At 42.0% G+C, this 288,358-nt stretch overlaps 5 protein-coding genes across 11 annotated transcripts; 3 read left to right on the top strand and 2 right to left on the bottom strand.

Moving 5' to 3' along the window:
* The first annotated feature begins 18,489 nt into the window (after positions 1 to 18,489).
* Positions 18,490 to 39,619, top strand: PARD6B (par-6 family cell polarity regulator beta). The gene is made up of 3 exons (XM_060230797.1): positions 18,490 to 18,954; positions 25,548 to 25,770; positions 35,666 to 39,619. Exons 1-3 carry the CDS (start codon positions 18,886 to 18,888, stop codon positions 36,493 to 36,495), a joined length of 1,122 nt encoding a protein of 373 aa, XP_060086780.1. The 5' UTR covers positions 18,490 to 18,885; the 3' UTR covers positions 36,496 to 39,619.
* Positions 39,620 to 76,683: 37,064 nt separating this feature from the next.
* BCAS4 (breast carcinoma amplified sequence 4) lies at positions 76,684 to 159,148 on the top strand. Its single transcript, XM_060233236.1, has 5 exons — positions 76,684 to 77,013; positions 90,861 to 90,932; positions 101,993 to 102,094; positions 104,308 to 104,442; positions 157,876 to 159,148. Exons 1-5 carry the CDS (start codon positions 76,801 to 76,803, stop codon positions 157,978 to 157,980), a joined length of 627 nt encoding a protein of 208 aa, XP_060089219.1. The 5' UTR covers positions 76,684 to 76,800; the 3' UTR covers positions 157,981 to 159,148.
* A 2,360-nt stretch (positions 159,149 to 161,508) lies between these two features.
* ADNP (activity dependent neuroprotector homeobox) lies at positions 161,509 to 207,598 on the bottom strand. 7 transcript variants are annotated; one of them, XM_060230789.1, is made up of 6 exons: positions 207,446 to 207,595; positions 175,387 to 175,499; positions 171,802 to 171,939; positions 169,880 to 169,992; positions 167,504 to 167,596; positions 161,509 to 165,727 (listed from the first exon to the last, which is right to left on the bottom strand). In XM_060230789.1, the coding sequence occupies exons 3-6, from the start codon at positions 171,872 to 171,874 to the stop codon at positions 162,581 to 162,583; spliced, it is 3,426 nt and encodes a 1,141-aa protein (XP_060086772.1). In that variant the 5' UTR covers positions 171,875 to 171,939; positions 175,387 to 175,499; positions 207,446 to 207,595; the 3' UTR covers positions 161,509 to 162,580. The 7 variants fall into 7 exon arrangements, with proteins under 7 accessions (XP_060086772.1, XP_060086773.1, XP_060086774.1 ...); XM_060230790.1 differs by lacking the exon at positions 207,446 to 207,595 and adding an exon at positions 206,332 to 206,521; XM_060230791.1 differs by lacking the exon at positions 171,802 to 171,939.
* A 22,842-nt stretch (positions 207,599 to 230,440) lies between these two features.
* DPM1 (dolichyl-phosphate mannosyltransferase subunit 1, catalytic) lies at positions 230,441 to 252,640 on the bottom strand. Its single transcript, XM_060230788.1, has 9 exons — positions 252,203 to 252,640; positions 247,801 to 247,900; positions 244,945 to 244,978; positions 243,198 to 243,274; positions 243,085 to 243,110; positions 240,993 to 241,088; positions 238,073 to 238,141; positions 236,201 to 236,315; positions 230,441 to 230,761 (listed from the first exon to the last, which is right to left on the bottom strand). The coding sequence occupies exons 1-9, from the start codon at positions 252,304 to 252,306 to the stop codon at positions 230,657 to 230,659; spliced, it is 726 nt and encodes a 241-aa protein (XP_060086771.1). The 5' UTR covers positions 252,307 to 252,640; the 3' UTR covers positions 230,441 to 230,656.
* MOCS3 (molybdenum cofactor synthesis 3) lies at positions 252,211 to 253,993 on the top strand. The gene has a single exon (XM_060230787.1). It carries the CDS (start codon positions 252,494 to 252,496, stop codon positions 253,814 to 253,816), a length of 1,323 nt encoding a protein of 440 aa, XP_060086770.1. The 5' UTR covers positions 252,211 to 252,493; the 3' UTR covers positions 253,817 to 253,993.
* Positions 253,994 to 288,358: the final 34,365 nt, after the last annotated feature.

The following is a 288,358-nucleotide window of genomic DNA, read 5'->3' as shown; positions in this document are numbered from 1 at the left end:
AGGAAAGGAGGGCTTCCAAACTCTGCATTAACTTTCAAGGTATTTTGAAATAGGACTGCTCTTTTCAGAAAGTTTTGGCTGTGCCTCTCCTGGAGGCATTTAAAATCACAAGCCTGTGGCCTACACGAGACACGACGCATTCCATTCTTAATTGCCTGTAGAAGCTCATATCAAATGTACACCGGAATAGCACGGGCACAGAAGAGTTCAGTTAAGGAGACACAGTCTTGGCTTGCTTTGCTATGACCAGAGTGTTGTGTATGCCGACCAATAGTATGTATTAATAGGTTCCTGCCTGGCTCATTGGAGCCTGTAGGACTGAGCTTGGGGACTCAGGAACAATGGGCAGTAGGATCCAAATCCTTGCTGCCCTGCTCCAATCACGGGCCCCCTGCTGGTTTGAATGGTCCAATAGGACGCTAGCGCAGGAACCTGGAAGTGTATATAGTTGGCCCCATTGGCCCAGTTCCTCAGTCTTGAGTTCAGCCACTGCCATGCTGTACTTAATAAAATACCTATGCTTGATCACTGCTGCCTTGACTCTTCTTTATGCGTGGAACCCACTATGTTATACAGAGAAAATGCACAGAAAGTCATGACAAGAGGCGAATCTCAGATCTGTTCTGAGCAAGGTGCAGCAGCGCTGAAACAACCAAACAGCCAGCCAGTTCGTGATACATCAAAACTCTAAAAAAGCTCAGATGTCCATAGCAACCCACACTCCCTCCAAAGAGCTCAGGGCAGCCTATATGCCTCTCTCTGTTTTATCTCACATGATTAAGTTGAGAAAGAGTGACTGATCCAAGGTCACCCAAGGTGATTTATGCCTGCACGGGTGTTTGAACCGCCTTCCTAGCTTCCTACAGTGATGTTGTCAGCAGAGTTACACCCTTCCAAGTCTTTTGAAGTCTATGGGCTTGGAAGGGTGCTAAAACTAAGACTGCACTGCTAATCCAGCCCAGCAATCTAATCAACTACACAGCACTCTAATCAGCTACACCAATCATGCATGCTCAATCAGGAGTTTCTGTAGTGGATTTCCTCCTTCAGAAAGGGATGCCAGCCTCCAGGTGGGAATAGAAATGCAAGTGATCTCTAGATTACAGATTACTGGAGAAAACAGATGCTTTGGAGGGTGGACTCTATGGCGTTGTACCCCACTGAGATCCCTGTCCTCCTCAGGCTTCATCCCCAAGTCTCCAGGAGTTTTCCAACCTGGAACTGGCAAACCTTACCCTTTCTACCCTTACCAGTGGCTTGGGAGGACCTGGCAACCCTACCTTCAGTCTATGGTTTTTCCTCCCCCCCAACCCTGCACTGCTCCTCCCCCATTTAATTGTAGTCTGGAGATCAGTTGTGATTCTGGGGGATTTCCAGGCCCTGCTTGGAGTTTGGCAACCCCACAGACAATTTTGCCTACAGGCAATGTTTGGAAGGAAGGAGAAGCTGCATGTTCCTGGGAAAGGAAGAAGATGAAACGGCTACTCATCTCCATGAGAACATTGCCCATTTCCAGCTCAGTATTTTAGCACCAAGAAGGAAATTCAGGAAATGCCCTTTTTAAAAAGGAGGGCACTGTGTCGTCCAACACCAATCAGAGGAGATTTCAAGGAAGGAACCATTTCTTACAAGCTGGATAACAGCTGTAACACAAGTCAAGAACAGGAGAAAACAAAATCTGTGTAGGGTAGCTAGAAATGTCTTTCTCAGAGTTTAAAAGAAAAATGATCCAGAGCAAAGCCCATCCGTCAACATAAGAGCCCTGTTGGATCAGACCAGTAGTCTATCTAATCCCACATACTGTCTCACAAAGTGAACAACCAGTTTCTCTGGAGGTCCACCAATACGGTACAGAGACTGAGGCCTTCCCCTTATGTTGCCTCCTGGCTCTGGGATTCCAGAGGCTTAGTGCCTTTGAACGTGGAGGTTCCCCTCAGTCACCATGGCTAGTAGCCACTGATAGACTTAGCCTCCATGAATCTATCTCATCTCATCAAGCTGTTTATTCCTGTGACCTTCACTATATCCTCTGGCAGCAAATTTAATATTTTAATCACTTTCTGTATAAAATAGTATTTCCTTTGTGTGTCCTGAACTTACTGCCTGTCAGCTTCATTGGATGCCCTCAAGTTCTAGTACTTTGGGAGAGGGAGAAAAATTTCACTTTGTCAACTCTCTCCATCCCATGCATAATTTTATAAACCTCTATTATGTCCCTCCTTAGTCAGCCCTTTTATAAACTGAAAAGTCTCAGGCACTTCAGCCTTTCTTCATAGGGGAGGGGCTTCAACCCCCTACTCAACTATCCTGCAGAGCAAAAATGCTCCTTTGAGGTCCAGCATCTTGTTTTTGGAAGAACATTCCACCTTAAGGGAGCCAGTTTGGTGTAGTGGTTAAGTGTGCGGACGCCGGACTCTTATCTGGGAGAACCGGGTTTGATTCCCCACTCCTCCACTTACAGCTGCTGGAGTGGCCTTCGGTCAGCCATAGCTCTCATAGGAGTTGTCCTTGAAAGGGCAGCTGCTATGAGAGCCCTCTCAGCCCCACCCACCTCACAGGGTGTCTGTTGTGTGGGGAGAAGATAATAGGAGATTGTAAGCCACTCTGACTCTCTGATTCAGAGAGAAGGGCAGGGTATAAGTCTGCAGTCTTCTTCACCTGTGACAGTCTTAAGATGCAGATTAAAAATGAATACCAGATCAGAAAATTCTCCTGACTGGCCGTGCAAACAAAGGGCCAATCCATTCAGGAAAGCAATCATTTTACAGTCTTGCATATAACAAGGGCTCGCCTGATCTCATCAGATCTCGGAAACAAAGCAGAATTGGCCCTGGTTAGTATTTGGATAGGAGACCACTAAGGAAAGCCAGAGTCATGTCACAGAGGCAAGCAATGTCAAACCACCTCTACAGGGCCAGTCCTGCTACTAGGCAAACTAGGTAATTGCCTAGGGCACCGGTCTTCTGGGGACATAAGAACATAAGAGAAGCCATGTTGGATCAGGCCAATGGCCCATCCGGTCCAACACTCTGTGTCACACAGTGGCCATAAAACCAAGTGCCATCAGGAGGTCCACCAGTGGGGCCAGGAGGTCCATCAGTGGGGACATCAAATTGGGTGCCCCCCCATGTGACTCAGTGACGTTACCAGTGCAGGGGGGATGCCAGAGGTTAGCTTTGCCTAGGGTGCCAGACAATCTAGAGAGGTTCCCCTCAGTCACCATACACCTCTGAATGTCTCATGTCTTGGAAACCCTACGGGGTCATCATAAGGCAGCTGTGACTTGACAGCGCTTTTCACCACCATACAACCTGAACTCTGCTTGGAGACAGCTAATCGTATGCACCTGCTAGTGCATGGAAGATTCAGCTTCCAGCACATGCTGAATACATACTGACATGCCAAAGGCTGAATCTCACCAGTGGTCAGGCACATATGACTGAGTGGGGGGCCTGGGAAGAAATGTTCAGATGTTTCCATGCAATTTTTGAAAAAGACTGTGTGAATCAGCATTCAGGAATCAAACCGTATCACCCAGTCACTGTGTGGAGAACATGAAGAGTTTTGCACAGCATTTGGCATGCTCTGAATGCAATCGCTGTTTTGCACATGTCCATCTTCCAGCTCCATCCCTTCTTAATGTCCAACTGCTGCAAATCTGCCAAAAGTGGGTGGAAGGGCAGCGTGATCAATGTGGGTTGTGTTGTGAGCAGGCTGCATGCTGAAGTAATCAAATTATCTCATTACCATGTGTCAAACCCTGCCTGCATCTACTCCACACACAAGCCATCTCAGCCATATGGAGCCATGTGCAGTGATTCCATTTCTCTCGGAATGCAACACAATAAAAACTATGACCTACAGCAGAGCTGCATTTCTGCAAATGGAGAGCAAGGCGGAAAAGAGCTCACACATGAATAGCCCTAAACTCCCAGCTTCCTTAAGATCCAAGGTACCGTAATAATACCTTGCCAAGTTGAAAAGAACAAGGGCTGCAAAGCAGTTAGAAGGTAGCAAATATTAAAATAGGGATACTCTTTGTTTCCACCTGCTCTGATGATTCCTTCAAGCTATATGAGCAATAAAATGCTATGCCTGGCAAACACCAACAAAGAGATGTAAACAATGGTTACGAGAGGTGGAGGTGTGATAACTGTGGGTTTAATAACCTGCCTGCCTTAGTTATTCAAGCCCATTTAGAGTATGTCAACAGGAGTGGGGTCAAAGGTAAGCAGGGAGGGGGAACATTTTAAAAAGCTGAGCCTAGAATATTTAGCAGCAAGGCACTTTGTCACTTGCTAAGAGAGACAATGGGAAAATTCCCTTTCTGTCAAAGCCAGGGATCCATCAATAATGGGTTAGGAGGGACCCTCAGGGGAAAATTCAGATCTTTGGGCAGGATCTATGTTTGTTCTTCTATGACAAAAAGAAATACAAACACAAAAGAAGAAAGTGTGATATCTTTTATCCAGGTGGTAACCAACTGTTCATTGAACCAGCCCTTGGAGTTGGAAAAGGCAAGTTTTTAAAATTACACCTAATTCTTCATAGGCCATCACTGAGGGTTTCTCAGAAAACAAAGTTATCAGATATATAGAATTCAGCCAGGACGGGAATGAGTGGGAAAAGACTTTTTTATGTTCAACAAATATAACAGTGAGGTCACACTGGCAGGAGCCTAGCCAAGATCCTGAAATATGTGGGTTTTTAAAAGGCACAAAATAAATTTTATTTATTTAATACATCTCCACCCAAACAGGGTCCTCCAAAACAGTGGACATAAAAATGTTAAATAAAACACATTAAAATAGCATTTAAAATAATTGTATTGAATTGTTTAAATATTTTCAAACATAGAGACATACAAGCACACAAAATACCACAAACAGGAAGGAGGACCAATGTTACTGGTGGTATGCCAAACAAACAAAACCAGCACCCTGGACTGAGCCGGAAGCAAACTGGGAACCAGCACAGAAGGAACAAACCTGGGGCAATATGAGCCCTATGCCTCACTCCAGCCAACATTCTACCCACAGTGCTCCGTACCAGCTATAACTTCCAGACAGTCCTCAACAGCAGCCCTGCACAGAACACAAGATGTTACCAGGGCATACAACACAGTGGCAAGATCTATCCAGCCCAGAAGAGCCACAGCTGGTTTACCAGCCAAAGCTGGTGAAAGGCACCTGTGACCACCACTGCCACCTGTCTATTTTATTTATTATTTATTTATTTTGTACATTTATAGCCCGCCCTTTCCCATGAAGGGCTCAGGGAGGATTCCAACAAGCTAAAACATTAAAGCCAACAATAAAACATCAAAATATTTAAATATTCATGTGGTTATGCAGTAGACAACATTTTTCACATTAGTGAAGATTTCACATTAGTGAAGATTTCACATTAGTGAAGATTTCGTGTTGCAATAGAACAAACTGCTTCTCTGTCATAACAGATATATGAGTCACATGTTCTCTGAGAAGATTTGTACAAATCCACAAGTTTACTAAAGGTATTTAGTTCTGATTGCTTTGTAGGAATGGTGCACCATTTAACATGCAAGAGCAAAAAGCAGGGCTTTTTTTGAGCAGGAACACGCAGTTCCGGCTGGCTTAATGTCAGGGATGTGGCCTAATATCCAATAGTCAGACTAGGTTCAAAAGCACCATCAAACTACATACTTGCTCCTTTAGGGGAATTGCAACCCCATCCAGATATATCCCAATCCCTGGGTCAAATTTTCCCACAAATAGCCCCTTTGTTCAGTTGGGATTAAGTTTCAGCTTTTCAGAACAGATTCCATGTTCCTGTGCATGGTATTGACAGCCTCTTTGGGATCTGCCTGAAGCACAAGACTGAGCTGAGAATCCTCTGCATGTAGATGTTGAAAAGTATGAGGAACAAGGTGTTGAAAAGTAAGATGGAACCTTGTGAGGCCTTACAGGCCAAGGGGCAGAGCAGCAATCCCCCAACACCACACTTTGAACCTACCTTTGATGCATGACTGGAACCATCACAGAATAGTGCCTTCAACTCCCAACCCCAAAAGGACATCATCAGAGCTTTTTTTGTAGGAAAAAGCCCAGCAGGAACTCATTTGCATATTAGGCCACCCCCCCTAACAACACTATGGTTTTACATAGGGCTTTTTTGTAGACAAAGCCCATCAGGAACTCATTTGCATATTAGGTCACACCCCTGACACCAAGCCAGCCGGAACTGTGTTCCTGCTCAAAAAAAGCCCTGAACATAATGAAAGATGGTATCAAAAGCTGCCAAGAGGTCCAGAAGAATCAACAGGGTTACACTCCCCTGTCCATCTCACTGTGCATGCCATTCACAAAGGCAACCAAAACTTGTTACTGAAGGCTTTCACACCCGGAGTCCATTGGTTGTTGTAGATTTTCCGGGCTGTGTAGCCAGAATGCCAAGACGATAGCCACACAGCCCAGAAAATCTGCAACAACCGAAAGCAATCAAAACTATTTCAGTCCTATCACCAGGCCTGAAAAAAGACTGGAACAGCCCTGACCTGTATAGCCCAGGCAAACCCGATCTGGTCAGATCTTGGAAGCTAAGCAGGGTTGACTCTGGCAACCTCTTTGGAAACCTCCTTGGAATACCAGAGCTTTTAGCCACCTCTCTGAATATCCTCCACGTCTCCACTAGGGGTCAGTCACCAGAAATAACGATGACTTCCAGATGCACAGGCACAGGCACACACATCAAAATACAAAAATACCAAAAACAAATCACCCCCTCCCCCAGATTGGAACATGCAATCCCCTTCATTCAGGGATTTAAAAATGCTTTTATTGTTCTTCACCACAGCATTTACAAAAATTTATGGTCATTATCAGGCCTCAGATTCAACGGGAGCTCACAGGAGCACAGCTCCTGAACCCTTCTGAGAGTTCCACCTCCTCCTTCCCACCTTGTCCATTGAATAGTAGGTGCAGCTGCATAACAATCCCTGGATGAGCTCCACCACCTGTTTTTCTACAAAACGACCCCTGGTCCATATGGATGCTATGGGGGGGGGGGGGAATGCAGCATCTCTTGGGACCTTTTTTTGTTTTAATGTTTCTTATATCCATGTTCTGCTATTGCTAGGAGCTCTCAGTGGTCTTTTAGGGTTGCCAGCTCCAGGTTTGGAAATACCTGGATATTTTGGAGGTGGAGCCTGAGAAGGGTGATGTTTGGGGAGGCAAGGGACTTCAGTGGGGTATAATGCCCCAGAGCCCACCTTTCAAAGTGGCCATTTTCTCCAGATGATCTGATTTCTGTTGCCTGGAGATCTCTAGCCACCACCTGGAGGCTGGTAGTCTTTTATAAATCAGGTACTCAGTCAATGTCAGTAGTACTACAGCCCAGGAGGTTCTCAAACTATTCAACTAGGTCCTTTACTCACATGGATATTTAAAAGACAGTTTAGATTGGAAAACCAAATTAAATTTGGCCAGAGCAACATAAAGAGGGTTGGAGGGTTTTGGTTTTGTAAGTGTAGGAAAGGCCTCCCACTGCAGCTAAAACTGAAGGATCAGAATCTAAAAACTTTTCATAGTGCATGGATTTTTAAAATCAAGTTCTCAACATACTTTTATCCCCCTGTGTTCTGGGGAACAAATAGGCTTATAATGTAGAGTGGCAAAGTGTTGTTATTGTAACTGCAGACTTCAAACCACCAAAGAATTAGGTATAATTGGCATGATTTGTGCAAGAAAATCCACTTGCTGGCATACAATACTGGACAGAATCCAAGGAGCTGAGAACTTGGCTTTGAACTTATCCTGAAGGTGGTATTGGGACTCATATTTCTAGAACACAGCTCCCTCCCTCCCTCCCCTGCATCATGTCGAACTGCCTTTCAAAGGGTATTTCAAAGGCAATTTGTGATCTGGCACAATGATCTGCTGTTCGAGGAGAAAACACTTAAAAAAAAAACCCTTCTAGGCTCATGTTAGTCCCTGGTTATAACTGAGGAGCTCTATGGATCACCTTGGGTATCATATCATTCCACCCAAACCAGAAGAGTGCCAACTATTTCCTGTTTTTCAAATAGAAGTTCTGTACTTCTGGTTTCCCCAAGAGAAGTACCTGGCCTCTTAAGGAAATATTACAAGTATGGGGTGGGGTAGAAGTTTAAAGGTGGAGACCATTCTGGCAGGGAATGCAGATTTCTTTCTATCAGCACTGTTCATACAGTTGAAAATAAATGGATAAGACAGGTATGGACAAACAGAGGATAATAAGAGTGAGTTGAGTATGTATAGGTGTGGCTGGTGGAGGGGGGAAAGAAAGGTATTCAGGGAAATAAATGGGGGTTAAATATAAAGTTATTCTGGTACAAATCCTTTAAGACTTCCATGCTGAATCTGCTTCTCTGTGCACTAATTTCAGTGGTGTGCTGGTAAATACCTCTGGATTTCAGCCTAACATCCACAGTTTATAGATCTTCACACTGACACTTCAGCAGCGTCACTGCAAAGGAATGAAGAGTATTCATGTGGTTATGCGGGAGACAACATTTTTTACATTGGTGAACATTTCGTGTTGCAATAGAACAAACTGCTTCTCTGTCATAACACTGATATATGAGTCACATGTTCTCTAAGAAGATTTGTAAAAATCCACAAGTTTGCTAAAGGTATTTAGTTCTGATTGCTCTGTAGGAATGATGCACAATTTAACATACAAGAGCAAAAAGCAAGGAGTTTTTTTGAGAAGGAACGCACAGGAACACAGTTCTGACTGGCTTAATGTCAAGGATGTGGCCTAATATGCAAATGAGTTCCTGCTGGGCTTTTTCTACACAAAATAAAACACCCTGGCAAAAAGTAATATAACAAAAGGCTGACTGAATTGAATTTATAAGCTGGTTGTTGCACATTCTAATATATCCCCAAATCTCAGTAGCATTTCACTATTAAAGTAAGTCTAAAACCTAGCAGTGAGATGAGAAACCTCTTAATTACTTACATTAATACCTAGCCTTTCTTCTCAGTGGAAAGCAACTTACATCATATTCCCTTTCCATCTATTTTATCTTCTCAACAAACCTGTGAAATAGTTTAGACTGAGAGTGTGTGACTGGCCCAAGGTTATCCACCAAGCTGCCAATGCAAAATGGGGATTTAAACCTGGGATTCCCATATCATAGTCTGACACTCTAACCCAGGAGTGTCAAACTTATTTGTTATGAGGGCCAGATCTGACATTAATAAGACCTTGTCAGGCCAGGCCATGCATGTCATAAAACGTAATGCCAATTGGAAAAGGAAAGGTCCCCTGTGCAAGCACCAGTCGTTTTCGACTCTGGGGTGATGTTGCTTTCACAACGCTTTCACAGCAGACTTTTTACGGGGTGGTTTGCCATTGCCTTCCCCAGTCATCTACACTTTTCCCCCAGCAAGCTGGGTACTCATTTTACCAACCTCGGAAGGATGGAAGGCTGAGTCAACCTCAAGCCGGCTACCTGAAAACCCAGCTTGAGGTTGACTCAGCCTTCCATCCTTCTGAGGTCGGTAAAATGAATACCAAGCTTGCTGGGGTGGAAGTGTAGATGACTGGGGAAGGCAATGGCAAACCACCCCATAAAAAGTCTGCCATGAAAACATCATGATGCGATGTCACCCCTTAGTCGGAAACAACTGGTGCTTGCACAGGGGACTGACTACCTTTACCTTTATATGCTTAACTTTATCCTATGACTTCAGACTTGCTATTCTGTGGAAAGAAGCACATTAAAGCTCACATCCTCTTCCATAACCTTCTTATGACTGTAGGGTTTCTCCCCTACTTTTACATTCTGGTATGTCAGAATTTATAATTATAGAAGATCATTTTAACTCGCCAGTACATATTAAAAGACAAACGAATACTATTTTGCCTCCTGTAAAGATCAATTTACAGTGGTAAGTAGGCTATTCAGTGTAAAAATGTGGAATAAGAATTCATGATAGTATGATAACATCTCCCAAGGACTTAACAGTCATGACAAGGTTTCACTACATCAGCAAAACTAGGGAGATTGCGTTATCTGTAATTACTTCTATCATGAATGGTTTTTGTATTTTTCCTGATAGTGTTTGAATTCTGCTACATAATTATGTCTCACCCTGTACTTCCTGCATTTAATGATTCTACAACCCATCTACTGCTTTGTAACCTTGTTTAGCCCTGTCCTGGATAGCCTAGGCTAGCCCAATCTCATCAGATCTTGGAATTGGGTTGCCAGGTTTTGCCTCCACCCAATTTGGGAAGTGTTCTTGGAGGGGATGGGGATGTCCCCAATGTGATGGCAATACATAGAAGTGGTTGTCACATTGAGACTGGCACCCTACACACCTAACTCCAAGCAGTGAATTCACTGCTGGAGTTCTCCCCCCCCCCCCCCCCACAATTCTTGCAAACAACATTTAAAGAGGCCTTTTAAATGTTGTTTGAAAGAAGCGGTGGCTGTGTATGCCTGAACTCCAAGCAGCAAATTTGCCACTGGAGTTCAAGTATGCCCCCCCACTCTTGCAAACAGCATTTACAGGTGCACCTCCCACAAAGATAAGAAAGAAAAAACACCTTGTATATATGTGTGCTTATGGCATATGTCTGCTTAGTGAGGACACACTCTGTGCATTTGACAGTGTGGGCTCTAATTGCCCCAAATGTATGCTAATTTTAAAAATGGTTGGTATTTTAGATTATTTAAATTCACGGAAACATTGGAAGTGCCATCCTGAGAACTTTTTCTTGGGAATAAGTCCTATTAAATAAAACAGGACTTACTTCCATATAGACATGCATAGATTGCTCTCTTAAACTGTATTTAAGAGCAATGAAAATTACTTGTGAGCTGGATTTGACCCTTGATTTTTATTTAATAAAATACATTACAAAAGAACTCCTTGTATATTTTCTTGAGGAGGAGATTGGATTTATACTCCACCCTTCACTCAAAGTCTCTCCTTTCCCTTCCCCTCCCCACAACAGACACCCTATAAAGTAGGTGAGGCTGAGAGAGCTCTGAGAGAACTGCTCTTGAGAGAACTTGTGACTGGCCCAGGGTCACTCAGCAGGTGCATGTGGAAGAGGGGAGAATCAAACCCAGTTCTCCCAGATTAGAGTCCATGCTCTTAACCAGTACACCAAAACGAAAAGAACTATATGGTTGCTTTTTAATTTTCAGAATCAGAAGCTATATTTTAGGACTAGATTTGAGTTCAGTAGTACATTAAAGAGCAAACAAGATTTCCAGATAACTGATGAAGTGAGCTTTGACTCTTAAAAGCTAATACCCTGGAAATCTTGATGTTCTTTAAGGTACTATTGGATCTTGCTCTTCTACTTCAGGCCAACATGGCTATCCACCAGAAACTATTTTGAGAGCTATTCCACACAACTTTTGGATTACATAAGTACCTAGGAGAAGCCATGCTGGATCAGGCCAATGGCCCATCCAGTTCAACACTCTGTGTCGCACAGTGGCCAATCCAGGGGCCCTGAGGAGGTCCACCAGCAGGGCCAGAACTCCAGAAGCCCTCCCCCTGTTGCCCCCCAAGCACCAAGAATATAGAGCATCACTGCCCCAGACATAGTGTTCTATCTGTGCCTAATAGCCACTGATGGACTTCTGCTGAATCTGCTCCATATGTTTATCCAACCCTCTCTTGGATTCATGGTAATTTGTGGAAAATTCCAATGCTTGTCAGAAAAGCAGTATATAAACATTTTACATAAATGTTGTTTTGGAATCCTTCATATGGCAAAGTCTAGACAACTCAGTAGCAATGGGTAGGGAGACTGCATATGCAAGATTTTTTCAGCCCTGAAAGCATTAATTTCTTCTTCTGAAAACATAAAAGATCAAAGTTTTTGTGCATGCACTTGAAATTTCTTGAGATGGTCTCTCTATTTTGCAAATGTATGTATTTTATTCAATCCTTAGGTGTATTTTATACAGCTTTTTAAAGTTTCCCCTCTGAAAAATCTCAAGCAGCTTTAATTCTAGCAAACTGACTTTGCGGATCAAAAAATTCAGAATGGAATGGCAAATCTCACATTAGACGCATAAAGGAATCCTCCTCTCTCGTTAAGCTTTCCACAGGTTGGTAGAAAAGGACATTCTTTTCTTTGGGGGCCATGAAAAGAAAAACTTTTGAGCAAAGTGTGACTCATGGGTTTTGCTGAGCTAGTGACTAAAATAGCTCTCTAATCTTGTGCTTTCTCTGGGAGCAGAAGACCTGCCCCATTTCTTTACTATTATCTGAACTGTTCCTTCTATTCGTTCTTTGCCCCGCTACCAAGTCACTCGTGTGACGCAAGCCAGTTAGTGATTAATGCTTTTTATTAGGTTGGTTCCAGTGACTTAACGTGACGAATGTACCTAGCTGTCTTCAAGAAACCCTTTCAGCCACACCTTGTTTTTATGGAATGCCAACAACTCCAAGAATGCAAGAAGAGAAATAAACTTCCTTCCTAGAAACCTAATAAATCTATTTCAATCAAACCATCCACATGATAGTTTTAAGCAGCCAGAGCTCAGCAGCCCAGCTTTCTGTTTCAGAAGGTCAATGGACAACCAAATCCTCCCCACAGGGTTTCTGATCTCCATTGTTTCTTTTCCATTGTTCTTTGTGCTGTTTAGCAGAAACTGTGGGGGCAGGGGGCAGGAGGGGGAAAAGCAGAGGCAGACCAGCTCTTGTCTTTAAGACTCTGGAAACCCCAAAATGATATGAAACTACGGTTGCCAATCTCCAGGTGGGGGCAGGGGATCCTCTAGTTTGGAGTTCCCCTGCTGCTTCAGGGTCATCTGAAAGGGGGGGAGGGAAATGTCTACTGTCTCCTATGGAGACCGATTTCCATAGGGCATAAGGGAGAATTGATCCGTTGGTATCTGGGGCTCAGGGGGCTGTTTTTTGAGGTAGAGGCATCAAATCTGCAGTATAGCATCTGATGCCTCTCCTCAAAATACCCTCCAAGTTTCAAAAGGATTGGACCAGGGGGTCCAATTCTATGAGCCCCAAAAGAAGGTGCCCCTATCCTTCATTATTTCCAATAGAGGGAAGGCATTTAAGAGGCATTCAGTCCCTTTAAATGTGATGGCCAGAACTCCCTTTGGAGTTCAATTATGCTTGTCACAGCCTTGCTCCTGGCTCCACTCCAAGAGTCTCCTGGCTGTCCACTCCCAAAGTCCCCAGATATTTCTTGAATTGGACTTGGCAACCCTATATGAAACAGATCTAATTTTCTGCTTACTCCAGCCTCCAACATCTGAAAGACTGAAATGAATATGTTGCAACTTGCTTGAAGCTGATCACCCCCCCCACACACACACACACACACAAGATACCAACACAAGAGCCAATGAAGCCAATGTTTCACTTCAAAACATAAGCATGCTTTTACAAAATGTTAGAGCCATAATGATCAAACAGAGATGATTGTCTGTACAGATGTGCTTGCCGTTTGGCATGATTAGAGAGTATTAAAGTTCCCCAGATCCATTGAACAACTGAATTGAGATGAATATATGAAGAAGCCTTACACTGAGTGTGATCATTGGTCTGCAGTGGTTCCATAATGCCTACTGAGATGGCAATGGCTCTCTGCTATCTTAGGTAGATAAACAGGTTTCCTAACACCTGTTACCCAAGATTTTTTTTAGCAGGGGACTAAACCTACATACAAGGCTGTTCCATTGAGGGTACATAGGTATCCTAACTAATTACAATCACAAAGGTATGCCACAACATTCCTAATGCAAACTGGTTCATCATCTTCCTAGTGGTAGGAATGTGCTGTTGTGTATCCCATAATCACAGAGAACTGTCCTAGAGGTATCTGATCATGTTTAATGGCCATAGGTAAGCAAACTGGGGGATGGCAATGCCTGGATCATTAAAGGTAAAGATTGTCCCCTGTGCAAACACCAGTCGTTTCCAACTCTGGCGTGATGTCGCATCACGACATTAGACCTCAGGATTTTCACTCATTAGCAGTGCAGAATTACACCTTCTGTGTCCACCAAAGTCACTGGATTTAGAACAGTGTGACTCTGTTTAGAACTTGTTTGCAAATAAACAGGTTGGGGGGGCATTGTTTGTTTTTTGGAGATGCATTCATGTTTTGCAGTAGGCTCTGTTTCTGGACAGGTATTCCCTTCTGTGAACGTGAGAGGAGAAATATCTCTTCCCAGAAGATGCTTGGCTATGTTTCCCAGCAGGAGACCTTGTGATTCTTCAAATGGTTCTTCATCTCTCTGAGAGATGACCAAGGTCTTTCCCTTGACTGACTGCAGCCCTACACAGCTGGCATTGTGCAAAACAGCCCCCCCCCCAATTTTTATGTACTTATATTAAAAATAATAATTATTTTTTTAAAAAAACACAAAATCCTGCTGCCTGATTAATCAGAGCCATCTTTTTAAATCCGATTAATCAAATTAATGTTGCAAGCTTACTTGGGCAGTAAAACTGCTTTGAGCACTTCGGAAGAAGAGTAGAATATAAATATCTCTATCTACATACGAAAACAAGTTGTTAACATTTTGTCATGCTCTACTGTGACTAACAGTGCAATCCTAAAAAGAGTTACACCCTTTAAAGAGCATCAGTGTCAATGGATTTAGAATGGTGTAACTCCATTTAGGATTGCAGTGCATATAATCCAGGATTTGACTATGCAGATGAAGCAACTGGAAGGCACAAAATGAACTCTTGCCTAGGTACATCCTTTTAATGTCTCTTGCATGCAGGAGAATGGCAAAGCAACATGCTGAATTATCACAACAGGAACAAAATTTACCAAGTCCTCCTTCGCAATGATCGTCAGGCTGATTTAATATGTGGGCTCTGTGAACACTACAGTACCCCCTCCGTCCAAGAATGGCAGCAAATTACTATCTGCTTGTTGTCTGTATATTTTTTTCTTCTTGCATTGAATTTATGAGACTCCCATGCAGTTATTCAGTTGTGCTTACTTTGAGTAAGGTTGCCATATTATGCATGTTTCTGCCACACTTGATGGTGGAAAGTGTCAACAAGTCACGGCCAACTTATGGCAACCCCAAGGGGTTTGCAAGGCAAGGGATGAACAGAGGTGGTTACCACTGCCTGCCTCTGCATAGCAACCCTGTATCTCCCTAGTGGTTTGCCATCCAAGTATTACCCAGAAGCAACTAATGTTCCCTCTAATTTTTGCCCCCACTTAGCATAACAGTTCACATCCTGGGCAAAATATAACTAATGCTATCTTAAAATGGGTAGTGTGAGACCCTGCATAGCTCCAGATTGCTGCTGAGTGGGGTTTCCTGCTCATGCATGCAGTTTATAGGGAACTATCTGGGGGTAACCCTGCATAGCCTCCAAGCAGTGTTCCCTCTAAGCTGAGTTAGCTCACAGTTTTTTAGTTTCTGACTCACACATTTTTTGTCTTAGCTCAGGAAAAATGGCCCCAGAGCAAACTAATTTATGCATCAGCTCACAAGTTTAATGTTAGTAGCTCCCGAATTAGAATTTTTGCTCACAAGTCTCCACAGTTTAGAGGGAGCGTTGCTTCCAAGATCTCACAAGTTTGAGCTAGCCTGTGCCATCCAGGTCAGGGCACATTTAGGGCAGGTTTTTTTTCTGCAGGCCCTGCTCTGATAATGAGGGCATTTTAATAGCAATGAATGAAATACCCAGACGCCTAACAAGGACATTTTGCTAAGCAACAAATAAAATACCTGGTTGTCTATTCTTAGGCCCTTTGCATATATAAAATTCCCGTTTAACTATTAATCTGGAAAGACTTTGGCTTTCAAAAGAGGATGCTTATTAGGGCTTTTTTTTCCAGGGAACAGATTTCTGGAACCTCTTTGCAGAAAGAAAATTATCTAAAAATTTTCATGAGGGGCAAAGGCACCCATGTGTTTCTCTTTCATTTCCCACTTGAGAGTTCAGGCACCTCCTTTTCCCAGAAAAAAGCCCTGGTGGTTGTGTTGCTTCTAGAATATAACTGAGTAATAAGCATGAGCTGCACACACTTGGTACAGAAATTGCCCTGACCAGAGCCACCAGCACAAAACTACTCATTGCCATACAAGTTCCCGGCCATTTCCACTCCCTTACAGTACTTCATTCCAAGTCATCACGGACACCGTTCCACACAACATAGCAAGCATTCCTTATCATGAATCACTCAGCTGCCCTATTAGTGTAAAAAAAAAAGGTAAAGGTAGTTCCCTGTGCAAGCACCAGTCGTTTTCGACTCTGGGGTTGTAATGTACTGAAGTCGGAAACGTTCAGATGGCAACATCCTTTATTAGTGAGTACATCACAAAGACAACATGGCGGGGCCGCGTCCCCTGTTACATACATTTCCCGGAACAACCTTCTTCCTAGTCAGGTCCAATCCTGGCCAGTTAAACTTCCCGCAGCTGATCGTCATAGGCAGGCTGCGTTCGTCCCTTCCAGGCACCGCCCACAGGTGCGCTGTGCTGTACTTTCTGGAATGAACGCCAGACACAACACTCCTCCCCCCCCCCTAGTTCAAGATACATAGTCTTTCAAATGAGCGGGTGGCAGCCACTCTCTGAGCAACTGCCGAGGTTCGATCTGGGGAGCTGGGGCTGCTGCCTGGGGTTCTGTAACTGCTGGTTCGCTTTGGACCATGGTCAGCAGAGCGTTGTCTCGAGCCTCTCCCCCGCCCTGTACTGCTCCTCTGCCAGTGAACCCGGCGAGCTCAGCAGGGTTGCTTCTTGCGGCAGCCCGTGCTCTCCCCATTCCCCCTGGCCCTGCCAGTTCCTCTGGAAGGGTGCGGTGGTGGAGTTGGTCTATGTGTCTGTGGAGGAGCTGCCCCCCTTCCGACAAGACGTCATATGAGCGGGACCCGGTGAGCTGCAGCACCCGAGCTAGTATCCACTCCGGCCCACTCGCAAAGTTCTTGGCATAGACCGGATCCCCTGGAAAGAACCCCCCTAGTGGCCTCTCTGGTCTCGGGGGAGCTGCGGAGGTCCTGGGCCCGGTCAGGATGTAACTTATCGAGCCGAGTGGTTAACTGCCTGCCCATGAGTAACTCGGCAGGGCTTGTTCCCAAACAGGAAGGTGAACAGTCAGTGGTCCCAACCCTCTTGGACTATGCAACCCAGGGCCTCCTTGGTTGTGCGAACCATGTGCTCTGCTTGGCTGTTAATGGCCGGGTGAAAGGGAGCAGACCGTATGTGGCAGATGAGGAACCTGTTCAGGAATTCCTGGAACTCCCAGGAGGTAAACACGGTGCCATTGTCCATCACTACAGTGTCCGGGATTCCGTGGGTGCAAAAAACCCTCCATAATGCTCTGACTGCGGCCGCGGTGGAGGTGGAAGCAACTGGAATGACCTCCAGCCACTTCGTGTAAGCATCCACCAAGATAAAGAATATTTGCCCCTGGTATGGCCCCGCAAAGTCTAAGTGTAGCGGGACCATGGCACCTGATTGGATTCCCAACGGTGAATGGGGGCGCCGGGTGGATTTGGCCAGGACTCTTGGCAGGGCAGACACCTCCTAACCCACCCCTCTATCTCTTCATCCATTCCCGGCCACCATACATAGCTCCGCGCCAGAGCTTTCATATGCACTATCCCCGGGTGTGCCTCGTGCAAGGCTTCGAGCACTTGCTTCTGGAATGGGGGAGGGACCACCACCATGCCTTCTTCTTGGCTACTGCCTCCATTTTGTGCAGCTATATATAGTAGTTGATTTGATCCACCCATGATTCCCATAAGTTGGGCCAGGTGATGTTGAATGTCTGTAGGGTTTGTCTGGGAGCAATAGCCATGGCCTCGGCTGTGGAAGAAGTAGAGCTCAGAGCACTGTAGGCTGCTCTCTGCTCACCGGAATCCCACCTTCATTGCCAGTGTAATGTACTGAAGTCAGAGACGTTCAGATGGCAACATGCTTTATTAGCGAGTACATCACAAAGACATGGCAGGGCCGGGTCCCCTGTTATATACATTTCCTGGAACAACCTTCTTCTTAGTCAGGTTCAGTCCTGGCCAGTTAAACTTCCCGCCGCTGATCGTCATAGGCGGGCTGCGTTCGTCCCTTCCACGCACTGCCCACAGGTGTGCTGTGCTGTACTTTCCGGAATGAACTCCAGACGCAACAGGGGTGACGTTGCTTTCAAAACGTTTTCATGGCAGACTTTTTACTGGGAGGTTTGCCATTGCCTTCCCCAGTCATCTACACTATTAGTATAACAGAGTGAAACAATTATTATTCTCCTATTGGGCTAGAAATAATTATTCTCCTGTTTTTCTACTGGAATAGTACAAGTATAATAACTCTACAACAAGATGCCAATAAGTCTCTCTCCTCTACTAAATCCCAGGGAGAGGGAGATTTCACAAGCAACCAGCCTCCACCCAGACCTTGGGTAAACTCCTATGAAAACCCACTCACGAGGTGCGCATGCGCCTCCCCCATCCCTTTCTGTGGAATCCAGCCCAGCAGGTATTCCTTTACTAGGCGCATGCGCGCCGCCCGCCGCTCCTGTCAGCAACACAGCAGGTGCTGCTTTCCTTCCTCCTTCGAGCGAAGCGACAGGTGCGCATGCGCGGTGGCTCTGCAGGTGCGCCGGGGCTTTCCCTCCTCCGGTTCCGCGAGCGGGGCTTGGCTTCGCGCATGCGTGCGGCGTTCTCTCCCCTTTCCGCTGGGGCTGCAGGTGCCAGGAGGAGGCAGCTGGGCAGTGGCCCCTCCCCCGTCTTCCTTGGCTGGCTCTCCGAGGTCGGGCTCGCTGCGACGGCGGCTCAGACAGAGGCGGGAGGCGGCAGCTTACGGCTGAGGGGTGGCCGCGCTCGGAGCCGCCGCCGTCCGTTCTTATCCTGTCGCATCACCATCACGGAGCGAGCGGAGGGCTCGCCCACGGCATGAACCGGGTCCAGCGAGGCGGCGGTGGCGGAAGCCGCGGCCTCGGCACTATGGAAGTGAAGAGCAAGGTGAGACCCTGCTTGGGCTCCGGCAAAAGGCGGCGGAGGGATTCGAACTTAGGTCTGATCTCTGAGAGGGATTCGGTTTGTATGGCGAGGGGCTCATAGCAGGAAGGAACTACTCGCATTTCATACTCTAGGTGGGCTATGGAGGGTGTGCTGGGCGGAGACGTGAGAGGATTTTTGTAGAGTGGGGTCATTTAATGTAAGGCTTGACATTGCTGCCTGTTTTCTGTAGGGAAGAAGTACGCCTGCAAAATGCCTCTGAGCATTTGTGGAGTGCCTCTCATTCACGGGCTAGTAGCCTCAGCCAGTTGGCCAGCTGTACCCACCCACATTTTTAACTGGATATAGAAATAACTCTAGAAAGGTAGCCGTGTTTATGGACTCTGGGGCTCAGACTCACTACCTGTTTTGAGTAGTAAATATACAGGTTCCCATAAGTGGGTCCGGGTGATATGCCTTTGAGCATATGTGTGTGGGACGCTATTCCAGCAGGAAACAAAAATTGTGACTCTTTAAAAATATATATTTTTACCCAAACACAATTTGTTTCATGAAAGCTTATAATGGAATCAAGTATTTTTTAGTCCCTAAGGTGCCACAAGGTTCCTGTTTGCTTTTGGATATAGCAAAGTTCTTAGGACAAAGCCAGAGACCACAGTTCAATTTGGAGTTCTGTGTCCTTTCTTCTAGGAACTCTAAGCATGGATGGGGGAAATGAGAATGATTATATAGTAAGGAGGAGAAGTAGTGCCAACTTTGTTCACTGTCTCACTTAATGGAGGGGGGAGATGAATGTTCATATAGTAGCTCTTTTTTGTTCAGCGAACCCAAATGCCTTGTGATGGCCTTGATTTTTTTTTTCTCATGGCCTTAATATGAAGCATTTATTTTGGGATTAAATGTCGGAAGGACCTTGACTTTGAGAGCACGGTGGTAGTTTGCTTCTAGAATAAAGTTGAGTAATGAATTTGAGTGAAGATACATTAAAGATACGTACTGAAAGGAACTTGGTTATTGCAAAATCACTTAATGCCCATGACTTATCAATTAGTAGTGCTGTTATATTTACAGGTGGTGTGACTGCAAGTTAGTAAAAGATCAAATTTCTGTCATGCTTCCAAAAATATGTAGTGGATGACTAAAGAAGGAAAGGTGTTAGTTATTCATAATTGGCATGAACCAATTGTGAAGGAGTTTACCTGTCTGACTTTCTGAGTTGATTCACTTCCCCCCCCAGTTACATCAGTTGTCGGGCCGGGTGACCTTAGTACCTAGTGTAGACATGTATTTTTGTCCTGCCTCAGGAGGATCTCAAACCACAGTGGCAGATCATGAGCCACAAAAGGGGCAATTAGAGGTAAAAAGGGAAATACAACATTTGTTGGACAGGCAACTGTATTTCCGTCAATACTTGACAAATATGGCTGTCACTGTTTCTCAAGTAAGTTTTGTCCAGTGTTAGAGGAAAAGGAAAGGTCCCCTGTGCAAGCACAAGTGGTTTCCGACTCTGGGGTGATGTTGCTTTCACAATGTTTTCACGACAGTCTTTTTATGGGGTGGTTTGCCATTGCCTTCCCCAGTCATCTACACTTTCCCCCCAGCAAGCTGGGTACTCATTTTACCGACCTCAGAAGGATGGAAGGCTGAGTCAACCTTGAGCCGGCTACCTGAAAACCCAGCTACTGCTGGGGATCGAACTCAGGTTGTGAGCAGAGCTTAGGACTGCAGTACTGTTCCAGTGTTAGAACATCGCCTTTAAAAGGAGGTTTTAGGGGCTTGTTACAGATCTGGTTTGTCTGGGGAGGTATTCATTCGAAGCCTCCATTGTATTGATATTGCTTGAGTGTTGTTTCTTTCTTTCTTTTATACATTAACATAATGTCCTGTGGCATGACACAATTGTTACTGATGCGGTACTTCCTATGAAAGTTGATGTGCTAGAACATCAAAAGCCACTATCAGTAATCATAAACAATTGTATGGGGGGCAGTGTTCATTTCTAATAGGTCTGTGCAAGTCACAGTTGAGTTTGTTAAACACTTGCATCAAATTCTTTGAAGATAAAGAAGATGCCCCTTTCAGCAAATGAAGTACCTTTTTTGTTTTCTGCACCCCCTAAATTATTAAGGTAATTCAGTTGTAACTCTTTTGCTAATCTTGACACTTCTCAGATTGTGACCTTTCTAGTTGGAGAGATACTTAACTATAGATGGAGGTTAAAGAGGTATATTATATGGTGAGGATAACCTTTGGAGAATCTTAGGTTGCTTGACAACACAAATATTTGTGGACTTTTCAGAGCCCCTGTAATTTAGCAAAATAATGTAGGCCAGCTGTGTTCATAGAAAATACTTACCCTGGGGTGATTTTAGAACCTTATTATGTCAGTGAGCACACCCTGATATACTCTGTTATAGATTAAAGTGCCCTTTCATTATTTGTACAATCAAGCCACAAATTAAACAGATGAGTTATGGTGCACCAATGGCTTATAAACAACAGGATGTGTCTTATCTCAAATTGTGGTTATAACGAGAGATTTTTACCACTAATTTAATGCTAATTGTTAACTGTGTGCAGATATGTCTCATTATACTGTTTTGCTCTTGTGTTTACCATTATTCTTAAACACCTACAACAAAACCACTGTTCTCATTGCTTAGCATAGTAGTAATTTTCTAAGCTTTATACGTACTTAAAATCATCTTGAAGATGACACATTTAGGAATGCAAGGAAGAGCATCCTCCCTCATTCCTAAATGAAGTGGTCCCTAAAACCATTTATTACTCATTACTCACAGTTTCATATAAAATAAACCCTGTTTCCCTCATGCTTGTTATACCTTTTTCCTTTGTCTATTTTTGTTGTTGTCATCCAGTCATAGATGATTTATGGCAACCCTATAGGGTTTTCAGGGCAACAGTCTAACATGGCTACTAGCCATGGTGACGGAAGGGAACCTCCACATTGAGAGGCACTAAACCTCTGAATCTCAGAGCTGGGGGCAACTTTGGGGGAAAGCCTTTATGCCCTGTTGTTGGCCTTTCAGAATAACTGGTTGGCCACTGTGTGAGACAGATTGCTGGACTAGATGGACCATTGATATGATCCAGCAGGGCTCTTAAGGTTTTTTGAGGTGGCTTGCCATTGCCTGGCTCCATGTGATGACCATGGTATTCCTTGGTGATCAGCCATTGAAATAACAGCCAGGGCCATCCCTTTTTAACTTCTGACAAGATCTGGTTAGCCTGGGCTATCCAGGTAAGGGCTTGCCTAGATCTGTGACATAAGTTGTAAAATAAAACTGTTAGGACCAGCCACCGTTTACAACACGGTCACTTTCCGTATGTTAAGGTTTGCAGGCTTATAATTGATTAGTTACACTTTTCTCATTGATGAAATGGGAAGTCTTTTAATTTATAAGGCTTAAGTGACCACTGATGCTCACCTAGCAAGTAGCTCTTCTGATCTAACATACTTACCAGATTAGTTATAATGTGGAAGGTGTGTAGTTGTTGCTAGGAATCCAGAGAGTTAGAAGTAGTGCTTCTCTCTGTGTTGTGAGGGTGGGTGGGATGTATCTCATTTTGCCAGTGCTCAAAACAGCAGTTTTCTGCTAGGAGGACACTGGGTTGCAGATACCAGTGATATGATTTGGCACAACATGCTTGCTTGTGTTTTATGAACTTTTGATACAGTTAATTTTTAGAGGTGCTTTCCATTATTATTATTTATTATTTGTTTATTTATGTTCCGCCCATTCCCCATTGGGGGCTCAGAGCGGAGTACAGCAAATTATACCACTAAAGTGTGGGAAAGCTTATTTAGTCTCTTTAAAAATTAAGACAGGTGGCCAGGACAAACAACATGGCTGCTTCTGCAGCAACAACGCCTTACCATTGCTTGATCTTTTAGCTTTTAACAATAATTTTGTTCAAAATATGGATGACTATATCTGAAAGAAATACTGTCTGGTTTGTGAGCAGGGAAGGGGAAAACACCAAGACAGAATTCTCTCACCTTCTATATCTGCACCTCTTTCAATATATAAGACAGGATAAGACTGGACCAGGCTAGCAGAAGAATGGCACTAAAGATAAACTCAAGCCAGAAAGGCCCTAATCCATTTTCTCAGGTTGTCACCACCCCCTTCTCATGCTAAAGCAAAAATGTTTTTGACTGCTCTGGTCAATCTGAATTGCCCAGTTCTCACTCTGTATTTCTTTGTATTATATTGATTGCAAACTATTATACTGGATTTAGTTTAGGTACAGTTAATTAACACTGAGAAAACAGGATTGGATTTTGCTTAACAGAACAATCTCCCTTCAATTTAAAAATTGCAAGTGAATAGTAAATATAAATTTATGCCAACACTATAATTCCCTTCTTAATGTGAACAACGTTACTTTGGCAGCTTTATTTACTTTGTGATGCATGGAGGTGAAAAAAAAACAGAATGACTCATATGTTCTACTCCTTTGCAGCATAATGTTAGCAGTGTTGTATGTAGAACAAAGCTATTTACAGTAAATTCCTTATATTTAAATAAGGACACTTAGGCAAGGGTGGAGTGCTGTGGCTAATTTTAAGTTCTCTTTCTGTCATGTTAAGTATATGTGATGGACTGAGCTGTAAAGAACTGCTTTTTATGGTTTTGTGACCAAAATACAAATTAAAATGGTAATTTTGTAATCCTGGAAGTTACTGAGAAACACACAGGCAAAATGGGCGTGAACAGATACTGTCATAGTAGTTTGTAAGTGGCACATTACTGTAAATGCCAGGTTTGTGGGAGTTGTTTCCTCTCTGCCTTAATTGCCAAGAAGTTAATTGGAGTTGTTTTGTCTCTTTTGACTTTCATCAATAAGTTGTAGATAGTTTAGCAAAACTGTTATGCAACTTCCATCTTAAAGTTTAAAAAAAATGGCTCTTGAGAACTGGTACTGTTAGCTACTACTGAGCAGTTTACAGATGAAGCACACTTATTTCAGGGTATAAGATTTAACCCAGATCCCTTAAGTCTGTCTGTGCATTGAGGCTTAAAGTAATCATGTTAAGATTGCCTGCCTAAGTAAATGTTAAATTGCCAGTAATTAATGCTCCTATTTACTGCTGTGTTATACAGGCTGTACCTGGGAGAAGTAGCTGTGTTTGCTGGCTGCAGCCAAAATACCATATTATTTACTTGAAAGTAAGGATGCTTCCAACTATGATGATCCCCTTTAAAAATGTTACATGTAAAAACAGTATTATTATTGGACATAACTGTGTATGCAAATTTAAGACAACCCCCTCTTTTTAATGACCTGCCTGTGGGGAAAAACTTGTCTTGTATTTGTGCAGATACTGTAAAAATGTTGAGTCATCTTAAAATGACTAACAACCTTATTGCAGCACTAGCTTTTGTGAGCCAGAGTTCACTTTGTCAGAAGCATGCAGTGGACTCCAGTTTACAAAAGCGTATACTGCGAATTCATTATGAGCCGAAGGTGCCACAACACTTAGTTGTTTCTACAGATTATATTATGTACTGTGGGAAGGAATAAAAAGTAGACATGATGGAGATGTTCGGCAAAGCTTTTAGATGTATCAGTTTAGCCAGCCATCACCAGTTTGAAAAGGTTGTTTTTGTTTTGTTTTTTATATGTGATTACTCATCTTAGCTTCTGATACTCTAAATCAAGGTTCTGCTTGGTCATACAATAGCTTGGCACAGTGCATTCCCATGGAGTTCTGTAAACTCATTCTAGAAATGCAGGATTGGGGTGTTGCTTTGAATCATTAGGAAGTTACACTAGTCTCTTTTGTAACTTGAGTTATCTTGGCTTGAGTATTTGGATTCAGAAGGTTGGTTGATAGAATGATAACAAATCAGAAGACCTGTGGCACCTAAAGACTAACAGCATTTATTCCAGCATGAGTTTTGAGAGTCAAAGCTCATTTGTTTTGTTTTGCTACAATGGACTAAAACGGCTACTTCTCTGGAGTTGTGATAGAGTTATGACTCTTGTGGCTTTAAAATTCTGGCAGACTTCACCTACTAGGATTAAACATGACAGGAGGATGTCAGTCATATGAATCTCCTGTTGAGTTCTCCTTCTGCATGAGCTTTCCTAGTATAAGCAAATAATCAGTTGGGTAGAAAAATTAATGCTGTTGAGTACACACATTTGAAAATAACATTCTTATTAAGCGGCTGTGTTGGATTTGTTATTCCCTTCCTCCATAGCCATTAGGATAGAGCTGGCTACAATTATAAGTATATAAAATAGCTTAAGTCTCTTCTCATTACCCTTTTAAGATTTTATGTGTCAAAGATAAGGCTTAGTATCTGCTCCTTTAAGGGTCCCCGAGTAGGCACCTTACTGCACAAATAACCGAACAATATCTTCTGATCTAGGGTCATGCTGCCTTAGCAAAAGAAATGGAGTACCTTTGACATTTCTGTTACATTAATGGCCTGGATTTCAAACTATGTGGTAAGGAAGGAAGACCACCTAACAGTACAGCAGTGTATGGATTTGCATGAATAAAACTATAGACTTCAGTCTCTGAGCCTGTCTTTCAATGTTGAAATTTTATTTTATTGCAGTTTGGTGCAGAATTCCGTCGCTTTTCTCTGGAAAGGTCCAAGCCTGGTAAATTTGAGGAGTTTTATGGATTACTGCAACATGTGCACAAGATACCCAACATCGATGTTTTAGTTGGTTATACAGACATTCATGGAGATCTCTTGCCTATCAACAATGATGACAATTACCATAAAGCAGTTTCTACAGCTAATCCTTTGCTAAGAATTTTCATTCAACGAAAAGGTAAGTGTCTAGTAGCAGAACCTTCAGTGAGCTAAGCATTGTCCTGACATAGTTAAGTCAAAGCAGTTGTTTTGTGTAGTTCAAAGTAATCCTGTACTTCAATATCAGATCTGTTCCTCCCCCTGCCCTCTGATCTTTGCTGAGGTCACACTTAATTGAAGGATAAGGAGAGTGGCATAATTTTAAGTATTCCTGGTGGTGAATTGTTTATGTAATTTCTCTCCAGTAAAAATGTATCCTGTGACCAGACAATGTTGTGGTGTTGTGTTCCATCTCATTGCATTTCCTGCACTGCACAGAAAAGAGCAAATTGGGGAACTGCCAGGAATACATTAAAGAATCCTTAGGAAGAAATGTTTCTTAACTTCAAATGATATGTAAACTTCTACTGTTTTAGGCTCTATATGAAAACATTTGATTTCAACACTCCTTACCAGCTGCTGCCCTCTGTATTCTCCATAAAAATACTTTTTCAGTGCGCTTCTGCAATGTCTTAGCTGACTAGTTTCTGCTCCAGAACCATTTCACTGGCTTAAGTAGGAGAGGTACTGCCTGTAAGAGAGAGAAGGAAAGGTAACTTGGAAACTTGCAGTTTTTCACTTGGGAAAGAGAGCCCCCCCCTCCATACACCAAACACGTGTTCGGAACTGAATAGCATGCTTTTCCCAATGGGACGAAATATCATACTCAACAGTCTTGTAAGCAAGGGATCAAGAATTAATATGGACATAGAAAGGTGAACAACAGTCATCATAGCTACTGTCTGGAAACACAATTGTATGACAATGCAAGAGTTGGGATTAGGAACAGAGGCAGATGTGATGAGGAACAGAGCAGAGGGAGGTAGAGGGTAAGGGAAAGAAAGATTAGTCAAAGCCAGCTGGGAAGCTGACACACTTATCCTTTGGCTCAACCCTTTTCATAGCCATACTCCCAGCATTTGGTGCATTTCGTATTAGTATATAAAGCCAGAGGGAAGCCAACATCTTTCCAAAGCACCTGTAGAAAGGTTAAAATGCTTAGAACTGATAAAAGGAAGTACTTCTTCACCCAAAGGGTGATTAACACGTGGAATGCACTGCCACAGGAGGTGGTGGCTACAAGCATAGCCAGCTTCAAGAGGGGATTGGATAAGCCTATGGAGCAGAGGTCCATCAGTGGCTATTAGCTACAGTGTATTGTTGGAACTCTCTGTCTGGGACAGTGATGCTCTGTATTCTTGGTGCTTGGGCAGGGGGGCACAGTGGGAGGGCTTCTAGCCCCATTGGTGGACTCCTGGTGGCACTTGGGTTTTTTAGCCACTGTGTGACACATTGTTGGACTGGATGGGTCATTGGCCTGATCCAACATGGCTTCTCTTATGTTCTAAACTAATTTTGAAATGTATATTAACTGCAGCTTCAGTGTACGCTTGGTAGCAAGCCTAGGTCTGTTGTATGCTGTATGAAATGGGCCACAGATAGTATTGGGATCCCCAGGCAGTGAATGATGGATCAGCACAAATAAATTTGTCAGGTAAAAATCCCAGCAGCAGCTATATACATAGCCGTTAATACTGTGTCCTACATTCTTAAACAACTTGAACATCAGGGGTCTCAATTAAGAAGAAAGGGTATTTTATGGTTATTAGAGAGGAGCATGCTACTGCTGCCAGTCTATCTCTAATATGGTTGTGAATTAGGAATTATATTATTAAAAAGCATTTATTTTTCTGAAGACATATTCAGCAGAACATGTAATACTATTTTTGCTACAGACAGTGGATTTAGAACCAGGATTTGTCAGAAGATGCTGATGATCACAGATCTTCCTTACATTCCCCCCCACACACAGACCAGCAGTCTTTTCTTACCCCAGAAAAGTGTTTTTCCTGGGACTGCAAAAGCCATGTGGAATAATAGACACACTGTTCAGTGGGTTGCAGTGAGGAGGGGGAAGGGAGTGAAATAGGCCTTCTACCTCTTAAGAGCTGTGCAGACAAGATAAAGGAGGGAGCAGTTTCATCCCTTTCAGATTCCTTGCTGCAGCTCACTCACCTGCTTGGCTATTCTAAGGTCAGAAGGGACTGCTGTGGGGGGTGGGGAGTGGGAAAGAGCCAAAATCCTTTCATGAGCAGATTGTGCATATATCCCTTTTTTAAAAATTGATGTCTGCTGTCTTTTTCAGCTCTCCGTGTCACTTTGTATTCATAAAAAAATAAGATGCTAAATTGTAAGAACTCTTGAAGCAGATTGATCCATAATATCAGATTCAGCTATTCTGCCTAAACCTTTTCAATAGCCATATGACTGGAGCAGATAAGCCACTTTGTTTGGGATTATTACGTGCATTTGAACACCTTAAGTGTCTGTGTGAGTCATTTACCTGATAATCTGCACATGGTACATTCAGCATTTTCTGTGACATGCTGTAGGTACAGAGTTCCATACTTATATAAATTATCCTGTCTTAATTACATAAGAAACAGGTTGAAGACAATATGCTTCTGTTTTTTTAAAACCCAAAATTCTAAAAAGATTGAAGTCCTCAGCTTAGACTTTCCATAGTTTCTAAATGATGAGAGTTCGACAACCAGTATGTCATAATATACTTGTTCAGTTACTTAAATCATGAGAAATTTATTATGGTGAAAATTTGGCTTCAACTAATTTGTTCCCTGTGATGTTTAATTTTAATGCTGTTGGTGGTAAATCTGAATCCAGTCTGTTTTCTAAGATAGCTAGAGAAACTGCAGGGAAAATACTTTCAATTCTTTGTTTGTACACAAATGTAGTTTGTACCTCATTGAGCATTATTTGAACACCCACTTCTGTTCTTAGAGCTACATCTAGTACTTATGGTGTATAGGTTGAAAATGCAGTAAGGCTGTGATATTTTCTTGGTCGCATTGGATTGTTTGGTGCATTAAAATATGTGTTTTGTGGGTTTGAATTGGCTAGAAATGTCATGGCTAGACTTTGTCAATTTTATCTAGAATTGGACCTCATGATAAAACAGTACTGGAAGGGGGAGTTATACACAAGTTATCATCTGCTGTGTTGAGATGAAATGCTTGTTGAAATTTAGCATTCAGAGGGCTAGCTTTAACTACATTCAGTAAAATACTCTGCACTGAGAGAATTTAGAAAAGATTTAGAATCAGTGCTGGAACTCCCAACTCAGCTACTATAACCTGTTTATACAATATTTGTTTCTAGTCAGTTGCAAGATACAGGATTCTCGTACCAATCTCTGTTGTATGACAATTCTAGTTTAAAAGCCAAGACATATACGATGCTGATACATGTAAAGAATACATTCAAGAGTGGAGGAGAATGGAAATATTGGGAAGTCCAGGATTCTGGAACCTTGAGAAAAACCTAGAAATTAGTTTGCTTTATTAAAATGTTATATTAAATGTATGAATATAATTCTAGTTAAAATGTTTAAGCCTGAAAGCAGAGGTTCTCAAACTCTGCATATTCATCATGCGGTATTAGGTGGCTAGTTTTAAAGGACCAACCCTCAGTCTTAAGAGAGCTCTAAATTTTTGTTTAGAAGTGTTAGTATAAAGAAGTATTTATGGAACAAGTGCAGTGATTGTGCTTTGCAAGTGAATAACCATTATGTGTTTAAACTCTTCACAATGTAAATGGGTGTATACATAATCACTTTCAATCTATGGAGTTCGAAGGTCAATGCTTTCTAATGGATGTTTCGCATGCTTTCTGAGTAGTTGAGTAACTGTAACCAAGAAAAGACAAAAAGAACACAATTGTATTTTGCTGCAAAAAATTTTTGTGCATGATAAAGGTGTGTATTCAGTCCTAGGAACCGGTCCAATTAAAGCTTTTAGGTAGCACCTCCTTCATCGGTCTCACATGGCAGCACGTAGACTCAGTTTCACACCAGTGAGTAAGTACACCAATTAAAAGCAGCTCACCTTTGTGCTGTATAGGCATTCACATTATTTATGGTTAGCACTCATTTATGGTTTGTTGTCAAAAAGGTTTTCTCTGCAGTTGTAAACGGATTAGTTTATGTCAGAACAATGGTGCCTTTGTGCTGAGAGAGATGGCTTTAAAGAACTGAAGTGCTTTTGAGTGGTTAAACAGTCAAGCTGCCAGGCTGAGTTTGTGAATATCACTTTTATGTCCCACACGTTCTTGCTTTGACATGTAGTTGTGACACAGTTTTTAAACCAATGTGCTTTGGAACCATATAGGTGGCACATCTGATGTATGCCATAAAACTGTCAAGGTGTCAGATTGGTTCCAGTGCTTTGCCCAGAATAGTCGTTCATAGCAAAGTGTGTTATATGGTTACTTAGAACTGAAGGAAAACACCAAGCAATAAAGTTAAAAACATGGGATGCCCAGTATAGTTGTTTGTTTATTTTGTTTATTTCCGTTGATTTATACCCCTTGAACAGCTCAGGATAGCAGGTGAACTTCTAAGTTTTACTTTTTTTTCTAGAAGAGCAGATGTTGCTCAACTGGCATTTTTCTTCATAAAATAGGTCCTGATTTCCGAGGCTACCTTATATATCGTTTATACCTACTGTATCCTACCTCTAGCAGTGTAGTCATTGCATTGCTTTCATTTTGCTTGGAAACAGAACATGTGCACAAGAAAGCCACTTGACTTGGATAACTACATCTCAGTTTCAAGTGCACTGCTGCATTTTTAAAATTGCTTCCTGATAAGCACTTTATCTGCCTTTCAGAGTTAAATCGCTCAGGTACATGTTATTTGACAATATGAAAATCTGTTTCGTATAAACTACCAATTGTTTCTTAAACGAAATGCTGAATAAAAGAAGTTTAAAATGCAAGTATTTTTTTCTTTGTGCTACCTTGATTTTTCAGTTATGCTGTTATTGAAGGAAGAACTGGTATTCATCAAGGCAAGCAGTCAGTGAACTTTCAACCTGGGCTGAAGCTGAACTCTGGAAACACACTTTATAATCATTGTTTCAACTTTAACCTGGGTTAAAAATTCTCTCATCTAGTACTGCCTTGTTATAGTTCTCAAAACATTCATTCAGTAGTAGCTTGTTTCATTTGTACTCACTTTGTACCTTTCATTTCATAATAAGAAATGTAGAGAACTCTGGTTTCGATTTCACAGTGCTGAGTGGAAATATTCACATTTTTTTGGTTTAATGAGTTTCCAAGACTTTATTCAAATTGTTATTAAAAAATTAAGAATATAAACATTTAAATTGAGCATTAGCTTTGCTACTGGGGTACAAACCAATTTTAAGTCTTAGGAATCTAGGCCACATCCGCACTGCAGATCATCCCTTTAATCCGATGAATGTGTGCATTTTTGAGAACTGCGGTTTTCTTTTTTCTTAAGTTTCTTGGGAGGGAGGAACTTGGTGCAACTTGCGAGACAGAGAAGCAGGAATAGCTGCAGCCTGCTTGTATTATTAATGAAAGACCACTACTGCTTAATTTCATCCATCTTTATATTTGGCAGTACTCTTGAACGAGTGCCCATGGATCTACCCGTTAATAGTTTGTGATAAAATAAGTAGGAATTTTGTGGTAGCCTAAATGTTTAGTACATGAGCTAGAGCCTAATTCATTAGATGCATGTAGAGCATGGGCACACAACATGAGGACTGGTGAGCCACATTGTGCTGCCCAAATTCTCACTCTTAAAACTCCCCCTAAACTAGTATTCCAGCTCACTGATGATGACTGCCTTTACCAGTTTGATTCAAATGGCTTCTGTAATGAGAGTGGTGGTAAGCTACTGACATCTTCCCATCTGCTAGAAAGGCTCCTTACTTCAGGTGAGCAGCATCAGGTGTTATTATGTCATCTAACTGGCCTCCCAGCACTGATTGCCATCTTGATTGCTAAAAATTAGGCCAGTACAGTTGATATCTTTTGGACACCTAAGCTGTGACAAGTATGTCTTAATTTATGTGTCCGCACCATCCATGCTGCCTTGAATTAGTTCTGAGCTAATGGCTTAACTGTTTTAATTTCTTAACTGTTTTAACGGTTCAACTGTTTAATTGTTTGATTGTTGGTTTTAATTGTTTTACCATGTTGGAATCCGTCTTGAGCCCACTATGGGAAAGGGCAGGCTATTTACAGAAATAAATAAATGGAAGGTCAGGCATTTCCCTTTATGAGGACTGTGCAGGAATTGAGTGTTGCTGAATATAGCTTTGCTTCCCACCTCCACCCAACAGACCTGACTGCCCTGTAGCTTGTCTTAGAAGAAGGCTGTATTCAAAAGAGACAGTTTACAGAAGAAAACATATAATGGCCTATTGAAAAAGGGGTCAAGTACACTTCAGAACACATTTCAGAACACAGAACTGTCGGCTCAAACTTAGGATTGCCAACCTCCAGGTGGGTCCCAGAGATCTCCTGGAATTACAACCAATGGCTGGACTGCAGATATCAGTTTCCCTGGAGACAATGACTGCACTGGAGGGTGGATTCCATGGCATTGTATCACTGAGGTGCCTTGCTTCCCCACACTTTGACTTCCATAGGCTTCACTCCCAAGTCTCCAGGAATTTTCCAACCCACAGTTGACAAACCTAGCCAAACTTGCTGAAGTTTTTTTTTTTTGAGGAAGTGATATTAAATTTAAATACAAGGCATTTCAGATGCATGTTTTTAAACGTCCATAGAAAGTTAGCAGACAATGGGAGAATATTGTAAACGTCTGGTTTTCTTGAAGCCAGTGCTTGGGAGGGAATGGAGAAAGGCTCTGTTGTGCCCTTTTAAAACCCAACATATTAGTAAAAGAAGAAATTTCCCTTTTGCAAGACTCTGGGATGCAACAGAAGTTTCCCATGGGTGAAATAATTTCAGTGGCGGGGAGGAGTGTCAAACACTTGCCCTCTGCACAAAAATTGGTGGTGGTGGAAAGTGCTGTCAAGTTGCAGCCAACTTATGCTGATTCTGTAGTGTTTTCAAGGCAAGAGACATTCAGAGGTGGTTTGCCATTGCCTGCCTCTCCATCCCAACCCAGGAATTCCTTGGTCTCCTGTCTAAATACCAACCAGGACCAGCCCTGCTTTAGCCTCTGCGATCTGATGAGATTGGTCTATTAAACATGTTCATATTAAAACTTTACTACATAAAGATTTTTAATTAGAAAATACACAATACTAACAAAAGTAAACATTGACGATCACTCATGATATTATCTTAATATAAATTTAGTTTCCAATTGGCAGATTTACTTTTTGTAGTTGTAGAAACAACTTCTTGAAGCTTTGTCAAACATTTCTGCCTCTAGCATTACAATTGAACATCTCTGTCTCAAGATATTTGGCTTAATCTGTCTTCACTGATTTGACACAGAACCAGACACCTCTGGAGTTTACATCGTCAAGCCCATTCCTCGTATTTTAAAATTTAATTCTCTCTTGTCTTTGAGCTAAGAAGTATTGTATAGTGAAACGAACCAATATGCCTTTCAAGTTCTGCAGGTTCATTAATTTGCCTTTTCTGATGGTAACTGATATTTATTATCTATCAGGTTTTCTCATTCTTGCCACCATGTTCCTTGTAAAGGGGTGTGTATGTCCTAATCTGACTGGCTGGGATTGTAAAAGCAGAACAGTATCAGCCTTTGAGAATTGTTTGTAGATTTATTGGTAAAGTTGATTGAGTTAAGGCCAACTTGTTGCCATTGTTGGCCCTTCTGTGTCCTAAATAATGCATTTGGCAACTCTAAACAATGATACATAATAAAGTTACAACCCTATGCATGTTTATCTAGGAATAAGCCCTATTACGTAATCGTACATGGGTTTAGGCCAGAAAACAATACATTAAAACCAAACAGGTATTCTGTACTGATTTATATCTGGCTTTTTGAGTGCGAAGCCCTTGACAGCATTCTTCTCTTCACCCCAGTTCACACTATATCAGTCTCCTGCTGCTGCTGTTTCCATTGGTGGCTCCAGAAGGGCAGCCGCTGGGTGGTGCAAGCTTTTAGCCCCTTTCTTCGAGAATTTAGGAATCTTTACACTCCTAGAAATCAAACAGTGAGATTTCAGGTGCTGTTCAGACACAGATGTTGGAAAGCTTATTGGACCTTTATATGATGCAGCAGGGGGAGACCCAGTGGACGTTATTTAAGCCTCTTATGAACTGAGTACACACTTTCAAACGTGACTCAGAATCTTTAGTGTCATTTTGAATACTTTGGCAGACAAAGTAATTATTGCCTGAAGGTTTGAAAAGCAGTGCTGTTTTGAAAGCTGGCTGGACTTGCACATTAAAGCTCTACTGGGAACATGCATGACTTGGGAGGAGGGCTTGTTATTTACTCTATGCAGCCAGAGTGGCAAGCAGGTTGTATTTATTTTATTTCATCTCACTTATACTGTGGCTTTCTAGCCCAAGGGGACCCAAAGTGGCCTACATCGTTTGCCTCTCATTATATCCTCAAAATAACCCTGTGAGGGTAGGTGGGTGTCTGCTCCAAGGCCTCCTAGCAAGTTTCTGTGACAGTGGAGATTTTAAAGCTGGATCTCCCAGATCCTAGTCCAGCATTCTAACCAGCACAACTCCACGCTGGCTCAAACATTGACACTTTCTCACCAGTTTGCTGTGAGTAAGAACTGTAAGAATTCAGGCAGCCTGTATGAAATGAAGAAACAGTTAAAAATCAGATTTTAAGAAATGCAACACCCCCCCACACACACACACACACTGTAGACAAATCAGCTGATCACGAAAAAAGAACCATCAGCGTGGTCAGTTTTTTGCAGACTCCACAAAGAAGAAATGCAGATGTCCAAGAGAAGCAAGCTTCCCCCTCTAAAACCATGCTGAAAAGAATAGAATTGCTAGCCTCTTATACCATTGTGTACTGGACTCCTCAAATAGGAGTTCAAAGAAATGTCATTCTTTGGATGAGGAGCTCAGTTGATCCTGAAGGGTTATACGCTACAAAGAGAGATTTTCCCGTGTTATGATTTTTGTACTTTTTAAAATGTGAAGATCTATAGCCTATAGTTGTCATAGGTATATAAATTTAATTATTTGAAGAATACAAATAAGGCTTTGTCAACATCAAACCATTATTTTTAGTTCTCCTGCAAACATCCATTTAGCACTTTCCACACAGAGCATTAGAGCTCCTAAACATGACTTTTCAGCTTGAATCCAGGGCATTTGGGAGCAACCCTGTGCTAGGAGTATCATTGTATTAAAATATGTTACTTATTCAGTCTGTTGCCAGTCATTTTACCTACTCTGAATGAGGGGCAGGGAAGGGAGCTGGTGGAATGGTATTCATTTTCAAGAGATTAAAACCAGGTCATCTGGCTACTTTCCAGAGATCTGGCAGTAGTAGGTCCACTGGCTATTTGCCCTTCCTCATTCTTTTTATTCTAATGCACTGAAACTTCAGAACAAAAACATGCAACACAGATAATTACATTTGAAGTAAAGAATTCTTAGTGCATATGTTCTAAACCATTGACAGTTCTTTAAAATGCTTTTGAGTAGTGTTTTTTCAATTTTTAACATTTCTGCTAAAAAAGAAAAATCTTAGAACAAGGACATTCTGATCTACAGCCATGTGCCAGATTGAGTTGGCTGCATCAACATTAACACACACACACACACACACCCAAGTACAGGCATATGCAGTCTTTTCATTAGTTGCATATGAAAATGCATTTTTACAAACAAATGCTTGCCTTATGAACTAGTTGCGAGATACTCCCTGCTTGTGACCTATAGTTTGCTACCCTTGCTCTCTAGCTGTTTCAAATTTGACCTTAGAATAGGCAGACACCAGGTAAACAGGAAGAAAAACAGTGCATGCTGAAAACTATTTATTGCACATTTTGGGGTGGATTGAGTTTGGGTTTCATTTTGCACTGTCAAAAATGACTAACATGGGGCTTCTATTTTTGCAGAAGATGCGGACTACAGTGCCTTTGGAACAGACACCATGACAAGGAAGAAAAATGTCTTATCAAATGTATTGCGGCCAGATAACCATAGGAAAAAGCCACACATTGTAATCAGCATGCCACAAGATTTCAGGCCTGTGTCTTCCATTATAGATGTGGACATTCTTCCAGAAACACATCGCAGAGTGCGGCTTTATAAGTATGGAACTGAAAAACCTCTAGGATTTTATATACGGGACGGTTCCAGTGTCAGAGTGACTCCTCATGGGCTAGAGAAAGTACCTGGGATTTTCATATCCAGGCTTGTTCCTGGAGGCCTGGCTCAAAGCACGGGCCTACTGGCAGTCAACGATGAGGTCCTGGAGGTGAATGGTATAGAAGTTTCAGGAAAGAGCCTTGATCAGGTGACAGATATGATGATTGCAAACAGTCGTAATCTTATAATTACTGTGAGACCAGCAAACCAGAGAAACAATGTTGTTAGGAACAGCCGGACTTCTGGAAGCTCAGGACAGTCTACAGATACCAGCCTTCCAAGTTACACTCCAAGTACAGTGCCGCTCTACCAGCCAGAAGAGGACGACAGTGACGAAGACGATATCATTATTGAGGATGATGGTGAGCCCCAGCAAATTCCAAAAGCTGCTCCTTCCAGTGAGAGTCTGAATTCGCTGACACATTCCGAAGCCCATCATGAATCAATGCAAAATGGCTTTATTCCTTCTAGAGAAGCAAACTTATATTGTTCCTTGGGCAGCATTAACATGGAGTATGAAATGCAGGATTCGGACCGAAAGTCCTTAGAAGAAGATGGGACTATCATAACATTGTGAAATTATACTGATGGATTTTTGGTTGAAATGAAGAGGCCATACCAGTTTTTTTACTTGGCTGTACAGCTGTAGTACATACCTCTCAGTTACCCTACTCCAGTGGCTGTCTTTCCTTCAGAATGGAGTTGAGATACTTACAGTGTGATTTTCAGTATCTCTTTCCTTTGGTGTCTCTGTTTGATAAATATGTTTTGGAACATGAGCTGGTTCTTACAGTTTCAAGGTAGGATTGTACTCCTATGACTAAAAATTATGCAGGTGTGTTCTGTTGCCAACTTTCGGCGAACTTACCAAATTGTGAGATTTTGAGAAGGAGTTCCACAGTCCATGGGTTCTCCTTCAGTCTAGTCTGGTTGCGTGCACTGTCATTCACAAAACAAATCTGCACAATTATAGTTGTGATTTCTTTTTCTTTTTTTCTTGAAATCATGTGAGAACCAGCCTGGAGGAGCTTATTGGAGCATAAGAATGTTAATGAAACAAATTAGGCATGAGCTTAGTGCCGTTTTTAGCTTTTCCTGTTACAATCATTTGTGTAATCAGCAGATTATGAAAAGCTTAATGATAATGGGTTGATTGACTTCAGTTGTTATAAAATTGAACTAAATATTTACAAAAAGATGGGAATTACCAGTTGCTGAAGTGTCGGACACTGAGTGTTCTTTTTTTCTTAGTTCTTGACTGTATGTGATCTACTACTGGGGGGGGGGGATAAATTTCCATTGCCACATCATGTGGATTAGACTCAGTAAAAGCAATGAAGTTGCTTGTCTGATCCTACCATGCATGGCTGTGTATATTTGCCTTTTAATGAGAGAAACTGTGATACTGAAATGTTTGACATGATCCAAACCTGCTGGAACCAGTAGTTAACTTCAGCAGAAGTGGATTATGCCCATAACCTGCGTCTTAAAATAATCTTTTTATACCTTAATTGGCTCTTATTTTATGGCATTTTATACTGCTGCGTCTGTTATGGATTGAATTACAAATTGCATTGAATTACAGTATATCTAAATCAAACATAAGTGCTACTGATACAGTGTATAGCTGAGGAGATGAATGCTCTTCTGTAGGTGAAGACGTCCATAAAAGACAGTAAGTTGTATGATCATAAATCTGTCTGGAATTGTTTTAACAGCCTTCTGTCAGACAGAAAGCAGTCTTTTTATCAAGCCCTTAATGAAGGACATCTCTGTATTTATATATTTCTGGCATGCGCTTATACCCAGTTATTAATGTGATTGAAGTTCATTTGTTTACGTGAGGAAAGCATTCAGCAAACAGATGCAGTGATTTTATTGCACACCTTTTCATCAGGGTTGAATGTGTTCAGCCTACTACGGATTTTGATTTGGTATGTTGTACTGTAGATGAGGAAAACAGTGGTCTCTTAGCTTGCTGGAAGCATGGAAACCAAAAGATTAGTGTAAGACTTGGATGTTAACTTATTGTGGAAACAAACATATTGGGTTATTGTGCTGCTTAACATTAACCAACTTCAGGTTTTGTTTTTGTACTTGTACTGCTGTCATATGCATGACCACTTTCATATTATACTGCAACTACAAACTTAAGGAAATGTTATGTTGAACTGTTTCAAATTTTATTACTTAGGTTACTAGCCTCAAGCAGATAGCTTTTACGCTGGGATGGAGTTTAAGGAGTGTATTCTTTTGTTTTTTTAAAAAGAGAATCTGTATACAGTGCATAATATGCACAGGTGTGTAGAGCATAAAACAGTCTTGGCTTGAACCAGTTTTATGTCTAGTAAAATTAAATATTAAGGATTTGACAAAATCAATGAACACCAGAGAGCAGGAGGGTAAGCAAAAGTCTCCCTGCATTTTGCTATTACGACTGGCTGCACTGCATATTATTGGATGATAATGCAGTTGCCATGATGGGAAGTTTTGATCACTACCTTGTTTTTACTAAATCTAAAATCAATTTGTTGAAACGGGATAAATTTTAATTTTTATATATGAATGGTACTGGGCTTCAATATAAGTCAAATTCTGATTATTAGTTTTTCATACACTACCTCTTAGACTTTTAACTGTTTGTGTGTGTGTGTTTGAGTGTGTGCATGTGTGAAGGGAGAGTCTCCAGTTCGGGGATACATGAAGGCTTTGATATGTGTACAGTTTTTAACTATAAACTCAGAACTTGCGTTAAACTATTTACATTTTTATTGCAGGTTTTAAGATTCCATTGTATACATTCTCAATTCTGGATTCAAGCTTACATTCATATCATATGTATGAACTTGTTCGTCAGAGAATCAGGATTCTTTTAATGTTGCAGTCAGTTCAAAGAATGTAAAGAATTCAATTCCCCCCCCTTCATAGCAGTCTGAAGACAGATTAGCATTTTAAGTGCACCTTAACTTCAGCTGACCAGCATAAGAGATCCATGACTGGATCTTCCAATGTTTTCAGTTTTTTTAAAGCCAGTGGTAGAGTGGGTGAGGGTGATTTGGGGCAGGAGAAGTTACCCTGGTGCTGTTTCTTGGATAGAAATGATGCGCACAAGCAGGCCTTCTTAGCCCCAGTAGGGAAACAAAAGGCAGGCAACCTGAGAGGGAGAGACTTCTGTCTGGGAAAATGTGGGGTGAGTCAATAAAGCAAGCAAAAAAAAAAGCATTGTAGCCCTGATCCAAATAGCAGACTCCTACAGCTGTTCTGAAGGAAAATTAAAGACCATGGAAGATCCAGTTCTGGGACTCCTGCATTCCATCTTGTTGAGCCCCAAGAGAGCAAAATATGGTTAGGATAGTACACTTCCTTTGAAACTATTTTATAGTTCCAGATGAAGTCAGGCTAAACTGTGAAATCACTTGTTCTTCCACAGCTATTATTATTTAGGAGAATGTTGTCATGAGCTGTCTGCAGTGTCTACGTTTGTGACTTATGTGTTTTCTAATTAAAAATCTTTATGCAACATGATTTTAACATGAACAAGTTTAATAAGGTCGGATGTCAGTATTTTTCTTACCACTTTAATGTATAATGTACATTGGTACCACTAAATGAACTTTTGATTTTTTTTCAAAAATCATATTGGCACTAGCTGTATGTTAGTCATATTTTTACAGACACAATAAAAAACTGAGTATTGCTAATTTTAAGCTTCAGTGTTTTATTGCATTGGCTAAAGGTTCTCAGAAGTTTTTATTTGCAGATTCTCCCCGAGAAGGCAATATAATTGTGTTTGAGCAATCTCAGTGGTAGCCAAGGCAAAAGAAGGTTGTCAAGCTTTCTTCTATCACGGCACAGTCAGGCTGATGAACAGAAAAAGAAGCGGCTTCACATGATATACGGTACTTGAAGATTCTGAAGCAGGGATCACCAAATAGACCCAGCAAATGGCTGAAGTGCTCCATGCTTTGCCTCTGTATTTTACACATTTGTGTGCTGCCTTTTCTTTAGGCCCCCAAAGCAGTTTATGAGTAACCAGAGTGCACAGCACAAGTAAAGCACAAGTACACATCAAACACGGCTTCCAAACAAGGCAATATCACACTGTTCACTTGGCAGTGGAGGCCAATATGCTTTCTGCTTCAGGTAATAATAATAATAATAATAATAACTTTTATTTCTATCCCGCCCTCCCCGCCTAGGCGGCTCAGGGCGGCTAACAACAACTTAGACATTAACATAAATGATAAAACTTTAAATTTAACAATTAAAATTAAGCATAAAAACCAGTCAGTTAAGTTAAAATACATGATTTCCGTTAGCCTAGATATATATGAGTGTATCTGGCAGCGATTGAGCTGTTATGGCGCTGGTTCTGCCAGTTTAGGTAGTCTTATAGATGGCGGTTCTTACACCAGGCAACTCAGCAGTCAGTGTCGTTATAAGCTTGCCTAAAAAGGGCGGTCTTGCAGGCCCTGCGGAACTGGCCGAGGTCCCGCAGGGCCCGCACCTCCTCCGGAAGCTGGTTCCACAATGCCGGTGCAGCCGCTGAAAAGGCCCGTACTCTAGTATGTTGGAGTTTGACCTCTCTCGGCCCAGGGATGGTCATTTTGTTTTTACCCACTGACCTCAGTGCCCTCTGGGGTTCATATGGGGAGAGACGGTCCCTTAGGTAGGCTGGTCCTCGGCCATATAGGGCCATATAGGTATGTCTCTTTTAGGAATGCCAGCCTCCAGGTGGGACCTGGGGATCCCCCAGAATTACAGCTCATATCCAGACAATAGAGATCAGTTCCACTGAAGAAAATGGATGCTTTGGAGGGTGGATCTATGGCATTGTACCCCACTGAAATCTCTTCTCTCCCTTCCCCAAACTCTGCCCTCCCTAGGTTCTGCCCCCCAAAACTCCAGAAATTTCTCAACCTGGATCTGGCCACCCTATCCCCCCCCCCAGTGCCCACTTGTAGTCTGGGGGTACCTGGCAGCCCTAGTCCCTTTTGAAAAGCACAGTCTTACACACACTACAAAAAGGCTACCAATATTGGTGCTTTCTGAGCTGTCTCTGGCAATCTGTTCCACAATACCTGTGGAAGTGACAAAGCCAAGGAACAGACCCAGGCACAACATGTGGATGGGGGAAGAGGGTGATATAGATGCAGGAGAGAAAGGGCCTTCAGATATGTAGGTCCCAGCTTAAGTCTTGAAGTACTTTAAAAGTAAGAATCAACCCCATGAACTGAATTCAAAAGCAAGCAGGAATCTGGTGCTTCAAAAGTGCTGTGCTATGTATGTAGCAGCCAAGTCATATAGGCAGTATGTCACATTTTGCACTAACAAAAGATTTAAAACTTGTCTTCAAGGGCAGCCCTATGCAGAACACACTGTAGTAATAATCCTATGTTTTATTGTGGTGGAAAATACAATGAGCTCTAGAAAGAGACTGTGGGTGAGTGCCCCCACCCATTCACCCAAGTGAGGGAGGGCATTTGCTCTCCCCAACCTTGGTGTCTTCCTACCCACCAAGGTGACCGTTTTCTATAGGGGGATTTATAGGGGGACTTCAGCTTTCCATCTCCTCCCCGCTCTCTGCAGTCTCTACCTAGGAAAAGTATAGTCTTTCTCCACAGTGTGGACCAAAGCAGCTCACATCATTCTCCTCTCCCTCTTTAGATTTGTACAATAACCCTGTGAGGTAAGTTAGGCTGAAAGTCTGAGTGGACCAAAGCAGGAGGGAAGTGACACAGAGTCCACCATGCAAAACAGCTGTTTTCTCCAGGGGACCTGATCTCTGCCATCTAGAGAGCAGCTGTACTTCTGAGTGATCTCCAGTCCTCACTTGGAAATTGGAAGCAATGGTTCCTCAGGAGGAAATGGCTGATTTGGAGGGTGGAGTCTACTGCATTGTACCTGTCTCAGGTCCCACCCCTCAAAGCCCACCCTCTCCAGGCTTCATTCCTCAGATCTCCAGGAATTTTCCAAGCTGGAGTTAGCAACCCTATCTCCTTCCCAGCAGCAGTAGCAAGCAGCCAGGCATAGGGTATCCAACCTCCAGGTGGAGCCTGAAGATCTGGTATCACAATTGCAAACAGATCTGTCTCCCCCTGGAGAAAATAACTGCTTTGGAGGGTGGACTCTATGACATTATATTCAGCTAAGGCCAGGCCTCTCCCCTCCCCAAACCCTGCCCTCCTCAGACTCCACCACAAAATCTCCAGGAGTTTCCCACCAACCTGGAACTGGCAACTCTAGTCAGGACTGGGCCCAATGAGTTATCCCTCAAAAGCCAAAAGAGGCCTAGCACAGGCGTCCTCCCCCTGCCTTTTAGGGAGAGAACCAAGGTTGGGTGTGTTTTACTGACAGAAACAAACTTGATTGCTTAGCAACAGCTACTGCCAAGCAGTTTTCCCAGTGGCCCAGTCCTTATCTGTCCTGGGGCCAGCAATGTGCAGGGGAGAAGGAGCAAACTCAGCCAACAGCATAGTTGTCTTGACTGGCCGTTCATGAGCCAATGGCTGATGTGGTACACACTCCAACCAATGGAAGAACTGGAAAATGCCAGGATACTAGGCTTTTATTTATATATATATAAGATATCAGCAGAGTCCAGAAGGGAAGGTGGTTTCTGAATCAGGTGTGAATGAAAGCCTTCTACAGACACTTCCAAACTATTTGTTTTGTTTTTTTTTAAAGATTGAGCCCAGTAGCACTCACAGACAGTTCGCCTGACCTGCTAAAAAGAGTTCACACTGTACAGAGTCAATGTCCTGCAGAATATCTGTTTTTGCAATTAATATAATCTCTGTCTTGTCTGGATTCCATTTCGGCTCATTCCCTTTCATTTACTTCAGCACAGCTTCTCAATTAAAATAGTGATGTTTGTTACAGCTGGAGCAATCCATATTCTGTCTGCTGACCAAGTGAACACACAAAAGAGGAAGGTAAGTCATTTTTTTAAATAGCAGTTTATCGCAAAATGTTTCCTTGCTTACAGAAGTAGAGGAGCAGGGCACCATTTGTTTTCTGTGTCTTTCTCCATCACTCCATCACCCAGTGCATACAAAGACTGGCTTTGATTGTGTGTATCTTGTGGGCACCAGGGACAGATTAGGGATCCTGCCGGTGTAGCATCTGCCCAGTTTACCAGCAGAGTCTCTGGTAGAGTCAAGAGAGGTGGTGTCAGACTCGGTGCTGAGGACCCCAAGGATTATCGTCCTTGGGAATTTCAACATATGTGCTACGACTGCCTTGTCAGATCAAGCTCAGAACTTCATGGCCAACCATGGGTCTGGCTCAGATTGTAATGGGCCAAACACATGAGAGAACAGACACTGGACCTTCTTTTCTGCACCAAGCCACTCACCAATGATCTGATTATGGAGCTGGAAGTTTGGTCCTTGTCATGGTTAGATGACTATCTTCTGAAGGTATGGTGGAGCTTGCTACTTTCTCCCTGCATGGGCAGTGGACCGATTTAAATGTTCCACCTTCAGAGATTAATGGATTCTGTCAGCTTCCAGGTGGCTCTGAAGGATTTTGAGAGCCTTCTTGGTTACTCTGTGGAGGCCATTGCGGCTATGTGGAATAATGGGATGACTGTTGTAAATAGAGTTGTTCAGGGGTGGAATTCTAGCAGGAGCTCTTTTGCATATTAGGCCACACACCCCTGATATAGCCAATTGTCCAAGAGCTTACAAGGTTCTTTTTTGTAAAGTCATGGAGGATTGGGTACATCAGGGGGGTTTGACCTAATATGCAGAGGAGCTCCTGCTAGAATTCCACCCCTGGAGTTGTTCCTTGGTATCCTCTTTTATGCTTTTGGAGATCCGCAGCTCCCTGGTTTATCAGGAAGTTGGGTGACATGAAGTGGACTAGGAGTCTAGAGTGGCATTGGCTGAAGACTCAGGATGAAACAGACAGAGCATGTCATAGAGCCAATTTGCAGGCCTTTTGGGGCGCTGGTGACTATAGCAAAGAAGGCTTTCTTTTCTGCCAACATTGTCTCAACAGAATCTCATCCAGCCTTATTGTTTATAGTGGTTCATGACTTGATAACACATTGCTGGCCCTATCAGCAATGAAAATGTTTTTGAAATGTTCCTTGCTAACAAAATCTCTCTCCTTCATTCTGACTTAGAATCCAAGGTGAGGGCAGGTGTCAGAAGCACTTGCTTGTCTTTTTGTTATGGAGAGTTTGTATTGATCCAGCCCATGGATGCTGACAGGATCCATGGAAAAGCAAGAGCCACCAGATACTCTGGATCCATGTCCATCCTGGCTTTCAAAATATTGCTGGGAAAATGTATTAAAGCCATTAGTGAATTCCTCCCTAATTGAGGGGTTCTCCCTAGACCTTTGAAGAAGGTAGTTATTAGACCTCTGATCAACAACAACAAAAACCTTCACTGGCTAGGGAAGAGATGGTCAATTACAGGCCAGCCTCCAATTGACCTTTTTGAGGGAAGGTGATACTGAGGTGGGGGCAGAACAACTCTGGGGGTTCCTGAATGACCCATCTGCCCTCAGCCCATTTTAATCTTGATTCAGGTCTGGGTTTGGTATTAAGACTCCTTTAGTTGCACTAGTGGACAATCTTCATTTAAAGATGGACAAGGACAATCTTCCCCCTGCTGATACTGTTGGGACCTCCTAGTGGCCTCTGATACAGTTGACCACTCCATTCTTACCCATCAACTAAAATATGGAGTTGGTATTAAGGGCATAGGCCATTGGTGGTTTCAGTGTTTTCACTTTCAGTGTTTTCTGTGAGACTGGACGCAAATTATCCTGTGGGTGCTTTACACACACACACACACACACACACACACAGATATATTATCTAGAGTTTTGCAGATGGCTCCCACCTCTATAATTATCTGAGACTCCCAATGCATCCATCTTGGTTCTGAACTGGTGCTTGTTGAACACCTGGTGGAATTTGTCTAAGGCTTCTTTCCCATATGCCCAGACAATAAAGAGATCATCAGTGTAACACAGGTATAGGAGAGGTGCGAGTGGGCTGGATTTATTGCTCCAAGTCAGCCATGAAGATGTTAGCATACTGTGGTATCACAGCTGTACCATTAATCTGAAGGTAGAAGTTGTTACCAAATTTGAAGTAGTTATGGATGAGAACAAAATGGCACAGTTTTGGTGGCAAGGTCAGCTGTGGGGTTGTCAGAAACCATGTTTTTTTATGGCTTGTAATCCATCTTCATGTGGGACGGTGGTGCACAGAGACTGGACATCCATTCTCCCACTGTTTTCCTTAAACTGCAATTACCAACATGTCACCTTTTCCATTTTCTTACATTAGCTTTCAGTCTTATGCAAGAGTGTAAAGGTGAATAGTTTGACCCATTTAGCACCCAATATATTTCTTGTAATCAAAGTTGAAGGTTATAGCAGTGAGAGGTTTAGCACCTGCAATCCAGAAGTCCTTATTTACTTATTGTGAAACATGGTTTATCACAAGTACCATCAATTAATTAGAGATAACTGGGTGTGTGCACTCCCACATTAGGGGGAAATGGTTTCAGCGTGTCAAGTCATGGATGTAGCACATAAATCCAGTCAAGTAATCTTAAATGTGGGTGAAATATGATGAAACTGTTGAAATCTAATAACATGTGAGATCCATGTATGTTTCCCAGTTATGTTTTTCAGAAAAAACAACCACTGAAATAGTCACTTGAACACAGATGAAGCTGCCTAATGTGAAGTCATTGGTCCATCACTGTCAGTAGCATCTGCTCAGGCTGGCAGCAGCTCTCCAAGATCTCAAGGAAAGGTCTTTCACATCACCTACTGCCTGGTCCTTTTTAACTGGAGATGCCGAGGATTGAAGCTGGTACCTTCTGCTTGAGAAGCATAAGCTCTTCCACTGAACCACGGCCCCTCCCCACTTAGCCTCTTCCACAGAACCTGAAAACACATTCCTCCTTAGGATGTGTGAGCAAACATAAGCTGTGTTGTTCCAGTTGAGATTTTTTTTTTCACTTTTCTGGTTTCATTGGGATGGATTGCTTGACTCCAAAATCAATCTGTGCAGGCCATCCCACTGGAACCAGAGATTTCTTAGCTGTAGTAGGCCAGCATGGTCCTATATTTGGGAAAGGGAATGCAGGAAAGAGCTGCCCATCTCTCTTCACAATTTCCCTTCTTTATCAGTTGTATGATGAACCACTGGACTGTGCAACTTAGAAGACCCACAGAATGCAATGCAAAAATAGAAAGGACCATCAGTTGTGCCAGAAGCGCTTGGCTTACGTGGGAACACTGGTGGAGCAGCTTCCAAAGGCAGCCAAGGATAAGCCTACATTACAAAACTGTATCAGTTCAATTTACAGTTTTTCTAAAAGAACTCTAGGAAATAGTAGTCCAGTCAGAATTCTGTTAGTGATACCAAGCTCCTCTCAGAACTAAGAACATAAGAGAAGCCATGTTGGATCAGGCCAATGGCCCATCAAGTCCAACACTCTGTGTCACACAGTGGCAAAAAATTTTATATACACACATACACTGTGGCTAATAGCCACTGATGGACCTGTGCTCCATATTTTTATCTAAACCCCTCTTGAAGGTGGCTATACTTGTGGCCGCCACCACCTCCTGTGGCAGTGAATTCCACATGTTAATCACCCTTTGGGTGAAGAAGTACTTCCTTTTATCCGTTTTAACCTTTCTGCTCAGCAATTTCATCGAATGCCCACGAGTTCTTGTATTGTGAGAAAGGGAGAAAAGTACTTCTTTCTCTACTTTCTCCATCCCATGCATTATCTTGTAAACCTCTATCATGTCACCCCACAGTCGACGTTTCTCCAAGCTAAAGAGTCCCAAGCGTTTCAACCTTTCTTCATAGGGAAAGTGCTCCAGCCCTTTAATCATTCTAGTTGCCCTTCTCTGGACTTTCTCCAATGCTATAATATCCTTTTTGAGGTGCGGCGACCAGAACTGCACACAGTACTCCAAATGAGACCGCACCATCGATTTATACAGGGGCATTATGATACTGGCTGATTTGTTTTCAATTCCCTTCCTAATAATTCCCAGCATGGCGTTGGCCTTTTTTATTGCAGACGCACACTGTCTTGACATTTTCAGTGAGTTATCTACCACGACCCCAAGATCTCTCTCTTGGTCAGTCTCTGCCAGTTCACACCCCATCAACTTGTATTTGTAGCTGGGATTCTTGGCCCCAATGTGCATTACTTTGCACTTGGCCACACTGAACCGCATCTGCCACGTTGACGCCCACTCACCCAGCCTCAACAGATCCCTTTAGAGTTCCTCACAATCCTCTCTGGTTCTCACCACCCTGAACAATTTAGTGTCATCCGCAAACTTGGCCACTTCACTGCTCACTCCCAACTCTAAATCATTTATGAACAAGTTAAAGAGCATGGGACCCAGTACCGAGCCCTGCGGCACCCCACTGCTTACCGTCCTCCACTGCGAAGACTGCCCATTTATACTGACTCTCTGCTTCCTATTACTAAGCCAGTTTTTGATCCACAAGAGGACCTGTCCTTTTACTCCATGACTCTCAAGTTTTCTAAGTTCTAACTACAACTCCCAAGGTTCCCTAAGGAGAAGAATTATTCATTCTGTGCAGGGGAAACAAATTTGGTTTGTAGCTCATAGTGCCCAGAAGTTGGGTCATATTGATCACAGGCTAAATAATTAATTGTTGTTGTTGCATTTCCAGGTATCACACCCATCCTTGCCCATTACACCACATAAGATAAAATCTTCCATTGGATTCTGAGTTGCTTGTGTGCATGAGATCAGCAAGCCACAAAGTGTTCTCAGTTTTAGGAACATAAGAAGAGTCTTGCTGGATCTGACCAGTGGTCCATTTTTTTGTAGATTCATCTTAGAGCATATTGGAAGAACAGCTAAACACATAAATACTCCTCCCAAAGTACTCAAACATCTGATAAAGCAAACTTCTAGGTACCTTATGATCTCTCAATTGCATTCAGTTTTCCCTTAATGTCTAGTTATCTATATATAGATCTTTTATCTCTTCGTATGTTTTCCTCACAACTGTCAGAATAGTGCACGGCAAACACACAGTACTAAATAGCAAACCTGCCAGAGAAGAACTTTTAAACTGTGTTGACAACAGGAACAGTATTATGTAAGTAGCAAAGTGCCCTTTATTACAATGGCTATAAGGGAGGGCTCATGGATTGCAGCTGTTGTTCAGGCAAGAGGGAAATGCCCCCAGACCTTTTTTCTTAGCCAAGTTTGCACCCAGTTCCAGTCTGCAGTGGACTTCAAAGGGACGTCATCTCCGTGTGGTGTGCACAAGGGTACATTATTACGGGGTCTCTATATCCAAAGGCTGCTTTATTTCTCTTTTGGGGAGAGTAGTATGCCCGTGCCTATCTTCAAAAAAGTGAAGCTGTGTGCACACAGGGAAATGTATCTGGAGTACGTTTAGGAAAGACTGTCTTTGCTTGTTTTTGCCCAGATCAGTATGCCTTCATTGTGCTGGCACCGTTCCCTCCTATTTTGGCTAGCACTTGAGCCGACTGTCTTTGCCAGCTCCAGAATGTTTGGCCAGATTTTACAGAAACTGTTTAAACCAAGAAGTTTGAAGCAGAAGGGAATGCGAGGCCGGGTGTAGCCATTCTGCATGACTGGTTTATCAAGAGTACAGTATACATTACATAAACACACAGAACACACGTGAACACTACATAATGACAAGTCAGACCATTGGTCTGCTGTCTACTCTAACTGGTGGCAGCTGTCCAGGTTCTCAGGTAGAAACCTTAGGGCTATGCTAAACATGATCATAGTTTCAGGGCAGCTGTGTTGGACTGCAGTAGAACATTTAGATTTTAATTCAGTTACACCTTCATGGTATAAGCTTTCTAGAGCTTTTGAGGTGTCTGACCCAGGCCCACAGTCAGGATTTCAAAAGTTGGGGGGGGGGGGCGCTAAATAATAGCCAGGGGGCACTTAGCGACCCCCTCCCCCTTGCTGCCGCCCCCTGCCACTGCCAGCTGGACTCAAGGCATGCAACTCACAGTGCCTGTTCTTCCCTTCCCTCCTTTAAATCACGTGGGAGGCTGGTGGTTGCTCCTGCCACCCCTCCTATAATAATAATAATAATAATAATAATAATAATAATAAAATTTTGTTTATATCCCACCCTCCCCGCCCAGGCAGGCTCAGGGCGACTCACAACATATCCATACAATAGTTATACAAGAACTTTTAAAATCAGCATTATCTTAAAACCATTCTAAATTCACATTTAACATAATTTAAATGTTGAGCAACTTAAACAGCCCTCCCTTCCCACTGCTTGTCATGAGTGCCTCCTGACATGAATTCAGGAGAACCATTGTTTTTTGTATCACTTCCCCCTGCCTTCTGCTTGTGCTTAGCAACTATTTGTAAGAAGAAGATATTGGATTTATATCCCACTCTCCACTCCGAATCTCAGAGTGGTTCACAATCTTTATCTTCCACCCCCACAACAGACACCCTGTGATGTGGGTGGGACTGAGAGGGCTCTCATAGCAGCTGCCCTTTCAAGGACAACCTCTGCCAGAGCTGTGGCTGACCCAAGGCCATTCCAGCAGGTGCATGTGGAGGAGTGGGGAATCAAGCGCGGTTCTCCCAGATAAGAGCCCGCACACTTAACCACTACATCAAACTGGATGGGAAAGAGTTTTTGCAGGAGGGAATGCGTGCTTGGCAACATTGTGTTCGAACAAGTAACGGCTACTGGAGAAAGGTATAAAACTGGGGAAGTGTGGATCATCAGCAGTTTTTTGCAAGGACCATCTTGCCTTGTGAATGTCAGTATATCAATAAAAGCCATTTATACAAAATGACGAGTTTTGGTAACTGAACAATCCGAGGACTTGACACTGCTGCTGCCTCCTGAGGGGCACCCCGACAGGATGTTGGGGGCATGGCCCCCACAGACCCCAACCTCCAGCTACAGGCCTGGTCTGACCAAAGCAGCTGTGGCTCTTAAAAGCTTATACCCTGAAAATCTTGTTCGTTTCTTAAGGTGCTACTGGACTTGAATCTAGCTAGACACAATGGTGTTCTTGTGTCTGGCATGAGGACTCTGCCTGCCATTGCTAAAGCCTAAAATGGCCAATTAAAAAATGCCATGTCCCCAAAGTGTGGGAAAAGGCACTCTTCTTCTTCCCCTTTACCTTCTCAAGTTTGAAACAGCCTTCGAATGCCCACAGCCATTTCAGTCCTTGAAAAGGTGTGTGTGTGGGGGGGGGGGGGGCTTGCATTGTTTTTTTAAACACTAATTTTTAAAACTGATTTAAAATCAGTGCAGCAACCCATGGTGGATATGAGGACGACATCCCATCTAGTTTGGCCATTACAATGCTCCTTTTAAGTAGAGATGTTAGGGATTGAACATGGGACTTCTGCATGAAAACATGCTCTACCACTGAGCCAAATCCTCTTCCTTGAGATATTGTCTTCCACATGTGTGCCCACGCACTCCACTTACCAACCTGTAGCCTGCTGTGCTTGCAACATTTAAGTGTAGATTAACCACTGAACAAGCAGTTCTTTCTCCTAATAAATCAGTCATTGTGATACCAGACGAAACAGCAGCAATCTCTTTCTGTGCTGCCTGCCCATTTCTGGCTTCTCATGAGTAAACTTTTGTTTTTACTGCAGATAGCATAGGGATGTTTCCAATTCCCATTATTTCTGGCACTGCAAGTCACATTATCCAGAAATGGGTGGCTGTTTTTGAGACTTGTAGCTTTATTTTCTGATGTGTTATGCCTGCCACAGCTGGACAGGCAGATATACCTTTATATATAGTCATTTGATATACAATGCATATAATTCTGTAGAGGCCCCAAATGTTGTTTCATTTGTTTGTAAGTGGTCATTTCAACTGTTACCAAGAAGTCTATTCATCAGTTAAATAGCTTCCCATATTCATAGTAATAATTTTGTAGTTGGAATTTACTGACTTTGACTCCTTCATGTTACCTCAGTTCTTCCTTATAGTACAAGAAATGGTTCCTAGTTCTATATCTGCACCATATCCTTGAAGTACAATGAACACAATATGGATCTCTGAATATGGATATTGAAGTAGTGACCAGTGATTTACAAAAGCTCATGCCCTGCTACATTTTTTTAGTCGTTAAGGTGCTACTGGCTCCTTGCTCTTTTCTACTGCTTACAGACAAAAACAGCTACCCATCTTGATCTTTAGCAATATGATGTGAAGGATTGTCGTTTGTATGTTAACCCTGCTTTCAGCCAGAACATTAAAAAAAACACATACTATTTAAATCTCACTATTAAAATAGTCATTAAAAATAAAAAAATCTAATCTAATAGTTTAAGCAGATCAGCAGCAGTGCTAGTCTGGACCATAAAAACTTTCTAAAAAGGAATACTTTATGCTTTGCAAACTAATGTCAGTTTCTTTAGGTGCCACAACAGAGACTCACTGGTAGCTAGGGTTGGCAACCTCCAATTGGGGCCTGGAGATCTCCCAAAATTACAATGGATCTCCAGAATACAGAAAGCAGTTCACCTGGATGACATGGCTGCTTTGAAAGGCAGAGTTTATGGTATAATAACCCACTGAGGTCCCTCCCCCAGACCCCTACCCCCCAAATCTCCAGGAATTTCCCAATCTAGATCTGGCAACCATACTGCTGGCCATCTAACCAAGCTTCAGATGGTGGGGGAAACCAGGAACCAGGTCTTTTCCAGATGACTTTAAAACACAGTATCTTGGATCCCACAGAGGATTTTCTGTATAAGGAGGCAGGCAATTTTTGCCATGCCCCGCCAGTAGTGGACCTTCAACTGTTCCTAGTGGCTCCTTGTTCTTCAGAAACAGAATTGCAGGCTGCAGGGGGTGGGGGAGGCGAGGAAGTTATATGCTGCTGATGGGAGAATGCTCTGTGGAATCCAACCCAGGAGTTGGAAGAAAGTAGCAGGTCAGAAACAATGATATCTGTGTAGTACTGGAGCATGCTGAGCTTCAGCCAGTGGGGTTACTTGTAATGAGTCCTTTTCAGAGGACTTCCAAGAATAGATGAGGGGTCTGAAGGAAATGTGTCAGATTATACAGTAGAATTAGGTCAGTTATGTGGGTTGTATAACATAACCACCTGATACTGCCGGTGTTACACAGGCAAAGTTGTCTTGGATGCCTACAATATACAGAAACCGTTTCTTTGGTGACTAAAGCCTGGAGGAGGTTTTGCACCATGGTTGCATGCGAAACTTGCGTAACCCAGGGCAGGGCGTATACCTTTGTGCACTCATTGGTTATTTTTCTCATGAGAGTGCATTGGCCTTTCACCTGTATTGCACTGTGAGCTGATCCTCTGGTTTTCTTTTTCTGGAGCCAAACATAGCTGCTCTTCTGCAATATGCCTAGTATTTACATGTAGGGTCTTATTACCAGCACAGCAACTGAAATTCCTGAAGTGTTTTAAAGAGGAAAATACGTAGGAATGCAATAAGAATAGTGTGTGAAGGAAAGGGAGGGGAGTGATCAAACTAAAGCTGTTGTGCTGCATTTTGACCTTACTGCTTTAGCAATGAATGTTTAGGGGTTGCATTTGACTAAATCCAAGCAAAAAAAAAATCCAAAAAATACTTTGTGGTGGACCAGGCCTGCTTCAGCTGGTGGGCTACGGCTCTGTCTACCCCTCCTTGAAATCTGACCTGAAGGGGCAATTCCATTCCACTGCCTCAGGGTATTACTGCCATCACTGTCCCCATCTTGGGCTTTGGTTAGGCAGGACAGCCTCCCTCCTATGCCACCAGGAACCCATCCTTGGGATTTCACAGGAATTTTGGGGCTCTCCCGGAGAGCTGACAACTGGCAATTTTACCGCTTTTCTCCTTCCTATAAATCCCCCAACCCACTCCTAGCATTTCCAAGCAGTTGGGGGAACTATGTGGTACAGAGGGACTTCACTCTTTCCACATTTAAAAGATTTACTTAAAACTCTAAGCTGCGGAGTCTTGTGAACAAAAATTCTACTTTGTGAGCTCCTGGCATTAAAGCTGTGAGCTACTGCATAAATTAGTTTGCTCTGGGGTCATTTTTCCTGAGCTAAGACAAAAATGTGTGAGCTGGAGGCTAAAAATCTGTGAGCTAGCTCACACTAACTCAGCTTAGAGGGAACACTGCTCACAACTATTTCCAGACAAACAGAATAAATAAAATAATATAAGCAAAAACACTCCATCTCTCTCCCTACTATAAACTCATGCCCTATCTAGATGGTATGCCGGGCAAGAACCTTACTTATTTCCACTTGGGTAAGCTGGTCAAACATATCCCCCAAAATGGCCACCAAATCTGGCCCAGGAGCAGGGCTGTCTGTTGCAAGCTCCAACTGATCTTGGCTTCCCACCCAAAACTCAGTATCATAAACAGCAGTTCCTGCACAGGAACTGGCTGTCTCTCTCCTGCAGCATTCTGGGGCAGATCTCCTTTAACCTTGAGGGATTTCCTCTCTAAGGAGTTGCCCTCAGATTACTGGTTACAGACAGGAGGGGAGGGAGGAATGAGGCCTACCTAAGGTTTGATAGTCACTTCCCATACAACTCGCAGTAAGTTAAACCCACACACAAAGTAGTGTTTCTCCATATACCTTATCAGTATTTTCTGAATAGTCTTTCAGCTATTTCTTCAGGCATTTTTGGCTATCTAAAATGGCCAAGCCATTTTACTGGGATATTCAGTAAAAGGGTGTTTAAAGGGATTACAGACCCTTTAAACACCTTTCTGGTGAACTCACCACTTGGAAGCATTTGAAGGGGCTGTATGTTCATTCCTGGAGTCACACCACTTGTGTGGCTTGAAGAAGGCATTTAAAGGGACCCAGATCTCTTTAAACATCTTCTTCCCTTCCACTGAAACTGCTGGAGGATGGGAGCACCCCTTGACCCAAGCTTTTTGAATTGGAACCCCTGGTCCAAGCTTTTTGAAATGTTGAGGAACGTTGGGGGAGTTGAGGAAAGGCACCAGCAGCTGTGCTAAAATTTGGTGCCTCTGCCTCAAAAAACACCACCCCACACACACAGAGCCCCAAATACCTCTGGATCGATTCTCCATTATACCCTATGGGGACCAATTGACTACAATGGTCCTCATAGGGTATAATGGAGCTGGGAGCCGCTGACTATAATGGTCCCCACAGGGTATAATGGAGTCCAAAAAATTCGAGAATCCCAAATATTTACTGAATCCGAATACCATACCAGTATTGGGATTCAGGAACACAGGGAGATACCAATATTTTCTGCTTCAGTATACCCAAACCACAAAAATACCAAATGTGGGGTTTTTTTGCATAGGTAAGTTCCTTATTTTCCTATCAGTGAGAGGTGCTTTATATAAACAGAAGCTTTATTTGGTAACATTAATGTTGCTGCTTTTTAATAATCTGTGTTTGAGAGAACAGCTGTGAGAGAGAGAACCTCCCAGTGTTTGAGAGAAAAGCTGGCGTCCACTGGCACTTTACATCCATGAAATGTTCTTCAAGGTATGAGTTTTCTTGTGCCTAGCAGTATGTTCTTTTGGGGAGATTTCCCCGGGAGGCCTGGTGGCAAAGAAGGGGTGTGTGTTTTTTTCAGCCGGGAAGAGTGGGGAGTGGGCATTCCAGTAGCTATTTATTTTTTAACAAATGACCCATGGGCAGAATTGTTGCTGGCTGGGGTAATCTGATGGTGAGTAAGGCTGTTTTCCCCTTTGTCCCACCTTCTTTTTTTTCCCTCTGCAAGGGATGCTCTGTCTGTATTCTTGGTGCTGGGGGTGGGGGGAAGCAACAGTGGGAGGGCTTCTATTGCCCTGGCCCCACTGGTGGACATTCTGGTGCTTTTTGGGCACTGTATGAGAGAATTTTGGACTGGATGGTCCACTGGCCTGATCCAACATGGCTTCTGTTATGTTCTTATGTTCTTTCTTTCCATGTCTTTCTTTTCCTTTGCTTTCATTTCATTCTTTCCCTTTCTTTCCTTCCATTTTTACTGGATGAAACTTTTCTGTTCATCATACTGTTGTTGCAAACATAGGAGCTCTGTCAATGAAAAATTGGCACCCCCAGTTGTAGCCAGCTGGCCTTTCTATGAGATTTCTGTGTGAGTGAGTGAGAGTTGGAGTTGTGAGGCAGAAAGAAATTATTGGAGATTAATGCTATATATCTCTATTGGAGAGCCAGTTTGGTGTAGTGGTTAAGTGTGTGGACTCTTATCTAGGAGAACCGGGTTTGATTCCCCACTCCTCCACTTGCACCTGCTAGCATGGCCTTGGGTCAGCCATAGCTCTGGCAGAAGTTGTCCTTGAAAGGGCAGCTGCTGTGAGAGCCCTCTCCAGCCCCACCCAGCTCACAGGGGGGGGAGGAAGGTAAAGGAGATTGTGAGCCGCTCTGAGACTCTTCGGAGTGGAGGGCGGGATATAAATCCAATATCTTATCTTCTTCAACAGCACTGGAAGTGATGATACTATGAACTTGGCACCATTTTACTAGTCCTGCTTTTAACAGCTGTCTGACACCAAAATCAAACTCCTCCTGTAGATATTAAAAAGGATGAAAGTAGTTCAGTGGCTAAGTATCTGCACAACAGGTTGCTTTTAAAGGCATGCGAAACACAGCAAGTAAAAAGCTGCAAGCCCCTCATAAATATCCTTTTTGGGATAACTGCAGAAAAGCTTGTATGAACTTTATATAACTTGAAATTAATTCATTAATTGCAGTACAATTCTCTGCTACCTTTCACAGCAATTTCCCAGTGTTTCAGTCAAGGAAAAGTATAAAAAATAGCTGTCAAAAGATTTTCTTGAAACCAAGCAAGCTTGGTTGTAGCTTGAGGAAGGGTTCCAGTAGTAGCAGCTGAAGGAAGGGCCTACTAAATGTGTCAGCATATTTTGAGATAGAGCAGCTGCCAGGGCCCAGTGTGGGTGGTACACAGCGCTGGAACAACACTTCCAACTGCATACACTGGCCAGTGCTGTTGAGGAAGGGGTGCAGGCAATTGAACATGGGCATTAGGAGTGCTTGCAAGCTGGAGAAGAACAGATAGGTCCATGCAGGTGTGTGGGTGGAAAGAGAGGACACTGGGAATGTATGAAAAAGCTGCAGACTACCCACTTTCCACCTCCATTTTGGCTCAGCATGAGTTTCAGAGAGATTTTTCTGAAAACAAAGTTACTTCAGAAGAAGAGGCAGGTTTGGGGGAGTGCCCTGGAAGTGTCATCACAGGAAAAGGTGGAGTTTTGGTTCAGTGTGCCCTGGAGGTGACATCACTTGGCTCTTGACCTGGAAGAGACACCACAGGAAATTACATAATTCCTGTCTACCGGCTCCACCCCCAAAGTCTCCTGGCTCCATCCCCGAATTTTAGTGGGCCACGAAGGAGAAGTGTAAAAATAACTGGGCCACGGGAAAGAAAAGTTTGGGAAACCCTGATCTAACATTTAATGAAGTAGGGGCTTTCGGGCATGCTTAGGAAAGCTGTTCCATAATAAGGGGATCTCCACAGAAAAGGGCTTGAGTGTGAGCTGCCAACTGTTATCTGAATATGTCTACAGGAGGTTTAGTAAGTTGACAACATACAATGTAAGTTGATCAGGGGAGAAGAGGTCTTTTATGGGCATGTAATGGGGAAGGCTGTCCTGTAAGTTAAGAAATGTCTTGACATTTTTACCCAACTCTTCACCTAAGGATTTCAAAGTGGCTTACATGATTCTCTTTTCCTCCTGCAAAGCCTGTGAGGAAGGATAGGGTGATAGTTATTATCCTGAAGTCACACATTTTGCTTCATGCCTGAGCAGGTATTTGAACCTGCATCTTCTTGGTCCTAGTCAATATTGACAGTATTGAAAGTATCTAACTCAATGGGCAGCACCTCTCACCTATCCAGCAAAGCAGAATTCTGTACGTTGTGTGGTAGCAAGTCTCTCAGTGATTGCTGCCAGGCCTAGACCCAATGAATCCACTCTTAAAAGGCCAGACAGTTCTAGACGAGACCGTGGCCCATTCCCCTGCCTTTTACTGGAAGAAATTCCGGCTCAGAAACTGGCAATACTATTGTGAACTTGTGTTTGCTTCATAACCCCCACTATTGTCACTGAAAGGGCATTCATTTCTTAAAACTACACATGCTACTTTTATTTAGAAAGAAAAAAACCCACCCATTTATTTATTTTAGATTTTCCTGCAGCCTCAGGGTGTTTTTTCATATTTCCAGCCTCTAGATTTCGTTATTCACAGATCTGATTGTGTTGAGAATTAGATATATTGATTCACTCAGTACTAGTTGCTTGCTACTGTTCAAAAGCAGCAATCTTGCGAAAGCTAGTGTGGTGTAGTGGATAGAATTTCAGACTGGGATCTCAAAGACTTAGCTTCAGACTCCCACTGTATCATTGAAGTTCACTGTGCTACCCTGGGCCAGTTACACATTCTCAGCCAAAATTATGTCACAGGGTTGTTGTATGGATAAGTGGAGGACTGGAGAGAATGATGTAAGCTGATTTAGCTCCCCATTATGGAGAAAGGTGGGGTTTAAATGAAGTAAATAATAAATATAGCTAAAGATGCGGGGAGCAGATTTCAGGTAGGTTGGTGGGCACAAATGAGAGAATAAAGCAGGGAAAGGTGAGGATATAGGGGTTGCCAGGAGGAGGGAAAGAGGAAATAATATGGGGAAAGGGTTGCAGGGGAAACTGAAGTGCCTCCTGCAAGTCCTTGTGTTCAGCACCATACATCTGGGCCTGGCAGCAGGCACCACACAACTGGCCATACTTCTTCCAGGTAGAGGCTGCAAGGGGGAGGGAAAGAGGGAAAGCTGAAGTGGGAGCTGATAAAAGTAGGTTGGCTGGTGGGTGGGAAAGAAAGAGAAAAAGAAAGAAGTGGGAAAAGAGAAGCTTTGGAGGCTTCCAAGGAAGGGAAAATGGAAATAGTGTGGTAGGGGGCATGAAAGATCCATGAAAGTCTTTGCAGGTTCCCTGTTCACAAACCAATATTTTCCAAGAAGAGGAATTTTCTGGCTGGGAATTTGTAAATTTATCCTGGACATTTACATTTTTCAGGTGTTGAGGTTCTCGCTATTTGTCACATCATTTCCCGATTGCTCTTCTATCTCCTCCTATTTGATGATGTTGTGGAGTGGCTAGTTATAATTCATATTATAATCTGCCTTTACCTAAAAAGGCTGAGGTCAATTTTCATTAGGACCTGCAGGCAGAATAAGAGTATTGTGTTTATTTAATTTTTTGGTCAGTTTGATAACACACAGTCTCACAGCAATTACTAAACAGAAAATACTATATAAAGAAACTAGTATACAAATAAAATGCATTCCAATATTTTTTTTTTTAAAAAAATCTCCTGTTGTGCAGGAGAGGCAGCCCAGCTCTTCTCTGCACAACACAGAGACAGGGGAAGGAAGGAAGCCAAACAGAGCTCAGACTTTGCAGCCTGTGTCAGTCTTCAAGGCTAGCTTTTCTCTGCACAACAGACAGACAGTGGAAGGAAGGAAGCAGAGCAGAGGTCATGCTTTGCTGGGGGCGGGACTAGCTTTGGCTGTTCTTGTGACCTGGCAGTGAGGCTTCCGTGGCCCGGTACTGGGTCCCGACCCTGAAAATGGGAAACAGTGTGTTAGATGATTATGCAACCTAAAAATGTTCAGGAGGGCTTTTATTCAATAATTTTGTTGGGTTTGGCCTTTGTGAGAATGATGTGGATCTAGCAATCTGTAACCACTGTAGATATCTATTAGTATTCTATGGTGGGATCTTAATCATTTTCAAATTGATTCTGTGAAGCACTTTGAAAACGTTTGCAGAGAAAGGTGATATAAAATGTGTTATAACATCTTTTACTTAGCAGTGTTGTTCTGCTAATCTAAAATCGACCTACTTTGAGGTGTGTATTGTAAATAATAATAATAATAATAATATTTTATTTTTATATCCCGCCCTCCCCGCCGAGGCGGGCTCAGGGCGGCTGACAGGCATGGGAATCCCATGAATCATAAAACAACATAAACAATTTTAAATATCAGTTACAGTAAAAATTATTTAAAAGTTAAATATATAATAAAATAGGTGCTAAATGCTGTAGTCGTAATATCCACAAGATGACTAGTTGTCCCTTCATCAAATTAGTCGGGTTCCATCTCAAAGGCCAGCTGAAAGAGACATGTTTTGCAAGCCCTGCGGAATTGGTTCAAGTCCCGCAGGGCTCGCACCATCTCCGGAAGGTCGTTCCACCAGCGAGGGGCTATCACCGAGAAGGCCTGCTCCCTAGTGGCCCTCAGCCTGGCTTCTCTTGGCCCAGGGATTGTCAGTAAGTTCTGTGAGCTGGATCTCAGTGCTCTCTGGGGCACATATGGGGAGAGGCGGTCCTTTAGGTAGGCAGGTCCTCGGCCATATAGGGCTTTAAAGGTGATAACCAGCACCTTATAGCGAACACGGTAGACAACCGGCAGCCAATGTAGATCCCGCAGCCCAGGCCGTGCAGTTTCCCACCGTGGTAGTCCCTCCAGCAGCCTGGCCGCCGCGTTCTGGACTACCTGAAGCCTCCGTGTTCGGTATAAGGGCAGCCCCATGTAGAGGGCATTGCAGTAGTCTAATCTCGAAGTGACCATTGCGTGGATCACAGTTGCTAGGTCGGTGCGTTCCAGGAAGGGGGCCAACTGCCTCGCTCTCCTAAGATGAAAGAAGGCGGATCTAGCAGTGGCAGCTACTTGGGCCTCCATTGATAGAGAGGATTCCAGTAGCACTCCCAGGCTCTTGACTTTGCGCACTGGTACCAGTGGCGCACCGTCAAAGGCCGGTAAGGTGATCTCCCCTCCCGGCCCGCCGCGGCCCACGCAAAGGACCTCAGTCTTCGCCGGATTCAGCTTCAGCCCGCTCAGCCTGAGCCAGTCAGCCACGGCTTGTAATGCCCGGTCCAAGTTTGTTGGGACATCACCAGTCCGGCCGTCCATCAGTAGATAGAGCTGGGTGTCATCTGCGTATTGATGACAGCCCAGCCCATACCTCCGTGCAATCTGGGCAAGGGGGCGCATAAAGATGTTAAACAACATCGGGGAGAGAACTGCTCCCTGAGGCACTCCACAATGAAGTGGGTGCCTCTGCGACAGCTCCCCCCCGATTGCCACCCTTTGTCCCCGACCGTCAAGAAAGGAGGAGAGCCACTGTAAGGCTAGCCCCCGAATTCCTGCGTCGGCGAGGCGGCGGGTCAGCAGCTGATGGTCGACCATATCGAACGCAGCCGATAGGTCTAGCAACAGCAATACCGCCGAGCCGCCTCGATCCAGTTGTCGTCGGAGGTCATCCATGAGGGCGACCAGGACTGTTTCCGTCCCATGACCCGGGCGGAAGCCGGACTGGCATGGATCTAAGACGGAAGCGTCCTCCAGAAATTCCTGTAACTGCATCGCCACTGCCTTCTCGATAATCTTGCCCAAAAAGGGCAGATTTGAGACCGGCCGGTAGTGTGCCAATTCGGCCGGGTCTGATGACGGTTTTTTCAAGAGAGGGCGGACCAATGCCTCTTTCAGGGGTGTTGGAAAAACACCTTCTGAAAGGGATCGATTTATAATATCCCGTATAGGATATCTTAATTCCTCCTGGCAGGCCTTGATTAGCCATGAGGGGCATGGGTCCAGGTCACAAGTCGTGGATCGTGCAGTGCCAAGAATTCTGTCGACTTCCTCCAAGCTGAGCGGGTCGAAGCAATCCAGAGTTAAATCCGAAGACACGCATTGGGCTTCGAGTCCACTTACTGCCTCTAAATTGGCGGGGCAGTCCTGGCGGAGCGATTGGACCTTATCCGCAAATACTTAACGTGGGCAATGTGTTTACGTTGCAGGTTTCTTCCAAAGAAAAATGCTTCCATGAGGCTGTGGAAATAGTAGCCATCCTTTCTAAGGGTATTGTAATCTCTGCTTGTAGCAATCTGTTTAGGTTACCATCTCTTTCTCCTTTTCACATACATTGGCAAGGTATAGGTGAGTGTTTAGTGACTGCAGGCTGGGTGTATCTTGTGGTTAAGGAAAAATACACTGTATCTTTCTATAAACTTGCTCCTTTTTGGATTAAATTCCTGCATTCAAACTACGCAATAAGCTGGCTCATGTTGAACTATGGGCACAGAAAGAATTTTGGCAAAGGAAAGGGGGAAGTTACCAATTAGTACGACCCACTTGATCCCTGTAATCATGAGACTGCCTATCAGTAGGGTGGCCAACTCTGTGTTGGGAAATACCTGGAGATTTTGAGGGTGAAGCCAGGGTGGAATTTGGGAGGTGAGGGACCTCAGCAGGGTATATTGCCATAAAATAGAGTCTGTGCCCCAGAGCAGTTATTTTCTTGATTTTGCTTGTCTGGAAATAAACTGTAATAGCGGAAGATCTCCAGGAGCTGCCTGGAGGTTGGCAGCCCTACCTGTTAGTGTTCCATGCATTGCGTCCTTCTATTTCTGGTTCCATAAAACCTTTGGAAAGAAAATGATCCTGGGTGAAACTAATCTTGTGATAATACTTGTTAATTTCCTTTCTACGGTATCTATATCTTATTTCAGTTAGAGCTTGACTATAGAATTTTCAAATAAGTATTGTGATTGTAGTCTTACAAGCAGGGTTTTTTTTTTTTTTTAGCAGGAATGCACAGGAACACAATTTTGGTTGGCTTGGCATCAGGGGTCTGGCCTAATATGAAATGAGTTCCTGCTGGACTTTTCTACCAAAAAAGCCCTGCTTACAAGTATTTTACAGAAAGCATCATCTCTTTGAATTCCAGTTCAGCCCACTTGCTCACCTTCCATTGAAAGCCATAGAAATTTAAATACATGTTCGTTTTGGGCTTGATTTACAGCTATGAACACTTCACACTGACAACATGGCATTGGACTGTTACAACTTAAAAGTGTGAGAATGATCTATTTTAGATCGCAGAGCCAACTGGCAAGCAAAATAAGGCTATAGCCAAGGATCTGATCTTCCCATCATTTGTTTTAACAAGTAGCTTATTCTCTTCCCTAGAGAAGAATAAACAGGGAGGGTGGAGTAACTCCCATGTTCTACTATCATTTAAGTTATAAATGTCAGTTAGGTTGGTAATATTGCTGCAACCTACAGGAATTATTTATGTTTTAGAAAATTATTTATGAAAGACCATAATTAAAGTTGTAAGGAATGATAGCGACTTGGAGCCAGTGAAACCGAATGTGCTTTTTGTGTTGTTTTACATTGCACCTAAGTAAAACTAGAGAGCTGTCTTTAATCTAGTGGGCAGCCAAAAACTGATTCAGAATGCTAGTTTTAAAATATACGGCCTTAATCTGGGCAGTTTCCAGATGTGCTATGTAAGCATAGCTGGTTATGTTATTTCTTAACTAAAGCAAAATTATGCCATAACCCAAATTCTGTGCCAAGAAAAACGAGCCATATAAACTACACAACTTTGAAGATTTATGCTGAATTCTACCAGTGCTGGTAGAAAAAAAGCAAGGCAGCTCTTAGTTTGAGCTTTGCCACTCAAGATCAAATGGCTAAATTGCCATCCTTCTTGCTGGCTGCTGGATCTCAGGTTAATCTGAACAATTCAAAATATATGTAGGTTTCTAATTTACAGTAGTGCGATAATAGACTCATACTGCTCTCTACTGTTTGAGTTACAAAATTAATTTTAACTGTGAATGGCCTACACCTATTTAACGTAGGGAAAATAAGGCAATTTAAATACTGCAGCAGTGCACAAGAGAAAAAAAGGCCTCTGTTTCAGCATGTTCTGCAATTCAGTTCAGCAATATAAATGAACATATATATGAACATATGAATCTGCCATACTGAATCAGACCTTCGGTCCATCAAAGTCAGTATTGTCTACTCAGACTGACAGTGGCTCTCCAGGGTCTCAAGCTGAAGTTTTTCACACCTACTTGCCTGGATCCTTTTTAATTGGAGATGCCAGGGATTGAACCTGGGATCTTCTGCTTACCGAGCAGATGCTCTACCACTGAGCCCTACTACATGGGGCTGCCTCTGTACCGAATCCGGAAGCTGCAGCTAGTGCAGAACGCGGCGGCTAGATTGCTGTTGGGGGTCCCAATGTGGGGCCACATACAGCCTGGGCTGCGCGAATTGCACTGGCTGCCAGTTGTATACCGGATTCGTTACAAAGTGCTGGTTATCACCTTTAAAGCCCTATATGGTCGAGGACCTGCCTACCTTAGGGACCGTCTCTCCCTGTATGAACCCCAGAGAGCACTGAGGTCAGCTGGGAAAAACCTGCTGAACATCCCCGGGCTGAAAGAGGTGAAGTTGCAAAGCACCTGCAACCGAGCTTTCTCTACTATGGCTCCACGCCTGTGGAACCAACTTCCAGAGGAAATGCGGGCCCTGCGGGACCTTGAACAGTTCCGCAGGGCCTGCAAGACTACCCTCTTCCAGTTGGCCTTCACCGAATAAGGGGGAAACTGGTAAAGAACTCGCCATCATAAACGTAAACGTAATCATAGCACCAGTATATATGCTATTAATTTTTATTAATTTTAGAATTTTAACTAGAATTTTAATTACACTGTTAATGTAGTAGTTTTAATGATTGTATAATTGATGTATGAAATGTTAGCCGCCCTGAGCCTGCTCTGGCGGGGAGGGCAGGATACAAATAAAAGTTGTTGTTGTTGTTGAGCCCTCCTCATGTAAGCCATTTGCAATTTGCTGGCACTACTAGGTATCTGTATCTATTTATTTATGTTATTTATAGTCTGCCTTTCTCAATTGGACCTAAGGCAGATTACACACAGTGAATGAATATAATTGACAGAGGGGACATTCAATAAACCATGCAATAGGATTAGGGCTGTAGAACCAACCAGAAGTCTAAAAACAGAACTGAAGCAAAGCATAAGTATTAACACAACACATTAAATGATGCAAAATTCCATAGTAGGATTTAAGATATATTTTTGTACTTATGTATAAAATATAAATTATTATTTATCCATTTATATCTGTAGAATTTAGACAATTCTTCACATTAAGCCCCTCCAGGGCTCCCTGCCCCCAGGGTGCCAGGAGCCAGCCAGATGTGGGCAGGCAGGGAGAAGGAAAAGAGGGAGGGAGGAGGGAGGCAGGCAGTCCACTGGGAGCTTCAAAGAGAGCACACAGTGGAAGACCAGTGGAGGCAAGTGCAAGAAAGTGGCACTGGCAAGCATGAGGGGAAAGGCAAGCACAAGAAAGTGGCAAGAAGCGAAAGAAAGCGGTGGCGGCTGTAAGTGGTAGGGCCAGCCGATTTCAACTTGGTTGAGAGTGGAGGGGCCACGTACCTTATGAGCCCCATTATGGGCTTGATGCATTGGTATTTATTTAAAATCTTTATAAGCTAATATTTCCAGTAAGAAAACTTTCAAGGTAGCTAGCAAATATAAAATTGCTAAACTAAATCTAAAGAAAAATTAATGAAAATGATCAATGGTTTGCACAAGATCAATGGCTTCCAATGAACCTGGTGCAAATGGAAGTTGTAGCACAAGAGGAAACATGCTCCATGGCAGAGGCTTTCTAGGGTGGAGTGTTCATAGGACCCAAGAGAGCACTGCGTTCAGGGACACAAAACCTATTGTCCATCCCTGGACCAAAGGAGGCCAGGCTATGCTGCAAACGGGCTAAGAAGAAGAAGATGATGATATTGGATTTATATCCCGCCCTCCACTCCGAAGAGTCTCAGAGCGGCTCACAATCTCCTTTATCTTCCTCCCCCACAACAGACACCCTGTGAGGTGGGTGGGGCTGGAGAGGGCTCTCACAGCAGCTGCCCTTTCAAGGACAACCTCTGCCAGAGCTATGGCTGACCCAAGGCCATGCCAGCAGGTGCAAGTGGAGGAGTGGGGAATCAAACCCGGTTCTCCCAGATAAGAGTCTGCACACTTAACCACTACACCAAACTGGCTCTCCAAGGCCTTCTTGGTGACAGCACCAGAAATGTGGTACAATGTTCCCTCTAAACTGCAGTGTCTTGGAGCTTCCGGAAAGATGGCGCAGTGAAGGGAGCGGACTCCTATAGCTGAGGGAAGCGCTTCGAGTTTGCAGATCTTAGAGGGGGCCCACGTTTGTGGGTACCCTTTAGAGGGGTGCCGGAAGACACCCCAAAGCTGGGAGAGCGAGCAGAGGCACGGGGGAGCGGCGGAGGCTTCTTTCCCCGGGCTCTGCTGAATCTCTGAGCCGAGGCTGCAAGTGCTTATAGCACTAACTGGGCTGCCAGAAAAAGGGACACAGAAGATACAAGCGACTACTATCTATCATAGAATAACCATATTTTGATAAGAATTAAAAGGAAACTTACCGCTGATCGGTGGAGACGTCGGTGCAGAGGAGTGTTGGTGAGACGGTCGGGGTGAATGGAAAGAACAGCGGTGAGACGGGCGGAGAGAGCGGAAGGAATGGTGGAGAGGAAGGGGAGGAAGGAGTCGAGATGCATGGCAGTTGCGGAATTTACTTGGCAAGTTGGAGTGACGAGAGATCAAAACAGAAGGTTTGCTTGTTGGCGCTAAAGAGACAGCTGAGAAGGTGGAAGACGGTGTGAGCTACTGCATAAATTAGTGTGCTCTGGGGTCCTCCTTCCTGAACTAAGACAGAAATGTGTGAGCTGGAGTCTAAAAATCTGTGAGCTAGCTCACACTAACTCATCTTAGAGGGAGCACTGAATGTGGAATGCTCACCAGGAGGCCATAAGGGCCCTGTGGGATCTCTCTACTTTCTGCAGGGCCTGCAAAACTGAACTGTTCTGACAGGCTTTTAATATCTAACCGGGAGAGGACTGCCACCCCACATCATTATAGAGCTATAATACTATGTGATCACAATCAGGAAAGAAGAACCCGCCTATAATGAAGTGATACAGCACCACGGAATTGTTTTAATCGTAACTGTATTTTACTGGTTTTAAATTGTAAGTATAAATGTCTGTTAGCCACCCTAAGTCTGCTTGCGGAGAGGGCGGGATAGAAATTTAAGGTAATAAATAAATAAATAAATAAATAAGAATTTTTTTCTTAGTAGTGTTTCAAGTGAAAAGCTGCTACAGCTGCTCAGAAGCAGATTTACTCATGAGTAGATGCATTTCTTTGACACTAATTTGTTTAAATAAATATATCTGTGATTACTTTAGAGATTTCATAGTACAAACACAGCATCCAAAGAACTATTCATTGCTTTATGGTTTTGGACTTTTACCATACTATTCTGGCAAATGTTGACCAGCAAATAATAGAAAGCATGGGTCTTACATAACAGCTCCAGAAATTTGCTGGTGTGAGAAATTACTAACTCACAAAACTCTGCCATTTACCCCAAGCCATGATAAATGATGTTCTTTTTTCTATAAATGAGTATGAGAGTTGGTCAGTTACCAGGGATACATGGTTAGCCTCCAGATTTAGAAATAACTACAAGAAATGTTGGCTTCCTGTAGTTTCCTTTGGCCATTTGCAAGGCATTTATTATCTGTACTACATTAATTTGGCTTATTTTCTTTCTGTCTTCTGCTGGGCTCCCCTGGAAATCCAGATGATCAGCTGAGAAGTAAGGAGCCTGATGTGTCAGTATTACGTGGCATTTTTAGCACAGCTAAGAGAAAATGAATATCCTTTTAACACAGACATATAGTCCAACAAAGACTGAATCCAAACTAACTTGGCAATTTCCTCTGATTCTACTCTTTTTCTACCGATCATCCCCCAATGCCATTCCTCAGAGTCCCTTATTTCCCAAAAGTAACATTTTGTAGAGATCAGTGTCCTGCAGTGGGAAGAGGAGGGGAGGTTGGAAAGTTTCATTCTGCCATTGGAAAATTTAGTCTGGATCCACCCCAGTTTGTATCTGTGCCTCCCATTAAGCATATTTGGAATTCAGCAGTACTCACTAGATGGTGCTCCATGCAGTATCCCACCAGAATAATATATTATTTGACACACATCCCTATTTTTGCAAACAAATAAAAATGTTCCAGCTTGAGGGTAGCTGAATTGCAAGATGTAATAATGTAATTATTGTCTGGATGGCGTGTTTTCAGACTAGCAAGAGAAAGCAATTTGTCTTTAAGCAGGCTGTTTTAGAAGTGGGGAAAGCAAACCTGCTCAGCATTCAAGTGCATTCAGTCCTTTGGCATGGCTTGTGAATGCTGCCTCCCAGTGTTTAGCCTGAAATGTTGACTGAATCTGAAGACTGCACTACAACTGGGACAAAATTACATTCACTTGCAAAGCTGAGCAAACAATTTGTCTTTTGGTAAAGAGAGCATTAACTGGAACTACAGCCTTTTAAGAACTTTTTACCAAAGGAAGTTCTGTCATACCTGCTGTGATTAAAACATATCTAAAGGAACCTAATGCTTTTGTTGATTTGCACAGATTCAAATGAATTTAGGGTTTAGCTGGGATGGATATTATGTGGTCTTTGTTATACACAGGCCTTGAATTCAGCAGGAGCTCACAGAAGCTATAATCATTGCGTATCTGTTTTATTACTGAATGTGTAATTTTAATGCTTATTAATGTAATTGTTTGTGGGATTTTATGTTGTGAGCTGCCATGAGCCTGCTTTGGCAGAGAGGGCGGGATATAAATCAAATAAATACATAAAAAATAAATAAATAAGCACAGCTCCTGAACCTATCTGATGGCTCCCCCTCCTCCTCCCCACCTTGTCCATTGAATAGTAGGTGCAGCTGCACAACAATCCCTGGATGAGCTCCACCACCTATTTTTCTACAAAACGACCCCTGGTTATATGCACATCATATACGTATATGCTGAGGTTGAGCAGCAAGCAACATAATTTGTTGTTCTAGTTTTACACACCTGCTTCCCAAAGCTCTTCACCTGAACAGAAAGTCTAAACAGTACATCCAAAAACAGGTAGGTCTATTTCTTCCAGGACATTAGGATTACCATTCAATATCACCTCTTTTTCTGGATTCAATTTCAGCTTGATCTTGCCCTGTTGTCTGTTTTTAAGCTAGTTAGACTTTTCTTCACCATCTTTTTTTCCACCTAGGATACTCATGACAATTAGCTACATTTAAAAGCCAAGCAATAGAACAGTGCAGGGGTCATTTTGTAGAAAAATAGGTGGTGGTGCTCATCCAGGGACTGTTATGCAGTCAATGGACAAGGTAGGTAGGTGGGGAGGAGGGGGAACCCTCAGAAAGGTTCAGGAGCTGTGCTCCTATGAGCTCCTGCTTAATTCAAGGCCTGGAACAGTGAATCATAAAAAGGCAACAAAATGCAAGGTAAAACTAAACAAAAAACAAGGTAGCAACAAATAATGAGTGAATAGAAGTTATCAATGTTAATTCTCCAAATTTACTAATGGTTATTATAATACAGTTTATTGTAGAAATCTGCCTTCTAAGGCCAAAGAAAGTTTTCACAGGACAGCAGTAGGCCAGGAGCGATGGGGGTCAAATGGGCCTTCCAAGGAGGGGAGTTTTAGAGCCCATTGCTAGAAAGGCTCAATCCTGTAACAGCTCACAGCTTGCCTATCTTATTTCAGATGGTAGAGGAACATGGATCAAGTCATCTGCTGACATCCTTGCATTTGTGGAGGCAGTCTTTAGATATCCTGACTACAAGCGATTTAGGGTTTGACTTAGCAAAACTGAAGGAAATAAACAATGTTATTTATTCATTCAATTTATGAATCGCCTATTCCCCACACTGTAAGGCTCTAGGCGATTTACAGTCAATAAAAACAAGTTAAAAACCAAAACCAAAAGATGGCATCAGATATTTGTTTTTTACCCTGCTCTGCACTGTGCTTGTAGACTTTCAGGCAGGTGACCAGTGGTCCAAAACAAAGATGGAAGGAAAAAGATGAAAAGAGGAGGGTGTCAATTATGATGGAAGCATTGCTGTCCTCAACCAAAAGCCTGGAAGAACAGGCCCTGCAAAATTGCATCAGATCCCACAGGGCTCTGGTGGTATTTGGAAGAGAGTTCCACCAGGTCGGCGCCAGGGCTGAAAAAGCCCTGACTCTAGTTGAGGACAGCTAGATATCTTTAGGGTCAGGGAACACCAGCAGATTGTTCTCAACAGGGCGTAATGCTCTTCCAGGGACATACTGGAGAAGGCAGTCCCAAAGATTTGGAAATGTTTGCTATGGCAAAAACATTAGCTGCCACGTACTGGTGGTGACAATATACAAACTATGGGAATAAGTAAGAATATGCAAAGACAACGAAACATTGTGATGAACACTATCCAGATTTCTACAATAAACTGCATTGTAATAACCATTAACTGAAATGCTTAATACAAGGGTGTCAAAGTCATTTGGTATGAGGGCTGAATCTGACATAAATGAGATCTTGTTGGGCCAGGCCATGTGTGTCATAAAATGTAATGACAGGTAGTGGAGATGTAAACTTTATAAAAGACACAAACACAAAGATTTTTTAAAAATAACTTTAAATAGAACATGCTTTAAACATTAGCATTTGTTGGTCTTAAAGGTGCTTTCTTTGTATCTCTCCCCTGTGATCCAGGGAACCGGGCAAAGGAAGCTCTCCCTCTTTCCTTCCTTCCCCAGGGGACTGAGGCGGAGGGAGCCTCAGCCAATAGAAGGAAGAGAGGCTTGGCTCAGTAGCTCTGCGATTAAGAGAGCCTGGCAAAGCAAGCTCTCCCTCTCCCCCCATCTCCCCAAAAGAGGAATCTCAGCCAATGGAGAAAATAGAGGCTTTGCTCTGTAACTCCTGTGTGATTGAGCAAGCCTGGCAAAGCAAGCTGCGATGCAGAAGGAAGCTAGCAAGAAGAAGATGATATTGGATTTATATTCCTCCTATACTCTGAATCTCCGAGTCTCAGAGTGGTCACAGTCTCCTTTATCTTCCCCCCTCCCACAACAGACACCCTGTGAGGTGGGTGGGGCTAGGAGAGTTCTTGCAGCAGATGCCCTTTCAAGGACAACTCCTACAAGAGCTATGGCTGACCCAAGGCCATTCCAGCAGGTGCAAACGGAGGAGTGGGGAATCAAACCTGGTTCTCCCAGATAAGAGTCCACGCACTTAACCACCACACCAAACTGGCTATCCAGAGAGAGGGAGAAGGAAGCAGACAACAGCCAGTTGCTTGAGGGCCTGATAGAAGCCCTCCAGAGGTCTGATTCAGCCCCCGAGCCACATGTTTGACACCCCTGGCTTAATAGAACATACACTCAATCAAAAGTGATTAACTGCATGATTTCAATTGTAAAGATACAAAATTCGGTAATATAAAACATTCACCAGTTTTTGTACATAAAGTATTGAAAATCCAATTGTCCATAACAGGAAAATCTAAAAAATCCTTTCAATATCAGCAGCCAACGAGCATCTTGATTTCCACCCATTTAAAATGTAGAATCTTAATTAAAGCCAGAATCATGTAATTTCAGAATCACAGAGTTGGAAGAGACCTCCAGGCTCATACAACCCCCTGCACAATACAAAAAAATTCACAAATACCTCCCCCCACACATATACATCCCCAGTGAACCCCTGCTCCATGCCCAGAAGGTGGCAAAAACCTCCAGGATCCCTTGCCATTCTGGTATGGAGAAAAATTTCTAACTGACCCCAAAATGGCCAGGATATTCAGTGAAGTAATACAAGTTTTAGGACTGGAACCAGTGCCTGTAAAATATTCCTGAATAAAGTAGCAAGCTCTAATCCTTCAAAATAGCAGCTGCTGCCTTCCAAGTCTGAAGATTCTGAGAACGGGTGCCAAATGACTGCCACAGAGAGGAGGACAGTCAATCATAGAATGGCTGCCATGATGAAGAGGAAACAATTATAAAATAATAGAAGGCTCCACAAAATGTTAGGAGTTTTCAAACCAAGCATCTTCCTCTGATGCCGGCAGCTGTTTTTAAATGGATGCTCTCAGCAACCACAAAGTTGATGCCGCCTGTGTTCCGAACTACTTCCTTCTTCAGAAGAAAACCAAGATTTAATTTTTACATTGAGGTAAGAAGCTAATGGTTGCTAGCGAACCCATGGACAGGTGTAAGTTGCACCGTGCAACTGGGGATCTCTAATACAGACTGCAGATTTGTTAATTCTAAATTTCTGTATTTTAATTATTTTAATGCCTGGACCTTTCCCCAACGAATTTGTGATCTAAAATTCAACAAAGAGAGGACAATGGAGGCAGGGGAAGAACATGAAGGCAAGCATAAACAAGAGAAGAATATGTACTGAAATACACGTAGGTTTAGGGATATGCCAAAATTAATGGGAAAAGTAAGAGTTTGATGAAGGGATCTTAATTAAGAAGAGCAATGTCATGTAGTGGGTTAGACTTTCATATACATGGGCAGTAAAGCAGAAAGGACAATTATTTTGGGGGAGCAGCAAACCTTCAGATATCATAGTATAGTACATCTGGAAGGCTGAAAGTCATAAGCAAGGATATATCAAGATATTTTTCATGATGTGGGAACAGAGACAGTGGTAATGCTATAAAGGACTATGACAGTAAGGATCAAGAATTTTTGCTGGCTCCAGAAGCAAGCAGGAAGCCAGTGCAGGGGTTTAAGCAGCAACACCAAATGGCTTGAAGGATTAGAAAAAATTGATTTTGGCAGCAGAATTCTGAACTGAGGCAATGGGCCTAGTTATGAAATTGGAAGACCTGAGGACGCTGCATTAAAAAAAAGGAGAGAGCCAGAACATGAACCAGCGTTTTGCTGACAGAAAGGACATTTTTTTGCAGTGGAAGAAGAAACATGATTTGGCAAAAGATTGAATAGGAAGAGTAAAGGAGAGAAAGGAAGCAAGATAAAGACTTCATATTTGATCAACAGAATGGATTCCAGCATTCTTCATGAATACGGAGTGTAGACAAAGAGTTGAGGACCTGGAACAATGGAAATCTTCTTGGACATATTGAAGGTGAGATGGCAACAAGAAATCCAAGTAGAAATATCAAATAGCAAAATGGAGATATAGGACTGGATAGAGGATATTGCCACAAAGAAGAAAGGTAAGGCAAGCATCATTTAATAAAAGTTGCATATAAGTGTGGTGGTTATGACACAGAATTGTTAAGGAGAGCTGAAACATATAAATAACTACCAAAGCTTGAAAAAGCAGTGGGATGGAGAAAGGTGAAAGCAGGGGATGAAACTGGCAGAATATGGAAAGAAGGCCAATACCATAATCTTCAGCACAAGGCATATGGGAGAAGACTTCCAAAGGAGGTGAAAATGTTGGCAATGTAAAAGGGTCAGGGGGGAGGAGAAACCTTTCTAAACAGGCAACTATGTGAAGGGACTGAGGGTGGCAAAGGTGACCAGGTCTGGGTGATAGGGAACAGAGGAGGGGGAGAAGATGATGCAGTGGTTGGAGGTAGGAAGAAAAAGTGGAGACAACGGTTATGAGGTTATAGGCAATTATCAATAACCTGAGCATAATACAGAGATGGAGAGATTGAAAGCCCCCACCCCCCAAAAAAAGGAATTCCAAGAACAGAAGGAATAAATAGGGACAGAAGGAAATTGACCTTGACAGAAGAGCAGGAGTCATAAGATGAACAGCCAGTATTTCCTTTTAAGTATGTTTAAATTTAGGTCAGATTTGTATAGCTTTGTGCTGCAGAATGAGAGGAAATAGTTGAAATTATATAATTGTATTAACCTGTGATTTAAAATTCTATAGGTGCATATTCCATGCTTTATATGAATAAAACAAACTAGATCATATATATCCAGGGTTAGCAGTATATTTAAAAATTTTGTGTGGGGCGCAAGTATTCTAGACGTTACCTTAGTGTTATACACACACAGTGTAATAATTAATGGAAATATTGTTGTTCTTTGGAGAAAAACTCTGCCCACATCCAACATGCAACACTTACATACTAATGATATAGCGCAGGGTTTCCCAAACTTTTCTTTCCTGTGGCCCAGTTATTTTTACACTTCTCCTTCGCGGCCCACTAAAATTCAGTGGTGGAATCAGGAGACAGGAATTATGTCATTTCCTGTGGTGTCACTTCCAGAGCACTCCCCCAAACCTGCCTCTTCTTCTGAAGTAACTTCGTTGTCAGAAAAATCTCTCTGAAACTCATGCTGAGCCAAAATGGGGGTGGAAAGTGGGTGGTCTGCAACTTTCATACATTCCCAGGGTCCTCTCTTTCCACCCCCACTCCTGCATGCACCTATCTGTGTGTTCTTCTCCAGCTTGCAAGCGCTCCTAATGCCCATGTTCAATTGCCTGCATCACCTACACATCCCTTCCTCAACAGCACCGACCAGTGTATGCAGTTGGGAGTGCTGCTGCCATTGTCATCAGGAATGCCAGCACTGTGTACCACCCACACTGGGCCCTGGCAGCTACTCTACCTCAAAATATGCTGACACATTTAGTAGGCCCTTCCTTCAGCTGCCACTAGTGCAACCCTTTCAAGCTACAACCAAGCTTGCTTGGTTTCAAGAAAATCTTTTGGCAGCTATTTTTCATACTTTTCCTTGGCTGAAACACTGGGAAATTGCTGTGAAAGGTAGCAGAGAATTGTACTCCAATTAATGAATTAATTTCAAGTTATATGAAGCTCATGCAAGCTTTTCTGCAATTATCCCAAAAAGGATATTTATGAGGGGCTTGCAGCTTTTTACTGGCTGTGTTTCCCATGCCTTGAAAAGCAACCTGTTGTGCAGATATTTAACCAGTGAACTTCTTTCATCCTTTTTAATATCTACAGGAGGAGTTTAATTTTGGTGTCAGACAGCTGTTAAAAGCAGGACCACTAAAATGCTGCCAAGTTCATAGTACCATCACTTCCAGTGCTGTTGAGATATACAGCAGTAATCTCCAATAATTCTTTCTGCTCCACACCTCTCACTCACTCACACAGAAATCTCATAAAAAGGCCAGCTGGCTACAACTGGGGGTGCCAACTTTTCATTGGCAGAGCTCCTATGTCTGCAACAACAATATGATGAACAGAAAAGGTTCATCCAGTAAAAATGGAAGGAAAGAAAGGGAAAGAATGAAATGGAAGGAAAGGAAAGGAAAGACATGGAAAGAAAGAACATAAGAGAAGCCATGTTGGATCAGGCCAGTGGATCATCCAGTCCAAAATTCTCTCACACAATGCCCAGAAAGCACCAGAGTGTCCACCAGTGGGGCCAGGGCACTAGAAGACCTCCCACTGTTGCTTCCCCCTTCCCACCCCTAGCACCAAAAATACAGACAGAGCATCACTTGCAGAGAGGGAGAGGGGGAGAGAGGGGGAGAGAGGGAGGGAGAGAGAAAAAGAGCAAAGGAAAAAAAAGCTTTACCATCAGATAACCCCAGCCAGCTACAATTCTGCCCAGGGGTCGTTTGGTTAAAAAAAAAAAAGCTATTGGAATGCCCGCTCCCTGCCCTTCTTGGCTGAAAAAAAAGCTACTGGAATGCCTACTCCCCCCTTTCCTTGCTGCCCAGGTAATTTGGTTAAAAAAAAAGCTACTGGGATGCCCACTCCCCACCCTTCTCGGCTGAAAAAAAAAGCTACTGGAATACCTACTCCCCCCTTTCTTTGCTGCCCAGGTCCCCAAAAGAACATATTGCAAGGCACATGAAAGCTCATATCTTGAAGAACACTTCACGGGTCACAACCCTGCAAATGGGAAACACCGATATAGCGGGACAAATGTGAGTGTTGAAATAAGTGAACAAACTATATTGCTATTATTTGCAGGAAAACTCTCCCTACATCTAACATGCGATGCTTTCGTACTAATGATATTGTAGTAGGACAAATGTCAGTGTTGACAAATGTGAACAAACTATTTAAAAATCCTCAGGAGAATTCTTTACAGTCCTGCTGGTTTACAATTACCACCACCCACAAAAGGCCACATATTTCAGTTTGGCCAACTGTTTCTACTTATTGTATGAGCTGTTTCCAATGAGACCATGTAAATAAGATCCCTGTCTTAAGACACACCCATCCTTAAAGAAGGACTGCACATATGCTAGTCTGAAATTAGATGATAAATAACATTTTTGGTCTCTCTTGCTGCTTCTAAACTTATGTTATAGTTTTTGCTGATGCTGTGTTTTAGTGTAATTCTCTTTCCTTGTAAGCTACCTTCACTGCTAGTCAAAGTAGAAAGGCAAATGAATATTTCATGACAAACTTATCTACTTAGCTGTCAAGTGTCTGATCTTCTGGTGGATATTTTCATTATCCACAGTAGAAGTGATGCACACCTCAGTGGGTCACCCTTCTTTAATGGCGTTTTTGTGAATAAGGGGACCTGACGGCTCGTTTAGTTAAAAAAAAAAAGCTACTGGAATGCCCACTCCTCGCCCTTCTCAGCTGAAAAAAAAGCTACTGGAATGCCTACCTACACTGACTCCATACACTGTATGGCTATCATGTTTGCTGTATACATGTGTAAATTCTACAGCAAACATGTAAAACATAAATGACAAATATAAATTCTGAAATGCCTGTGATTATACATTTGGAAGTTCAGATTGGACTATGGCTCTCCAAAACATATTCCCATGAGTTCAGTGGACAGGTGCCTCTCACCCACACTTTATGTTTACTGCAGAAAATGCTGGAGTACCTGTGGCAAAGATAACTGCCATATAAGCTGAATTTAGTAGTATGCCAACTATTGTTCTGGAGTCTTGTGGCACTTGAAAAACAAACTACATATTATTCCAGTAGAAGATTTTGTAGACTAGAGCTTACTTCTTTAGATGCAATAAGTGGATCCTAACTATGCAGTTGTTTTATGAAGAACAAAACACAGTAGGACCAAAGGGTCATAAAATGCAGGCAGTAATTATGTAACATACTGATGTAAAATTAAATAAAATCAAGAAAAATACAGAGAACGTTCACTAGTTAAGCAGCTAGTTGACCCATCTAGTGTGGGTGTCACCTAGGCTCGCAAATAAAGAAACATCTGTTTTCCCCTGACTAGGTTTGCATTTCACATCATTACATTTAACTTGGTCCTTCTGCATTTTACAGCCCCTTTATCCCATTCACCCTCCCCCATTTTCATATAAAATGACTGCAAACACATTATAAAAGTTTTTCTGTTCTTGAATGGCCTGTGGGCCATAGACTGACTGACACTCGCAGCATCTGAAGAGGCCAATTCTCCCACATTTTTGCTGAATTAAAACTCAGACTTTGAGGTACCATAATACTACTTTAATTGTTTTAAAAAAAGCCCAGCAGGAACTCATTTGCCGATTAGGCCACACCTCCTGATGCCAAGCCAAATTGCGTTCCAGAGTGTTCCTGCACAAAAAAAGCCCTGAGTATCCACAAATCGCTGGATACTGTATAGTTGCACTACAACAATGATTGAAATGTATCCACACAGGAAAATACAAGTATGAATGACTGGGATTCAGCAACATCCAACGATCTGTGAATTAAATTTAAAACTAATTGCTCCTTAAGGTCATAGAATATTGGAGTCGGAAGGTGCCTCCGGGGTCATCTAGTCCAACCCCAGAAGTCTATTTAATATTTATTTGCAGGCAATGCCTTTTCTTTTTTTTTAACACTAAGTCTGAACCAATTCAGCGCAGTTCAGCACATTACCCTTCCTCTCAGACTCAGCGCGGCACAGGATTGGCACCTGAAGTGAGTCATCCCCCAGCATCAAGAGCAGCACGCGCTGCTCTTCTTCGCCTCAGGAATCATTTTTGGCGGGCGCGCCGTTCTGAGCCGGCCGCACTAGGGGGAGCCCCAACCTTGCTTGCGGGAAACCAACACCCGGAGGAGCGGCTTTGCCTCAGCCGGCCGCCGGGACTCAGAAGCGGTCGCAGGACTTGCCGCTCACGGTCGCCCTTTTGCTAGAGGTCTCGGGGCCCTGGAAATCCGCCATGAGCGGCGCCGCTGAAGAGCAAGAGTCCTCCGTCGCCTTGAGACGCGCCTCATTACCTTCAAGCGGCGACTGGGCGGCACAGGAGGAAGAGCGCAACGGACAGCCCCTGAGGAGGGCTGAGGGGGAGGCGGCGGCGGCGGAAGCAGCGGCAGCAGAAGACAGCGAGACGCGGCAGTTCGCCCTGTGCCTGGTCCTTGAGGCGGGGGCGGAGGTAAGCGAGCCGGGATGTGGGCGGGCGATAGTCGTGGCCTGAGGGCTGTGGCCCTGGATGCCGAAGCGGTCTTGGCAGCTCTCCGCAATGGCGGGGAGGGAAAGGACCAGGAATTTGGCGGCAGGAGGTGTGTGGGGCGTTTGGGAGGGGTTTTTAAAGGGTCACGCTAGTCGAGGAGCAACCCGCATGGGGTTGTAGTCGGATTGTGTAGTCACTGGTGCCTCGTGAGACGGGATTAGGCTGGAGACAAAGAAAACGCTTCTTGATGTGTAAAAAAAAAATTCACCTTACTGGTTTTATTTTATGAACAAAACAGTAGACAAGTAGTACCTTTAAGACCAACTAAGTTTTATTCAGAATATAAGCTTTCGTATGCTCTAAGCAGACTTTATCAGACCAAAATGGAAGTCTGATGAAGTCTGCTTAGAGCATACGAAAGTTTACATTCTGAATAAAACTTAGTTGGTCTTAAAGCGGCAACTTGTCTGCTGCTTTGTTCTGTTGCTTCAGACCAACACGGCTGCCCACTTGGATTTATTTTATGAAGTATGCTTTGGTTCACAAATGTCATGGCATCCTTAATAAGCTTTTGGTATGCTATACCTTTTTGAGGGGGCTGTCCCCTCTTCCCCCAAAAAGGTGGATCAGGAGTTCAGTCACTTAACAACGTTCATCGTCAGCTTTCCTGAAGTCAGATTCAGGTAGGTAGCCTTGTTGGTCTGAAGCAACAGACTGAAGTTTGACTCCAGCACAGCCCCTTTAAAACCAACAAAGTTTAATTCTGGGTATAAGTTTTCTGGTGCATGCACACTTCATCAGATACAAGATTCCTGAATGACAGTGCTCTTGAAACCTGGTGATGGAGGAAGCTTTGCTTTGAGGGTGTCCTTGATCTCCGGTTTAACTTTGCAGGAGTAAACTGGCTCCCTCTGTGAAGAAGTATGCATGCATACGAAAGCTTACATTCTGAATAAAACTTTGTTGGTCTTAAAGGTACCATTGGACTCAAACTTTGTTTTGCTGCTTCAGAACAACATGGCTACCCACCTGAATCCCTCTGTGAAGTTATCAGAAAGGAGGTGGTAGAGGAGTTTTGCCACAGTGGTCTGGAACAAAAACAAGCAAACAAAAAACCCTGCAAGACAAAAGTGTCACTATTATGCTTTTGATGAACATAGAACAAAATCAGCACAGCAGACAATTAAAGCTGGATGTTGAAGAGTTGGAGAAGGAATAGGCAGAAAAAACATTATTCTTTACACAGAGAGTGACTAAAATGTGAGATTCACTGCTAGTGATGGCTGTAGGTTTTTATTTTTTGTCATCAGGACACAGCTGACTTATGGTGACCTGGTGGATTTTTCAAAGTAAGAAGTGTTTGTAGGTCATTTGCCACTGTCTGCCTTTACTTAACATAAGAACATAAGAGAAGCCATGTTGGATCAGGTCAGTGGCCCATCCAGTCCTACGCTCTGTCACACAGTGGTCAAAAACCCAGGTGCCATCAGGAGGTCCACCAGTGGGGCCAGGACACTAGAAGCTTTCCCAGTGTTGCCCCCTCACCCAAGCACCAAGAATACAGAGTATCACTTGCCCCAAACAGACAGTTCCATCTATACCTTGTGACTAATAGCCGCTGATGGACCTCTGCTCCATATGTTTATCCAATCCCCTCTTGAAGCTGTCTATGCTTGTCGCTGCCACCATCTTCTGTGGCAGTGAATTCCATGTGTTAATCACTCTGGGTGAAGAAGTATTTCCTTTTTATCTGTTCTAATCCAACTGCTCAGCAATTCCATTGAGTGCCCACAAGTTCTTGTATTGAGAGAAAGTACTTCTTTTTCTACCTTCTTTATCCCATGCATAATCTTGTAAACCTCTATCATTGTCACTCCTTAGTTGTCGTTTCTGCAAGCTAAAGAGCCCCAAGCGCTTTAAACTTCATAGGAAAAGTGTTCCAACCCTAAATAATCTTGGTATTCCTTGGTGGTCTCCCATCCAAATATTAACCAGGGTTGACCTTGCTTAGTTTCTGATATCTGATGAGATCAAGCTAACCTGGGCCATCCAGGTCATGGTGGCCACAGGCATAGGCAGCTTTAAAAGGGGATTAGACTAATCCATGGAGGATGGGTCTATCAGTGGCTTCTAGCCATGTTGACTAAAAGGAACCACCATATTCAGAGGCAGTAAACCTCTGAATACCAGTACCAGGAAACAACATAAGGGGGTGGACTAGATGATCCTGGAAGGTACCTTCCAGCTCTTTGATTCTAACTATGTACAGGTGCTTACCTCCTGTGGTAAAAATATATTTCATCAAGGCATTAAATGGGAGTATAAAAGACGAGAGGGGCGAAAGTTGCACTATTCATTGTAAATGGAGACTAGCTTACATTTGTAATGTATATTATGTTTAATATGTATAATTTATTCTCAAATTGAGGACCCTGTGACTGTTCTGGTACTGCTGAGCTTTTATTATCAAGGGAGTAATTTTGAGAAGTAGTTACTCCTTTCAGAAGTGAAAGCTTATGTATTGATATTTGCATATTAGTTTTTAATACTTTGAAATTCTTCTCGTTTTAACTGTGTACCACATAGGCTACCAGCAATTTCCAACCACTAAAATTTTGCTGGGATCTTTCTGTAAACCATGGGGATGTTCTGTGATTCATCCAGAATTCTTCAATTAAAACTGTAGTGTGGTTTTACTTGAATATGCTTGTCTGGATGAAGCTCTGTTTTCTGGAGGCCTTTTTCAAGAGCAAGCACTGGACTGAGTCTTAGAATTAACTAATTGAGATGACAGAACAGCGTTTGAGTCCAGTGGCACCTTTAAGACCAACATAATTTAATTCTGGGTATGAACTTTTGGTTGCATGCACCCTTCTTCAGATAAATTGGAACAAATGTGCATGCACCTGAAATTTTATACCCAGAATTAAACTTTGTTGGTCTTAAAGGTGCCACTGGACTCAAACTTTGTGCTGTTGTTTCAGACCACCATGACTGCCAACCTGAATTTAGCTGAGAAGGATGGCAGAGCCATTTGTTTAAACCTAGATTGTAGCAATAACAGCAAAAGGAGTGGAAGGTGTGACATGCACAGTTGAAGGGAAATGGAATCCTCCCTCCCAAGCCAGGCTGCAATAACAAATTGAACCTGACTGAAAGAACAAGATATGGGTTCAGTAGCATCTTAAAGACCAACGCAGACTACAATCTTTAATGAGTCACTTTGTCAGATACACACTGGAAGAAATACAAATGGAAGAACAATGAAGGGTTGAAGGAAATATTGACTCTCAAAACCTTATACTCCCAGAATCTTGTTGGGCTCTAAGGTTATACTGGACTCAAATATAGCTGTTCTCCTGTAGACCAGCTCAGCTACCTCTACTGTAGACTAACACAGCTACCCTCTGAGAGTATCTTCAAGTGGAAGAAATACAATTGAGGCTGGTGGGGGGAACTTCCCCCAGAGTTACCGGCATGATGACATCACCCAGAAGTGACATCATCATGCCAGCGATGGCGCACGGTGGCCACTCTAGGCATTTTCAGGAAAACTCTATGGTTTTCCTGGACACTCTAGCCATTTGGGAGGGAAAAACTCTGTGTTACAATAGGTACCATAGAGTTTTCACCTCTCAAATGGCTAGAGCATCCGGGAAAACCATAGAGTTTCCCCGGAAACGCCTAGAGCAGCCGCGAGCAACGTAATTGGTGCAATGATATCACTTTTGAGAGGCAACTCAAAGCTGAATGGGGAAAACCTAACTCTAATCGCCAGTTTCCTGGTTTTGTAAAAAAGTTATATGATTTGCCTGTTTTTGCAAATGAGATGTTACAAGTTCCAGTGGTGGATGCGCCAGTGACTGCACTTCAGAACCCGGGCTTGTTGTCAGAAGATGGTCATGGTTCCATCAGAGACAATTGGGACAAGAAGATCGATCTGGCTCTAAAAAGATCTCACGAGGTGGTAACCATGGTAATAAAGGCATGTACAGCGTCCTCCATTGTATCCAGAGCAGCTATAGTCTGGGCTAGGAGGCTTTCTCAGCTGTTACCAGAAAACAATAAGAAGTTAATGGAGGGAACCTCTAGGCTGCTTAAAGCAGCGGAATTCACGGCCAACGCTTCCTTAGACGCACTCACCTTTTGTTCAAGAGGTCTGGCCTCAGGGGCAGTAACCAGAAGAGGCATCTGGCTGAGAGCATGGCCCACAGACAACCAATCCAAGCAAATCGTGATATCTTACCCGTTTCAAGGAGAAAAACTGTTTGGTAGTGCCTTAGACAAGATTTTAGTGAAAACTAAAGACAAAAAGAAGACCATGTTAAAGAACCTTTGGAGAACTGATAGAAGAGGTTTTTATTCTCAGCCATTTTGTTCCTCACACACCTTGGCCAGACCAAGACCTTATTCAGATAACAAGAGATCATATTGGAATCAACCAAGACAACCCTTCAGAAAAGGATTCAACAATCCTAGATTCCCCAAACAGAACTCAGATCGTAGGGACAAACAGGAACGGGAATCAAAGTTTAACAAGGCGTGACTGGACTTCAATTCCGGTAGGGGGAAGACTTCAGTATTTTCAAGACGCCTGGAGGCTTCCCAGACAGACTGCTGGACATTAGAGATGGTCTCTTGCGGTTATGCAATAGAATTCAAAAACACCCCACCGGAACGTTTCCTAGTATCCCCGATCCGAAAGAATTTGGTAAAAAGATCAATAACAAACAAGGCCATCACACATCTCCTAGAAATCCATGCTATAAAATATGTGCCAGCAGATCAGGTGGGTCGAGGCGTATACTCAATATTCTTCACGGTCCTCAAGAAGAATGGGGATTGGAGAGCAATACTCAACCTAAAGTTTCTCAACAGATTCATTCGACTTTGGCACTTTCTCATGGAGACCCTGAAGTCAATCACAGAGGCCCTACAACCAGGAGAGTTCCTCACATCATTGGATCTTATGGAAGCTTATCTCCACATTCCAATCCTACTATCCCATCAGCGGTTCCTTTGATTCTGCGCGGGACACAGACATTTCCAATTCAGAGCACTTCCCTTCGGCCTAGCCACAGCCCCCAGAGTCTTCACAAAAGTGATGGTGAACATGGTGGCTCATCTCAGGCAACAGGAGATTCATGTTCATCCATACCTAGATGACCTTTTGATCAGGTCAGTGTCCAATCAGAAAGCTCTATCAGACGTCCAAACAACCATCTGGTGTCTACAGGAATATGGTTTCCTCATAAAGCTAGCCAAGAGTTCCCTAGAGCCTACACAATGGCTAGAACATCTGGGGATGATCATAGACACATGAAAGAACTCTCTCTTTCTCCCGAGCAACAAGATCCAAAAAACCAAGCAGCTCGTGAATCTGGTCATTCAGAATGCTCACACTCCATTATTGACATTAGCCAAATTGATGGGCCTACTTATTTCAAACATAGACGCAGTTCAATGGGGCAGACTACATATGAGACTTTTACAAAGCTTGCTCCGTCCCCTTCAGTACCAGATCATGGAAAAGCAGAATCCACAGATCAAGGTCACACTAGAGGTCAAGAAGTCCTTGATGTGGTGGTCCAAGGACTCCAATCTTCGACAAGGGAGAGTTTACTACCTTCCCAGAGAGTTCACGGATGCCAGTCTGTCAGGATGGGGAGCAACACAGGGACGCTGGTCAACGTCAGAGGCTCAACTCCCAATCAGTGTTTTAGAGTTAGGAGCAATCCGTCTAGCCCTACTATTCTTCAGCGATCTAGTGTGGAAACGACATGTTCTAATACGAACAGACAACATGGCTGCAAAGTCCTACCTGAACCACCAGGGGGGGATCGAGATCCTCAGCTCTATCCAGAGAAGCAAAGACACTATTCAACTGGGCAGAACACCACCTTCTGTCCATCAGGGCAGAACACATCAAGGGCATTACCAACATCCAAGCAGATTGGCTCAGTCGAATGACCATACAACCTGGAGAATGGAGATTGAAGACGTCAGTATTCCAACAGATAGTCGAACAGTTTGGTCAACCGGTCGTGGATCTGTTTGCTTCTCACATCAATTATCAAGTACCATCATTTTACACCAGGTTTTTTTTCATCTGGCCGCAGCGGCAATGGATGCTCTGACAGGGATTTGGCCTCAGGGACTTCTGTATGCCTTCCCTCCGATTCCGGTGCTATCAAGATTCCTTCGTCAGGTACAACAACAGAAAACACAAGTTATCCTAGTAGCTCTGTGGTGGCCACGACACCCATGGTTCTCTTCTATTCAAAAGCTATTGACCATTCAACCCCTGCGGTTGGAGATCCTTCCAGACATGTTGACACAGGGCCCAATCTGGCATCCACACCCAGAATGGCTGCAGTTGACCGCGTGGAAATTGAACGGTCTACATTCCTGAAGTTAGGTTACTCTTCAGAGATTACTAATACATTATTGGCCTCCAGAAAGGAGTCCACCACCAGCATTTACAATGCTACTTGGAAAGCGTTTCATAGGTGGTGCCGAAGGAAAGCAAGGGATCCACTTAACTCTTCAATTCAATACATTTTGGAATTCTTGCAAGATGGGCTACAATCTGGTCTGAAACCAGCCACTTTACGTAGGCAAGTAGCAGCATTATCCTCTGTATTGGGACTGATACAGGGCAAAAATGTTTCCAGACACGCACACGTACAAAGATTCTTACGGGGGGCCACACTCAAGTGTCCTCCACAAACACACAGGTTTCCAACATGGCATTTACACACTGTCTTGTCTGCACTCACAAAATCACCCTTCGAGCCTTTACAGGACATTTAGCTAAGATGGCTATGTTTGAAGACCATTTTCTTGATAGCGTTCACATCAGCAAGAAGGGTTTCGGAGATTAATTCTTTGTTTGTAAAGAAAGAACTCTGTATTTTTCACAAAGACAAAGTGGTTCTTTGTACAAATCCTGCCTTTCAGCCCAAGGTTGTATCTAAATTTCACAAATCACAGGAACTACATTTGCCATCATTCTGTCCAGACCCTAAACATCCTAGGGAATGAATGTGGCACAATTTAGATGTTAGACGTTGCCTGAAGGCATACTTAGTCAGGACAGAACCAATTCAGAAGACGGATGCCATGTTTATCAACATTATGCAACCAAGGTTGGGCCAGAAGATGTCAACCTCAGCCATCAGTTATGCTATTAAGCAATGCATCATGGAAGCTTATAGAGCAGTGAAATTAGAAGTACCCAAAAGGATTACAGCACATTCAGCCAGAAATGCAGCAACTAATGCAACCTTTAACAAATATGCTTCAGTGGACGAAGTGTGCAAGGCTGTGACATGGTCTTCCATTTCAGCATTTGTTCGACATTACAAATTAAACACTTATAGTTCAGCATTTGGCAGAAAAGTTTTACAACATGTATTACTAGAAGAGAGCGATGCCCCACCCAGTCATTAATCTACTGCTATAGGAGTACCCAAGATGGCCTCCGACTCAGAGGGAGAACAACCATTGGTACTTACTGTGAGGGGTCATTCTCCTCTGAGTACAGGAGAACATCTTGCCCCCAACATCGCATCGCTCATACTAGGGTCTGTTCTGCCATATCTATATCTATTACACTTTTTCTTGCTGCTTCACTGTTCTTTTCTATTATGCCTTTAGCATATTAACTGACTGTTATTAATGTTATTACTATTATTACTGTTTCATTCTTCTGAGTAAGGTTGATAGTTTAGAAACTGCTTCTCGGAGTATCCCAACTGAGGAGATCTGGGTACTCTAGGGTCAAGGAAGAGGAAGAAGAATTATTCTATTTCCTGCCTCCCTGACAAGATGGTGGAAAGCACCCAAGATGTCCTCCTGTACCCAGAGGAGAATGACCCCTCACGGTAAGTACCAATGGTCGGTTTTTAATAAATTGATGGCGGAATACAACAGCAGTGAATCTATCATTAGCTCAGCATTCAGCGAAGGCCATCTTAAAAAGAGTAGTCTTGCAGGCCCTGCGGAATTGTGGAATGCCCTGCACTTTCATGTTCACAAACCATCTGGCATTGCTTTGACTGCTGACTTTCCAAAAAGATTGTACAAAATACACTTGGAAAGATTGCAGCAAAGCAGGGGGATGGGGGAAATGGAACTAAGACAAATAAGAGGATGCCAAATAGAGAGGGCCAGTTTGGTGTAGTGGTTAATTGTACAGACTTATGTGGGAGAATCAGGTGTGATTCCCCACTCCTCCACTAACTGCTGGGATGGCCTTGGGTCAGCCATAGCTCTTGCAGAGTTGTCCTTGAAAGGTCAGCTTCTGGGAGAGCTCTCACAGCCCCACCTACCTGATAGGATGTTTGTTGTGGGGGAGGAAGGTAAATGAGATTGTGAGCAACTCTGTGATTCAGAGTGGAGGGAGGAATATAAACCCAATATCTTCTCCTTCACCACTCCAGAAAATAGTTCTACTGTAAGGAAGCTAAGGCAAAACAAAACATCCATGTGGAAACAGCCATAGTCATTTAAATTGATATCTGGCATTCAGGCTTAGAAAGAAGATGGATTTGACATGGGAAATGCAAATTCCCCACTTATTTATAAAATCTACCCAATTGCCTTGGACAAGTCACCTCTCAGCTTAAACCTGCCATGCACATTTCTCTGAACTCCTTGGAGGAAAAACCTGAAATGGATGGATGATTAAAAAACCACCTTAATGTTTTTCAGTTGCTTTTTAACATTTTTTCACACTAAATAGTTCATGGTTTCCTGTATACTTGTACCAACATTTTTTAAAATACTTGGGACAGTTCTAACAATCCCTGTATGAAGTTCTGTATGCTTCCACAGTTGACAGTCTATAGGCAATTGTGACTTCTTGAATCACATTCTTCATTGTTCAGATTACATTTCACATTGTACCTCTGCATACTGGCTCCTTTTTTACAGCAGTCTCCCACCTTCACACTGGGATAGAAATATTCATGGATTTCCATTCTTCTATCTGGCAAGGGAACTTGGATGCTCAAAAGGTCATACCCCCAAAAAATCTTTTTGATCTGTAAGGTGCTACTTGACTCAAATCTGGCTGTTAAATATTCAGGACTCTTATAGCAGCTGCTATAGCAAGTGTGGGTAAGCTGGTCGTGGAATTGAGGATATATGGGAGTTACTGGACTGTCATCTTGATCTTTTGGGTCTAAAAGGTAATGACTAAGGGATTGCAAGTGAACCAGAACAGCCACAATGAAGATCACAGATCTCCATGACTCTGTAAAAGATAAATAGTACAGATGTGCAGCCATGGTTTGGACCAGGTTTACAAGAGAGGGGAAGAAGCAGTTTAACTGTCCAACTTCTGCTTTGTTTCACTCATGATTGGACTTCCTTTGCTGCTATCACTGTTTTAGAAAAAAACCTGTCTGTACTTCCTTTAGAACTTGTAATAACAGTGTTAGCAGGATTACATCTCCTCTCCCCCGCTTTCTGGGATTCCCCCAATTCAAATACAGACCATGTCTGTTTCAGCCCATAGTTCAAGTACTACGTCATTCAGTGTATGTATGCATGTACTGTTGATTTCTCCCCCTCTACATTCAGTCCAGTTTACTTTTTATAAGTACGGGATGAGTGCATTAACATGTATTAGATCCCAGTGAGTACATGCAGTGGAGAGAATTGTTAGATCAGTGTGATACCATAAGCTTACATACAGAGATGTTGCACAATTTGTTTTACAATGCTGGTATCTTCTTCTGAGGAGTACTGCTTCTCACATGTTTGATTTAGTGCTAAAGCATTTAACTAGCACTGTGTGAGGCTCCCATGTGAATATGCCCTTTGTCTCCAGATTGCTGGCTCTATGACTTATCGTTTATATAGGCCTGTAAAGCCACATTTTATAAGCAGTGCATCAAAGCAGGAGATAAAATTCTCTCAGTGGAAGCCAACTACACTCTCGTATGAAAAGTGAGTTTTGAAAGCATGGATGGGCTCAGAGTTACTGTAGAATGCATTTTTTCCCCACACCACTCAAGCGTTTATTATTGTCTTATTTATTTAAGTAATCTATTGGTCATCTTTCTGTTAATATTGTACGCTTCCTTATACAGTTGTACCACTGATCCATGCTGTTTAGTGTTGTCTGTTCTGTCATGCAGTCACTCTGCACGATGTCAGGCACATAATGTTCTTGAGGACCCGAAGATGCCAGGAACTGAACCTGGGATCTTCTGTAAGCATGTGCTCTACCACTGAGTAATGATTCCTCTCATACACTTAAGGTGATGTACAAAAACGTGTGGAGCATGTTGAAATATAATACATGCACAGTCTACTGTGAATTTTTTAAGTGTTTTTAAGATTCATGTTTAATAAGGATACACAAGATCCCTATGGTAATACAACTGGAACATGTTGTGGATCTTTATAAGAAAACTCATGTTTCCATAGGAACCAGCTTTCTTTTACATTCAGGCCTCCAAATCTGCAACTGCATAAACTGTTGGCTTTTTATAATGGCCAGGGCTTTTTTTGTAGCAGGAACTCCTGCTACAAAAAAAGCCCTGATAATGGCAGTGAAGAAAAGGTATTGCTCCTTGAATCAAAAGTAATCAAGATCTCTCTCTCTCACACACACACACACGTTTGTTTGTTTGTGTGTGTGTTTTTGCCCCAGCTTGGATGCTGTTGGGAAGTAATTTTTTTCCTGCTTCCCCGTAACATTGTGGTGCTTTTATGTACCTTCTGAATTTTCAGACTTTCCTGTGATCTTTCTCAGATTTCCTTTGCTTTTGGGAAGGATCATGGCAAGGCTGGGGTGATGTTCATGTTGATGAGAAAGTCTGTATTTTTTTTTTTTGTTCCCAGTCACATTGTTGCTATTTTCCCAGCCCTGCTCCCCAAAAGTGACCATTCCTCACCTCCACCCACTGGAGGGCTTTAAAAAAAATGGCAATTCAATATCATGATACCATTATAAAGTTATAACAAATGTACCTGAGTTCATCAGTAGGTCTCTAACCTTTTTTGATTACGGAGATATGCCTTTCCCCTTATATTTCCATAATGAAAAAAGACAGGAGGGTATTTTTTAAAAGACGTGAGTTGGGAATTCAGAACAAGATAGATCGGTATAATATTCAGTTTCCAATTTAAAAAAACACTGAAAAATCCTCTGGTGATACAGGGGTATGGCAACTGGCAGGGAACTGGGATAGGAAAAATATAGGGACACCTTCCCCTTGGAAGCCCTTTTGCCACTGCAATATATTGGCAGCCCGGCAGCAATAGGGAAACCACCCAAGCCCATCCCCCAGGTGGAAAACACCCAGGCCTTTACAAGGAGAGCTTTTCTCTAGCTAAAATGGAAGCCAAAACTTTTTAAAAGGTGGTATTGTTTTTAGCTCAGACTTAGCCAGTGATTAATTATGTTTTATTTTTTCCTATGCACACTCTAAATGATTATGTTAATAAAATCTAAGAACTAGAAGAGTTTGAGTGGTCACTTAGTCTTGCTATTCAGAGCACAGCTATGCACCTATGATTCATTTACTTAAATCTCATAGGGTTGGATCCAGCCAACGTTTCTCATTCAGTCTCACTGAATCCCACTCCTTACTATAGCTGCCAACCAGCCATGCAGCGTGATCCCCACATCACCTTTTTAGTGGTCAAAGAAAGCCTCCATCTCCATTTTTCACCAGTAGAAAAAGGTGGTTGGATCTAACCCACAGATAAAAAGTCTTGGTCAAAATACACAGGATGCTGGAGTGTATTTTCAAACTGCACAAGTTGTAATGTTGAGACACCTTGAATGTGAAATTAAAGTTCTGAGTACTGGTTAGAAGCCATAACAACAGTATGGTAGTACTACTAGCATAAATCACCATTCTCCCACCTGCCCAGTTCCCTAACTATTGTTGCCTAAAGCAATAATACTGCCTATCCTTGCTTTCTTATGATTCTCTATAATCTGGGATCAGTTTTTGTTTGCTGGTGCAGTTTTACATACTTGTATTTCCCCCCTCTCCAGTGTATTCAGTTGATGGCCACAATAATTCAATGATAGGTTATCAAAAACTTTTAATTAACCAGACCTTTTCTGTTACAATTCTTTTTAAAAATTCTTTGTTGAAAAATTGTTCTGTGAAATTCAAAAACTTGCAAACACAGTTCATTGAAAGGCATTATAAAGCATTTGGGATTATGCTTGTCCCTGAGAACTGCTCTGGGAAATTGTTTTTCACTTGCAGTAAGAGATGTGTTGCACAAATTTTCAAATTATGTGGGAGACTTTTTCCAGCTGGCTTAAAAGTGTGCTGCACCCAATACAACAAAGAGTCCTGAGGCACCTTAAAAGACTGACATGTTGATTGTGGCATGAGTGCTCATGAACCAGGACCCCCTTGACTTGGTTTGCAAACCCAATAGCCTTCAAGGTTTAACTCTTTCCATGAAATGCCTCATGCATAAGATGTCTCTAATTTTATTTATTCTATGTGATGTGCCAATTATAATGTGTACAGGCAGTCCAGACATAGTTCACATGACTTACAAAAATGAGAAACCATACCCAAGTTAATCATGCTAACAGTTTAAGGGCCAGAATCCATTTCAGAAAGATTGTTGGACTTCAGAAAAGTAATACTAAAGAGCAATCTGAAAAAAATACAAATCTCAGTGGAGCTTTACAAAAATGGTTTTCATGGTGCTAATAAACTGTTATGTTCTGACAGAATACTATTTTATTTTGTCACTTTCCAGATCATCTAAAAACTCTGCTCTAAACTTGGACCTCACCATATTTATTTCTGATTACTCATTTACACATGAGAAAAGAACAGTGTGTGTGTGCGTATTTCTCTCCTGATATTAATCTGAATCTGCAAATATTGTGGATTTTTAAAAGCCTAGTAATGTATCTTATGCAAACATTGCAGTAGTACTCAGATGACCTAGATCTGCGGTTTTGTTCATGTGTGCTAGAGAGAGAGAGAGAGAGAGGCAATGTCTGCACTAGCCATAAGAAGACACCAAGATCAATAAAGAAAGGTAATTGAATGTACACTGTCTTTCTTTTCTTGAATCCACTCCAGATTTTTAATGTGCTTGAGTATCCTGGGACCTGAAGTTGTTGTCTGAAGAGCAAATTTGAACAAAATGTAAATATTCCATTAAAAATGTGCTGTAGTTCTGAAGTTTTATCAGTACTGAGGAGAATAATACCTTATAAAAAGTTTAACGAAATAAGTAAATAAAAAAATTTGAACTTGCAAATATTCGTATTTCTTTGTGTCCCGTCAGTTTAAGTAAAAACAATTTTTTTTGTAAAGCTCGAGATCTGTATTTTTTCAGCTCTAATATTGTTTTTCTGATGTCTAGCAATTTTTCTGAAATTGATTCTGGCCCTTAAATAGTTAGCATGATTGACTTAAATATGGTTTCCCATTTTTGTAAGTCATTTGAACTATGCCTTGACTGTCCGTACACTTGATTGGTACATCACTGGGAATATATAAAACTAGAGATATTTTATGTATGGGAGATTTCATGGAGAGAGTTAAATTTTGAAGGCTATTTGGCTTGCAAACCTTAACATAGTTCTTGAAAAAAGTTTGTCTTTTCCATGTATTATTCATTACATAATTCTTTGTTCTTTCATAACAGTCCATCTGATATAGAGCACATTGAAAATATAAACATTTATGTCAGAATTAAATTTTTATTTAAGAGGTATTGTTGTTTAACCTTATTGCATTGATGTTTGTTTATAGGAGCTAGTTCCTCTTCTTCATTTCACAGATGCAACTATCTTATATTATCTCTGTTTTTGTTTTCAGGTGCAGGAAGTAGAAGAGAGCATAGAAGGGATGTTAACAAAACTGGATGAGTTCTGTGGCATGACTGATATGGTATGTGTTTGCTCAACTCCTGTATACCTCAGAGATTGTAACTGTGTGTGTTCTCTCTATCTCTGGCTCCTGTGGAGGCCATCTTGTGAGTGATTTAGAAACCATGCAGCTCAGGCAAGGCAGCAGTCAGCCGTGGTGGGGAGAGGGAGTGAACACGAATACACACACACACACACACACTGTCTTACTTCCTGAGGGCAGCCATCTTGATAACTACTTTCCCTGAAATAGTTTTTATTACAGAGAGCAGTGATGGTTGAGCCACAAGGTGGCACTATGGTGTACTAATTTTTAAGGGCCTTGGCTTGTGCTCTCTGCTTGTAAATTTTATGTGCTCCACACATAGACCCCCGTGTGTGTGTGTGTGTTTGTGTGTGTGCACACATGCCCTTAGGAGCCTGGATCCTCTAATGGTTTTCTCAGCTGCTTAAACATTGCATACAGATTGATATTGGTTTTTCTGGGTTTTCCATGTTTTCTTCCTCCAGGTATCTAGAGAAGATAAGTCTCATGACATCTAATTTGTAGCAGCCCAAAGAGCAATTCAGGAGAATTTTCTTACCAGAGAGCTTGTATTTCTTATCTGAAGGAATATAAAGCACATTCTCACAAGGTTCAATTCTCTCTTGGCATGTATATTGGCTTCTTTCCAGTTGATGATCTGAGATATAGGATAGGTTGAACAGCACTATTGGTAATAGCATACTCATCTACATACCATATAAGCAAACACATTTGTAAAAAAAATCACAAACAGTTCAGCATAAGACACTTCCGTATATGGCAACATATGTGGAATTTTGCGCTGGTACTCTTTTAGGAGGTACTGTACAAATACATAAAGGAAATGATGGAATGTATCAGCTCAAACAAGGAGACGGTGCTGTAATGTCTTTTCAAGGAAGGTACTAAGTATTTTTGTAGTATGAGCACTATGTTGAAACAGTAAGCACTGTTTTTCTTTAACTGCTATGCAACCTAAAATTAGCATACTTACTGTTTTGATTCCGCTATCTGTAATTTTGCTATGGCAAGTAGTTTTTGTTTTTAAATAATTCTTATAATACTGTCTATATTTTAAATTGTATTTTAATTTTTTTTTACAGGTTACAAATTGAGAACAAATCTGTGCTTCCTTTTTAACCCACCCACTGTTTGAAGTGCTTACTTTAGCGCTTTTTGGCATGGTTTTCAATGTTATTTATATAACTATGAGAGATACAATGCTGCCCTAAGCAGAGTTATACCTTTCTAGGTCCCGATTGATTCCAGTGGACTTAGAAGTATGTAACTGCGTAGGGTTGCATGGATGAAATCTGTTTTGAGGATGAAATCTGTCAGCATTCTTGGGGATCCACAGATTCCATGGACCGTCTGAAAGAGCTATAGAAAATGGCATGTGTGTGTTTTGCTCATTTCACCATCCCTTATTTGATGCACAGTAAAAACTTTGTTATTGGTGTTTATTGGGAAATGGGGGTTGACAATCAGATATGCCAGATATACGAACTTATTGTTTCATCCTGCTCCTTAAACAGAAGAATCCACATTGACCAAATCCCACCCCATTGAGGGTGCCATAATAATGCCTAGCAGGAATTTTCCACTACCTTCCTAAGCCACAGAGCCATCCTACACAGCTGGGAGACAAGCAGGCCAGCTGCCCACTAGTCCTCTAGCAGAGCTGCTTCTGACAGCTTGAGGCAGGCTGAGGGGGAAACATAGGAGAATGTCAGCTATCAGTCCCAACTGTCAGAAGTCCAGCAGTTTATTTATTTACATTTGTAATAGTCTGCCTTTCTCACTTAGGTTTAAGGATTACACAGTTTGTCAACACATTCAACACAATGGGACATCCAGTAAACAATGCAATTTGATTTGGATTGCAGAAAACTGAAAACAAGCAGAAATATAAAACAAAGCATAACCATTTGAACACAACATATTAAACAATGCAGGATTTTACATAGTAGGAGCCTGCTTGCAGCAACAGACAGTACATAGTAGTATATGCATAGTCTCCAGCCCTTTGCCAAACATCTTTCTGAACCATTTCATGAAGCTGACCAGCTGAAGAAGGGGAGTGTGCATGTGCTAAAAGGTGGAGTGGTATCGTGGCTGAGGAGCTTGGTCTTTTGGCGGTGGCTGTTAACTGAATGTTCTGGATAATCAAGTACCTAATAACAAAGCTTTTCCTTTATTTTCTTTGTTGAGCAATCTGAAATATATGCATTTCTCTCAAGGGTTCCAAAGATTTATTGTGACCAATGTGGAGTAGTGTTTAAAATGTAAAGTAGAATCTAGTGGACCTAGATTCAAATCCTCACTCTGCATGGAAACATACTTGGGTGACCTTGATTCAGTCATACTCTCTCATCTACTTCATTTATTTATTTATTATTTTATTCGATTTATTTTATTTATTTTATTCGATTTATATCCCGCCCTCCCCACCGAGGCGGGCTCAGGGCGGCTTACAACAGAAAAAAGCTAACAAAGATCAATTTAAATACTTAATAATTATACAATAAAATACATAAAAACCTAAAAATAGATAAAACTCACATCGATATACACTATGCTACGTTTCCTTAAATCAGTCTTTCAAATTTTCCAGTATTCAATAATCTGATGTTCGAGATTTAATATTCAGGCATTCCGATCACAATTAATTATATGCCAACCGGAAGAGGGTTGTTTTACAGGCCCTGCGGAACTGTTCAAGGTTCCGCAGGGCCCTCACCTCCTCCAGGAGCTGTGGTGATATTGTGAGGATATCATTGTGGTGATATTGTGAGGATTAAATGGAGGAAAAGCCAGTGATAATGTGTGCTTCTTTGGGTCTTATTGAGAACAGCAAGATATAAATAGCTAAATAAATATTAACTGTTACAAGGGCATATATATCATTTTCTAGTATTGAACTTTTCACATAAAGTTTAAGGTATTGTTGTATATTGGAACTTTGAGCCACTGAAGAAATACTCTCAGCTTTGCTTTTTATTTTGAATTACTTATAGGGTGGACTTTCATTCAAACTTTTGACTGCTTAATGTTTTTTTCCCTTTTCAAATAAATTTTATTGAAATATACTGAACGCAATTACAAATCAAGTAAGAGCTGTAAAAGTACATAAACACTGGCTAAATTTACTGTGCTAATATTGCATAATTGACGTTTAGTACTATAGGAGGGGAATAACTTCAGCATAAACAAAAATAAAAACATTGACTGTATCTAATTGGTACGTACGATAGAACAGGTGGCCTAACAACTTCTGACTTTAAGTGCCAAAAATCAGAATTCGTTGGGAACTAGAATGATAGAATGATAGAAATTATATAACAATCTGCAAATTCTGTCCATACTTTATCTAGAATAAGAGACCATTTTTCAAACATTCCAGTGTGATATATATTCTGATTTCATAAAACTATCAGAAACCTTATCAGGAATACCATATTCTCTTGAGTTGGTTGTACCAGTATATTAGGGACAGTTTTATCTTTCCACCATACAGCTATAAGATACTTTGCAGCTGTTAACTATCATGAGCAGTTCTTTATGTAATTTAGGTCCGTTATTCTAGGCCTGGACTCACCTGATGGTTTTGAATGAAAAAAGGATGTTATTGCTTTTGAGTCTGTTGAAATCTGTTTAGATTTTTGTTGACCAGATTTTCCCATGCTTTATAAGGCATGGGATTTTGATGTCTGATTTGTAGAGATTTTAGAGGGTAGAGGATGAGAGGGGGGGTGGAGTTAGGGAACCTGATGTCCTTCTACTCCACCATTGATACCTCCCCCCATCTTTAAACATTATGTTGGCATTTTAACTGTTTAAATGTTCAGAATCACTTGGCCTGGTCCAGTAAACTTTCAAATCTCTCTGAAGATGTTTGGCTGAACAAACTTAGTTTACAACAAACACTAACCTAGGTTTTTTGTTTCTGTGTTTGCTTATTGTTTGCTTCATCTGTGGTTTAGATGTGGAAACATTATTTTACAGTCTCATGTGGCTGTGAATAATTAGGTTGTATACGGATTTTTGACCTTATCTGACAGCATCAAATTGCTGTGCTTAATCTGCTGAATTTGTGCTTTGCAGTGCTAAGTACTTGAAATGGTAGTGGTGTGTTCCTTCCAGCAGCATATGAAATGGTATCCGAATCTGATAAAATTTTATGTCATCTTCAGATTAACTTGAACTCTTGCAGTAAATAAACCAAATTTGATTGTTGCCATCAAGAATGTAGGGGCATAATTTTAGTTACTGAATCAGTAAAACATTGCACAGGAATCTGCTTAACTCCTTTCAACATCCTGCTCTTCAGGGTTGGCTAGCACGATATGACTCAGTGAATTTTTAATGTAGATAAGTTTGTGCATATTAAGTTGTATGATACATGAAGAAAATTTTTAAATATTAACCATTTTTTTTTGTATTTTGACACTGAACTGAAAAAGGAATGGCACTTTAGAAAAGATCATTGTTGCCTTTATAAAAGAAAATTAATCACATCAGATTTTCTTTTTAAGGTCATACAATTTGATATAAAGAAGGAAGCATTTACATTCTATCAATTCAACATGGTACTAGGTTATATTGAATGACACTCTTGCCTCTATTAGTTTGGTAATATATATTTATCATATTTGAAGACATGCTCTTTTTTTAGACGCCTATGGCTGAGGAGCAAGGTGTATATTGTTTAAATAAGAGTTTAATGCAAACAAGACTAACCATGAAAAGTCATATGTCCCAAGGATTTTGTTGTTTTTTAAAAAGCTGTCCAGGTCTACATCTTCTTGTTTTTGTTTTCTTTTTGCACAAATGAGCTAAAACTGATGGGAAGCTGGTAAAACTGGGTGTTCTTTGGTAATAACATGAAACAGAAATGTTTTTTAAGCTGTAAAATAGCTACATGGGCTGGTGTTTTATCTCTCGGTACATTTTAGTGTCTATTCAACTTGCTTTGGAAGTGGTATTTTCTTTTGTAACACTTGCATAGAATCATAAAATCATAGAGTTGGAAGGGACCTCCAGGGTCATCTAGTCCAACTCCCTGCACAATGCAGGAACTTCACAAATACTTCCCCACACACATACATCCCCAGTGACCCCTGCTCCATGCCCAGAAGATAGCAAAAACCTCCAGGATCCCTTGCCAACTTGACCTGGAGAAAATTTTTTGACTGATCCCAAAGTGTCAAAAGGGCTACAAGAACTAAGTGCTGATGCAATCTTTCCTGCCCTCCCTCTCATGATCTGCCTAACTCATTTTGGTCTTCTCTGGCTCATCAGTGAGAAGTATAGCACATACTTGGTTGTGTTGAGGGATATAACAGTTCTTACTAACACTCAATAAGCAAGTAATTAAATTTCATAAATCACTTTGGCTAGGTAGTGGTGTTAACTATGCCAGTAATTATAGGTCTGTCTTTGTTCAGCAATTTTTTTTTGTTTCATTTCCTTCCTTGGTAGAACTGAACTACAAGTATTTTGATGAAAGAATCAAAATGTTGATTATGACTTGCAGCTTTTTCAAGCAACTGAGGTATACATGAACCTCTGTTTATCTTTATGTAAGCAGAATGCATTAGTTGACTTTAAATAGAAAGTAATTTTTTTTTCCTGTATGTGGTCTGTAGTAGAAACAAACAAAAAAAATCCTACAGATTATTTCCGCTGGCACAATAGCACTTCTCTTGGCAGAGCAGGATGGGGGGATTTTTTGCTGATTTCTTCTTCCCATCATACACTCCCCCTCCACATTGTATACAGGAGTTTTCCTGGGGAGTCCTTTGAGCCTGGCCTGTATAGCCAGCTATAGCAGAGGGGCAGAGTCAGGAAAGTTCTGTTCCAAGAGTAAAGTCTCTGATGAGAATGTAGGATCCAAGCCACTCTGTGGTACAGTGGTTGGAATGTTGAGCTTAGAGGGGCTGTGGAAGGGCTGTGGTTCATTGGGAGAGCAACTGCTTGGCGTGCAGAAGGTCCCTGGTTCAACCCGCAACGTATCCAATTGAAAGGAATCAAGTAAAAGGTGATGTGAAAGACCTCTGCCTGAGACCCTGAAGAGCCATTGGCAGTATGAGTAGACAGTAGTGACTTTGATGGACTAACAGTCTGATTCAGTATAAGGTAGCTTCATGCTATCTGTGAGGCATAGGTTAAAATTCCCACTCTGCTTTCTGGGTGACCTTGAACCGGTCACTTACCCTCAGCCTAAGCTACTTCACAGGGTTATTGTGAGGATCAAATTGAGAGAACGATGTAAGTTGCTTGGGGTCCCCACTGTGGATATAAGTGAGTGAAATATTTGAATTAACACTGATGCTGCTGTTGTTGAGATTATTGAAAGAACTTCCCACTGTCCCCTGCACCCTGTGCAGGTGATGCAGTCTCATCCTGCTGCAGTATCACATCATCAAAAGGTTCCTGAAAGTCTTTGCTCAGCAGTGGTTCTGTATAACTGTGTGCATCAACATTTGACTAAATAAAAGAGCAATCAAGTGGCAATCAGGTTTATTTTAGCATAAGCTTTCGTGAGTCAGACCTCACTTTTTTGCATCCATAATATTAAATGAACATTTCCATAGAATCATGTATTCGGCTGCTTAGAGGAGATATGTGTATGTGCCTTCATGTTTAACACAGAAGACAGATGTTGCATATTGGATTAAAACTGGATATGCCGGAAGCTCAGCAGTGAGTTTTTTTCTTGAGGTCTGGTGACAGCATATTTTCCAACACATTAAGCTTTTTATAAATGTGACCATTGAATATTGTTTCTTTTGGCAGTAGGTGGTCGTAGATTTCTATACATTCTATTGCTCTGCCATAACATATTCAGCAGCCTTGTGTTGCAGTTGAGTTTACAATCACATATTCAGATTTAATTCCTCCTCCCATTTATTCTTTGGGTATCTTTCAGGCCCCATGCCCGGGCTGTCATGTGGCAGGGCTGGATATGGCAGAAGCACCTTCTCTTGGTGGCAGGGTGAGAGCAACAGGAATTGAGTACTGTCCTACTCCACTTCCTTCTCCTTAGCTCTGTCATCTCTTGATCTGGGAACCAGAAATTGTATGTCTTCCTTGGCCTCCTTCCACAAGCCCTTTAAAGACCCTGCCCAAGTCTGGGGCATGCCCAGTGGCTTGCCTCTACTCAGGAGCCCTAAAATTTATTTATTTATTGGATTTATTTCCCGCCCTCCCCACTGAAGCAGGCTGTATGTATACAATGTTTAGCTTACAATAAAAAAAATAAGGGTGTGGCTGAGTCAGTGAGAGAATTGGGACAGTTTCTCCCTTTCTTTTTTCCTCTTTCCTGGCCCCTGGGTGGAGCTGACAGACAGTTGACAAAAGGGTAGGCTGTGAAAGTGCCAGCTGTCATTGATCAGCTCGCTGCCATGTAGACTTTGCAGGATGCATCTACAGCCCCACTGTGCCTGGTGCTGGTGGATGCTGGGTTTGATGCCATGAGGTGTCAAGAGGAGAGGGTGGGATCTGGCATTGTTTCTGTCTCCCCCAATGGTATACCCAAGTTGGAACTGCTAAAGATATCAGATTTTAGGCCAATGTTCTAGCTATTTAGACTTATTACTTAAATATATTCAGCTACAAATAAAATTTGAAACAGTGCTTTCCCTTTTCTAATATAACTTGCATATCAAAAGCTTCAGTTCTACTGAAATTTGCACCTTGTTCTTCTGCCGATGAGTTTGTGCAATCTCAGATTGTCCTGTGGTTTAGGAGGATACTCCTGGATTTGTCATTTATGTATGCATGCAGCTACTGGATGTATTAAACTTTGAATTGTCTGCAGTGCCTGTGTTTTAGCATTAGTGTGCAGTATTGCAGTATATTTGCATTAGAATCTAAAGTGCTATCTTTTCTGATGGATCTATGTTAAACACCTTGTTGGTCACCGTGTGGAGTCTCGACAATATGTTCTCTGCTGCTATATAGATTTATTGCTCCTTGGGATTCTGAACTTTTTTTTTTTTTGCTGATTAATATTTCCAGAGAGGTAAGATGGAAATAGACTTGGAATTTCTCTTGCCATTAATTTGTCACAGTGCTAATTTTCAGTGAGTATGGCATGGGTACGCTTTCAACCATTTGCTACATAACTTTTTCTTATTTCTTCTTAACCTCTTAATTTCTTACCTTGCTCAGTGTTGTCATTGCCTGTTTGAAAATTTTGTGTGTGTGTGCATTGAAGCTGCATTAATGCAGGGTTGCAGTTGTTCATGTTCAGCTGATCTGGAAGATTAATATTGGGACAGTTAGTCTGAATTGTGACATAATGATGTATGTAAGTGGTCATGAATCTGCTTCCCTCTTTGTAAAATATTTAATCTGTTCTGATGTCACAGCACTGAGCATTTATCTGTAATGAGAGGTTATGGCCAAACCGTAGCAGATGTTACAGGAAGAGGAGGAGACCATACATGTGGCTGCCTTTTTTTTTTTTGTGGCAGCCATCTCTATATTATAAGAAATAGTTTTGAACTGAGACAAATTGAAATTAAAAAAGATGTATAAAATAAGTTCTTGGACATGTATGCTAGCTGTACTAAATACCGTTCTCTTGCTTCAGGTGCAGGAGCGGTAGTAGTGGGTATAGGTATACTAACTGAATGCATAGTAGGAGGCACTCATTTGAACATTCAGTTCTGGAACTATGTGCTTGCATTTTTAGAAGAACAGAGTATGGATGACAGATTCAAAATGGGACAGGACTCTTCTGCCTTTAGTACTGAGTAAATAGAAGGATTTTGTGGGTGCATATAGCTCTCCAAGATCACAATTCATTCCTTAAATCTTTTGACCAACACAGCAGTTGTGCAAGATTAACCAGCACAGTTTAGGGTTTGCCTAAAAAATATTTGCCAGGTAAACCATAACCTCTGAAACTTCATACAGTGAAGAACATTTTTTCCAAAGGAGCAAAATTGAATTGCAATGTTTAGCTTTGCAATTAGCACTTAATTTACTGAATTAATGCTGGCAAATTTCCACATAGTATTTTTGAATGTAAGAGTTGTGCCTATCTCTTTGTTAGTCATAAGGATACTGCTGTGCCATTCAGGAGCAAACTGTTTTGGGACAGCAGTCTGCTACTCCTGAATTGCTTTTTATGCTACGTGTTTTATGCTTTGTGGGAGTATCATTGTTAAATCTGTGTGAAGTTGAACTTCGTTTGAATTTTTTATTTTTTTTTAGTAGGCTATGCAGCTTAGAAGTTAAATGGAACAACTGGTATTTCCTATTGACAGCTGTTCTCTTGAGCCCTCCAGCAAGACATTGAAGCTAGAAGGCTAGGCTAATTATTGGGCCCTTTCACATTTTACCTTCTTTCCACGTGCCAGGAACATGTGCTCTTTCTTTCTGACCTTTCTCTCTCATCCTTACAGAAAGAAAGGATTTGTTACACATTACTTCCTTAATAAGCATGTTAGTGAGGGGAGAGGGAGCATTATGCAGTCTGGATTTCTTGCTTAGGGAGACAGAGGTTCGTGATCAGTTTATCCTGCAGGACTCCAAATTCTTTTTTGCACTGCTGAGAAAACCACATACATCAAGGTAAAAATTATTTAATGTTTAGCTTGTTTAAATTTTCAAGAAGGGGGATGGTTCAGGTTTTGGCTGATGGTTTTCCCATGCCAAAATAAGCATTCACGTTCATTATTACATGCTGATTCCTTTTCAGCACCTTTGCTGGCATGGATCTTTAGTGTGCTTCAAAATAAACCTGCCATTCTGTTTCCTGTCCAGATGAAGATGGCTTCTTTGTTTTTGTTGTGGCGATAGTTTGCTTTTACTGTAATTCAGTTTGTTAATATCTTGTTTTGTCTACATCTGCAGATTGCATTCACACTAAATATACTTAAATTAGCTCTCTGAATGGCTTTTTGGGGTGTCTTCTTTCAAGATTAACAACCTTCATAACCTTTCAAGATTAACAACCTTCACTTGCTTATCTTTGTTAAATTCGGGGTCAGTTTTTAACCCTACTTAGTTTTGTTGTCATCCAACCAATAATTTGAAATATTGTACAGCAGAACCAACTATTTGGGTTAGTGGGATATGAAATGGAGACTGTGATAATCTTTTCTCATTCAATTAATGGTGTAAAATGTGATGTGTTTTTTTGAGTCTTGTTCATTATTTAATGGACCGCTTTAAGGATAAGTCATACATGACATAAGCTAAAGAAAGCTATCCTAAAAGTATAGATTGTTTAAACATTCCTTATATTTCTGTTGTGTGGGGTTCTTTTTCTACTGAACACATTGTCAGGGTGTGGTAGGTACAACTCCAGACCCTCTTCTCTTTGTTAGCCTCCAGCGCTAGGCCCTCTGGGGCCACAGAGACACACTTTAAAGGGCCACATGCTAGCTAGCTGATCAGTGCTGGCTGGCTCTTTAAGGCACCAACCTGTGTCAAATGGCCACCTGTCAGTCAGCCCTCTGGTGGTTCAACTCTCAGAACAGGAAAAGGGAACGGCTGAGGAGTGATTGCTACAAGGCCACCATAGTTGCTTCCAGATCTGTCCATACTCCCATAGGGCTTTTTGGTAGCATGAGGTTACTGCGCATGCCCCAGTCATGACTAAGGCTTTTAAAAGGTTTGAGGGAGGAGGCCAGAGAAGACAAAACTGTTTGGGCTCCCAACTCCGAGGGGAGTTGACCTAGGGGAGAAGATGTGAAAATGTGGTGCTGCTTCACCCCACCTAAAACCAAGGGAAAGCAGTACACATTGGGCTCATGGTAACCGTGGCCTAGGGCTTGTCACACATGGAAGACAGACTTGGACAATGTGGATGATAAGGGAGCACTTGACATTGTTGAATCTAAATGAGAATCGAGTGAATGTTTGCCTGGATGGGAGACCACTGGGAGAGACATGTCAGCTATTCTGAACATTCTGAAGAAAGTACTGTAATATAAATAAAACAGCAGCACTTGTGTTTCTAAACAAGAGTAATGGTATTCTGAAATTTACTGAAAGTGTTTTCTGATGCAGCTCCCCCACCCCCGCTTTTGTCTATGCAGATCAGAAGTGACACATCCCAGTTCCTGGATGAGACAATTCCACTAATTAAAGCCAAGATGATAGAAATGAACAATATCTATTTGAAGGTGGATAAACTAGAGGTTTGTTATTTACATTAAGTAATTTTTATGCAGAAGATTGGGTGTTTGAAAGTTCTTTACTTCAGAATTTGTGCGGATTTGACCCAGTGCATTGGATCAATGGATGCAAGGATTGTGAGATTTTTCCCACTTCCCCTCCCCTGGAGCCATTTCTGATCCTGGGAAAGTTTATCCCCTGGGTTGAGGGACTTGTGTGTATATTAGTTGCCCCAGTTGGGCAGCTGAAATAGAGAGGGGGAAGAGAGTGAAATTGCTCTGTTCTTTCATTGCTGCTCATACAATAGGCAAAGAAGGGCAATCACATTCTTTTCTCTCTCCCCGCTAGAACCACATGACTGGTATAGCTATTAGTATGTACAAATTCCTTAACCCTGTGAGAATAAACCTCCCTGGTATGGAAAATGGCTGCAGAGTGCAGGGAGGAGATAGACCATCAGGGCTTTCTGCTAGCCTGCACTCTTAATCAGAATATATATAATGATAATGGATAAGGTTTCTTGGCCTATTTTACTCTTTGGAGCTGAAATAACACCAGAAATCTGGCTGTATGAACTGTTAAAACATTTGAAAATATCTAGTTTCCTGCTGGCCAGCACATAGGATTTTAAAATACTATCCCCCACCCCATCTGATCTTGACTATTAAAGGAAAATATATCAGTCTCCTTGTCCATGGATAGGTAGGCATACTGTATTTAGCTTGGGGCTATACATCTATCTAGAAAATTAAAGTTGGCTTTGAATAACATTTTAGAGAACTTACAGTTGCTGTTCAAATGTCAGTGAGACATATCACTAAAGCACAGAACTTGCAGGCTTTTAGAAAATTCTTGTTTGTACGAATTTATCCCCAAAATCAAAATCTAGCAAAAGGGAAAAAAAATAAACAGAAGTAAATGCAGGCTGCTATCTTCAAAACTTTCATGACTGTTGACTGTTAGGACACTGGTTTTGGTAGACTGAAATGAGAACTCCCCAGCCATTGGTTCAGCAGATGAGGTATCATGAAACATTTATGAACATTCCAACTGAAGTTTAAAAACTGCTGGCACGAATGGTCCTTCAGGCAATGGGACTGCTGCCCTCACTTTGACAAGCTATATGTTATATGGCTGAGTGCAAGTTCCCCTCTGGGACAATACATAGTGTAAGATATTTATCACAGTGTTTAGTATCTACGTATTATCTGTTTAATAATTGGTGTTTAACTGTCCTGGACGTAAAAGAAGCAAGACATATTTAAAAGGAATTTTTACACTTCAAATGTAGTCACTGAGTGATGAGATGTAGTTTTTCTCTCATGAGATTTGAGGGATTTGTACTACAGACAGAAAGTCAATGTAGCTGATTTTTATTACTGATTAGCATTTTTAGTAGATCAGAACACTGCATTGTAGTTGCCTAATTATGCACTTTCCACTTTGATGAAGTCCTGTGATGTTGGTTAATATTGTTCTTAATATGGGAAGTGGCAAATGAATTTTTCTTTTGGTGAATTTTGCCAATAGGTCTATTCAAGAAGAGCATTAAAATTCTGAAAATTCAGAGACTTGTTTGAAAAATTATGACAAACATACGTAATTTGCCAGAATAGCTACCTTATGTTGCACTTCTGGTTTATGTATTCTCAATATAATTATTTATTGTTAAAAAGTGTTTTTTATTGCTCGCTGGTATTTTTCTGTCTGAGATTTTACAAAATGTGTAAAGCTGCATAATATAATCCCTTTTGACACCAACAACATTGCCTCTTAGCCTGGCCTGTAACTGATCATTTTCTGAGTTGTGTATTGCAAGTAAATCTATGTCTACACACAAAATCTCCATTATTAAGTTTAGATGTGCCTCCCATGATCCTAGATAGGGCTGTATTCCAGTTGTTATGCATCTCTTCAGTTTGAGAAAGTTCAGGACATACTAATGACAACCACAGACTATCAAAATACAGTGCTGGACTAAGAGTAGCTGCCTATGATAGCATCCTCCTTATCTTCTGTATGAAGTAGCAGTGATCAGAATGGGGATTAGCACAGCCCCAGTCTGCATTGCAGGTGTTATGCACTTGATTCAGTGTGACTGACACAAGGACTACGATTGCTGGAGGAAACTGTTACCTAGAAATTCCCCTTTGTAACAGTAAGATATGGAACCACAACAGCTCTGAATCTAGTAAGATTCCATCTCATTTGTTCTTTTCTCCTCTAAAATCTCTAGGCATTTGTTAAAATGGTTGGACAGCATGTTTCTTTCCTGGAAGAACAAGTGCTCCAAGCAGAGAAGGCTCGTGCTGTCATCCCCTACACCGTCCAAAAGCTATTTGGATCTGCTGCTATCCCCTTATTTAACAAAGTAAGTGTGAGAGTTCTTCACTGTGTGATGGAAATACCTTTTTACCTCACACCTTGGCTTATAATTTATAAGTTGTGCAGTTTTAGTGTGCACTTTTCAAAAGGCTTTCCTACCATACAGGGATGGCTGGTTTTTGGAGATGGACAGATGGCTAATTTAAAATATATGGGTTATATTCAGAATCACGTTCTGAAGTCCTATATGCTGATCCGTTTCAGGTGGCTTACGTACATGCAAACTTTTACCCACATATGAACTACAGATAGCATGACTATTCTGTTCCGTAAATCAAAGTTCTAGCCCACTGTCAAGGCTGATCCTGCCGTGGTGTGGTAATGTAACCAAACTGTGCATGGTTTTGGTATCAGCAACTCCCTGAGCAACACATACACAATAAAGCAAAATAAGGCTTTATTGAAGAAATTCAGGAACACGGTTTTAAAAATAAGGCATATAGTTCAGTGGCAGTAAAATGCACAGATAAAACAAGAAAGCTAACTAGCTACCTCTTATTGGAGTCCTAACACAGCACAATTGGTTCTTTAAGCACAGAGTTCTTGACCATAATACAGATGTCTTCTTGGTGGTATGGAGGAAAGGGTAAAAACTAGAAGAAGGGAGTAACACTTCTTCTCACTAACTATATTTATGGAAAACTGTAGGCCATAACCTCCTCAACCAGTCACTGGGCAGTATCCCTGAAACCTTCCAGTTAGGAGCGAGTTCTCTCCTCCCACTTCAGATACACAGCTGAAGAAGAGTTGGTTTTATATCCCACCCTTCACTAGTTGACGGAGTCTTGGAGTGGCTTACAATCACCTTCCCTTCCTCTCCCCACAGCGGACACCCTGTCGGGTAGGTGGGGCTGAGAGAGCTCTGAGAGAACTGTTACTGGCCCAAGATTACCCAGCAGGCTTCAGTGGGGAATCAAACCCAGCTATCCAGATCAGAGTCTGTTGCTCTTAACCACTACACCAAGCTGGTATACACTGACACTAATTACACTACACTAACTACACTAAGTGACCCTAATTAACAGGCCTGGATGGATGACCTTGATGAATTTCTGCTAGTGTGTTGAGTGACTAGTACCTGCAATAAATCAGAGAACTGTGTAGAACAGCAAAGTTAAATTAGAGAACAGTGGAGTTTCAGCTGGAACAGACTAGAAGATTCTTTTAAAATGGTCTGTGTCTTGACCCACAGTGGATTCTGAACCTAGAACTTTGGGAATGCTGCTTTCATCTTCAGTACAAAAGGAAGGCTAGACTGTATTAAGACTTTTTCACTTCAGGTGATCTTGGGTATGCAGCCTAGGTTGAGTTGCATCATGTTCTTTAAGCATAGGGTTAATCTCATTCTAAGAACATGAATATGTGTCTCTGCATGCTTTAGAGAAGGGTATTTGAGAAATAATTGTCATTCTGTTGTTCATAATCATTAATGTGGATTACTTTGTTCCCTGCTAGTGTCTCATTTTGCCCCTGTTTCACTCTTACACTTTGCTACCTTCTTTACTAAAAAAGCTTGTGAACAGATCTCTGGTAATACATTTAGGCTGGAACGTATTTCCTGCAAATTTATATAAAAGATTTGAGCAAATATAAACATCGCAAAAAAAAATTAACTTGCAATTAATTTGCCAAACAAAACATTTCCAGAGTATTAGAATCCCACTTAATTTTTCAGTGTTCCAACATGGATGTCAGTTGTTCCTGCAGAGACAATATTTCAGTAATAACTTGGAACAGTTAATTGGGGCATGATCAGATGGCATGATACCCTCAATACAGTGCCTTAAACTGGAAAGACAGTAAGCAGGCAAAGTGGTTCCCTCTAATGTACAGGTGACTTCTCTGTTGCTGTTTTCACACAAGAGACTAAAACTGCTTTTGCTGCCACATGTACAGCCTCTCCCACCCAGAACTGGAAAGGCTGAGCACAGCTAGTACAATACTTTCTCCTCTTTCAGTGCACAGCACAGCCTGCCATCTGGCCTTGTGCTTGGGGGTGGGGAAGGTGGGGAGGGCAGAGGGGCTCTCTTGCAGGCTGTGCTAGCAAAGCCCAGAAAGCTGAGTTTAGCTTGTCCCTGCTGTGTAGGAGGGGCTTTCTTACTTGCAGGCAGATTATGCCTTCTGCTGCTGGAAGGGTGGAGTTTTGCTTGCTGCTGGAGGAAGAGGCTTAAGCTTCCCACCAAGCAGCAAGATGCAGCTGTCTGTCTGGCAGTATACTTTTCAGTGCCCTTCGGAACATGGCGTTAGTCCATATGTAAATCAGTGTTTGAAAACCACTGGAGAAGGATGTATATTTGTAATGGTTTCAGTCCTGTAAAAAAAAAAAAGCATGTCTCATTTCCCCCCCCCCCTTCTTTCTGGCTGTCACACTCTTTTAACTCCACTGTTAAGCTTATAGTGCTCAAAAGGTCTCTGTAATTTAATACAATGCACTTCATAATCAGTTGTGTGAATATTACACAAGATGTTAATTGAAAAACAAATGCATGCAGTAAAAGCTGATGGTCTATAACTGGATTATTCCATGGAAAGTATAAAGCTTGAGGCTTATTGAGCAGAAGGTTCCAAAACCCAGGAATGTGGGTGGAGGGTGTTCTACCTCTGGGAACTTGGAGTGGGAATTTTGCAATATTTATACATTGCTTTTCAGCTGAGATTGTTTCTCAAAGTGGATCAAAAGTTCCAAGGAATGGACTCTTGCAACAGTAATAGTTAAATTATGAGCAATATGCTGATTCAGAGAAAAGAATTAAGTGGCAAATATTCAAATTCAGCAGGGGAATTTGGTCCCGGATTTGTGGCAGCAGGATGGAGGAACTGGGAAAGTCTGTGATGATCCAAATCTTCACTCAGTCTTAGTGTTCCAGCTGACATTAACTGCTACTTAATCTAGGGTTGTGGCAGCCTTGACATTTTTGTCTTTGGAGTGAGGCTTCCCTCTAAAATGAAATTTGCTTCCTGATCTTATATTTAACTTATATTGTTTAATGGTTTTATTGATTTTATGATTGCGATCATAGTATACTATGATTTGATGTAAGCCGCCCTGAGCCTGCCTCAGCGGGGAGGGCGGGGTATAAATCGAATTAAACATAAACATCTCTTCTCAGCAGCAGCAAAAGAGAGGCAAGGGGTGGGGGGAGGTAAACACCTGTGTAATAAAAATTCAAAACCACAATATAGACTATTTGATATTGGATGGGTGGCATACCTTCATAGTTATCAGTGTCAAACCACAGGGTTATGATCAGATTTTAAAAGTTTGAAGTTCAGGGGTCCCCAGCTGATATCCTTGATTTCCAGGTATAGAAGTTACCTGCATCCTTTCTTTCCAATAGAGTATCAACTTTCTTGCCCATATTTTTTTCTGCCTTTTCCTAAGATTCTTCCAATTCCCTTCCCCCTTCCTTCAGATCCCTACATCTCATTCCACTGCCGTGTCTCTAATCATTCAGCCACCTCCACTTTCCACTATCCTAACAGTTCTTTCACTGTCGTCTTATAGACAACGGTATAGAACTTGCCCTGTCTGTTGTGTGGTTCATAGAAACCAACTTAATGAGTTTATGATTCTATCATTCTAGTGTGGAAAATCAGTTTGGGGACAGGGCTGAACCAGAATTAAAGGTATAGTGCAAAATTGGCCCTATACTTCTCTCATTACAGTATCTTTACCAATAGTTACTGTTGATCAGCTCTTCAACAGCTAGAATGTTTGTGAGCATTCCAAACATGAAGCTAGCCCTAAAAAGTGGCTAAGTTAGAGCATCTCAAAAGCAGTAGTTAGTTTCTAGCCTGTTTTTGAATAAATTCACTGGTACCTTCTAATTTCCTGGGAATTGACAATAAAGTAGCAGAGGGCAGCACAGAAATATAAACCTTCTAAAATCTTGCCAAGTCAAGACATTGCTGAGTCAATCAGAGCACCAGATTCAATCATAGTTCTCATTTGGTTCACTCTGTACTGGAAATTACTTCTTCTGACCCTTCGCCTCCAGCAGACTTCACTTTTGAAGGAAGGTTTCTTCCCCATTATTTTGTATACTTATCTTTTCTTTTTTCTCTTTATTGTTTATTCTTTTTTTTGAGTAATTATTTGACTAATTTATGAAATTTCAAATAAAGCATCATTTCTTGTTACCTACACAAAGTTGATCTGGCCACACTGACGCATGCTTCTGTAACCTCATGATTTGATTACTGCAATGTGCTCTACATGGGGCTGTCCTTGAAGACAATCTGGAAACTATAATTGATCCAGAAGGCAGCAGACCAACTATTGACAGAGGGAGCCACTGACAATATATGTTGCCCATTTTGAAATGGCTGCATTGGCTGCCAGTGTGTTTCTAAGTTTAATTCAAGGTGTTCATGATTAACTTTAAAGCCGTTCATGCCCGAGAACCCACATATCTGAAGGACCATCTCCTTCCATATGTCCCTGTGCACCTGCTGTGGTAATTAGGAAGCTATCTGTTGGTTATCTCCCCACTTAGGGTGGCCCATCTGGCATCAGTCAGAGCCTTGGTCTTTTCCATTGTGTCTTCAACTCTGTGGAATAGAAGCTGGAATGAAGAGCTGAGGGGGCACCCTCCTTAGAGATGTTCCAGAGGTGCTTCAAGCCAGGACTTTTGAGGGGGTTTGAATGACAGAGATCTTTTAAGGGATGGGGTTGGGGGTTTGCTATTATATTTTTGGCTCTAGTTGGGAATATTTTTAACTAGTATTTTAACTATTGCTATTATATTAACTATTATTGTAAACCACATTGAACCATGAGGAAATTTTTAAAATAAATAAATGTTATATAATCAGAATTGAAATACAGCTTTTATACAATCAAATGTATGGTGGATATGGTGGACAGAAATATTTCTTGTGTATTTTGTTTCACATATACCTAACCTTCTAGCTTAATATTTTCCTGGCTCCCATTCACTGGAGTTTCCTTATAACTTGAAAGTTTAGTAAATTGGGGGCCCATAAAGACTCATGAGGGATGGGAAGTCATGGCTGCATTCTGGATTTTTTGCCTTTTACAGTAAATTAGCATATACAAAACTAACTACCTTATGTTTAAGACTGTATAGATACAAAAACAAATTCTTTGGCCTGTTTTTGTGTCATTATGGTCTTAAAGATCAGCTTGAACGTTCTTCTGTTTAAGTATGCTTAGAAGTATAGCCAAAGACTTCCTTATCACTAAAATTTTTATTCATTGTAAAAAAGAAAAATTTCCGAGGTATAGCCATGTTGATATGTTGTGGCAGAAACATAATTTTTTATTTTTTTATTTTTATTTATTTAAGATTTATATCCCGCCCTTCCCACGAGTGGCTCAGGGCGGCTTCCAACAATTAGTCAAACATAAGATTAGACAATATTTAAATATATAAACAGTTAAACATTTAAAACAGTTAAAACCTTAAAAACCAGTAAACATTCCAAAAAAATATATATATAAAACAGGAGTCTGGCAAGCTACATTGAGTTTCTCATCTTAGCTAGGTGTAAGCTAGCCAGAAGAGGGTCGTCTTACAGGCCCTGCGGAACTGAAGAAGGTCCAGTTGACCTTCCAGTTGACCATAATCCAGTTGACCAGTGTATCTGTTGGGCTCATTTCATCAGACAGATGATAAACACTCCATGACAGCAAACATTTTGCTGCAGAGGAACTGGCATATTTCATTGGAGAATTTCTTATGATAATTCAGTGCCCCTGGAAGACTTGGCATGGTTGGTTATAGAAAAAAAACCCAATTGCTTAGAGCACATATCTTGATGCTGATCCCCGAGGAACTAATCGATATATCTAATTCTCATAATGGCCTAGGATTGCCAGGTCCAACTCAGAAATATCTGGGGACTTCGGAGGTGGTGCCAGGTGACTTTCCCATTCCCTAAAATAAATAAATAAAAATACAGCAGTGCAGTTCCCCTGAATACAGTCTTCATTTCCTTGTTTCCCAGCAGCTAAATAAAAATGAACACACATTCACAGACTCTCACAAAGCAACCAAAATAAACAGTTAGCAAGCACACACTTTTGTAATCTCACTAGGGCAATTTACTCATGTTGCTGAATGTAACCATCTGCTATATTTTGACTAACTTCTTCAGGAAAATGAAAGAACAGCCTAGGGGGCGGAGTTTTCCTCCAAACGGACTGAGAGCCACATGGCTCTGTCTGCTCACCTCCCCCCCTGCAGTTTTCCTCTTGCCAGATTTAAAGGCACACACACACATTCAGAAACACAAACAGTTGCAAGCCTAAGCCGGCTGAGATTTAAAGACACATGATGGCTGTTGGGGCAGGGCTTCCCCCATTGGCCAGTTGGTTGGCAGAGGGGAGCAGCCTGAAAAACTGGGAGATCATCTGCTCAGACCTGGGGACTGGCAAGCCTATAATGGCCAAACCTGTGGGTACAACTCTGGAGACTGGGGCCATGAACAGACAAGTCAGATCTTTCTATGAACTTGAAAACGACCCAGGTTTGCAGAGAAATCTAAAATCTTAAAACACACACACTCATGGAGTTTACCCCCCTCCAAAAAACACGATAATAAAGGTAGTTTTAAGAAAACTTATAACTATTAGGAATTTAAGGTCTGATTTTTTTGCTTGTTTGCAGTTGGTGGCATTTATATGTATATGTTTAAGTACTGCTAACTTCATTAGTAGTCACTGCCTAAACTTGAATAATCTAAAAGAATAGGAAATGAATTGCTTTAGACAAACACTTTTAACACTCACTCTCTTAATATAGCACCTATTAAGTTTTAGTGAGTAATATTTTTGTTGGCAAGCCCCTCCTAATCTCTTTTTTTCCACCAATCTAATGAGAAGATGTTCCAACTTGTAATAAATATCCTTAAAATATGTAATTGATGTAATCTATCAAAACCAAGGAATGGGAGACAATTTAATGTTAACAGACCAGAAGGAAGGGCGGGTTTTGTGAACTTCAATAATTCAGTGTCAGATTCCTAGTATTGATTCGAGGTTTTTGGTGTGGTTTTTTTTTTAACAAGAAGCTCTCTTAAATTCATATGAAAATTAAAGACATGTATGGTAACAAAAATCCTCTTTGTGTATAGCTTTTTTTTGGAGGGTGACATGTTACATTCAATATTTTCTTTGGGTATTTATGGCATTTCAGCATTGCAGACAATAGAAAAAATACTGTACAGTGAATTTGAAGTTGGGTAGCTTAGAGTGTTTCACAGGCAAGACATGGTGTACGTTGGTTAATAATGGACAAAAACATGAAGTATCTTTGCCCTGCATTGTGCTTTTCAGTATGAGTCTTTACTTTGTTGGTCCATTATACCTTGGCACTTCTGAATTGTAGCAGCTTGGGAATTATCTGTTCATAATGGGTTTGATCCATGATACTGCAAACAGAGGTCCACTCATGGAATTAACATTTCCCCCTTTCATTGTAACCAGCACCACTTAATTGTAAACATCATGTTTTACAATGTAAGATCAGCCTTTAAAATCATTCAGTTGTCCTCTAGACCAGGGGTGGCCAACGGTAGCTCTCCAGTTGTTTTTTGCCTACAACTTCCATCAGCCTCAGCCAGCATGGCCAATGGCTGGGGCTTATGGGCGTTCTAGGCAAAAAACATCTGGAGAGCTACCATTGGCCACCCCTGCTCTAGACAAACATTTGAAAGAGAATAATTCAAGATTCAGCAAACAGTCATCAAACAGAACCAACAGACCAGACCTTGATGGCAAGTCTCCAAATACATGACTTGCAAGGCAGTCTGGTGCTGGTGTGTGGGGGGTCAACTACTCCAGGAAGTACTTCTTCACCCAAAGGGTGATTAACATGTGGAATTCACTGCCACAGGAGGTGGTGGCGGCCACAAGCATAGCCACCTTCAAGAGGGGTTTAGATAAAAATATGGAGCAGAGGTCCATCAGTGGCTATTAGACACAGTGTGTGTGTATATATAAAAATTTTTGCCACTGTGTGACACAGAGTGTTGGACTGGATGGGCCATTGGCCTGATCCAACATGGCTTCTCTTATGTTCTTATTTTTGAGATTCTTGAATCAGCATTCAAGAAGTCTCCTGGTCAATAGAGGTAATCTCTCAAGGCTACTTCACAGAAATTGCAAGAAACCCACTGGAACAGTTTATTTCCCTCTACACAAAAACATAACATGGGACATAACATGCAAAGCAATACACCTGCTTGACATCCAGGCAGTAGAGACAGTACCCCAATAGAAGAAGAAGACCATAGATATATTCCCTGCCCTTCTCTCTGAATCAGAGCAGCTGACAGTTATCTTCTTCCCCCACTACAGACACCCTGTGAGGTAGGTGGGGCTGAAAGAGCTCTCACAGAAGCTGCCCTTTCAAGGACAACTCAGGTGAGAGCTATGGCTGACCCAAGGCCATTCCAGCAGCTGCAAGTGGCGGAGTGGGGAATCAAACCTGGTTCTCTCAGATAAGAGTCTGCACACTTAACAACTATACCAAACTGGCTCTTGATAGAAAATTTTATTCTGTCTTCTTTATGGTCCCCAAGAAGAATGGATATTGGAGGGCCATATTGTGAGAAATTCCTCAAACTCCGGCACTTCCAGATGGAGACTCTCAGCTCTTTTAGCAAAAGCTCTTCAACCATAGGAATACCTCACTTCCTTAGACCTCCATGTTCCAATTTTTCCGCCACACTGAAGATTTCTGAAACTATGCATAGGAAGACTTACAATTCAGGGCCCTCCCCTGCAGCCTACTTACCACTCCAAGAATTTTTACAAAAATCTTAATCCATTTAAGGGAATGAGGCATTCATGTCCACCCTTACTGGGCGACTTACTAATCACATTAAGCTTCAAAGAAAAATCACATCTGGACACATGGCCTACAAAATCACAGCTACCTGATAAATTTTCACAAGAGAAAAAGTAAAGGAGATCAAGGATTTGGCAGAATCTGTTATTAAAAATAAATCCTGTTCTCTGATGACATTGGCCAAATTGAAATATGCAAAGCGGCAGCAAGCTCATTAATTTCTATCTTTGTGAGACACTATAAAATGAACCTGTATGACTCGGCTGACGCTGCCTTCAGCAGAAGAATTACTGCAGCACATAGTACCTGACAATGACCCACTCAAGTACTACAAGATGTCCTCCACCTCAGAGGGAGGAGGGCCCTTTGGATATTCATTATGATGGGTCCTCCTCCTCTGAGGAAAAGAGGCTGTCTTGCCCCTCCTGGAGTCATTGTTGAATATGCTGCAATCCTTCATTTTCTTTCTCATTTATGATTCAAACAATTAGTAACATATGGTAATAAATTTCAGTTTCTTACATCATTAATAACTACTTTTTTATCTATCCGATATATTACTTTCTACCCACCCCTCCCCCCGTTACTTGACCCCCGCCGGTGTTATATACTTAAAATATTAATATTAAAGGTACCCTTAATTAATAAGAACCAAAATTAATATCCTCCTCCCTCTTGTACTTAGTCATTATCAAAAATTGTCCAATGTCCTTTTATTTTCCACTCTTTTTCTACGTATCTTCTGAACTTTTTCCACTCCATCTTAAATACTTTTAAATCATAGTCTCTTAAGGTTTTTGTTAACTTGTCCATTTCACTCCATGTCATAACTTTTACAATCCTATCCCATTTCTCTGGTATTTTTTCTTGCTTCCACAACTGCGCATACAATGTCCTAGCAGCTGAGAGCAAGTACCAGATTAAAGTTCTATCTTCTTTTGGAAATTTTTCCATTTGTAATCCCAAAAGTCTCTGCAATTTTGTTAAATTCGTGTCCCAAGATCTTAGAAATCTCTTGTTGAATCATCTGCCAATATTTTTTTGCTCTTTCACAAGTCCACCATATATGGTAGAAAGAACCTTCATGTTTTTTACATTTCCAAAATCTGTCTGGCATCTTATTGTTCATCTTTGCCAACTTTTTAGGAGTCATATACCATCTGTACATCATCTCAAAACAATTTTCTTTGATACTCTGACATGTTGAGAGTTTCATAGAGTTCTTCCACAAATATTCCCATGTGTCCATCTGTATTTCTTTATTTACATTAATTGCCCACTTAATCATTTGAGATTTCACTACTTCATCTTCCGTAGACCATTTTAAAAGTAACTTATAGATTTTCGAAATTAATTTTTCATTCTCTCCAAACAGAACTTTTTCCATTTCTGTTTGTTCTCGTCTTATTCCTTCAGTTTTAAAATCACTTTCCACCAAACTCTTTATTTGTTGCATTTGAAACCAATCATATTTATAATTCAGCTCCTCAGCAGTTTTCAACTCTATTTTACCGCTTTGTGTTTTTAATAGTTGATTGTATGACATCCATTTTCCCTCTCCTGACTCAACTGTTATTTTTATTACTTCTGCTGGCACTATCCATAGTGGTTTTCTCTCATCGCCATATTTCTTATACTTCATCCAAATATTTAGCAGATTATTTCTCATGTAATGGTTAGAGAAAAAAACCATCCATCTTTCTCTTCTCATAGTACATATAAGCATGCCAGCTGAATTTATTTCTGAAGGAATAAGACGAGAACAAACAGAAATGGAAAAAATGGTTAGAGAAAAAAACCATCCATCTTTCTCTTCTCATAGTACATATAAGCATGCCAGCTGAATTTATTTCCATGACCTTCCACCATTAAAAGTTTTTTATTCAGTAGCGTCACCCAATCTTTTATCCACACTAAACAAACTACTTCGTGATATAATCTTAAATCTGGTAATTGGAATCCTCCTCTTTCTTTAGCATCTATTAAAACTTTAATTTTAATCCTTTTTTTCTTTCCAGCCCATATAAATTCTGAAATCTTTCTTTTGCCATTTATTAAATTGTTTACTGTCTTTCACAATCGAAATAGTTTGGAATAAATACATTATTCTCAGCAAAATGTTCATCTTAATTGCAGCTATTCTACCAAGCAATGACAAATTAAGCTTGTTCCACTCTATCATATCTTCATCCATTTTACGCCATAACTTTTCATAATTATTTTTAAACAGATCAATGTTCTTCATTGTTATTTCCACACCCAAATATTTTACTTTAGAGGTAACTTCACATCCCGTTAATGTCTGCAATTCCTTTTGTTTATTTACTTGCATATTTTTACATAAAAGTTTTGATTTTTCTTTATTAACATAAAGTCCTGCCAATTCTCCAAAATCTTGTATTTTAGCTAACAACAAAGGTGTGTAGGATTTTCATCTATAAACATATCATCTGCAAATCCTCTAAATTTATAGGTAAATCCTTTAATTCTCATCCCTTTTATTTCTTCATCGTCTTGTATTTGCATCAATAAGATTTCAAGAGTCATTATAAACAACAATGGTGAAAGCGGACAATCTTTTCTTGTACCTTTGCTGATTATCATTTCATCTGTAAGATCTGCATTTATACATAGCCTTGCACATTGTTCAGTATATATTGCCTTTATCATTCTTATAAAGTTTTCTCCCAACTTTATTTTTTCCATTACTGCAAACATAAAGTCCCAGTTCAAATTGTCAAAAGCTTTCTCTGCATCCACAAAAATTAATGCAACCTCCTTCTCTGGATGTCTTTCATAATATTCTACAATATTTACAACAGTTCTAATATTGCCTCTTATTTGCCTTTTAGGGAGAAAACCCGCTTGATCTTCCTTTATAAAATTTATTAAATATCATTTAAGCCGTTCTGCCAAGATTCTTGTGTATATCTTATAATCATTTAATAATGAAATTGGTCTATAATTCTTTACATTCATGACATCTCTTTCTTCCTTTGGAATCAACGAAATTACAGCTTTTTTCCATGTATTTGCTATTTTCCAATTTAATCTTATCACATTCATCAATTTTTGAAGTTTCGGTACTAATTCTTCTTTAAGCTTTTTTGCCGTATATCCATCTGGTCCAGGTGCCTTTCCAATTTTCATTACATTAATTGCTACTTCAATTTCTATTGGATCATTCAAAATTTTTTCCATATATTCAGTTAAGGGTGCTATTTTGATCTTTTGCAAATACACTTCGATCCTTTCTTTCTTTACTTTAACACCCTTAAATAATTTAGCATAATACTTAAAAATTCCTCTCTTTATTACGTCTTGATCTACTATCTCTTTTCCATCAGCCACAGTTTTATTAATAATTTTACTTTCTCTCTTTTTCTTCAGTTGCCAGGCCAAGTACTTTCCAGGTTTGTTTGCTCCCTTAAAAGATTTCTGTTGTAATTTTTTCAAATTCCATTCCATTTCCTTATTTAACAAATGTCTCATTTGTGTTTGTAATATTGTAATCTCCCTTATAATTTTCTTTTTTCCGTACCTTTTTCTTAATTCACCTTCTTTTTTCTTAATTTTATTTTGAATGTCCAACATTTGTTTATCTTTTGCTCTCTTATCTTTATTATTCAATGTTATTAATATTCCTCTCATTACTGCCTTGTAGGCATCCCATACTGTCTGAAATTCTATATCTTCTTTATCATTGACTTGGAAGTAAGCTTTAGTTTCCTTTTCTCAAGATGTCACTATTTCTTTATTTTGTAGTAAATCTTCATTTAATCTCCATCTTCTCAACTTTTTAGACAATTTTGTAATCCACATTATTGGGTTATGGTAAGCTCCTATTTTGGGTAAAATCTCTATCTTCTTTGTTATAAGTCCCAAATTTTTGGTACCCCACAACATGTCAATTCTAGAAAAAGAATTATGTCTGGCTGAAAAAAAGGTATAGTCCCGTACTTCAGAATTGAACTTCCTCCATATATCATCCAAATTCTCTTGTTAACCAGCTCAAAAAAAGACTTTGGCAATTTCCCTTCTTTATCAGTTTTTTTCTTCCCAGATCTATCTATTGTGTTCTGAATTGTTCCATTAAAGTCCCTCATCAACAAAATTTGCCCATAGGTCACTTCATCAAGATGTTGCGTAATATTTTTAAAGAAAATGTCCTTTGCACCATTTGGAGCATGAAGTCCCAACAATAAAGGTTTTTTTTAGCATTTAGTGTAATTTCCACCTTCCAAACTATATATACCAAACTGGTGTAGTGGTTAAGTGTGTGGACTCTTATCTGGGAAAACCGGGTTTGATTCCCCACTCCTCCACTTGCACCTGCTAGCATGGCCTTGGGTCAGCCATAGCTCTGGCAGAGGTTGTCCTTGAAAGGGCAGCTGCTGTGAGAGCCCTCTCCAGCCCCACCCACCTCACAGGGTGTCTGTTGTGGGGGAGGAAGGTAAAGGAGATTGTGAGCCGCTCTGAGACTCTTCGGAGTGGAGGGCGGGATATAAATCCAATATCTTCTTCTTCTTCTTAAAAACCAATTTCGGATCTAATTTTTTTTAATATAAAAAATTACTCCTCTCTTTGTCTGTTCAGCCAATGTATAAAATTCTAGTCCCAATTGCTTATTCCATAAAAATTTATAATCCTTTTGTCTAATGTGCACTTCTTGTAAACAAACTATGTTACAATTTTGTTTTTTTATCCAATGAAATGTTGCCCTTCTTTTTTGTGGTGAGTTTAGTCCATTTACATTCCAAGATATCAATTTGTAATCCATCATGGTGCAAATTCTTTATTTTCTCCATAGAATCTACGCAATTCCTGTGTGTTTGTAATTGTAATCCTTTTCCCTTGAAGTTCAAAGCTCAAACCTTCAGGTATTATCCATCTATATCTCATTCCATGGTCACGTAATTTTTCTGTCAGTTTTTTATATATATTCCTGTCAGTTAACACTTGTCTTGGCAACTCTTTCATAATTCTTATTCTACTGCTTCCCACTGTCAATGTCTTTTCAAAATTTTTGTTTATGATTTTTCCCACCATTTCTTTTGTCATAAATCTTATGACCACATCTCTTGGCAGATTGTTCTTTTTTGCATAGAGTTAATTCACTCTATACATATAGTCATACATATTTCTATTCCCTTCAGGATCTTCCTCCAAAAAATCTGCAATTATTTTTATTATATATTCTTTCAGATCAGATTTTTCATCTTCTGGTACACCTCTCAGACGAATCTGTGTCTCCATCAACTTGCAGTCATGTATTATCACCTTTTCTTGTAATTTTAACAAGGTGAAATCATGTGTTTTCATTCTTTCTTCCACCTCTTGTACTTTTTTTATTACTACAGTCTCATTTCTGAGATTCTCTATTTCTTTTTTTAATTCTTTTTTTGAGTCCTCAATATTCTTTCTTATTTCTTTTTTAGAGGCAGTTATCATTTCTTTCACCCCCTTCATTAACCTGGCTTCCATTGCATCTAATTGGGCTTGCATTTTCTCCATTGAAGCAGACCTAGCACGAGTTTGCTTTGGGTCTGACATGTAAAAAAAGATCGAAAATTTTTATCTCACCAAATTAAATTTGGGCCATCAGGTTTAATAGAGTGAAGCTTGCCCTTTCCAATGAACCCAATTTCGCCGTCCTCTGAGCCTCCCAGAGGCTTTAATGTTTAAAGTTTTTATTTTTCCCAAAATGGCGGTCGTGCCTTTTGCTTCACTTTAAAAAAAAATTGTTCTTTTCCCTTTAACCAATTCAAATCTTCACCACTATCCAATAGTCCTTATTTTATAATTGCCAACTCAGTTGACTCCACCAATTTTTATTGTCCCAGTCACTTTAAAAACGTTAAAATTTTGTCCTCCCAGCAATGGCTGCCGATGTTTCTCTCTGATATTATAATCCTAGAGTAGGCTGTTTACTTCTTTAACTTCCTTCTTCTTTCTCTGGTACTTCCTGCTTTTTCTGCCACCAAGTCTCATTTTGCTGGTAGAGAAATCTCACTATATCTGATGTACTTCCTGTGTTGACTATGAGTGCTGCAGATCTATGACGATGGGGCTACCTCTTCAACTGCAGATAGACTAAACAATAAATTCCTTTCTCCTTTTAGCACTGTCTTTTAAATTTACAAAGTTCAAGTTTAGCCCCTTTTCTTCTCCTCCTTTCAGGCTTCCATTATTTCCAACTCCCACCTTTTAATTTTGTTTTGTTTCGCTTTAGTTAGTCCCGGAGTGAAAAGATAGCAATCAGTACCTTTTTTTTGGTAGTTTATCCAGATCAACACCAGTCTTTTGTAAATTAGATGTTTAAAGTTGTAAAAGAAGATTTGGATCCTGTCGAGCTTATGTCAAATAAATGACTCTGGAAACTTCTGCAGATGATGAATATGCAGCTTCTCTCTGGAAATCCCTCAAAGGAGCTCCCCCTGGGACTCCGTTTCAGCCAAGGTAAGTCTCCTCAAAGTATCTGTGCATATCTTGGACAATTCTCTAGCTGAGAAAAGTAGGCAGTAGGCATTAATTTGCCTTTTACTACCCCGAACAGAAGTGCCAGCCTGCCCCCGTTAAGGAAAGCAGCTCAGTTCGCCATTTTCCGATCCCGGAAGTCCATTTTCTTTCTCATTTATGATTCTTCTTTCCTAGCAGAAGTCCCGGAAGTCCATTTTCTTTCTCATTTATGATTCTTCTTTCCTAGCAGAAGTCCCGGAAGTCCATTTTCTTTCTCATTTATGATTCTTCTTTCCTAGCAGAATTCTTATAGTTGACCTTTTCAGCGTTCTTAGTTTTTTTGTCACATTGTAGAGTAAGAGTTAATTAGTTCAATGCTTTTCAGAGTTACCTGGACTGTAGAATGGGTGACTCCCACATCAGACAGGAAGAGGAAGTAACTTAGTTCCTAGGATGGGGTGGTGGGAATCATGCACAAGATGTCCTCCTTTCCTCAGTGGAGAAGGACCTCTCATGGTGAGTATCCAAAGGTCCGTTTTGGACCCTGCTTAGATTGCAGTTTTCTTTCAGTTACATTTGCTGTGTAGCTGTGTTTGCTCCTAGAAGACTTGGGCCTTGTAATACTAATGTATGCTTTTGTAACGTTGAGGTGTGACTGTAGTAATATTCTTTACATGGAACAGCCCTTAAGCGTAACTTGAATGCTGCAGCCCTGCCTATGATTAAACATAAGGTGATAGGAGCAAGCATAGTCTGCTTCACTGAGTTCATTGGCTTCTGGTGTGCTCTCAGGCCCAGTTCAGGGTGCTGGTTTTAATCTATAAACTTGAAATACAGAGAATGAGACCAAAATACCTTGAGGAGCATCTCCTCCTGTACTTGTTTTCCTGTCATCCTTATCAAATGAGGCCTTGCTTTAATTACCATCTTTTCATGCAGTATGAGCAAATGCTATTGGGAGCAGGGCTTTCATAATCGTGATGCTGAAGAATCCCCCCTCTTTGAAAGCAAGAAATTCCTCCAGAGTGGCTCCAGATTTTTTTTCCTTTTGACAGGTTTATATTTTAGCTATATAATTTTCTTAAATAAACCAGCAAGTGTGCACCCAGTTTATTCCAACTGCTTGCCTTGACATTATAGGTAAACAAATATCTAGATTTGTGTCTCTGCTTTAAAGACTGTCTTGTGCCTCACTGGAAGATTGGATATAGGATTTACAGAGTTGAAGGGTAAGGGCTCCACCAGCATACTATAAGTGATCCAGTTCTACATTCTGCAACATGTGGATCTTGTTTCATTTCATGTTGAAGACTTTAATCTGTTTGCCATCTTCACATGGTAAAAAAGTTTGGTTCTCTTTTTTAAATTTAATACCGATTTCATGAAACTAGATTGTTGGCTGATGTCATTCTTAAGGAGGTCAGTTGGGGAGAGCTAACTATAATCGCCAATTCTAGATGTTGTGAGATCACTGGCTAACCATCACTAGATGATAAATGTATCATTTCAGCTGCCAAAGACTGAACCATCATGAAGTAAGTAGAATGGAATGTTAACTGCCTGACCTGAAAGAAACCAGTGTGTCATGAAATATGGCCTAGCTGCCATAATACAATAAAGTCCATAATATACCTACCTGCCTTCTCCTTCATTGGTCAACCTTGACAACAAAACAATCTCTGCTATCTATCCCTATTTTTTCAGGTATGTCTGAACTTTAGTTGAGACCGCATTCCTTGATTTGGAGATGCACAATAGAGAAAAGTTAGAGATCTCCTTTTCTTTATCAGCTTTGTGCTATGTCTATGCAAGGCTAATGTCCTTGAAACTTAGTATCTGTAATCCAGGGTTTTCAGATTCTAGTAAGGAAGGAAAAGCACTAAGACCTAAATTCTGAATTCTGTGTTTTTTGCATATGAATAGCTGAGGATGCTTTCACTATAGATAAAAACTATTCCAGTTTTTTTCTTTAATCCTGTGTGTTCATTATAAATTCATTTTTCTTGTAGTAATAGTTTATAAGCTAATCATATATCTGACTCCAAACTGGGCCATGGAATGTGGATCAAAAAAAATCTGTAAAATGAAGCCAGGAAAGAAGAAAGAAGATATAGTATGGCGGAGGGAAATACAGGGCAAAATGAGTTGCCCCTCTCCAAGTCTTTGTGAGTCTCCTGCTTGCAAGGCTGTAGCTATGGGGGACCTGTGGGGCCCCTGACTTCTGGGTGGAGCCCCCAACCAGTCCAGGGCCTGTGCCATGGCCTCTTCCCTCCCCCACAATTCAGATCGTGCCATCAAGGCCAAGGGATGCTCCTACTGCCCTTCCAGTGCGATTTGAATCATGGGGGAGGGGTGGTGTGAGGCCTTCCCTTCTGACCTCCGCCATGGCTCCCTTCACCAGCCTCTGTTGTGTCTTCCCTCTGTGCTTTCTCTTGTGCCTTCCCTCACTGCCAGGGCCCTTCACCAGCCAGAACACCAAGAGCAACACCTGCTAGCCCACACCCAGAGCCCAGCAAAGTTTATATCACTTCCGAAGTTCCAAAGCAGTGGAGAGGTGGCAGCGGCTGCCCCCTGGCTACAGGGACCTCCTGTCCCTATGCCTCCTGTTTCCCTCCAAGTCCTCTGGCCCTGCCAAGGAACAGCAGCCATTGCAGCCAGCTCCATCACATGCTGCTGTTGCTGCAAGACCAGCAGCAGCCTGTGGGATCTTTTTTCTCACCGGGGCTCCAGTGGCCTCGGCTTGATACTTCCCCCCCCCCGCAGACTCGTCATTCACAGTCTTTCACCTTCCCTCCCTGTTTCGTCAGCGGCCCTGCCCCACTCTCTCCAGTGGTACCATCAACCTGGGGAAGGGAATGAAAGCAGCATAAGTGCAGAGAATTTTCCTTCTCCCCCACCCCATGCAGACTCATCTCTCACAGTCTTTCACCTTCCCTCCCTGTCTCTCCAACACCCCTGCCCCACTCTCTCCAGTGGCACCATCAGCCTGGGGAAGGGAATGGAAGTAGCGTAAGTGCAGAGAATTTTTCTCCCCCCCCCCCCGTGCTTTTATTTTTGTGAAGTCAGTGCACTTGATCTCTTTCGGGGGGGTGCCCCATCACTTTCCTCAGGATCCCCTGAATACAAATTTTTCTGGCTATGGGTCTGCCTTTTTGTATTAATATATTAATACCAATTGTGAAGAGCACTTTAATTTATTGATGATGGTCTTACAAACATTCAGAGTTTGATATCAGACTTTACAACATAAAATAGATGGTATTTTCCATGCTAACAATTGTAATTTCATCCCTTGAGCTGCACCTGATTATCTTAGCTTTTAAGACTGACATGCTGGAAAGCAACACTAATTCTCTTTCGACATAGGGGAGTGCCTTTGCATTCCTTTGTCAGGATTGCCTTGTGCTGGGGTTGAAGTACGTTAACTGCAACAAAGAAGGGAAGCATTACTGGTTCCAGAGAAAGTAGTCAGGGAATCTCCTGCCTTTTCCTGTGCCCCTTGATTGCTCCTGCTGTTGGGACTGCAGCATGATGGCGTCTACTGCAGCACTACTGACTGCATGGCATATGCTTTAGCCGTGCACATGCATGCTTGCTGTGGGAAGAAATTGCTTCCTTTATCAGAATTTGGATTCTCAACTCTGTACTTCAATTGCCATTGTTAAGCAGTTAACTGTCTGTGGATGTGTATCTTGCCTTACTTCTCAAATGGATTGGCTCCTGATCCTGCTCTGATTTATTGTAATTAAAGAGCAACAGTAATGAAGAAGACTGTTATGATTTGGGGTTGATTACCCACAGCACAATAGTTGAGTTATGTTATCATGAAGAGTAATCCTTGCTATCTAGCAGTGTCCCTTTGCCCCAGATTTCTTCATCTTTAGATACCCCCCATTTACAGTTGCCTGATAATTTGTCTGCTTAGCCAAAATATATAAACAGTGGTCCCTCACCATTTCCCCCCACTTTTTTCAAGTTTCCTGATGAGGTCATTCACTACCTTGCCCCACCCTGACAGTGCTTTGTTTTGTTTTCTGTAGAGAGAATCTGGCTTCTGGTCAGACATCTCCTGAATGCAGTAATAGGAAGTGTAGAAGTCTGTGATATTTTGTAAGATTTTCATCTGGGGGGGGGGGGAGGTGTACAGAATCAAAGAAATAGGACATTACTGTTTGGATAGGTGGTTCTTGAAATGTAGTTGTTGAGGCATTTACAAATGAATTTCAACAGTTAATCTGTGGAACTCATTAGAACAGCATACTAACTAAGCGAGTAATGAACAGTACAAGAGGGGAACCTGTAAACAGTGGTATAGAATTTCTACAGTTGCTGGAACTGTGGTTTCACCCTCATGCCCAGATCCCATTTTTCTCTGCCATTAGCTCTGGCATTTCTTTCCAGTTATACCTCTTTCTTCTCCTAGAGCCAGCTTGGTGTAGTGGTTAAGAGTTTGGACTCTAATCTTGAGAACCAGGTTTGATTTCCTACTCTTCCACTTGCAGCTGCTTGTGTGACCTTGAGTCAGTCACAGGTTCTCTCAGAGCTCTTCTCACAAGAGCAATTCTGTCAGAGCTCTCTCAGCCCCACCCACCTCACAGGGTGTCTGTTGTAGGGAGAGAAAGGAAAAGGGAGATTGTAAACTGTTCTGGGACATGGCGTGAAGGGTGAGGTATAAATCCAATCTCTTCTTCTGCTGCTCCTTTCCACCACTGCTTTTTGCATTTTGGACTCAAAATTATGACCAACCTTGAGAGTTTTCTGTTTGTGATTTCTCCACTTCTGCTATAGCTTTTTAATCCCATTTTTAATGAATTGTATTTTCCAGCAAAAATAGGTTTTCCATAGGTTGGTAAAATCTTAATTGATAGCTATGGCTGACCCCTTGTACAGAGCTGGATATCAGTATGGGGGCCAACCCTCATATGGTGATGAAGGAACATATTAAACTCAATAAAGATGGGACCAGTAATAATCACACAGATGAATTCAGAGGTCTTTAAAGACCAAATGTTCAAGATATTCTCAAAGTGTACCAAAAATGTCTGATAAAAATGTGCTGGTCATAACTATGCAAGAACGGTGTAGAGCACCAAGCATTATAATAGTAACAGTAAATAATTACTGTTTTTCCATGCTTACCACTGGAAGTTCTCCAGAAAATCCAGTCTTAAGCAAAGGCGTGCCCTTCTAGCTTATTGTCTTAGATGGATCTAACTCTGTTTTGGAATAGGCTCACATCTGATAACTTGTTAAGCAACAACAACAAAAAAGTGACTGTCTATAAAGGACAGTAGTATTGTACTAGGGGTTTGGTGTGATATAGTATAAATAAAATACTTTAAATAGGTAGGTTGAGACATTTCCCTTCCAGATACATTGTAGCAAATTATGTGAATTTGTACCTCTTCAGTTCCAGCTAGAATATCACTTCAGTTCCAAAACTTGGTCTGTTTTGTGAGCTGATTGCTGCCTTCCTGTCTCACCCTCCCCCAGCTTCAGGCATGCCTCCACTTAGGCCTCTCCTATGTAGCAGTTTCCTCCAGTTCTGTGGCTGGGTAGTGTGTTGCCACATTCATATGCATTAGATTGTTCATGCTTTTAGATCTATACTGTTTTCATGGAGTTATTTACTACATTTCTGTAACATAAGTGTGAAGAGTAGCTCTGTTAGAGCCCTGGTTATTGCTATTTTTAGGCATTTTCATTTTTCTTCTAAATTTCAAAAGTGATTTTGTATTAATAAGATGTATGTGGGAAATAAAATATTAGAACATACTTATGTGTGCATTTGGGCAGAAAAGCAAATTCTCTTTTGATTTGCCATATTAAATTATCTCATGCAACAGAAATTGAGAAGGGGGATTTGAGGAGGATAAATTTAACCTGCAGTCACTAAACTGCCCTTGGTGCAAATGAACTCTGTCAAGACATTTGTTAGGATAGGTTTTCTGTGATGTTAGATAATGGCCTAGGTGTGAACTACAGAGACTTTAACTTGGAATCTAAAATGTATACTGGACATAGACAAACCTGGATTAATATCACTAAATTATAACTTCAAGCGGGGGCATTCAGAAGAAGAAATGGAAGAATAGCCATACAACATTTGCATTGTTCTACAGTATCCAGTGTGTCTAAAGGATTGTCTTCTCAAATGTGTTTCTTGCTCAACACTTAAGATCCATTGGACAAGATCTGCCCCATGTTCCCCCAGCTGTGGAAGCATGTTGATGCCCTCAAGGGAGAGGACATTGTCCATGGTGGTGATCTCCTTGTAGAATTCCTTTCCAATTGAGGTTCTCCTGGTGCCTAGTCTTGATGGTATTAGGCACTAGGCAAATACATTTCTTTGCTTCCAGACTTGTAACTAAGATTTTTTTTTTTACTGTTGTAGTTTTAGACTTTTTAAAAGCATATATATCTCAGAGCCGCATGGTTAAACTGGCAGAGCTGATAGTGTATGATATAATTTTTCAAAACAAAGGAATGCAGTTCATTTTAGTTTTATTGCATAGTGCCAAAGGCCATTATAAATAAGAACAAATGTAAAATACCAGTGAGTAAACATCACATTAAAACCGTATTGCTACTATAACTGTTAAAAGTTACTTTTTCATAACAATTAACATTCATTGAAAAAGAATGGTCCTTCAGAAATTTGTCCGCCTGGCTATAGAAAATAACATTTTGCTGGCCTAGTCTTTGGACATTAACTTTTTTGGCATTAACATTTTGACAAATATTTTGGCAACTAGGGTAAAAAGAGCAACCTTGTGGGAGGTTTCCAGTTCCTCAGCAGAGAGGAGAAATAAAACTTTCTTCATCATGGTGCTTGGGCGTAAGCTAGTCAAAATAGTGTCTTAAGAATTTTTGCCTGGGTACTGAATAAAGTGGAGAGGCCAACAGGCAGTGGCAAAAGTCTTCTGGTTCTGGAGTTCTGCAGATGCATAGATGCTGATCGACTGATTTTTGTGTATACCGTCCTGCCAGCATGGTGGTTTGCATTGTTTGGAAGTGAATAGATTTGAAGACTGAGTGAAGTTTGTACAAGGTAATTTTGGACAGATAGTGTGCTCTAGAACAGGGGTCCCCAACCCCCGGTCCGTGGCCCAGTACCGGTCCGTGGCCTGCTAGCAACTGAGCCGTGAGCTGCATAATTATTTCATTATATATTACAATGTAGTAATAAGAAGACATTGGATTTATATCCTACTCTCCACTCTGAATCTCAGAGTGGCTCACAATCTCCTTTATCTTCCTCCCCCACAACAGACACCCTGTGAGGTGAGTAGGGCTGAGAGAGCTCTCCCCAGAAACTGCCCTTTCAAGGACAACTCTGCAAGAGCTATGGCTGACCCAGGGCCATTCCAGCTACTGCAAGTGGAGGAGTGGGAATCAAACCTGGTTCCCCCAGATAAGAGTCCTCACACTTAACCACCACACCAAAATAAAGTGCACAATTGTATCATTTCAAAACCATCACCCCTCCCCCCCCCAGCCCATGGAAAAATTGTCTTCCACAAAACCGGTCCCCTGGTGCCAAAAAGGTTGGGGACAGCTACTCTAGAATGATCCTTTTAAAGCAATTTAAACCAGAGAGGGAATTTAGAACATGAAATAACTTGCTTATCAAAGGCAGCATCCTACAGGTTGGCAATTAAAGCTGGCATGGAGAGCATCTTGAACAACATCTGGCAGTTTCTACAGATGGAGAATTTTATTGTAATTGGTGGACCATGTAGAATCTTTTTGAAATAAGGTGAAACATAGACTAGAAATATGATTAGCTGGAGCACTACTCAATTTTAGCTAGTAATTAATGGATTAATTAATTGTATGTCCATCCTCTGGGCCCATTTCACTGTGATATTCTACATTTCAGGAGAAGAAGTACTTTATGAGAATCCTTGTGAAATTCAGAACTAAGACCTTTGACTTAAACGAAACAGTCTCTTTACAACTCTCCAGGAACAAGCAGGTTTCTCTTAACCTCTGAACATTCAACCATTCCTTCTTCGATACTTCGAATGAAAAAATTCCTGACTTCCAAAGGCATCTAGCCTGTGCATGTTTTTAACAACATTATGTATACTCTTATTAATAAGAATCCACTGTGCAAATAACCTTATACCTTTAATTTCGAAAACTAAGGGAGAAGCTGGTCAGGCTCTAACAAGTGATCTAATTAGCTGGGAAGACTGCCCAGCTATTCCCCCAAAGACTCAAATTGGGACCCCCACATCTGTGCATTCCACTGAAGAGAGCCTCATCTACTCCTTTAAAGCCCTTCCAGACTCTGAACAACTAGCCATTACTGATAAATAGACATAGCTCAGGGCAACAATCTTGTGAATGAGAGACAGTAAAATTCTTCTTTAGTTTCCATTTTCTCAAGTGTTAACGGCACTGATCAGGCTCCATCTGAGTCTTTGGCAGCTCAGAATGACTCTGGTGAATGGAAATTACCAGTAATATATCCTACTAGGGAAGGAACAGGTCAACCTGTAGAAACCCTCCCTATTTTCCAAAACTACTCAAGCCCTCAGATGTTGAACTACTCAGTTGTTACTTAGAGGACCATGAGCACAGTCTACCTGACCCTCCTATGGAGGTTTCTGATCATAATTCTACTTCCCTGCTTCCTACAACCATATGCCCAGAATTCCTAGCAGTTGTTATCAGGCTTTGAAAGTAGCTGGGCAGCTGTCACATTATTTTAAAAATCTATACTAATATGCAAATTTACTTTACAAATCTTGTTAAATTTTCAGTGTGAATTAAACACTTTCCAACCACGGAAGCAGGTGATGAATACAACAGGTTATCTAGAAAGCTTTTAGGACACTGTTTAATACACTGTAGTCCAAATAATCAATAAAATCAACCTTAAATTTAACTGTTCTGATCCAGCATGGATGATCCATTTGCACAACTTGTGTTTTCAAGCATTGTGATGCTCATTTGGATCTCACCGAGGCTGATGGATGGACATGTTGATGTGGTTCCACAAACAGCTTAAAATATATATAATTTAAATCTGAATTGGGATAGATATATTTAAGGTCTGTGGTCTTGGCCAATCTATTCCTGAAAGACTAAGAATCTCAGCCTTTGTGTAGCATAACTATGGCTTAGTACAGATAAACTTGTGGTACGTATGATAATGTTCCTCCTTTACCCCTTGAGTTAATCAACCAGCATAAACTTCATTTGTTTTTCTTTCTCTTCCTTGGAATCTCAGGTAAACAATTTCAGTAGCATTTTCCTCCCCAGACATGTAGTACTCCTCAAGGAAATTCTGTAAAAGATTCTAGGGTGAACTCTAAAATTTGGAAGTAGAATAGTGGGAACAATGGCAGAATTACTTAATTCCTAGATTTTTATTAACTCATTTTGTAGACCACACAGAGAACTAGAATGCCATTTTAAGGAGAAAATCAGCTGAATGCAATTTTTGCACTTTTAGGTGATAGGCTGCCTACCTGACAATGAAAAGGAGGGTGGCATCCACTGTAGTCACTTCATTACAAAGGCAATGGACTAAGTATGAGTGCAGGAGCTGCCTGCAGCTCTCTACCTCCCACAATGCTGCCTCTTCCCATGCCACTACTAGCCAGGAAATGCTGACCCTCAATGGCCATGGCAAGCACAGATTAATCTTTTAGCAGCCACTAGCCCTCCAGATTGGCAGTCCACCAGGAAGTTTTCTGGATGATGTGCCCATGTCTGGGCAAGCAGATCATTGGAGCAGCAGCATTCCTCCAGCTTCAGGTAAAACTGCTGAACAGTAAAAACTGCTGTTACAGTTTGATAAGGAAGTCTGCCATGTGTAATACTGGCTTGGAGAAGCATTGGGAAGGTGAGGCCAAGGGAAGGTGTGGGAGTGGGTTGGCATAGTGGTGGGATTCTAGCACCCCACTTTTGGGATGCCCCTTACCTGAGATATTTGTATTTCATTATTAGCAAGAGTGGTTTAAGTAGCAGAAAACCCAATGAACACTATTTTCACTCCCCCCCACCCTTCCAGCTTACTTCAAAGTGTTTTGTCATGAAATCAGGAAGGCAAGTGTGAAAGATGGCAATATTGATTCAGATATCCCTGTCCTAGTTCTAAAAATGCTTATGGTGGCAGTTATAGAACAAAAATAACATACTTTGACAGCTGTACTTGGAGTGATTTTCAATTTCGTTCATTTTGTTCACTGTTTGTAAGCATGACCCTTGAAAATAATGTTATTGCAGTGACACTGAAAATAATGTTATTGCAGTGACACTGGTAATTAAAAGTTTTCTATGGGGCTGTAAAAGCCTGCCTCACAAAAACCTATGCCACAGTAAATTCATTAGATCTTTTAAATGCTTCAGGACTAGCATGATTACCCTGTGGAATTCCCAAATAGTGTGCTTCAAGCATGTTTCCAGTGTCCCCCAAGAAATACATAAAACTTCCATAGGCACCAAGTACTCTACCATATAGGAGGCTGCATAATATATCCTTCCATCATTTACTGTTCTGACCTTGCCTCTTTGCCGTAAGCCTCCCACTCAGAGGAGGGAATTTTGCCCCACCATGTGGTACTTCCCTTGAAAGTCATGCAGTGGAATTACTGCCCTGACCTGGATAGCCCAGGATAGCCTGATCTCATCATATCTCAGAAGCTAGCAGGATCAGTCCTGGCTAGTATTTGGAGGGAGACCTCCAGGAAATACCAGGGACATGAGGCAGATAATGGCAAACCACTTCTGAACATTTCTTGCCTTGAAAATCCTACAGGTCACCATAAATCAGCCGTGACTCGATGGCACTTCCTACCACAGAATTACCACTTTTAGAGGAATCTTCATGCTTCATCTTTGCTGAAACACAAGAGGGTGGGTTGTGCTAAGGGAGGTAATTTACTGTTGTGCATGCTAAAAACAGCATTTGGGATTTAAGACTGAAGCAGTCCTAAGGAGGGTTACACCTAAGAAGGGTTATACCCTTCTAAGTCCATTGAATTACTTGTTTGAAGTCAGTGGGCTTAGAAAGATGCAAGTCTGCTTAAGATTGTACTGTCGGTGTCCTTAAGGATGCTACCCTTATTGCTGCATTTTCTGACTTTTAAGATAATTTAAAAAGAATATTTGTAATCCATTTTTCATGGGGAAAGATATCTAATGGTGCTGGAGTGCAGCTTCATTAATTTTAACATAAATTGATACCAACTGTTGATGTCTGGGGCATTGTGCTTTATTTAAAAAAGAATTTGTAGCTCATACTGGCTACTGATGAATAGATGGCCTCGCATACAGTCCTTTTGTCAAAGTTATACAAGGTTTTTAAAACTTCTGCCAGTTATTTAACGTTTTGAAGTAAAAACAGAAAAGCAAAATAAAACAAAGTTTTTTTTAAAAAAAAAATCATTATATGAATAGGAAGGCTACTGTATAATCTTCCTGGAAAGGAACATTAATTTTCAACATTACTTGTTTAGTCTTCTGTGCATGATAACAATCCTCCTCATGATACAATAAGACATCTTTTTGAATGATGAGATTTGATCCTGTTACATAAGATTGATTTGAGTTGCTGGTATAGGGCAGTAGCAGACAATGGAAAGCTAGATTTGAAAGGAGCCCAATAACAGTCCCAACATCTAAGGAGATGTTACTGTGATTTTAATGCTTCTGAAGATCCTCTAGCCTTTAGCTTTATAATACCGTACAAGGAAGGTTCCTTGATGTTAGGCATCTACGCAGTATAATATTGGACCATAAATTCCTATTCTGAAACTCTTGGTACTCAAACATCACAAAATGTGACATAGTGCAGCACACTGCTAGGAGCCTGTTTGGCAGTGATTTAACCAAAATTGATTAAACTACATGTTAATTGTACAATTTCTTCTAAACTGCCTTCCTGCTTTATGAACGGAGCAGCCTAATGGCACATGGAAGATCTTGCACACCATTAAGATTAGGAGGCCTGTGTACTTTAAGAGCAGCAGTAAGGGTATAATTAGTTAGGTCTGACTTAACCGATTCAGCAACCCGATACTTTTCAACAGCAGTAGCTCAGCCTATAGCAAAAAGCCTATGGCCTTCCATGGATATTTTTCAGAGGACCGTTTCCTTTAAGAAAAGAGTTATTTCTGATACCAGGAGCAGAACTGTTGCTATGCGAGCCTCCAGCCACAGGGAGCAGGGGGTGGGGTGTTGTGCCTGCTCTTGGCTGGGGAGGATTATGGCTGGAGACTGCTAGCAGCTTTCTTGTGATGTAATGGTGGCTGCTGCAAAGGTGCTGTTCTCCACTGTGGCCTGTAGGAGTTGTAATGTTTGGCTGTTCTCTTCCCTGCCTCTAACGTGCTCTCGCTCAGCTCTCAGCACATTGCCCCTCCCCCCCATCTCTCTCCACAGAGCTTTTCCCTGAGGCAGATTTCTTGCTGTCTGGAGTATCAAATATGCACAGCCACTTTTGCCTCTCTCCCCCCCCCCGCCCCCGCCTTGAAGGATTTCCCTCTGTAGCATCTAAAAAAGGCACATTTTCCAATCAGTTTCTGTTTTCTATGATGTATACTACACTCTCATGTTTTTCTAAACTTTCTATAAACACGCCTTCCCCTAAGATGTGGCCATATAGGCCAGAAATGTGTGTGTCTGTGGGTCTTGGTTCCTTTTCTTCCCCCCACTGTATTGAAAATGCAACATGAGCAGATGGCAAATATTAACATATAAAACACAGTTGGTGCCTCTAGATGCTGATTTAAACAATGATGTAGGTTTCTCTCATGGGCTTGCAGTTAAGTAGTGTTTACAAGTTAATGAATTTGTTCCACTTGAAATATTTGATTTGTACTGAGGTTCAGTAATCAATGGCTCCACGAGGAGTAATCAAGGAGTATGAAGTTTAAAAACTTAACTACCCTCTTCCCAACAAATTCTGTCTGGCCAAAATTTAGATTATTCACTCTTTTAATGAGTGATGGAAATTCATAATGATCTGCCAAACCTGTTCTTAAAAAAAATCCACACACATTTTTTTCCTTCCCACATGCTGGCATTGTGTGTTTGGAATGCTTATCCGAAGACATGCAGTTTTTGCAAAGCAGATCTGAATCATTGTTGTATGTCACCTCTGTTAACTGTGGCTGCCCATCAAGTTGCCTACTGTAAAATACAGACAGTACCGTAAATGAATACAGATCTGACTCATTGTTGCACATTGCATGTGCAGTTGGCATAAATGCACAACAGCTTGCAAATGAAGCTGCCTTTTTTCACAAGTCTGATAATATTTGCAAACCTGATACCCGTTTGTGAAAATGAGTGTGCAGTTATTGTACTCCAGTTGAAATTGCAGCTATTCACGTAATTCCTAGTCAGAATTTTAAAAATTACATAGAGCTGCTGTGCGTGGCTACATATATCCTAAGTGGCTGTAAATCTTGCAGTAGACTCCTAGCAAATGCTGTTTAAACACCATTATCATAACTCTGTCCTGTATCTCATGTGTTCTCTTCTATTCATACCTGATAGCCATACACCCAAGGCAAAGAATAGAAGCTGCAACAGTGTTTTCTGTATTTTGACCGTGCTTTGTTCTGCAGTTAGGAATGTGAAATATTAACTGGAATGGATGTATAAATTGACAGGAAACTAAACTCCATGAAAGAGATGGCATAAGTTTACGTGTCCCATAAAGTATAATTTTTATTGCAACCACTATTAAATACATACACATAATTCACAAAGACTACTAGCCCTTCTCCAAGAGCTTGTGGGGGATTGTTTGTTTTCGCTATCCAGTTTGAGGGAGGGGTTTGTTTGTAGAAGTTATTGGGACAAACAAGGTTGCTGCGGTGTAGAATCAGCTGCAAAGATTCATCAAGCTTGGCATAAACCTTATGCAGTTTAATTTGGCCACTGGTCAGTAAGGACATAAATATGTGATCATTTCTGCCTGGAATATTCACTCTTAAGTAGCATTTTAACCTAATGCTGTTTTGGTTTCCAGATGTTGTTTTTTCTCTCCTATGCATTACACTACAAGTTCCTAAGCATAAATTGAATAATATATAGAATAATTATTTCTATATCCAAATAAATTTTGGATGATTTTATTTATTAAATTTGATGCTGCTTACTGCAGAATATGAAGTCCAACCCATAAAATTAATAAACATTTAAAAATGAAATCTGAATCTAAATAGTCAGTTTACAAATTCTGCTAGACAGCACAAACCACACACAAAATTCAGTAGACAGAGATCTTACTAAAAGCCAAGCAGAATAGATGTATGCCATTCTCTGAAATAAGAATGACCCTCATGGAGGAGGGCATATCACAATAATGGGGCAACATCTGAAAAGGCCATGCTACTACTGGATGCTGGTTTTGAATCCAAAAATGATGGTGCTCTGAACATAGCATTAGCCCATGAGATGAAGAAAGTGTTCCTTTGAATGTTAAAACTAGTTCCTGAATTGAGCCCAGAAACATACTGGCAGCTAATAAAGTAGCTGTAAGTCAGGCAAAATACAGTTCCAATTCCGGCTGGCTTACAACTAAATGACAGTGGAAACTTTATGGAAGGTTGTAGTGTAGCATTTTGGCAGATCGTTTGTTCTATATGTTTTCTATTTTACTGTTTTAAATTGTTGCAAATTGATGTATTTTTAAAACCAAACTCTATGTTAGATTTTATATGTTGTGAGCCGCCCTGAGCTGGTTCGGTGGGAAGGGCGGGATATAAATTGAAATAAACTGAAACTGAAACAGTGTTGCTGATTTTGTCAGGCAGCTGTGAAGTAGCATTTTTAACAAAGGAGATCTCAGTCTGGTCAAAAACTGGACATAAGACCTCATGAGAATCCTGTATTCACCATTTTGATTTGTCCCTGATGGAGGAAAGGCAAAATATAAATTAATAAAAAGGTATAGTACCTCTCTCATTTTCAAACTTAAATTGAAACATGAGATGGTTCAGGCCTAGTTCCATTCCATGATTTGTCATTGCACGAGTGAGCTTCGGTCTTGTATTCCCCCCCCCACTGCCCTCCTCCACACCACTTATTTCCTTGTTGCTACCAAATTATTTGCCATTTCATTCTGGTCAACCCAGGATGAATATGAGGTGCAAGGCAATGAGGGATCATAGAGGTAGCAGCTGCTTAGTGTTATCCAGAGAAATGGTTAGTGATTTACCATCCAGAGGATTCCTTCTGGAAGAAATAAACTGTATATCATGGTACAGTAAACCTTTTAAGAGTGATGATGGTATTATTTGTATGGTGTTAAGGTCTGGGCTCACATAGGAAGCCTAGGATATATTGTAACTGGCAACCAGTATATTTACTTTCAATGGGCTGATTCCAGCAGTCTGTCAGCGGAAGCCACTAATAGTCATGGATCATCCTCACTTTCCCCCATCTCCCCCAACAATTCAGGGGGGGGAAGGTGGAGCAGTTTCACCCACTTCACCCTCTCCCAGCAGCTTGCCAACCTGTCTGGCTATTATTTCTTGCATGCCCAACAGGCCTAGGAATTGACTTTCCTGGGATCAAAAACAGTTGCTGGAAGGGAGGGGAAAGCAAGGATGTTTCACTGGGATGAGGACTGTATATAAGTGGATCCAATCCTGTGTCTTGGATTCTGTTCTCTGTGAGGGGGTATAAATCCAGTCCTGAAATCAAGAGAAACTAGTTAGCTACATATTTTTGCTGGATAGTTCTGGATTTCTGATGTCATCTAGATCCAATTGAGAAAAAATGTCTTCAGGTTTAGAGTTTAAATGCCATTCATGATATTCAATCAAGATTTTATATTTTTGTGTTCATTTTGCATATTTGGAAGGACTGAAAGGCAGATAATAAATCTGAAAAAAAAATGTATCGACGCATGTCAGAGAGAGCACATGCACAATACTGAAGTGCCCATATTATTGGGGGCGGTGTCTAACAGTGTAAGTGTTCATTGTTTGCAGAAGAGGTCACTACAGCCTACAGTGAGGGGGGTCAAATTCCTTGGCTAATTATGAAATCTAGAAAACCTGAAGCATAGGCAGGTTAGCCAAGTGTTAACACCTGTGAATATAATTGTACCACGCAGCAGGAGTTGCAACTTTCTAAATTAAAATGTACCACTGCAAATCTGCCCACTTTGGAAACATGATTCACATGGCTGGACAGCAAATTAGCAGTTTCTAGAAAGACCAGGGGTAGATGACATCCATAGTAACAAAACTAATAAAATGCCAGAGCACTCTATTCCTGTAATAGCAGTTTTAGTACAAATTCATTGTTGGTTAAGTGTGATCTTTTCACTCTGCCTAAATGCTCCTAATTTCCAAAATGTTTGTCAAGTTTATTTAAGTAATTCTCTTCAGTCTCCTGCTTGCCACTATTTTTTTTAAAGATATGTGCACTATGTGTGTATGTCCTCCCCTAGCCGGTAGGAGTAAAGAAGCTTTTCTGGCCTGCCTGGAAAATTCTAGCTCTTTCTCTTTGCAGTTGCTGTGGCTAGCGGTTGCTATTACACTCAGTGTTTCAGTGTAGTTTACCCAGCAGAGCTCAGCCTGCAGGAGTCGCCATGATTACTGCAGCTTCCCTTCTGGCTGCCCATCCCCCCATCCACTGCAGTGCCAGTTCCATGGTGAGTGAGTGAGGGAGAAAGAGAGAGTGTGTGTGTGTGTTTTCACATAGTCATACACAGATTATTTTTATTCCTCCTTAGCTGGCAAAGCTGTGCCATGTTGAATGGGAACTTTCTGGATCTCTTCACTGATACGCCTTCAAAAAAGTCATGCTGACACCCCTCCACACTTGGTTTGCAGCTGTTTAACCCTTTCCTTGTCAAGGCATTTTCTGCTATGGGGGGAGGCAGGCCTGTGTTTTCTGGCTTGATGTGGAAATCATTATGAGGTTACACCTCTGACTTTTTTTGTAAGCACATGCACCATGGTTGGGTGGTAGAGTTTCTTTTCAGGGAGGACTCATTTGCAGATGTTGTGTCTTACCTGAAGATTGTCTGAAGATTGCTGGACTTGGTTCTGGAAACTTATTAGTCTCTTAACTACACTTAGATCAGGATGCAAGCATCTGTGGACTCAGTTTCCCTGTTCTAAAATGTGGATAATTTTGGATAAGCTTCTGATGCTGCTATGGAGACTTCTCATTAATTGAACAGTCTGGCATCAGCTATGCAACCGCAGAGCTACAGCTGTCTGCTGTTGTAGACACTACAGATATCGCAGTGGATAGAAGGAGTCACCTATCACTTGGGAACTACGTTGCAGCAAATGGACTGTCAAGCACTTTTTATTTGGACTTTATTATTTATTTATTATTTAGATATTGCTGACCCTTTAACAGCAATATCTTGTCCAAAGCTAAAGCTGCACAATCTGTGTAGGAAGTAGAGCAAAATGCCCTTGCACAAAACCAAGAAAGCCTGGGAGATGCAGGCTGTCAGGTTGACTGCAAATAGGAGATAAAAAATATTCGCTTTATGGGTATGATGCTTCTGGCATATCAGGTAGGAAGACTTCGCAAAATCCATGACACCAGTGTGAGGCCTGATGTCTAGAAGAGATCACTGATGATAATGAGGACTAAAGATGTAATTTAGTCCTGTAATCAGTACACTTAGTTTAATTTCCAGTTTTGGATTCAGGGCAAGGGCTATCTGTAATCTGTATGTTTGTGATTTTATTGTGCAGGAGCCAGTGTCTAATGGTTGCTTTGTAAGCCATATGAAGAGGAGTAAGGCTTTATGCAGGCCACCAGTAGGGAAGTTTGAACACCTGCCTGTTTGGCTTACTCTCTGCTCACTTGTTGGAAAGAGGGAGCTGACTTTCATCAGTCAGTTTGCTGTTTGCAAACAATTTGACCTTGTTTAGTGAGTTACTTTTCAAGTATTCTAACAATACAATGCAGTACAGAGCAACTGGCAGTGTTTCATGCATGCATGTTCTTTCAGAGCTCAGGGCCAGTAGTAATTTCTCCCTCCACCCTCCATTACTGACTTGTTGCCACTGGACATGACTCCACAACCAGTGTTATAAATAGTGAGCAAAATCAGTCAGTCAGCAAGCAGTTATAAGAAAACATTATTTAAAAGTCTTCCTGTTTGGTGTTCATATTAGATAGTCCATACCAATCTTCCCTCTAAACTGAGTTCGTGTGAGCTAGCTCACAGGTTTTTAGCCTCCAGCTCACATATTTTTGTCTTCACTTACTTTACTTTACTCAGGAAGGATGGCCCTAGAGCAAACTAATTGATGAAGTAGGCAAATTGCTCACTCACAACTTTAATGCCAGTAGCTCACAAAGTAGAATTCTTGCTCACAAAACTCCACAGCTTAGGGGGAGCATTGGTCCATACTATCAACATTTATTTAGTGCATTCATATTTTCACAGTTTCTCCTCCCCCTCCAAAAAGCCAGTACAGAAGTGAACTTAGAATCAGACATTGTTAATCTTCAAAATACCAGTACTGATCAGATGAAGAAGCCTGAATGCTATATATCAGTGTGGCCCTGAACAGAATACAATATATTCCCCCCCCCCCTTTGTAATGTATAAAAATACGAGCCCAGTGGCGCAGAGTGTTAAAGCTGCAGTGCTGCAGTCCTAAAGCTCTGCTCACAACCTGAGTTTGATCCTTGGTGGAAGCTGGGTTTTCAAGTAGCCGGCTCGAGGTCAACTCAGCCTTTCATCCTTCCGAGGTCGGTAAAATGAGTACCCAGCTTGCTGGGGGGAAAGTGTAGATGACTGGGGAAGGCAATGGCAAACCACCCCATAAAAAGTCTGCTGTGAAAATGTTATGAAAGCAGCATCACCCCAGAGTCAGAAACGACTGGTGCTTGCACGGGGGACCTTTCCTTTTCCTAATCTATAAAAAGTTGACAAATACAGTGTGTAGTGCAGAGGACATTCTAATGTTGTTGACACATAACAGTTTATTTGAACATTCAAAAGTAGCAATTCTCTCATGAAAATTTTATTAGCTGTTTTACTACACTGGGTTGTATCTGGCAGAGGACACTTCTGCTGTTGAAAAAGAGGTGATATCCTTTCCCCACACACACACTGTTCTTGAGGATTTTTACTTGGGCACACCTTTGCCGGGGGGCACAACAGACTGCAGCAGGATGGGGGAGTTGACTTCCATGAGTGCTGCTGTGTTTCATAGGATTGCTACATGATGTTACTTTACAGAAAACCTGTTTCAATTCATTTATCTCTTTTAAAGTCAAATGGCTCCCTCTTGTTTCTGAATACATTATAATTGCAGACTTCTGACATTAAAAGAATGTAGATCAGAAGGAATGATAAAATGTTCTTAAAAACTGTTTGAAAAATACCTTTCCATGGAGTAAGTGAGGAAGTGTATAAGTGGCATATATATATCCTCAAAGTCCTCTGGTATCTGTGTCATCTGTGGCATAACCAGTGCCTAGTGCAACCCCAAAGTATCATGACATAAAACTCTCCAAGAGTCCACTTTCAGTAACGGCTATTTTCATGGCCTTCTACCAACAAAGCTGATCAGAGAAAAACACCAGTGTAAAGGTTGTTGCAAAATGATAGGAGTTCCACTGGGTTAATTCTAAGTACATAGGAATTAACAGGGCTTTTTTTGTAGAAAAAGCCTAGCAGGAACTCAGTTGCGTATTAGGCCACACCCCCTGCCATCACCATTGTTTCGCACAGGGCTTTTTAAAGAAAAAGCCCAGCAGGAGCTCATTTGCATATTAGACCACACATCCAAGCCTGCTGGAATTGTATTCCTGCTCAAAAAAGACCTGGGAATTAACATAGCAACTCTTTAAAAAATCCTTGCTTATTTTGTTTGATTTTTATGTGACCATGTTTATGTTGTGCATTCCCTTCAATTTTTCAGCTATTGAGGAAGGGCAGTGGCATTCTCTGTCTTTCATAACTGTTCCATAGTATACAGCAGCATTTTCCAAGGTCTTTCCTCTACACATCTCTGGAAGGACCCTGTATGCCCAGAAGATATTTGGAATAGAGATTAACAAACCTACAAAAGCATAAACTATCAGCAGGAAGGGGATGGCAGGCTAGCTTGTATTGTCCATTCAATGTTAAGAAGAATATGCTCGGTCCAAGAACAGGTGCCACAGTTGTTCAGGGCTTTTCAGACTGTTTCATCAATCAGAATAAAAGACCTGAGGAACAATGGCTTTGATCTTACAATGTCATTCCTTTCCCTTCAGCCACTTTGGAGGGTTTCCTCCACTGTGGCACTTGCTTCATCTGCCGCTAGCACTTCCATTTTTGTGCAAGATCAACAGTTCTCAGTGAGCCCCTGGGCAAATGGAAGTGCTAGCAGCAGTGGAAGAGGACTCTACTGGGGCCAGAGTGAAACGTGTGCAGAATGCAATCACAGTGTTCAAGCCCTAATTTTTAATCCACTTTTATATAATTTTTAAACCCCCACGGGGGCTAATATTGGTTGAAGGGTAGGGTATTAATTAGCTCTGAATAAATACTCTTGCTTAGGCCTTAGGAACAGTCTGTTTGATTTTATGATGGTGTCTCTTTCACACTTCCCTCAGCTCAGCATTTGCTTCCTCCACTGCTCGCTCTTCCACATGTGCAAGATCAGTGCTTTACAAGGGGCCCTTGCGTGCATGGAAATACTAGCCACGGAGAAAGCAAGCACTGCAGGAGAGCCAGTGCAGGGGCCAGAGAGAAGCACAAAATACACAGTGTCATAGGATCTTAGCCCTAATCTTGAATGAATAACCCTAATTTTTTCCCATTTCTATTCCATCCTTCTCAAAGAGATCATTTACATCTGATGTAAGCAAATAACTTAAAATACATTCAAAACTATGTCCAAAAATGTATTTCAAAATGTATGTCAAAACGCTGTAGGAAGTGGTACAAGCTAAGAGTGAAGCTAGACATGCTACTGATATTATGACTGGAACTCTAGTGTTTATTTGGCACTGAAAAGCAGCTATGGGAAGGATACGGCAACATGAATTGGAGCTTAGTATTAGTGGAGGGTGTGTGTGTGTGTGAACAGTCCCCCTGTGCTGTTTCCCTAATCAAAAATGCCTTACCATTAGCTGCTTTAAAATCAAGGGTGGGAGAGCAGGTCCTAGAATTCTAGTGTGTGGTTTGCCTGTAATTATAACCTGTTTAATTTGGGGGTGGGGAACGGGCTTTTCCTGTTCTTCACTGTAACCGGAAGAATTGTCTATGGAAAATCTGTGACGTTGGTCTTTTTTGCTCCTCTTTCATGGGATGCAGTTAAATTCCCAAAAATGCCTCAGTCACACCATTCCCAATTAAACTTGGTACACAATTACTACAGTACTCTTCAGCTTGGATCCTGTAAATGGGTTCCATACATGTTTCATTCCAGCTGTAGCTGAACTTGCTTTTTCTGCCATCAAGTACTTCTGTTTATCCAAGATCATAATGAGCCCTTGTGCAAATGGAAGCAGCAGTGGCAGTGGAAGAGAGCGCCACTGTGGCCGGAGTGAAGTACATGCAGAACACACTCACAAGCTCCAAGTCCTACCTTTAAACCACTTTATAGAATGTTTTAAATTCTGTAGAGTGCTAATATTGGTTGAAGGGCAGGGTATAAATATGCTGTAAAGTAAATATTGGTATTTATCAGACTAATGTAATGCCAAAACAAAGAAAAGGCATGCACCTGCCTCACAAAGTGTGCAAAGACTAAAGCTTGCATGTTGGAACATCAGAACCATGCTTGACACAGTAGACAGTGGTCGCCCTGAACGACGCTCTGCTCTAGTTGCCCACGAACTTCTCAGGTTGAATATTGACATAGCAGCTCTCAGTGAGGTCCGTTTCCCTGAGGAAGGTAGTCTTCAAGAACATGGTGCTGCCTATACCCTCTACTGGTCGGGTAAGTCAAAGGCTGAGAGCCGCCTTTCTGGCGTTGGCTTCATGGTCAGGAACTCCATTGCCTCCAAACTCGAAAACCTGCCAACAGGTCACTCAGATCGCATCATGTCCATGCGCCTCCCACTTCAAAACAAGCAGCATGCAACACTCTTCACTGTGTATGCCCCAACCCTTCAAGCAGATCCTGCAGAAAAGAACAAGTTCTATGCTGATCTACGCAACCTCTTACGGAAGACCCCTACAGAGGACAAGGTGATCATCCTTGGCGACTTCAATGCCAGAGTAGGTAAAGACTCGGAAGCCTGGAAAGGAGTACTTGGCAAACACGGCATTGGCAACTGCAATGATAACGGGCGCCTCCTGCTAGAATTCTGCACGGAGCACCAGCTCACCATCACCAACACTATCTTTCAGCAGAAGAACAGCCTGAAGACAACCTGGATGCACCCACGGTCCAAGCACTGGCACCTTATCAACTACATTCTGGTGTGCCAGAGAGACCTTCGAGATGTCTTACACACCCGAGTAATGCCCAGTGCGGAATGTCATACGGATCATCATCTTGTACGCTGCAATCTCTGTCTTCACTTTAAACCCACACCCAGGAGAGGAGGTATCCCTTGGAGAAAGCTTCGGGTTGGCAGCCTTCAGTCAGCCGAAGTTAAAGCTGCCTTCCAGGCAAAGCTCCAGTCAAGAATTGAGGACCCCAGTTGCCCCACAGACCCTTCTCCAGAAGCACTCTGGGAACACCTAAAAACTACCATCCTGTTGATCTCTGAAGAAGTCCTCGGGTTCTCCACAAGGAAGAACAAGGACTGGTTTGACGAGAACAATCAAGAGATCCAAGAATTACTAGCGAAAAAGAGATCTGCCTACCAAGCACATCTTGCTCAGCCCTCCTGTCCCGGGAAAAAAGCAATCTTTTGCGCTGCATGTAGCAACCTCTAGCGCATAAGAACATAAGAACATAAGAGAAGCCATGTTAGATCAGGCCAATGGCCCATCCAGTCCAACATTCTGTGTCACACAGCGGCCAAATATATATATATATATATATATACACACACACACACACTGTGGCTAATAGCCACTGATGGACCTCTGCTCCATATTTTTATCTAACCCCTTCTTGAAGGTGGCTATGCTTGTGGACGCCACCACCTCCTGTGGTAGTGAATTCCACATGTTAATCACCCTTTGGGTGAAGAAGTACTTCCTTTTATCCGTTTTAACCTGTCTGCTCAGCAATTTCATCGAATGCCCACGAGTTCTTGTATTGTGAGAAAGGGAGAAAAGTACTTCTTTCTCTACTTTCTCCATCCCATGCATTATCTTGTAAACTTCTATCATGTCACCCCTCAGTCGACGTTTCTCCAAGCTAAAGAGCCCTAAGCGTTTCAACCTTTCTTCATAGGGAAGGTGTTCCAGCCCTTTAATCATTTTAGTTGCCCTTTTCTGAACTTTCTCCAATGCTATAATATCCTTTTTGAGGTGCGGCGACCAGAACTGCACACAGTACTCCAAATGAGACCGCACCATCGATTTATACAGAGGCATTATGATACTGGCTGATTTGTTTTCAATTCCCTTCCTAATAATTCCCAGCATGGCGTTGGCCTTTTTTATTGCAAACGCACACTGCCTTGACATTTTCAGTGAATTATCTACCATGACCCCAAGATCTCTCTCTTGGTCTGTCTCTGCCAGTTCACACCCCATCAACTTGTATTTGTAGCTGGGATTCTTGGCCCCAATGTGCATTACTTTGCACTTGGCCACATTGAACCGCATCTGCCACGTTGACGCCCACTCACCCAGCCTCAACAGATCCCTTTGGAGTTCCTCACAATCCTCTCTGGTTCTCACCACCCTGAACAATTTAGTGTCATCCGCAAATTTGGCCACTTCACTGCTCACTCCCAACTCTAAATCATTTATGAACAAGTTAAAGAGGATGGGACCCAGTACCGAGCCCTGCGGCACCCCACTGCTTACCGTCCTCCACTGCGAAGACTGCCCATTTATACTCACTCTCTGCTTCCTATTACTCAGCCAGTTTTTGATCCACAAGAGGACCTGTCCTTTTACTCCATGACTCTCAAGCTTTCTAAGGAGCCTTTGATGAGGAACTTTATCAAAAGCTTTCTGGAAGTCAAGGTAAACAACATCTATCGGGTCTCCTTTGTCCACATGTTTGTTCACCCCCTCAAAGAAATGTAACAGGTTAGTGAGGCAAGATCTTCCCTTGCAGAACCCATGCTGAGTCTTCCTCAATAACCCGTGTTCATCAATGTGCCTACTCATTCTGTCCTTGATAATGGTTTCTACCAACTTTCCCGGTATTGAAGTCAGAAGCTTCGAGACATTCAGAACGAGTGGTGGACCAAGCTTGCAGAGAGAACCAAGCTGTGTGCAGACACTGGTGATTTAAGAGGGTTCTACGAAGTCCTGAAGGCAGTATATGGCCCATCATATCAAGCTCAGAGTCCCTTGCGTAGTGCAGACGGCCAAGTGCTCCTCACAGACAAGGCATCCATACTGAACCGGTGGTCGGAGTATTTTCAGGTTCTCTTCAGTGCCAACCGCGTAGTTCAAGATTCAGCAATCCACCTCACCCCACTTCAACCAGTGAAAACAGAGTTGGATGAGATCCGCACCCTAGAAGAGAATGTTAAAGCCATCAAGCAACTGAAAAGTGGCAAGGCAGCGGGAGTTGATGGAATCCCACCAGAGATCTGGAAGCATGGGTGCACAGTACTACATAGCACACTTCACAAAGTACTTGTCACCTGCTGGGAACAAGGCAAACTACCACAGGACTTTTGCGATGCAATCATCATCACTCTACACAAGAACAAAGGGGAAAAGTCAGACTGCTCCAACTACCGGGGGATAACCCTGCTCTCCATTGCAGGCAAAATCCTTGCCAGAATACTCCTGAACAGATTGGTGCCCACCATTGCAGAAGAACTCCTCCCAGAGAGCCGGTGCAGCTTCAGAGCTAACAGGAGCACCACCGACATGGTATTTGTTCTCAGGCAGCTCCAAGAGAAATGCAGGGAACAGAACAAGGGTCTATATGTGACTTTTGTCGACCTTACCAAAGCTTTCGATACCGTTAGCAGGAAAGGCCTGTGACAAATCTTGGAACGTTTAGGATGTCCGCCAAGGTTCCTCAGCATGATCATCCAGCTACATGAAGACCAGCGAGGCCAAGTCAGACACTGCAACGACCTCTCGGAGCCCTTCCCAATAGGCACAGGTTTAAAGCAAGGCTGCGTTCTCACGCCAACTCTCTTTACGATCTTCTTTAGCATGATGCTTCAAAGAGCCGCAGTAGAACTAGATGATGACGATGGTGTCTACATCCGCTATCGCACCGATGGCAGCCTGTTCAACCTGAGGCGACTAAAGGCTCACTCCAAGACAATGGAAAAATTTATCCGAGAGCTACTGTTTGCTGATGATGCTGCACTCGTCTCCCACTCGGTATCAGCTCTGCAGCATATGACGTCCTGCTTTGCAGAGGCTGCCAAGCTATTCGGCCTAGAAGTTAGTCTGAAGAAGACAGAAGTTCTCCACCAGCCTGCACCCCAAGAAGATTATCACCCTCCCTGCATCACTGTGGGTGAATCAGTTCTGAAGACAGTCCAGCAGTTCAGCTACCTGGGGTGCATTATCTCCTCAGATGCCAAGATCAACAAGGAGATTGACAACAGGCTGACAAAGGCAAACCGTGCATTTGGCCGACTGCACAAAAGAGTGTGGAGCAACAAGCATCTGAAAAAAGGCACAAAGATCAATGTTTACAAAGCGGTTGTGATGACAACCCTCATCTACGGCTCCGAATCGTGGGTTTTATACCGTCATCACCTGCGACTCCTCGAGCGCTTTCATCAGCGCTGCCTTCGCACCATCCTCAACATCCACTGGAGTGACTTTGTGACCAACACTGAAGTCCTCAAGAGGGCGGAGGTTACAAGCATCGAGGCACTGCTGTTGAAGACGCAGCTGCGCTGGGCAGGGCATATTTCTAGGATGGAAAACCACCGCCTTCCCAAGATTGCTCTGTATGGCGAACTTTCCACCGGCCACCGAAATAGAGGGGCACCAAAGAAGAGGTACAAGGACTCCTTGAAGAAATCCCTTGGCACCTGTCGCATCAACCATCACCAGTGGTCTGACCTAGCCTCAGATCGCAAAGCATGGAGGCATACCATCCACCAGACTGTCTCTTCCTTTGAGAACGCACGCATAGCTGGTCTTGAGGACAAAAGGAGATTGAGAAAGAATCGCACTGCTACAGCACCAACCCCAAATCAGACTTTTCCCTGCAGCCACTGTGGCCGGATCTGCCTGTCCCGCATTGGTCTTGTCAGCCACCAGCGAGCTTGCAGCAGACGTGGACTACTGCACCCTTCTTAAATCTTCGTTCACGAAGTCAAGCCGAGAGAGAGAGTAATGCCAAAACAGTTCATATACCATAAATGATTAAGAGACCAACTTCTTCCACGTTCATTTCCACTGTGATGTATAACAAGCAACTTAGCTCACAAAAACATACACAACGCTGCCTTGTACAAAGTCAAACCATGGGTCTATCAAAGTTAAGATTGTCTACTCTTAGTGGCAGTGGCTCTTCATTGAACCTGGGACCTTCAACATGCAAAGTAGATGCTCCAACCCTCAGCCATGCCCCCTAACTAATTTACCAAGCACTAATAATGTGCAAGTTCCTGTATCAAGAGGATGTTGTGAACAGGACTGGAGCACCTGCTAGGCAACCTTAGGCTGTCACCTAGGGCACCCCCACGTGACTCGTGGTGGGGGGATAGGCAGAAGTGATGGTGGCAGAGGGACAGGCAGCTAGCATGGGGAAAAACTGACTGCCACTCTCTTTGCGCAGCACCACCTGCCCAGCCCCACTGGAGTATGCCAAGCGCACAGCTGACTGCTCTGCCTGCCCAACCCCATTTGGCTCTCTTGTTGGTGTGGCGGCAGCAGCCGCCAGGGGAGGAGGCACACTGGAGAACACCAACCTGCCTGCCTGCCTCTTGGGTAGTGGCTGGGGGCTGAGCCATGCAGGGCCAGGAACCGCCATGCAGGGGGGGCAGTGGCAGCAAGGCCCCAGCCTGGCTTTGCCCATGGGTGGAGGGAGGGAGGGTGCGGCCCAGTGGGGGGTGCGAAGTTGGGGGCAGCTATCAGCGGAGGGAGAAACCAGTGGGGTGGGGCCTCGCATAGGGTGCCAAAAAGCCTGGCCCCGGCCCTGGTTGTGAACAGGTTTTGTCAAAGTGCAGGGTAATTTGGAGCCCCTTCAGATGGTTATATAGAAGCAAGGAAAGCAGACTCTGGGTAACACTTAATGGCAAGTTCTGCAAACTGCAGATTTATTGAATTAATTTTTAACCTTCTCAGGCTAAACTTTTGAGGCCTCCTTCCAAATAAAATCACAGTTCTACAAACAGAAAAGAGAATAAGTCAAACAATACCACACAGTTCATAGTGAATTCCCCCTCCCCCTAAAAAAACAGTCCCTCAAAAACCTAAAAAGCCTGGATGAATAGAAAAATCTTAGTCTGCTACCCTAAATTTAAGACTAGGTGCTAGGTGAGTAGAAATAGGGAGGGAATTGCACACTTGGATGCTATCACAGAAAAGGCCTTTTCTGCAAGTGATAATCTGTCTCACTTCTGACAACTAGACACTTGAAGCAGAGCCTTCAAATAAAATCTTAATTTTGGGAAAAATTCATACGAGAGCAGATGGCTCTTCAGGGACCTGGTCCCCAAGTTGTCTACAGCAGCGGCCCCCAACCTTTTTGAGACCAGGGACTGGTTTGTGGAAGACAATTTTTCCACGGACCGGTGGGGGTGCTGGGGTTTTTGCTGCCCCAGGCTGCCCCCATCCCATTTCTGCCCCTCATGGGGGTCTTTAAATGAGGAGTAGGCAAAGATCTCTGCCTCACTCCGTGGCCCGGTTGCTAACAGGCCACGGACCGGGACTGGTCCACGGACCGGGGGTTGGGACCCCTGACCTAGAGCTTCAAAAGTCATAACCAGCCCTTTTAAATTGTGCTAGGAAGCAAACAGGCAGGCTGTGATGTTCTTTTAAAACTATTGGTCCCAATTAATTAGTACTTCTAAGCAACCATACTGTTGCATTTTGGAGTAAGTGTTCCACTTTATGGCTCTCCATGATCTCAGGGCAGATGTTCCTTCTTCATGAGCGACAACACAGGTTTCCTATCTTCCTGTGTAATCTTTGAAAGATCTTGGAGCAATTTAGCAGAGGCTGTTTATAGCCCTTAACAGTCTTAAGGGTGAAGAAGGAGCTCTTGTAGCAGTATTGAAGCAGGCTTGTATCTTCTGTGGTAAGGAGGTCCTCCAAAAGTTGTAAGAGAGGCGTGTCAAGAAAATGGGTAAAGGAGATAAATAAGATCTTCCACTTCTGTGGGTACTAGAGTGAATTAGAATACACAGGTAGCTTGTGCTTGCATGTAACTGAATTAATAGCTTGCTTATGCATGCACACTTTCCCAGAAATACAAGGAAACAGGAATGACTGGTCCATTTTGTCTATACAAATTCAGCTCACATTTCTCTCTGTCCTTCCAGTTAGTTACTTCCAGGCTAACAATAAGCATGAATGTCTGTAGGGAACTTTGCTTACAAACATACCTGAATATCCCTGCTAGATATTTTATCCCTGATAAAAAAAAATTAAAAAGTTGTTTCCATTTAATGTTGATAGCATCAGATATTGTTGTTGTGGAGCTATGACAGAGCTGTTAGGTTTCTGCAAGGAGCCTCCTCTCTGCTTGTGACATGCTGTGGTCTGAATTGCAGAAATTGGTATGTGGAGGAGGCTTTTGCTTTGAATTGACTGAGTCACCTATTGGTGCCTCTGTAACTCTAACATTTTCTTTGATGCCAGTCCTAAAGACAGGTTTGAGATTACAAGAGTCCCAAACATATTCTGGACCAGTGCACAAAATGTGCCTCAGAGACCCTGCTATTAAAGTAATGTTACATTATATAATATTTTCTTCTGCATTTTGGAATAAGTAATTTCCTTGTATTTCTGGGAAAGCGCGCATCTATAAGCAGGCTACTAATTCAATGATATGCAAGCACAAGCTACCTGTTTATTCTGATTCACTTATTGTAAAGCTGAGTATTAGTTTGTTGGGAGGGCTGGAGACAGCTGCCCAGTAGCCAGAATGGCATTCCTGAAGCTTCAAGTGGCTCTGTGCCTGAGGTTTAAGACAGTAAAGCACACTCAACCAATGAGCCTTGCAGGCTGGGGAGGACATAAGGATCTGATTGGACAGCAGAAGCTATTTGGATTTTCACACCAGACAGCTTCTGAACTGACTCTTTGTAGAGCAGCAACTGTCGAAGCCGTTTATCTAAAGTACGGGAACTTGGCATTTCAGCCAAGGAACACTGCCATTTATGACCTGTCCCAAATTTTCATAATCAATGTCTACTGCAATTAAGCAACTGCTGATTTTATAATTAAGCTTTTGACTTACTGAATGTGTGATCTCTTAGGAGCTGGGATGGTTCAGTTGCATTTATGCAGGGCCAGCCCCTTGAGGTAAGGCTTTTTGAAAAGGTCTATAACCCTTGTTCTATTGCTGCTTAATGTTGGAACAAAAACTCGTGAGAGCACAGAATAAAGGACTTCAGTGCAGAATGCTGCCCACCATGTAATGGCTCCCTCTTTACTATACCTTCTGTTAGAGTAACAGGTGTTGCACAGAACATCTGTGACCTGATCCCCATATAAGGGGGCTTATTATCAATGTTATATACAAGCAGCTGCTTTATAGTGTCAGCTCAGTACTCCATCTAGCACAGTGCTGTCCAATCCAAGGTCTCTAACTGGTAGCTTGCTGGCTTATGCATCCTTTTGAAGACCCAGGAAAACATAACAAAAATACCTGCTCTAGGCTTTGTTATCTTATGCTTTTATTTCATGGAATTTTTCTTGTGTTGCTTAACTGATAGCTTTCTTTCTGATATTCTTCCTAGTACATGCTCTGTTTTTAGGGCAAAATAGAATTTGCTAACAATGCTGGGGGTGATGAGTAGTTTGGGACATTTTTCATTATTGCAGAGGAGCTCTTTTTTAAAGGTTGGCAACTCTTCATCTATCCTGACTCAAAGTCATTTTCCATCACCTTAAATTGATCTCTCCCCGCCTCCCCTTAGGTCTCTCTTAATTTCCAATTTTAAACTTTCTTCTGGCTAAAATGAGGGGGATCCATGCCAGGAATTATTAGGAAAGGGGTTGAAAATAAAATGGCCAGTGTTGTTATGCCCTTGTGTAAAGCTTGGTGTGCCCTCATTTGGAATAATGTGTGCAATAATAGTCACTGTATCTCAAAAAAGGACATGGCAGAATAGAAAAAGGTAAAAAAAAAGGGCAACCAAGATGATTGGGGATTGGAGAACCTTTCCTATTAGGTGAGTCTGATACTTTACTTTTTTAGTCTAGTGAGACATCTAAGACTACACATAATGGTGGTTTATAAAATTATGCACAAGATGGAGAAGTGGACAGAGGGAACTTTTTTTTTCCTTTTCCATAATATTAGAACTCAGGGGAACACAATGAAATAGTTGGGAAATGAATTCAGAACAGACTAAGGGAAATAGTTCTTGGATTGGAATTCACTAGTTTGGGGCGGGGGGAGAGGTAGTGATGGCTGCCACAGTTAGTACCTCCATAACCAGAGGCAGAAAACCTCTAAGCACCAGTGTTGGACCTGAGAGACAAGCAGTAGGGGAGGGTTTTGATGTCTTTGTTCTATTTGCTTTCCAGGGCAAGCGTTTGGTTGCTCTCTGAATCAGGATGCTGGACTATTGGGACCACTGGTCTTATCCAGCAGGTTCTTCTTATGTATGAAATTGAGGCTCTAAGACCTGATTCTGAAGCTGCCAGAAGCTCTACCAGTGAGCTGCAGTCCATTTTGTAGCTCGAGATTCAAATAATACGGAGAATAGGGATGGACATTATGGCATACATCTGTGGTTACTAAGATAGAAGAGAATTGGCTTGACTTAGAAGAAAGGCAGCTTTTCAGGCAGAGGGAGCAACATTATAGCTGCAAACTGAGCAGCAACCTAAGAGTACCTTTTTTTCCCTTTAATGCAGCAGGATGATCCGTTAAGTAAATACATATTAATTCTGTTCAAAATGAGAAACAACTTCCACACTAAACCTCTGCTTGGCAGAGAAGGCCACTACTGTTTTCTTGCAAATTGAGGGGATCCAGATTGAATTCTCAAGCATACCCTTGTTATAGCTTCATGATATCTGTCATGAAGGAGAGACTTCCTGTTAAAACTGTACAAAGCAAATGCAAATCCAGATATCTGCAACCACTGCAGAGCTCAAGCTGCTTAGTAGGCATTCTGACAAGATACGAGATTTGAAGGTATATGCATTAGGTTGGAGTCCATGGAAGAGACCATGTGCAAGGAGCGGAGGCAGCTTTCACTGATTTCCCCCCTGCAGTGGGCAGCCCTTTAAACCCCACCTCCCCAATACTGCTCCTTAGGGTCCTATCCTCTGGAAGCAGCATCTGGGGGACATTTCAGGCTGTGGGGGAGGGGGTCACAATGCTGTGCATAAGATTTAGATGGGGCCCAAACCATTTTGTGTGTACCGTATATGTTATAAATATGGATTTTCTCATTACCCCTTATACATGTCTAGAATTCTCAGCAGTAGCACTGGCCTGGCGTAGCATAAGTTGGAAGTCCCTACCAAATTCCATTTCAGAAATCTATTTGTAAGTAGAGAGACTTCCTAGGGCAGAAATAAAGGGAAACTGTTACAAAGCAAGCTGTGAAGGAAAGAAGATAGATATTAAGGACCTCCTAGAATGTTCTTGTTATCCATTAAATCCTCCCAGTTTCTGAAGGCAACAGTAGAACTTTATAACAGCCATTTACAAGCAAGTGGTAGACCACCAGGTTTACACTGCCCTCCCTTCTTCAAATCTCTTGGACTCTTAAAAGGACTTTACTCCTTCAATTTAAGGGAGCTTCTTTCCCTGCTTGCTCTTTTGTACCAGCCTGGCCTCTTCCTTGTAATTGATGCCTGGTTCACTCATGCACAAGAATGAGGCAGCAGAGTCTTAAGGTGGTAAAATTGGCTATTCTTTAGGCTGCTGGAAGGGGAATTCCAGCTGTGAATGAATGCAACTAGGAGATAGGTTGTATCACTTTACTTGGTCTGCCATTCTGGATCTCATTTTTCAGGAAGCTTTTAAAGTTGGGGAATATTCCAAATTGTGATCCTATATCTGCAATCAAAATGGTGAAGTTCATTCTACCACTTCATTCTTCTGGACCAGGTCTCAGGCTCTTGTGTTTCATTCTAGTTGTGGGTAAAAATTCAGAGACCAAATTTTGGTTTTGATAAGCTAGGCCTAATGACAGGCTCAGGGTGTTGTTGGTTTTTTAAAGTTGCTGGGAAAGTATCGTGAGTCATGATCCCAGGTTTTTAAACCAATTAATGCTCACCAGGAGCCAGAACTAGCAGGTCTCCTTTTCTGCCTTAACCCACACCCTTCTATTTCCCAATCCAATGACTGTATCCCCCAAGTCTACTTCTGCAGGTTTGTATTCTGCACATCCAGTGTCTTACTGCTCAAAATGTTACTAGTTTATAGCCCTCATGATTGCAAAGAAAATGTGTGACTATGGAGAGCCAACCTGTTGGACTCCTAGGATGTCAGCCAGTCCTTCCAAGTTGCTTTATATTGTGCCCATCAGTATCGTTACTAGAAGTGCATATGGCATCTCGTTGCTATTCTGGGGAAAGCAGAGTGCCCCTAAGGGCAAGTGCAGTAGTGTGGCTTCATTCCCACCACGCTAGTTTGTCACCCCTTGGTAAGAGTTGGACTGCAGGATCTGCTCGTGAACTGAGTACTTCACAGGCTTTTCTACAACCCTCCTGATAGATTCTTAGGGTTTGATCCAGTGCAGTCATGCAAAATACAGTCAATTTATTTTAAACCATCTTGAGCTCTTCAAGGAAGAAAGGTAGCTAATAAATGAATTTTAAAAATCTGCTGAAATCTGGATACCATTTGATTTCAGCAGCATCCTTCATTAAAGGAAAACAGTCTGGTGGGGATGGGTTGCTCCTCATTTGATTCTGAATTGCCAACTGAAAATTGACTTCTCTTCACGCTGTATAAGGACTGGCTGAAAGTGAGTGCTAAGCCTTGTTTCTCTCAGTTAACCGCATTGACAGTTTATCAGTAGATGCATCTCAGCAGATTTTGTGTTTCTTGTAGTTTAACTGACAAGATAACAACTTTTGCAAGGAAGTGTTTTGCCAACTTTCTAAAGTATTCTAAAGCAATATTTATGTATGAGAACTTGCAGTTAGGTCTTAAATAGTGATCCATTGAGTAGGTACTCTTCACTTACTCCTCTCTATTCTTAAACATCAGCTACTTCTCAGGAATTCACTCTGAAAATGACCAAGGAAATCTGCAGCCAGACATGTTACCTTTGACTCTGGTTTCATCTTACCAAACTCTGGGCAGTGTTATTTCCCTACCTTTTCACTGTACTGGACCAGGTTACTATAGTCTAGTCTGAAGGCGATAGTGAACTATGTTACCCATTGCTGAAATTACCAGTTTTATTCTGTCACTGTTGTACGAATGAGTTACTCAACAATGAAGAGTCTCACTGTAAAATTTCTGTTGCAGCTGTCGAACTTATCCTAGCAGCCAGAGAAATCAAGTCTTCTTTCTGAACAGTGGACATTAATGCTGGCAGTTCTAAAAAATGTGGCTTTCCTACACTCAGCAACATGTAATATTTATTGTAGGGGATGGGCAGGGAATTGTAAGCCATTTTGTTTAAAAATGGAAGGTAGACTCTGGGGTAGAAGAATGTATTTTAGGCTAATGCAAATAGGCTTTCCAAGCCCAATTAAGATGTGAGTGTAATTCAGTGAAGACAAAAATGTAGTCTCCATCCTTCACATGCTGCCTTGTGGTTGATCTGTTTCTTCTGCACTACTTTTCAGTTATGCATTCTTTTTGTTTGGGGGGGGGGGAAGAGTTTGAAGCACAGAATCAGCTGGTAGTGCATGTTTATTTCTCCCCTGCACAAGGCCCCAGGCACTGCTGCCTCTTCCTCATCTGGTCTTACTTTCTAGTTTCATAGCCTGGCTTGTGGGGAGGGGGTGGGGAGAAAGGGCTCTAAGCACACCCATGCAGCGACACTCCTTTCCTACAGATTCTCCCCTGCATGTATCCCCCACCTCTTAACATACAAGGCAAATAGAAATCTGGGAGTCCTGTCTTTGTCTTGTAATGAGTAGTTCCTTTATCTCAAAATACATACTCTAATACATGAGTAAGATAAGTGGAGTGTTAAAATTTGATTGGTTAGAGAAGGGCACTCTCAGGGGTTTCTGCACAGCACGTTACCTCAGAGCTTGCCATAACCCCAACATCTGGAAATGCTTTGCAAGGTGGCATTTTGCTGCACTGGGAGACCAATTGCATATATATACACTATTACCCCGTGTCATTTTGGAGCTCACTAATCACACATTGGCAAATGGAGTGCTGATGGCCCAGCTGTAAGGAAGAGTACGTTTGCAGAAACATATCAGAATGAATGAAGGAAACAGGTTCTGATGCCCAATAGCTGATTGAAAAGGAATTCTGAGAAGAATGAAACTTCAGGGTCTGGCAGGAGAAGATAGAAGGGTTGTTATGGCTACAGGAAGATGATTTTATTTTGGTATTTGCTCAGGGCATCAAAATGCCTGTTTTTTCCAACAGTCAACTCTTTGCATCTAATTTGCTTATAAAGGTTAAAGTGGTCACATGACATTCTTCACTACTTTTTCTATTTCTTATGGAAGGACTAAATATTTTCACAGGGCTAGCCAAAATCACATCAACTATGACCTAAGGTCACTTTTTGTGTTCTTGGTAAAACTGAAGTGGCATTCTTTGGGGATTTCAGAACTCTTACCATTGTGCTTCAACTGTGAAGATGAGGGCTCTTTTAAACATGAGGCTATGAAGGCAAAGAACTTCCCCAGGGGAATGTGTACTTACAGACAGCACCTTGTTTCAGCAGGGTTATGACCTATGCAAAGCACCTCTGGATGCTTATCTAGCATGCCAGAAACTGGAAGTCTGGACAGGTGTTATGCTGCCATTCTGATTCTTCAAAGCTGCTTTGCATGGGCAGTACCCCAGTTGAAACAGATGCCATGCAGATGCTTTTGTCTTGCCAACATGACATTGAAATCAGAGTTCAGTGATGGTAACTATAAATGCAATCTTAAGGCACCTGAACCTTCCATGACTAAGTATGGTATAAGGATTTTACTGGGGGGGGGGGGGGGAGTATGGCGCAAGAAGTCATGCAGGATATTCTACACTTGTGTAGGGTTGTTTGGCTCCACTGAGGGCAACTGCGTGAATGTTTGAGCCCCCCCACTCCACAAAGCCATCTTTGTGGCTAGAGAAAGTGTGCTGTCTGTATATAAAATTTGCTATTTCAAAGACTACACAAAGCCTCCTTTTCACCTTCTACACTGCATCCCTGTCTTACCTAGAGGTTTTTTTCCACACTAGAATCTGGGAACCCATGGGGCCTGCAAGGGTATTCCAAGAGGTCCACTAGTCCTTTATAAGGACAGAGGGTGGAGCCCACCCAATATAAGGCAGAATCTCCCATTTTTTTAAAAAAAAAGACAGGCTGTGCATCTCCAGGGAAAAGGATGGTATCCAGTCTTTGAAGGGTGGGAGAGAACCACATTCACTAGTCACCTAGCTTCCATATCACATCAGAGCAGTAGCCTGAAACTGTGATGTTTGGTTGCCAAGATTCAGTGGCTCAGCTCTAGGGATTCTACTTGACTGAACCACACCAAGCAGCTACAATACCAGTAGTTAAATCAAGTACAAAATCAACTAGCTTTCAACCTAAAGAAGTATGCCACTCAGTATACAGTGGCCTCTATCCCCAACTGTATTGTCATGGAACACTGATTTTTCTGCATTCCTCTGTTCTGGAAGCCCCTTCTGACCTGCATGGATTGGTGTGATGGATGAGTGCATGAGAAATTATGCCTTTCTCTTCTGCAAGCGTGCCTCCATTGATGGGGGAAGGATTTTACTGCTTTTCCCCTCGACAGTAGCAATGACACACATAACTATTCCATCAGCTTCCACAGTCCCAGAAATTATCTTTTCAGGAGTCAGAAGGGGCTTTTAAAAGAGTAATCTACCCCACACACGAAGTCTCCCAAACACTGTTTTGTGCAGGTATAGGTGGCAGTAATAGCCTATGAAGTTTTCAATTGAATATCATTAGTTCAGGTTATGTGAATTTATGGCTGTTTTCAGTCTCTACGAACAGTTCTGAAGTTTTTCCCTCCAGGTTCCTTCTCCCTACTGTTTGTTCAGCTATCCTTACTAGAATTTATTGACTGAATAACTTGTAGTGCAGTCAAATGAGAATGACTAAGACTTGGATCAGGAACTTTTGAGTTATGACACTTTGATAGAGTCAACTGGCCTCTAGGGCCTGACCAATGCACAGTTTATACATTTTACTTAAACTTGACTTGGCTATTGAAGTGCAGCTGCTATCAGTCTGATTAGGAATGCTCAAAGTCCTGCCAGTTCAGTTCATGGCACATTTGACTGTGGTGATCAGACAGCCAGTTAATTAGTGTGCTCTTAAGCAACACATTCATGTATATTTGCAGGAACACATTTACTTGCAGCCATCAGAAGCTAACTCCAAGCTGATGAGTGATCATCTGGGAATCAGGTTCTGCTTTTTTGCTGGGTTAATTTTGCTCTATACCCAACAAAGGGGGGGGGTTGTCTGTGGGGAGTTGGGTACTACTGATTTCATTCTGGGAATGTTCCTGCCTCCCAGAATTACAGAGATGCAGCAAATTTAGCAGGGTCAGAAGAATGAAAAGCCTATCTGATTTCCTTTATTTTCCATCTCAAGCTGCCATCTCTGGCTGCAGGTGTACTTTGTACTTTCTTTTGCAATGCAGAGATGGGCTTTTGTTAGTGCCCATCTTACAGATAATCTCTTGTCACTTCTGCAGCTTCACTATTTTTTGCTAGGATGTATCAGAACCTAGCTCCCAGTTGATTACCAATCAGCTGTGAATTGGCTTCTGACAGACAGCTGCAGACATGTCCAGCAGCTATTCCAATTCCTCCGCACAATCCTAACATATCCACGATTGGCTAATCTGATTGTGAATACCGAACTGCTAGCAGGTTTGCTGAGAAATACACCCCCACCCCTATTTCTAGTTGGCTCCTTCTCTCAATTTCCACAGACACAAGCAGTCATTTGCACCAACACCCCTCCTTTCCTGTCTGTCTGTCCTCAAGGTCCCTTGCATCCCTGGAGCACCATTTCAAGGGAAATTTTGGTCCACCAGGTGGAGGGCAGAGCACTCACATTTCACTGATGGAAATGCTTCTGGCAGTAGAAGTTTTTAGCAGGCTCTAAGCCAGCCACTCCAATGGTGTGAGGATATAAAAGCAACTCCCTATGTTAAATACAGGAACTAGGGTGAGATGACTGACAGTCTAAAGACTAGAATTTCTAGGGTTGGAGTCAATGCACTCATCCATTGTAGCAGTCTGACCTTACCTTTGATTTGTAAAGATACTGTAAAGAAGCAAAAGCTGTATATTGTGCAGACCTGACCAATCCACATGCCAAGATTTTTTTTATCAAAAGCAAAGACAACAGGATCCTGGAAATGCTCACTACTGCACTGAGATGATACCTATGTACCACCTCCTTCGCCAACCAGCAAAATAAATTATTTTGCCTTCAATTTTGTAGCAAATGTTAGCAGGCTGTGTCCTGGCAAATTGAACTGTTTCCAGCACTCATGCCAATACCCCACAGGCAACTCCAGCTGACAATTCAGAGTTGAAATAAATTTCATGACATACTTTATCCTTCCATGATAATTCACAGGCCTGGAAATTCCTTTTTAAACTCTTTTTGGCTCAAGTTTGTTGCTGTAATTGGAATTCCAGAATTTGCTTCCTTCTTGATGTTCAAAAAGCACTTCCATTGATGTTGTGTATCATGTACATTTGATTTAATTAATTAGTTAAGAGCAATTTAATTAAAATATCTTTAATGGCTTGGCAGCCAGCCTAGTAAGAATTAATGTTTTTCTTCTGTTCTCATTTTAGAAATGCACCTCGTCTCCACAGCACACTTACAGCCTGCCAGAGCTCTACAGAACTGAAGACTATTTTCCTATCAAGTACATAGGTAGCAAATATCAAAACCATTAGTTCTGCATTAAATTTATTGATAGCATTTTAGCCAAATCAGTCTAAAGATATTTATAGTGATATACAAAGTAAAAGAATGGAAGAATGGCAGAATTTCGACCATATACACTGACCGAATCATTGTCTCAAGCTAGGAGGGAAAACTTAAATTTAGTATGCTAGCCTATCAAAAAACACAGAACATTCCAATGAAAAGTCCTAGTTTTGAACCACTGAAGGTCTCCTACATTCAGACTTCATGCCTATGACATGTTGTCATGCTTGTCTGTTTGCTCTGTCCTCCGCTGACTTGATTTTAGTGTTCAGTCTAACTCAAATTTATATTTAGCGTTATGTCCAAGGAACCTGAATGACTTGGTATGCATTTTTTTCCACAAATGGGAAACAGAATCCTGGTTTGTGAGGAAGAAGCAAAGTACAGATTATGCACTCTTTCCTTTTACATGGTTACTGAGTTACTGGTCTCCAGTTCCTGTTTTAAACTGAACATGTGTTGGATGTCATGTTTGCTAGCTATTTCTTGGCTTTTTGTTTCTGTTTGACACTTGAGACATGTTTGCACATCAGGAGATGGCATATTTGAGATGACAAGGTTTGATGAACCTTACTTTAAGTAGTTTTCTGATTGCACTGAACAAGCTATGTTCTCACTTTAGATACAACTGCTAAAACTATCGTTTATACAAAGGATGCTTCAGTTGTTTTTGGATGTTTGCAATGCAAAATTCCATTCTGAAAGCAGCTCTCACAAGTGCTGCACAGACAACCCATCCACACACTGACTGAATATGCAAGTGTGCATAAGCACACTGGCCCGAGTTGTCTGTGCTGTGTAAATGCACAGACTAGGTGTCCACAGGTATATTCTGTCTCCATGATCAGCAGTGTTTTGTAAAGCAGCTTCACTGATCACAAGGAGGAAGTGTATGCAAAGACATATCCTCTGTTCCTTCATGTTTGTATTGCACAGTCATCTGAGGGGGGTGCGTGCTTGTGTCTACTGTCCCTCTCAGCATAGTAAGTCAACATGGGTTGTCTACATAGGACTGAAGTGACATTATATTTAAATTCAAATGTAAACAGAGTCCATTTTTTCCACCCATGTCACAGGCATTCAAAGTTCCTATATAATGTAGCTTGAATGGCACAAATAAAATTCTGGAAAGTGTGTTTAGTGTTTTGTATCAGTATGCCATCTAAGTGAAATTAAAATGCATAACATATACAAAGGACTGCTACCACACCACCCCCAAAGATCACACCTCACTTTGAGAATTTGTCCAAAAAAGCTCGGCCACAAAAGTGTAAGATATCTGATACAGCACATGCAGACCATCAAACTGGAGTCCTCTGTATCAAACAGTAGTAAGGCACACATAAATGCTGGTATTATGTATTCCTTTCCTAAATCTGAGCCCCTACAAAATTATGGAAGTCCTTTTATATTTATAGCAAATGTTTCCTTATTCATTTGAACAGAGGCAATTGATGTGCATGTGCTTTCTTGCATGCACAAATCTGCTGTCCTGATTAAGTGAATTAGTATTAATCCTATATATGCCTAGAAGAACAGCTATGCGCAGACAACTGTCAGTGTAGATAATGAGATTCCAAGAACTTAGAGCCTGTATCTCACTTCAGACTTTCCAAGTTGATTTTGCTTACAGCAGCCAGTGGACTGCCTGGAACACAACTATACATGTTGCCAGTATTACTGATAATCAGAAATGCAGATACAGTAGCTACTTACATTAAAATGAACCTAACTGAATTAAAGACGGAATCAAACAAACATACATTGGTTGCCCTATACCAGGAGCGGCCAACGGTAGCTCTCCAGACTTTTTTTGCCTATAACACCCATCAGCCCCAGCCAGCATGGGAGTTGTAGGCAAAAAACATCTGGAGAGCTACCGCTGGCCACCCCTGCCCTATACTGTAGGTTAATTACTAACTCTGTAGTCCAACAAAAGGTTTCCCTGAACATACAAAAGCCTTTTAAAAATTTAGCGCTGCAATGCAAAGTGGCTGCAGTTTGAAGGCAAGTAAATGGTAGGCAGTAGAACATGCTAAAAATTTAGATCCAATGCAAACTCTCACGAAAAGTATATAATACTGTTCTCAGAGTAGTAGCAGCCACCCGAATTGTACAAGTTTTTATGAAAATGCTTGCACATAAATATCAGATTCTAAAAATCAGAGCCCACATGAGACAGTGACAAAACATAACTGTGCCATTATGAGACACCAATACAAGAAAATTCAAATACTTTGGCTGGGAAAGAAAGGGGCCTGAACGATGGGGGTTGGGTTTATCTGGTGGTATTTAGTTCCTTACAGCCTTCATCTCCTTCCATGTGCATGTTATCAATTGCCAAGGAAAAGCAAGCAACATCTGAGCTGTAGTTTATCGATTCTGTTCTAACATTTTGTACCTCCCAAGTTTGTACCAAAAAAACTTTTCATATTTGAAGCTGACACTTACCTTCTTTGCAAAAGCAGCATTAGCAAAACCTTATATATTGCTATGGGGATTTTCCTGGCAATGCATATAAATATATCATCTTCCCCAAATCATAACCACCCATCATTTCTTTGTCATTACTAGAACAAAAGATGAATCTTTTGACTCCAAAATATCCTAACACAATGAACCAAAATTGGAGATATTTCAAAGATTTCCTCTAGAAGAATTAAGTCTCATTGTTCAGTAGCTAGCCAACTTTTAAAAGTTTGTCTACAAAGGCAAAAATGAGAGACTGGCTCCCCCCCCCCACACACACACACATTTAATTGTGTCACATAGGAAACCTAGTTATAGGGGGAGAACATAAATCAGCAGTACTCTTCTGTCCCTAGTAGAAAGTGCTTCATGCTTTCATGTCTTTTTTTAACATTTTACTGATAAATGCATGAACGGTTTTAGAAACCCAAGGCGTCCTAACAGCCTCCTAAGTTACTAAGTGTACTACAGCCTGTTCCCACACCATACACAAATACTGCATCTGCCTGATATACTCAAAGCAGTACCACCTTGAAGCTATCACACTATACATTCAGAACCCTATAGTTAAAACTCATCTCACAGATTAAAGTGCTTTAAGCAAGCTTTAATGACACCCTACTTGCAGTAAGTGCCAAAGAAAGGCCAATATGATGCACTCAAAGTACTTTGAAGTCCAGCTGATTTTAACAGGCGAGCAAATAAGCACAGATGTAACTTTCCCACTGAATACAATGGAGCTTTAAAAGGGCTGGATGGTGTCCTAAATTTATTCATCAGTTAATTTCCATAGCCTTGCACATTTCCTTCCTATCTATTTACGTTAGTTACAGTTTCATATTGACAGACTGATCAGCATTAGGGTGCTTCAGTAGATTTTTTTTCATTTTCTTACAAATGCATCAACAAAGAACCAGAACTAAAATCATTCCTATGTTTTGCCTTTCAACAAAAAACAGCTTAACAAAATACATTTTAAAAAAAAAAAAACAACCAGGAAAGCAGACCATGTAATAAAGCAAATGTTTACATTAAGCACAATACAGCAATTTATTTAGATGCTTAAATGAATACAAAGGGGAAATAAAGATCACAAAATTATCCATACTACAACAATGTGTCATATATTAGATGGTATAAATGAATACAACACCATGTTGGTGTTAACTAAAGATAAAACTAAATATCCAAAAATGCAGCACTCATTTCCGTATGCTGCTTTAACACAGTACACTTTTATACAGATCTAAAAGGTGTCAAAATTAGTAGCTGCAAACTTGTTTCTTGCATGTGATTTTTTTTAGCTTAAAAGATTTCAGAAAATGGCTCTGAAATTCAGTCATCAGTTGTAATGTCAAGGATATTCAAGAACAAGAAAATTCTATAATACAATAGAGTCCAGATATACTTTTATGTTGCTGGCCTCTGTTTTGAGATTGTACAAGGTTATGTGCAAAAACTAAGTCTGTCAAAAGTCATACTATGCAGTTTCAAGCTTTTTGCTAGGTAAACTAGATACAGCATTTATTACACAGCAGGGCAACACTAAAAAAAAAAAAGAACCAAATCTATGATGGGTACACAAGAACAATAGCATAAGCATCACTTGAATAGGTCTAAAAGACTGTACAAATATACATTTCAACTATTCAGAATGATACATGAAAAAAAACAATTTTCCCAGAGTCTACTATACACATTGAACTGGTAGCTCTTATGTTGGCCCTATAACTACCATGTGAAAAAGGGTAATGTTTAAAAAGACATACAGCCGAACATATACAGAGTGAAATAAATGCTGAAAATGCCGATAAAATAAACCTTTACTTTTCTTCAGTGAGCAACCGGGAGCCACCAGCGTATCCATTTTCACATTAAGTTACTGTGCTCATCACAGCAGATACTCTCAAGTGGGAATTGCCAACAGGATACTTTGAAATAAGAACTGGAATTGGTATGGCCACCTCACAGCTCCTAGCCAGGATGACCTTGCACTTAGAAGGCAGTACCAGTAACAATGAACTTCAGCAGTCCTGTAATGAAAATGTTTAGACAGTTGTCAAGTGGAGGATAACAGAGGCTAGGGAGTTGAACAGCTTATGCTTGCTGGCTACTCAGCTCTACCCCAGTTAGGCCGCTATGCATTGATTCTGTAACCCCATCAGTCACACTGTCAAACTGATCTCCATCTTCACTGTCAATTGTGCTATTCTGCCACTCCATTTGCTGATTTGACAGGCTCTCTTCCATTTCCGTTGCATTTTTCCACTGTGACTGGTCCTTAGACCAAAACTCATCTACTTTTCCATAGGAACTATTCTTCCACTTTGTCTGTTCTTCATCACTCTCAGAGGCAACACCTTTAGTTTCTGCAACAGGTTTACTGTTATTAACATCTTCACTTTGGGACGATTCATCTGTCCAAGTTTCCGGTTTCACTTCAGATGTATTATCTTCGAAGTCAGATGGTTGCTGAGAACCAGGTCCACTATCAGATGGTGATGCTTCATCTTTCCATTCAATAGCATCATCCTGATCTACTTGGTCACCTTCACTGTCAGAGCCATCAGCTACCAGTTTTGTTGGTTCTGTATTACAAGTGTCTTTATGTTTTGGGTCTCCTTCCTCTTCTTTTTGGTCTGTTTTTTCTGGAGACACTAAGATGGCTTCCTCAGTTGTCACCTCCTTAGGTATGCTTTCACCTGGGTTCTCATTTATGCTATTAACAGAGGCTTTATGACCAGAATTAGACATGGATTCTGCAAATGGACTATTGCTTTCATTGAATTCCTCTTCTATATTCTCAAAACTGTCTGAGGAACTTTCATTATCTTTATCTAAGTTTATTTTTTTATCAACAGTTTTGCTAGCATTGACTCTAGAATTCTCTTCATCATGGTTTTCAAAAAGCCACTCAGCATCAAAATCCATTTCATGTTTAACCTTATTTAACTCTTTCATGTTGAATCCTAGCAGGACTCCCAGTTTATATCTTTCACAATCTCGAACACATTTCTTCCTTTTGTTGCTGAAGTGTGAAGCAATGTCAGATTTCCAAAGCCAAAGACTGGCAGCTAACTTTTCGATCTCCCTCCTACTGGGGTAGGGTTGCTTATTGAAATACTTTGTGAGAAATGTTTTTCTGGCTTCATAGGAATCATCCTCATGACCCTTGGGATCTAAAGCTAAAACTACAGGTTCTTCAGGCTTCTCCTCAAAGACAGAAGGGGAATCATCATCATCCATTTTCCTTTTCTTCATTAAAGAAAATTCCATGTGTTCATAAGTACGTTTTACAGGTCCGGCACTGGGAGACTGATTTAGCCGAGAGGGCACATTAGATTTGTCTTGACCATTTTGGGTCTTCCCAACACCTCTACAATGGACAAGGTGCAGTGTTATAGTCGAGGCAGTCATATTACTAGTATACACTCCAAGACAATGAATACATTTGTATGTGAGCTTTTTCTCTACTGGATGAACTGTTTGAATAACTTGATGCCTCTCTCTTAAGTGATGTGCTAGCGCATCAGAGATGGGTCCTTTTAAGATTGAAAAGCACAAGGGACAGAGTGTTTTCCCTACATCTTTTTTATAGGGAACTGCAGCTTGAGGAGAACTTTTTACGGGTATATCTGCTTTCTCTTGAATTTTTGGCTGTGGTTTTGGAGGAACTGGAGGTGTATTTTGAGCATGGTAAGCTACCGATTCAGCAGGTGCATCTCTCAAGTTGTAAGTTGTTACAAGTAAATGTATATTGGTATGACTACCTTGCTGCAATGTCAGATCAAAGGTTAAAGTGGAATCTGTTTTAGGTCCCATTTCTTCATCAACATGAACCATTCGCATATGAGCAGCCATCTTTTCAACATCATTGAAAGTTGAACGGCAGTAGGGACAAGACAGACCATGGATCAACATGTGGTTAAGCAATGTGTCAGTAGGCAAGTAGCGATTACAATATAAACATTTGCTAGTGAAATTGTGTATTTTCATTATGTAGTTAGCAACTGCAGGCACCTTTTCAGCCTTGTGCTCTTTTTCAAAATGAACACTGTACACATTTTCTGGGAACAGCTCATTACAGATTGTACAAATTTTCCATTTCTGAGTTGATGAAGTGTTGACAGGAGAGGCACCTGTAGCACCAGCTCCAAGAGGCTTGGGTGTGGACTGGCCTAGCACTCTGGATGCTGCCTGAGACTGAGCTAATGATGTTGGTTTCAGTGATCCCGATGAAAGCGAAGATGAGTTGGCAGACTGAAGAGAGAATCTTGCTGAAGCCTGTGATCTTGGTTCCCCTCCAAGGGGGTACGGTCTTCCATTTCCGCTTGGAGAATACTGCTTCATTGACTGAGACTGCTGGGACAAGGAAACCGGAGAGCTACCAGTTAAACTTAGCCTTCCCCCTGTGTGACCAACATAACCTGGTGGTACTGATTTTACTCCATAGTTGTTTTGCTGTAAGTGAACATTGGACATCATATTAACTCCTCCAGAATTTAATGTAGGCTTTGGTATATTCAGTCGATTCATCATCTGCTGTGATGGAAGAGACCGGACATTTCCAGGGGATAATGGCCCCATCCTTTGAGGAAGTCCCAGAGGCTTCTTATCCTGTGGTTTTGGAGCAATTAGCATCAAAGGTTTGGATCTTGGGACCACCACATTTGTATGACCTATCATTGCTGTTACCTGATATCCTATACGCTCGTGGTCTTCAATAACATGCTGTACTAAAGCTTCATATGACTTCGGCATAAAAAGGCATCGTTTGCAGTGAATCATACCCTCTTCTCGGGTACCAGAACTTAAGGACACTGCCCCATTGAGTGATTTCTCACTTGCCTTTGCTATATAAGGTGCAGCAACATGCTGAAAATGTTCCCTGTAAATGTGCTTTCTAACTATTTCGTAGAGAGGATCTCGGTAAGTGCACTTCTTACAGTAATAAACAGCTTGTTCTACACTGTCAGCCTGCTTAGGTTTAAGGCTATCATGCTTGTTTTTATCTTTAAAAGTGCTGATGCCTCCACTTGATGTATTGGCATTTGGAGCATGAAATATTTTAATGTGCGTTTCCAAAGTCTTTTTGTCTGCATTGAAAGTACAGTAGGGACAATTAAGAAGAATCCTGTTTTCAAAGTCTTCATTATGAACATTCCGGAAGTGACTTTTGTAAGCTGAAAAGAACTTTGAGGAAAAGGGACATGCGCTGCAGCAAAAGGGTTTTGTCCGGTAATCCTTAAAAACAAACAAAAAACACCTTTAAGTATTGCAAAAAAATTATGGTTCAAGGAAACATAATGCATAACTGTTGTATTTCTTAGCAAGGTAAGTATTATTCAGATATGTTTGGAAGAATCTATCAACTTCTTAAAGTGATTTCATGGTTGCAGAAAAGAACAACAGTCTAGCAGCACTTTAAAGTCTAATAAAATTTGTGGCAGGATATGAGGTTTTGTGAGTCAAGTGATCAGTGACTCACAAAAGCTCATAACCTGCCACCAGTTTTGTTAGTCTTTAGGAGCTACCAGACTTGCTCTTTTCTACTGCTAAAGACAGATTAACATGGCTACTCATCTTGATCTGATTTCATGGTTGTAATACTTTATTCCAATGTGCATCAAAACTTTTCACAAAATAAAATGATCTCAAATTATTTTAAGTCTTAGCAATTATTTTGCACATTAAACCAATTGGCTTAAAAGACTAGCTAGAGGTACATAAGATATTACAGTGGCTTTCCAATTATATTTTATACAAAGCAGAAAGGACTTAAATTATGTATTTATAAAAATTTAACTCAGACCCATAGAGTTGAAAGGTACCTCCAGGGTCATCTAGTCCACCCCCCTACACAATGCAGGAACTTCACAAATACCCCTCCCCACACCCCCTTCCTGACCTCATAATCTGCCTAATTCACAGACTCACCATTGCTGTCAGATGGCCATCTAGCCTCTCTTTAAAAATGGAGCCCACCTCCTCCTGAGGAAGCATGTTCCACTGAGGAACTGCTGTCAGGAAATTCTTTAAATTCTCGATGGATTTAATATTGATACATGACAAATGGCCCATTCTTCATTCATCACATAAAATGAAATTGTCAGGCCTTGCCTTTAATCACTTTAGGTAAGTTCTTAAAGTCACAGTGGCACTCAAGTAAATACAAGAAGTTATGAATGTTATTTATAGCTGTGAAAAATAAACAAAGCTCTTGATTTTCTAATAGGACTACAGTGCGGCATACCCTAAATAAGTATTTTGGTTGCATAAACTGTCCAAACTGTTTTTGGAAATGACAGAAAATTACTCCTGGCTGACCGTGGTGATATGAACTTTACAGAAGAATGCATCCTTCTACTGCTGAGTGATTTCCAGTGACAGAATACATAAGTTAAAGTATACATTTATTCAAGAACTCCAAGTTTTTAGTATAGTCCAACTGTACTCTTGCTGTTCTCTCTCTCTCCCCACCTCTCTCCATGTCTAGCAGAAGCTCCATGATACTGGAAAACCTTTAGACTTCACCAAATTTCAGTCTAACACACACTATAATTGCATCAACAGAGGCTACTCTAGTAAAAAGATACTGCCTCACCTGTCAGTTCTTTGGCATTTAACTGGCTCAACCAATCTATGTTTCATAAGAATGTACAATAATATATTTTAAAAACACTAACTTCTCAAATGGAAAAGACCACAAGAGTTGCTGCTTGTGGCTGAATTTGTTATTTCGCTATCAGTACATGCCCTTTCTGTTGAAGCTACAATGCACCATAACAATGCACACTTTTCTTAAGGCCACAATCTGTCTTCTTCCTATCTCTGCTCCCTTCCCCAATCTGAAATCCTATGCACATTTAACGGGGATTTCCTTCAAGGAAAGTTGGAAGAACCTACTTCTGTCTAAACAGGCACAGGATGGTGTTAAGCTGTTAACATTCACAGTTTAAAAGAGTTTTAAAGTAATTAGGTGGATTTAAGAAATGTTTACATTAAGCCATTATTACTAACCTGATTTTTTGTAAGTGAAGGGTCCCACAATCCAACATCTTCCCATGTAGTGTTTTTCACATAGAAGTCATTAGGTTCAAATGGTTTAAAATCCTACAAAGATGGACAAGATTGGCAAGAGGATAAATAGAAATAAAAAGGCAGAAGCTGACTGTACATTCATGCCTTAATTCTTGAAAATTCATGAAGCATTCTACAGCAACAATGTCTTCAACAATGTCCCAGAGAATGTAGCACAAATGCATGTTCGTGTCTTTAAAACCAAAGTAAACCAATTTTATTTATCTGCAAGTTAATCATCCACTGGGGTTTCAACAGAAGAGATGTATTCAGATCCCCTACTGGAAACAATAGGGTTTGTGCTTAATTTTGGCTGGTTCCTGTTCTAAATGTTCCCCCAACAAAACCAGTTTAATTTTAGAGCATCTACTACAGTCCCTTGCTCAGAACATGCAAAGTTCCTTCAAAACAAGTATACTGTCCATCTTACAACAGCCATAAAGACTTGGAGACACTTGCAGCAGTAGATTGTTTTGTGAGCTAATGTAATTTTATTACCATTAATGTGATATTCTTCTGGAGGATCAGATATTGTGAGATCTTTGCCTGCATTTTTCAGCTATGTAATCTAGTATCTTTAGATCTGTTCAGTTTTCAAAGAGTTTGGTGCTTAAACTGTTCCAGTTACAGCTGTGATTTCATATAACAGATTATGATTAATCAAGTAGACACACAATGCACATTTTAATCTCTAAATTCTGAACTTAGAAACAGTGGAACTGGACTACATAGCATGGTCTTATATGCATATCGCTAAAAAATAAGGATAAGCCACCCAACAACTACATTTACCTCAAATGCTGGTAAGTATCTACTATTATGGTTTCAAAGCATTTTAGTATATATAAATCTGTGGCACCATAATTCAGAAGGAAGAGGGTGGATTTCCATTACAAAAGTGTAAAATTCTACTTTTTCAGAGCACAATATCAGCTCATGATGTCTCATCTAGAAGATAATGAATAGTTCATCTCTATCTCAAGGCTGGCTGGTTTTGCAAATTTAGAAATGGCTCCATGTATTCTTAACCACTCTCTGGCCCCTTTCACATTACTGTTCTAAACCAGATATTATCTGTTGTTGGCCCAGTTCTGAGTAAAGCGATACAGGAACAGAAGTTTCATATAGCAAATTTCATTTCATAAATGAGCAGTATCTGAAGCGATCTGGCCATTTCAAACAGTGACACATTTCCCCTACCCCACCCTTTATCACTGCACAATCTTCCTCAAACTTAAAAAATTCTCAGTTGAGCGCTATAGTGCTGGACCAGTTTGGTGGTACACCAAGGCATCCCAATGATGCTGCTGTAGCACTGAAGTGCTGTATTGTTCTAGCACTGTAGAATTCAACTTAGAACATTCAAAAAAAAGTTTGAGAAAGATCACATGGCAAAAAGGGGCTACTAGAAGTGCTGCAGATATTTTAAACAGCACACTACAGCAATTCAGAAGCGCAAAGAAAAGGTGAAAACGGAGGAAAGCAGTTACCTCAAGAATGGCTGAACCATACTTTGCTAACCATACACAAGCAACTTTGTAGGAAAAGGTAAATAAAATCCATTAGCAGCTGGTTGCTAAAACAGTTGTGACTGATATGACACAAAAAATCCGTTAGCAACCAGCTACCAAAACACAAAGGCTGTCTAAAAGGAGCCTCTCTCAATTTTTATGCCCACTCTGGCAGATCATACAATAGAATAGCAGGTCAGTAGGCCCCTAAACATACAGCAAGTAATATGGGAGCTCCCTGTAGAGGCCAATTCAGTCTGTGAAGAGGGCTAAAAGGTGTAAACTCAGCTGCTGTGTTGACATGCTTCCATAGGGATTGCATATGTTGCTGTGTGATGGAAGAGGGCACATTTGCTCACTCCATCATAACAAGAATAATGTTGTCTGACAAGCAGGTATGTTACGTTTGGGCTGACTCACAGTCAACTCTATGAATGCAAATTACTAACATACAGTTTTTTAAAAAAATCAGTGGAGTTCAGTTAAAAGTTTGCTGGTGACCCTTAGTCAATCATTCTCTCTCAGCACAACCTACCTCACAAGGTTGTTGTGAAAATAACATGGGAGAGAGGAGAGCCATGTATGCAATTCTTAGCTTTATTGGGGGGGGGGGTGGGAATAGGGCAGAAATATGATAGTTAGATAAAATTAAGGCTCAAGGAGCAAGGTAAGCCAGAGCTCAAATTATCCTATTTGAACACCAACCGTTCTCATTGTTCTGAAAAGATTTCAATTAAAATATCTTCCTCAGAAGATGGAGCTCTTACATGCTCTTCCACATCAAAAGCTCCAAGATCATACTTACTTCTATATGTTCTTTACAGTATTCCAAACCGATGTCACTTAGTATCTTTTTCACAGTTTTCCGGGCTTTTCTTAAACTGCCAAGGTTGTTGACAGGAAGCTGGAACATAGTTTCTGTTGAGGGAGAAAAAAGTGAGAAAGTAATTCACTGAAAATATTTCATCTTGGGATGGGGGTGGGGAAGAGCTTAGTAACAGGCCTGTCATCAATCAATTAAATCTTTACTTTTTACATTTCTCTCTCATCCCTTTAAAGGAAGCTGTATATCTCAAAAGAAATTCATTTTTTAGCCTATTTTATTTTTTAAACATGTATCAGGTAGTGAAAATTTAGAGCAGCACAAGTTGAAGAATAGGAATGGGAAACATAGGACCCCGGTGTTGCCTATCACACACCCCGCATTTCTTCTCTAGCACCGGTTTAGTTTTCCATTTTCATAAAGGACAACACATGAATGGGGCTATTGACTACTAGTGAGGGACTCACAATTCCTTAGGTTTCACAGTTCCATTCCATTTGCTTGAATACTGGAAGGACCATGGGAATGGTAAACAAAAAGAGCAAGCAAGAATAAATCTGGGCTCATGAAATGCCCAGCTCACCCATGGACCCAAGAGAAGACCTGAGAACCCAAGAAGCAAGCAGGAGAAATTTTCAAATTGAAATGATTGCAACTTTCTTATTCTGAATGCCTTAAGCCACTTTGAGCAGATGTCTGGAGTGGTAGCCAATGTATATTCCAAACAGTTAAGTGTTCCAAATAAGATCCTTTCAAAAATACATAAAAACAAATTTCAAGCACTTATTGCCATCTGTATTAAACCATCTTTCTGCAGCCCTTATGTCTGCACCTGGCTATACAAAAATATGACCAATTTTGCTATGGATGAGCACTTTCCATAGTTATGACAATAACCAGAGGATGCTGATTTACAAACAGGTTCAGTGTCTAGCACTTAAAGGCAGCGTGTTTCAAGTTGGTACTGAAGCTTTCTTCTCCTCTCCATAATAAAAACTATGCATTAGCCATGAAGCAACAACAAAAAAAATTACTTCAGATAATCCATACTCTCAGATGAATAAAAATATCATGGATCCCACAAAAATAACCAAGGGTCTAAAATGAAGAAAACAGAAACTGAGTGCTCTTCGGCCCACATTACATATGACAAAGAACATTATCTACAATGACTTTCTTTCCAGCTTTATATCTACCATTCCAAGAAATGATGTGCTACAGGAAAATACAATCAATTAACACAAAAGACATCTCTTAGAATAGAATCATTTGTCTGGAGTATATTATGCACAATTAAGTCTGCTAGATTTCTAGACTAACACATGGAGATCTTTCAGCATTCACAGCTAAGCAGAGTTATACCATTCTAAACTGACTAAAGTAACTGGGCTTAGAAGGGGGCATGGCTCTGCTTACAACTGCATTGCCACATATGTTGACAAATGCAACAGGTGGATTTGTACTGCAAAAATGAACTGTCCACTGTCATAATTTTGCTCTCTACATATTATGCTTTTAGCTTGAGGGATCAAAGATTTTTGCTAGAGGAATGTATCAGGCATTCTCTTCTCCAACAGTCCAGTGGAATAAATTTACATGCAAACAGTAGCATAGTTCCAACATCTTTCCAAACCACTGGTCTATGTATAGCAATCTCATTAGTAAGAATGAAGACATTCCTGGTATTCAAAAGTTTTAAAGATAAGACTGATTTTAGGTTTAGTATGGAAGTATGAAAAAGCAACATAGTATGAGCAAAGAAACATCAAAACACTGAAAAAATAATTCTGTGCCCAAATAAAATAACTGACTGGATTTTAAGGAATGCAACATTGCACATTTCTTACTATACTGCAACAGAAGCAAAATTCCTAGTTTGACAGAGCTCATTATAAATTACCAACCTGAGCTGACCGTGTCTTGTAACATGCAACTGAGAGATGTACAGAATCCATGTTTGGGAAGGACACCACACATTGTTTTTGATTAGGATTGTTTTAAGAAGAATCAATAGGCTCATGAAGGAGTGCTTGTTACATGACCTTAAAAACAAATCATACATTTTGTGATACAAAACTTAATTGTAGGTTTTAAAGTAATAGCAAACACAAAACAAGCATTTAGGATGGAACTTTACAAATTCCTGGGCCCTGGAACAGCAAATCAATCAACACAGCAAAAGCACTTAAAATCAACATTTTAAGGCAATCCCAATAAGAAGTTAAGTACTGGACTAGATCACAACCAAAACCACATCTGAACACGGTAAGAAGATATTCTTAATTTTATAGTCCAACTGTAACAGTGAGATGGGTCTATATGAATTATGGCAACATTGGATCGTTATTCTCTTTATACATTACTGTTATATGAGATTTTTTTGCCAGGATGGTGGGAGCATATTTTTTCGCTTATGTCATTCATAACTTTGCGTAGTGGCAGAATTTTCAAGAGTTTTATAATAAAATGCAGTTAGTCCATCTGGTCCTGCTGTTTTTGACATGTTTTTTTTTTCATTTAAGGTATGTTGGTTTTTTTCACTTAGATTCTGTTCTTCAAAACATCAGCTATTTGGGCAACCAGGAGGCCAAGATTTTTCCTGAGTTGCCATTATCTGGGTAAGAAGCAGATTTCCAAGGAAAGCAACCGTCTGCCACATCCTGTTATCATTTGTGCAATTCTGTTATAATGATAATAAGCATAACTCTTATTTGAGTGTTAATAATATCAAATGCTTTTGCTTTTATTGTTCATGAACTAAACTGGCACATAACAGTATAGGCAGAAAAGTGGCAGTCCTCATGACTTGGTTCACAAAAAGCTAAATGTTTTCACAACATGTCACCATATGATGCTGACAAAATCATTGAGAAATGGAGTTAATTTCTGAGGGTTCTTAGAGAAGGAGAGCATAAGACAGCTCCCAGCAGCATACACAGAACTGGAGATCATGCCTCGTTTTTGCTTTCAGTTATAAGGAGTTCCAATGAATGCAACAGTCCTGAACAATCTGGCAGGGACTTTGACTTTAACAGCTGCACAGACAAGTGACAACTTTATATCCCTCAAGGCATTTTGTTGATAATCATGGCTGGTGCATAATTAGCCTGATTATTCACGTTGGTATATATATTAACACTAACAAAATATTTCTACTATGCTTAATCTCCCTAGACTCAGGGCAGCTAACAATATAGCAAAACCTGCAAGGACACAAAATCATAAGAATTCAGCAACAAATACAAAGTTAAAATACACAGTTGAATCCAGTACACACAGTTAAAACTGCAAGCCAGTTCTGCCTATTTACACTTCACCAAATGCCTTCCAGCAGGGTTTTTTTGGTAGAAAACCCCAGCAGGAACTCATTTGCATATTAGGCCATACCCCCTGACATTGACATTGTTTCACGCAGGGCTTTTTGTAGAAAAAGTCCAGCAGGGACTCATTTGCATATCAGGCCACACACCCTGATGCCAGGCCAGCCAGAACTGCATTCCTGCTCAAAAAAAAGCCCTGCCTTCCAGAATAAAACTGCCAGGCATGCCTTCCTAAATTATGCAAGTAAAGACTCCTCTCACTCTGGTAGGCCATTCCAGAGGCAGGGACTCACCCCTACCACAGATTGCCTGTGCCTAACTGATGTCAAGTGGACCATCCTAGATATAAATTTAAGAAGTCTGTCTGAGGAGTGTAGCTGGCACAACCGAGTATACTGGGAAATGTGGTTCAAGAGCTAAATGGGGCCCAGGCTATGAAGCGCTTTAAAGGTGATAACCAGTACTCTGAATTGAGCCTGAAAGCAGATAGGTAAGCAGCAAAACTGATGCAGTACTTTGTAACTTTTCAAGTGGCTGACCCCAGAAAGCAATCTCCCAGCACCGTTTTGTAACAACTGAAATTTCCAAGACATCTTCGAAGGTAGTCCTCACATAGTGATTTGACAGTAGTCCAATCCAGAGGTTACATTATGATGGAACACTATGGCCTGCCCAGCAGAGTGTAAAATAAGGGGGAAGGTTACAAGCCAGATACAACAAAAAGAAGGCACTCCTAGGAACAGCACCAACCTGTTGATCTGATCAACAAGACCAGGTATATGAACACCCCAAAGATATTAACCCACTAAAGACAGCTTAATGATCCCACGTAATAAGCAGATTTGTGGAATATAGCCATCTTGTGCTTAATCAATGCTGTTTAATTGAAATTTATTAGTTTGATTATTTTAGAATGTTAATGAATTAATGTATAGGCTTGTATGCTGTTACCTGCCCTGAGCCTACCTTGGCAGGATGGGCAGGATATAAATCCCATCATAAATAAATAATGCTGGTAGACACCAGCTGAGCACTCTGTCTTTTCAACCATCATCTCCTGCCTTGTCTGGATTAAGCGTCTTTGTTTACTACCCCTCACTTGACCTCAGCCCCAAGATATTGTAAAAGAGACATAATAATCTCCCCCAAGGACCATTTTCCCAGCATGATTTTCATTTTCCCAGCAACTGGAACAGGCAAGGATCTGGTTTTGAAGTTGCCCTCACAATCCAAAGAACTCTGTTGAGATCAGTCAAGAAAACCAACCTGAAACTATCCACAGAACTATGACAAGAGGCTGCTACTAACACATCAAGCACAGGATGTATCCTCTTTCTTGCATCTAAGCTGGACTGGATGATAGCTTTATCAGTAAAGAATCAAGCAAAAAAGTCATAGTTAATATCAAGACTGGAATCAAACATGTTAGGCCATCAACTGCCCCAATTAATTCTGTTGGACGAGTCAGTTGATACAGTGGAAGCAGGGGGAAAGCTACGTCTTAGTCCTTTAAATGGTTATTATAGCATGTTCTGATTCGGAATGAATAATCTGCTAACAGAACTCTATCTTTCCAAGCTCTTCCTAGACCTCAGCTCCTTGGTAAAATTAGAGCCCTCCTTGGAGAAGCGACAAAAAGGGTGCCAGGGAGCAATATTTTCAATAGCATCCTGCAGTCAGAACATTCCATGCTGATACAAGTTCCTCTGCAGAGCCACTGCATTCTCCAGGGCTCAGTGGAAATCAAGTGGATCCACAACTCTGTTATGGGCTTTTATTTTTAAAAATAACATGTTCAAGTGCTCCATTGCCAGTCTTGAGCTGGATCATATAACTGTCAGATCAACATTAGAGAACACTTGGTTCCATAGGTTCAGATGATCCCGTAACACACAGGTTGCTGTTTGCCAGGCTTCCAAACTCTTGGAAAATGATTAAATGTTTACATTTAAATACTTCCTTGTCACATAATATTTTACTAGGTTAATGTTCTAATGTTTTACATCTCTCGTCCTGCATTATTCTCCACACACATTTGAAGAATTTAACAATATAATGATTGCCTGGAAAAGTTCATGCAACAATTATTTTTGGGAAGTGACACAAAACTTTCTCTATTTGTGAATTACCTTGAAGAACTGAACAACTTTCTCTTGTTTTGTGGATTACCTTGAAGAACTGAACAAAAGGTAGAATTATTACTTTCTAGTTCTTCTCAAATACACCATCCAGAATTTGTATCAAGTCTGAAACTGGACTGCAGGCACAGGTGATACAAAGAGCTGAAATAGAGAGAGAACGGAGCATTGGCTCTTACCTGAAGAATCCTTCTCTTCAGTGGGGGCGACGTCATCCAGAAGTGGTCAGGTCACGCCTCTGCTCGCTCGATAGGGCTATGCAAATTTCTTTTGTCATGTGTGGCTCCTATCGGAGAGATCCAGCTGACCTCTCCAGTTATGTCCAAGCTTTGCTCTGTGCAGTGTCCATATCAAGTGTCTCAGTTCTCTGTGTTCTTCTCTTTTCCAACTTGCTATTGCCTCTTTTTCTTTCTCCCTCCCCTCTTTGTTTTGTCTTGCTGACGTGTAACTTGTCTGTAGCTTTATTTGAGGGAGGGATGTGGATGACTTTGCCCCCACTGAAGACAAGGATCCTTCAGGTAAAAGCCAATGTTACATTCTCCTTCAGTGGGGGGAAGTCATCCAGAAGTGGTTAGAAGTACCCTAGCTGGTTTTTGGGGTGGGTTTTTCTTTTTCTGCCTTTTGTTTCCTTTCCTTTTTTTTTTTGGTACTCATGGTTCCAAAACTTGCTGTAAGACCTTTCTGCCGAAAGCAGCTTCTGCAGAAGCCCCTTGGCCTATTCTGTAGTGTCTCACAAAGGTTGAGTAGGAGATCCAGGTAGCAGCTCTGCAGATCTCCTCTGCTGTGGCCCTTGTGGCAAATGCTGCAGTAGTCGCTGCAGACCTGGTGGAATGTGCTGTGATCGATCCCGGTGGGGGTAATCCTTGAACCTCATATGCTTTGGCAATGCATTTTTTGATCCAGTAGGCCATAGTAGCCTTAGAGGCCTTTTCCCCTTGATTCTGTGTACAATGTGAGATAAGTAGAGAGTCTGTCAGCCAGAATGACTGAGTCCTGTTCAGGTATATACGCAAGGCTCTGCACACATGAAGTTTGTGCCATGACTTCTCTTTTGGATGTGTTGGATTAGGACAGAAAGACGGAAGGATGACTGGTTGGTTAAGGTGAAAATATGAGTTTACCTTCGGAAGAAACGAGGGGTCTGTCCTCAGTGTCACTGAGTCTATTTGGAATATGCACAGTTCCTTCCTAGTAGACAGGGCCACAATTTTGGAGACTCTTCGTGCTGATGTTATGGCCACTAGGAAGGCCACTTTCCATCATAAGTAGTGCAGCTCTACTTTCCTTAGAGGCTCAAATGGGGGTGTTGTTAGAGCCCTGAGGACTTTTGGGGACTCCATGTGGAAAACCTGTGACGGACTGGTGGTGCCATCTGTCTAGTTCCCAAGAGGAACCTCTTCACATGCTTATTTTTGGACAGGCCCTTGAGCTTCCCCTGGCCCAAACAGGCCTGAAGTACTGCCACCTGGTGCTTGAGTGTCTTAGGCCGAAGGCCACGCTTCCAGCCATCAAGAGAAAGAGCACCACCTCCGTGTAAGATGCTTGCAATGGGTCCCGATTTTTTTCGTACGCCCACTTGGTAAAATTGTCCACTGTAGTTGTAAATCCGTCTAGCTGCTGGTCACCTGGCCTGAACCATGATTTCGACCACATCCCTGGGGAACCCCTGGGTCTCTAACCATGACCTCTCAACCTACATAACGTCAGTTGTAACCATTCTGGGTCTGGGTGTAGCACTGAACCTTGGTGTAATAAATCCAGTCTGAGTGGCAGTCTCCATAATTCTGAGGTCGCCATCTGTACCAGGTCGGAGAACCATGGTCTCCTTGGCCACAAGGTCTCCTTAGGGGCCACAAGCAGTACTTCTGCCTGCTCCTCCCCGATCCTGTTCAGAATCCGGCCTAGCAGGGCTGGCGGTGGGAAGATATACAGGAGTCTCCTTTGGGCCATGGGTGCATCAGCGCATCCATCCCTTCTGCAGCTGGCTCTTTGAATCTGGAAAGGAATCGGTCCACTTGACAGGTTCTCAAGGTTGCTAGAAGATCCATTACAGGAAGTCCAAATCCGTTCACTATCTGGGTGAAGACTTCTCTGTTCAAGGCCCACTCTTCTGGGTCCAGGTCCTCCCTGCTCAGCCAGTCCGCCTGGCAGTTGGCCTGGCCCTTGAGGTGCTCCGCTCTTATGCTTGTGACATTCTCTTCTGCCCACAGAAGCAGAGCTCGTGCTTCCTGAAAGAGGGACCTTGATCTGGTGCCTCCTTGCCGGTTTATGCAGGCCTTGATTGTCATGTTGTCAGTGCGCACAAGAATGTGGCGGACTTTAAGCAAGTGGCTGAAGGCTACCAGTGCCAGTCTGACTGCCCATAGCTCCAGCCAGTTTCTGTCTCTGACCATTTTCTTTGTGCTACCTGATGCCCGCAGTGTGCTCCCCAGCCTCGCGTGCTGGCATCGATTGTGACCACCATCTGTTGTGGCTGGAAGAAGCAGGTCCCTTTCTCAGGTTCACTGACATTGTCCACCATTTCAGCTCCCTCTTGAGCTTGTCTGTCACCACAATCCATCTGCGGCTTCGTCTGGCAATGTCCTTCTGGTAGGGAAGAAGCATCCACTGTAAGGCTCTAGCATGAAAACATGCCCATGGTACTATGTCTATGCAGGAGATCATCAGCCCCGGACCGCTGCCAGATGCATTAAGTCGGCTTGCCTCTGAGACCTGATGCCCATCACCAGGTTGTGGATCTTTTGTTGTTTGTCCTCTGGTAGAAACACAGTGGCTTGAGATGTGAACACCCTGGCCCCGAGATGCACTAGGTCTCGTTGGTATCATGTTGCTCTTGTCCTCGTTGATGAGGAACCCATGCATGCGCAGGAGGGCAGCTGTCCTCACTGTGTGATGCATGGCTGTTGTGTGGTCCCTTGCCCATAGTAAAATATCATCCAGATACAGGTAAAATATTGTCCAGATACGAAGACGTGCCACCAATGCCACCATTACCTTGGTGAAGACCCTGGGCGCTGAAGAAAGGCCAAAGGGCAAGGCTTTGTATTGGAAATGCTGCCCTTGGAAATAAAGTGGAGGAGACATCTGGATTCCGGGTGTATGGGAATATGTAGATAAGCCTCCTTGAGGTCCATGGATGTAAGAAAGACCCCTTGCTGCAGCACTTGTAGAATATGTTGCAGGGACTCCATTCTAAACTTCCGATTTTGCACCCACTTGTTGAGGCCTCTCAGGTTCAACACCACTCTCCAGTCCCCTGACTTCTTTGGAACAACAAATAGGATGGAGCAGACCCCTTTGTGGTGTTGTTTCTCTGGAACTTCCTCTATTGCTCCTATGTCCCATAGCTGCTGAATGGCATGTTGTAGCAGTAGTCGTCTGCCTTTTAATTTCGGTGCTGGGGAGGGTGTGAAGCTGTAAGGTGGGGTAGCGTTGAACTCTGTTTTATAGCGCTGATGAATTATGGACAATACCCACCGGTCTGTGGTGGTGTTGCTCCAAACCTCTGCAAATGCCTGGAGCCGGCCTTCAATCTGATAGTCATGCAGTCTGCTTCTTGGTTGCAGCACCCTTGTCATTCCTGAAGGATGCAGGTTGTCTTGAGTTGTTTCTGGCTCTGTACCTGAATGGTCTGAAGCCTCTGTAGACTTTGTCCTTACGGAAAGATGATGAACGCATGGCCTTTTTCTTTTCCTTTGTCTCTACCAGAACCTTATCCAGGTTTGATTCACCAAAAAGCAGTCTGCCTGAGAACTTCTCTGTAGATAGATTGTTCTTGGAGAGAGTGTCCACTTTCCAATGTTTTAGCCAGATGTTGCGACAAATTATGATGTCTGCTGCCTGTGCCCTGACACAGAACTGAATGTTGTCCTGTGATGCATTCAAAGCAAACTCAGCTGCTCTCTTTATTTTTAAAAAGGCCCTCCTTAGCTCCACTGGTGAGACATCTGGGTTCTGGAGAAGATTGTCTGCCCAAATGACAATGGCTCTAGTGAAATTTGAGAGTACTGCTGCAGAACGCAGGGCCAGTGACATTGCCTCATGAGCTTTTTTGAGAGCAGTCTCATTCTTTCTGTCTGTAGTATCCATCAGAGCAAATTTCCCATCTTTCAGTAGAACAGCTCCAGAATGTAGAGCTACCACTGGCGCATCCACCAGGGGAACCTTTAGGTCCTCCATTGTCTCTGCTGGTAACATATAGAGTTTCTTGGCCATTGACAACAAAGAGTTCCTGCTTCCAGGGATGGCCCACTCTGCCTTCATGATATCATCGAAGAAGTCTGGGAAGGGAGAAATGGTCTGTACCTTGACTGGTTTCTTGAAGCCCCTTGTGTTCAGTTGAGTTGAAACTGAGGATATAGGCTTCTCTGTTTCCTGCATCTGGTAGTTCAGTGTGGAAATCACCTTACTCATCAATTGCTGGAAGTGTTCCATTTGAAATAGTCTAGATAAGGAGGTCTGAGATTCAGATTCTTCCCCTGACCATTCACTATCCTCCCTCTCCCAGAGAAGTAATCAAGGATGCAGCATCTCCTCTGTGTTATCCAGATGAGGAGGGGGGGAGAGTCTCTGCTGCAAGCTATTGCGATCATTGCTACTATTGAAAGGTGCAAGCTGCTCTGCCCCAGCCTCTACCTCTCGAGGCCTCTGGATCTCTTAGAGGGGGGTGGGGGGGACCTTGATCCTGAAGAGGAATTGGGGGAAGCATGGTCTCTGCGACCTCTGTGGCCCTTGGATGCTGACCTTCCCCTCTGCACTGAAGCAGGGTGATCCTCTACTGTGCTGGTCACCCCCCCCCCTTGTGTTCCAAAGCAGGGTGCCCGTGGGGAAGGAAGGGGCCAAGGGGACACCATCATAGGCCAAAACCGGGGGGGGGGGCTGGCTGAAACTGTGGGAGCAAGAAGGGGCCAGGCGCCGTGTTGTAGCATGTTGCCCCCTGCTGCTGTAAGGGCTGAAGTGGCTGTGGAGGCCCTAGGGGGTGTTGGCTAGCCTGCCCCCAACTCCTAGGCACCCCTGAACCTGCCCAAGGATCCAAGCCTGGCCCCGAGGCCGGTTCTGGCACTCCTCCATCAGGCCCTCCCCCAGGGGCTGGAACAGGCTCACCACATGGGCTCGCTGGCCCTTTTTGCTTCCTTCCCGCCAGCAGCCGTGCAGGCTGACTTCTTAGTCACTTTCTTCGGGCGCGGGACCTTCAGACTCGGACCACTCAACTTCCCTGTCGCCGCTGCTGTTGTTTGCCAGGGGCTTCTTCTCAGCCTCCCTGATGGCTGTTCTGTCGCTAGCTGCAGTCGTTCCGCCCTTCACCTCCGAAGCCTCGAGGGTTAATGGGTCTGGCTACTTCCTCTGACTCCTCATGCCAGCTCCTCCACTCCTCCGCCTGAAGCCTTGGACGGGAGAGGGGGCCTCTTCCTGCCGGTCTTCTTGGACAGCGTGAAAACAGTCTCTGCAGCTGGCATTCCCTGATTGCTCATGCTTTTGCTACAAAACGCTCTTTCCCAAGGCTCTGCCTGTAAACAGCACCATGTGCTTTTTCCCCGTTTGTATTTAAACCAATGGCAGACGCGGATGAGGCATGTTTGGAGAAACTTTTGGTGGATGCAAGTCCAACTATCTCTAGACAGATAGCCAAATTTTGCCATTATCTTGTGAAGTTCCATACTAAGAAACAAGAAACTGCATGTCTTGTATGACCTCTTGGAATTTTAGTTTATAAATGTTTTTATATACTCTGATTTAAAGGATTTATATAAATTGGAACTGACTTGAATTTTAAAATCGGTTAAATTATATTTTAGTTATCTTGGATTGTATAGGTGGGGAATGTTCAAGTATTTTATGTTTTTTAGGAGGGTATTTTATACTATCTTAGGTATTTTAAGAGGGTTTTATATGATGTGTCGTAGTTTTTATATTGGTCTATGACTGTAATAAAGTTCATTCATTCATTCACCATGTGCTTTTTTTTTTTTTAAAGCTTGGAGCAGGAGCTCAAGCAACCTATCAAGCACAGGGCTATACAGAACTGGAGAGGTCAGCCGGGTCTCTCCGACAGGAGCCACACATAACAAAAGAAATTTGCATAGCCCTATCCAGCGAGCAGAGGCGTGACCACTTCTGGATGACTTCCCCCCACTGAAGGAGAACACAATCTCAGAAATTCAGCAGGTAGAAAGTTGCTTTAAAAATGGGAGAAAATATCCTAGCCTCACATACAGACAAGTCCACATTTAGTCACAAAACTTACAGAGTGATCATGACCCACTGGGCATGATCCAGCATAAAAACTCACAGCAGTTGGTGGACAGGATGTTCCCCCAACCTCAAACATTTTGTTGTTTGTCCTGAAAATCCTCTCAGAGCATTGGCAGAATGTTACAAACAAAATACATCGGCATATGGTATACAACAGCAACCGAGAAATGAAGAGGATCTTTGGGAAGACAGAGTAAGGTCTGCTCCATCAATTCCTTTGTGAGCTGTTCTGTTGTCTCTGATCCATTATCTCTTAGCCTGAACTACCACACAGAGATATTTTAAGGATCAAATTAGGAAACATGGTATCATCTTCTCAATTAGTAATTCAATAATGTAAATCACTGCCATTAGAATTAGAGCGGCAGCCATGAGGTTTAAGAGGGAATCAGAGGACAGGAGACATCCTGCAATGGCTATAAGTCATGAGGACTGAAGTGAACCTTAATATACAGAGGCAGCAAACCTCTGAATGTCAGAGCTAGGAGGCAGCATCCAGTGAAGGCCTTGAACCTAGCTCTTTGTTGGCCCCCCAGAATACTGGTCCAGCTGGGCTCTTCTTATGGAGTAATGAGCCATTTACACCATTTTGAGATCCGCAGAAGAAGGACAGACAAAAAAAAGTCAATAATAATTATAAACAGATGAGATCTGAAGTAGCTTATCCACTTGAGAAAGACCTTAAGTTGATGTAAGTGTGCTGTGGTAATAAAAAGGGTGAAAATCTATCCTACTGTGGGTGTGCGTGAGTGGCAGACATATGACAGCATTTGTAATATCATGGGCAATATAAAAAGTACCAAGAATGGAGATGGCACATCAAAACAAGTGGTGTGGAGGAAAGGGACTTAAGTGATTAAGAGGAAGTCATATTCCATAAAAGGAAAAAATTAAGGATATAAACATTATTTGGTGGCACATTGTAAAACTACAGAGGCTGTGACAGAACAATCATTAATATACCAATAAGAAAAATAGCTTTTCTAATGAAGGGTAAAATGCTGCAATGAAATATTACACTTGGTGGGGAATGTTAAACTTACAAAACTGAGGGGAAGAGTAAAAAGGAAGCTGATGGGGAAACACAAGAGTCAAATCCCTACACGATGCCTGGAAATGAAAAACCACCCTAATTGAAGCCCAAACAGAACACATTCCACAGGTGAGGAAAGGCACTGCCAAGTCTAAAAAAAGGCCTGCATGGTTAACACCACAAGTCAAAGAAGCTATAAAAAAGTAAAGAGGCTTCTTTTAAAAAGTGGAAGGTCTATCGCAATGAATTAAACTGGAGGGACTGCAGGCTCTGGCAAAATAAATGGAAGAATAATTAGGCATGCAGAAAGAGATTTTGAGGAGCAAATTGCTAAAAGCATAAAGAAAAACAATAAACGTTTTACAATATATATCCAGTGCAGGAAACCAACCAGAGGAACAGTGGAGCCTTTGCATGACAAAGGAATAATGGGAACACTAAAGGAAGATGGTAGAGAAGCTCACTGACTTTTCTTGTTTCTGAGTTCAATGTGGGACACATACCCAAACCACAGCCCCTATTTTCAGGAAGGGAGTCTGAAAAACTAAGCCTAATTGAGATGACCAGAGATGAAATTGTAGACCTATTGGGGAATTAAAAACTGATACGTCTCCAGGTCCTGATGGCATTCACCTGAGAGTTCTTAAGGAACTCAGATGTGAGATTGTTGATCTACTAACCTGTACATATAACCCTATCACTAAATTCAGGCACTGTACCAGAAAACTGGAGAGGAGCAAATGTGACACCAATTTTTTAAAAAGGATTCAGAGGGGAATCAGGAAATTACAGGATAGTCAGCCTAATGTCTGTTCCAGTAAGTTAGTAGAAATTGTAATCAAAGATAGAATTGTTAGGCACATAGAGGGACAAAGCCCGTTGAAGGAAAACCAGCATGGTTTCTGCAAAGCGAAGTCCTGCCTCCCCGATCTTTTGGAGTTTTCTGAGAAACTGAACAAACATGTAAACAACAGTGACCCAGTAGACATTATATAGTATACTTTGAAGGTGCAAAGACTCCTAAGTAAACTTAGCAGTCATGGGATAAGAGGACAGGTTCTCTTATGAATTAAAAACTGATTAAATATAATGACGAAAAGTGAAGGGATCAATGGACAGTTCTCACAATGAAGGGAAATAAACAGTGGGGTCCCACAAGGATCCATACTGGGACCAATACAATCTAATTTATTGATAAATGATATGGAAAGGGGTGAGTAGTATAGTGGGCAAATTTGCAGATGACACCCAATTATTCAGGATGGTGAAAACTAATGTTTAATTGCGCAGAGCTCCAGAAGGACCACCATAACTGGGTGAATAGGCAATAGTGTGGCAGATAAAGTGTTGGTAAATTGAAGGTGATGCATATTGATTGAGACAAAAATCCCAACTTCAAGTACAAGCTAATGGGGTCTGAACTTGCTAAGACTGAGAGGAAAAACAATCTTGGGGTTATAGTGGATAGCTCAATGAAAATGTCAACCCAGTATGCTGCAGCTGTGAGAAAGGCAAGCTCTATGTTAGGGATTATTTGGAAAGGGACTGAGGAAAAAAAAAAGTCAATATCATAATGCCCCTGTATGGATCTATAATGCAGGCTCATTTGGAAAACTGTACAGTTCTGTTCACTGTATCTCCAAAAGGACACTACAGAGCTGGAAAAAAGTACAGAGGAGGGCAACCAAAATGATTAGTGTTGGAGCACCTTTCCTATGAGAAAAGGCTGAAGAGTCTGGGACTTTTCAGTTTAGAAGATGACTAAAGGGGTTTGTGTCTGGACTGGAGTGGAGAGAGTTGACAAAATTAAATTTTTCTTCCCCCCCCCCCCGCCCCCCCCCCCCCCCAATATGCTAGAACTTGAGGGCATCCAATGAAGCTGATGGGCAGTAGGCTTAGGGAAGACAAAGAAAAAACTACTTTATACAGAGTGATTTAAAATGTTGAATTTGCTGCCAGAGGATGTAGTGATGGCAACAGGAGTAAACAAGGATTGGTATTCAGAATTAGATAAATTCATGGAGAGTAAGTGTCAGTGGCTAATGGCCATAATGACTGAGGAGGCACTAAGCCTCTGAATCCCAGAGCAGAAGAAAGAGAAAGTCTCAGGAGAAAGTACCAGGAGAAAGTCTCAGGCTCCATGGCCAATTGTTGGCTGTCCAGAGGAACTGGCTGGCCACTGTGTGAAACTAGGGGTGCACAGTGGGGGGAAAAAACCTTTTTTCCCCAATTCAGATCCATTGGACTAAAAAAAATTGATATTTTCCAATATTCCCAAATTCCAATATTGGTATTCAGTATTGGTATGCTTTCTCTTCACTCCTGGATGCATGCTGCCACAGTGGTGCAACTCTGGGAGTGAAGGGAAGTCATTTAAAAACTCCTTCCCTTCACTTGTAGAGTTCTGTCTACTGTGGCACACCTCCACAAGTGAAATGACGGCATTTAAAAGGAATGTATGCCTTTGTAGAAGCCAAACACAATCTATTCAAAAACCCTTTCTGTTCCTTTGAGTTAACAGTAACCTCTTCTGCTACAGTTCTTTCATCTTTTGAATGTTGGTAGGAAGTATCAATAATGCCTACATGGTGAATTTAAAATGGTCTGCCATTTAAGCAGAATATTTAATATTCTGAGAGGATACTCAGCAAAAGGAAGGTATTACCAGCAGCCAGTTGGAAAGGTCCAGAAACAAGGTCTAATCGAACTGCAAACAGATCTGACATTTTCATATACTTAATACCAAAATCAAGATACTAAGCCAAGCCTCTCATAGTTCCTGAAGCTCAAGAGCTCAGGTATTTCATCTTTCTCCCTCTCACTCACCGGGCTACCCACTTGCAGTTCCTGCTCTTCAACTGCACACCCACCTGCTACCATCTCCATGCCATGGCGGGGTTGGGGTGGCTCCCACTCTTCCCATGTCAACCACTTCTGGTCCATGCAGTGTTGGGGGAAGCAGCAGCAATTTACATCCCTTGCCAGGACCATCACCCAACCCTCAGCCCCAGCTCCCCCTCCTAGGAAATGCGCAAGACTTGTGGGGCAGAATCTCACCCTCTTACTTGAACTCCCTGGCTTCTGCTGTTCCCTGCATGCACAGAAGCTGCCTCTGCAGCTCACAAGGAATAGAGGTGGGCAGTGGTTTCCACTCTTCCTCCCAGGTGCCTGCTGGGAATGCTGCTTCCGCATCAGCCTCACACCCCCTTTCTTGCTCTCCTTCACCTACCTGCTCAGGCAGTGTCCACAGAAACAGCTCTCCCTCCTCTTTGCATGCCAAATCTTATTTCCCCCTCCCCAACTATTTACTCTTTTCCTTCTGACAACCCACCATCCTCATCATTTCCTGCTTCCTTCTCTCTTTCCCACTCATCAGTCAGCCTATATTTTTATCTGCCCCTCCATCTTCAGCTATATTATTTATTTATAACAAAAGAAACAAAACTGAAATAGACTACATCAGGGGTAGCCAAACTTGTTTAATGTAAGAGCCACATAGAATAAATGTCAGATATTTGAGAGCAACAAAACATGAACATCAGATGAAGTAGGGAGGTAGGCAAATGGATGGGGAGAGGAAGGAGGGAGGGAGAGGTGGAAAGAAAGCAACTTTAATGCATTCTCCAAGCAGCCTGCTGGCTTGGTGCAGTGATTTAAAGAGACAAATGCCTTCTCCAAGCCAGCCAATGGGGCAGTGGGGGCTTCAAAAGCCACACAATATGTGTGAAAGAGCCACATGTAACTCTGAGCTGCAGTCTGGCCACCCTTGGACTACATTCTGTAACTAAAATTCTATTGCTAGTGACTGTCAAGAGTTCTAGCTTCAGTCAACTGAATAACCATCAGCTCAGCTGCAATAGAATATTTTATGAGCATTCGAACTGCACAGAAGTTTGAAGAAACTCAGCATACAAGAACTAGAGACAGAGCTGAAGGTAGGATTAGTAAGTAGATACTTTATGGTGAAGCAACATGTAAGCCCATATTGTGCCAAACACGAGAACACTGAATTTCAAGCAGTCATCTTTTCATTCAATTCATGCAGAAAAGTTTCTTCCAGTGGCAATCAGACCCCATTAGTCCCCAAGTTCTATAAAGGAGGACAGCCAGACAGACACAACATTAGTTCCAACAAGTACAGATCAGGTGGCTGGATTCACATAAATGTCTGGCATTTTTAAAAACAATTCACAGCAAAGCATACCTAATCTGGGCCTTCTGCCTTAAGCATGGTGATTGGTAGATGGGGTGCACACAATGGAGAAGGGAGGGCTGCCATGTCTGTTTTGGAAAATACTTGGAGACTTTGGGGGTGGATCCAGGAGAGGGCAGGGTTTGGAGAGGGGAGGGGCCTCAGTAGAAATGCAAAATTTCTGGAAATGTTGAAGCTCTGGAAAAAAAACCAGTTTTTCCCAAGTTTTTTCAGAAACAAACGGAATTTTTTTGGAAAAACTGAAAAAAATGCTACATTAGCATTTTTTTCTTTTCCATATTGAAATTCATTCTGTTACTTTAGGAACATAAAATACGACTATGGACAATTTTACTTGGCATGAAATTATCACAACTAGCATATTCAAAATATAGTATATCCAAACAATTACTACAAACAGAATTTACTTTTTAAATAATATTTATTTATAACTGTAAAATGGAGCGACAATTTCCTGAACTGTTTACTAGTTTATGTGGAACAGACAAAAAAACCTCCACAAAACAATTTTTAAAAATCTAGAAGTAACCATTATTCATTTTCCTCTCCACAGTATTAAATAAAAATAAAAAACTCATTCTCATAAAAAGAATTTAAGAGTGGGGAAGTGCATAGAAGGGAGTGTAGGACTAAGTTGCAATGAATGGGCATGACCTAGAACTTGCTTGTCCTCAGTGCACAAAAATTAGAATAATCTGATGCCATACATGTTTTAGAAATGATTTGGAAAATATCTGAACACCTTGTCTTAAAATATTTTATTCATCATGTTAAAATAAAACGTTTCATAATCAATTTTTTGGGAAAAACAAAAAAAGCTTCAGGAAAAAAACAGAAACAGGCTTTTTTCATAATTTTTCCGGGCCTTCACATCTCTAGGCTTCAGAATGGTACAATGCAATAGAGTCCAATCTTCAAAGTAGTCATTTTCTCCAGGGGAGCTAACCTCTGCCAGCTGGAGATCAGTTGTAAAAGCAGGAGATCTCCAGGCCCCACCCAGAGGCTGGCAACCCTAGAGGCAGTACTTCATGCAGACTAGGGTTAGTGAAAGATGTGAATGGCCTATGCATATACGTGGCAGTACAATAACAGTATGAGTGGACGAAGAGAAAGAATTGCAAAACAGACAAGTTTTTACTTGCTGTGTTTATAACTGTGCAGAATTCTCCCATTTACAGGTGAAAATTAAGTAACTTGGTCATAGATGCTTACGTGTGCCTATTAGTGATTCTGGCCTGGTCACTAGCAAAGTGCATGCTCTGCAACAGAAGAATTCTAATGCTAATACATCACCAAACAAATTGAACAACTAAGAACATAAGAGAAGCCATGTTGGATCAGGCCAATGGCCCATCCAGTCCAACACTCTGTGTCACACAGTGGCAAAAAAAAAAAAAATATCACACACACTGTGGCTAATAGCCACTAATGGACCTCTGCTCCAGATTTTTATCTAACCCCCTCTTGAAGGTGGCTATGCTTGTGGCCGCCACCATCTCCTGTGGCAGTGAATTCCACATGTTAATCACCCTTTGGGTGAAGAAGTACTTCTTTTTATCCGTTTTAACCTGTCTGCTCAGCAATTTCATCGAATGCCCACAAGTTCTCCTAGACATGCCCACGAGAACTCCTAGACATGGTACAGATATAATGCCAAACCATGATCTGGTACTGCAGGAATCCCCAGCATAGTGGCTCTGGGTGGCACAGCTCCCACCCACTGCTGTGCAGGGGGCTTGCTAAGAGCAATTAAAAACTGAGTGGGCTAACAGAGGTGTTTGCCTAGTAGGGCTTCTGACTGGCTGTGCAGATTCAAAAAGGCATCCTTTTAAATGAGCTCCCCCCTAACATGTTGGAGAGACTATTAGTCATACAACCTTGTTCCTTGACATTTTGTGGTTGGCTCCATCTCACATTGAAGAGCCCTGTGGCACAGAGTGCTAAAGCTGCAGTACTGCAGTCTTAAGCTCTACTCACGACCTGAGTTCGATCCCCGGTGAAAGCTGGGTTTTCAGGTAGCCGGCTCAGCCTTCCATCCTTTCAAGGTCAGTAAAATGAGTACCCAGTAAGGTCAGTAAAATGAGTACCCAGCTTGCTGGGGGGAGGTGTAGATGATTGGGGAAGGCAATGGCAAATCACCCCAGAAACGACTGGTGCTTGCACAGGGGACCTTTTCTTTCCTTTCCACCTCACATGGCAGTTTTGCAATGTCTGGTTTGCGACTGTTCTCACTGCCTTGCATCAGAATTCCAAGGATTCGCATGGACTCAAAAAGGCTGGGGACCTCTGCTCACACACTGCCCCTTCCCTTTCTATTGTCACTTATTTGGAGTTAGCAAGCAACTTTATTTTAGCACCAACTATGACTTACTGTTAATTCTGAATCAGTTAACTATGGTGTTCTCCTTCCTCCCCATGCTAGGATTAGAATCAGTTTTAAACCATGGGGTGGGGGAGCAAATTATAGTCTGGAGGCTCAGTTGTTATATCTATATTGTGCCAAAATAATTTACAATGTTAAACTGTTTAAATAGTAATGACTAGGAACCTTAAGGAGGCACTAAAACAACTGTCTAGCCAGCACAGAGTTCAATCAAGGTCACTAGTGGCTACTGGGTCACAGCCAAAGTAATGCAAGCAAAAGGTTGGCTGGATCAGGCCCACGTTTAATCTTAAATGTACCTTAATCAGTACATAATAGCCCTTCGTACAAGCTGCGCAGCATGCTGAGTGAAGTTATTTGGGTCATATATAAATCCTTTCGTTTCAAGTTTGTCAATCACACTGTAGCTAAAGAAGAATTTTAAAAACCGCAGAAGAAAAAAAATGCTCAATTTCACAGACTGCTGTAGCATAGTGATTTATGAAAATAAGAACCAAAATTCATTCAACTTTGCAGAGTACATAAGCTTGCATCCAAAGAAACGTTCACACAAACAGAATACACTTCCAATCATGCCCAGGCTGGTTTTGAAGATTCTCACCGCCATCCTTATCTACTGTTCCAGAGGGGTTTCCCTGATCCTCAAGCAGCTTTTTGGGGCACTGCAGCAGAAACTGGGAGAGGGGAAGGGGGGCAGAACAGCCCTTCTGCACATGGACCTCTACTGCAAGTCTCAGAATCCAAATGGAAAAAAAATAAGGCTAATTTAAAATGTGCAAATCCAATAATTGACAACTGGTAACACCCTGACAGGTAGATCCAAACAAAGTAGCCTGAAAACTGCTTTACCTTAGCAGAGAAAATCACCTCATACCCCAAAATGTCAAAAGACACTAAATGGCTTCCATTGTGCTAAGCATGTGGCTGGATCCTATAGACTCAGTGCATTTGTGCTAGTGGAAGCAGCTCTTTCCATCTCATTCTTCCCCCAACACTCCTGAAATGCCAGTCAAGAGGAACACTGTGGACAAATGCCACAAGTTGTATGAGGGGGGAAATGCAGAATTGAGGGAAGAGTCAGGGGAAATTGCCTATACCTACCTGCCTTCTATAGCAGCCCCATGGCGCAGAGTGGTAAAGCTGCAGCACTGCAGTCCAAACTCTCTGCTCATGACCTGAGTTCAATCCCGGCGGAAGCTGGTTTCATGTAGTCAGCTCAAGGTTGACTAACCCTTCCATCCTATGAGTCGGTAAATTGAGTACCCAGCTTGCTGGGGGGGGGGGTAAGATGACTGGGAAAGGCAATGGCAAACTACCCTGTAAAAAGTCTGCCATGAAAACATCACCCCAGAGTCAGAAACGACTGGTGCTTACACAGGGGACTACCTTTTTACCTTTACCTGTCTTCTGCCAGCGGGGGGAGGGGGGGAAATACTGACACAAGAGGATGGGGAGGTAAATTCACCTGATTCCTCACTGTCTGTGCCTCACGGCATTTTGTCCAGGATGTTCCCCTGGCCCTCAGCATTAGCTTAACAAAGATCTTAGAGAGCTATTGGTAAACAGAAAAACAGGGAAAGACCCGTCACCACAAGCATCTTCCATTGTGGTTCAAAGGATCCAAATTATGGAAGATATCTACTTACCTAAACCGTCAAGTTCTATGGGGCAAAAGCATATTAACTACCTGCTCAGTGCTCACACACCAGTTGCAAGAATCATCGACATGAAAAACTAAATGCCATCTAGCTCCAACCTCCAACCGCAAGACAAGAGCTTGCACTCAACAGCTCAACTGACACAAACCAGACCACGGACTGCCCGTGACAGACGGTACAGCAAAAAAGGCTCCTAAGAAAACAAATCGCTCCCAATTTCGTTTAGCTGATGGTTTATAATCTGCTTTCAGCAAGAATATTAAAAATATTTAAGAAAAAAATGAACCCCTCCATGAGAGAATACAAATTATGTCAGCAGCATTATCTTAACTACAGAAAAAACAAGCCAAACTCATCTTGCTCTTAAAGATTAACAGCTTCCTTAAAAGGAAGCCTAAAAAAAAAAAAAAGGCCATTTAAATGGTCCATGCTCTCACATCTGGATATCTCAAGCAGTAACAAAATTCCATAAAAATAGAGTAGCACTTTGAGGCAGCACCACAGTAGAGATTCTTACTATTTCTCCATGATTAAGGGAGTTCACATGTGACACAAACAACAGATCAAAATCTCAAAGTGCAGGGAAAGGCACACACACAAAAGCCAAAAAACAGCCCAGTAACATATACATTCAATGTCAGATGTCCCAGGATATTTTTACCTGCAAAATTATTGTGCAGATTGATCCAAAGGTCAGAACAGCCTATCACAAGTCTTCCCCAATGGCAAATTACCACCATCTGGATTGGGGAAGCTTGCAAAGCAAACAATAAGGTTAGCAGATCAGTAATAATCTATTAAGTAGCATGAAGAAATACTCTTCTGTCTGTTTTCTCCACAAAAAGTCTCTCTGAATTTCCCGGAGTCATGAGAGCAGTAAGAGTGCTAAATTCCAGCATTCCATACAAAAGAATGGAAGTGTAAAGCATACCTCTGAATAAGCATTATCTAAACCACCCTGCAGAAAGTCTGCTGTGAAAACGTTGTGATGTGATGTCACCCCAGAGTGGGAAACGACTGGTGCTTGCACAGGGGACTACCTTTACCTTTTTTTTATAGCAGAAGTGTTGTTATGAGGGATGGAGCTGACATAAATGAGACCCTGTTGTGCCATGTGTCATAAAATGTAATGCCAAGTAGCGAAGATATGAACTTTATAAATGACACAAACAAAAAAAATTTAAAAGCTTAAAATAAAACGTGCTTGAACAGTAGCACTCACTAGTCTTAAAGGTGCTTTCTTTGTATCTATCCCATGAGATCCAAGGAACTGGGCAAAGAGAGCTCTGGCTCTTTCCTTTCTTCTCCAGGTGACGACCAGAAGGAGCCTCAGCCAATAGAAGGAAAAGAGGCTTGGCTCAGTAACTCTGCTGTGTGATTGAGCCTGACAAAACAAGTTATTCCTTTCCCCTTCCTCCCCAAGGGAGGAGCCACAGCCAATAGAGAAAATAAGAGGCTTTGCTCTGTAGCTCATGTGCAATTGAGCAAGCCTGGCAAAGCAAGCTGCAATGTAAAAGGAAACAAGAGAGAGGGAGAAGGAAGCAGACGACAGCCAGTTGCTCGGGGGCCTGATTCGGCCCCTGCGCTGCATGTTTGACACCCCTGGTCTAAAGTTTCCATGTTCAATAAATACAGGTAGTGGAGGGTTTGCTGTGGGGGGGAAGGTTCTATGGTATGGCTGAGATGCACATGAGGGGCCTGGGTTAAACACTGGACAGGACATCTTTGAATGAACACACAAAATAAGTTCTAAATAGTATGCAACTTTAATGCTATTCATTGAAGCATATTTTCTCACTGGGAAAAAAAAACATCTACAATTCCTGCCAGCAGACAACTAATAGAGGCTGTGGGTGTCAGAACATGAAACAGTGAATTGTAGACACTGCTGGCTGGTTAAGAACAGTTTATCACAGCAAGTGCTTTCCTTACACTATTTCCTGTATTTATCTGAAAACAAATGTTGTAATAACCTCCCATGGCAAAGCAACATAAAAACAGTTGAGTTAGCTCTATTTTTAAAGAGAAAAAGCAATGAGGAGTGAAATTCTCCAAGAACCAGGTCATCTAGCTACTTGGCATTACATTAGAGATGGAGTCCGTTCATCTCAAGCAGTTAGTAGTGAACAAGTCACAGTTAAAACAGGTTCTGGCAGAGAGACCAATACGATCAAAATATGAGTTAGGGAACACCTAGATGGTGTTAACAGTTTTAAAACAGCAGTGCTTGAAAGTTATAGTCTCTTTGAATTATAAATAGTGAAATCACAGCATATGGAAATACTCCTATCATAACTAGTTTTTCTAAAAGCAAAGATTTGTGATTAAGTGGTATTTTTAAACATTTTTAGAGCATCATTATGTCAGACAGCTGCCAATTATGTGGATTTGCAGTCATGTACATGAATGTAAATAGAAAGATTTCAAATTTATTAAAATGAGTAAAACACATGATGTATTTCAATCAAGGTAAGGGTAGAAGGTCAACACACCACCAACCAACATGAAAGAATCAGTCTTTGATAGGATACCTATCAGGGTGGATAAAAATCAATGATTTTAAAAAAATAATAATAACAAATTGGATTTCTTTGATTTAAATCAGACTTTTTTAAATAAAATGCTTTTTGAGGAAAATATATTATCATCCAAAGGTTTATTCCATCATGAAATAAGGATTAGTTTTTAATTCTGAAGCATAAGGCTTTCATGCAATGTTTAAATTTTTTGGTAATAAATTCTATTAATCCATTCACAATGTCATATTCTTCCAGAGGTTTCTGTAAAATTACTGGGCAGTTTCTCTGTCTACAAGATATTATCACAGAACACAGATGCTGCCGAGGTCACATGCCTCTTCTACACAGCAAAAATGTTATAAAATCAACAGAGTTGAGAAAAAGACCTTAATCTCATTGTTCTACAAACCTAAGTACACAGAATCAACCCCTTAAGTGCTAAGTTTCAAAAAGTTCAATGAATAGAAAAAGATTGCCTGGAGTGGAATAGATCTGCATAAGAAGAAACTTAAGTGTGAGGAGAGAGGTGCAAGCAGTAAAACGAAAGTGAAAATTTTTGAGCAGAATACTCCACAAGACTTTGGATCTTTTGTGTGTATAACCCGAGGTTTATCACATTCTTCTTTCCATGGAGTAGCAAACCTGTAATGGCAGCAGGCCGTAAGAGACCCAGTTTGGGAATATTTTAATGAAGTTCCTCTACCTATCTATAATGTGTTTCTAATAGTATTAAAAATCAATATTTTTATATAACTGTAAAACTAATATGAACAGTTATTCTAAAAATGAAATCTTCATCTAATTGTGAATATTAAGGTTATACCAGCAAAAATGAGTCTTTATGTAGAAAACTATGATTTAAATCAAATCCACCCTGATACCTATCATGGCAACAGAAACTTGTTATAGTCATTTATTTATTTTATACACTTTTTAATGCTGCCTTTCCATTCAATCAGGGCGTACGAGGAAGTGAACATTAAAAAATTAAACTATTTAAACAATTAAAAATACAGTTAAACATTCTTATTCCACTAGGGTGAAATTCACATAATCTTTTCCAACAGCACTGGAGTTCCTTTCTTATTATTCAGTTCCTCATCATTCCAGAAACACCAGTATGAAGAATATAATGGGGCCAATGATAACATTTTCATCATATATTAATATTGCCCAGGACTACAGTTTTCAAGAATGGACCCTTTCCATGTGGTGTGTTCATACATATGTTCCTGAAACAGCATGGGCATGCACCACAGGAAAGACGTTCCCCCGCGCTGGTAAGGGTAAATCGTTTATTTAATTATTTATAGCCCACCATTCTCAGTGGGACTGAAGGCCGATTATACAGAGTGAGTCAATACAATCAACAGGGTGGGACATTCAATAAACAATGGAATAGAACCAACCAGAAGTCTAAAAAAACAGAACTGAAGCACAGCATCAGTGATAACATGACACATTAAATTATGTAAGATTGCACAGTACGATCCAACTTACAGCAACCTATACACAGTGATATAGAGCACAGTCTCTAATCATCTGTCCAAGTAACTCTGTGAATCATTTTGTGCAGTGCTACCCTACCACCTACATAGAAAATCCCTTTTGAATAATTCAGTTTTGCATAGTTTGCAGAGACTCAGGACAGTGGGGGAGCCTTCCTGATTTCCTGAGACAGACCACTCCACAAGGTGGGGGCCACAACGGAGAAGGCATGTGTGCAGCCAGTTGTTAATTTTGTACATTTTCAGGTCCAAAGGCCCTGCTCGGATGACCTAAAATTATGCAAATTAGAATGAAGCTATGCAAGAAGACCAGGACTCAGAGGCCTAGACGGTACCATTCCTACAGGAAGTACATTACTCCCCCACCCCTTCTGTTGCCTTATTTACTAATGATGAATGGTTTCTCTCCTTTACTTCCTTGTACTGCTTGCAGAGACACAAAAGCACTTCAGTTTGGTGTAATGATTGAGAGCAGCGGACTCTAATCTGGAGAACCAGGTTTGATTCCCACTCCTCCACATGCAGCCAGCTGGGTGACCTTCGGTCGGTCACAAGTTGTCTCAGAGCTCTCTCTCAGCCCCACCTATCTCACAGGGTGTCTGTCATGGAGGAAGGGAAGGAGGCTGTAAGCTGCTCTGAAACTCAGAGTGAAGGGCAGGCTATAAATCCAAACCTCCTTCTTTTTGTTATCAGGTATTCAATTCCTATATTTATTATTATTTTAAAGTGAATACATTGTGAACTACAAAACAATGCTTTCCTGAAGCAAAACAAAGCACCGAATCTTTTAAAGAAAAAGACCATTAATTTGGCTACTGCCTAACAGTATACACATTTGCTACTCTGTTTACTTCTAGTTTTTTGTGTACAAGCATATATCAATACCTTCACCAATAAAATGATGCTAATATTGTTTTGGGGAAAACAGCTTCATAACGAGCTGAACACCTTTATGAATAGGAAGGCAAAAATGAATACTTTCATCAAATAGACAGCCAAGGTACATATATAACAGGAATCATCTTTTCAGTTCAGTTTCCTTAAAGGCAGCATTATATCTTTATTTAAACGAATGAAATTGACAACGTCTCTAAAAAGAAACACAACTTGCTTTAAAACACTCAAATATCTGGACTCAAAACTTTCTACATGTGTCCAGAATCATTTGGCATCTAAAATTATTAGTTGACTGTTATTAGAAAAAATGGTTTCATGTTTGCTTCTCTTTTTTCTACAGGTCTTTCACACAGCACGTTCAAGAGCTTTTTACTGGAAAGCTGAGAGACTGTTTAAAGTAAACTCAGGGAAGAGAGCAGATGCAATAACCATTATACAGTTTGTCCAGGATTCAGATCTATGTTATTTTAAGAGAAACTATGTGCATAATGGCAAACAATATTCTTTGAAGTTTTTTTTTTTTAAATTCCTCATCCATGTATGTGTATAGCAAATGACAAGTATTACAGCTTCATAAAGCCTACTGGTAACAACAACCTGGGGCCTAGGTTATAGAAACAGGCTCTTACAGTTCAGATAGCAGAGTGCTAGTAAAACCTCTTCATTTATCACTAGTTATATCAGAGCACCTTTGGGTAGGAGAACTATTAGCCATGCACCAGTTTTTACCTAACGTAAGATGGCTAATTGGCTGAGGATATTTAAGAGAAAAACATTCAAAATCTTTCCCCATACAAAACTCCCACCTTACCATTACACCAGGTATTCATATAATACTGAACAAAAGAACAACCTTTAATAAGAATGTAAGTCAAGTCTTAGGATTACAAAGATTAAGGCTGAAAACCTATTCTAGCAGAAAGGGATTTTAAAAAAAAATCTAGAGCAGAAACATCCAAGCACCTAGTTCATATTAGCAAACATCAGCAATGTTTTAGTTGATGAGAATTAAACCAAAGAGTTAATATATTAGATTCTTTTAGTCATTACTAGGTGTGTGTTTTGGGCAAAATATGAAATAACATATCCAGCAGGGTGATTTCCCCATCCTGTGTTTACTTTGGACAAAGCCCATCAAAACAATTATTTTACTGTCTTTATGCTGGCATCCCTTTGGTTCAGACACTGTTAGGAACTGAATACCTAGAAGTACATTTTTCTCATTGCTTCTCACAGGACTTGTTTGATCCTATGACTGTTTAAATTATTAGTTTATTGGCTCCCAATACTTCTCAGAGGAGAAAATAACAAGAGTGCATTAATAAGAGATAGCCATGTGAACAGACTACCTCACACAAACACATCTCATATGGCAATTCTTTATGAGATGGTGTTAACAGCTGCAATCAATGAAAGACCAGCTACTTTGAAGTATTTTTTTTAAAAGTCAGTAAAACATGCATATAACCTGAAGTCATTAAAAACAAAGCTTTCCATTTTGAGAAAAAAACAGGAGCTTGCCTTAAAAATAGCCAAATTAAATGCAGTTACATTTTAAAAGGACAGGGCTCCTGCCCCTTAGAAAATCACCAAGCAAACCAAAGACCAACTAAGGGCACTTTGTCCCATCACTGCAAAATAGTGATGGAAACCACACCTGTCAGATGTACATGTCTTTCTCAGAGCTTTCAAAATGATGGCTGTTTTGTTTCTGCTTGGAATAGACACTCTAAGTTCTCATGTTGAGATGGCAACCAAGAAAATTGCCCCTTCCTTGAAGTTCAGCTGAAAATCAATGGAGTTATTTCCAATTAAACAGGTTCACACAGCAGTCTGATCTGACAGTAGTTCTGCAGACACCAGCACATTTACAGATGCACCATTACCTACAGCAAACCACAAAGCTCAAGAACAGAATCTGTGCATCCTATGAAAGCAATGCCTACAAAACATCTTGGCAATGAAAAACTGTGCTGACTAGGGCTATGAATTGCTGCTTGCTCTTAAAAGCACCATTTGTGACTTTCCCTTCACAAAGGAATGTAGAGCTAACCTAGCTACACATAACCTGCTGCAGCTCACTTTAATTGCTCAACAGTCTAGAGATCCCTTGTGCCCCCCCCCTTCATTTTATGGAAGAAATTAACCTGTACAAACACCTTTTATTCTACACCTGAACCTGCTCCTTCCAGTGAAATGATGGAGAACTGCATGATACCATACAGGCTTCGTATATGCTCAATGTCTGAAAAGGGCAGTTCCTACACAGCTTATTAGTATACCAGTTTGAAAGTTATTTGCTTCAAACTAGGCTACAGTCAGATACTTTGTTTTGTTTACGAAGTGTTACAGAAGGAATTAATCCATGGCACTTTATAAGTGACAACTAAACACATGGATCAGGGACTCCTTTTTAACTTCTCCATTTTGCACAGATGAACCCTCATCCCAATAACCCTAAGAGAAGTTTTAACTTCTGCAAAGGAGAGGGTTGCTGCTACAGAAAAATACTGGAAACCCTTCTGGACTCACAGAACAAGTTTCCAAGCTTATGACCATGGACCGTAAAGACATTCAGCCTCTTTATTAATCTACCCACAAAGAACATCAAGCTGTAGAACATCTGTTGTTCTTTCAACCAGGCTGGCCATACCACACACACAAAAATGCTGGGTGACATCCAATACAAAGTGAAGTTAGAATTTGACAGTTCCATAGTCATTGGGCTTAGAGGCCTTCAGAAAATGGCAGAGCTGTAACAGTTAACTGAAAACAGTCTCATCTAGACAGATGCTGACTATTAACAGGCAGTATAAAAAAAAATACCCCAACCTGGTATGCCAGGATGACAGAAGAGGCTAGTCTAAAAGGAACTGTCTTAAAGAACCGCTCTGGAAAAGTGAGCATATTTCAAAATATCCTTCACCAAGCCCAAATAACGCTTGCCCGATCCTCACCTACCATATCAAAGAGAGTGCAGGCCCTCTATGCTTCCATTTCAAAAATATGATGATACAGTGCAAAAACCAAAACCGTGAAGTTCATTAAAGTCTAATGCTGGTCTTTGTCTGTTTGTTGTTTTTGTTACCTGCTACAAGTCTCTGGGAAAAAGTGGGCTGTAGATCTATATAATTTGTGTTTTTTTAAAAAAACTTATTTATGTTTAATATAAGGTGTCCTTTTTTCAAATAACTGGAAATCAAGTCACAGCAAACCTGGCTATGTAGGAGAAATAGCATCACACTTGTAAACAACAGCATATGTTGGTGTATCCTTTTAAAGCAGTAATTGCATCAGCAATTCATTCCAGTGATAAATACTTCATTTTTGAGGCTGTCCAGATACATGCCCCGCCTCATCCTACTTCGAAATTACTGTCAAACTAAACAAATTCACTCAACAACTGTAGGTCCCCCTCCACCAAAAAGCATTCAGCAACCAGTAAAACAAATGGAAGATGTGCTTCTCAGTCACACCATGGTCAGCAAATAAAAATTCCTGCCCCCACCCTCTTTCCCTTGTCCACAGGCTAATTTTTCAAAAACATTAAGTACTCACAAGTTCACAGTAATGAGTTAGAACTGCACTTGTGCAAACCTCTTATAACCATTCAAAAATTAAATCATATCACATTCATCTCTGAAACTGCTCACACCACTTTGCTTTCATTTTTGGAAGGACAAAAGAACAAGCTTTGCTTCTATTTAGAACACTCAATCATTAGTTAGCAAGTTGTCAGAGAAACTTGAGAGAATAGTAGCACTACTCCTACACAAGTTTTAGTGACAAAAAGAGTCCTCAATGGGCTGAAATACTGCTATAGCTCTTCGAGATACAACTTTTTTTTAAAATTCCATCTACTAAGGTTGCAACTTTCAAAGTGTGGATTTATGCTGTGCATCTAGTCTGGTCTATGCACATCTTAAAATTGCTATTTACTTCATTCCCCAGAATTACTAGTTTGTTAGAAAAGCTTTCGAAGAAGAAGCCTGGGAAGAAGATATGACACCAGATTTTATTTTTGAAGCTCATTTCAAGACATCAGTCACAGGTTGCCACTCCTCATAACATCCACAACTTGGAGCATCTTTCAACTTCAAGAAGTCATCCTATCACTCAAGCAGCAGAAGGGCAGAATCTAAGCTCCCTCTTAATGTGGCCTGGCTGGGCTACAGTTTTCTGGCACACAAACATCCTCTTTGCTTGAACCTCACAATGGGGTATCTACAGCACCAAATATAATTTTTACTTTTCTTCTGCATATTCAGTAGAGTTCCATTAGATATACACTCATTGGTGCATTGCTTGATTGTTGTGTTAAATAGGAAGAACTTCCATGAAGGCTGCTAGAAAGCCATTACCTTCCTTTTTTGGTTCTTTACACTGTTCTGCTGCCTAGCAAACACAGCCCTCTCAACTCACATTCCTCCCCTTGGTGAGTTCTGGAATTTTCCACTGGCAGCTAATACTCCATCTAGTGGGCATGCATCTTACTACACAACCAAAAAGGAATTGTAGTAACCATTTCCTCATGAAGCAGGGAGCAGCAGAATAGACTCCACACATTTTCTTTACATGTAGCCATATCACTTAGTAAAATTTTGATTGGTATGGAAAGCATAGCCTTATATTTCTTTACATGAGGCCACAGTTATTCAGACACACACATGGAGGAAAACTTAAAACAGCAAGCCTCTTCACAATGTTGACGACTTTGGCATGACTCGTGCAAACCTGTTCACCTATGTGAACAGTCCTAACCTTCCTCAAATATACATGTAGTTGGGCAAATGCAATGAGTGAAGAAAAAAAAATTGCCACCACAAGGACTGAGAGATGTCTACCCATAATGGTGCAGATCACAATCCTTACTACATAAGTGCATTCCAGAGGTGGTTGAGACTTGCTGGATATTTTTTTAAAAAAACAAGTAACATGTGAAGCAGATTTACCAGCTTTGAATAACAGAAGGTAAAAAGCAGTCTACAAAACAGATCTTTTGTTGTTTGCCCACTGGAAAGCTAAAACCAGAGATTCCACACTCAGCAGACTGTTGAATATGCTGATCTTCACAAAGTGTGTTGGCAAGATTCAGTTTTTAAGATTATACATAGATGCAGCTTCAGTTAAGGTTAAGAACTATATACTACAGTGAACACTACTCTCACTGGACTACATGATTTTTGTGGGCATAACCAAAGCTTGCCTTGTTTACTGTTATTTCAGCTATAACTTTACTGAGTGGCTTTAGCTTTGGCCCTCATCCCCTCCATCTATCATATGGGGATATTACATATGAACTGGCCTGTTTCAACAGGTTTCTGGAACTGGCATGATTTACCAGAAGTGCTCTGAGCACTCATGAGACACGCTATATAAACACTAATGACAAATCCAGACAACATCAAGCACCTTTAAGTTTCATTGGTTACAACAGGAGAGATTTAAGTACATGCTTAACTCTTCTGTTAAAATCAACTGGACTTAGAAGTACTCACCCCCGTCTGGATCATGCTCCAAGTATTTTTCTGTTGCATCCTCATGCTTTGATAATTAGCCCTCTCAGTGCTTTACTAACAACTGATAATATAATAAAATCACATTCAAATAATATGCAAAAAATAGTTTGGTCTGTCAGCCAATTTATAATGCTTTTATATCCTACAAAATCTTAACATAACTTATAATTTTTTCATTAAATAAGAGGTAAATGGAATAGTTATGGTACAACCTTTGGTCTATGGAGGAATAAAATCTGCATACATCCATACTTATCGAACTTTGGTACAATATACCTCAAACTTCAACATCTAGGAAAGCTTACAGCTGTTGATAGACCTACCCTCGGGGGAGGGGGTTGTGAAAATTGTTTTTAAGTCACCCAACGTAACAATGTCACTGATAATTAAGAATAGCTCTTCTGCGTATCTCACCCATTTCTAGCCATCTATGGTAGCAGCAACATACAGGATACAGGAACAGCACAGGAAAAAAAGACAAACAATTGATTTCTCTCTTCCACATGAAGAAAGCTGTGTGAAGGTAAAGGCTCTGGATTAAAACAGAAATGCCAGGCAAAAGAAGATACCAGGCTCATGATTCAGGATACAAACCCTGTGTGCTAGTTTCTATATCATTGCCTTTGGGTGCCAAGATAAACACAGAATCCAGAAGGCACCCAAGAAAATTAATGCACAACATTTAAGAAGAGTGTTCTTCCAGCACAGAAGTGATCCAGCTGTGATAATCTGCTGCAGACAAAATGACAATGTTTTGTGGCACCTTAAAGACTAACACATTTATTGTATGAGCTTCACATTTATTGTGAACCAGAACCTGCCCTGTCATGATCAGCTGTGGCTCACAAGCACACTGTGTATCTTCCTATCTTTAAGATGCCACAAGACTAGGTCATTTTAGTAGTGATTCATATTAATTAGTGAGAACGGAAAAGAGAAACCTTTTAAAAAGTGGGCTAACCCACCAGCAGTAATGTTCAAACTCTTAAAAGTTGTGGCAGAGAAATGTATGAATGCATGCATGCAATGATGAAGTATATGACTGTTACTACCCCCTCATCCCCACATGCCTAGGAAAGATCTGAAGGGGGTCCTACATACATACGACCATAGGGACTGTACAGACCCTGTACATGTGATCTGGAGTCCCACATGTATATACATCAAGCACAACTAGTGCCCCCTCATCTGAAATCCTGTAAGTCTGCCAAGAGTAAAAGGCAGTTTTGTGTACCCCTGAACCTGCTGCTCTATGTTCTTTACTCAGGCACAAAATGAATTTGCACACTGCTAATAAAATGAGGAAGAACTGTGTACTCCACTCTGAGATCCTTGGAGAAGGGCAGAATGAAAAGTATATTAGGCAGGCATTGAGACAAACTTTCAAGACCTGAAACACAGTGGCCCACTTATCAAGGTCTCAGCCTTATTTTTCTTAATACTAATTATTTTAAAACTATTACACTTGGCTGCTTGACCTGGTTCATGAAAGATATCCAGATTTGGAACCCCAAAGCCAGTCATGTGAACACTCATATCTCCTATCTATCTGAGCATACAAAATGATACACTAAAAGTGAATCAGTGGAGAGAAGTGTGAACTTTAATCCAGTCATTTAAATGTAATGTACAGTATGAAATCAACATTGAAAGGAATCCTCTTAACTTGAGGTTTCAGTATTTTTATGAACTGCAAAGATGCTGTTATTTTTCTCAGGAAGCACAGATTTAGGTAAGCAAGCTCTGAACAGGTTGCTTTATTCTGGTTTTGATGACTGTTCATTTCAGTTTCCGGAAATTCCATCAGGGGAATAATCTAGGTCAGGGGTGGCCAAGGGTAGCTCTCCAGATGTTTTTTTTTTGCCTACAACTCCCATCAGCCCCAGCCAGCATGGCCAACGGCTGGGGCTGATGGGAGTCGTAGGCAAAAAAACATCTGGAGAGCTACCCTTGGCCACCTCTGATCTAGGTGGAAAAAATTACACTATTGATGCTATGTGCCCCAAACTCACATAATCAGATACTACCATTTTAGCACACAATTTAGATGCTTGCATGCCATATTTAACTAAGCCTTAATCAACATCATTAGCATGGGAAATATGTGTAGGCCCTTTTGGTCTTGGTATGCCACAGATCCCTGCCATGCCACCTTTTAACAAGTTTGTCTTCCATGATTTCTATTTATTTATTTAATTTTCAACCCTACATTCTGTATACTCCATAAAATTAAATTCTACAACATCTGACCAAATTATTTGCTACTATTTCTGTTTTGGCACACTGAACATGTTTTCATAACCTGTCCGATTTTCTCACCTTTAATATGTTAGCGTTCTTCGCCAAGTAACAGCAATCCAAACAGTGATCAATATGGGCATATAAAGCTGTTTGGCAGCAGCTCTCAGACATAAGTCTTGCTCATTTCTGCTTTCTTTGGTTCCCTCTCTGTGGATGCCAAGGACCGAATCTAGGATCTTAAAAAAGCATGCTCTCGGTTACTTGACTAGGCTTCCTTCCTATGGCAGGACAGACAAGGCTAATTCACAATGGTAGGCATCAAGACCCGTCTCGCTAAGTAGACAGCAAGTTTTTTTAAATGACCCAAAAGTTTTATTCCAACATGACGTACCCTACCGCTGTGTGTGTTAACTTACATTGTGCATTAAATATACTGAACATTATCATCTCCATTAAACTTGTACAGTTCTGACTGAATCCAAATGGCTGTATCCTACCAGTCTGAATATCTCAGGCAGATATTGACACAGGCACATTCCACTGATGCAAGAGGGATGCACCTTGCACTGACTGAACAAAATGCCTTTAGTTGAGAGGCTTGGCATGACCCATTGTGCTTCTGCCTACCAAGGGCATGCCACTGCTACTATACACTACAGGAAAAGAAGATCCCTATCCCCCCCCTAAATCACAAATCAGTGCTGAGAAAGGCAGCTGACCTTTTCTCATGCCATTCCATGTCTGACTGATATTGCTGAGAGCCAATGGGATACTTGCTTACCTTCTGCAGAAGTGTTTCCTGGAAATAAATTCTATGTCTCACCTTTTCCCTTGATTATGGAATGTTATGCCCAAAATGAGATTTCTGCCAGACAGCTCATCTATTGTTTTCTCAGACTTTGGAAAGCTCTAAATGTCTGCTTTCGACTCATGGATGTTTGCTGCTGCAAATACTGACAGTTCCTTCTAGACTACTGTATATGCTTCTTATACATATGACACACATATGGATGTATACATACACTCACCCCTTAAAGACATCCCACAAGCTGCTGACATCTTCTCTCATCTATATTCACTCACATAGGTAACTCAGTTCACAATTTTGTGCAGATGCTAACTTCCCTAACTTTACACTTCGCAGCACATGTTTCCCACTTTTTGCTTTTAACCTAAAGCCTCTGGCTTAAAAATAGCCACAGCTAAACAATCTTCTGCATTTACAGGAAGGCTCGAGATACCACATGCCCAAACTCAAGTGAAATGCTTTTTATATTTGTTTTATTGTAAGAAGTCACACTATCAGCATCCAATAAAAGAATCAGGCTATGTACTGGTAATATTCCTGTTGCCAATGATTTGATATACACATTTAAGCACTGGTTTTCATAATCTATCAGCACAAGAATTAATTCTGGTCAATTTCTGAGACACTGGAGTAGAACACTAGGTTTTCAAAGAAGTTCCAACAAGCAAAGGTGTAAAATATTGTAGTTACTACATGTATGATGGCTGAAACCTATTAAAAAGCCAAACAGAACAGAAAATGTGAACCCTTCTCAGCAAAATAACAAAAAGGTAGCAAAAGTAGCCAATTCATAATACCCTATAGATTCCCATAAAATCCTACAAGCTTGACAAACTGATAATGTCTAAGTTTGAAGTACAAACTATTTCCTTCGACTATGTCTACAGTGCTATATAGTGAAACAGTTATGTTTCTGACCAACCACATTACAAGCAGACAGCCTTAACCACCCATGCTTGGAATCTATGTTTCTTCTTTGGTTTCCCTATGCCAAGAAAGCTGTTGATTGGAAGGGAAAGCAATTAGACAGCAACCAATCAAAACACTCTAGAGCAGTAAATGATTGTTTAAGTATGCTTCTCTCTTTTTTTGCTTTTATGTAGTGGGATGAAGCAAGTCTCTGGCTCTTCATTTTTCATTTCATCAACAATGACTTGAAGTCACTCCTGTCCAGGTAAGGTGGTTGAGACCTGAGACACTGAATTTAGCACTATTACAACAACATGGAACTAGGATATCAAGAAGATGGCTATTTCCATAAAAGCAGGCCACATCACAGTGCATGCAGCATAGTTCTTTATCTGACATATTTCTTTTACTAAAAATCAAAGTTAAGCACTGCTCTGGGAGGCATTTCTAATAACCTCTGCTGCCATGCTTTCAACAGGAGGGAAACAGCTATTCAAGAAAGCCAGATTCATTTGTGACTTGGGATGCCACGTGTTGATGATGCAGTTCCTTTACTCATCAAGAAGTTCTATCTTCAAACCTAGAATGTAAAGTTCAAGGCTAGAGAAGGAATAAGCATCCCCCCTATAGCTATTATTTCACTTCCCTCCACTTAAATCCTGCCTTCATGCTCAGAAGCAAGGACTGCATCAACTTCTAAACTAGGAGCAGGCACTTTTCAGTAGCTCAGGAAAGACCAGCTCTCAAGGAATTTTAGCCAAAGCTTCAAGCAGGTGAAGTGCATCAGGGATGACATTTCTTCTAGGTACCATACCATGACGACACTTCTGGTCCCGTTTCCAGGAAAGCGGAGGCAGTGGTCAGATTCCTTAAATCAATGCTCTGCTCACTAAACCTTTGCCTGTGCTGCTGTCAGCTCCTAAGAGCAACCGAGCCTGCAGTGATAGGCCCATTTTCCCAGGCCTATAGAAGGCGCTGTGTGGCAGCTCCATTCCGTGCATCTGGGGCCCTTCCCCCCACTATGCAGCAGCCTTACCCAGTGTAGAGAACGCGCCCCCTACTGACTTCCACGCTCATTTCTCCATTCCACCGACTTGGCTGCGGTGCATTTTGGGTGGGGGCTGATATTTTTTTTCCTTCGATGGCCATAAACCCCAAGCAACCGTAGTTTTAAACGTCAAGCCACAGGCTCATTACTGTAGACGCCTAAGCAAAACTGAACAAGGCTGCAAAAAAAAAAAAATGCCATAACCAAAAGCAGCAGCAGAGAGGCGTGCTGGAGGAAGGTGCCGCTTTCCGGCGAAAGAAGCAGAAGGCGGCCTCCTTTCCCTCTCGTCTTTGTCTAGAAATAGGTTAGAGCAACTACTGCCCGGGATGGATGCATCACAGAAGAGTTGCGTGGGCGGATGGGTGCCTGTTACTCTCCCCTGGAGCTGCTACTCTGGTTCTGCCATGAATCCCGCCTTTTCCAGCACCCCCCGACGCCTCTTGTTAGGGGAAGGGAGGAGGGGGTCGCAGGAGGAGGTGGCTTTCCATTCATTGTACCGCAGCCCTGCTCTAAATTTTCAGCGCCAAATCCGCAGTCATCACGGGCTTTCCTAAGCTGAAGCCAGCACATGCTACAGGGAAAGGACCCCCCTCCCGCACCCCGCCAAAGCATGCAGGAGCCGACGGATGCAATCGCCATCCTCTCTTCTCTCCCTCCTTCCTCCACCCCTCTTTTTTCCCTCCTTCCACGATGCAGACCGTGCAATCACAGCCACACTCGGGGGCGCAACATCCATGTGCCGCCTCCCTGCAAAACAAAAAAAAAGAAAGAAAAAAAAGGAGGGAGGGGGAAAGAAAGATTTGCACGGAGAAACTGCTGCAGCTTCCAGAGCGGCTGCATCTACCCGAAAGACCGAGGGAGGAGGAAAAGAACCGGTATGCACACACGAATGAAGGGAGGAACAAGGCGAAAAGGATCTCTATCTACGCGACCCGCAATCCGGCCTCGGCGGAGCCTTCGCATGTGAGAGGCGCAAACACGAGCTGCCGCCGCCGGGCCCGGCTACACGAGAGGGAGGAGGAGAAAGAAGGCGACCGACGGGGAGGGAGCGAGGGGGGGCGAGAGAGGGTTGCGCCGGGTTCCCGCGCGCTCAGGCACTTACCTGGCTGGCTCTCGCGCTCCCTCCTCCTCCTCCGCGGCGGCGCTGCTGGCGGCTCCTCGCTGGGTGGGAGCGGGCGCGAGGAGCAGAGCCGGCGGCGGTGCCGGGGAGACAAAGGAGGCTGGATGGCGGGCGAGGGGGGGACACAAACTGGGAGGGAGGGAGGGCGGCAGGCAGGCAGGGCGGGGGCTCGGCCCGCGCGGGGATGAGGGGGCAGACGTGAGGCGGCTCCGCGGGGCTCGTTGGCCAGGCCGTGAGGGTGTCGCGCTCCGGGCCGCGGGGAAAGGGGAGGGGGGGCTCCCTAGGCGCCCTGCAGACAATACAGCCGGGTCCCTCCTGCCCAGAACCTGCCCTGGCCAAGATGGCGGCCGAGAAAGAGCGGAAGTGACGCGGGGCTCTCATTAGCATATGGGACTCATTGTCCGGCCGGGGAGGAGGAGGGGAGGCGCCCCCACGGGGAGGGGGGCAGTGAGGGGAGCGCCTGCACCGGGGCCCCCTTTCGCTGCCGGAGTCTCCTTCCCGCGCCAGCCCCCTCCCCGCTGCCCTGACAGGAAACGGGCCCTTTAACAGGAGGTGGAGGGGAGCGGGTTACATAACCCCGTCGGCGTGGGGGGATTCTCGCGAGAGAGAGGAAGAGGCGGCGGGATCTGCCCCGGCTCCGCTAGGAGGCGCCGCGCCCTGCGGCTGGGGCCGGAGAGAGGGACACGGTGCCGCCCGCTTATCCCTCCGCCGCCCCCAGCCGGGACTACATCCTTCCCCAGAGGGGCGGAGGATGAGGGGTCACCACCGCCGCGCCAGGGGAAGAGGAGAGAGAGCGTGGAAGGAGCCCGCCACTGCCACGTGACCTGATAGGGAGAGCACCGCGTGACACGCACTCCCCCTCACCTGGATGAGCATCATCACACCTCGTGCCGAAAGGCTGGTGGCCACACAGGCCTTGCACTAGTGAGGGAGCGTGTCAGCAGCAAAGGCATTGGCATGACTTTGGACTACTACTTGAAGGATCACTGCTGATGCATCAGATAGAGGAGCCTTTTTCATTGGCTTGGCCAGAGGATTCCAGTGCTTCAAAAACCATATCTCTGCAAAAGCAATGATTGCGCATTGGCTCACAGCATTTGCGCCATGGAGAGGAAATGTTAAGTCACAACTCAAAGACCAACAAGCACACACAAGATGATACACAGCTTCCCAGTGATAATGTTTTATGCTCAGGATGTAGGTTAAGTTACAAAAGCAACAAACCCAAACAGTCGCTTGGGATGGCCATGTTTTAGAGATGTTGGCAATGCAATACACTATCTCAGAGACTCATCCTAACCCCTTCTATGACATTACAAGAGACCCTGTAGCACACTTGTTGAATTCTGCAATGCAGCCAGAGAAATTCATGCTAGGGACAATACAACACCACAGAAGTAGTAGCGATAATTTGGCAGTGGCAAAACCAATATTCTATCTGAGCTGTGGGCCATCACACAAGTGACTACCTGCAGTGAAACAAACAATTTTGCAGCACCCTGAACTGCAGATTTGTTATTGCATAAGTAGTATCCACTCATTCAAGCACATGTAATGCAATTAACACAATCATTACTGTTAGCATAATGACAACACACAGCCATAACCTTGAATAGTAGCCTCAATACTGGCTATGTGAGACAGTGGCCACTCCCAATTTTGTACTATGGGATACTAGTTAATGCAAAAAATCTAAGCATACATGCCAATGGCAATAAAAAAACAATGAAATAATACCCATTCAGAACAGTAGCAGCGCCATGGGCAATGCAAGAGTCCAACTAATTCACTGCTATCGCATTTTCACCTGGCATAGCAGAGACACTGTGGTAGTGATGAGCACCTTTGATATTAGTTGTATTCAACAGCTATTGCTCTTCTAGAACATAAGAGCCCTGCTCACACCAGTGGTCCATCCAGTTCAGCATCTTGTCTCACACAATGGCCAACTGATCACTGGAGGGCCAACAACGGTATCAAGGCCAGGGCCTTCCCCTGATGTTGCCTCCTGGCACTGGAATTCAGAGGAGAATGTGGAGGTTCCTTTTAGTCACACAGCTAGTATTCCTCGATAGACTTCTCTTCCATGAATCTCTCTAATCCCCTTTTAAAGTCATCTATGCCTGTGGCCATTACTATATTCTACGGCAGGCAATAATAACATTATCAAAGCCAATTCCTAATATTCTGTCACAGTCAAATGCAACCAGATGTGAGCTGTCTGTAATTTGGGGAACCTATCACTTGGCCTGAACAGTAGGGTCACTAGAGGGCAGATTTCGCACCCATCACCACAGTGTCCCTGAGGGTCAAAGTTTGACAAGACCCTGAGACAGCTGTGAGTAAATTTTGAGCAGGCTACTTAAATGGGGAAACTAGCCCTTTTCCTACACACACCATTTCCCTGACCTCAAAATCTTCTCTCCCCTAACTGCTGTTTGCCACAGTAAGGGAAACTGCAACCTGTGTATTTTCTCCAGCATGGCAAATAGCAGCTCCAAGGGCCTGTTTGAGATTGTGCAAAATGGTAGGCAAGGAAAGAGTTAATCCCCTCTCTCAACAGCCCATATTCAAGAGGAATTTTTAAAACATATAGATCTCTCAATATTTTGCCTACTTCAGCCAGGACTATAGCTTTCCTTTATTCTTCTGTAAGAGAATAACTCCCATCTTCTTTTACGGAAAATTACCGCCTTGCCCCTTAGAGACAGTGCTGCAATGGCGGTGGGTGTTGGACCTATCTACTCCCTCTGATCCTGAGTATTCCTGGCTTCTAGCAGTGAGAGAATGCTCAGAATGCACACACTGATTTCTCCAGCATATGGGCCTTTCCTCCAAAAACACCTGGCTCATCACAGTGGCATTTTACTAGCAGCAGGAGGAATGAATAAGAACAGGAGCATTTATCTAGTGCATTTCCAGAGCTCAAAGTGTTTCTGCAAAATAATCCTCTCAAAAACCCTATAAAAATGGATCAGTATTGTTTATCCCAGAATTGCAGATGTCGAGGGGGGAGAGTTGCAGAGGAAACAATCACTCAACTAACAGAGCAATCCTAGAGGCATTTTCCTAGGAGTAATCCCCACTGAATAGACCTGAGCAGGATTCTGTGTAGACCTGTCATGGACTATGCTCTAAGAAGCTCTGACTTCCTGGCATAGGGGTCATTTGAACTGGGGCTTCCCAGCTCATACATTCATTTCTTTTTTTCTTTTTTTTTTTAAAAGGTCCACCCTGCTTTTTCAAGGCACAGAGCTGCTGACAAAGAAATAATAAAGTTACAATATGTCATGAAAACATCATATCATAGGCAATGTTCCCTCTAAGCTGCAGAGTCTTGTGAGCAAATATTCTACTTTGTGAGCTACTGGTATTAAAGTTGTGAGCTACTGCATAAATTATTGTGTTCTGGGGTCATTTTTCCTGAGCTAAGACAAAAATGTGTGAGCTGCAGGCTAAAAATCTGTGAGCTACCGCACGCTAACTCAGCTTAGAGGGAACACTGATCATAGGTAATAATATATCATAGTAAAGGTCCATGGATGGATGTATATATGTTTGCAGAAGGTGTATACTGGCCATGCTTCCAATCCTTTCTCCTGCCCCTGCATCTTAGGCTAGAGAGCCAATGGGGGGTAGTGGATAGAATATCAGGTTGGGATCTGGGAGACCTAGGTTTGAATCCGACTCTGCCATGGAAGTTTGCTGGGTGACCTTGGGCCAGTCACACACTGTCGTCATAACCCACTTCACAAGGTCACTTCAGTAACAGGAATGATAATACACTATGGAAGGGATCAACATTTTCAATGTGAAGTTTGGGTTTCCAAATATGCCGCTAGTGCTATTGTCACCTTACAAGACTTGTTTATCTGAATAATACACTTCTATTGTGATGAGCCATAATAAAAGGAACATAGGAGAATGATGGAAGACTGGCAGAAATGAAGTTAATAAATAAAAACTTCCCCTTCTCCCTCATGACACCAATTTCTGCCCCTAGAAATATAGAGGCCCAGATCAGGTGGAAGCCGCCCTGAGCCACCTGGTGGGAAGGGCGGGATATAAATTCCAAATAAATAAAATTTGGGGAAAGAAGTTCGTTTTCAAGGGCTTTTTTCAGTTGTTCCATGGGGAAATTTTAGGGAGTTATGAAAGAAAATTTGCTGTGAAATATTTTCTCTTTTGGAATGAGTGGAATGCACTTTTAAGATAAGACTTTACTCACTCAAAATGTAAAACAATCTACAGCATTAGATAATAACTCCTGTGTATACATAGGCACACCCAGCATATTAAATGTGATCTATGTCTAATTTTTGTCCTCCGTTATTTTTCAGTAACAGGAATAATTACACCATGGAAGAGGTCAACATTTTCAGTGTTTGGGTATCTAGTTTGGGTATCTAGTTATGCTGCTAGTCTTGTTGTCACCATACAAGACTGGTTTATCAAAATAATATACTTCCTTTGATTTAATATGACATTTGTGTTTTCTATTTTCAACTTTTATTATTTCCCAGCCTCTCAACAAGCAAAAACTAAGACACATGCCAAGACAGAGTAGTTACCTGCTACATACTAGGCTATCACTGGTTTGGGGGCATACTCACAATTCTGCTTGTAGAGAACTATAGCATTTATAATTTTGCATTTCATAATTATGTCAAATATTTCACAAATTTCACAAATTCCTTATCTTCCACAAAGCCATTTTGGTGTAGTGGTTAACAGAGGCAGACTCCAGTCTGGAGAACCAGATTTGATTCCCTGCTCTTTCTTCACATGCAGCCAGCTTGGTGACCTTAGGTCAGTCACAATACTTTCAGAGCTGTTCTCTCAGGAACAGTTTTCAAAAGAGCTCTCTCAGCCCCCATCTACCTGACAGGGTGTCTGTTGTGGGGAGAGGAAGGGAAAGGAGATTGTAAGACTCCCAGTGAAGGGTGGGATATAAATCCATCCTCCTCCTCTTTAATCTCCCCCACCATCACTGCCAGCGACCTGTAATGGCTCCCACCTAGTGCGGCTTCCCTCTGTGTATCTTCCCCCAGCCTTGGACAGTTCCCTGTATGGGTGACTCTAGGCCTGCCTCCAGTCTCAGCGATGCTAGTGATCGGGGAAGCCACATTGGGCCTAGCAGTGCCAATAGAAGCCACACTGGGGGAAGCCATGCTGTCTCTGGCTGTGCTAGGGGAAAGAAGAAGAAGACTACAGATTTATACCCCGCCCTTCTCTCTGAATCAGAGACTCAGAGTTGCATACAATCTCCTATATCTTCTCCCTCCACAACAGACACCCTGTGCAGTGGGTGGGGCTGAGAGGGCTCTCACAGCAGCTGTCCTTTCAAGGACAACCTCTGCCAGAGCTATGGCTAACCCAAGGCCATTCCAGCAGGTGCAAGTGGAGGAGTGGGGAATCAAACCCAGTTCTCACAGATAAGAGTCTGTGCCTTTAACCACTGCATCAAACTGCATGGAAGGAAGCCATGCCAGAACTTGGGGAAACCATGTGCCAGCAGATCCTGGCAGCAGTAGGGCTGTCAAGCCCCTGGCCTGGGCAGGGGTTCCCCCACCTGGGAGGTTCCCAACCCACCGGCCCACATTGGAACTTCCCTCTATGTCGCCAGTGCGATGACATCACCCAGAAGTGACATCATTGTGCCGTCGCACAGCGGTCACTGTTGGCGTTTCTGAGGAAACTCTATGGTTTTCCTGGACACTCTAGCCATTTGGGAGGGAAAATGCTATCATTTTCCTGGAAACACCTAGAGCGACCGCGTGCGACGCCTCCGGAACGATGACATCACTTCCGCAGATATAAGTATCTACAGATCAGGCTGGGTTGGCTATTATAGATGTTGTTGTTAAAGATGTTTGACATACTCCATATATTTCAAACTCCCCCCATATCAATTCCCCCAGAAATTCCATTTTTTCTACAAGAAAGCCCAGCAGGAACTCATTTGCATTTTAGGCCACACTGGCAACAAGCCAGCTGGAACTGCGTTCCTGTGCGTTTCTGCTTAAACCCCCCCCCCCCCCCCCCTTATTCCTTCACCCTGCAGTTACTTTGGATAGATCCAAGTGGGCAGCCGTGTTGGTCTGAAGCAGTAGAACAGAGTAGGAGTCAACTGGCACCTTTAAGACCAACAAAGTTTTATTCAGAATGTAAACTTTCATGTCCGTGCATACTTCTTCAGACGAGGGGATAGGGTACAGTGAGTTGAAATAATATAGCTGGTGGGTTAAGAGTGTAAACTGATACAAAATTATGGTCAGATGGCAAAATAGTGTAATATATTGGAAGACCATTTGGTCTCTATGGCATTTGCATGGGAAACCAATAAAAGGTAATAAAAGTTGCCTGCCCACTCTCACTGGGTATAGCTATATATCCACAGTATTCCAATGTCTCTCTTTTTTAGAATAGTGTAACAGAATAATATTTGTTGTATTGACATACTCAAATAAGGGATATTGGCTGTTTATCTCATTACATATACATAACCCATTTTCACTATATTTTAATGTATTCTTTTTTCTAATGGCAAACTAGAATGATGTTTATAATGTATAGAATGATGTAAAAAATAAATTAGGTGGACACGAACATAACTAGGAAATATATGTCCTTTTGTATTACCTAGACTTGTAGCAAAAGCAATTAACAGGCAACTTTCATTACCTTTTATTGGTTTCCCATGCAAACGTTACAGACCAAATGGTCTTCCAATTTATTACACTGTTTTACCATCTGACCCTAACTTTATATCAGTTTACACTCTTAACTCACTAGCTATATTTCAGTTTCTTTGGATGGAAGAGAAGCACTGTTTTTACTGGCAACATCAGGGGGGAAGGCCTCGGACTCTATGTCCTGTTGTTAAGTTCTTCAGAGCAATGCCTTGGCCACAGTGTGAGACAGGATGCTGTGTTAGATGGACCACTGGTCCATATTCCTATGGCCCATAGTAATGACAGTCGTGCATTGATACTGGAGAAAGCAAAGGCATGCATTAGGGATGTCTAAATCTGATGCCTGCCCCTGGTGAGTAGGAGTATGCAAGTGGATATTGCCAGCCGGATACAATCGCCAGTATTTCTGGGACTGGATCAGCAATATCAGATACCATCAAAGGCACTCCCGTCCCAATATTTCCCAGTTCTGGAATTTCACTCACAATAAACATTGCAAATATCCAGAATAAGATCAGGAGGCCTTTATCCTGTTCTACAAGTAGCACATTGGTCCTTTGGACATCAATGGGCCTCTAGATTCAGGAGGCTCACTTTACAGCCCATTGAAAACAATGTCAGGTAGACTGGAGGCCAGGTCTACCACCCATTATTCTCAGCACACCCACTACTGGCCTGTGGTACACCAGCCCTTTAAAGAACTACTGTTTGCAATGTGCAGTAAGGAAGGTCAGGTCTACCCCCCCACACACACTAAAACAGTGGCCCTGTAAAGTTTAACAGTTCTGTTTTTTTCAAATCAGACGAGCGTGCTTTCTCTCTGTTTTCCACAGAATTCTAAGGGAGTCCATACAAACTGAACCACCTCCATTCTGCACAGCCTCACTCTTTCATTTGTATGGTCCTGATTGAACCCAAGACCAGCTAAATCAAAAGAGTGGTTCATTTAGGCTGGCATGCTTCACAGTAGCCAGATCAGTAGTCCTGGAAGGCCAACGAACAGGGCATAAAGAAATTAGGAAGAGCAAAACAGAAAATGTAACAATAGATGACTTCAACTATCCTCACATTGACTGACAAAAGACAGAAAAAGGTTTACCATAAATGGTCATATCTTGGAACAGTTAGTGGAATGCTATGCAGAAGTAAGCCAGTCTTAAAACATCCCTGAGAGCAGGCCTCAGATTCAGTAGGAGCTCACAGGAGTGAAGCTCCTGAACCTTTCTGAGAGTTCCACCTCCTCCTTCTGAGAGTTCTACCTCCTTCTCCATTGAATAGTAGGTGCAGCTGCATAATCATCCCTGGATGAGCTTCACCACTTATTTTTCTACAAAACGACCCCTGCCTGAGAGTAGACCTAATTGACTAAAATGGGAGTTACTGTTCAGGCTTGACCCTTAAGTCCCTTGATTTCCACAGATTTCCACAGAAGCCCCTCCTGTCTTCTACCATCCTCCAAAGTCTGCTCAAATTCGTGTTAGTTACATCAATGCTGTCCAGCCATCTCATCTTTTGCTGTCCCCTTCTTCTTTTGCCTTCTGTCTTTCCCAGCATCAGGATCTTCTCCAGTGAGTGCTCCCTTCTCATTTAGTGGCCAAAGTATTTGAGCTTCAGCTTCAGCATCTGACCTTCCAGGGAACAGTCAGGGTTGATTTCCCTTAGGACTGACTGATTTGATCTTTTTGCAGTCCAAGGGACTCTCAAGATTCTTCTCCAGCACCATAGCTCAAAAGTATCTATTCTTCTGCGCTCAGCCTTCCTTATGGTCCAGCTCTCACAGCCATACATTACTACTGGGAATAGCATTGCTTTGACTATACAGACTTTTGTTGGCAGGGTGATGTCTCTACTTTTTATTATACTGCCTAGGTTCACCATAGCTGTCCTCCCAAGGAGCAAATGTCTTTTAATTTTATGGCTACAGTCACCATCTGCAGTGATCTTAGATTGGAATAATTCTGTATAGAATTTTATTTTTAGTCACACAATGTACTAGAAAGGAAGAGACCTAGTACTTGGTCTCAAGTGGTGCTTAGGACCTGGCAGCAAATTTAAGTATTGCTGAACATTTGGGAACAGTGAGTATAGCACTATTAAGTTTAGCATTTTAAAAGTGGGAATATTGCCCCAAAAGTCCAAACGCAGACACATTTGTTTCCAGGAAGCCTAAAAAATCATGGTGCTAGCCAAAAGGAGGCAAAAAGGGAGTCAGTAAAGTAGGTCAAATCTCTTCTGGATGCAAGCTATATAAATCCACAATAATGGAAACTCAAATAATAAAGGATAACAAAACAGCTCAAGAGTGCCTTTCCTACCAGGAAAGGCAGAAAAGTTTGGGAGTTTTTAGCATAGGAAAAAAAGATGAGTGCAAGGGGACACAATAGCATTTTATGAAAGTAATGGCATGAAAGAAATATTACAATTCAAGAACACCCAATAAAATTTATGAGTCATAGGCTTAAGACAGACAAATGAAAGTACTTCCTCACTCAATGCATAACTAATGTGAAAATCACTGCTATAGGATGCCCTAATGGTCGCTAATACAGGCAATTTTAAAATTGCAACCAGTAGGATTATCAGAAGATATTTGGCTACAATTAATAGTGTTCATTCTAGAATTCCTGAGCTGAAAATATACATGAAAAATGCTGTTTTAGCTTGTTATCATGATTTTGAAGAATGGTTATGAATCGGGGATTCTTAGGTGTTACACAAAAAAAACACCCCCCTGAAAAATTCAAGTATTTTTTCATGTTTGGATGCTTACCACCAGCAACATTAGGAACTTTGATTTTCTAAATTTCACCAAAAGTGGCCCAGGGAGAGCAGCTCCCAGCCAGTGCAAGCCAGCTCCATAGTCAGGATTTCGAATGTTGTGGGGCATTTACATTTCTCGGGCAGCACTATTTAAGTTAATTAAATCGTTCCTCTCACTCCATCAGGGCACAGTAGCTCCCGCAGCCACCAATGGCAAAGTCCAGGCAAAGCCAGTGGGAACCTGAAAGAAAGGAGATCCCCTCAAGGAACACAAAGAAGAAACCAAGAGAGCCTTGAGGAAGAGCAACAATCAGGGTGGGATTAAGAAAGGAGCCACAAAGGGAGAGCCATGCCAAGAGCGGCAGCCAAAGAAAGGGAGGGGAAAAGGAGGCACCAAAAAGCGGATGGCAGGGATCACTTGTTGCCTGGTCAGAGTTTCAGCCTGATGCATTGGCTGGGAGCAAGACAGCAGCAGGCACACATTTGCACACAGAGAGCAAGAGGGAGGGAGGGTGTCAAGGCAAAGAGAGATGTAAAATAATTGCAAATTGTGGCCTGTGATTTATATGGTACGTATGTGTTTCCACTGGTGCCAAACAATAATTCCCAAACCTTTCCCTATGCAGATTCTATGGGAACTGTTATTCCCAAGTTTGTTTGGTTTTTTTTTTTTTTGTCTCCTAGCATGGTCATGTTGCAAAGTGCATACATATGTATTTTATCTTTCTGTGCAAAGAAGGTATTAAGAGTTTTAATAAAGACATGTGTAATATTTGTTCATGTCTTGCGGCTCTCAAACATCTGATGTTTATTCTGTGTGGCTCTTATGTTAAGGAACTTTGGCCACCCCTGGCCCCATATAAAATAAAAGTAATGAGTTGGGATACTTCCTTAAAATTTCTATGAGAGCAAGGGTCGACAATTTTCACTGACTGTCGTCTGATGCATCACTCCAACCCTGTCCATCCCCACCCTTGAGCTATTCATAGAATCATAGAGTTAGAAAGGGCCATCTAGTCCACCCCTTTGATCAATGCTGGATCAGTAAAAGCATTCCTGACAAGTGTTTGTCCAGCCACTGCTTGAAGACTGACAGGGAGGGAAAGCTCACGACCTTCCTAGGCATTGATTCCACTGCTGAACTACTCTTACTAATATCAAGCCAGTGTCTTTCTGCCCATCATTTAAGCCCAGGATAGTGAGTCGTCTCCTCTGCTGCCAACAGGAACAGCTCCCTGCCCTCCTTTAAGTGACAACCTTTCAAATACTCGAAGAGAGCCATCATGTCCCTCCTCAATCTCCTCTTCTGCAGACTGAAACATTCCCAAGTCCCTCCGTTTTTCCTTGTAGGGTTTGGTCTCTGGAGTCATCCTACCACCACGACCAGCATTTTGGGTTGCTACAGGAAAAGGCAGGTAGAGAAATAATGCTTGCACAAACAAAAATCCTTCCATCCATAGAAATTTTAAGCAGGACCCAAACCAGTAATTTTACACAATGTTTTAATTTGTCTATGTTTTTAAAAAACATGTCTGGTTAAAATTTTTGTCCATCTTAGTTTTATTTCGGGGGGGGGGGCGGTAAGGCAGCAGTACTGCAGTACTGTGGTCTGAAGTCTCTGCTCACGACCTGAGTTCGATTCTGGTGGAAGTTGGATTCAGGTAGCCAGCCCAAGGTTGACTCAGCCTTCATCCTTCCGAGGTCGGTAAAATGAGTACCCAGCTTGCTGGGGGGAAAGTATAAAAGACTGGGGAAGGCAATGGCAAACCACCCCGTAAAAAGTCTGCCATGAAAACGTTGTGAAAGCAACGTCACCCCAGAGTTGGAAACAACTGGTGCTTGCACAGGGGACCTTTCCTTTCCTATTTATGAAGTACTGTCCCTGTTTCTGATATCTGTCCCTGATACATCTGTCCAGGGATTTTTTTTTTGTAGAAAAAGCCCAGCAGGATCTCATTTGCATATTAGGGCACATCCCTGATGCCACCATTGTTTCACACAGGGTTTTTTTGGTAGAAAAAGCCCAGCAGGAATAATTTGCATATTAGGCCACATCCCTGATGCCAAGCCAGCCAGAACTGCGTTCCTGTGCATTCCTGCTAAGAAAAAGCCTTGCCCTTTTCACCAGCATCCCATAACTGCCTGTCTAGATAATAAATTGGCACAACAATATGTTTGAGATGCCACTATTCTGTAATAACTACAGCCAGATCAATTGCGAGACTAAACATTCTATTCAGCTCTCTTAAGTCAATAACAAACACGTCATGGCCAGTTTTCTCATACAAACTGCTTTGGGGCTTCCGGGTTACGTCATCTTGACTTCAGGGGTGTCTGCAGATCGTCCTCCTGCGGCACCTTTGAATCAGGCGGTTAGAGGGGCATCACAGATGTGGCGCCCCCATAGGAAGACCCTGGAGGGGTTTTTCATCGGCATGGGACTTTTGCGAGAAGCTAGGGATTCAGCGGTGGCTCTGTTGCCATGATAGCTGGTGCAGCAGGAAAAGATGAACGCCCGACTGCTTTCTTTCACTCCTTTCAGTAAACTTTTGATGTATTGCCTTTCTGCTTCTAGCGTGGCAATTCTACTTGGCAAGTAAGTGAGCTTTCAATACCACTGGCTAATGGGTCGTTTCACATAACAACGAGCAGCTAGCTCAAAGGAAGGGATAAAGGATGATTATACGCCTACTTCTCCTGCGAATGAGACCTCGAAAAGTCAAAGAGCAATCTTAAGTATTGGTAATTACTTGAATTGGATTGAATACAAATACTTAAATCGACCCGGATTATAATTGGATATATGTTAAAGAGACTTATTATTTGGCTGCAATATGATCTGAACATAAATGAGATAGATTCTAGAGAGATCTTTCCCTGTCGTCTGACTGCAATTGAAATGATAACATTTTAAATCTCAGCTGGAGCTGATTTGGAATGACGATTTAATAGGATCTTTAAGCTACTTTTCAACTTGGATTAAGAGACTGAGTTTGCTGACAGAGAAAAATGGCACTGCCAAGCGAAATGTCTTATAAAAAAGATATATTATGGAATATTACTTCTCTGAAACAGGATCTTGGCTCATTAATGCAGCTAATTAGAAAGCAAATGGGAGCTTTTATGCTGCAAGCTAGCAAACTTTCAAATCGACATGAGCTGAGTGCTAAAGAGATTCTGGTGACGTCTGTGGAATTAGAATGGAAAAGTGATCCATTCCGAAGCGAACAAAGAAAATCAAAATGGATCCTTATGGCACAGTTACAAAACAAGACCAGAAATTAAGATTGAGTGAAGTCATGCCGAGAGGAAGAAATGGTGCAGAATTCTTCTTCCCATTATTGAGAAGAGAGATGGTGCATTCCGGCCAGCAAATTAAGATGTGGAAATCTTTCAAGAAGAAGGAGTCTTGAACTTTTTCCCTTTTTGAATAGTTGGATATGGAACTTTCAATAAGAACTGACATGTGATTTTAAAAGGCAAAGTGTGATGTCTGGGTTACACTAAGCTGGTTTTCTCTGGCATAATATGGATATTGAAACTAAAGGAATCCAAAAGTTTTTAAATTTTGGGAAGAAGGATTCCTGAGTTCTGGTTTTCCTTGTGGGTAAACAAATATGGAATTATTAATAATGAATTCATATGTGATTTTAAAAGACCAAGGGAGATCCTAAGGAAGGAAGGGTGTTGTTAAAATTTTAGTTAAATAAACAGCTAATTTAGATCAATATTAAAGAGTGCAGACAACAGATTTATTTTTACATAGCAGATTTATTCTTAGTATGTTTATTTGGTGAAATTGCTCATATTGATTTTAGAGTTGGATTAAAAAGACAGATAGCACAATTATTTTGTAATCTGGTAGATATGTTTTTAATATGCTCCTTTGGAGAAACTGTTTATACTGAGATAGACAAATTATTATGTTGTATCTTTTTAATTTATTAAGGATAAAGGATTTTTATGTGCTTATTTTAATGACATTGTTAAACCAACAAATTAGTCTGTGCTTTTTAACATGGTTAAGCGAAATCAGACAGCTTTGTGTTGAGATGGCTTTGAATTTTTTTATATACTTATTTGTGTTTAAGAAGAATTGTTTAGATTTATATTGCAAGTATTAGTTTAGTAAAAATTTTCTATAATGAAAGACAAGGAGAGTAAAATATATGGAGAACTTCATAATTGCAGGTAGAATGATCTGGGTATTTTATTTGGAGGTAGAATTATAATTGATATATTTGTACTTTTCTCTGTTTCTGTTCTTTCCACTCTGTGAATGTCCTTACCCCCTTTTATGTATCTTTGCTCCTGCTTCTCCCCTTTGTAGTTGAAATCAATAAAAATTATAAAAATCAAAAATCAAACTGCTTTGGAAGCCAGTTTAGGAAAGCCAGTTGTTGAGAAAAGCAGTGTGACATACAGCAGGTGGAAATATCCTCCCTAGTATATTACCATAGTTGTGGGGACACTCTGAGAACCTTTTCCGAAACATGACATATTTGCTGTTAAGAGGTTGAATACAATGCTTAGTATATTTATTACAGAAGTTAAAGGAAACATATTTAGACCTCAAGAATAAGGAACTCTGTTAAACCCTGAAGGCTAACGTTTTTGGAGACAAAAGTTCAGATGAGATTACTGTAGATATAATGTTCAAAAACATTTTTTTCCCCAATTTAGGTTGGAGGAAGGATAGTTTAGTGGCGGCACACATGCTTTGCACACAGAGGATCCCTAACTTCAGATGCTGGCAGCTGCAAGTACATGGATCCCTGGGAATGATCCACAGCTGAGTCCCTCAAATCCACGGCCAGTCTGGACATTTCTGAGCTAAATGCACCAGTTGGCAGGCAGGCTCAGCATAAGATGGCTTCACATGTTCAAGTCTTGGACATACAGGTTAAGAGTGCCCATTAAACCCAGTTTTTACTTACTTCTCAGAGAAAATATGATCAGACTTAATATCACTGAAGCTCCTCTGGTATTCATTTTGGGAATGCTTTTTCGGAAAAACCAGCACAGTGAATCTGATTTCAGGGTGGTTGTGTTTTTAAAGAAGAGCCCTCTGTTATTATCTGTCAGACAGCACAAAAACAAGGTCAGAAAAGGATGTCTGTCTATCTATCTATCTATCTATCTATCTATCTATCTATCTATCTATCTATCATCTATCTATCTATCAGATTTATATCCCGCCCACCCTCAACAGGCTCAGGGCCGCTAACAACAGTTTAAAAACATTAGCAGTTTACAAACATATTAAAATTAGATCTATAAAAACATTTCCATATATATTAAAAATCCGAGATGGCAAGCTTCTGTTTCCCATTATATTAATTCAGTGAGATTGTTGATGCTGAAAGTAATAGCCTCCCCCTAACCATTAAAGGCAAGTTTGAAAAGTTTGGTCTTACAGGCCCTGCGGAACTGTGGCAGGTCCAGCAGGGCTCTGATGTTTTCGGGGAGGGCATTCCACAAAGTGGGGGCTGTTACTGAGAACGCTCTGGCTCTAGTGCTGGTCAATCAAGCTTCTTTCGGTCCAGGGATCTTGAGGAGATTTTGAGACCCTGAACATAGTGCTCTCTGGGGTACGTATGGGGAAAGGTGGTCCCGAAGGTAGACAGGTCCCAGGCCATATAGGGCTTTAAAGGTTATAACCAGCACCTTGAAGCAAATCTGGAACGCCACAGGCAACCAATGTAACGGTTTCAGCACAGGTTGAATGTGCTCCCGTACAGATAGCTCCATTAACAACCTGGCTGCTGCGTTTTGCACCATTTGCAGCCTCCAAAGTTGAGTCAAGGGCAGCCCCCTGTAGAGGGTGTTACAGTAGTCTATTCTCAAGGTGACCATTGCATGGATCACTGTTGCCGTTGTCTCACTTCAGGTATGGAACCAACTGCCTTATCCAGCTAAGATGGTAGAATGCGGCTTTGGAAGTGGCTGCTACCTGGGCCTCCATTGTCAGCGAAGGCTCCAGGAGCACCCCCAAGCTCTTGACCTTTGACACTGGCGCTAATAGCATCCCATCAAAGGCCGGCAAGGGGATTTCCCTACCCAGGCCACTGTGACTCAGGCACAGGACCTCTTTCTTTGCTGGGTTCAATTTTAGTATTTGTTTAATCCAATGATTCTTAACCTTCACTGCTTTCCAAGTACACCATATTATTAAACACCCTTCACAAGTTTAAAAAAAAATGAATCCTCTGCTAACTATCAAAAGCCACTGAAGTGGGGAAAGGGGGGCAGCCTAAACTCTCAAATGCCCTCATTTGCCCTTGAAGGTTCCGAATGCCACCCAAGGTTGGTAGATCACTTCCTGGAAGGCCATATGACTCCAGTTAAGAATCTGTTTTTGACTACTCTCTCCACCCTTGAGAAACTTGCATTCTGTAAATACAAACATACTAATTGGTTTGAAATCCTGTTTTAGGAATAATAGCTAAATATAGCAGTACTTTCTTCCTGTTATTTTTGACACCATAATATTTGTCCTGAGAACAAGGAGTGATTTTTCTCCAAAATGATTTATATGCAAATCTGTCTATTAATAGATCCAGTTGGCAGTTGTGTTGGTCTGAAGCAATAGAACAAAGTTGGGAGTCCAGTAGCACCTGTAAGACCAACAAAGTTTTATTGAGAATGTAAGCATAAAAACGAAAGCTTACATTCTCAATAAAACGTTGGTCTATTGTCTATTAATAGTTGACTAGACGTCTTCAAAATGTATGAGAGCTGTCCTTTTGAGCAAACATGTCTTGAGAGTCCCTTGGACTGCAAGAAGATCAAATCAGTCAATCCTAAGGGAAATCAATCCTAATTGTTCCCTGGAAGGTCAGATGCTGAAGCTGAAGCTCAAATACTTTGGCCATCAAATGAGAAGGGAGCACTCACTGGAGAAGACTCTGATGCTGGGAAAGATAGAAGGCAACAGAAGAAGGGAACGGTAAAAGATGAAATGGCTGGACAGTGTTACTGATGTAACTAGCATGAATTTGAGTAGACTTCGGAGGATGGTAGAAGACAGGAGGCCTGGTGTGACTTGGTCCATGGGGTTGCAAAGAGTCGGACTCGACTGTGCAACAACAAAAAATGTGACGTGGGGAACACAGTAAGAGCTCCAGTCAGACCATTGCTCTAGCAAGGTCAGCATTGTTTACTCTGACTGATGACAGTGGCTCTCCAGAGTCTCAGGTGGGCATCTTTCCCATCACCTACTATATGATCCTTCTTTGACTGGGGTGTGGGATTCAAAAGTATTCATGAGCTCTGATTCACACACACATACCCCGCCCCAAAAAAAGAATTTGTAAATCTAAAGATGATGAGAACATTTCCAAGATTATTCTCTTTTATCTAGGAAAATGAAAAGCCAGTTTGGTATAGTAGTTAAGAGCAGCAGACTTGAGAACTGGGTTTGAATCCTCACTCCTCCACTTGAAGCCAGCTGGGAGACCTTGGGCCAGTCACAGATTTTTCAGAGCTCTCTCAGCCCCTAAAAAAACAAGTCTAGCTTGCTGCTGCATAACTCTAGAACTAGAACTTGTGGCTGCCAGATAATCTCAGGATCTCCTGGCTATTCTATACACAATGCACCTGATAATTATTATCTAGGTGGAAAATGTATATGATATTTAGTTATCCGTGTTTTGTTTAATTTTAAATATATTTCACATAACAATTTTTAGTTTTCATAGGCACCCTGTTGAGGACTGGCTCTTTGTCTTTCATGGTGGAAACATGGGTTTAGCCTGATTTAATTAGGTTATCTTGGAGGTGCTTCCTGACCTCCATCAGAGAAGGCCAGTGTGGGGATTAGTCATGTGACTCAGGAAGAAGCAAGGCACTACACAAAGCCTAAATGCATTTTTCATGGCAGCCACGTCTGATTCACTCTTCGTCCCAATAGTGTGGAAGCAGAGAAGTAGCATGGCATTTATCTACTCCAAATTGCCCATTAAGCTGCTCCCCCAACTGTCATATGTGGGTTCAGTCAGCTCTTTTCCAACATGAACACGTTTATTGAGGAGCAGTCACAACACGCAACAAACTAGCAGTGAATGATTATATACAGTCAAACCCTAGAAAACCAGGCCTCCTCAGGCAAGCACTCACCAACCCCATTGCACCCTCTACGATCCTTCATTAGCATTTCCCTCCAAAATGCCTCACTTCCTGATTGGCTGTTCTGCTAGAATCGGCCACTCAGAATGTGGGCATCAGGATCCTGGCCTGCAATGCATGTTTGTTTCAGCTTAGGCATTATATTAACTTAGTACATAACACCAATAGAGTTCTAAATGCGTGTTTGCAAGGATAAATGTACTAGGGTGGTACAACGGTTGGATGGTCAGACCCAGATTCAACCCCCCACTTAACCTGCTGGGTAACTTTAAGCCCTCAGCCTCTCAACCAAATTTACCTCACATGTAGCAAGGGGAAAACAGACAGGAAAATTATGTATGTATCCAGATACATACATAGGTTGCAATTGAGGGAGATTTGGAACAGAGAAGCACCAAGCAGCATCTGGGGCAGGGACATTATGCAAACTAAGAATCCTGGATCAGATCACGACTCCCCATGTAGTCCCACAGTGCCCAAACAGATGCCTGTGAAAAGCCTAATGAGCAGAGCATCAAGGCAATATCACCCCCCCCCCCCCACACACACACAGCACTCAAAAGTTCATTGCTTGTGAGCATGAATTTAGCTGCTATGGGTAAGTGATATTGATAGATGAGCTAATTTCGAGTCCAGCAGCACCTCAGAGACCAACAAGATTTCCCAGGTATAAGCTTTCAAGAGTCAAAGCAACCTCCATCAGATAGTACTAGACACATCCTCCACACATTTGTCCAGTCCCCTTTTCAAACCATCACTATGCAGTCATTTTTCGGCATATTACTATTTGAAAAACAGAAAGAGGTGGTTTCTCATATGTGCTGTTGAGTAATGTCCACTTCAGATTAACATACAAACTGCTAATAGGAATGTGTGTGGGCTAGGAAGGGGAAGACTGTAGATTTCTTGTGTTCAGGGCCCATGATGGGAAATCTCGTGATCCTGAGGGCTGGACTGGGCTTCTGGCTACTGAATCCTAAATCACAGTTGTCCTACCTTAAAACAAGGAGTCGTACTTAATGAACTAGATCCATTCAAACTTGCAAAGACATTGATCCTCCCCAGTACAAAAGGTCAGGATTTTTTTTTGTTGGTTGTATACTAGATGTTCTCTATTCCTGTTGCCACTGTGGTTATCTATACCAGGGGTGGGGGAGTGGGGCAGTCCTGAATTCAGCCTCAGAACCCAAGATGGAATTTCTGCCTCGTAGCATTTTTCACAATAGCAATAAATACAAAGAGATGATAGACAAACCCTGTAATCCACAATTCATTTACTTTGGACTAGTCCCAGTGAAGTAATTAGAACATAGCCAAAGTGATCACATTTGAGTAGAGTGTCCTTAAGACATTCTGCTTTGGCAACGAAAGGCACGAATGGAAGGAGGAAAGCAGCCTAACCACAGCTGAGAAGCAGTTTAGAGAAAATACTTTGTCACTTTGACCATCTGTGGACTGCAGTCTCACTCACATATTTTATGCAGCTTGACAGTACATTCAGAAAAGTACTCTCTGAATGAGCAGCTTTAAAGTGTTGGCCATTATTGCAGCTTTTCACTTTCAACAATGAAAAAGCAGTGTTCGGCTGGCAGGTGAGTCTGACCCCTTGGCCTCAGTGACCCCAATTTCTTGGAAGCAGGTTTTATCCTTGTCTCAATACTGTTCCCAAATAAAGTCCATTTTACTTCATTTCATAGAACACAATTGGATCCTGCCTTTAGCTGCATTCATGGGCTTGCACTGGGTTTCATTTCTTGGCAACGCTAGAATCTGACAACAGTAAGACTAAAGTCTGACAACAGTAAGACTTTAGAACCAGACATTTTGCTAGTATATATAAATGACTGTCAGTTTTGACAGTTGTGAGTGAAGGGCAGGATCCTGAATTGAAATCCTTTTCTCAGTCTGACTAACTACAAGTGCCCCCGAATTCTCCCACACCCAGAAACCAACTGGACTTGATGTCTTAACAAAATTAAATAGAAGTCCAGGGGCACCTTCAAGACGACAGCATTGTATTCCAGCATAAGCTTTCATGAGAGAGCTCACTTCATCATCTCAAGAATCATCATCTACTCACAACAGTAAGCTCTAGCCACAATAAAATATGGGAGGGCAACCAGCCAACCACTAGTGAATGAAGAGTGGAGCAAAGTCCAGTTTTGCTCACCAAAGTCAGCTCTGAACTGACTGTGGTGTTCAGGCACCAAGAAGGGAAGACACATATGTCACCCCAAATTCATTGGATGAAAGGCAGGACAAAAACTGATCCATAAAAAGAACCCCACTGGTGGGATGGGGACAATGTTCGGAAAGGAAAGGATGAACGTTGCTCCGTTCCTTAGAAACTTTACATTGCTGGTTAGGGCAACACTGAAAACACTTCCATCCACTTGCATGAAATCCCAGAATGATCTGTCTTAAACCTCAGATCCAAAAAGAATAACCAAAAAATATCAGGCTTTCTTTGAAGTAATTGCTACAAAGTATAATTGTAAAAGCTGAAGTATAATTGCTACAAAGAAAGCCAGTTTGGTGTAGTGGTTAAGTGTGCTGACTTTTATCTGGGAGAACTGGGTTTGATTTCCCACTCCTCCACATGCACCTGCTGGAATGGCCTTGGGTTAGCCATAGCTATCACAGGAGTTGTCCTTGAAAGAGCAACTGCTGTGAGAGCCCTCTCAGCCCCACCCACTTCTTCTTCTGCATTTGCCACCAAAGTCTTCACAGTGGAATATGGTAAGCAGTGAGGTGCCGCAGGGCTCAGTACAGGGTCCCATGCTCTTTAACTTGTTCATTAATGATTTAGAGTTGAGAGTAAGCAGTGAAGTGGCTAAGTTTGCAGATGACACTAAATTGTTCAGGGTGGTAAGAACCAGGGAGGATTGTGAGGCACTCCAAAGAGATCTGTTGAGACTGGGTGAGTGGGCGTCAACATGGCAGATGAGGTTCAATGTGGACAAGTGCAAAGTAATGTACATTGGAGCCAAAAATCCCAGCTACAAATACAAGTTGATGGGGTGTGAACTGGCAGAGACTGACCAAGAGAGATCTTGGGATCGTTGTAGATAACTCATTGAAAATGTCAAGACAGTGTGCGATTGCAATAAAAAAAGGCCAATGCAATGCTGGGAATTATTAGGAAGGGAATTGAAAACAAATCAGCCAGTATCATAATGCCCCTGAATAAATCGATGGTGCGGTCTCATTTGGAATTCTGTGCACAATTCCGGCCACCACATCTCAAAAAGGATATTATAGCATTGGAAAAAGTCCAGAAAAGGGCAACTAGAATGATTAAAGGTTTGGAACACTTTCCCTATGAAGAAAGTTTAAAATGCTTGGGGCTCTTTAGCTTGGAGAAACATTGGCTGCGGGATGACATGATAGAGGTTTACAAGATTATGCATGGGATGGAGAAAGTAGAGAAAAAAGTACTTTTCTTCCTTTCTCACAATACAAGAACTTGTGGGCATTCAATGAAATTGCTGAGCAGTCGGGTTAGAACGGATAAAAGGAAGTACTTCTTCACCCAAAAGGTGATTAACTTGTGGAATTCATTGCCACAGGACGTGGCGGCGGCTACAAGCATAACCAGCTTCAAGAGGGGTTTGGATAAAAATATGGAGCAGAGGTCCATCAGTGGCTATTAGCCACAGCATATTATTGGAACTGTCTGGGGCAGTGATGCTCTGTATTCTTGGTGCTTGAGGGGGCAAAGTGGAAGGGCTTCTAACCCCACTTGTGAACCTCCTTTTTTTTTTGGCCACTTTGTGACACACAGTGTTGGACTGGATGGGCCATTGGCCTGATCCAACCTGGCTTCTCTTATGTTCTTATTCCTGAATGGGAGAATGCATTGGGGCAATACCATGAGACCACGGGAAAGGAAGCAGGCTGGGAATTCTGTTTTAAAGCTTAGTTAAGGGTCCAGACTTTAAAATGTACTTCATTTTCATATGCTGTCATTGCTAACTGTGAACTTCACGGATGTGTCATTTGTTTCCCCTTCCTTCACCCTAAATTACACAATCATTCTAAATCTGAGTGTACTTGTGTGCTTGCTGTATTTCCCCCACCCCCCACCCCAAAAAAAGAGCTCACAGGTAAACAGTTTGAAATTCTACTAAAACTGCCTTTTGATGCTTATGTCTCATGGTCCTTGGATGTTCACTATGGATTCAAAAGATGTTCACTGTGGATCAAGCTGATGCAGAAAACAAATGCATCTTTCCCAGATGATTAGAGCCAAGTATCAGAGTATGTGTATTTTTCCTTACCAATTTGCAGTGGAATTCAAATAATAAAGTTAAGTCTAAATATGGGAGTAGAGACTCGGAAGCATATAATTGTACTAGGCACAGTGAAGTGTGACCATGCTGAATTTAGTTACAAAAACATTTGTGTTACAGATATGCCCATACAAATGCGACTGTTTGGTACAAGTGTTCATAACAAAATGCTTCCGGCGTCTTGTCCTCAAGGTTTGAGAAGAGAATTATTCTAATTCAGTCATTACACCAATCCCGAAAGACAAGTTATCTTTCAAAAGCAGTATTAAAGAAGGGTATGAGTTTGCTGCACCAAAAAAATTGTTTAAAAGGTAAAGGTAGTCCCCTGTGCAAGCACCAGTTGTTTCTGACTCTGAGGTGATGTTGCTTTCACAATGTTTTCATGGCAGACTTTTTACAGGGTGGCTTGCCATTGCCATTGCCAGTCATCTACACTTCCCCCCGCAGCAAGCTGGGTACTTGTTTTACCAACCTTGGAAGGATGGAAGGCTGAGTCACCCTTAGAGTGGGACAAGGGGATCTAGCATAAGAGGAGCTAGCATAAAATTTCATCTTTTGCTTGCACACAGTGGGAAGTGCAAGAAAAAGGCCATGGTAGCACCTCATGGAAAGCCAGATTTATTGCATCCATGCTTGAATGTCCACTTGTGCACTACCTTGTGCAACAGGTTCCTGGTTGCTATAATATATAGGAAGGAAAGCACTAGTTACCCAGGCAGAACTGTGCTAAGCCCATTTATGTCTCCTCTTGCATGCTGCTGGATCCAAGCCAACCACTCCACCATTAAAGGGCCATGGATGCTTTACCATCACTATTGTAAGACAAAATATTGCCAGGTTTTACATTCAGGATGATGGCCAATGATAGAAAACATAAAAGAATCCAAAGGATGTTGCCAGAAGAAACCAAATTTTGAACCCACTATGTTGTAGCCACTCAGCTAATAGTAGCACCATTTTGCTGGAGGAGCATATTGTGGTTAGCTGAACAGAATTGGCAGGATACAACCCAATTCATCTTTTTACACATTATGAATTTATGCAAATATCTTCCCCATGCAAAGGAACATATTCCAGAAAAAAATGTTTAGTGCACCATATAATTGGAGTAAGCCTCATTTATTTAATAACAAGACATACACAACAGTGGTGATTTTTCCACGGTTAATAAATAATGCTTACTGGACTCTCTGGGTGGTCCTTGTTTTTCTACAAATTGGAATGGTTTTTCTAACCACAAGAAAGCTTAGCAAGGTTCTCCCAGACAATGCAAAAATTACGTTTCAGTCCAAATTATGTTGAATGCAGGGAAGAATCTCTTATGTAGTTGCAAATAAAGTCAACAGCCCTTTTAGAAAAGAGACTATCTCATTGCCTCCTAATTTAGATTCCCCGTAGACTCGGTCCACAAATGATATAGGAACCTATGGAAAACAAAACACATCATAAAATTATTCCACTCTTAACCTTCAAAAAGATAAGTAAATGGACTAGAAAGTAAACAAACAAACAATCCAAATCAACTGGATTAAACTTAGTTCAAACAAAGCACTCATGACGCAACATGTTTCACTGAAGAGTGATCCCAGTAGGCAGCCGTGTTGGTCTGAAGCAATAGAACAAAACAGTAGACAAGTGCACCTTTAAGACCAACTAAGTTTTATTCAGAATGTAAGCTTTCGTATGCTCTTAAGCAGACTTCATCAGACAAATGGGGATGGATGCAGCAATTCTTAATATAAGTGTGCAGAGTGGAATCATGGAAATGTTTTTAGCAGATTAAAAGAATCACAAATAGGATCTGTGTTTGTTAGTGTAGGACAAAACGGCTGAAAATACACTTTTTTGCTTTCTACTGCTTTGTTCACTGAACAAAGCATTTGATTAGCCCCAGTAATCAAATGTTGTGGTTCTGTCAGACGGCAGTATAGTCATATTTGATCCACAAAACATTTTAGCAAAAATCCTCTGCAACTCATCACAGCATCTAAAAAATTATCAGCTATCATTTCTTGCGAAACAATATTTTGAATTTTTATGCAAAATAAAGCTTAGAAAACATGCCATATTAGACTAGCAGCCCAGAACAGAAATTGGGATCCTTTCTTCCAAGTTCCACCTGTGGTTACACATGCCTTGATAATAACCTTTTAAACAACTACTATGGACCTTCTGTACCAAAGTACTAACATTTTTATCCTTTCCTTCAGTCAATGAGCTCAAAGTGGCATAATTTTATCTCACTCTGTTCATTTTATCCTACAACCCTTCACAGTAAGTTAGCCTAAGTGAGCACAAATAGTCAAGGGTCACACTCACAACAGTAAACTTGAAGGATGAGTAGAAATTTAAACTTGGATCTCCCCGTTTCTAGCCCAAGCACTATGCCAGGAGTGGCCAATGGTAGCTCTCCAGATTTTTTTTGCCTACAACTCCCATCAGCCCCAGCCATTGGCTATGCTGGCTGGGGCTGATGGGAGTTGTAGGCAAAAAAACATCTGGAGAGCTACCGTCGGCCACCCCTGCAATATGCCATAGAGTTACCTCGTGTAACAAAAGCATTGTTGTATTACATGATTAAAAATGACTCAGTAAAAATAAAAGTTTCAGAGTGAAGTCATGCTGGTCTGCAATTGAACAGCTAGATTCAAATCTAGTAGCACCTTACAGACTAACAAGATTTTGGGGGTATAAGCTTTTGAGAGTCAAAATGGTATCTTGACAAGGGAGACTGGATTCTTGAATGCTTATTCCTCAAAAATCTTGTTGGTCTCTAGGCTGCTCCTGGACTCTCATCTAATAAGAATAAAAACGGAAAAGGGATCTAACTCATCTTTCTGCTCTTAATTGCATTATGCAAGCAACAGTGGTTTACCACACAAGGTTGTCTGTTGGCAAGGACCAACAAGGCAAGAAAACTGCAGTTAGTTATTTACATGCAAGGTCCCAAATAAAGATTACTAACAATGTTAGCTTTCCTTTTTAATGTATCACCCACCTATAGCGTTCCAATATTTAAATCCTGCAGCTTCAGTTAAAGCCACGTATTTCCCCAGTTCACTTAGTTAAAAGGGGAAAAACAGGTTTGCAATGGTTTGGACTGTCAGTTATGTTCAGAACAGCAGTACAGGAACTTTAAATGTTTCAGCATGTAAGACTATATGTTAAAAAATTCCCATGGGCCCAAGCAGGTGGAATCCACAGATGATTTGGTTAGGTACTTTCAAACTGTGCTTCCCTGCCAAAAATAAGAAGCTGTTCCACCTCAAAACAATCATTTATACTGCCAGTGAAGAGCCCAAGGCAGATATCCTGATACATCATCTGTTTCCTCACAGATAAACAAAAAGCAAATCTCTCACTGTGTCAACAACCAAATATACAAAATAAATTTTACAGAAATTCTTGTTTTAAATTCTTACAATATTGCACTCAAATGAAAATACAAAATATCATCATCCACCAAGGTTCACATTGCTTTTTCTAGAGTCTCTATTGCATACTCCGTGTGTATGTGTGTTTGAGAACACATCCAGGCTCAGACAGTTTAGTGAAAGGATCTGATAGGCTAAAATCAGCCATTGGATGTGGTTTTGTGGTAGGCAAGCAGCCATTATGAATTATAAGGTTACTGTTCTCCAGCTGGCATATAGCATAATGGGAAATACTGTTTTTAACAATCATAGAATTTTTTTACATGTAATAAGTACTATGCATAAAAATGTAAACACCTCATATGGGTGCCAAGTTGAGATGTTACAGCTTTAAGATGACATTGTGGAAAACAACACACCTGATGCTAATTAATGAGATAGGAAGGTCTAAATGGAGACCAGAGCTGTAGCAAAACTGAACGTGATTAATGTGTGCTAAATGTTAGCAATGGCCACAATGTTCCATTAAGTAAGTGATACAAGATTAGCATAAATGTACAAGTAGTAACTTAGTCAATTATTAAACTTGATGATTTTTATTTTGTGTTAGTAATTATAGTCTTAATGATGTAATGATTAATTTGTAGAGAAAATTTATTTACTTGGATACTCCATACTGACCGAGAAGAGGCATCAAAAATTGAAGGAACAGAGCATCAGCCAACTTCATTTTGGATCGACAACAAAACCAAAATCTCCCCTGGAAAACGGTTTATCCAAAAAAGAGCAATAAGGACCTGTAATTTGTTGGGATTCATTTTGGACATCTGGAATGAGCCTAGATGTGTTCATACATACACACACATGGAGTACTCAATAGAGCAGGGGTGTCAAACATGTGGCCTGGGGGCCAAATCAGGTCCCTGGAGGGCTCCCCGAGCACTTGGCTATTGCCTGCTTCCTTCTTCTCTCTTGCTTCCTTCTGCATAACAACTTGCTTTGCAGGGCTTGGTCAATCGCATAGGAGTTATAGAGCAAAACCTCTATTTTCTCCATTGGTCAAGACTCCTCTCCTTAGGAGGAAGGGGGGGGAGAGAAAGCTTGCTTTGCCAGGCTCTTTCAATCGCACAGCAGAGCTACTGAGCCAAGCCTCTCTTCCTTCTATTGGCTGAGGAGGTCTTCCCCCTCCTGGTCCCTCAGCGAAGAAGAAGAATTGCAAATTTATACCCCCGAATCAGAGACTCAGAGCGGCTCACTATCTCCCATATCTTCTCCCCCCACAACAGACACCCTGTGAGGTGGGTGGGGCTGAGAGGGCTCACACAGCAGCTGCCCTTTCAAGGACAACCTCTTCCAGAGCTATGGCTAACCCAAGGCCATTCCAGCAGGTGCAAGTGGAGGAGTGGGGAATCAAACCCGGTTCTCCCAGGTAAGAGTCCACACACTTAACCACTACACCAAACCAGAGCGCTTCCTTTGCCCAGTTCCCTGGATCCTATGGGAGATACAAAGAAAGCACCTTTAAGACCAGTGACTGCTAATGTTTTAAGCATGTCTAATTTTAACTTTTAAAAAACCACATCTTTAATTGTGTTTGTCTGTGTCCTTTAAAAAGTTTATCTCTCTGCTACCTGGCATTACATTTTAATGACACACACGCGGCTCGGCCTGAAAAAGTCTCAGTTCGGCCCTCATAGCAAATTAGTTCGACAACCCTGCAATAGAGGGACTGCAGAAAAAGCAATGCGAACCTTGGTAGATGGTAATATTTTATATTTGTATTCTGAGTGCAATATTGTAATTTAAACACAAAAATTTATTTTGTATATTTAGTTGTTGACACAGTGAGATAGTTGGCTTCCAGATTTGCAGTCTTTTCCCATGGCCCCATTTAGTTCTATAACCTCACAGACAAGGGCATAAAGTCAGGGGGAAATCACCATAGCCAAGACTATCCAGGGCTCCTGAGGAAGCTTCTTTTCAACACTGACAAGCTACACCTGTGTCAGTAGTAGTGGGATTTTTTTAAAAAGTTTAAAATTAGTATGATAAAAAGGCTTGTAAGAAACAATTGTATAAGACATTCCATAAGGCAAGGAATCATTTCAAGAACGTCTCTGATGTGGAACCAGGGAAAGATTTTTTTTTCTCAGAAGCGTCCTAACCCACTGCAGTTTAAGCTTCTTGAAACAGAACATGTAGAACTGGTTACATATTTATTCCATATTTATAATTCCATATTTATTCCAGCGTGGACTCTTATCTAGGAGAACCGGGTTTGATTCCCCACTCCTCCACTTGCAGCTGCTGGAATGGCCTTGGGTCAGCCATAGGCTAGCTATCTCAGAACTGTTCTTGAAATGGCAGCTTGTGAGAGAGCTCTCCCAGCCCCACCTACCCCACAGGGTGTCTGTTGTGGGGGAGGTGGGAGGTAAAGGAGATTGTAAACTGCTCTGAGATTCAGAGTGAAGGGCAAAGTATAAATCCAATATCATCATTTTCAAATCTTGTGTCACTAGTTAAGATGCTTCAAGGTACAGTGGCACATGCAGTATTTGTGAATGCACTAAGTTTATCCCTAGCGAATGAACAGCAGCGAGGCAAAGATGAAGTCCAAGCACCAAGCTACACATCTGGATTTTTAAAGAGTTGAGTTAGGGTTCCCTGGATCCAACCAATGGTCCCCCCAGCCACACAAGCAGCTCCAGGAAATGGCTGTTTTTTCTTTTTTTTTAAAAAAAGGAGTCAAAATGGGCATGAAATTCTACAGCAAGGTGAGGAAGTGCTCCTGCCCGCCCCCCCCACCGCAAAGCCATCCCTCATGCTGCAACTGTGCTGAAATAATTGAGCTCTTTCTCCTCCCATGGCTGCGTCCTGAGCCCGTTTTGTTTTCCTTTCTTTTTTAAAAAGTCATTTTCCAAACCTGAGGTATGGCTGCAAGAAACCACACTTTAAAAACCCAAATTTGTAGTTGGTCCCCAAGCTGTTACTGGAATACGAACAAAAACAAGGAATGATGAACTACAACACAGCCTGTCCTTTTCTGCGTAGTTCCTCTGACTCCGCAGCTGTAATGCGGATAGAAGGCATCAGGCTATATCAAACAACTGACCAAATTAATTACCACGATTTTTGTGAATGCAGACCTACTGCGGAAAAATGTTTCAACTCAGCACTAACGATAAAATTGTTTACACACTTGAACAGCTGACTGCTTCACTTGTAGGTCATTAACTATCACGGCTCTCCATTACGTCCATGACACAATTTATGCAATTCCTGATATGATACTAGATCGAGTCATTCTCAGTCTGCTTTGTTGATTGCCACCAACCAAGATATCAATTTTCTCTCATTAACCTTAAGTGATCCTTAGATGGAATTATGTTTCCTAAGCATTTTCACCTGGCAGCCCATTAGGAATCTAGGAACTACTTAATACAGAAGTGAAAGTTAATGCTTTGCTTATTTGCAAGATCTGTAGTATACCTCTCCAATAGAGTACCCCAGTTGTCTAGCTCGAACAATCATTTCCATCTGGAAAACGTATCCTTTCGAAACACACTTCTCGATTAGCTTCTGTAAAACCTCTTTTCTGTATAACCTGCAAGAACACATTAAATGTATTTATTTATTTATTTGCCTTTCTTGCATGGACTCGATGAGGATTATGCATAGTGAGCACGGCCGGCGCATCCATTAGGCAGCCTTAGGCGGCTGCCTGGAGTGCAGCCCGGGGGAGAGGGTGCTGGTTTCAGCTCTTCCCCCTGCCCCTGGCAAGAGAAATTTACAAGCTTGGCGGCAGCAGCAGCACAGTTTGCACAGTGCACCCCTGCTGCTGACTGCCATCTCCCACACTGTGTCTGTGCTTCCAGAAGTACAGACACAGTGCAGGAGGCGGATCTATGGCAGTCAGCAGTGGGGCACGCTGTGCGAACCATGCTGCTGCCAGCCGAGCTCACCCACACTGGGGGTGAGGGTGGGGGGAAGGAGAAGTGTATTGGGCGGGGGGGAGGGGCACCATGCCTGGGGTGCTGACCTTGTGCTAGCACCCTGGTGCCAGCACTGATAGTGAGTTAGTACAATAGGCAAAATGGGATATTGAATAGCTAATGCATTAGAAAACTGGAACCACCAGACAGAACAGGAGCATATTAAGCAGTACAAAAATTACATAAGGATCTTTACAATATTCTATATACAACAGGAAAGACCACAAGTCACAATCATTAACTAAAAAGCCTTTAAAAAAAAATCAGTTACACACACAAAAAAAGCTTTGAGAACTATTACTATGGAAGCCAATACACAACTGCCACTTGCCACTGGTTTACAGGAAAGATAGACTGAAGTTGTACGAATAGGGAATTATAGGTTAAAATGTTGTGCCATTATTTGTTTCTTGCAACTGGCCTCAGACTGAGCTGAGGAATTTTCCCAGGTATAGCCATCTCCCCTACCCCAAGACAGGCTCCTTGTATCCTTTATAGCTTAGGCGGGGGGGGGGGGGGGAAGCAGCCTGGAAATAGGCTGCCCAGAGCTGTTTCACCTGGCAGCAGACCTGGAGGAGAGCAGAAGAACAGCTTAGAGTAGGCTCCATTAATTTGATAAATTCTTGGCCCTCTTAAAATGCCAGCCTAAGCACAGTTCTAAATCTGTGGAAGTCAATGGGCTTCCAAGGGGATGCATTTAGACTAAATTTTGGGCTGACAAAAAAAAATCAGCAAAACAGAATTCTTCTGCCTCCTCCCGCTTACTGCAGCCCACCAATCTTCCTGAAATTCTGCTGCTCCTTGGGAAATGGAGACCCTCAGGAATGGCATGAGGGACAAGTTGGGGGCTGTAGCAGGATTGGCGTAATTTACACTTCACATTCTGTTAGCAGAAAATTTAGTCTGGATTTGTAAGAACATAAGTACAGCATACTGCATCAAACCAGTGTCCATCTAGTACAGCATCCTGTTTCACATAGCAGCTAACCAGATGCCCTAGAGAGGGCCAAACAAACATGGCACAGAGGCTGAGGATTTCCCCTGATGCTGTCTCCTAGCACTGACGATCACTGGTTTGTTGCCCCTGTATATGGATTCCCTATACTCACCATAGTTAGTAACCAGTGATATACTTCTCCTCCATGAACCTGTCTAATCCCCTGTTAAAATCATGTATGTTTACGATCAATCCTCCATTGCCAGTGAATTCCAGTTAAATTACTCACTAAGTAAAGAAGTGTTTTCTTTTGCCTGTCCTGAACCCGTTTTTCCATCAATGTCATTGGGTGCCTCCTAGTTCTTGTATTAGTCAATGCAACTCTTCAGTTGCACTGTTAGACATTAAAATACTACATTTAAGCCAGCATACCTGAAACTTCCTGTTAAGTCAGATGCACCTGGCCGCAGAAGAACCTGAGTTAAGAAATTGGCACCCCGGCTGCCAAGGAAGACACACAGTGTTAAGCATTTAAAAACTGAAGTTTAAATAGGAAAAATCAATGGGTGCTTTTCAAAATCATATGGGCCTAAAAATATGGTGAAGAATAAGATTAAGAAGCATTTGTTAATATATAAACCAGGAAAGGCCATTAAGTCTACAGAAACCAGAAGATTTTTCTTTGATTTCTGTTATTGTACAGCACCTAGAATGGCTACAGAATTATAATGATAAATGTACAGTCAATAGAAATGGGACAAAATAGAAGCAAGGAATGTTAAAAGAATAGGACTCAGCACAAATGAAAGGCTAGTCTGAGAAAGTACGAGAGAAATGAAAAACTCCACACCCTGATCTGTAATTGCTTTTAACACTTTTGAAGACAAATGCAATATCCTAATACTTCACCTGACTTGGAAATGGTTCAAGAAACTGCTTGTCTTGCTTCACTTGTACTGAATGCCAAATCTTTATCAGATAACATCGTTTCATCAGCTATTCTGTAAACTGTAATCAGATATTTCTTATCAGACTAAATATGGAGTCTAGTATTTGGCATATTCAATCTTTTCTGTTACTAAACTGAAAATTTCAGCATATGGCTCATCTGATCACAGAGCTGCAATGAAGGAATAAGTCAGTTTGTGGAATTTTCAATGAAACTTTTACATGTAAATGGTCCTCCCATGGTTTTGTTGTTGTTAACTACTGTGTGCAAACTCTGTGTGTGATGCTGCCAAGCATTTTCTTCTTTTAAACCATCAAGTACTTAGGGATCCAGTTCAAATATGGACTGCAGTGTAGATGAAGAGTTTAACCCTCCTGGCCCTTCTGTTTTACAAAGTCCCATGGCACAACTAGTTGTTCTTTTGGAAAAAACAGCAACTCTCTGGGGAAATTCAAGGGTTATCAAAACTCCAGGAGGGAAGAGTTAAACCTTCCTTCCCCCACATGACAATCCTAATCCATATCCTTTCACAGCTGTTATTTAAAAGGAAAATAAATTCTTAGGAACATTGGACATGGAAATCTCAGCAATGCGGGAATAAGGCTTTGCTGCAAACAGGTGACCTTTAGAATGGAATTCTCCAATTAAAAATATGCGGGGAGCCCTGACCTGGATAGCCCAGGCAAGCCTGATTTCATCAGATTCCTCTGGCAAATACTTGGATGGCGGACTTCCTTGGAATACCAGAGGCAGGGGCAAGCTTTATTCAGCCACCTCAATGAATATCTTCCATGCCCCCAGTAGGGGTCAGTCATGAGAGGTCGCCGTGACTTCCAGGTGTATATACACACACACACACACTAAAAACACACCAAAAAGGAGGAACATCCTCATTCAAGAGTTTAGTATACAGAAATGTATTACTTCTATCTATCAATCCTGTCTTGCAGGTGGAACTGCATGCAGCTGTCTGTTTGCAACCACCTAGGAAACACACTCAAGCAGCTCAGATACAGTAAGTCAGTCCCAATGAAGCCAACTGTACTACTCACAGGTAAGTTTGCACAGTTGCTATTGTGAAAGTAGCCAAGAAACACATCATCCAGAAGAATTGCTGCTCCCAGGTTAGACAGACTCCATCACTAATTATTGACATCAACACTGCAATGGGACCATAAATAGCTCCTTGGGTATAAGCAGAACCCCTTCATAACTTTTATCCTCAAGACAACATGGGATGAACATAAGTTGTTGTTCTCTCAGACACATCTCATTGATGTTTCCAAAGCCAAGCTCTTTAAGATAACCATGAAAAAGTTGGATGGGTTTTTATAACCTGAAATCAGGAATTGCAGGGCTACACATACTGCATGTAGGCACCTCGAACAAGTCACCAGAGAAGCTGGATATACTTCTAAATAAATAATAAAATAAACGACAAGATCTAGCTAATCCATGCATATTTAGATTCCACTTTTCACTTGTTAAGAAACCAATGCAACAGTGTTCATAATATTTTGCTTCTAAGACTACTAGATCTGTAGAAACACAATACAAGCTGCCTTCAAGCCCCACCATCAGTTCATGCATATCTGAACTAATACTGGGAGTTGTACAGAAAATACATTGGGTGGCACCTTTCAGACATGCCTGAAAGAACATTTTGGAAAACAGAGGAAATATTTTTCAGAAACATAAGGATATTTTTAATCATGAAGGTACAATGCAAATTTACTCATGAGCAGTGACATTGACTTCAATGAATCGCACCTACTGCATCCTGAACTATCTTTCCTTTATTTGATTTGCAGTATTTAATATGCATACATTTTCCTTTTGCAATATGCAGCTGGTATTCAAAAGTGAAATATTTTTACACTTTTGCACAAATACACCTGACCAAACTCTATTCACATGGTACAGGGTAAACCAAACACTCCACTACATTGAGGATATGGGATCAGGAAAATCACCAAATGAAATTTATTTCCTAGTCCAGATTTGCAGTTTCCTAGTCCAGATTTGCAGGGGTATCCTGAGACCCCCTAACACCCATTAAAAAAGGATTTGAAACTCACTGTCTGGAAAGGAGGGGGGGGGGGGAATGAAATCTGCCTGGTCCAGCTGTGGAAATAAAGGTAAAGGATAGCAGAACAATATCTATCTCCTAATGGAAGAAGGAAATGACTTTCAAAAAGGTGTATATGGGATTATGAGCATTAATGCGGGATAAGGCTTTGCTGCAACCAGGTTTAAGTTTTCATACACACACACAGTTCATGGAATGTGGCTAAGCGCTTGGCAATCATTATGACAGTTTATCCTTAAAAAGTTTCCTCTGAAATAAACAGGAGACACACAAAATATTTTCAGACATGTATAAACTTGGATAAAACTACTAACCTGATTAATTTCCGTTTCACATCCCATCCATGAACACCACCATTTCCTTTATACCGAGTTCCAGACACAATGTCCAAGTTACCTTCTTTCTGCTTTCTGTAGAAATAAAAACCAGGAAAGAGGAGAAAAAGCAGCTGACAAAAACCTCGGTCAACAATGTTATGATAAGCAGGTATGGCTGCCATCCAACTGAGTACACATTTGTTCTACCACTAAAATATGTCAATAATGGCATAAAACCAAATCCAGAAACTTGTCTGAGTCTTGACTTAGATGCTGCTATGCAGAGTATTCTTATTGACTTATGGATACAGAATATTATAGAATATCATTACTTAAGTGCCTGATGCAATATGTAAGACAAGTCACCATGTTTCAGACTACATATCACAAAATTGATATAAGGCTATAAAATTGGACAACTCTATATATGTTATATTGAGTTCCTTGAAGGAAGGATGGCATACCAGCAATTGTGTTAAATGTTACACTACTGCAGATGTAAAGCTGTTGGCATTTTGAGGAGTGCACTCCATCTCCTTTCCTTCTCTGACATAACCAGTTTCTCATTATGTCTGCAGTGGACTCTTTCTGAACTGAACTTTGCAGGCCCACTTCAGACCCTAGTTACAAACTCCACTTAAACAAGGGGAACTGATTTGTGTTTGTCATGGACAGGAAAACAGCAGTCTCTTAGATGTTGTGATAGACAATATGGCTAATGTTCAGAATTAGGAACTGTATGCAGTCCACAAACATAATGTGTTTAGTGGTGCTAAGAACTGTTTTGCATTTCTGTGCCTTTATGGTGAATGTCTGTCCTTTTATGGTGAATTGCTGTCAAAATAATGAGAGTAGGATCAGATGTTTAATGCAAAATTTGTCATACCATGATTCTTTGTGAAAGACTAGGTGAAAAGCAAACACATTCAGTGACAGTCTGGGCCCTGCCCTGGGAATACTCCATCCTGGCAGCCCCCACAGCCCTGCCCTTAAGTTCCTGTGGAGTTGCTGATAATCACACACACTCAGGCTGGGGTGAGGGTGGTTAACTGCAGGGTGGGGCCCCTCAACCAACCTACAGCTGAACTCTGTACTGCCTGAAATTCAGGCAAGGTGGGGGATATGCTGTAGGGTAGCTGGGAACTGACTGTCCTACCTCCCCTGCTGCCTGAGTGATTCTAGGGACTCTTCTGAGTTTTGCCTGGGACTCCAGAATCATTAATATCAACCCCAAATACATTTATAGTCTGGCTTGTAATATTTGTATTTTAATATTTGACCTTTCTATATTGCTGATCAAATTCCAAGTCTTTATGGTCCAATTCCAACACTCTTGTCCCTTCAATACACTAGATCTCCTATTAGGGCTCTTGGCTGCTTTGTTGGAAAGAAGATCCAGATGATTAGATGGGATTTGTCAGATTTGCGAGAGTGCTCAGAACTGAATCCATGAAGAGTAGCAATACACACATGGGGAAAGTACATGTCAGTTAAACCTAGAACTTTCCTTAAAAGACACGCAATGCTACCTGCTACCATAGAACCCTTCTGCTCATAGTCTGAACCAGTGCTGGGGGGAGGGAGTCATCTGTCTTCAAAATGAACAAGAGAGGAGCCTACTCTAACTTGCTGAACAAAGCTTGTTGACATAAAATGCCTTAGATTCTGTCTGGCATTATACATATACGTTATGCAGCCTTTAACCACATAAACTGAAACGGCTACATATTCAATTAGACCAGTATCTAGCAACTTTAGTGCTGTCTACTCTGGCTAGAAGTAGCTGTCCAGGATCTTACGGATTTCACATCACCTACTGGAGATGCCAAGGATTGATCCTGGGACCTTCAGTCATGCAAAGAAGATGTTCTCCCACTAAGCCACAGCCCCACCTACCTAAGAGGTCCATGCTGAGCTTCATATTTAAAGTATATACAACCTGAGAAAGCAGCTTTTGAACGGAAAGAGTTTGAACATGGTTCCAATGGCATAAAATTCTCTGGTGATTTATAGTATACATAATTTAACTGTATATATTACATAAAGGCAGTCACCTTGAAAGACTTCAGATACTAGAGAAAGTACCCACCTGATAAATTCTGGAATGAATTTTGGCTGAAACACAGAAATATTCCAAATCAATGAAAGCTAAATAAATCAAACTTTTAGAAACACATATGCAAGTACACAGGACAAACTTACATGGTGTGAGAGGTCAGCATCCATAATAATAATGAAGTTCCCTGTAGCGTGCTTCATTCCATGAATATAAGCAGTCCCTGATACAAACAGCACAAAAGCCATTTCTGACATCCGCATACAGAATAATGTACGTAAATTGTTTAGATGCAATCATCTCCATGTATTTCTAACTCAATTACCAGGTTCACACTCCAATCCTAAGCAGTGTTAAGTTCACTGAAGTCAGTGGGCTTTAAAGTGTGCAACTCTGCTTACAATTGCACTGCCAGTCTGCTACAGAATTCCTTTGCCTTGAAAAACTGTGGAGGGAGGATTTTAGAAAGCACTGCTCCTCTCATTACAAAGCGTGGCATCTGCCAACATTGTTTCTAACCTCATTGCACACTGAGAGATATTCTGACTTTGACTTCAGTTTCAGAGGGTACTCTCTGCAAGAGAACAGCTAAATTTGAGTCAAACAGTCCCGCAGAGATAGTACAGTCAGATAGGATCTGAGGAAGGCAGCTCTGACTCTCAAAAACTCATACCCCCCAAATCTTGGTCTCTAAGGTGCTACTGGACTTGAATCTAACTTTGATTTTAATAAACAAGACTCCTGCCTCACAGGGACAGATATGAATAGAGCAAATGAATAGCCTTCTTGCCTTCCTTTAGACATTTTAATGTTCATTTTTATTTTATAGTGCATAATTATTAAAGCACTCCTCCAGAAATCTAGTCAGATTTTCCCTAAATGACTTTCAGTTCTTAAATGAAAGCCTGAGGTTTAAAATATTTTTTGGGGAAAAAATTCTTTATAATTTATAGTATATACTTATAATCTAAGATGTACATCTGTGGTTGATAAACATTCTCATTTTGCAGGATTTACTTCGTACATGAAACTGTTTTAAAAACCATCTGCCCTTTTTCTTTGCCAACATTTCAGCAAAACACAGTTTTTCCTTTTCAGTATTAAATCATGATTCATTTCATGTGGGTCACAAAAACGTATGTGATGAACAACACAAATCTAACACTGTCTACCCACTTGAGGAAATGAGAGAAGTAGATTAAAAAAGAGGGAAGTGTGAGTTCCTTAACTCAAAAACAAGTTTTAAGGACCACAGGCTCTTTCACTGAAAACACAGACAGGAAAGCAATTTCCATAGATGAAGCTGAAGTTTTTACCTGACCCAGTCTTGTAAGTAGTTACATATATACAAAAAAGAGATACCAGCAGCACTTAACATTTTACCCACCCTCATGTGACTGCGTATCATCAGGGCTTAGCCGTTTGCATGCAAGGAATGGTTACTGCGGCTGAGTGAATGGTCAACTATACAGCTGGTGCAGTCTCTCTTTAAAGTCACCATATGGGAGACAGAAATGGCTTGCATTTTTTGAATCATTCTTCAGTCAATCAGCAAACCTACTTTAGCCAGTCACTAGTTAGAAATACACATGCAGCAATTTCACTTTCAGCCAACCACTAAAAGGCCAATGATTGTATTAATCAGCCCTAAATCCAACAGATTTTAAGAAAGCAGAGTTAAGTTTGCAGCCTAATTACCTGTTTAAACTATATAGGAACTGCTTGTAAGTTAACCGTGTTGAAATACGCTATTGAAGTTAATGCATCTATCTCTACACCTTAATATAAATAGCTTCCTCAAGCTCCCAGAACTAACATTAAACATACACAACTACAAAACCAGGAAAACTTATAATTAAAACTGCTATATCATTAACTTTAACGAATACTTACCCAATCCCAGTTTTTTTGCTCTGGGTCTTAAAAGCTGTAATAGAGTGGGAGACAAAACGGTTAATATATTAACTGTGTTCCATGACTCATGACTATCTACAGTGCCTTTATTTAGATAAAATGTCAACGTTATCATGGCTCGTTCTTCTCTGAAGCAGAATTGTTAAATATTTGCACATCATTTGTCGTCAAAATATAAATGATACAGACATTACTTTGAAAGAGCTGTCAATAAAAAAGGGCGTCTAGGCGAAATTTAGAAGATATGGTTAGTCTTTGCCAAAAATCCTATTTAGTAAGTGAGTTTCTCATTCAGAATATGCTGGCAGTTTCCACATAATAGGGTATCCATGCTACCAGCAAGAAAAAAATAATAATTTAATGAAACCACAGTTTCTTTGGCTGCTGGAGTCCTGCATGGGGAACATGTGGCACATTAAAAGTTCTCACTGTCATGCATCTAGGAAAAGCATGGAAGCCTCGACCACCAAAGAATCTGTCAGGCACATTTGCCACTAATTTTAACTGAATTAACCTTCTTCAGAGAAAGGATAATTACGTGCCTGGTTTTGGCCACAAAAGTTCACAACTGTGTAGTTATCTTAAATCTCATTTCATGAAGTACACTGGATTTTTAATGCTATGCCATTTTTAATGGCTAAATACTCAACATACCCCTTAAAACGTAAAGGTAGACCCCTGTGCAAGCACCAGTCGTTTCCAACTCTGGGGTGACGTCACATCGCAACGTTTTCACAGCAGACATTTTACGGGGTGGTTTGCCATTGCCTTCCTCAGTCATCTACACTTTCCCCACAGCAAGCTGAGTACTCATTTTACCAACCTCAGAAGGACTGAAGGCTGAGTCAACCTTGAGCCGGCTGCCTGAACCCAGCTTCCCCCGGGATCTAACTCAGGTCGTGAGCAGAGAGCTTTGACTGGAGTTTTACCACTCTGCCCCATGGGGCTGCAACATACCCCTTACAAATACATTAAAATTATTTAATTATTTAAGGAGAAATTTTATATATTTATAACATACCTCTGATAGATATATAAAATTTCTCTTTAAATAAATCATTGTAACTTTTGTTCTTTAAGTGTACGGTCTTCAACAGTATGAATTAGTTTTTAATGTATTTATTATTTTAATTATCTGATGTATATAAGCAGGAACCCAGGAGGAACTTGCAGAGCTGGCATCTCCCCCTGCCTTTCATTCTTCTCCTCTTCCTTTCCTTCCCACCCTTCTTTGTCACTCTTTCCCTCCTGTCTCTCTTTGCCCAGGGAACACCCATGAGATTCACAGGGGTTTCTGCTCCCACTCTACTGCCATTTCCATCTCCCCACCTCTTCTCCTTCCCTGCCACCTTCTCCTCCATGCACAGGAGATCAGTTCCACTGGTCTGTAGCAGGAATCCTGCAGTGCTGAATGCAGCACTTGGGGAGCACTTGGGCGGCCCATAAAAAGCAGGGAGACGTCAAGGAAGGAGCAGAGAAGGGGATGTGAAGCAGCAGATAAGCCTGCTGTGAAGCAAGAGATTTTTCCTCGTCTTTTTGCAAAGCTCAGCAGGGGAAGAGGTCAAAGCTGGTTTACATATAGAGTTCCCTTTCTCCCACTTTCTCTCCCTGTCTTTCTTTGTTTTCTCTCCTCCAACAGCTGCTGTCAAATGCACATACTATTTCTTGCTCTGTTCCCCCCCCCAAAGACTTCTGACACAATTGCACACTCTCTCCGTCTGTTTTGTTCCCTCCATTTCACTGCAGCCACCTCCTCCCCCTTCACCAGCCCACGCTGCACCCCGCTGGAAGTCTATAAGGAAAGATGGAAGGAAGAAGAGGAGATTGGATTTATCAAGGGATTTTTTTGTAGTAGGAACTCCTTTGCATATTAGGCCACACTCCCTTATGTAGCCAATCCTACAGGGCTCTTAGTGCAGGGCCTACTCTAAGCTCCAGGAAGATTGGCTACATCAGGGGTGTGTGGCCTAATATGCAAAGGAGTTCCTGCTACAAAAAAAAGCCCTGGATTTATATCCCGTCGTTCACTACCTGAAGGAGTCTCAGAATGGCTTACAATTATCCAGGCGAGTAAATGGCTTATGCTGAGGCAAGTCAGTGGGTGGCTTTCTGTTTCCTGCATCTCTTTGCCTGGCCTTCTCAGCAGCCAAGGAGAACACTGAAGAGGGCAGCTGAGGAAGCAGTGCTGGAGCCTCCTCATCCAATCACCTGTCTCTCATCTGAACTGTGAGTCATTACGGTGGGAGCAGTGTCAGGTACCAGGGTGTTGCTGAAGTCAAAGTCAACTAAGGAGCCTACAGCATCTTCTCCTCCCATGTCTGATCCACGGATTTCAATATACGCAGATCAGCCCCACTTCTACTATTAGATATAAGATATATTTTAAATACCTTTCTAACCTCCCCTTTCTGTCACCTCCCACCCATATATGTGAATATATTAACAAAGAGATCTGCTAGCATCTGACCCAAGTCCCTCCGTTCAGTCCTACAAGTGCACATGCAGCAACAATGGGAGAAACCATACCTGCTTGACTTCTCTCTGACAACCAGCTATTAAATAATCTTCTGAGAACATGGTGAAAGCAACACTAAAATCGTGTACAACTTTTAACAGTGAGGTGCAAAGCTGCAGCAAAAGACATTAATTCATGAAATCTAAAAATGCACCCTCTGCAATAAGTTATCACCTCCCATGTTATTAAACCATAGAGCAAAGGTTAGTTTGTACAGTTAACAAAACCAAGAATCCCAATACCATTCTAAAGAATTCTGAATGGCTTTTGTTCTATCAGCTCAGCAGGTAGGGCAAAACACCAACACCAACACAACTTACAATTTTGTCTGATCCATAAATCTTTATCAATTGTTCAGCAATTTCCTGTGTTCCATCTGGGCTTCCATCATCTATCACTATAATTTCAAAGTCATTGCCGCTGAAAAAGAGAATGAGCTTGTGAAACTAATTTTGAAAATTGTATCATTTCACAAATTAGTTGTGAAAGGGATATGGGGAAAGGGAATGCCCATTGCCCATCAAAGGTAAATGCTGTCATTAATGTTATCTATCACCTTTCTCATACATCTCAGAAATGAACTGAATTGCTTCATAGCACAGATTCCACATTGTTGGAGACAAGATGATTGTCCATCATTTTCCAGGATTTGAGAATACTGTACCCAACAGGGTCTGATTTTAGCAGTCCTGCTACAAGAATTAGTGCATGGCCAATCATCATAATCAGTACTAGAGAGACGAATAGCTTTGTTTTCTGAAGACTGCAGCCTTCCGAGATTCTGAAGCTACTGACAAAGGTACCCGTCCATGTACCTGTTCGATTAAACCTTACAGAATTTGTTATTTGATAAGCAAATTCAAAGGCCATTACTCTGGGTCCTGAATCAATAAATATGACTTTCATGGGTGAAACACAGCTAATGGCCCTTCCTCGGTCATGCATGTTCAACACTGGCTAGTAGGATCAGGCCAACAGCCCATGCGGTCTTACATCCTGTTGCTCACAAAGACCAGCTGCATACCACTGGGAAGTGCTCTGGAACACACACAAGCAGAGCACAGATGAACTATCCCTCTGAAGCAATAATTCCAGAGAAGTAGTTGTAGAAAGGTTGCCAAATGGCTGGAGAAAAAACATGTCCTGTTTCTTTAAATGGATGCTAAAGAAATCTTATTTACCTTCATTCTAAGAAAAGCTTCACCTGTCCAATTCTATACAAAAGTCTTTATTAAAGGGACAGAAAATTATTCTCCAGGCCTGTTGACAGCTTTACCGCTGTGGCAAAAACAAGTCTTGTATCATCTTAGAGGTTAGCAAGTTTTTCTATTTTTCTTCTTCTTTTCTAGTACACAAGTGGCTTTTGTGTACTAGACACCACTTTGTCAGATATATGTTATGGGTCCTGTCAGCATACATTTATAGTTTGCAAGAGGTTACAAAGATTAAAAAGCCAGAATTGTGTTGCATTCCATGGCCATTTGATCCGGATTTTAAAAAAAGACATGCTTGCCTCTGTTCCATAAAGGAGGGGCAGCTGCTTTCTATACAGCAAGCAGCAGTTCCTCTCATGTATCTATAAAAAAGGACTGTTAAGCAAACCAGAATTGTCACTTAGGTTGAGATAGTCAAAGATGATCCTTTAAGTATATGGATTCCCAGTGTTAATGTGTTCTTGCTAAAGTCACCATTCTCAATTTGTCCCATCTCTTCCACAATTTAAAGATTCACATTTGTAGTCTTTTTGGGTCGAGTGGGGGAAAAATGTTACTCAAATGGTATAGGCCAGGGGTGGGCAAACTGTGGCTCAGGAGCCACATGTGGCTCTTTCACACACATTGTGTGGCTCTCAAAGTCCACACCACCCCATCGGCCGGCTTGGAGAAGGCATTTGTCAACCTGGCCAACCTTGGTTAGGCCTGGTCTCATGGACTCCTCCTTCAAAAGCCAAAATAGGCCTAGAACAGGCCAAGCATTTAAAGTTAAAGGTGCTTTTTTCCACCTCTCCCTCCCTCGCAGCTCTCAAACATCTGACATTTATTCTGTGTGGCTCCTATGTTAAGAAAGTTTGGCCACCCCTGTATAGGTGATGAGTGATAAGTCCACACATCTGGTGCTCCAGAAAATTCATTATGGTGGTTCACTGTATCACACAGTGGCATTAATACTTCCAGGTCTACAGAACTTATTGGATATTGCCACAAAATGCATGGTGTGGGGGCCAGGGAGATGGAAGGAGACAAGAAAATAACTCTGCAACACTACCATGACTAATATTTATCTTATGTTTATCAGATGGTATGGCTGGGGACCAACAGAGACGTTCCACTGCCTATTTTGCTGTTCTGCACAGATGAAAAAGGAAGCTGTTCTTAATGAAGGCAGAAATTTAATTTTTTTGTGATACTATTTTTGTGGCAGATATGGCCCTCTTGCCTTTATGATGACCTCAAGAAACTTACAAAGAGCTATTAACTTTTTTTGCTATACTGATTACGAAATCACCAATGTGCTGCATAAAGTGACCCCCCCCCGGCAGTCCCTCTGTACCCAAAACATCAATTTAATATGCAGCTCTTGAAGTGAGTTTATCAGCTATTAAACTAACAAGAACAGATACTGTGGTTCAATCTTCACTATAAAGATTTTTTTCAAAAGGGACTATTTCTCCAAGCCAATCTTCACACAGAGTTGCAATGGGGTTTTGGACACCTTTCTGTGAGCCACTGGCGCTATTCTCACAGTCAGGTTGTTTCCTCAGTAGCAGCCTTCATTTATGTGACAATATGTAATGGCAACATAGTGTTCACTTGCGGAAAGTCCATAGGTTGCTGTTGTTCAGTCGCACAATCGAGTCCGACTCTTTGTGACCCCATGGACTAAGTCACACCAGGCCCTCCTGTCTTCCACCATCACCCGAAGTCTGCTCAAATTTGTGTTAGTTACATCAGTAATGCTGTCCAGCCATCTCATCTTTTGCCATCCCCTTCTTCTTTTGCCTTCTGTCTTTCCCAGCCTTCTGTCTCCATAGGCTGTGACTCTATAAACACTTATGTGGAAGCTAGTTCTGCTGAATACAGTGGGATTTACTTCAGAGTAAACATCTTCTGGATTGTGCTTGCAACCATTTCTGTGATTTGAAAGAAATAACTTTTGCTTTCCCTGTGGGCAATTCTTGACAAAAGAGACCATAGGAAGGGCTACAGGGAAGCCTGATGTAACATGCAAAAGCCAGAACACCAACAGAAAAGACTGAATTAAACAGAAGTTTTAAAAATAAATTCTTATTGGTGGCCCCCCTCCCCCAAGATCATGTGAACTGGTCTTTAAGAAGTCTAGCAAATAAACCCACAAATGTTACCAAGCTCACAGATCTAAGCTACCAGATGTGATTTTTCCCCATCAGCAGCAATCACATTTTTCTAAGAGACTGTGATCAAGTGCCAAAAATCATGTCTCTGATTGCCAAGTGGTTGCGCTGAAGTCTGCATACACAAGCAGGTGAATATCGACAGAGGGTGAAACCATAATTTCCATGGTCTCAGAGAATCATCTGAATTGGTCCTGAGAAGCCCAGGGTGATGGTGGTGGTTGTAGTAATAATAATAATAATAATATCCAGTTCAAACTGGAGTTTATCAATTTATTCTTGATCAATACAAGTTAGACTGAACTATTTAATAATCATTACTAGGCTTAAATTATGAACACAGAAAACACAAAGGCCATGTTTAATTCATTTTATGCATTTGATGAAGTGGGTGCTAGGCTAAAAAACCTTACACCAAAGTAAGATTTCAAAGCATCACACCACAATTCCTTTTTTACTGTAAAAAAACTTAGACAGCTTGACAAAGTGGACTCTAGTCCCTAAAAGTTCTTGCTAGAAGAAAAACCTGTTAATAACGGGCCTTTAAAGTGCCACAAGAATCCTGCTTATTTTCATCATGCCAGAAACACAGTCCAAAACACATGAAGATCTAACCTAGCAAACTTTAAGAGGGGCACCTAAGTAACTATTTTCTTCATTCCATCCTTTCACCAACCAGCTCAGGTCAATATACAAGCTACCCCATTTTATCCTCACAACAATCCTGCAAGGTAGCATGTAGAGAAAAAATGACTGCCTAAGATCATCCTGTGAGATCCATAACAGAGCAGGATTTGAACTGTGGTCTCCCTGCCCATTACACACTGAGAAGTCTCAGCATATTGCATCCACGAGCCCATATGGCTCGCATTACGAAACATGTTAGAACCCACTATTAGAATAGATAATTCCTCAGTGGTAAAGCATCTGCTGGGTAAGCAGAAGGTCCCAGGTTCAATCCCGGCATCTCCAACTAAAATAAAAGGGTCTACGGGCAAATACGTGTGAAAAACCTTCGCTTGAGACCCTGGCGAGCCGCTGCCAGTCTGAGTAGACAATACTGACTTTGATGGACCAAGGGTCTGATTCAGTATAAGGCAGCTTCATGTGTTCATATGTTCTCCGTTTACGCAGCCAACACAGTGGCGGAGAGTGATACGAAACCTCTACGTTGCCTTTGAAAAGGGGGGGGGGGAAGAAAGACTGAGTACTCTTTTGAACCGGAGTAACTAATCCGGAGTGCAAAATTTGTCTGAATTTACAACGTTAGCTCAAATCTTAGCGGCGGCGCGGAGAAGGAAATGGAAACTAACCCCCCCCCCCCGGTTTCCTTGCCCCACCCCCGTAGTCACCTCTCCTGGAAGCTCCGCACCAGCAGCCACACGATGAGCGGCAGATTCTCGCGCTCGTTGTAGGTGGGCAGCAGCACCGAGTACTTGTCCCGTGAGGCTGCCATGATGGCGGCGGCCCTCGGAGAGGAGACGGCGCTTGCGTGTCAACCAGCCAAGCGGGCCTTTTGCCTCAGCGCCGGCGACGGAAACGGAAGAGGCGAGGCCCACCTCTTGAAGCTTCTTTCGGATCCATAATTAATACCTTCTTTTCTCCCCCCTTTCAATTTGAGGGAAGAAGCGGCCGCTGAGGCGATGTCTGAGCGCGCGGGAAAAAAGGCGCGCCTCTCAGAGGCCGACGGCTCGAGCGCGGCCTCTGAGGAGATCATCATTCCCTCTCCTCTCCCCCTCCGCACAGAACTGAGCCGGCTGGAGATCGAGCGCTACTCGCGGCAGCTGGTGCTCCCGGAGACCGGCGTGCGCGGGCAGCTGCTGCTCTCCGCCTGCTCGGTGCTGGTGGTGGGCTGCGGCGGCCTGGGCTGCCCGCTGGCGCAGTACTTGGCGGCGGCCGGCGTGGGCCGCTTGGGCCTGGTGGACCACGACGTGGTGGAGCTGAACAACCTCCACAGGCAGGTCCTGCACCGCGAGAGCCGTCTGGGCCGCTCCAAAGCCGGGTCGGCGGCCGCCGCTTTGAGGGAGCTCAACTCCACGGTGGAGTGCGTGCCTTACGAGCTGGCCCTCAGCCGGGACACGGCCTTGGAGCTGGTGCGGGCCTACGACGTGGTGGCCGACTGCTCCGACAACGTGCCCACCCGCTATCTGGTCAACGATGCTTGCGTGCTGGCGGGGAAGCCCTTGGTGTCGGCCAGCGCGCTCAGGCTGGAGGGGCAGCTCGTGGTGTATGGCTACCGCGGGGGTCCTTGCTACCGCTGCCTCTTCCCCAAGCCCCCTCCTCCGGAGACCGTCACCAATTGTGCAGACGGCGGGGTCTTGGGGGTCGTGCCTGGCATCCTGGGGTCGCTGCAGGCTTTGGAGGTGCTCAAGATCGCCGCTGGGATAGGGACCTCTTTCAGCCAGGCTATGCTGATCTTTGACGCCTTGGAAGGCAGCTTTCGACGCATCAAGCTGAGGCCCAGGAACCCCAATTGCGCAGTTTGCGGGGACAATCCCTTTGTGACCGCCTTGCAGGATTACGAACTCTTCTGTGGGTCTTCGGCGACTGACAAGTGTCGGATGTTATGCCTCTTGAAGAACGAGGAGCGGGTGTCTGTGGAAGAGTACAAAAAGATACTGGACAGCAAGGTCCCTCATATACTGGTAGATGTCCGTCCCCCAGTAGAGGTGGACATCTGTCGCTTGCCGCAGGCTGTCTTTGTGCCGTTAAGTAAGTTGCAAGAAAAAGACGAAGGCTGTCTGAAATGTCTCGTCCAAAGGATATGTGAAGCAAGGCAGTTGTCAAATGAAGATACAGCTTTCCCAGTTTATGTTGTCTGCAAATTAGGAAACGACTCTCAAAAGGCAGTGAAAATATTGCAGGGATTGTCTTATCCTGGGCTAGGTTTAATTTCTGCTAAGGACATCAAAGGGGGGCTTACGGCTTGGGCTACCAAAATCAATCCTGAGTTTCCTCAGTATTGATTTTGTATAATAATAATCATCTTTTTAGAACTTGAAGATGCACTGATCATTGTCGTTAAGATTATTTAAAGAACCTCTTTAATAAGTTTACAGTGGTGTATTAGAATATTCAGTTTCTCTTGTCAGTTTTTTTCTTTAATAAAAGCCAAAAGATGTGTTTGCATCAGTGTTTTAAAACCAGTTTGCTGTAGTGGTTAAGTGTGCCGACTCTTACCTGGGAGAACTGGGTTTGATTCCCCACTCCCACTTGCAGCTGCTGGAATGGTCTTGGGCTAACCAAAACTCTGGCAGAGGTTGTCCTTGAAAGGGTAGCTGCTGTGAGAGTCCTCTCAGCCCCACCCACCTCATAGGGTGTCTGTTGTGGGGGAGGAAGATAAAGGAGATTGTGAGCCACTCTGAGATCCAATATCTTCTTCTTCTTATATGATATTTCAGAAAGGCTTTCTTGCTATTGAAATGAGTGGCTGTTTTACATCTTCATTGTAGTAAAATGAAACCAATAATTCAGTGGCATCTTAAAGACTAACAAGATTTATTGCAATCTAATACTCTTATTCCAACCTCTCTTACTGGAATTCCTTGCCTGTGTACTCGGGCTTCCATGTTTTTCCCCCAACTGCTTTTGAGAATTCAAGATGCGTGCAAAAACTCATGAGCCATGGAGGCAATTTCCAACTATCTTGAAACAAATATAATCAGTAATTTGCACAGAATTTTCTTCTAAGCTTCTTGTACCAATCTTGAAGGAGGGATTAAGGAAGAGCTATTTCCTGCAGTAAGGTCAGCACAAAGAGGAGATAGGAATTGTTGCTGTGTGTTGTCATAGTACGTGGTTTAGACTGAGTATAAGGTGTTTCTGTTCTTATCTAGGTTCTTGCACTTTTGTACAGAGCCATTTTGGTGTGGTGGTTAAGTGCATGGACTCTTATCTGGGAAAACCAGGTTTGATTCCCCATCCCCACTCCTTCACTTGCAGCTGCTGGAATGGCCTTGGGTCAGCCATAGCTCTTACAGAGTTGTCCTCGAAAGGGCAGCTTCTGTGAGAGCTCTCTCAGCCCCACCTACCTCACAGGGTGTTTTAATTTCATTTCATTTCATTCGATTTATATCCCGCCGTCCCCACTGAGGTGGCTCAGGGCGGTGTCTCTGTGCGGGGAGGAAAGTAAAGGAGATTGTAAACTACTCTGAGATTCAGAGTGTAGGGCAGGATATAAATCCAGTATCACTCCAATATCATCATTTTCATTATCTCAAACACATTTTTTATAAACAAAAGATTCTGAGCTTGGACAGGAAACTTGCAGGTGTGCTGAGCATGTGCAGCCTTGATTTTTAGCTCTGTAAAATACTGAGGCAGTACATAACGATGATGACCTCCCTGTTGTTTCCCTGTTTCCTCATTCAGACATCATTCTACTACTAGATGAGATTATGTGTAATAGGCTGGGTCTCTTTGTTTCTAAATTAAGCAGAACTACTATTGTGTGCATGTGCCTGTGTTTTTAATTGTACTGTTCAGGACAATCTTGAGGGGGTGTGCCCAAAGAATATAAAATTAGCCTGGGATAGAGGAGGTCATAAATATAATTATTCTGGAGAAACGTATATGAAAAGAAAAGGCAAAGGGTTGGAAATGCAGTACAGCTGAACTGTTAAACTGGATCTGTTTCTAACAGCTTTAATATGAAAGGGGTAGCCAACAGTAGCTCTCCAGATGTTTTTTTTGCCTTCAACTCCCATCAGCCCCAGCTAGCATGGCCAATGGCTGGGGCTGATGGGAGCTGTAGGCAAAAAACATCTGGAGAGCTACTGTTGGCCAACCCTGTGCTATAGGAAGGCTGTGTATTTCTTATTATGTCATCCTAAGCAAAATTATACCTTTGTCTTATACCCCGTTGTCTTCAGTGGATTGAGAAGGGTGTAACTCTGCTTACGCCATGACCAAGATTGGCCAGGGTACTCCAATCTAATGACCTCTTAGAAGCTAAGCCCTGGTTAGTAAATGGATGGGAGACCACCAAGGAGGAAGTCCAGGGTCACGATGCAGAGGCAGGCAATGGGAAACCATCTCTGAACATCTCTTGCCTTGAAAACCCTATGGGGTCGTCATAAGGCAGCTGTAACTTGACAGCACTTTCAACCACCCGCTGTGCTTAGAACTGCACTCTCAGTGCCCTTGTCCACTATGTTGCTGATTAAAGGGCAACAATCGGTACGCGATGCAGCCGTAATGCTGAAGTTAAGCAGGTCTGACCCCCCCACCCCGCCCCCAGCTGACTTGATATAAGACTGCTTGGCATGCTGTATAAACTATTATATTTCTTTGGAAGACTAGCAGGTGTAAGTGTAATAGATAATTTTAAAATGTAAAGACCTTCTTTTAAAACTATTATTTTAAAACTATTTAAAAGACTTTCTTTTAAAACTATTATTTTAGAACAGTCAAACAGCTCACATAAACTGGGAAACAATCAATACCCCCCAAAAGCTTTTATTAATAATAATGATTTAATTTAATAACAACAACAGTGGAAAATAAGTAAACAAAACTACTGGGCAACTAAATAGCTCTAATGCAAATTTAACAAATCTGTTCATCTTCTTACTAGTTTATTCAGTGGGCCTTAGGAAAGTGTTCTTAGAATTGCACTGCACACTGTTCACCATTTGTGCATCTACATGCAAGGCAGAATCTAACTACTGCTATGTTGCAAGCAAGGTCTTGTGTCCGCCCCCCCCCCCCAAAGGGGGAAGGCAACCTTGTTTAGTATCAATTGAGCATCGCCTCCATGGTCAGCAATTGACCTGCTGCTAGTGTTGCTGTCTTCTCTGAATTCAGTTCTAGTTTATTAGATCCCATCCATGCATTCCTAACTTTAAGGACTAATTCAGAATCTCTGTTACATCACTTGGATTAGATGGAAAAAGTAAAACAGGCTTGTGTGGTATCAATAGATTGATGGCACCTCAGTGTAGATCTCCAGAAAACATCGCATAAGGGTTTTATGTACAGTATATATATTAAGTGGCATGGGTGAAAAAAACTAAACCTTGCTGAACTTCATAGCATAAGAATATAAAAAGAGCCCTGATGTATCAGACCAATGGTCCATCTAGTCCAGCATCCTGTTTCACACAGTTCCTTTGGAGGTCCAACAACAGCACAGAGGCCAAAGCCTTCTCTTGATGTTGCCTCCTGGCACTGGGATTCAGAGGCTGACTGTCTCTGATTGTAGGGGTTCCTTTTAGTCACCATGGCTGCTATCTACTGATAAACCTATCTTCCATGAATCTGTCTGATCCCCTTTTGAAGCTGTCTATTCCTTCATCCTGTGGCAGTGAGAGTTCCACATTGTAATCACTCACTGTGTAAAGAAGTATTTCCTTTCATCTGTCCTGAATCTACTTCCCAGCAGCTTTATTTAATGTCCTCAAGTTCTGGTATTTTGAGAGAAGGAGGAAAAAGTTATCTTTGTCAGAACTCTCTTCATCTTCTGTATAATTTGACAAACCTCTATCATGTCCCCTCAGTTGTGTCTTTTCTAAACTGAAAAGTCCCAGATTCTTCAGCCTTTTTTCATAAGGAAGGTGGTCCATCCCCCAGTCAACTAGGTTGCCCTCTTCTGAACTTTTTATGTCCTTTTTGAGATTCAGTGACTATAACTGCTTACAGGAATCCAAATGAAGCTGCACCATAGACCTATACAAGGACATTATAATATTGGCTGTTTTATTTTTAGTCTGTTTCCTAATAATCCATAGATGGCATAGTGCAGAGTAATAGTCTCCTGGCACAACCTAGGATTGACTTATTGGGTTGTACTAGAACCACTGGAGCACAGTGCTCCAAACTCCCAATCCTGTAAGATAGTCTAGTATGATACAACAGTTGATATGATTAACATGTGGAATTCACTGCCAGAGGATGTAGTGATGGCCATAGGAATAAACAACTTTAAAGGGGGATTAGATGGATTCATGGAGGATACGTCTATCAGTGGCTACTAGCTATGGTGACTGAGGGGACTTCCACACATTCAGAGGCAGCCAGACCAAGTTCACCCAGACATTTCCTTTGATTTTTCTTTCACATTTTCCTTTGGTTCCCTTTCATTGATTGGGGATTTTGAATGTCCTAGTTGACTGATACTGACCACTATACATGACTTCACCTTCCCCCCCCCCAGACACCCTGTGAGGTAGGTGGGGCCAAGAGAGCTCTTACAGCAGCTGCCCTTTCAAGGACAACTCCTATGAAAGCTATGGCTGACCCAAGGCCATCCAGCAGGTGCAAGTGGAGGAGTGGTTCCCCCAGAAAAGAGTCTGCACACTTAACCACTCCACCAAACTGGCTCATAAGAAATGAGTTCGACAGCCCTGGTAAATTATCTCCACACACTGACTACTACATAAGTAGTAATTTAAAATGTAAATTGCCCGAATCGTTTGGAAACTCTGCATCCCACCAGAACGACATATTCCTTGAGGGTGACTGCTGAGAATATGGCTGCTTGTCATCTTGATTTAGTCATTTCATATGCTGAATGGCTCTACCAGTTATAGCTACTATGGAAACCCTCTGCCTGACAGACATTCTTGCGGGTAGAATGTGTAAGCAGCACTGAATAGATTCCATGGCTAAAGCGTTCTTTCAAATGTACATAGTGAAACAAACGTGTGCTAGATGGCGCTACAGGTTAATATACAGTTCATTTTGCACTGCTAGATTTGCTGAAGTCTGAATACAAGGGATAGGGGAAAATTCCTTTTGAAACAATTCTACTTGGAAGTGGTTGGAGCTTTATGGAAATGATGTAAAATGGGATGCAGCAATCTAGCATGCAATGTAAGTGCTTCAAAAGAAATATATAACAACCAAGAAATCTTCATTTTAAGGATTGGGAATAAAGACCAGATGTATGATCTCTAGTCACTTCAAGGACATGAATGGAGAAAGCATGTTAAATGCACATGGATAAGTGTGTTTAGCTTTCAATATGGCTGGCTGCTGGAATTTTCAGAGGGCTTCTGCAGAATGTTTCCCACTGGAAGGAAAAAAGTTTGCACTGGAAGAGCAGTTTTGCAGATCAGGAATATTATAATCTTACTAAATTTCCCAGCATTTTAAGGTAGATGCGGAGCTGATATAATTTAGTACACCTTCTGGTGATGTCAGGGTTGTGTGGCATATGCAAATGTTGTGCTAATCAGCTCCAGCACCTCTTTTTCTACAATATGATCCAACTGTGATTGAATGCAAGCATCACGAACAAAAAAAATCTCAATATTACACAAGTAAATGTATAGAAAACAAGTACCATTTCATAAAATGAGTTAGGCAGCAATCACTACTTCAATCTTATACTCAGGCTAGATAGCATTATGGAAATAACTACATAGGATGGAGGAAATGAGGACAGAAATATAAGTATGAAGTGTGATATTTCCTAACTATGATGTAGCATTGTTGGACTCAGATTCATCGATATGACACCCTGGGAAATTTAGTAAGATTATAATATTTCTGATCTGCAAAACTGCTCTTCCAGTGCAAACTTTTTTCCTTCCAGTGGGAAACATTCTGCAGAAGCCCTCTGAAAATTCCAGCAGCCAGCCATATTGAAAGCTAAACGCACTTATCCATGTGCATTTAACATGCTTTCTCCATTCATGTCCTTGAAGTGACTAGAGATCATACATCTGGTCTTTATTCCCAATCCTTAAAATGAAGATTTCTTTGTTGTTATATATTTCTTTTGAAGCACTTACATTTGGTATTGGAGAAGAGGTATTTCATACACGGAGTCATTACTTCTTTGCAAACCTCCTATCCGTGTGACTTTTTTCTGCTGCACAACCTCCAGGTGGGGCCTGGAGATCTCCCACTATTACAACATAATTATTACTATTATTACTATTACAACAGGCTTCCTCAGGAGGTGGTGGGCACTCCTTCCTTGGAGGTTTTTAAACAGAGGCTAGACGGCCAACTGACAGCAATGAGGATCCTGTGATTTTAGGGGGAGATGTTTGTGACTTTCCTGCATTGTGCAAGGGTTGGACTAGATGACCCTGGAGGTCCCTTCCAACTCTATGATTCTAACTGATCTCTGGACAATATAGTTCAGTTACACTGGAGAAAATAGCTGTTTTGGAGGGCGAACTCTATGGCATTGTACCCTGCTGAACTCCCTTCCTTAAACCTTGCCCTCTCCAGGCTCCACCTCACAAATCTCCAGGCATTTCCTAACCTACAGCTGGCAACCTTAGTTGTTGTGAGGATAAAATGGAGGATAAGATAATTATGTAAGCCACTTGTGGGGGGGGGAGAAATACTAGAAGTGGGGTAGATGAAGGTCAGATCATAAAAAGAAGAGAGCAAAATAAAGGAGATGAAAAGTGTGGAAAAGAAAAACGGAGGAAAAGAGAACGAAAGGGTTTTTTTCTTTTGCTACCGCACACTAACAGTGCAGTCCCTTTGCAAGATCTGGCTGTACAGGAGCTGGGTGGAACTAAAGGAAAAAGCAAACCATAGACTGGTGAAGATAATGACCTTGAAAGGAGGCTGCATCCTGGCAAGGATCCTAGCTTGTTCTGAGTGGTCTTCCCTTACTCCAGTGCTTACTTAGCTGATGTGTTTAATATAGGATTGCAATTCTCCTTGTGGTGGCTGGAGATCTCCTGGAATTACAACTGATCTCCAGATGAAAGAAATTAGCTCACCTGGAGAAAATGACCACTTTGGAAGACGGGCTGTATGGCATCCCCCACTGAAGTCCCTCCCCTCTCCCAAACCCTGCCTTCCTCAGGCTCCACCCCCATATCTCCAGGTCTTTCCCAACTTTGAGCTGGCAACCCTTGTATAACAGGATCCGATCAATAAACATTTTCCTTCATACTTGTAGTAAAAGGCACAAGCCAGCAGACTCTGCATGATAATTTTTACTGTGCTCTGCCTTTCTTGTGCTCCTGGTGGTTGCAGTCAGAACTGCATTATAATTTTTAAAAAATGTATTCTGTAAATGCAGCATAATGCTGCTTTAGGAGCCCTCCAGCTGACTTGCCCCCCCCCCCCAGTTTTGTCCCCTCAGTCCCACCCCACCCACCCCCTCCTGGTGCTGTTCCTCACCCACACAAGCCTAACAAATGTTTTACCTGCCTTATATCTCCCTCACTTTGTTCATGCTTTACATAGTGCATCATATAAATTCATCTCCTGCTTTGTCAATATGAGGATTATCATGTTTTCCTTCTGTCTGTGACCTTTTAAAGGACCTGAATGTTGCTTGTCCTAACAAAAGGTATTACACAGTGTTTGACTTTGAATAAATATGCAAATATCCAGATTTCATCTCTGAAATGAAAGAGGGTATACATCCGTGTGTTTGAGCAAAGTATTCAAATTGAGCCTCTTATGCTTGTGCTTTTAAAGTTGTTTAGTTTTCTGGAGCAAGAATGCAGGTGCCATGTTCAGCTTTTAAATGTATAATTACAAGAAGACTTAATTTTGTTTGGAAACTACTTTTGACAGTTCATTTCACTCTTCAGATAATTAGTAGAACGAATGGGCACTTCTGCCAAGTTTTCAAGGCTCATTAGAAATCTGATTAATTACCTGCATTGCACTATTTGTTATACACAGAGCCTGATTAATCTCTGATCAATTTAGGGCAAGTTGGTGTTTGATGTGGAATGTGGAGAGAGCGCTTCTTGCAGCTCTACTTATTCTTCTTTAAATGCATAATATTGTCAACAAATTATTCTACTCCTCCTAAGACAGCAGCTACATGGAAGCACAAAATGCACCCCCACTATGTTGGCAGCAGTGAGCAGGGCACGAATGGCATCTACAGTCATGTCTTTTTGCTCCACCTGGTGCTGCCACAGACTTTCACCCCACCACACCCTCTTTTGTTTGCAGTACTGTAAAAGCCTGTGTAAAAGCATAGGCATGATTGTAGACCTCCCTCATATCCTGGACCTCCCCGCTTTCACCACTGATCCTTGCTATTACACTACACCAGTGGTCCCCAACAATGTTCCCTCTAAGCTGCAGTCTTGTGAGCAAAGATTCTACTTTGTGAGCTACTGGTATTAAAGTTGTGAGCTACTGCATAAATTAAGTGTGCTCTGGGGTCATCCTTCATGAGCTAAGACAAAATGTGTGAGCTGGAGGCTAAAAATCTGTGAGCTAGCTCACGCTAACTCAGCTTAGAGGGAACACTGGTCTCCAACCTTTTTGAGTCTGTGGGCACCTTTGGAATTTCAACCCAGCATGGTGGGCACTGCCACAAAATGGCTGCTACAGTAGGTGGAGCCAATGACAAAATGACTGCTGCAGCTTACCTTCAGTCACACAGTGAAAATGCTTGTGATGTGGTGGCACCTGTTGCCAAAGTAGATCTGCAGAGTCAATCAAAATCTCCCATGGTCAACCAGAAGCCTTACTGTGCTAAAGCCCCAGTTGGACCAGCCCACTTTCTAAGAACACTTGTAGGGCACCAGAAAAGGTGTAGGTGGGTACCATGGTGCCTACAGGTGCCATGTTGGAGACCCCAACACTACAGCATGGGGAGAAATTTGTTGAAAGGGCAGTGGGTGGAACACATTGCTGAGCTTGTCCTGGACCATTCTTAAAGCAGGGTGTAACTTTGCCTCCTTCTCTATGTAGCTTTTGGTAGAAAATCAATCTGAATGGTCCACCCCACATTTTCCCATAGGAGCCCAACAAATCATGTCCACATTGAGTATGGTGTTGCCTGGTCACTTCCATTTACTGAGGAGGCTTCCCACATCCAACAGGGAAAAACATCTCTGTGTGGAAGCAGCCAAAAGTTATTGAAATTACACTCCAGCAGAAGTACCCACCCTAATGATGGGCATTTTGCTAGCAGATTACTATTTCGAACAATAGATGTTCTTATATGTGAAACTACTTCCCAGCAGATTACTTGACTGGGCGTTTTATTCTTCAAACTGAACCACTCTGTCACAAAAGATGATAGGCTCACATCACTCTTCCCCGCCCCACCACCCCCAGAACTGAGTCATTACAATTTCACTGAGAACATCACTGCTACCACCTAATTTATAAATGACTATGATTAACAATCCCAGTCTACTTTGAGAAGAACTGTGAATGCGCCCTGAAAGAAGCCTTTTATGAAAGTACCCAGCGGGCATCAGAAAGCCACTGCAGTTATTCAGCACAAAGCAAATTATTTCTGAGCTGCAAAATCAGAAAAGTTCCACCTTTGCTTTACTAGTGCTCTGCTGTTACAGCCATATAGGAGATGTTGAGAGACTGAAACGCTCAGTCCTAGGGTACACGATGCAATGGCAACACACCTGGTGAATGAAACGAGTTTCAGGAAAAGGGGAAAGTGCAGGGTCACTGATAGGATAATCAATGCAACTATCTCATGGGTTTAGAGTTAGGGAAATAATCCTCTAGTAAATTTTGCTAAAAAACTGGAGAGGTGTGCATGCAGACTTTTTAAAAAAAAACCTGCTCAGCATGCAGAAATATACACATATGATCCTGAAAATGGGCATCCACACACCACCTGTTAATGGATAATAAACATACCCGAAGGAGTAAAGGCTAGCAAAGATGCTCAAGTGCATATGTTAAATGGAGTCCTCAGTGAGCTTGCCTTGCCATCTTTTATAAGGGCATGTATAAATAGTACTTATTTTGGAACATGGATGTATTTATGCTAGCCTGGATCTAGTCAATACTTGGTGAAAGCGTGCCTGAGTTGCTTTGAGTGTGTGGAAGAATCCAGGAAAGCAAAGGAAATTTATATTATAAAAGTATGAGGAGAAAGTCTACAGAATCTGGAGAGAGGAGGATAAAGTGAATGCACAGTTAGGAATTCCTGCATTTCATGCACAAAACAGCTTCACACAACACTAGTTTTTTAAATGGTCTGAGCTGTATAGTATTTCAAGTCTTGTCCCCACAGTTAGCACATGGGTGCATGTGTGACTCCATTAATCATGGAGATAGATTCAGGTGGGTAGCCGTATTGGTCTGAAGCAACAGAACAAAGTTTGAATCCAGTGGCAACTTGGAGACCAAAAATGTTTTATGCTGGATATAAGCTTTTGTGTGCGTGCACACTCCTTCAGAACTCAAACTTTGCTCCATTAATCATGCTTCAGGAAAACCGCCCAGAGCCTACCCTTAAAAGAATAAGTTTTAAAACATATTTACATTGTATACTCTCATCCTTCACCTTACATAAGCTGCAAACTTTTTTTAAACAGTGGCCGAACTGCTTTGGGTGTGTGTGTGTGAAAAATGTGTTAGTGATGACACAGTTTCTATTCAATAAGCATTCTCAATTGCCAGCATCACTGGTTCAAACCAAAGTCCACTGAAAACTTGCAGAACCATCTTTTTAAAGCAACGTTATTTCCAGGTTCCCATGATTTTGGTTGCATACTACTGCTCTCAGTCAGTGGAAGGGAATCTTGGGAACGTGTCAGCCCGCTTTTTGAAATCTGGACTTGTGCTCACTTTGGCAGCACATATACTAAAATTGGAACGATACAGAGATCTGGGCTGCACAGTGAGATGAAAGATACAGGTTGGGTATGGTCTTAATAGGCCTGACTAAAGGGCACATGTGCAGCGATATGCCCTTCAAATATTGGTCAACATATTTAAGGTTACCAACTATGGGTTGGGAAATACCTGGAGATTTTGGGGGTGTAGGGTAGGGTTGGGGGAGGCCTTCAGTGGGTTATATAATGTCATAGTGTCCACTTTCCAAAGTGGCCATTTTCTCCAAGTGACCTTTTGTCTGTTGCTTGAGATTTAACATCAGGAAATCTTCAGCCATTGGTGGTTGGCAACCCTTTGTATACTTACATGTTATTGTAGCATTGCTTAGGTCTCTTCCATTTTGTTGGCTTCGCTTTACTTCTCTGATAGTTTTGGGACTGGATATCATTGATATCCTGAGGAAATCATGATGAGATCTGGGAAGAAACAACCGGATTATTCAGAAAAAATTTGTCACATGCATTTGAATTGTGTAAATAATTGTCATATATATTAAGAACATAAGAACATAAGAGAAGCCATGTTGGATCAGGCCAATGGCCCATCCAGTCCAACACTCTGTATCACACAGTGGCCAAAAATGTGTATGTATATGTATATATATATATACACACACACACATATAGACTGTGGTTAATAGCCACTGATGGACCTCTGCTCCATATTTTTATCTAACCCCCTCTTGAAACTGGCTATGCTTATTGAAAGGGTAATGATAAAGAATACAATTTGTTAAAAGTTCTGAGGTAAAAGTTGTGTGGTTTAACTCTCAGCAGAATTTTTATAAGGCTATAATGCAATGAGGGCCTCTGTTGGCAGCCTGCCAAGCAGCAGAGCTGATCCTAATTATGGTAACCAAGGGAATGGTAACTCTGTGAGGTTTGCGGCATGTCCGTAAAAGGCCTTACATATATAATTGGACAGAGATGTCCAAAACATCCAAAACTAATTGGTCAGTTAGTGGATATTCAACTCTACCCCTTGTTCTATAATTAAGAATCAATGGGCCAGTGGCCTGAGATGTGATGGATGTTATTTATCTAAAGGAATGCTGGCCAGAAAATTTTTAAGGTCAGAGGCTGCCTAGTGATTATCTAACATTTTGACTGAGAAATATGAAGAAGGCAAGCTAAGAAAACAGCAGAAACTTCCAGAAGCATACCCTGGTGTCCTAGTTCCAGTATCTTTGGACTGTGGAAGTTATTACTGGCTTCAGAAACGGTGACAGTTATTTCAGCTATCAAGAGCAGCCAAGGAAAGAACCTGACCGGAATGAAGGCTTCAGAGCAAAGTGAGCTGATGATGCTGTGTAAATGCTAACTTGGGTGGCAGTTAGATTGAGGGGAAACTGGCTGTTCATGTTTCATGAGGGAAGTGAATTAAGAATAGAGGTTTCTGACTCCTGTAACTGCAGTGTGTAATAAACAAATGTCTGAATTACACGGTGTGGCCAAATGATGTGCCTGCTACGCTGGGGGAACTCATCTTAAAAAGTGTTTGCTGCAACGGAGTGTGCTAAGGGAGGGAGAGAAGAAGGAACTTCCAGTTTCCCTCTTGCCCAGGAGAACAAGCAATTTTTAAGGTGAGTTTTCCCAGTGTATGTCTGACTGTGAGTGGTATAGTGGTTAAGAGTGGCAATCTCTAATCTGGAAAACTGGATTAGAATATCCCATAATCTTATTTCCTACTTGAAACTAGCTGGGTGACCTTAGGCAAGTCACAGCACACTCAGACTAAAAATAAGCATAGCTCACCACTTAAATGGTGCAAAAAAAAAAAAAAAGCTACAACTTCAGCAGCCAAACTATACACACAATGCCATGTAATAATTTCTGTTTTTCCAGTCATGCACACATGATCCAACACAAATCACAAATATTGTGTCACTGTTCCTTACCCCATAAGCACATGTGACCCCTCAATTGTTACCCCATTATTCACACTTATCTCTACTGCTGGAAAATCAGGTTGGTGTAGTTCAGGGGTCCTCAGACTTTTTAAATAGGGGGCCAGTTCACTGTCCCTCAGACTGTTGGAGGGCCGGACTGTTGTGGTGGCTGCCGCTACTGTACAAGGCCGCGGGCCGTCAGTTCTCCGTCTTCTGCATCTCTCTCCCTTCCCCACACCACACACCCCAGCCTGGGAACTCACCTCACCTCGGTATCGCCTCACACTCTGTCTCTGCCGCCTCAGCCCAGTGCCGGAAGTGTGCATTGTTAACGCGAGTTTAGGTCGAACGTCACTTCCGGTCTGATTTTGCCATAACCCGGCGGGCCGCATAAACGTCCTCAGCGGGCCGCATCTGGCCCGCGGGCCGTAGTTTGAGGACCCCTGGTGTAGTGCTTTCTTTCAATTACAGCTTGTGTACTAACAATCTCCTGCTCATGTTTACTCATTTACATGCATTGAATGGATATGTGTACATTATGGAAACTATTATTATTTTAGGTAGTCATATCCTGCTTTTCTCCCCAATGGGGACCACAGTGACTCACAACATCGCTTTCTCCTGTGTTTTATTCTCACAGCAACAGCCCTGTAAGGTAGGTTAGGCTAACATAAGCGACTGGCCCAAGCTTACCCATCAAGCTTCTATTGCAGAGTGGAGATGTTAACTCGGGTCTCCCAGATACTGGCCTAATATTCTAACTGCTAGCTTTGTTATATATTCTGTATGTGCACAACAAACACGAACCTGTTTATACTGAATGTGGTGTCACTTAGATGCGAAGTCTATGTCTGTTTTCTTCTTGAATGATGCTTCAGGTCCTGGATCCTTTGGCCATAGAGCCAAAAAAATTAGACTAGCAGAAATACTCAGATATAAGAACAGAAGAAGAGCTCTGCTGGATCAGACCAATGGTCCACCCAGTCCAGCATCCTGTCTCACACAGTGGCCAACCATTTCCTCTGGAGGGCCAACAATAGGGCATAGAGACCTAGGCCTTCCCTTGATGTTGCCTCCTGGCTCTGGGATATGGAGGCTGACTGCCTCTGAATGTGGTAGTTCTCCTCAGTCACCATGGCTAGTAGCCATTGATAGACATCCTCTATGAATCTATCCAAACCCCTTTTAAAGCTGTTTATTCCTGTGGCCATTACTACATCCTCTGGCAGTGATTTTCAAATTTTAATCACTATCTGTGTAAAGTAGTATTTTCTTTTGTCCATCCTGAAGGACAGAAAAGAAAAACAGAACTATTTATGTGTAGCAGGATTAACCAGAACTCATGATCAATAGCACTCATAGCAAACACATCATAATTTGATACTAAGCAACTAACCACCAATTTCTTGAGCAGTTGGGGTACTGGAGGAAGGGGGCAGAATAAGATTTATGGGATATTTTGGGATTTGTTTTCTCTTTTTATTAAAACTCCATGTGTTTATAACATGGAGCTGGATTGAACACCTTCCCTATGAAGAAAGGTTAAAGAGGCTAGGGCTCTTTAGCTTGCAGAAACAATGACTGAGGGGTCACATGGTAGAGGTTTACAAAATTATGCATGTGATAGAGAATGTTGTGAAAGAAGTACTTTTCTCCCTTTCTCACAATACAAGAACTTGTGGGAATTAATGAGCAGCAGGCTTAGAACAGATAAAAGGAAGTAGTTCTTCACCCAAAGAGTAATTAACATGTGGAATTCACTGCCACAAGAAGTGCTAGCAGCTACAAGCATAGTCAGCTTCAAGAGGAGATTAGATAAACATATGGAGCAGAGGTCTATTGGTGACTATTAGCCACATGGTATAGATGGAACACTGCATCTGGGGCAGTGATGCTCTGTCTTCTTGGTGCTTGGAGGACAACAGTGGGAGGGCTTCTAGAGTTCTGGCCCCATTGGTGGATCTCCTGATGGCACTTGGGTTTTGGCCACTGTGTGACGAAGAGTGTTAGACTAGATGCGCCACTGACCTGACCCAACATGGCTTCTTTTGTGTTCTTATGAGTTTTTTTCAGTTGGCAGCTAAGGGACACAAAGAACCACAAAACTGCCCTATAAAGAACTAATAACCCTCAAGCAGAAAATCTCTTGAGCTGTCAAACAGAAAACTGAGTGAAAAGTCTAGCTAGTTCCAACCCTGTTATTAACAGAGTTATTCTTAAGCAGGAACCATTTGAAGCTGACACAACATTGTTTTGTGTTCCCAATATGTATGAAATAAAGGTGTGTCTTTCCAAATACTTTATAAAGTTTATTTCCTGCAAGGGAGAACTAAACCTACCTTACACACAAAGAAATATTCGCTTCACTAGATTGAAGCTTATTTTCATTATCCAGGTTGGCTTCAGTTAATATAAGAAGGAATTCATTTCTTAAGCCAAAGATGAAGATTTTTAAATTTGGAGATCTAACCTTTCCCAAGCACAGATTGTGTTTCCTAGCAACTGCATGAACACCTTTTGAACAAAACAGAAGCTATTAGCAACAAAGGGGGTTTCTGCCAAAGGTGGAAAGAACTTGCAACAACTCTCTGCTTTCAACGTCGTCTTCTTGTGGTCCAAAGTGAATTACTCATCTCAACAACAATCATGACAGGTGCACATCTTAAAACTGGAATATTGATTCTTTACGGCTATTTTGGCAAGAGCCAGCTTGACTACTGGAGGGGAGAAAATTGAATTGACAGGGTAAGCATGGACTCAACTGTTGCTCCAATCCAGCAAGATGCTGTCTCTTCCAGTTTCACATGGTGTTCTGGTTATCTTGCCCAGTTTCACATGGTGTTCTGCCATTTAACATCTATATGCGCCCCCTTGCTCAGATTGCCCGAGGGTATGGGGTGGGTTGTCACCAGTATGCTGATGACACCCAGCTCTATCTGCTTATGGCCGGCCGGCTGGCCTGCACCCCAGAAAATTTGGACCGGGTATTACAGGCCGTGGCTGGGTGGCTCAGGTTGAGCGGGCTGAGGCTCAATCCGGCAAAGACAGAGGTCCTTTGCTTAGGTCGTCGGGATCCGGGAGGGGAAATCCCCCTGCCAGTTTTTGACGGTGTGCCATTGACAGCGACGCACAAGGTCAAGAGCCTGGGGGTACTATTGGAGCCTTCCTTAACGATGGAGGCTCAGATAGCAGCCACTGCTAAGTCCGCATTCTTTCATCTTAGGCGGGCGAGGCAGTTGGCCCTTTTCTTGGAGTGTGATGATCTAGCAACGGTGATCCATGCAACGGTCACCTCGAGGTTGGACTACTGCAATGCCCTCTACACGGGGCTGCCCTTGTGCCAAACCCGGAAGTTGGTGCAGAATGCCGCTGCCCGGTTGTTATTGGGGCTCCCAAGATGGGAGCACATTTGGCCTGGGCTCCGGATTCTGCACTGGCTGCCAATAATATACCGAGTTCGGTACAAGGTGCTGGTTATTACCTTTAAAGCCCTATATGGCCTAGGACCTGCCTACCTTAGGGACCATCTCTCTCCACATGTTCCCCAGAGAGTACTGAGATCAGGATCTCAAAATCTGCTCGTTATCCCTGGACCAAAGGAAGCCCGCCTGAAATCTACTAGGGACAGGGCTTTCTCTGTAATGGCCCCTTTCTGATGGAACCAGCTGCCGGAAGAGGTGAGGGCCCTGCGGGACCTTGGCCAGTTCTGCAGGGCCTGTAAGACAGTCCTCTTCTGGCTGGCCTATAACTAACTGGCATTGGAAACTGAGTGTAGTTTTAATAGACCGCTGTTATATGTTTTATTTTACTGTTTTAACTGTGTAAGATGTTTTAAATTCAATAATTTTATGTTAGATTTTATGTGCTGTGATCCACCCTGAGCCACTTCGGTGGGAAGGGTGGGATATAAATTGAAATAAACTTGAAACTTGAAAACTTGAAACATTAGTTATTCCCACACTGTATGTAGGGCCAATGATGTATTTTTGGAAAAGGTGATGGGACTGAATTAGACAAGTGTGTTTTTATCTCCTAGCAATGTGGTGATAAGGAGAGTAAATGAGAATACCCTGCATCCTGAAGTAGAAATCCACTTTTATTCTCACTACCCCTCTATGAGGAATTTAGACTGCCTGGGGGATAGAGTTTTCCAATGTCACAGTGATCTTCATGGGAATGTAATAATTTGAACCAGGGTCTCCTAGGTTCTAGTTTAATACTCTGATTAAACCACACTGACTCATATATTTTGCTAAAAAGGAAGGCTCGTGTTCAAAACATAATGCTGAAAGAAGATGGTTAATTTCCTTTGGAAGAAAATTAATACATTCCTTATTCCCCCACTCAGAATGTTGGGGCTTGTGGAATGTTACCTGTTCAAAAACATGCTATACTTAGCAGGCACCAAGAGATGAAAAAAAGCACCCTCCAGTGAACATAAGATTTGTTCCTTTGCAGTGCTTTCTCAATGCATGCACAGTATCATCATCAATATTTCTAATTCTCAATGCTGTCTCATCTGCGGATTATTAAAATCTGGGGCCTGAGCAAAGTCCCGGGTTTGCAGAAAAATCTGAAATCTTAATGGGCGGTAGCTTTAAGATACAAATGTCCTCAATGGCTGTTGGTAGACAAACAGTATTGCTAGTTTTTCAAGCCTTGGGTTCTGTCAGTAAACTGAGGAGCGCTGGCCCATTCTGAAGCTGTTTTGAAGGCCTCAAAGGTAACTTACTACAGGTAATTTATTACCACACAACTTGCATAACTTACCCAAGCCCAGCGGCTTGACACTCTGCAACAGTAGCCACCTGTCAAGTCACCCATGCTACCAATAACGAGATCCTTTATATTTCCAAATAGATTCATTTATTGCAGATAGGATAGGACATCACTGATGAGTCAGTGAGAAGATTAAGAAACAAAAGCAAGGGGAAGCTTTATATAGATGAGGAATAGCCGTTAACAAACGGCGGTAACATTTCAAACCTAAAGGTTAAGGGGTTACAATAACATCTATAGCTCACTACAAAACTTCTACAAAGCAATTCTACAAAGCTCTGGATAGCTGACAAGGAACCTGAGAAAACGCAGAGGAGGGTTATTTTCTTCGCATTCTTCTGTAGACATAAAACAGAGAGGGTAAAAAAAAACATGAGTAATCACACAACAGTTGTAAACCAAGTAAGATAAAAAAAAATGGGGGACTTGACACCACCATACAATAGACAGTGTGGTATAGAAATTAGAATTTCAGATTAGGATTTGGGAGACCCTGGATGGAATCCCTATACTGCCTTGGAAGCTCATCGGATGACTTTGGGCCATCACACACTCCCTCCCCAGGCTTCACTTTTCCAAACCTCACAGTTTCAATCTGGAGCTGACAACCCGAGTTTCCCATCCCAGAGTTGGTACCTCTATGCCCATGCATAGAGAGCAGTAGCACTAGGCCTCCTAGACAGTTGCTTGATGTAGTGGTTAAGAATGGCAGACTCTAATCTGGAGAACCAGGTTTGATCCCCCACTCCTTCTCCACATGAAGCCTGCTGGGTGACCTTAGGCCAGCCACTGTTCTCTCAGAACTCTTTCAGTCCCACCTACATCACAGGGTGTCTGTTGTGGGGAAGGCAAGGTGATTGTAAGCCACTCCGGATAGTGAAGGGCACAGTATAAAAATCAACTTCTCCTCCTCTTCCTCCTGCTGAGAGAAGCAGAAGGATGGTGCAGCAAGGGTTTGACTTGTTCCTCACTACACCTCTGCTTGTCTTTCCAATCCCTAGTTTCACTTGTGACTTGAGCATACTGTGTAAGCAGCATGAAGCCAGACCTGGAGATCGAAGGATTTTTTGTCCTCGAGTTTATATCTTATATCTTTCATCGGTATTATATATAAAAATCTCTGTGGATGCGGTGTGTGTGTGCCTTTAAATCTCAGCAAGACTAAAGCTGCAAGGTGGATGGGAGCAGGCAGGGCCACATGGCTCTTTTCGGTGAGTGTGTGTGAGAGAAACAGAGAATACCCAGGCCGTGTGTTTGTTTTGCATTCCTTTCAGAAGTTGTTTGCATAGTAAAAGGGATGGTAAAGAGTTAACTAGAACCTGATTGTGGGATGGAGGAAAACTCCACCCCCTAGACTGCTCTGCTCAGTACTTTCATTTCCTGTGTTAGTCTGAATAAAATGGTTCAAATACAACAGATTGCTACATCCAGCAACTCCCATGAGTAAATTGTCACAGTGAGATCACAAAAGTGCGCAGTTGCAAACTGTTCATTTGGGCTGCTCTGTGTGTGTGTTCACTGCCATTTCATGGAGGTGTAACTGCTAGAGAACCCTTTGAAGGCAGCAAGGAAGAGGAAATGAAGACTGTATTCAGGGAAACTGCACTGCTATATTTAAAAAAAAAATTATTTGGAATATGAAAGTCTTCAAGCTCTACCCTCAAAGTCAGCAGATATTTCCTGAGTTGGATCTGGCAACCCTATTTTCTGTTTCTGGATTTTTGGTCCACTGCCTGTTGTGCTGACATTCTGATGCTGCATGACTGTGGTGTCTTGTGATTTCCTGTGATGTGTTTGCAGCTCAGAGTCCTATACTGCCTCCTGGGGGTTAGAGGTGGATCTCAGGTATGGAAACATTGAAAACCACTGTATTAGGTCCTAGCTGGTATCCTCACTGCCTGCTTTGATGGAGATTCTGATGTATTTATTTACTACACATACCCTGCTTTTAACCCCAATGGGCACCCAAAGCAGCTTATATTATTCTTCTCTTCTCTTTTATTATCACAACAACCCTGTGAGATATGTTAGGCTGCCAGTGTGTGACTGATCCAAGGTCACCCAAAATGTTTCCCTGGCAGTGTAATGGAATAATGAACTTAGAGTAAGATTGTGAACTTTTTCTCCCTTATGATACCTTGCAAAAAGTTAAGAAATCCAGTTGGCTTGCAAGTGACAAAAGCTGGTATTTAAACTTTAAAACCTTAAATAGCAAATGTCCTTATGACCAAAGTGTGTGCTTCACCTACTGGAGGTAGCACAGTGCAGCATATATGTGTAATTTTTCTTTAAGAAAACCTGATGGCTAATGGCCATGAAGACCTACAGGACAGAAGCATTAGTCACTCTTGTCCCCCTCTGCACCTTTTAAAGTGCCAAAACAGTCCATCAGAGTTGTTTTTATTACCTGAAAAAAATGTTCACCGATTATTCCATTAGTGCAGAAGAATTTGCAAATGTCACATTTTTGATACCTTTGTGTTTCTCTATTGTAAGATTCCCAGCTGTAGGTCACTTGCTTGTAGCCTGGTTCAAAGGCACACACTTCACTCTCATAAATCAGGTAACGGCTCTTTACTGATACAGAGAAGGCAAGAACAGCTCACATGCCCCTGCTAGGAGAAAAATTGGAGTGCCTTTAGAAGTTTACAAACAACAAATAAGTTAAAAACCAAATAAGTCCAGATTGGAAGGACAGGAGAACTTCTTGCCTCCGCCAGATGCTCAGGATAATAAAAGCCTTTTTTCTCCCCCTCTTTATCTGGCTTCCTTTGCCTCCTCCAGCCCAGCTGTTAATTGGGATGACTCAGCAGCTCTGGCAAACTAAAATTCGGACAGTTCCTGACAAAACCTAGGTTAGTAACTTGCTTTAACTTATCAACTGGCTCTAAGCTGATCTCCTTACATCTACATAGACGTTTTTTTAAAATGAGAAAGTGTACAACATGTGTAGACAAAAGCCTGCAGATGGCAGCATAAGATGCACAAACAAATAACTTTGTTCTCTGTTCTGTTCACTTTGCTGGGAGAACAGGACTCTGCTAGAAGAGGATTCTTGGCAACACATAGCTGGATCTGCTGGTAGAAATGGGTTTCATGATTCCTCCCCCCCACCCCACTTACTTGGTCTGTATTCCCTCATAAAATCTCTCAGATGACATACCTCTGATGGCATTTCACTGTACAAAAATATGAAGTATGTCTCCTTGTAGAATGGTAATGTTCTACAAGAGATGATAGTACCTCTTTAAGACAACAGAGGGAGAGCCAGTCTAACACTTGCAACACCTGTAGTCCTTTCAGTTTCAGTGTCCCAGCTATTTACAATAGGCCCAACTATTTGCAATCTGTAAGCATGAAAATTGTTACTGGGTGCAGATTTCAAGCATCCTGAATGTTTCAGCTGGATGTATCCTGAAAGACTGGGCCGGCTCCTGTTAAGAAGTGCAATGTTCCTTATGGCCAGGCCTGGGGGGGGGGGGTGTTGGTAGAAAAAGCCCAGCAGGAACTCGTTTGCATATTAGGCCACCCCCCATGACACAAAGCCAGCCAGAACTGCATTCCTGCTTTAAAAAAATCTCCTGCTTATGGCCAAGTAGTATTAGAGAGAGGCCATAGTTCAGTAGTGGGACATCTGCTTTGCATGCAGAAGGTCCCACCATGTCCAATCCCCCAACATCTCCACTTAAAAGAATCAGGCAGTATGTGATGTGATAGGCCTTAACCAGAGACTCTGGAAAGCCATCGCCAGCCTGTGCAGCAAACGCTGATCTTGGTAATCCAATAATCTTGACATCCTGTATCCCACCTTGCTTTTGCCCTCCTTTTTCCACATCTAATAGATGCTGAATTAATTACACTGCTAAGAAAAAAATATGCTCAGGTTTATGCTGTGTGTCATTTTACAGATATGCAGGGATTAACTTTTTCTTTTTTGCTTGTTTAATGCAGAATGCTGATATAGATAGCTGTGTTTGTCCCTCTCTTCAGTGCAGGCCAATTATCTTTTCCCCTAAATTATTTGCTTTAATGGGGTTTCTCTCAGAGGACTCCTTCAGTTCTGTAAAAGCCTGTGTAGTCCTGCATCCTTATTCCAAACCTGAAGAGAGTAAATGCTTTATGGGGGTTAAACCACTTTGTTATGAACGAAGGCACCTATTAGAACTCTTCCAGATGCTCTCTTTTTTTGGAAAGAAAAGTAGCTGGGCAGGGGGAGTGAGAGTGGAGAAGGTACTTGAGGAAGTGCTTAACCCTCCCTCCCCGCCATTTCCTTTGCTCTAAACACCACAGAAGTCTTTTCTAAGAAGAGTAGGCAGGCAGGCAGGGAAGGTTTGACCGCTAACCATCTAGTCCTCAGGCCATTCTTCTTTACTTTTCTCTCATAATTCTTAAGCAGATTATGTGCATGACATAACAAAGCCCACCCAGTAACAATATCTTCTAATTATCTGGTAAGAGGTAGATGAGTTTGACATGGCTTTGAATTTGAGAGCCAGTTTGGTGTAGTGGTTAAGTGTGCGGACTCTTATCTTGGAGAACCAGGTTTAATTCCCCACTCCTCCACTTGCACCTGCTGGCATGGCCTTGGGTCAGCCATAGCTCTGGCAGAGGTTGTCCTTGAAAGGGCAGCTGCTGTGAGAGCCCTCTCAGCCCCACCCACCTCACAGGGTATCTGTTGTGGTGGGGGGAGAAGATATAGGAGATTGTAAGCCGCTCAGAGTCTGATTCAGCGAGAAGGGCGGGGTATAAATCTGCAATGCTTTTTCTTTGTCTTTTTTTTTTTTTTTTGGCAGAATGGGCAAACCAGTCCTTTAAAACTTCTCTTCCTGGAGGTACAGCTTAATTTATTTGCTTTATTTACAGCCAATATTTCTTAGTGAGGCAGATTGTGGAGGGGAACCTACAGAGTTTGATAAAGCAGGTGGCTTGTCATTTGATAGGGGATAACCAGATATCCCCCCCTGCCACCAATATGCAAAAAGGCATCCATTAGAAATCTCCCAGATGCTCTTTTTCTTTGGCTTGGAGGGAGCAGTGATTGAGAGTGGAGAAAGAAGACATTTTTACTTAGAAGGCTGAAGACACAACAGCGAAATGTAGATTTCTGTGTGACACTGTTGCTGGTAAAGTCCTTCAACTATTGCTAGTAAAGTTGCCAATAGGCCCAGCAGAAAGTGTCCTGTCCCTTTAATATAGAAACATAGAACTGGGAGGGAAACTTTAAAGTATGAAAATTGGAAACTGAAAGCTTTTTCTGGCATATTACCTGGTAATTAACATCCAATTAAGCCTCTGTTGAAAGGACAAGATATTTTTCTTCAGGCCTGCTTGTAGCAACCCTAATTCCAAGTCTCAATCAACTTTATATTTTGGAGCAAGCTATTAGTATAGCCAGGTCTCATTTTGGGCAGAAGCTCACAGGAGCGGAGCTCCAGAACATCTAAATTATATTGAACTTTTTTTCCCCTCCCCCCTCCCCCACCAATAATTGCTTCTGTGCTCCATCGTTGAAACCCCCTGTGAGAATTTTGCTGAATTCTAAGATTTGACAAACTAATATTTTTCCTCACAAAAAATGGGAATATAACCAAAACATAAAAAGCAGATAGATGGAAATCCTCATCATGGCCACATAGGAGAAAGTAATTTAAAAAGTATGATGGGAGTAAGGTTTTATTATGACAAATTACAGCTTAATTTTGTGTATTAGCCAAAAATGTGAGCGTGAGGCTCACTTGTGGGAGTAAAAGACATAGGTTTCCACATTTATTGGAATCACCAACTTGTGGCTTCAAATAAGTCAAAGCTGGGAAATAAAGGTTGCTTTAATGTGCTTCAAAGAGCATAGACCAGCTTCATCATGATAAGAAGATACTTACGTGGCTCCCTGAGCATAATTTCATTACAGGTGTTTATTTACAGCCATGCTGTAAACATCTTCTATAACTGTGGGCAAATAAGATACAATAGAAAACCTATTGCAATTCCTTTGCTTACAGTCTCCTGGCTTTGATGGGACTTTTGTGAGTGTGGTGGACCGCAAGGCCACATTTTTTATTTTGGCTCAGGTGATGTTCTTTTCTGGAGTGGAAGAAGGTAAAAGAAAAAATAACCAGAGAGAAAGCATAGCTGCCACTGTCCAATGTCAGCTCAACGTTATCTTTTGGGTCAGCAGCTGATCAGAAGTGCCTCCTTCTTAAGCATGCTGAGTTTAGAATAAGGAAGGAAGAGAAATGGATGCAATGGGGGAAAAGGTGGGAGGTTTTTTTAATGCATATTGAACCCTTAAATTCTTCTTTCGGTTGTACCAGGGTTGTCTGGCCTGCAGCTACGTTTGCCAGTTCATAGTAGAGGAAGGAGGGGGCAGAGGAACCAGCTCGGCCCATTCCTGTTAACAATTAACATTTACTTGATCTATAGAAAAAGCAGGTGAAGCTTTTCAGAGATCATCACTTGCCAGTGTATGTAATTCAAGCTCTTAAAATCACAACAGGGGCTAGCAAAAGCCTGGTAACTCTAATAGGGGCTTAAGCCTACTGAGTCTATCTTATCTTTTATTCCTGGACAAGCGGCTTTATATGAACAGATATTGCTTTTACACTATGGCCTATTATGCACAGGTGTTTCCCCTTGCTATCACCATGCATGTCTGTCTGGTTTTCTTTGTCATTCTGCACTGATTTTCCTCCCTTTAGCACTCAGTTTGCTCTCTGGTTGCTGTTTCTCCAGGTTTTCTGAGAGTGCTTCAGTGCCAATTCCAAGCCAAAGGGTTTCACTTCCAAGCTAAAGGTAATTCAAAAGCATACAGATTCTCTCCTTGCCCTTTTGCTGCCCCTCAAAGCTCACTCCCCCATCCACATCAAGGTTGCACCTTCTGTCATCCTTCCCCTTCATTGGTGTACAAGCTTCATTGATTACCTTTCCCCTCATTGTTTTAATTTTTTTTACAAGTGGTATTAGTCTAGCTAATCTCAATTTTACATTTTTTTTTAAAAAAACCCTAAAAGTTTAAAAGGAGCAGCTGCACAAGGTTTAGTTGCTGGTATTGACTTGAAAGGGAGATTGGAGAAGAGGCAAATGGCAGCATCTCCAGTGCAAAAAACCCACACCACGGATTCCAGTGTTACATGCAAACTAAATAAAGGGGAAGGGGTTATTAGCATGGAATGAAATTGACATAAGATATAAAGAGAGAGAGAGATATTGGGATGGGATGACTAAAGTTTTGAAAACATTTTTTCTCTTTGATGCTTCAGTGAACAGTTTTTTGGGGGGAGGTCATTTTGGTATCTTCTGGAAGCATAACATTAAAATGGCGGCTGAGCCCCATGGACCTGCAAACCACCAAACCTAAGACTTGCTTGGAATCGATCCATTTGGAGGACAGTGCAACTGGCACAGGAGAGGCCTTAAATTGCCAAGATCATGACCAATGTGCAGGATCATATTAAAGAATCACAAAGAGAAAACCACACACAGTTGCAAGGAAGAACAGGAAATTAGCATTACTGTGCAGCTTTGCTAGTTCATCAGTGAAAACTACCACCTCCCCCAATTATTTTCAGTTTAGTGGCACAAGATTAAAAAAGCTCTCCAGAGCTTTTGCTAGAGGATTTCTCCCCCATACAAATTGCAGCACTGTATTAAAAGTGGTGGAGTTGCAGCTGACTTTGCACACATGCACATTGCCAACAATCAAAGCTTGCAATGACAGTGTCAGTGAATTCTACCCTGCATTCTATACACTCAATATGTTCTCCCATATTATGAGATCATGTGACTCCCATTTTTCACAGTGGCCAATAACACAGCAGAGAATCCCCTAATGTTTGGCAAGATGGAAAACAGGGCCCTGTAGCTGCTTGCCAGTTTCAACATTGGTTTCCCCCCCCCCCCACATCTGCCTTCCGTCCTTTCTGTTCCCTTTCATGCAATGCAGTAACGCTAAAATACAGGCACAAAACTTGAACCATGAGAGTTTTAATGGAAGGCGCTTGTTAGATGCTACTATGCAGCTGTGATAGGGCAATTCTGTAATTTTTAAAAAAAACCTTCAGACACACACCCCCATGTCGCAAGTGAAGCTTCCGCCCCAATTAGAAAAGTCCATTCTTAGAATTATAGCTGCAGAATAAATACACCTGAGGAAAAAGAATGGTGCATAAGGTGAGTGCAGAATCTGAAGTCAATTTTAAAGGCTTACTTGCTCAGAAAATCTGCAGTAAGATGTGTGTGCACAATGGGCCTAAGTCAGGGTTAGCTATTCTGCTTGGCAACCATTCCCCAGGGGTTTGTGCAGAGAAAGGACTTTTTCAGCACCTGCTGCCTGAGATCCCTTTGCTTGTAGGGGTCCAACGAAGACACACTAATGGTCTAATAGAATGCTGTTACATGATTCTAAATGCTTCATAAACTTGATGGGTTTTTGTGTGTGTGTGTCTTGGTGTCTTATGTATTGTAGTCCTTCTCCCTTTGACCTCTTTGTCAATCACAGTGCTTTAGCATCTCAAGAGGGGATGAACAGAGCAGTAGGAAAAACAGCAGGGAGGCAATTTTGTTCACAAGCACTCTCGGGTAAAAAAATTTGTAGGAAACAAGTGATGGAAAGAACTAATGCTGGATGAAATGCAAAGAGCGAGAGTTAAGGGGCACAGGGTAGCTGTAGAGTATATGTTGAGCATATTTTATTCTGCCCCCTAGCCTCCCCCCCACTGTTTGATCTCTGGAACCTCTAATGATTTTCAAGAGGCAGGATGAGGAAAAGTCTTTGCTGGGGCAGGGGTGATAGTTTTGAGAGACTGTCAAATATCATAATTTGGTACAAAAGGGGTTGTTTTTTTTCTTTTAGGTTGGCACTAAATTGACAGAAATTCTACACAAAGAAAAAATAAATGTGGAAATCTTTTAAATGTTATCTCCCTAGCAAGCTCACTCCTGAATCCTAAAAGTAATTAAAACAACAGCCTGAAATCATGGTAGTGAGAGTGTTACAAGATTGCTGGAATTCAAGCAGCACTGGCACAAAACATTTTGCCAGGTACCACTGCAGCAAAAATGTACAAAAGCTTTGAAAACACAGCCTAAAGGTAGCAGTTGCAGAACACAGAATGTGTCTTAAAAAGGAATATACTTGGATCCTTGACTGTGCTACGTACCCATTTTGTGGGTTTTTTTGTTCCGTATTGTTATGCATTTTGGAGGTCACTGTGCCTTGTTCAGATTCTTTATGAGACTAAGATTTGTGATACAGAGCAGATCTCTACCTTTTACCATTTAAAGTATGTTTGCTGTGAATGGAAGACGAGGAACACTGCAAACAGCTGGGATTTAAAAGAGCCACTTTTGGTGTAGTGGTAAGAGCCCAGACTCTAATCTGGAGAACCAGGTTTGATTCCCCACTCCTCCACATGCAACTGCTGGGTGACCGTGGGCCAGTCAGAGAGATCTCAGAGCTATTGTCTCAAGAGCAGTGCTCAAAAGAGCCCTCTTAGCCCCACCTACCTCATAAGGTGTCTGTTGTGGGGAGAGGAAGCGAAGGAGATTGTAAGCCATTCTGAGTGAAGGGTGGGATATTAATCCAATCTCTTCTTCTTCCATCTGATTTTTTAAAAAATGCAGGGAGTTTTTACATACAGGGAGGTTAAAACTATGACTATTCCCATCTACAATAGTCCTGTTCATTCTACCACCTTGGGATTTTACTACCCCTTTTTGCCTCACATGGAGACCAGTGGTGTTACAGTGGCTAGAATGCTGGACTCTGAGGTTCAAGTTTAAGAACATAAGAGAAGCCATGTTGGATCATGTAAATGGCCCATCCAGTCCAACACTCTGTATCACACAGTGGCCAATATATATCTATACACACACATATACACATACACACACTGTGGCTAATAGCCACTGATGGACCTCTGCTCCATATTTTTATCCAATCCCCTCTTGAAGCTGGCTATGCTTGTAGCCGCCACCACCTCCTGTGGCAGTGAATTCCACATGTTAATCACCCTTTGGGTGAAGAAGTACTTCCTTTTATCCACTTTAACCTGACTGCTCAGCAATTTCATTGAATGCCCACAAGTTCTTGTATTGTGAGAAAGGGAGAAAAGGACTTCTTTCTCTCCTTTCTCCATCCCATGCATAATCTTGTAAACCTCTATCATGTCACCCTGCAGTCGACGTTTCTCCAAGCTAAAGAGCCCCAAGCGTTTTAACCTTTCTTTATAGGGAAAGTGTTCCAAACCTTTAATCATTCTAGTTGCCCTTTTCTGAACTTTTTCCAATGCTATAATATCCATTTTGAGGTGCGGTGACCAAAATTGCACACAGTACTCCAAATGAGACTGCACCATCGATTTATACAGGGGCATTATGATACTGGCTGATTTGTTTTCAATTCCCTTCCTAATAATTCCCAGCATGGCGTTGGCCTTTTTTATTGCAATCGCACACTGTCTTGATATTTTCAGTGAGTTATCTACAACGACCCCAAGATCTCTCTCTTGGTCAGTCTCTGCCAGTTCACACCCCATCAACTTGTATTTGTAGCTGGGATTCTTAGCCCCAATGTGCATTACTTTGCACTTGGCCACATTGAACCTCATCTGCCAAGTTGACACCCACTCACCCAGTCTCAACAGTTCACTTTGAAGTGCCTCACAATCCTCTCTGGTTCTCACCACCCTGAACAATTTACTGTCATCTGCAAACTTGGTCACTTCACTGCTTACTCCCAACTCCAAATCATTACTGAACAAGTTAGAGAGCATGGGACCCAGTACCGAGCCCTGCGGCACTCCACTGCGAAGACTGCCCATTTATACTCACTCTCTGCTTCCTATTAATTAGCCAGTTTTTGATCCACAAGAGGACCTGTCCTTTTACTCCATGACTCTTGAGCTTACTAAAGAGCCTTTGATGAGGAACTTTATCAAAAGCTTTCTGGAAGTCAAGGTAAACAACATCTATTGGGTTTCCTTTGGCCACATGTTTGTTCACCCCTCAAAGAACTGTAACAGATTAGTGAGGCAAGATCTTCCCTTACAGAAGCCATGCTGAGTCCTCCTCAATAATATGTGTTCATTAATGTGCCTACTCATTCTGTTCTTGATAATGGTTTCTACCAACTTTCCCAGTATTGAAGTCCGACTGACTGGCCTGTAATTTCCCAGATCTCCTCTGGAACCCTTTTTAAAGATGGGGGTGACATTTGCTACCTTCCAGCCCTCAGGAACGGAGGCAGATTTCAATGAAAGATAACATATTTTTGTCAGGAGATCCACAAGTTCAACTTTGAGTTCTTTCAGAACTCCTGGATGTATGCCATCCGGACCTGGTGACGTATTAGTTTTTAATTCATCAATCAGTTGTAGGACCTCCTCTCTTGTCACCTCAATCTGACTCAGGTCTTTCAACACCCCTTCCAAAATTAGTGGTTCTGGAGTGGGCAAACACTTCTCGTCTTCCACAGTGAAGATGGAGGAAAACAATGCATTCAGTTTCTTGGCCATTTCCCTATCCTCTTTCAGTAATCCTTTGACCCCTTGGTCATCCAAGGGCTCCACTGCCTCTCTGGCTGGTTTCCTGCTTCTAATATATTTGAAGACATTTTTATTATTGGTCTTTATGTTTTTTGCAATATGCTCTTCATAGTCCCTTTTTGCCTGCTTGATCACTGTCTTGTATTTGATTTGCCACAGCCTGTGTGCCCTTTTATTAATCTCACTTGGACTAGCTTTCCACCACTTAAAGGAGTCCTTACCTTTTACAGCTTCCATTACTTTGTTTGTTAACCATGCAGGCATTCTCTTATACATGTTTGTGCCTTTACTAACTTGTGGTATATATTTTATCTGAGCTTCTAGGATTGTAGTTTTAAATAGCCTCCAAGCTTCCCCAAGGGTTTTGACTGTATTTACCTTTCCTTTCAGTTTCCTCTTCACATGCCTCCTCATCTCAGAGAATTTACCCCTTTTAAAGTTAAACGTAGTTGTGCTGGTCTTTTGGGGCAACTCCCTATTTATACAAACGGTGAAATCATTAACATTATGGCCACTGCTCCCAAGCGGTGCGATCACTTTTACACCTCTTACCAAGTCTTGGGCATTACTTAGGACCAAATCCAAGATCGCCCCATCTCTGGTAGGTTCTGAGACCATCTGCTCCATAGCACAGTCATTGAGAGCATCTAGAAACTCAATCTCTTTCTCTCGACCTGAACACATATTGACCCAATCAATCTGTGGGTAGTTAAAATCACCTATTATGACACAGTTTTTATGTTTAGCCACTATCTTTAATCCTTCCATCATATTATAATCGTCCTCTATCTTTTGATTTGGTGGGCGATAACAAACTCCCATAGTTAAATTTCCTTTTGAGCCGTCTATTTCGACCCAGTTTAAATCTCTCCTCTGCCATGAAGCTTGATAGGTGACCCTGGGCCAGTCATATTATAATCAAATCCATCTCTATGGGTTGTTGAAAAAATAAATTGGGGGAAGGGACAATTATGTATGCTGGCCTGAGTTTACTGGTGGAAGGGCAAACCCAAAAAAACAAAAGAAACATAGAGCTGGAAGGGACCTCAAGGGTCATCTAGTCCAACTCCTCGCACAACACAGGAAATTCAAATTCACAATTACCTTCCCCCACTTTTCCAGTGACACCTGCTCCAGAGGAAAACCTCCTGGGTCCTCGGGCCAATCTAGCTTGGAGAAAAATCCCGTCCTGACCCCATAGTGGTGATCCACATTACCCTGGGCATATAAGAAAGGGCTACAAGAGCTGAGCACAGGCTCATCCCTTCCTGCCCTCTCATGATCTGCTTAAATCCACAGAAACTGCACTACTGTGTAGTGACACTGGTGTCAGTAGATATCTGAAAGAGTCCAGGCCTTATTCAGCTCTTGGTAACTTGCAATTGAATGTATGAAACTGCATCTGAGATGATGAAGCAAATTCTGTCTGTGGTGTTTCGTTCTCATTGGAGTCATCTATGTAGAATCATATGCTGAGGAATGTGCATGTGTGAACCAGCCCTAAGTTAGCTATGCTGGGTAAGGAGCTGTATACCTGAAGGAGGAAGAGGGGCACCCCCCAATAATCTTGCTGGGATCACTGACATCCTGGAAGTATGGTTACTGATTTTTAAACTGGTCTCTCTAGCTTCCCTTTAATTTCAGTTTGATCTGCAGCAAATTCCCAGTGATGTGATTTACCTCTGTGCCATTTCCAGACATTTTACTTCTATTAGCTGGAACGTATTTCTCCTGACCAGTTGGCAACCCCATCAGGAATGGGTCTAGTGCAATCACATTTCTAATTCCTTGTTTCCCAGGATAAGTTTGAAAAGATAAGGGGATCATGCTCAGCTAATGTCAGCTCCCTGTGTTGTAATTTCAGTTGCTCAGGCCATATATAAGCCTGAGCATGTTTTTAAAATATGGCTCTGTTCCACAGTGAGAAGGATCTCCTCCTCCTTTTAAAACTTGATTGTTACTGTTATATATAAAAGAACAAAATAGGAGTCAAGTTTCACCTTTAAGACCAACTTAGTTTTATTTAGAAAGTAAGCTTTCATGTGCTCTCTAAGCACACTTCATCAGAGGAGGAATCCGGTACAGTAAGCAAAGCCACACATAGCTGGTAATCAGTGGCTCAGAATGCAAACTGGCACAAATTTAAGATCCAATGGCAGTTTAGTAAAATTATTTGACTCCTATTTTGTTCTACTACTTCAGACCAACACGGCTGACTACTTGGATCTGATATATATAAAATTTATCTCACAGGATTTGGAGTATCCCATCTTTTCAATAATTTCCTGTTTAGGAAAGCTGAATATGATTTTGATGCTTTCAGGTAGCTGAGTACATTTGAAATATTTGTCTGCCAGTTTCTTTTTTGATTTGGTGTGTGTCTTTGTGTGTGTGTGTGTGTGTGTGTGTGTGTGGTGGAGGGTGAAAAAGACCAAAGTGGTCATTGCCTTGAAATCATAACCTTAAATGAACATTTGCAGCTGCAACTCAGGACTGTTTTGTAGTATGGCTTTAATCACACACGAGCATCTGTTGGCTCTGAAATTGCTTTGGCTGGAAGCTTAGGGAACGCAAGGCACACATCTGGATTTCACATGTTGCACGGCCACGTCAATGTGCACAAGATTCATACAAAACAATTTCATAGTGATTTATACATGATCACATCCCTTTATTCATATAGGACAGCAGACAACCACTCCTGTTCTTCTGGATAAAGATTCCTTCTGAGCGCCCCTTACTTCACCAGGAATGAACTCAAAATACTGCAAGAAAAAAAACAGGTTGCTTACCTGTAACTGATGATCTTCGAGTGGTCATCTGTGCAGTCACACACATGGGTCTTGCCGCAGGCAACGGATCCGTACCTCGGAGCTCCAATAGCTCGCCTATAGCGTCTTTTGGCGCGCTTTCCTCCCGCCCTGGGGAGCAGGCAGCGACTGCGCATGCCTGGAGCGGGGGGAGAGCGCCCATTCCACTCAGTTTCTTCCAGCCGCCATTGGCACTGACACTATACCAAATTAAGCAACGATTACAAGAGGCCAGCAGCGGGGAAGGCTGGGTGGGCGTGTGTGACTGCACAGATGACCACTCGAAGATCATCAGTTACAGGTAAGCAACCTGTTTATCTTCTTCGTGGTCTCTGTGCAGTCCCACACATGGGTGACTAACCAGCTAAATGTCCTGGAGGAGGGTGCTGGTAAAAGAAAAAAGTTAGTCACGTAACCCAATCACATCATATTATGCAACATAGAGATGGAAGCGGATGCACTCACCCCTGACTTCAATGGAAGATGGATCTGAGGACCGCTTGACCGAAGGAGGCGTCACGTCTCGCACGAACATCTAAGGCATAATGGGAGACGAACGTGGATGGTGAGGACCACGATGCAGCCGCACAAATGTCCTCTAGGGAGACGCCTTGCAGGAAAGCCGAAGACGTCGAGACCGCTCTAGTAGAGTGGGCCTTAAGACCTTCGGACAGAGGCTGTTTAGCCAGTTCGTAACACAACCTGATGGCACTAACTACCCATTTAGATAGTCTTTGGGTAGAGATTTTGTGTCCTCTGTGAGGATTTCCATAGGCCACAAACAGATTAGGGTCCTTACGGAAAGGTTGTGTATGATCAAGGTAGAAAGATAAAGCCCTTCTAACGTCCAGAGAATGCAGGGCTCGTTGTCTCTGGTCGGATGGGTTGGAGAAAAACGTTGGTAGAGAAGTTGAAGTCGATAAGTGGAACTGGGAGACAACCTTAGGAAGGAACGCAGGGTCCGGTCGCAGAACAACTTTGTCCTTGTGGAAAATAGTGTAGGGAGGATCGTGGCGGAAGGCGCATAAGTCACTTGCCCGTTTACCTGAGGTAAGGGCTACCAGCAATGCTGTCTTCCAGGAAAGAAGGTTAAGATCTATGGTAGCCATAGGTTCAAAGGGAACTTTCATCAAGCAGGAAAGGACTAGCGATAAACTCCAAGTCGGGACGAAGGGCTTAACAGGTGGATTGAGGTGCAACATGCCCTTAAGAAAGGACTTAGACAAGGGATGGGAGAACACTGTTTTGCCATCAACCGGGTTATGGAACGCAGAAACTGCAGAAAGGTGAACCTTTAAGGAGGAATAACAGAGTCCTGATTTCTGTAGAGAAAGTAGATAATCAAGGATCAGGTTAAGGGGTGCTGACTCTGGCTGCAGGTGATTAGACGTCGCGAAAGAGCAGAAGCGCTTCCATTTGCGTTGGTACGAAAGTCTAGTGGAAGGCTTCCTTGCGTTGAGGATGATGTTGGCTACCTCTGTGGAGAGGCAGGCGGATGTATTCTCCAGGCTGCCAAGGCCAGAACCCGAGGGTTGTGATGCAGAACCTGACCACTGGCCTGTGATAAAAGATCGCCCGCCGGAGGAAGGCGGCGGTAAGTGTGGCGGGACATTTGTAGAAGCCTTGTGAACCACGGTTGCCAAGGCCACCATGGAGCAATGAGGATGCAGTCCGTGCCATCTCGTGCTATCTTTACCAACACCCGTGTCAGAAGGGGGGTTGGTGGGAAGAAGTAGTGAAGAGGACCTGTCCAGCTGTGAAGGAAGGCGTCGTTGCCCCTCCTGGAATAAAATCGAGGACATTTGGCATTCTCCCTGGAAGCAAAGACGTCCACCTTGGGCGTTCCGAAGCATCGGAAGATACGACGAAGGTAGGTCGGATTGATGGACCATTCGTGGTCGTCTATGCGAACCCTGCTGAGGGAGTCGGCCAGAACATTCTCCACACCCGGGAGGTGAATGGCAGTCATGTAGATGTTGTGCTTGACACACCATTCCCAGAGCAGTACGGCTATACGGCACAGGCGGAGGGATCTGGTGCCTCCCTGCTTGTTTATGTAGTAAACTGTTGCGATATTGTCCGTGGAAATCTGAACGTGTTGGTCCCTTATCAATGGGAGGAACGATTGGAGGGCCCTGTGCATAGCAATCAGTTCTAAGCAGTTTATGTGCATGGCCCTCTCGGGGGGAGTCCAAAGCCCCCTGGCGGTCTTGTCCTCTAAGTGGGCTCCCCATCCCCACTTGGAGGCGTCTGTTGTCACGACAGCCATCGGAGGAGTCGGTAGAAACGGCATGCCTGCGAGCAGATTGTCGGGTATAGTCCACCATGTGAGAGATAGAAGTGCTATCTGTGGAACAGTGAGTAAAACGCTCTGCGGTTGCGCCTGAGGATGGTAGGCTCGTACAAACCAGAGCTGTAGTAGTCGCATCCGTAGCCTGGCAAAGTAAAGCGGCCATGAGGCCCAGCAGGCGTTGGATTGTGAATGCAGACTGATGAGGCTGTTGTTGGACTGACTTGGCTAAAGCAATGATAGTTAGTGCCCGATCCTCGGGGAGGAAGGCACGATGGAGAGAAGTGCGCAGAAGGGCCCCTATGAACTTGAGGTCCTGGGTAGGTGTGAGGTGAGATTTTGAAGCATTCACACGAAGGCCCAGGGATTTCAGAAGGGTGAGAGCTGTGTTGAGGTTGCTCTGCAGTTGATGTTGAGTCGGAGCTATGAAAAGCCAGTCGTCGATATATGGGAAGACTGGGATGTTCCGAATGCGAAGAGCAGCTGCCACCACTGCCATGCACTTGGTGAAAACGCGGGGTGCAGTGGAGAGGCCGAATGGCAGGGACACATATTGGAAGTGGTCCTGGCCCATGGCAAATCGCAGATACCTCCGATGTTGAGGTCGAATGGTCACATGGAAGTAAGCGTCCTGAAGATCTAGAGAAGCCATCCAGGAATTT

This window comes from Heteronotia binoei, chromosome 2, assembly GCF_032191835.1.
Source record: "Heteronotia binoei isolate CCM8104 ecotype False Entrance Well chromosome 2, APGP_CSIRO_Hbin_v1, whole genome shotgun sequence".
Taxonomy (NCBI): Eukaryota; Metazoa; Chordata; class Lepidosauria; order Squamata; family Gekkonidae; genus Heteronotia; species Heteronotia binoei.
This window is presented reverse-complemented; position numbering and strand designations above follow the sequence as displayed.

What these genes read in the sequence shown, in the direction of transcription:
- PARD6B (XM_060230797.1), top strand. Translation starts at nt 18,886, where the DNA reads ATGAACCGGGTCCAGCGAGGCGGCGGTGGCGGAAGCCGCGGCCTCGGC. An exon ending in CTATGGAAGTGAAGAGCAAG is followed by an intron (nt 18,955 to 25,547) that starts GTGAGACCCTGC and finishes ATTTTATTGCAG; the next exon opens with TTTGGTGCAGAATTCCGTCG. An exon ending in AATTTTCATTCAACGAAAAG is followed by an intron (nt 25,771 to 35,665) that starts GTAAGTGTCTAG and finishes CTATTTTTGCAG; the next exon opens with AAGATGCGGACTACAGTGCC.
- BCAS4 (XM_060233236.1), top strand. Translation starts at nt 76,801, where the DNA reads ATGAGCGGCGCCGCTGAAGAGCAAGAGTCCTCCGTCGCCTTGAGACGC. An exon ending in TCTGTGGCATGACTGATATG is followed by an intron (nt 90,933 to 101,992) that starts GTATGTGTTTGC and finishes TTGTCTATGCAG; the next exon opens with ATCAGAAGTGACACATCCCA. An exon ending in TGAAGGTGGATAAACTAGAG is followed by an intron (nt 102,095 to 104,307) that starts GTTTGTTATTTA and finishes TAAAATCTCTAG; the next exon opens with GCATTTGTTAAAATGGTTGG.
- ADNP (XM_060230789.1), bottom strand. Translation starts at nt 171,874, where the DNA reads ATGTGTGGTGTCCTTCCCAAACATGGATTCTGTACATCTCTCAGTTGC. An exon ending in ACAAGACACGGTCAGCTCAG is followed by an intron (nt 169,993 to 171,801) that starts GTTGGTAATTTA and finishes CTCCCTCAACAG; the next exon opens with AAACTATGTTCCAGCTTCCT. An exon ending in ACTGTAAAGAACATATAGAA is followed by an intron (nt 167,597 to 169,879) that starts GTAAGTATGATC and finishes CCATCTTTGTAG; the next exon opens with GATTTTAAACCATTTGAACC.
- DPM1 (XM_060230788.1), bottom strand. Translation starts at nt 252,306, where the DNA reads ATGGCAGCCTCACGGGACAAGTACTCGGTGCTGCTGCCCACCTACAAC. An exon ending in GTGCGGAGCTTCCAGGAGAG is followed by an intron (nt 247,901 to 252,202) that starts GTGACTACGGGG and finishes TCTCTTTTTCAG; the next exon opens with CGGCAATGACTTTGAAATTA. An exon ending in TTCATTCCAGAATTTATCAG is followed by an intron (nt 241,089 to 243,084) that starts GTGGGTACTTTC and finishes TTATTTCTACAG; the next exon opens with AAAGCAGAAAGAAGGTAACT.
- MOCS3 (XM_060230787.1), top strand. Translation starts at nt 252,494, where the DNA reads ATGTCTGAGCGCGCGGGAAAAAAGGCGCGCCTCTCAGAGGCCGACGGC.